Source organism: Alnus glutinosa, chromosome 10, assembly GCF_958979055.1.
Source record: "Alnus glutinosa chromosome 10, dhAlnGlut1.1, whole genome shotgun sequence".
Classification (NCBI taxonomy): Eukaryota; Viridiplantae; Streptophyta; class Magnoliopsida; order Fagales; family Betulaceae; genus Alnus; species Alnus glutinosa.
The window spans coordinates 19,145,909-19,434,266 of NC_084895.1; the positions used below are offsets into that span (position 1 = coordinate 19,145,909).

At 37.3% G+C, this 288,358-nt stretch overlaps 7 protein-coding genes and 6 long non-coding RNA genes across 19 annotated transcripts; 5 read left to right on the plus strand and 8 right to left on the minus strand.

Moving 5' to 3' along the window:
• Nucleotides 1-21,164: 21,164 nt before the first annotated feature.
• Nucleotides 21,165-110,673, minus strand: LOC133879348 (MADS-box transcription factor 14-like). 5 transcript variants are annotated; one of them, XR_009902052.1, is made up of 11 exons: nucleotides 110,372-110,673; nucleotides 93,596-93,674; nucleotides 87,464-87,530; nucleotides 87,296-87,348; nucleotides 86,131-86,211; nucleotides 85,422-85,483; nucleotides 85,040-85,139; nucleotides 74,017-74,058; nucleotides 26,072-26,157; nucleotides 24,247-24,374; nucleotides 21,165-23,462 (listed from the first exon to the last, which is right to left on the minus strand). XR_009902052.1 is itself a non-coding variant. In XM_062317869.1 (9 exons), exons 1-9 carry the CDS (start codon nucleotides 110,554-110,556, stop codon nucleotides 51,081-51,083), a joined length of 708 nt encoding a protein of 235 aa, XP_062173853.1. In that variant the 5' UTR covers nucleotides 110,557-110,673; the 3' UTR covers nucleotides 50,848-51,080. The 5 variants fall into 5 exon arrangements, 3 of the variants coding, with proteins under 3 accessions (XP_062173853.1, XP_062173855.1, XP_062173854.1); XR_009902053.1 differs by lacking the exons at nucleotides 21,165-23,462; nucleotides 24,247-24,374; nucleotides 26,072-26,157 and adding exons at nucleotides 50,848-51,119; nucleotides 53,431-53,498; XM_062317869.1 differs by lacking the exons at nucleotides 21,165-23,462; nucleotides 24,247-24,374; nucleotides 26,072-26,157 and adding an exon at nucleotides 50,848-51,119.
• Nucleotides 22,497-25,560, plus strand: LOC133879350 (uncharacterized). The gene is made up of 3 exons (XR_009902055.1): nucleotides 22,497-22,628; nucleotides 24,171-24,370; nucleotides 24,995-25,560. It is a non-coding gene; the product is annotated as an uncharacterized LOC133879350 (long non-coding RNA).
• LOC133879349 (uncharacterized) lies at nucleotides 82,569-92,935 on the plus strand. The gene is made up of 3 exons (XR_009902054.1): nucleotides 82,569-82,929; nucleotides 84,788-84,829; nucleotides 85,393-92,935. It is a non-coding gene; the product is annotated as an uncharacterized LOC133879349 (long non-coding RNA).
• Nucleotides 110,674-115,608: 4,935 nt separating the features above from the next.
• LOC133879984 (uncharacterized) lies at nucleotides 115,609-118,861 on the plus strand. The gene is made up of 4 exons (XM_062318819.1): nucleotides 115,609-115,791; nucleotides 116,215-116,362; nucleotides 116,808-116,901; nucleotides 118,341-118,861. The coding sequence occupies exons 1-4, from the start codon at nucleotides 115,676-115,678 to the stop codon at nucleotides 118,607-118,609; spliced, it is 627 nt and encodes a 208-aa protein (XP_062174803.1). The 5' UTR covers nucleotides 115,609-115,675; the 3' UTR covers nucleotides 118,610-118,861.
• A 1,868-nt stretch (nucleotides 118,862-120,729) lies between these two features.
• LOC133879309 (uncharacterized) lies at nucleotides 120,730-122,715 on the plus strand. Its single transcript, XR_009902032.1, has 4 exons — nucleotides 120,730-121,039; nucleotides 121,452-121,530; nucleotides 122,160-122,318; nucleotides 122,401-122,715. It is a non-coding gene; the product is annotated as an uncharacterized LOC133879309 (long non-coding RNA).
• A 699-nt stretch (nucleotides 122,716-123,414) lies between these two features.
• On the minus strand, nucleotides 123,415-126,615 carry LOC133879134 (protein FAR1-RELATED SEQUENCE 4-like). Its single transcript, XM_062317677.1, has 5 exons — nucleotides 124,606-126,615; nucleotides 124,303-124,407; nucleotides 124,162-124,215; nucleotides 123,945-124,007; nucleotides 123,415-123,729 (listed from the first exon to the last, which is right to left on the minus strand). Exons 1-5 carry the CDS (start codon nucleotides 126,601-126,603, stop codon nucleotides 123,415-123,417), a joined length of 2,535 nt encoding a protein of 844 aa, XP_062173661.1. The 5' UTR covers nucleotides 126,604-126,615.
• Nucleotides 126,616-135,153: 8,538 nt separating this feature from the next.
• Nucleotides 135,154-147,029, minus strand: LOC133879693 (nuclear pore complex protein NUP62-like). Of its 3 annotated transcripts, none has more exons than XM_062318390.1 (9): nucleotides 145,361-147,029; nucleotides 144,976-145,069; nucleotides 138,906-139,041; nucleotides 138,163-138,285; nucleotides 137,659-137,736; nucleotides 137,175-137,278; nucleotides 136,859-136,946; nucleotides 136,671-136,769; nucleotides 135,154-135,586 (listed from the first exon to the last, which is right to left on the minus strand). In XM_062318390.1, exons 1-9 carry the CDS (start codon nucleotides 146,793-146,795, stop codon nucleotides 135,494-135,496), a joined length of 2,250 nt encoding a protein of 749 aa, XP_062174374.1. In that variant the 5' UTR covers nucleotides 146,796-147,029; the 3' UTR covers nucleotides 135,154-135,493. The 3 variants fall into 3 exon arrangements, with proteins under 3 accessions (XP_062174374.1, XP_062174378.1, XP_062174375.1); XM_062318394.1 differs by having other exon boundaries at nucleotides 138,906-138,966; nucleotides 145,361-147,028; XM_062318391.1 differs by having other exon boundaries at nucleotides 138,906-138,972; nucleotides 145,361-147,026.
• A 982-nt stretch (nucleotides 147,030-148,011) lies between these two features.
• LOC133879695 (uncharacterized) lies at nucleotides 148,012-150,918 on the plus strand. Its single transcript, XR_009902137.1, has 2 exons — nucleotides 148,012-148,543; nucleotides 150,603-150,918. It is a non-coding gene; the product is annotated as an uncharacterized LOC133879695 (long non-coding RNA).
• A 9,841-nt stretch (nucleotides 150,919-160,759) lies between these two features.
• Nucleotides 160,760-162,803, minus strand: LOC133879694 (nuclear pore complex protein NUP62-like). The gene is made up of 2 exons (XM_062318395.1): nucleotides 161,718-162,803; nucleotides 160,760-161,545 (listed from the first exon to the last, which is right to left on the minus strand). Exons 1-2 carry the CDS (start codon nucleotides 162,694-162,696, stop codon nucleotides 160,914-160,916), a joined length of 1,611 nt encoding a protein of 536 aa, XP_062174379.1. The 5' UTR covers nucleotides 162,697-162,803; the 3' UTR covers nucleotides 160,760-160,913.
• Nucleotides 162,804-168,737: 5,934 nt separating this feature from the next.
• LOC133879135 (uncharacterized) lies at nucleotides 168,738-170,096 on the minus strand. The gene is made up of 3 exons (XM_062317678.1): nucleotides 169,697-170,096; nucleotides 169,109-169,192; nucleotides 168,738-168,847 (listed from the first exon to the last, which is right to left on the minus strand). The coding sequence occupies exons 1-3, from the start codon at nucleotides 170,094-170,096 to the stop codon at nucleotides 168,738-168,740; spliced, it is 594 nt and encodes a 197-aa protein (XP_062173662.1).
• Nucleotides 170,097-176,581: 6,485 nt separating this feature from the next.
• On the minus strand, nucleotides 176,582-183,896 carry LOC133880271 (carotenoid cleavage dioxygenase 7, chloroplastic). Its single transcript, XM_062319190.1, has 7 exons — nucleotides 183,092-183,896; nucleotides 182,006-182,134; nucleotides 180,639-180,770; nucleotides 179,976-180,251; nucleotides 178,993-179,078; nucleotides 177,780-178,094; nucleotides 176,582-177,004 (listed from the first exon to the last, which is right to left on the minus strand). Exons 1-7 carry the CDS (start codon nucleotides 183,837-183,839, stop codon nucleotides 176,855-176,857), a joined length of 1,836 nt encoding a protein of 611 aa, XP_062175174.1. The 5' UTR covers nucleotides 183,840-183,896; the 3' UTR covers nucleotides 176,582-176,854.
• A 47,934-nt stretch (nucleotides 183,897-231,830) lies between these two features.
• LOC133880619 (uncharacterized) lies at nucleotides 231,831-236,630 on the minus strand. The gene is made up of 2 exons (XR_009902340.1): nucleotides 236,121-236,630; nucleotides 231,831-232,089 (listed from the first exon to the last, which is right to left on the minus strand). It is a non-coding gene; the product is annotated as an uncharacterized LOC133880619 (long non-coding RNA).
• A 47,102-nt stretch (nucleotides 236,631-283,732) lies between these two features.
• LOC133880524 (uncharacterized) lies at nucleotides 283,733-286,521 on the minus strand. Its single transcript, XR_009902318.1, has 3 exons — nucleotides 285,988-286,521; nucleotides 284,909-284,952; nucleotides 283,733-283,991 (listed from the first exon to the last, which is right to left on the minus strand). It is a non-coding gene; the product is annotated as an uncharacterized LOC133880524 (long non-coding RNA).
• Nucleotides 286,522-288,358: the final 1,837 nt, after the last annotated feature.

Genomic DNA, 288,358 nt, shown 5'->3' on the forward strand with positions numbered 1-288,358 from the left:
GTGGTTTTTCTCTTAATTGAGTTTCCACTTCGTCAACAAAATATTTGTGTCCTTTAAATTCCGCATTTAATATTTTGTTGCACACTGTTCACACACACTTGTATAAATTAGAAGTCCATTTATTTTTCAATTGGTATCAGAGCAGGTACACTCTGTTTAGGGTTTATTTCCTGAGTGTGATCCTCATCTCTTGTGACTTTTTTTTTTTATTACACCTTTTATCATGGATTTCTCTCAATCATCTAAAGAAAATTATGATATTGAGCTCTTTAAAGTTTTTGCAAAATTCGATAAACTTATTTCTCCAAAAGAGCTCAAAAAGGTGAAGCAAGAAAAATAGTATTTGATTGTTCAGTTGTCTGAATCACATGCTTTGATTGACTCTTTGAAATCTGAGAATACTATGCTCTTTGACATTATTGATAAACTTGAGAATAAATTAAAAGACTCTAAAGATCTCTTGAAAAAATTCTCTAGCGATAATTTGAAGAGCATGCTTTGTATTCATTCAGATGTTCCTAACAAGCCTAGTTTAATTGTTAATGATTTGAGTGCTTCTACTTCACATGCTTCTGATTCTGAATTAGATTCCACTATTATTAAGCCTGTGATAGTAGACACTGCTTGTTTGGATAATTCTTGCTTGAATAATTGTGTGATGCCCAAGCCCAAGGAATCAGGAACACAAGGTAAGTTTGTTCCTACTTGTCATAATTGTGGGAAAATTGGTCCTCAAATTGTTATTTGTTGAAATCACATAGGCCTTGGATTAAGCAGGATGCTATGAGGAAAAGTGAAGTTGATGATTTTTCCTCATCAAAATATGTCCCTCCGCATAGGAGACATATAAAAGGTAAGGGCAATGTTATTTGTAAGAATGCTAACCATAATTTTGCAGAGAATGTCAAGAAGCATTCAAACAAAAGAAGCTTGCCCACCTGTCATCAATGCGGCATTACTGGTCACATCCGATCCAAATGTCCACAGCTCCAGAAGTTGAAGGTTCAGAGGAAGCTGCCAACAAGAGCTACATCAGGCACTCTACCTCCTACGACACTTCAGGCTTCACGGCATCAGCAGTAGTTTGTTCCTGCCTATCAGAGTGGCAAATCAAAGAAGAACAAACCAAGGCGCTACAAGAGAAAGCCGCAGAAGCCCAATGGCAGCCATGGCTATGAAGGGTTGCTGAGCCTAATACAAGGTATGCTATGGAGTATGGCCAACATGGACATGACTCGCAAACCATCTCCACGGGTGAAGCAGGTATGGGTCAAGAAGGATGAGACCATTCACCCCATGAAGGGGAATGAACGCACCTAGCAAGAGAAGGTGTTCATGCCTAGGATTCGGTTCCTAATCCTAAGGCATCATGTTTGATTGCTTGCACTTTTACTTGTTATATTTGTGTGCTCACTATGCAATCTAGGAACCAGTTTGTTGTGCCCCCTGTTTCTCTTGAGAGGACTTTGCAGGTACTTGTTGGGGAAGACAGAAAAAACAGGTCGAGCGACTGTTTTTCTATATTGGCATCATCAGGTTTGATCTTGCCTTGCATATGATGTCATTTCCATATTGCATTATTTTTTTTTATAAAAAATAAAAATAAATAAATAAAAAATTTGGGGAGAATTTGTAGGATTTTTTTTTTCTCTTGGCATATCAGATATTGCATGTATTTTCACCTGATATCTCAATTCTTTGGGTATTAATTTACTTTGCTTAGATATAATTGAGAGTCTCTGACTATAATTTGCCAAGTGTTTTCCTGTATATGCAAAAGTAGGATAGCGTCTTTTCTCATTTGATGAAAAATGTGCACTATCCACGACTCCCCTAAAAGGTACATCTTTCCTTCTCTGACTTTGTGTTTCTAGAAATTTTGGATAAGAGAAGAAGTCTTTGATAAGATGGCCAAATTGACCATATGCTAGTTGAACCTAGAACCTAAAAACTATGGCATTCCCTCTAGATTGCAGCATCATAAGAATCAAGCAGTAAATCATATGAATTCTGTGCTTTAATTATTCACTGTTTATGTGCTGAATTTGATTTATGCCTTGCCCTCTACATGCAAGTAAAACATTTACATTGTCCTTCATGGTACAAGTAAAACAATTAGGTGCTGCATCTCAGGAGGAGTGTATCAGATGAGGGTGGCTAGGCCCTAGTAAATTATAAGGTTTGACTTTTGACTAATCTTGCATTGATTTTCTCTCTTGTCTGGGAAATCTAGTTGCTCTTTGTCATATCTATGATAGTCATACCTTGCGGGTTAAGTCTTCACACACACACGCATTGCATGAGTTGAGTTGTCTATTTGAATTTTCTATGTCCAGGAAAATGTTTGTGCTGATTGCACTCTCAACTCTCTTTTATATCTCTGCTTAGTTTTGAGATGCTCCCTAATTGTGTTATCAGTGGATTATACATGCGTGTTCTGAAACTGACTTGAGAAAAATTAAAATTCTGTAAATTTTTCTTCAGTCTTCTGTTTTTCAGTGTGAAGCATCCAGACGAACCTATTCTTACATCCGGACGAGCGCAATCTTGCCATACGCTGTTCTAGCAATAGCCGTCCGGATGGTTAAGTGACTTGTCCGGATAGGTTCTCAACAGGTTTAAGACTTGCGTTCCTTTTTCTGCCATATACACATCTTTGCATTTTTATTGATTTCTCATGTCATGTTGTGTGTTTTTCTCGTGGATTTCTCCCGAGATTTTGGCATTTTTTTTGCTCATCTCTTCTCATCCCATGATCTTCATTGTGTCTTCCGTTATTCTTTTAAGTCTTTGTGCTTTTAGAATATTGGAATATTTGTTGGGATATTTTCTTGAGATAGTGTGCATGAAAATCCTTCTCTGTCTATGTGTTGGGCTGATCTTGATATATTTATGCCTTATGAGTAGCTGCATTGCTTATATTTCTCTTTGGCATCCATTTGACAGCCGTCTTAAATACCACATTATTTTTGGAACTAACAGGATCTAATGGTATTTTTGGAAGTATTTCTGGTTGGTTTTGATTCAGGAATATGACATCCAGCGGCTCCCAGCACAATGTTTGACAGATGGATCCTTTGGAAAACTGACTGTTGTTGAAGTTGGATGTTCAAATTCCAAAGGTCTCAGGATTGAGATGAGCTTTTCCCCCTAGCTCATGCAGAGCCTTTCGTAGCATTCCCTCAAATCTGCATCAGTTTGAGGTTCATTGGTGACTCTCCTCAGTTATCTTGCAGACCAGTTGCTTAGAGGATGTCAATCTGCGGATAACCAATTTCAGGCTTTGCAAAATCAAGAGATTGAAGGATTTTAAGTCCGTGGTTCCCGGCTTCTTGAGCTAGAAGCCGAAGTAGTACAAATCCAGCTTTTTATACGGTTTGCTCTCCGTTACTTGATTTCAGTGGATCAACAGGATTTGGTACTTGGAGGATTTTTATTCCTCTTTTTGGTCCATTTGAAGACGTTTCTCTACTTTCCTATTGTTTTGGATTTTAGAACCTTTTTGTCTGTGGATATTATTACTCTGTTTACCCTTGTCCTTTTGAGACATTGAGGGGGAGTAATTGTCGAGTGGTTTTTCTCATTACTATGTTTTACCCTTTGTCCCTTTGTGACAAAAAGGGGAAGTAATTTTTGATTTGGACCGGGATTGTATTTTTAACCGGTCAAGTGATTTTTGTCCCAGAATGGCCAAAGGGGGAGTTTGTTAGTTTTTGTGTTGGTTGCATTCTGTTAGACAAAATCACTTCTATGTAATGTTGCTGCTTTATCTAGAGTCTACTCTTCGGCTATATTCTTCAAGAAGATTCTATGAAGTTTTCAAGGAAGTTTATTTCGGTTCCCTGTCAGCCGTCCGGACGACGTGGTATTCTGTTTGGACGCTCATCAGTTAGCAACATCCGTCCGAACGACGAGAACTTTCCGTTCGGACGCCCATCAGTGTCTAGAAGCTTCGAACAGTTCAAGGTTGCATCCGTTCGGACGTAATGGTAAATCATCCGGACGCTCTTCAGAGTTCGAGAAGATCCTAGTGTTCCAGCGCATCCGTCCGGACGACGTGGTTATACCGTCCGGACGCCATTTAGTGTTTGACAAGTATTAGGGTTTTTGCCTCAAGACACAGTTATGGGAAGACGGCTGCTACCATCCAGACGATGTGTGATCCCGTCTGGACGATGTCCTCCATAAGGCAAGTCGTGCACTCTAAGTTCAACCGTCCAGACGTTAGTCTTCATGGTCCGGACGATCAAGCTTCAAATATGGAAATTACATACACCAGGTCAATCGTCCGGACATCAGCCTTCAGGGTCTGGACGCTCAAAGCCTTATTATGGTAATTACGTGCAGCGAAAGTGCAACCGTCCGGACGCTAGGGCAACACCGTCCGGACGCGGCCTTGTTATGGAAGATTTCAGCGCTACACTGGAAAGGCGGTTGCAGTTGAGCGTCCGGTCACTCATCCCCATGGTCCGGTCGGGCGAAAGCCTTATATGGAAATTACTTGCAGCTGACGTGTGACCGTCTGGACGACAGTGTCTCACCGAACAGACGTAGCTCTTAAACAGGAAAGATTTCTCAATGAAATTTTTGAAAAAAATCTGTCGCGCAGTTGTCCATTCGGAATGTCCATGTCCACCGTTCGGACGGCACCCGTATATATCACTGCAGTCGCCCATTCTGTACCTCAGCCTATAAATAAGAGGCTTGAGGCATGCTTTCAACATAGAATTCGGTGGTGAGTTCTCTACAGCTTAGAGAGGGTGTTTAGGGAGATATTGAAGATCTGCTAGCTCTCTAGCTCTTGCCAAGTGTGTGATTTGATTAGCTGTGAAGTCTATCTTAGGGGTTGGCCCTAAGGTAAAGGATTCCATTGAAGATCCCTTCAGGTAAGAGACCTGGTTGGGAGGCGTTCGTGTTGGGTTACACATTAGAGAGCAAGGTACGACCACTGCATCAGGGGTATGTGATTGTTACTATCTTGTATCTAGTCTTGTCTTCTGAATAGTGGATATCCTGGGTTTGGCTGCCCCGGAGTGGTTTTTCTCTTAATTGAGTTTCCACTTCGTCAACAAAATATTTGTCTCCTTTAAATTCCGCATTTAATATTTTGTTGCACACTGTTCACACACACTTGTATAAATTAGAAGTCCATTTATTTTTCAAACCGAACCGTGTAAAATCTCTGTCTCTTTTCTCTCTCATGCTTCCACTATTCTCTGTCTCTTTAGATTCATACACAAATTTCAACATGGTATCAGAGCCTATTTTGATCCCTCTTTTGGATTACTTTTGCCTATTTTGTTGTGATCTGTGGCTCAATTCATTTGCGAAACTTGGCACAATATGGTTTGGCCATTCACAGGATTAATGGCTAATTTCTGTTTTTGACCATCTTTGTAAGTTGCGGTTTGGCCCCTTGAAAATAAATTATTGACTTCTAAACAACCCAAGTGTGTGTGTTTGTGTGCAAACAAATATCTTAAATGCGGAATTTAAATAAGACAAGATATTTGTTACGAAGTGGAAATTCTGTGAAGAGAAAAACCACACTAGGGCAGCCAAACCCAGGAAATCCACTATCCAAAAACAAAGCTAGTTACAAGACACTCGTACTCACATAACCCTATGCAGTAGTCATACCCTTAACTCTGACGTGTAACCCAACATGAACGCTTCCCAACCAGATCTTCCATCTGAAGGGGTTTTTGATGGATTCCTTTACCCTAGGGCTGACCTCTAAGATAGACTTCACACGAATAACTGAGCACACACCGGCAATGGCTTGAGAGCTAGCGGATCTTCGATTCTCCCTAAACACCCTCTCAAAGCACTATGGAATTCACTATCGAATTCTGTACAAAACACTAGCCTAGAGCCCCTTATTTATAGGCTTCAAGAGACCTCAAAAACTGTTGAGATTCAGACTCTGGCTAGCGAGCGTCCGGACAGAAGTTAGCCACGTCCGGACGGTTTTCTGCGATGAAAAATGGAATTGACTTCTAAAATAAATAGCAAGTCACAGAGTGTTAACAAAACAAACAATACGGAAAATAAACAACACACGGATTCTTGTTAACGAAGTGGAAACTCAAGATGAGAAAAACAACTCCGGGGCAGCCAAACCCAGGATATCCACTATTCAGAAGACAAGACTAGATACAATATAGTAACACTCACATACCCCTGATGCAGTGGTCGTACCTTGCTCTCTAACGTGTAACCCAACACGAACGCCTCCCAGCCAGGTCTCCTACCTGAAGGGGTCTTCAATGGAATCCTTTATCTTAGGGTCAACCCCTAAGATAGACTTCAGTTGTAGCGCAACAACATCACACTTGCAATGGCTTGAGAGAGAACAAATCAGCTCCAATATCTTCACAAAATAACTCTCTAAGCTTTGAAGGAATTCAATACCGAATTCTTGCAGTTCTCAATGCCCAGGGGCCTCTATTTATAGGCTGAGGTTCAAATGGGCGACTGCTGTGAAATATACGGGTGCCGTCCGGACGGTGGACATGGGCAGTCCGAACGGACAACTGTGCGACTAGAATTTCTGAGATTTTCGCTGGAAATCTTTCCTGTTTAAGAGCCGCGTTCGGACGGTCGCACGTCCGCTGCAAGTAACTTCCATATAAGGCTTCGCGCGTCCGGACCATGGGGGATGGCCGTCCGGACGGTTAATCTTCAACACACAATTTCAATATCTGATAAGTGCGCGTCCGGACCATTAGAGGCAGGCGTCCGGACGGTTGAAGTTGAATATGCAATTTCCATATCTGTTGAATGCGCGTCCAGACCATTCTGACAAACGTCCGGACAGTTTTATTTGAATTGCAATTCTTACCTTAAAGAGAAGCGCGTCCGGACGGGAATCCACGTCGTCTGGACAGTTTCAGCAATCTTCCCATAAATGAACTTGGAAAGAAAATTAGAAGCTGATCGATCACTGGACATCGTCCGGACGGATGCAAGCTGGCATAGAAGCTTCTCGATACAGTGAAGGGTCTGGACGGAAAACCACGTCGTCCGGACGGATGATGCTTGGTCTGTCTTGCGACCTGACGGTATGGCACGTCATCCGGACGGATGGAACAGTGGACAGATAAGAGTTCGGACGGGATGACACGTCGTCCAGACGGCTGACAGGGAACCGGAAATCTTCTGACTTGAAAGCAGTGCAGAATCTTCTGAATAGTGAAATCCCTATTATAAAGCACCTTTACAAACAAGTGATTTTGTCCAAACAGAATATAGCCAATTACAACCTAACAAACTCCCCCTTTGGCCATTTTGGGACAAAAATCACTTGACCTGTTTGGAAATACATTCCCGGTCCAAAAATAAAAATTACTCCCCCTTTTTGTCACAAAGGGACAAAAGGTAAATCAGAGTAATAAACCAACTGTAATAAAAATGACTCCCCCTAACAGTCTCAGAAGAACCAGGGTAAACAGAGTAATATAAGTTAAAGAGTTTAACAAAACATAGCAAAATATAAATCAAATGTCTCAAAAACAAACTATACAAAGGAAAAAAAAAAACACTCAAGTGTCCTCTGCCATAGGTGCAGTCCTAGGTGTATCATCCTCATCATCACTGCTGTCAGGATGATGGTACTTGAGGCACTCCTTGAGGTCCAGCTGGTTCTGCTCCACACGCTTGTTGATGGAGTGCACTTCCAGCTGTATAGCGGTGCTGGACTGCTACATGGTGCTCATGCCTCCCTGAATGGCAGCTAAGGCCTCCATTATCTGAGAAAAATTGATTTCCGGCTTTGAAGGTGGGACGGTCTGAGAGGATGAAGCCATGTCTGGAAAGCCGACTGGCATGGCAGCAGGGATGGGCACCTCATCGTCGGAGTCATCTCTCCGTAGCTGCGCATTTGACTTCATTAAAGTCCGCTTGCTGATGGGCTATTGAATCTTCATCTTCGGTTCTCCAATAATGTTGATGCTTGACTGAAGAATGATCTGAGTGAGCAGGCAGCCAAACGGGAGACCGGTATTACCCTCATCACGGGCCTCCAGTATAACGCTCATAATATGCTTGCACAAGCAGAAAGGCAAGCGGAGGTGGATGGCATAAACGAACTGGGCCTTCTTCAGAATCAGGTCACTGCGCCTGACAACTAGCCATAGGTTGTGCTGAACTATCTTGGCTAGACGGCGATGAGAGGGAGACAGTGCGCCGATCCGAATGGTGGTAGCACGCTCTTCTCCCTGTGGAACTGCATGGAAGAACTCTCGAAGATCGTCCATAAAGGGAGGAATTTCCCGGCAGCTCAAGAACTGGTACTCCGATGAAGTGACTGATAATCTGGGGATCAACAGTGATGATATGCCCGTCAACAGTGGACTGTAGTACCAACCCACGGTCATCGTCCTGCGCCACCTCTAGGTTGGCATAGAAAAGTCTGACAAGCCTGGTGAGGACAATACAGGCACAGGTGTAGAGGTATCCCCAATGGTAAGTCTGGATAGTCTCATAAATACTATCCAGTGAAGGTACCATGATGTCAGATCGGACCACATTGCGCTCAGCAATGACTGTGCGGTCCATGATTTTGGCTTGTAGTGCGCTCCTCTCTTCCTCTGTCCTCTAGCGGACCCTACACTGGGAATTGACTGCAGACATGATTCTGCAACAAGAAACCAACAGGAATTTGCCAAAATAATGCAAAAATATTCTTGTTAGGTCACAACAAAAATTTGGCAGAATAACAGCAGTAAAAGGACTTCCCAAGAATATAGATAGAATATATCACATTGTAGTCCCAAAAGAATATCATCAAAGATTATCCCAATATGGTAGATATATGCATCTCATTATCTCAAAAAAAAAACATTCCAAAAAAAAAATGAATTTCTAACAGTTTAAAAATAAATAAACTGAAAAGAAAAAGAAAAAGATTGGAAAATACCTGGAATGTGAGAGTAATGTGTAAAAAGACAAGAGAAGGAAATATAAATCCAAAAACTCATTGGAAATTATGCACAAGATGCCAAAACGGGAGATTTTGGTGGGGTAGGGTGGAGTATGCGGCGCCCAGGGGTATATATAGCCTCTGTGGGGTCCCCATCCAGACGGTGTATTAATACCTTCCGGACGTGCACTGCCTCGGAAATGAGCGGACAGGTTGCGCGCATTCGGACGTCTATCCTCATCGTTTGGCCGTTTGGTGCCGCGCGCGTCCGGTCGTAACCTGATCCCGTCCGAACGACTAAGCTCCACATGTCCGGACGCCAAGAGTGACCGTCCGGACGCCACACTGAAACATTTGAAAATTGAGGAAAATTTACAGAAATCAATTTTTCTCAAGTCAGTTTCAAGACACGCATGTATAATCTACTAATAACACAATCAGAGAGCATCTCAAAACTAGGTAGAGATATAAAAGAGAGTTGAGAGTACAATCAGCACAAATATTTTCCTGGACATAGAAAATTTTAAATAGGCAACTCAACTCATGCAATGCGTGTGTGTGAAGACTTAACCCACAAGGTATAACTTTCATTGACATGACAAATAGCAACAAGATTTTCTAGACAAGAGAGAAAATCAGAGAAAGATAAGTCAAAAGTCAAACCTTATAACTTACTAGGGCCTAGTCACCCTCATCTGATACACTCCCCCTAAGATGTAGCACCTAAATGTTTTACTTGTACCATGAAGGACAAAGTAAACGTTTTACTTGCACGTAGAGGGCAAGGCATATAGCAAAATCAGCACATAAGCAGTGAACACGCAATTAAAAGCACAGAATTCATATGATTGACTGCTTGATTCTTATGGTGCTGCAACCTAGAGAGAATGCCAGAGTTTTTAGGTTCTAAGTTCAACTAGCTTGTGGTCAATTTGGCCATCTTATCAAATACCTCTTCTCTTATCCAAAAATTTTAGAAACACAAAGTCAGAGAAGAAAAGATGTACCTTTAAGGGAGTCGTGGATAGTGCACATTTTTCATCGCATGAGAAAAGAAGCTATCCTACTTTTGCATATACAGGAAAACACTTGGCAGATTATAGTCATGAACTCTCAATTATATCTAAGCAGAGTAGATTAATGCACAAAGAATTGAGATATCAGGTGAAAACACACGCAGTATCTGATATGCCAAGAAAAAGAGAAATCCTGCAAATTCTCCCCATTTTTTTTTTTTTTTTTTTTTAAAAAAAATGCAATATGGAATTAACCTCATATGCAAGGCAAGATCAAACCTGATGATGCCAATACAGAAAAACGGTCACTCGACCTGCTTTTTCTGTCTTCCCCAATAAGTACCTGCAAAGATCTTTCACGAGACATAGGGGCAAAACAAACTGGTTCCTAGATTGCATAGTAAGCACACAAATATAACAAGTAAAAGTGCAAGCAATCAAACCTAATGCCGTAGGATTAGGAACCAAATCCTAGGCATGACCACCTGAACCTGCTAGGTGCGTCTGTTCCCCCTCATGGGGTGATTGTCCTTCTTAACCCAAGCTTGCCTTCCTTTAGATGGTTGCTGGCAGGATTGCATCATTCACTCCATCATACTCTGCATCCAGATAGGTGGCTCACTGTGGTACAACTCTTCTTTCACCTTCTGAGGCCTCCTAAATTGCTTGGATTTGTTCTTGGAGTTGCCACTGTGATTGGCAGGTGCAAATCGTTGCTGAGGCCGCTGATGCTGAGATGCCTGGTATCATGGTGCATGAGTCCAAGGAGCTCGATATCTTGGTGCTTGATGGTATAGGGCCTGATACCATGGAGTCTGGAACTGGGCCGCAGGTCTAGTGCCATGATCAGCCTGTCGGGGCACTTCTTTCTTGGCCTTGGCTTTCTGAGCTTTTAGGAGGGAGCATTGAGGACGAACATCCCCACTTAGACCGCAGTGATGGCATATGGGAGGATTTATGATGGAATGAGGCTTCTGAGTGCCTGGAACATCATCGTTGACATTGTCCTTCCCTTTATCTTCAACAGTGGGAGGAGGCTCTAGGATTGCAGGTTTTACAAATACAGTCTTTGAAGTAGAGAGAGCATCAGAAGAGGGAGCTACATACTCGAGACCAGTCTTGTCAGTTGGGCTTTTCTGGATAGACAGCATACGAGTCAGCTTCTCATCAGTGACTCTTTCTAACTGGAGCTGAGTCTCTAACAGCTTCTCCTCGAGCTCTTGTATTCTGAGTAGTAAAGAACTCTTCTCAGTCTGCAAACTGTTCAGATCATAGAGGTGCTGCTTACAACCTTCCCTCAGCTTCTCATACTCAATGTAAAGTGTCTTGTAAGCCTCCTTGAGCTCTTCCCCATTATCACTATGCTTCGAATAATAAGAGTTTTCTTCCTCAACGTGTAGGGCTACAAAGGCCATAAATTTTTCAGACTCTGGAGCTTCTTCTTCTGACTTATCACTGAGAGTCACATTGTACGCCTTCCCTTTGCCCTTCTTAAGGTTCCTGCAATCGGCTCGGATATGCCCAAAGCCTGCGCATTCAATACATCTGGGCCCTCTGGGATCCTTCTTTTCTTCTTCCTCTTCCTCAGGTTCAGCTTCTCTGGGAGCTTTCTTCACTTTTTCAGAAAACTTCTTTTTGAATCGATCATCTCTCATTAGTCTTCTGAAATTCTTGGCTAACATAGCCACAGCTTTTTCTTCCTCCTCAAAGTCATCTTCAGATGATGCTTCTACCTTCTTCTTGGAAGCCTTCAGGGCAATGGTCTTCAATTTCTTGACTGTGGGGAGAGACAGCTCATATGTTTGAAGAGATCCCACCAACTCTTCAATCTTCATCTCTTCTAGATCTTTGCTTTCTTCAATGGCGGTTACCTTGATCCTGAAACGCTCAGGCAAAGATCTTAGAATTTTTCAGATGAGTTTTACATCTGAGACAGGCTTCCCTAGACTCACCATGGAGTTCCTCAGGTCACTCATCTTGGAGTAAAACTCTCCAAACGTCTCATCTTCCAACATCTTAATCTCTTCAAATTTTGAAATCAACATTTGAAGTTTGGCAGACTTTAAAAGTTTAGTGCCTTCATATGTTGTTTCCAAAATTTGCCATGCTTCTTTGGCTGATTCGCAGTTTGAAATTTTGGCGAATTCAGATAGAGAAAGTGCTTGGCACAGAGCATAGAGGGCTTTATCATTGGAAAGCCGTGCGTTTTTCTGAGGGACAGGCTCGAGGATTGTATCCGCTAGTTAAGTCCAACCAGTTTCAACAATACTCCAGCAGTCAATAGATTTTAAAAAGAAATGCATTTGAGCTTTCCAATAGCCATAGTTCGTACCATCAAAGGTAGGAACAGAATTAAGAGTTTGAGACATATCAAAATATAGAAGTCAAAATAATAACACTCAAGAAATAAATCTCAACATAGTGTACCAAGCTCTGATACCAATTGAAAAATGGAATTGACTTCTAAAATAAATAGCAAGTGTGTGCACAGATTAACAAAAATAAACAATGCGGAAAATAAACAACACACGAATTTTTGTTAACGAAGTGGAAACTCAAGATGAGAAAAACCACTCCGGGGCAGCCAAACCCAGGATATCCACTATTCAAAGGACAAGACTAGATACAAGATAGTAACACTCACATACCCCTGATGCAGTGGTCGTACCTTGCTCTCTAACGTGTAACCCAACACGAACACCTCCCAACCAGGTCTCCTACCTGAAGGGGTCTTCAATGGAATCATTTATCTTAGGGTCAACGCCTAAGATAGACTTCAGTTGTAGCGCAGCAACAACACACTTGCAATGGCTTGAGAAAGAACAAATCAGTTCCAATATCTTCACAAAATAACTCTCTAAGCTCTGAAGGAATTCAATACCGAATTCTTGCAGTTCTCAATGCCTAGGGGCCTCTATTTATAGGTTGAGGTTCAAATGGGCGACTACTGTGAAATATACGGGTGCCGTCCGGAAGGTGGACATGGGCCGTCTGGACGGACAACTGTGCGACCAAAATTTTTGAGATTTTCGCTGGAAATCTTTCCTGTTTAATAGCCGCGTCCGGACGGTGAGGCACTGTCGTCCGGTCGGTCGCACGTCCGCTGCAAGTAACTTTCATATAAGGCTTCGCGCGTCCGAACCATGGGGGATGGCCGTCCGGACGGTTAATCTTCAACACACAATTTCCATATCTGATAAGCGAGCGTCCGGACCATTAGAGACAGGCGTCTGGACAGTTAAAGTTGAATATGCAATTTCCATATCTGTTGAACGCGCGTCCGGACCATTCTGACAGACGTCCGGACGGTTTATTTGAATTGCGATTCTTGCCTTAAGGAGAAGCGTGTCCGGACGGGAATCCATGTCGTCCGGACGGTTGCAGTAATCTTCCCATAAATGAACTTGGAAAGAAAATCGAAAGCTGATCGATCACTGGACGTCGTCCGGACGGGCTGTTGAGTCGTCTGGACTGATGCAAGCTGGCACAGAAGCTTCTCGATACAGTGAAGGGTACGGACGAAAAACCACGTCGTCCGAACGGATGATGCTTGGTCTGTCTTGCGGCCGGACGGTATGGTACGTCGTCCGAGCAGATGGAACAGTGGACAGATGAGCGTCCAGACGGGATGACACGTCGTTCGGACGGCTGACAAGGAACCGAAAATCTTCTGACTTGAAAGCAGTGCAGAATCTTCTGAATAGTGAAATCCCTGTTATAAAGCACCTTTACAAACAAGTGATTTTGTCCAAACAGAATGTAGCCAATTACAACCCAACATGCGATATCCTTCAGAAACAGTGCCCTAAATCTACTCAAAATCGAACTTTAACTGCGAACCATCCGGACGGAAGTTAGCCTCATCCGGATGGCCTTCTGTGACCGCCTTTCAAAAACAGCACAATTCTGGAGGCCGTCCGGACGCTACTCTCTTTCTTTCCGGATGGAGGGCCGTCTAGATGTCATCCGGATGTTCAAGTTATAGGATTTTTTCTTAGCTTTCCAACGACATCAATTTTGTCTCAATCCGATACTCGAGCAGAAAGCTATGATAAAAACACAGAGACGTGCGCAAAAATCTTCCTGGAAGCCTGAAATGCATCTTGACGGTGTTGCCCTTCCGTCCGAACGGTTGCTGTTTCCCGATCCGTGTCTAACATGAAATCCAACTCCGTGTAGAAACTGGAGAAGCTTGACCTAGCATCCGAACGGTGTTGCCCTTCCATCCGGACATCTTCAACCCTGAAGCTTCTAGACGCTGTAGGGCATCCGGACGCCTTTAAAGGCCAGTCCAGATGGTTGCATAGGAATCGGCTGTTTTGACTTGGAAATTGTATGGAATCTTCACGGACATTTTCTTAGAAACTTGTGACCATACACATGGCATGAAATGAGACATTGTCCATATAACTTGAAGACTCTGAATAGAACCGATAATTCTGTTAAAAAGCAACCGTTACATAAAGTGTTTTGTCATCCAGAATGTAGCCAACATAAAATACTAACAAACTCCCCCTTTGGCCATTCTGGGACAAAAGACATTTGACCGGTTTGGAAATACATTCCCGGTCCAAAACAAAAAATACTCACCCTTTTTGTCTCAAAAGGACAAAGGGTAAACAGAGTATAAAGAAAAACCATAACCAAAATAAAAAATAAGAGAAAAGAACATGGTTAGGTCTTCAACGAGAAATCAACACACACATGTATCTAAACTTGTGAAAACAGTCAGATAGCTGGTCAAAAATATGCAAGCATATAGAAAAGAGTTAAGTAATCAATGAGCATAAATTTCCTGCAGACAGAACTTTTTCAATAGTAAACTTAACTCATGCAATGTGTATGTGTGTGTGTGTGAAGGCTTTCTCAATAAGGTAAGAAGTTCACTGATATGACTTAAATCACCCAGATTTTCTAAATAAGAGAGAAAATCAATGTTAGATAAGTCAAAGGTCAAACCTTATTTTACTAGGGCCTAGCCACCCTCATCTGATACACTCCCCCGAAGCTGCAACACTTTTCTTTTACTTAGTCCTTTAGTGACCGTCTATTTTCGCAATGATTTGGTCACTAACTGTTTCTATAGGGACAAGTTCAAGAACAAATTTATAGCACAAAAGCAGTGGATCTTTTTATTTATCCATATTTATTCAGATTTGAATGCTTTTTATCACTTGGTGCTGCAACCTAGAAAGAATGCCAGAATTTATGGGTTCTAGGTTCAACTAGCGAGTTGGTCAGTTTGACTATCTTAGCAAAAAAATCTCTCTCATTAGAATTTGCAGAAGCTAAAAGTCAGAGAGAAAAAAAAATACCTTAGGGGAGCCTTGGATAGTGCACATTTTTCATCGCATGAGAAAAGCAACTATCTAGTAAAGATGCAGCAGGAAAACTCAGCACATATCAGATTTAGAATCTTAACCATATGAATGTATATTCTATCACAGCACAGAGAATTGTCAAAACAGATAAATATATATGAGACAGCTGAAAACTTTTAGAAGAACCCTTGCATCAAATCCCTTTTCTTTTTCTTTTTTTTTTTTTTGTTGAAAATAAAAGTAGAAAAACAACAAAAACAATCTACACAGGAAAAGAAAAATCTAGTCCAAGCATGTAAGGTAAGGGCAAACCTGACCTCAGGGAGAGAGGTTTACCTATACCAAGATAGAAAAGCAGCCGTCCGACGTGCTTTTTCTGTCATTCCTATGCAATAGTTGCAGAATTTTCTCAAGATAACAAGAGAAACTATATGGATAGAAAAAATGGTTCCATAACAAATATGCAAAGCATGAACAGGATATGACAATATAAAAGATGCAATGCAAGTGTACCTGACTTGCACTAGGATTTAGGAACCACAATCCTAGGCATGTGTGACCTCACATACTAGGTGGGTCTGCTCGCCCTAGGGAAGTGAGTGTGCCTATCCTGTCCTCCATCCTTCCACTGCAGTTCCATATATTTGATCAAGCTCCTTATAAAGCTGCCAGCAATGGGTAATTCTTCATAGGATGGATCCTTTTTAGGCTTCCGCGGCTTTTCTTCATGATGCTGAGATTTGTTCTTCTTTGGCAACTAGGCCTGTTTTACAGGAACAAACCTCTGATGTTGTCGTTGATGCCTTGGAGCAGGATATCTTGTATGAGGTCCAGTCTTTCTAGGTGGGTATTTCTGAGGCTGAGGACCCCTGGGTCTGACATGACTATTAACTCCACATTTGTGACATATGAGAGTTTTGTGCACTGGTGGAGCATACCTTGATAATTTCCTCTGAGCCTGATGCTTCCTAGGAGGTCTGGTGCTAGTAGAATCTTTCTTTGGCAACTCTTTCACTTTAGACCTCTGAACAGGTACATGGGGGCACTTGGGTCGAATGTGATCGCTCAACCCACAATGATGGCAAATGGGGACAAACTTTTGAGTGGGTTGTCTCCTATGTAGAGGAACATATTTTGTCTTGGAATGCTCTTCAACATCTTTCTCCTTCTTAAGAGCATTCTTCTTATTCCAACCTCTTGGGAATTTTAACTGACCACAATTTGGTCTAATATGTCCCACCATCCCACAATGATGACATGTAGGTAGGCTTCTCTCTGTAGAATGCTTAGACTTCGCAGGAGTGGTATTCTCACAAGAAACCATAATGGCCTTACCTTTGTCATTTTGAGGCTCTGAACCTGAGGGCTCCAAAAACACAGTTATGGAAGTAGAAGCAATATTGGAGGAATCAGTAGCTACATACCTAAGATCAGTTTTGTCAGATGAGCACTTTTGACCTGTCAGCATTTGAGCTATCTTGTTGTCTGAGAACTTCGCCAACCGTAACTGTGCATCCATCAGTTTATCTTCCAAGTCCGTGATCTTTTGAAGTAATGTGTCTCTTTCTGTCTTCATCGTGTTCAGCTTTATCACCTTCTTCTGATTGGACTCTCTCAGCTTCATGAGTTCCATATACATGACACAACATTCCTCTTTTAGTTCTTCGTCACCATGCTCAGAGCAGTAAAGATCGTCCTGGTTTTCACGTGGAGCCACATGTGTTAGACACTTCTCAGGAGATTCTTCTTCTTTCTCAGACTCACTGCTGAGAGTTGCAATGTAGGCCTTCCCCTTAGCCTGCTTAAGATTTGCACATTCAGTTCTCATGTGCCCAAAGCCGGAGCACTCACAACATCTCTGACCTCTTGAATCTTCTTCTAGCTCGGCTTCACTGGGAGTTTACCTCAATCCTTCGATGAATTTATCAGTCTTCATCAATTTATTAATCCTATTGGCGATCAGGGCTAATTCTTCTTCATTGTCCAAGTCTTCCTCTGATGAGACTTTGCTTTTAGTTGTCTTGAAGGCCATCCCCTTTGCTTTCTTGACTGGGGGTAGGGAATACTCATAAGTTTGAAGAGATCCCACCAACTCTTCAATCTTCATAGAGTCCAAGTCCTTGCTTTCTTCAATGGAAGTCACTTTAATCCTGAAACGCTCTGGCAAAGACCTTAGAATCTTTTTGATGAGTTTTGCATCAGAGACCTTCTTCCCAAGATTCACCATCGAATTTCTCAAGTCGTTGATTCTGGTGTAAAACTCACCGAATGTCTCATTCTCTAACATCTTAATTTCTTCAAATCTAGAAATCAACATCTGGAGCTTGGCAGATTTAACAAGTTTGGTGCCCTCATATGTTGTTTCTAAGATTTGTCGTGCTTCTTTAGCGGATTCACAATTTGAAATTCTTGCGAATTCAGATGGGGAAAGCGCTTGACATAGAGCATGGAGGGCTTTATCATTGGAAAGTCGTGCACTATTTTGAGCAACAGATAGTTCGGCAGTTATAGCCTTTGGTTTAATCCAACCAGTTTCTACAATTTGCCAAACATCAATAGATTTTAAAAAGAAGCACATACGAGCTTTCAATACCCATAATTCGTGCCATCAAAGGCAGGAATGCAATGAAGAGATTGAGACATTATATACAAAAAATTGAAGTAAAAAAGATTACACTCAAAAAATAAATCTTAAACAGAGTGTACCAAGCTCTGATACCAAATGAAAATAAATTATTGACTTCTAAACAACCCAAGTGTCTGTGTTTGTGTGCAAACAAATATCTTAAATGCGGAATTTAAATAAGACAAGATATTTGTTACGAAGTGGAAACTCTGTGAAGAGAAAAACCACTCTATGGCAGCCAAACCCAGGAAATCCACTATCCAAAAACAAAGCTCGTTACAAGACACTCATACTCATATAACCCCATGCAGTAGTCATACCTTTAACTCTGACGTGTAACCCAACACGAACGCTTACCAACCAGATCTTCCACCTGAAGGGTTTTTTGATGGATATCTTACCCTAGGGCCAACCCCTATGATAGACTTCACACGAACAACTGAGCACACATCGGCAACGGCTTGAGAGCTAGCGGATCTTCGATTCTCCCTAAACACCCTCTCAAAGCACTATCGAATTCTGTACAAAACACTAGCCTAGAGCCCCCTATTTATAGGCTTCAAGAGACCTCAAAAACTAATGATATTCGGACTCTGGCTAGCTAGCGTCCGGACGGAAGTTAGCCACGTTCGGACGGTTTTCTGCGATATCCTTCAGAAACAGCGCCCTAAATCTGCTCAAAATCGGACTCTGACTGCGGACCGTCCGGACGGAAGTTAGCCTCATCCGGACGGCTTTCTGCGACTGCCTTTCAGAAACAGCACAATTCTGGAGGCCTTTGGGACATCGTCCAGATGTTCAAGTTGTAGGATTTTTTCTTAGCTTTCCAACGACATCAATTTCATCTCAATCCGATACTCAAACAGAGAGTTATGATAAAAACACTGAGACGTGCACAGAAATCTTCCTAGAAGCCTGAAATGCGTTCGAACGGTGTTGCCCTTCCGTCCAGACGGTTGCTGTTTCCCGATCCGTGTCTAACATGAAATCCAACTCCGTGTAGAAACTGGAGAAGCTTGACCTAGCGTCCGGACGGTGTTGCCCTTCCGTCCGGACGTCTTCAACGCTGAAGCTTCTAGACACTGTAAGGCGTCCAGGCGCCTTCAAAGGCCCGTCCGGACGGTTGCCTAGGAATAGGCTGTTCTGACTTGGAAATTGCATGGAATCTTCATGGACATCTTCTTAGAAACTTGTGACCATACACATGGCATGAAATGAGACACTGTATATATTACTTGAAGACTCTGAATAGAACCGATAATCCTGTTAAAAAACAACCGTTACATAAAGTGTTTTTGTCATCCATAATGTAGCCAACATAAAATAGTGGTTTGGCCCTCTCCTTCATCCTTTTGGCACAATGTGGTTTGGCCCTTCACATGATTGACAGTTAGTTACTGTTCTCCAACCATCATTGTCAGTTGCGGCTTGGCCCCTCACGGGATTAACGGCTTGTCTCCATTCTCCGGCCGTCACTTTCAACCTTTCTTGTTGGCACCATTTTGATCCAACCATCAACTTTGGCTGCATTTAAATCCGGCTTCTAATTTCAAACTCAAGGTTTCAGAATCTTCCACCTTGAGTTTGAGGGAGGATGTTAGAATATATTATTGCCTTTCCTATTAGGGTTGTTAGAATATATTATTGCCTTTCCTATTAGAATTTATTCCCTACCTTAATTACTCTTGGGTTTCTTGGTCACTACTCATAACCTCTTTATATATAGAAGTCTCTTGTAATATGTTATGAATATCAAGAATCAATACAATGTAGTCCTTAATATATTTCCGCTCATTCTCTTCCACTCTCTCTCTTTCACATATATTCTCTATTTCATATATTTATTTAACACCTCTAAAAAAGAAAGCCCTCTCTCTCTCTCTCTCTCTCTCTCTCTCTCTAGGGTCTGGGTGTCTGCATGAGCAAAAAATAGGACTTAGGATTTATCCTTGGTCCTTAAATATGGCCCTCCCTTGCTGCATGGTTCTAAAATTTTCTTTCAAAACTTTGCATAAAAGCATCGATCGTTCGACCTTTAAGTCGAGCATTCAATTTGCCACGTGTATCAATCATTCCATGGTAACATTGAACAATCGAAGCTCGCTGAAGCCTAATTTTGTTTTTAAAAACCTCTTTAACACCTTTTTGTGGAACACTTGTACATGGGTACTATAATATGTATATTTAAAAAGAAATTTCACGCTTTTAGTATTTTAAAATAGTAACAAGTCCCCATGATTTGTAAATTTATATTTATTTTAAAATAATTGCCATCGGTGGGCTATTGGTGAGCAGTACACGGCCAATCTGCACAACTATACTTGTCATGTCATGAGCCATAATTTACAGAATATAAACATGGACTTTGATAATTGATAATTGATAATGTCATGGGTTTTGCAAAATTGGAGAGTGTTGCCTCCATTAGTATGCTAGTATCAAAATGATTTTTTTTTTGAAATTGGGATTCACATAATTTCACGGGCAATTCACATATTATTTTAATGCAAAAATCATGTTGAATAGATATTTAAACATTATTTATATTTACTTATAATTTATAACTTTCCTTCATACGGTCTATTCGACCTCTTACCTCTACTCAATAGGGTTTGCGTTGTCCCGTGAGACCTGTAGTACGTACCGGTGCCCCAGTGAAGCACGTGTACTGTCATCATTAGTGGCACGACCAAATGTAAATCCTGGGTGATCCACATCACTAACAATGACGTCTATGTGACCACCACCCATAGATGGTTGTACCAGTCACCTATAAAACAATTTGATCGAAAGTCAAACAACATAAAAGTAAACAATGAACCATAGGGTCAAGCCTTTATACCCATGTGCCTGCCATCCGTACATGACAATCTACACAACATTCGTTCAATTATAATAATTCATTTAATAGATAAATTTCTGTCTTAATCAAAAAAAAATAGGACCATCTCATGCACCAATTGCTGGAAAACCCCTTAAAAACACGTAGGTGGGTCATCTATTGATCGATCAAGTCAACGATTGATGACTGCCACGTTCATCGATTGATCGATGGTCGAGAAATATTAAAAATGCTTATTCTGAAACTTATTTTAATACAAATCATGGAACACTTGAACATGCATGCTGCTTATATATATTTTGAGAGAAGTTTTTATTAGCTAAAAAATTTTAAAAAAATCGTGGTTTGTACACCGATGTTTATAAAAAATAATTGAGATGAGTTTAAGCGCCCGGGGGGGGGGGGGGGGGGGGGTGTTACACACCATGTCAGAACATTACATAACCTTCTGTCACTTCCATGTTCGGACATTAGCTTGAGTACTTGTCTTCTTTGAGAAATCTTTCACTTCTTCAACCAAGTACAAAAACTACCAATGCCCTAAAAAACAAAAGCCATATATCTTGGACACCAAACGAGCTAACTAAAATCCTAACAAACTCCCCGTTCAGCCATTCGGTGATAAAAACCATTACAGACACGTATATGATTACAAAATCCCCCGAGACATAATCCAACCTATCAAACTACAAAATGAGGGCCAAAAATGATCTTGGGCATAGTTCCTGAAATCACTGAACAAACACATTACGCGCATGGGGAATTGGCAAGTATTGAAACAGCAAGAAAATTAATTTCAGAAGCATGCATTAGAGTTTCAATATCACAAAACAACTTGACAGACGGACGGTACCATTCAGATACACCATAATATGAATCACGAATCACATCAATCCATCCTATCATTCATAATATATACGCTAAAATGAACAAAGTCAATCAAAATTAGAAATAAATCCCGATCTATTAGTAGATAAACCAAACACGAATAATATTCATTCTAACACGTTAGAAAGAAATGATTAACTAACTAATATCCCCAAAAAAATTTCCCCTTTTTGTCACCAAGAACAAGGGAGAAGATACATCCAAAGAGTAATGTTTCCAGAACAACAATTATACACACTTTGTATAACAAAACTGATGTGAAAATGATTATCACAATAATTGTACACACTTTCTTTTTTCCACTTTCACGAAAAAAAAAAAAAAAGAAAAAAAAAAAGCGAAAATCATTTCCACATCAGCTTTGTTGTACACTGTGTACAATTGTTGTGCAGAAATCATTATTCCATCCGAGTTATCGGAAAGAAATCATTTTCCTTAAAAATTTAGGGCCTACATGTAAGAAAAGAAATTCAATAATTAATCATAAAAAAAAAAAAAAAAATTAGTTAAAATTGTACCAGAGTTAAGTAAGAGTCATGCAAAAATCATTATTCTATCTCAATATCCAATTGCGTTGGTTCAGTCGAGAAGAACAGAGGAGAAGACATATCCAAAATATCCGAATGTGTCGGTTCAGTCACCAAGAACAGAGGAGAAGATTTATATCCAAAATATCCGAATGTGTCGGTTCACCAAGAACAGAGAAGAAGATATATCCAAAATATCCAAAGGAAAAGATATATATATCCAAAATATCAAGCCCGTTTCTTCCCAGCTTATCGGATAGCCAAGAGTCCTGCGCCTACGCATTGTTTATGCCATCTACTTGGATACTTATAAAATTGCAGAGCAATTCCCACAAGTCATGGCTCTATAAACTGTGTAATTTTGTTGCCAATGGTCTTTGGATCTAATGGCATCTCCTCTTCCCATTAAGAAGTCTGGAAAAGAGGGGGAAAGAAAGAGAAGAAGAAGAAAAAGAATATCTTAATGGGTTCTTGCAAGCGAGCAGGTAAACAGTACCAATTTCTTCTTTTCTGTACAAGTATTTTCATTGAATATTCACACTTCCCTGTAAAAGGAGGTCATTAGCTACCATTTCCTGAATTAGTATGCTGCTTTTGACTTTTGATATGCAGTCCTTTGGCCAACCTCTTAGAACATCAGTGAAAATCTGTACCTTTTCTTCTTCCTTTTGTCAATTAAGAAGATTTTAAATGTATAGGACTTAGATCCAGTGACTCTTCATTTCTGATGGCACTCAAGTTGAAAACTTAGAGGAACTGTGTGTTGGAAATCAAGCGGGCTAGAACACAATCAATATTCTAAGAAAGATAAATGGAGAAAAGGATAAACACACGAATATAATTTTTAATTCCACTCGCTTGAGAATAATAATTAGAGTAAATAGGGTTTTAAAAGCTAAAATGGATGCTTCTAGTCTTCCAGTATTCAAATCCCTCGTGTACATCATATGTATGAAAAATCTCATGTAACTTTCATAACAATTATTCCCTTATTCCCTTTCCTTTTAGACCAAATAAATTACAAATGGATATTAATATTACTAAATCAAGTTTAGTAACCAACACTTTTATGTTAGTTTCAAGGAGACTTCCCCCCCACCACCCACAAAAAAAAAAAAAAAAATTTACCAAGTCCCTAGGTTGCATAAATCATATTCAATGAAAATACTAATACATAAAAGAAGAAATTAGTCCTGTTTACCTGCTGGCTTGCAAGAAACTATGAAGATATTCTTTTTCTTCTTCTTCTCTTTCTTTCCCCCTCTTTTCCAGCCTTCTTAATGGGAAGAGGAGATGCCATTAGATCCAAAGACCATTGGCTACAAAATTACACAGTATATGGAATCATGACCTGTGGGAATTGCTCTGCAATTTTAAAAGTATCCAAGTAGATGGCATAAACAATGCGTAGGCGCAGGACTCTTGGCTATCTGATAAGAGTCCCTAGGTTGCATTCCATAAATCAAGGATGGAGTGACGGCAAAAAGGGTCTAGCTGAGTTTCTATGGTGATGAGAGGGTATAATGAATCATGTGCATATAACGGGATTAATCTTATTGATTCACAGAATTACTCTTTCTCAGTTGTTATAGTTTTTTTTTACTGATGACAACTCCATAAAACAGTATTGCTCTGTACCATGAGAATAAATGTTTGCATCTGTTATCAAGGATGGAGTCACTCCAGCAAATTCAGAAGTATTATTTTGAGGCTTCTAGAAACTCAAATTTTTGTTCAGGAATATACCATTATTCTCATTTGGAAGCAATCAAGAAATGTTTCTTGTCTCTAGCCATTACCCACCAAAAGATGTGGATAACTGTTGACAATTTGATACCCAAGTTGCATAAGATGTGTCAACTCAATGATTTACCAAGTCCCTAGGTTGCATTCAGTCCCTCAATATCTAGAAATCTGTTTGTGCATGTACTTTTTTCAATGCAATTGAATGCTGTTTGCTTGTAAAATTGATCTGATCATGAATGAATCAAACAATATATGAGGCAACTGTTAAATACAGAATACAGCTATTTGTAGGAAATTATGGAGGCAGGTAGCAGGCTAGCAGCAATAAAAGACAAGGAGAAAAATGGTCATACTGACTTAATATTGAAATGGCTTTAAGTAGCTTAAGGCAGGCATTGCCCATGCCCAGTCATATTTCTCTATATGGTGACATCCTCTGAAGACCATGAATGCACTGCACGCACACTTGCAGTTGGTTAAGGTACCTGTATTAGACACCCACCATATGTTCTCAATACCATAATGTTTATTTTTATTTTTTTTGTGTATAATAATTAGACAACACTAACCAAAGGGATGTTAACATGATTTATGGAAACAAGAAGAATATTTTCAGGACAAGTATTTTTGTTCATCTGCTCTCACCTCCAAAGATTGTTTGCCTTTTTCCCTTCTTTTTGTTAACTATCATGAAATAAACCAGAAATCAACCAAGATTTCTGCAGATAATTCCAACAAATGAGAAACAGCTTCTTGTCTTCTCCAATTATCAAGAGATAGTTCAATCGTTTTGGCTTTTTAGTGTAAATTTAAAGTGTACAGTGGTATCAATGTAACTTATCTTCCGCAAAAGTAGATGTACAGAGTTTATAAACAAAAATTCAAGGACTCTGTTTTAGTGAGTTGAACCAAAACACTTTCACAGAAATTTCAGTTTAGACTAGGTTGTACACTATAAGAAAAAACAGAATGTGAAGAATTTCCCTAACTTTCAAACGTTTAAATTCATTAATGCTTCTCTAAATTCTTTTGACTGTTGCCAGATGTAATACAACTTTTACTATAAGTCATTTACAAATTGACGTGATCTTTTCTTTGCTTGTAGTTTTAGTAGACGGATATGGCAGGAATTGATGTCTATTTGTCTCATTCCGAATCCTCCTGTTGACTGGGAAGAGGTGATCCGGTGGTTTGTTCAAGATTTGCAAGGGACAAGCTTGAAAGCTAATGCTTGCAGGTTTAGTCTTGCTGCAGTTGTGTACCACCTTTGGTGGCAGAGAAATGCCCTTCTGCATGGCAACACCCCTAGAACGGAGGAAGATATAGTGAGCCAAGTCAAAAGGCAAGTTGGGTCTAGGCTAAGGGTTCAAAGCAAAGTATTGGAAAGAATCTTGCTCTTGCTTATAACTGGAATCTACAGAGTCTCATTGGTTATTAGTTTCTTGGGACTGGTTTGGTGTTTGGAACAGCAATTGTTTTCCTGCTGTTTTGCTATTTTGAGGGGTTTTGTCCCTGTTTTCATTGTGCAGCAGGTGTTTATGTGTTTTGTTGTTCTTAGTTAGGGGGTCTGTCCCTAACTAGTTGGTTTTTCATCCAGATTTTCTCTGTAGTGTACTTTTGGAGTGTTTGGTTATAAATGTTTAGTTCATCCAAAAAAAAAACAAAAGAAAAAACAAAAACTGACATGAAAGTCTGTGGTAGTTTCCATGTTGGCTACTAAACAATTAAATTGACCTGTCAATTTTTTTTGCCTAATTTTTTCACCATTAAGATATTGTCACTTTGAGTTTGTCGGAAAATTGTAGTAAAAGCTATAGTACTCTAAACATTTTCCAATTCTTTTGGGAGTAATTCACTGTCATCTAGTCTCATTTTCTGTTAAGCTTTTCAACATTCCCCACTCAGGAACTGTTGATGCACTTCCAAACCAACAGCCCATGACCATCTATCACATATGCTGGACAATTTCTTAGAAGATCAGGTTAACATCTTTCTTATATAGTTTTACACATGAGAACACAACTTTATAACAAATCTAATTTACGTTGTATTTGTGTTCAAGAATTTTGACTACTGATTAGATGAAACCTCATGGCTACAGCTTGTCACTGATCACAGTTTTTAACTATTTAACTCTAATATTGCTACTGAAAAAAGAAAAAAGGTAGCTTGTAAGAATTACCTGTCTGAATCTGATTTGTATTAATACGTCATCCAGTTCTCTCTCTAGTTGTGTGAGCTCTGTCATGTTTTTCTTTTCAAAGGTGCCTGCCAAAAGCCAAAAATAAAGGCGCATTAGCTGGTCAATTGAAGCAAATCTACTTTGGTCCCAAAGATTTTAGTCAACTGATGGACAAGAGTTTGTGCAGATAGCACGTTAACAGAGGATCATATAGTTTGAGAAAATATCATGTAAAAAGGGAAACTGATCTTCAAGATGTTGCCTTTGAATCGTGTAAAAGATGAACCTACAGTTTTCCCTGTTACATGAGTCAATTTTTTGCCCAAGTTTTACACAAGAAAGCAAAACAGCCAACCAAACCATCTAGAACACCTATTGCACAACAAGACTAGCAGCGAATAACACAAAACATAACTATCTATCTAAAAGAAGAACACAATTAGAGATACTCCAAAAGCTAATAAATCTCTTATCGAACATGCTCATACGCAGTTACACACTTTGGTTATATGTCTACACTTACCACTCCCAACGAAAAGTTTCAAGTTTTTTTGGGAAAATGCCATTAAGGAACCTTTTCCAAGCAAAAGATGATGGCTTTGGGCTTTGGTTGTGTTACGGTGAACTGGTGAAGTGAATGACTGAATTGTGAAGAAAAAAACTTAAACAATGTAAACATAACCAATACCTAGTCTAAAACTACGTTGTTTTAGAATAGGGCATGCGGATGTGATTATTCTAAAACCACTATCCGCATCCGCACATGTGGATAATGGTTTTGCTAACTATATCCGCATGTGCGGATAGCGGATGCAGGAGGTTAGTATTTGCTTGCATGCCCTAGAGTCAATATAGCATATTTTCCAAGTAAATTTGTTCGACGAATGATAAAGGGTGTAATGACACACATTTCATAGTGTTGATGTGATTTAAATCCATCAAGTCATGTGGGTGTTTTCAGTGGCGGAGCCCGGAATCAATCTTTGTAGGGGCCATTTTTTTTTTTCTCTTTATATATTATGTTTCTACCGTATATAAAAAATATGATAAATACAATTTAAAATAGAAATGAACTTCTTTATAAAACAACGTAAGTAACAAAAAGTATATATGTCAAACTTCATAAATATGTACCAAAATTGATATATTAATAAGATAACATGTTTTCACTAATACAAAAAGAAACAAAAATGTAAAAACAAAGTTTCTAAAATTGCAGCTTACGCTCTTTTAGAGAACTAAAATCACTAAGTATCAAATCTGAATTGACTTTCTCAGAAAATAGGCTTGCTTATTATGTAAAAACTCAATCCATTGAATTATTATCAAATCGAAAAATTCTCTCTCAAATACTTTGCGGAGTTTTATCTTTCTTTTAGCCTGCAGGCTTGCTTTCATCTTTTGGGTAGAAGACGAAGACGCTTTTCCTTGCAGAATCAAAGACGCTGCTCTTTGATTAGTTATCTTAGCCTTCTGCTATGTCAGTTTGTATCAGAGCAGGCTTTATCCTGATCATGACCAATCAACGCAACGATGACGCCCTTCTCCAACAACGCCGCTTGTAGGGGATGGGCTCTTTTGAGAGCCGAATTCATGGGGTATTCGAGCCGGTGTTATCCGAATTCGATGGCCAACTTATACTACAATAACAACTTCTATAACGACTTTTTTTAAAAAAATTTAGAGAGAGGTTGTTTCAGGAGCCGACTACCAATGATACATCAAACAATCAAAGGCACGATCACAACAGGCACTATATCAAGAGCAATTGCAAGTGATACGTGAACTCTTGGATGATCTCATGCGAGTGGTGAGGAAACCCATTTAGTCTCACCGTATCTTGAGGGCTGAATTCCTGGAGTTAAAGCAAGAGACACGACAAGTGTTTTGCAACATAAATGACACTATCATTAGATTGATGGGGAAACCTTTTGTAGACAGGTTCCTTGGCGATGATGTAAGTTGCATTCGACCTGTTTGTAACCATATTCATGAATCTCCGAATAGAAAACCCGTATATGAAGAGAATGTTAGTTACAGTGAAAAAGTGGTGTAGCCATTAGATAAACAATATGTGCAGCCACAACCATTGGTTCCAACAACTGTACCAGCGGAAGAATATCCACCACAAGCGCAGCTCATCACGATTACTACAAAAATAAATAACAATGGTGATTCCTTTGAAGAAAACAATAAAGTTGAAGATGACATCAAGAAAAAAATATTTGGAGGAAGTTTTATGGAAGGAGACGAAAAGGAAAAGTCATGTCTTAGTGCTATCTACGTAGATTTCTTCAAGTATCTTTCTCCGGAAGAGCCGCCCGTGACATATCGCAAAGAAAACTCAAGGATGAGTTTTTTTCAAGTGGGGGTGTTTGATGTAGGATGGAATTTACTAATATTTTCGGTGAAAACAAAAAATAGAAAAAATATCAAAAAGAAATTTACCTGTTCTAAGACAATGGAAGCACAAAATGAAAGACTTGATCGTCAAGCCAGGATTCTATTTCATTTTATTTTCTTATTTACAATTAAGACTTTGTTTCCTTTACTTACTAGGACTAAATTTGCTTTATTTATTTCTTTTCCTAACTGAGATTAAATTTACTTTTACTACTAAGATTAGGTTTACTATTGCTACTAGGAATAGGTTTACTATTACTACTAGGATTATGTTTACTTTCTCTTTAAGTATTTCTCTTCTATAAATAGGCTTGCTTATTATGTAAAAACTCAATCCATTGAATTATTATCAAATCAGAGAATTTTTTCTCAAATACTCTGCGGAGTTTTATCTTTCTTCTAGCCTGGGGGCTTATTTTATCTTTTTGGGTAGAAGACGAAGACGAAGACGCATCTCCTTGTAGAATCAAAGATGTTGCTTTTCGATTAGTTACCTTAGTCTTCCGCTACGTCAGTGCTTCTGTTAAGTGAACCACTAGGCTTGCGCACCATTGAAATGTTATAATAAGTTAAGCGCGGGGAGTGTGCTTGCAGAATCAAATCATGTTCCACAAGATCCTATATCAACGATACATCCTCCTTGCATTTATGCCGGAGACGTAGCTAGTGCTATGGGCTTTGGCTTATGTAGATAAAAAATGATGAATGGGATTGTGGCACTCCACTCGCCGCCAATGAGGAAGGATGCCGCTGAAAAGAATGGAACGTTGCAAAAAAATAAAATAAAATTGGATACCAAATGAACAAAATATGTGATAGTCTATAAATTTTGATTCGGGTTGCTAACTCAACGATAGAGTACTCAGGTTTTAAGTGCGAGTAGCATTTTTTACACATTTGTATGAAGTAACGGATTCGTCAATGCCACCAGTAGAGTTTGTAAGACCGCGACTGACCCTATTAGGAAGGAATGGAAAAAGTAGCATGTCGTATTAATAGAGAATTTTGAGAATATTTTATTCTTATCTTATCGAATTTATCCAAAATCATGTCTGAATTCTTGATACGCAAAAAAAAAAAAAGTAACTTAAGGTGCACAACTTGACTAGTAATCAAGGCGCATCACTTTTGTTGTGCTTTACTAGTAGATGCATGAGTCGGAATGTAATAGCTAGGAGTGTTGTGGGAGGAGAATAAAAAAAAAAAACTATTGCATAATCAAAGTAAGAGTCAACATATCGTTTTTGCATGCTCGTGTAAACTTTGAGGTTGGTTTTGTTTACCTACTAAAAGGAAGCAGCACGAAAGGAGGGAAAAGAGAGAATTTGATCTGCCGCAGAACAAGGTAATTTGGTGTGAATTGCATATTTTTCTTCTTTTCTCACGCTTTCCTTTGTGTTAAGATTAGAGAATTGTGTAAAAGAAAAATTCATTTTGTCTTGCGTGAGAGTGAGATTTTGGTATATTGGGTTTGAGTGATTTTTCTTCACTACAATTTTTTACTCCATCTTTGGTTAGTGAATTTTTTGGTTTTTGCCTTTGCCTATGGATGAACCTCACATTGAGGGAACCACGTAAATTCTGGTGTTCTTGCATATGATTGTTTTGTATTATTTATCGTAATTGTGGTCAATTGTACAAGTGGTATTAGAGCTAAGGTTCGGTATTCTGATAGATGATTACAGTAAATATGACGAGTACTAAGTATGAAGTGGAGAAGTTCGATGGTAAGAACAACCTCTCTCTTTGTCAGAGAAGCATGAAAGATTTTTTGATTGAACAAGGAGTCTACAATGCATTATAGGGAAAGTCAAAGAAACCCCAGAAGATGGACGATGGTGAGTGGGAAGAGATGGATGCTAAATAGCAGTGCTATCCATCTCAATTTGTCAGATAAAGTTATTGGCAATGATTGATTTCAAGATTCTGGAGGAAATATTGACAACTAAACTGATTGATTATTCAGCTTTGAAAATATTTGGTTGCTTTGCATACGTTCATGTGTAAGATGGAGAGTGGTCAAAATTAGATCCAAAATAATGATAAAAGTGTATATTTCTTGGTTTTGAGATTAGTGTTCTTCTGACAAAATAATTTTAGGATCCAACAAAGAAGCAAAAAAGAACAGAATAAAATACTCAATCACACATGACACAAATATTTAGGTGGTTCGGCTTAACAAGCGAAGATGACCATAAGAAATTCACAATCAAAAGATGGAGTCCAAAGAGTAGTAGGGAAAAAACCACTCAAAACTCAAAACTAAATGCTCCAATACATCCAAAAATCACTCTCACACAAAAGAGAATTTTGACAAAAAATAAAACTTTCTCCAACTCTCTTAATGCCATGTGTTGATACAGTTGGCCTCATGTCGAGGAAGTGGTCCAAATCACTTGGTGAGAAACAAGGAAAAGTGGGAGTAATATCTTGCTGGAGCAGGCCGACAAGGGATAGCTTTGTTGCCTAAGTTAGATTCCAAGTGGGTTGTATATATATGAGGAAAGGGAAATATGCAACTAGTATGAAGAGGATTATCAATAACTTACCATTCGATGACTACACTTTTATAGGCACCTCATCGTTGCCATGTGGGATGTTTTGATTGGAGACCTTCATTGCTAGGACTTTTCCCTAGGACCCGTGACCTCTACAACTTCATAAATCTTTGGTGGGTAGACAGGAGCAAGTTGATGGGATGTCAGGAGCATGGGTTGACAACTGGGGGGATGGGCACTTGTGCAGTACCTACTAACTACACTCGGGTCTATTAAGGCATGGGTTGATCATTCGATTCGGTAGGCCCAAGGGGCTACCAGGCTTAACAGTTACCCCTCAATGCCTTTGGGCAAGGTTTGGACAAGGGCAGTCAAGATTTTGGGCTTTCGGGCCATGCTATGAATGACTCGAGAAGGGGCCACGAACCAAGGGACCGTTACTCTACTTCATTCGGCCTTTTGCCACGCACTAATTAAATCAAGCTTACTGTTAAGGCGCGAGAATCAAAGGTTCCCCTTTTAAACCCAAGCATCGTCAACACGACACGTCACTTCCTCTGCCATCTCTGCCATTCCTCCTTTTGCTTTGTTGTATCTTTTTCCTTCCATTATTTTCTCTCTTTCCAGTCCATTCTCTCTCTCCTTTCTCAAGATTCTCCTTTGGCTCAGACCTGGTGTCCTTCCAATTTCTTTATCTTCAACTTTGTTCGGATTTGTTGCTTTCGTACCACTGTGAATCGTGTCCTTGAGCAATCATAGTTTGTCAGAGTTGATTCCCCCATATTGCCAATCTTGTCCGTAGTCTTGCCCGTGTTAGAGCCTTGCTTACCGCAGAACCGTACATCTATTGCGTACCTCAAGGCCCACGAGGTAGCTAAAGGAGTTCATGAGGCAGTGCTTGATGGTGTCTCGTGGCGGTCCTCTATGGGAGAGGAAGACCTAGCGGCACTTCGGGCGCGGTATTCAATGCCCGCCAAGGTCTTATCCTGTAACGCCCCAGCTTTTAAAACAAAGCCGTAAGTGGAAATATATCATTTTTTCAAGTGACATTATTATATACATCAAAAATTTCACAGCGGAATCATTTTTCTTTTTCAATTAGCAGTATAATCGCAACTAGATAAACATACAAAAGCTTCTATATAAACCTCTATTTAAATAAATATTAATATTGTAAGTTATTACATTAAATAAAACTATGTGACGTGTTTATCAAAAGTGCCACAGGTGGCACAACCAAATATATACATCTAAGATAGACAAAGATAGGTTAGTCTATAACAAATGAAGACCACGACTAGCCTCATCCATAATAACCTAAGTAGGCATAAAGGTCCTCCCTTCAACCTCAGTCCATGCATCAATAACTATGTAATTGCAAAGTTACCACAATTAAATAGGCGGGTATCAATAACTCTGAGGTCTACTTGCGCGCCTTAAAGAAGAAGGAAGATGCACAGGTTGATGGGACCAGGGATGGAGTATGCCTCTATGAGGAGATGTTTGCACAGGGCTTCGCCTGTAACACCCTTTCTTTTAAAACAAAGCCGTAACTGGAAATATATCATTTTTCACATGACATACTGCATACATCAGAAATCTCACAGTAGAATAATTTTTCTTTTTTCAATTAATAGTATAATCTCAACTAGATAAACATACAAGAGCTTTTGTATAAACCTCTATTTAAATTAATATTAATATTGTAAGTTAGTACATTAATCAAAAGTGCCATATGTGGCACAACCAAATATACACATCAAAGATAGACGAAGACATGTTAGTCTACAACAACATGGAGACTACGCCAGCCTCATCCATAATAACCTAAGTAGGCATAAAGGTCCTCCCTTTAGTCTATGTCCTTGCATCAATAACTATGTAATTGTAGAGTTACCACATTTACATAAGTGGGCATATGAGTCCACAGTCTTAATTAGTATAATAAACACTAACCTTTGTAGTATGGGCATTCTTTTTAGAAAATATCTCTACATGTGTCTATAATAACAGCTGGTATAGAGTTTTACAAAAAGAGGGTTTATTACTGAAAAGTCATAGTCATCCATAATAACCTAAGTAGGCATAAAGGTCCTCCCTTTAGTCTCAGTCCTTGCATCAATAACTATGTAATTGTAGAGTTACCACATTTATGGTGTGTTTGGTTCGTATAAAAAGTTGAATAAAGTTGAATAATATTCAACTTTTTTTTAAAATAAATCATATTTTATTTAACTTTTTCAAATTTTTTCAAATTTTATCTCACAAAGTCAAACCTCGTAATTCGCGCAGTGTATTCGAATAATATTCGTATTCAACACCCAAACGGACCATAATTACATAAGCGGGTATATGAGTCTACAGTCTTAATTAGTATAATAAACACTAACCTTTGTAGTATGGGCATTCTTTTTAGAAAATATCTCTACATGTGTCTATAATAACAGCTGGTATAGAGTTTTACAAAAAGAGGGTTTATTACTGAAAAGTCATAGTTGATAAGAAATCTATTAGAGAAGTTTATAATAATATATATAAAATCCTCTTATATTTTCTTTGGCATTTTATTTACTCTCTCTCTCTCTCTCTCTCTCTCTCTTTATATATATATATATATATATATATATATATATATATATATATATATATATATATATATATATATATATATATATATTGAAATAAAACAGTTCATAAAGCATATAAAACATATAAATATCATGATATCATTAAATATGCAATGCATTAATTGTGATGTTCCACTTTTTTGTCTGTTCTTAACATACATTGTGTTTACAGTTCTTTGCCACCCGTAACATGGGTCCTTACAGTTTTTGACTCCCGTAACGTAAGTCTTTACGATTTTTTGCCCCCCATAACGTAGGTTTTGCAATTTACTCATTAACTATTAATCTTTGCTAACTCTATAGCATTATCATTTTCCTTTATTAATAATATGCAAAAACGTGACATTTTCTCAAATATGGTTTTCCTTCCAAAACTCAATATTTTATAAATATGATTTTTCTCAACACTCAAAAAAATCATTGAAAGTATAGTAATATTCTTATGTAAAATACCAAGGCTCAGTTGATATATATGTATATCATGATTTTAAAATAAATAGTAAGGTCTTAGTAAGTATTATACTTACTACAGTCTCGTTGTGTGAACTCACGACTTAAACTGTCACTGCATTTATCACGCGTGACTGTGTGTTAGTCCTTATTCATATTTTAAAACTATTATCTAGTCCAAGGATTATTATTCTTTTGGTCTACATGGCACTATTCATGTGCATGCATGGAAATAATACCTAGGTGTAATTTTATTATCCTAGACATATTTATATAACCTCTTATTAATTTTAGCATTACAATGGTATATCTATAGTATTGTAATGCTACTCAAACATTACAACAGCTATGTAGCGTTTTCACGCATTTTCATACGGGCATTTACGACATTAGTATGATATTTAACTAATTCTTTTAAAACTATTTTGGTATTACGATGACACTATTATAATATACCTAATTGTATTTAAGCGTTACAAATACATCATTGTAATGCCTAAATACAATTAGGTATATTATAATAGCGTCGGTCCAGCCTAGTTGATGCCAAATAGGTGGTGGATCCTCCTATTGTGTTGTGTTTTGTGACCCATGGCCCTCAATAAGGGGAAGCATACACGTAACAACCTAATTCCCTAGGAGCTTATTTGGTTTTACAAGCTAGTTGCCCAAGGTGGCAAGATATGGACAATGCAAGGTCGATATAAGAAGGCTATAGTGGGTATCCCCTTTAAATACTCGAGCATCAAGAACTGAGAAAACATGTTCTTTTTCGTGTCCAGTGGAGGGTGGGAATTTCGTCCATGGGAATATCAGGGATCTCATGTATTCGTGCTAGTTAACTGGAGCTGGGGGGACTCCTCCTATGGAGGCCATGACGTGGCCGCCTGTGACCTTGGAGAACTTCTGGGTTGGTAAAGTAGAGAAATTCTACCAGGAGAATCAAGAGTTGTGTGCATGTGACAGCCTGGTCACCGACGAACATCTAGGGGAGTTCCAATTTTAAGATGGTTGGGTGAAAGTTTCTTGTGCCGCTCCTGGAGAGGCCGGATCCCTTAAGGGTGGCCACCGGCCGGGAGGGAGGCTGATTCTCCCCGAGCGGAGAAGAAACGAAAGGGGTTGGATCGAGAGGCGGAGGCCCTTGAAGAGGAAAGGTTCTTGTAAGAAAAAAAAAAAGGGCGAACTGAGAGACACCAAGAGGAAAGGGGAAGAAGTGAAGGAACATGAATGGGCCGAGAGAGAGAGAGAGAGAGAGAGGAAAGGCGAAGAGGAAGGAGTCTGAGAAGCAGAAGGGTAGGGCTGGAAGTTCGGGTTGACCCACTTCACAGTCAATCCGGGTGACACAACACGACCTGTATTGACCCGTTATTTGATAAACTCAAAAAAACAAAAAAAGGGTGGATACTTGAAAACTTTCCGGTTCATTATGTTGTGGACATGATTAGTTGGCTTTTGCCAAATAGCAAGATCATACTTCTGTCTCAATTTTTTATAGCAGAGGCTTCTGGCTACATTCTCAATCATGGTCTGCTTTTTTCTCGCCATTTCAATGTATCTCTTAGTTCATTGGTGGACCAAACATGATCCAATACCTACCAGGACATAGAACTTGATCAAACTCGATTAAATAATGCCCACATGCATACTCGCAATTAAAATAAGATAAGTACAATGAAATCATGAAAAGGTAGACATGATGAAGAGCTTAGGATTACCAAGCTGGCCCCAAGGAATGAGACAACATAAGCAGTGAGCCATGTCACAGTGAGAGAGGGATAGTGAGAGAATGGGAGAGACGGACACCGAGAGAAGAAGAAGAAGAAAGGAAATGAAGGGACGTGGCGCTAGTTTTTTTTAAAAAAAAAAATGTTAGTTTTTTTTTTCTTAAAAAAAATGAAAATAAAATTAAAAATATTTTAGTAAACGTTTCAAACGGTCACCCGTGGTTTAAGCGGGTTGACTCATTTGTGACCCGAACCCGTTTATACCAAACCCTAACCATTTAACTCCATTTCAGGTTCGTGAGTCGCATCAAAAATTGCCAGCCCAAGAGAAGGGGGGAAAGAGAAGTCAAAGACGAAGAGGATAAAGGGAGAGAAGAAGAATGTGAAAAAAAAAAAAAAAGACCGAGAAGGCGAATGAGGTGAAGGAAAGGGCCACTTGGCTGGATGTGTCCTTTGGACTAATTGTTCTAGAGAGCAATACACAAGTCTCCGAGGGGGCCTCTAACTTCCAAGGTGTTGAGATTGTGGGAGATCTGGAGATGGTGCTGCCTGACATGGAGGGGCCCCTTAGGCTTATGGTTGAAATTGACAAGTTGTTGAGCAAGATAGAGTTTCTTGAGAGGGAAATAGAAAAGACTCCCGTGGATCCGACTGCCTTCTTCTACAACCAACGTAATACAAGAAGCGACGGAAGAGGTAGGTTTAACCAATCTGTCGGTGATGGTTCCCAAGGGTGTTGCCCCCATGCAGAAGCTATCTTGAGCAACTTGAACCCCTTGGAGGGTGCCCAAGTTGTAGCACCGGTCCATATCTCGAGGGTGGCTCCTGCAGATGTTGGGTCATTGGATAGGCAAACAAAGGAGGAGCCAACCCTTGGAGAAGATGTCTCCACTCACCTTGGACCTTTAGTCGATGGAATGGGGGAGCAGTACGCAGTCATTTTTAGTGCCGCCCGTCTAAAGGCATCAGCCAATTTGAGAATGATGCGGCCCGTACTGGGGATGGGGTTGAGACACTTGCCACGCTGCCCCTTGTGTTGATGTCAGGGTTGGAACATGTTGCTTTAGGAACTACTTTGATGCCTTTGGGCCCGGAGACTGAAGGATTTTTCGAGCAATGGTGAACTGGTGTGGACGAGGCTGCATTACTCAACCTGCTAGTCATTATTATTCAAAGTGACCTACCTATGAACTATGCTCGGGGAAAAGGCCGTGTCTTAGTGCAATGCTTGGTCAAGAGATTTTGTTGCGTCTTCGCTGAGGTACTTACTCTTTTGAGCAAAAAGGCGACTACCGTTTCCATCTCTTTTTCTATGTGGCTAACTTTTTACGCTGTAGTCTTGCAGAATGCTATTAATGTCGTGGCTTTTTGTGTGGAATGCAGGGAGTTCACCTATCAATCATAGTCTGAGATGGAGGCTCTGAGGAATTGTTTTGAAGAAGTGGAGAGGGAGAACTTGTTCTTGAGGGAGCCGCTTTGTTCCAAGGAAGATGAGGTTGTTGACGCTTACATTCGTGGGGAAGAGGAGAGGTCTAGGTCAGTGTAGTTCGGGTTGATGCACGTCAAGGTGTTGGAGGAACTTGCCTTTGCAAGGAATGAGAACCGGGCCCTTACCACCGAGCTTCAGGCCTCCATGGAGAGTGCGTCTCTTCTTAAGAAGGTCATCGACAAGTCTCACGATAAGCTTGATCGATGCAAGGAAAAGTTGTCCAACGCTCTGGGGAAATGCCTTTCCTACAAGAATATATTGAAGATACAATAGGACAAGGCCGCACACTTTCTTGCCCAGCTATCCCTGACCGAGAATACGACGATGAGGTTCCGCTTCCAACTGACATGGGTTGTCAAGGTCCTGGAACAATGCTTGGGGGTTGGGCTATCTGTATGGTTTGATCACCGACCAAGATGTGGTGATGAACAACTTGGATGTTGATGTCTCTACTTTAACGCTTGAGATGTTTCCCTCGAAACCAGAGGTCGTCCTTCTTCATCGTCCTTGGGGCAAACAGAAATGCCAAACCAGAGGTCGTCCTTCTTCATCGTCCTTGGGGCAAACAGAAATGCCAAATGCCTTTCTGAGGTAGGCGTTCCTCATAAATGCTTGAAGCATGCCATTGTAGCCACTGCTCTTGCTACTATCGCCGGGAATGAAGTTCCCAAGAGACCCCGCTTTGAAGAGGGTTGTGCGGCTCCTAAAGGCTTGGAGCATGCCCCTACTACCACCGCATTTGTTGCTACCACTGGGGGTGAAGTTTCCAAGGGGCCCCTCTCTGAAGGCCGCGCAAAGCTAGAGCATCTTTTGCATTGTTTGGCAGAGGATACAATAAAGGTGGAGGTGGAGGAAAAGGTTAAGGCTGAAGAAAGGGCTTGGTTGATGCCTAAAACAAGTCCCTTGGGGAGAGGGAATCGAGGGCAAGGTTGCCAAAGGAGCCATGGGATAGTTGTAGCCGCATCTGGTGAGGAGTCTGAAGATTGTGAGAAAGCGGGTGAGGACTAGCCTTAAGGTCTCAACTGACATATTTTGTAAATCTTTTTTAGGAGATAGGAACGACAAAGCTAGCTTTGTAACTCCTTTTTGGGGCACAAGAAGCACCTTTTATAAATCCATTTTGGGATATAAGAATGGCAAAGTTAGTTTTGTAACTTCTTTTTGGGGCATAGGAAGTACCTTTTGTAAATCTGTGTTGGGAGAAAGGGATAACAAAGTTAGTTTTGTAACTTCTTTCTGTTGGGTGAACTAAGTTAAAAGTTTTTTTGTTCACTTTTTGTGATTGCAAATAGATGTGATACTTTTCCTTTCCCTCAGGGGAATATTTCTCTAATGGTATTTTTTTTTTTTTTCGTTTTGGTGAGAAATTAATTCCTAAGACCATATCTCTTTAACTGCTCAAGCCTATAGGAAATTAATTCCTAAGCTCAATCATCTCTAAGTAAGGAGCCATTTAGGAATCTTATTCATTTAGCCCATGTTTTATCAAATAAAAAAATCCAAATAAATAAATACATAATCGAGGCTCAAAGCATATGGTCAATTTGTATCAGCTTAAAAAGGGACCTAAAGGAAAAAATACAATTAGCTTTAAATAGGTATATGACAATATTACACAACTCTATTTAATCACAATTGATTCCACTAAACAAATGTGACTGCATTTTAATATTTATTTTCAAATTAATGAATCAATCCCCGCAACATACTTATTTATTACATATTACCCCTCCATGGAATCATTCTATAGTCGAACCAAAGTCAATACACTATTACTTAGTTTACTACATATTTTCCTTGATACTCCTGATTTAATTACATAATATAGATTTTTTGTATCTTGTGAGTTTTTCATCTCACCTTGCACAAAACAAAGTTTCAGTAAATACCACTCAAACACTCAGGCCCGAGCTTTAGAATAATCAATTCCATTAAATTTACATCAAGGGGAATATTCCTTATCGCTTTGTTTTATGACAAAGGATTTGGATTCCTTCTTGAAGAAGGTGTTCCCACAATGCTACATGCGATTACCTAACGCAAACCGAATTCCTTAAAAGAGTGTATCATCAATCTGAGGATTTCATCAATCTTAGATTCATCATTAACCTCAGCATCTAATAAACCCAATCGTTTCAATTTTTCAATCTCATTATGTATTGAAACAAATTCAACCATCTCGGTATCTGTGTCCTATTCGGGAATAAGATATTATTTCCCAAACCTTACTTCCAAATATTTGGTGCTAATGACGTCAAGATCAAATCTTTTGCTACGTCACAACCAAACGATGCTATAGTTATGGGTAAGACCCATGGATCTCATCATTTGCCTGATTACGAGTAAAACTCATGCCAATACATACATGGTGATCAAATCACTATGCATCGAAAAATATTTATGAATGCAGATCATGATTCAATAATATAAAAATCTTTTCAAATTATTGACAACATGAATACCATGCACTCATAAATCTAGACAAGATTGATTTCATTCCATGTGTTTTTATCTCAATAACTTGAAATCTAATTTCAAGAACTTCAAAAAAACACATCCAAGCAACTTTTAACCTTATTTTCTTTTAATCAATTACATGCACTAACCAAAGTATGCGCATCGGAATACTGATCCCAGAAAAAATTTCGTCAAGATAAACAAGGCTAGATTAATAAAACTAACATATTCAGAGTACTTAAAATCGAAATCAACCTCTCCTAGGCTACTAGGGTCAGTTGACTTTTGTTGATTTTTGTTCCTTGCATGTGAATGGTGAAGAACGTGTTCTTGACTCAATCTCCAGATCTTCTCTCTGACGACTGAATATGACCTTGCGTAGGAAGTCTGTGAGCCATTCCCTCAGTTCTCTTGTCAATGGGGAGCCTATTCGAACCAACTGCCATGTTGAGTGGTCATTGACAGGAACATTTATCAAGTCTTCCACAAGTTCTCCTTGTATGTGGGTACACTCGCCCCTCACCTCGCATCCCCCCACCACCAATGTTTGCTTGAACATGGGGTCCTTAAGGGTAGGGGTGAAAATGCGGGCGAAAATACAAGCTTGAGTTGAGAGATTACCTTTTAGGCCCTTGAACTCCCAAAGAACAAGAAAAGAGTTCCCTTTTCTTTCTCACTCTCTTCTCTTTTCACTCTTTCTCTCTCTCTCTTGCACGTTTCTAGAGGTTCCCAAATGGTCGCCAAGGTTCCATTAAGAGCCTTAAATAAGCCCCTTCCCATTTCTGCAAGTTTTGGACCTATCTAAATTGCAAATTGTCTATCACCTAGGATTTCAATTTCATCTAAAGTGTCTTCACACAGCATTGATTGATTAGTTACTTCAGGTCCATAGATTGGCTACCTTTTTTTAAAAAAAAAAATCCACAGTGTACGATCAGCTTGACCACTGATTGATCAGTATCTTTCACCGATTGATCGGTAGGGTTTTACTGAGTTGGACAATTAATCGGTACCTTCCACTGATTTTTTTTTTTAATTATTTAGTTTTTAGTTTATACATAATTTATATATTTTTTTGTTTTGGGCGACATGTGTCATTAGATAATTGGATCTGATGTGGCACACTAATGGAATCGGTCAAGATTTTGGACGGAAGTTGATAGTAAGGGCTTGTTTGTTATTTTTGCATATCACATGGAGCTCTCAAAATATTTTTATACCACAAGGAGCTTATTGCAAATCTGTGTAATCATAAATATTTTCATTCTTTTGTTTGTAAGATAAAGGAGACATTAAAATAGAAGAGGGGGTGTGTGGGCGTGAAAGAGAGAAAAAAATCATGCTTAATTTTTTTTAAAAAAAAAAATACAAAACATCCAAGTGTCCCTTTCATTTAAGGATTGAAATTTCCGACAAACCAGTTTATAGGAAATTTTCTACAACCCACATATAAGAGTGACATGTGTCCTTTAAGCATGTGAAAATCACATGTTATTAAAACATGTGTTTCTCACATGCCAAGAAACACATGTCAATCTTATATATGGTTTGTATGAAATTTCCTACAAACCGGTTTGTAGAAAATTTTTGACAATACAACCTTTTAGTCTCTTACAATCAAAACCATAATGACGTCAGCTCCAAAATTCCTCAAAATTTAGGCCTACCTGGTCTTAAATCAACTCTAACAATTTAATGAGATAGAAGTCCAAAATGAAAATTTATTTCTAGCTTATTGAGTCCAAATGGTTTAGAAAATCTATTCTCTAAGCCCATCGTTAAATACTCTTATTGGATAATTATGAGCTCACATCCTCCCCCTATAAAAATTTCTTTCTCGGAATTTCACTTACTAAAATCTTCTAGAATGAAATTTACTTGAGATCACGATTTTTGCAAAAATCATTTTTAATGATAGAGATGGATGTATTTCTTGGCCTTTCAATATCGTAATCAACAACAAGTGTACACTACCCATATATATTAGATCCAAGATGTGTTATATAATTGGATTTGACGTGACACACTAATAGAATCCGTCATGATTTGGAAGGAAATTGATAGTAAGGAATTATTTGTAATTTTTTTAATAGAAAAAGGCTCATTTTCAAGCTTCTCTTAAAAGGCAGTTTTGAGCTTTTTTAAAGCAAAAAAGTAATATAAAAAAAAAAAAAAACAAAAAAAAAAAAAAAAAAACAAAACAAAACAAAAAAAGAAGTGATTTTTAAGTTTTTTATACCAAACCATTTTTACTTGGCACAAATTTTTATGTACTAAAAGGAGTATTTAAACTCATTAACGCAATTTCAAACAGGCTCTTGAAATTAGTCAAAAAAATGCACCTTTAAGTGTCCTTGACTTTTGATGCTATCATAAAGCATACTGACATAATTGTTGTTGCATCTCATTTATACCTTAGCCATCGATAGTTTAAATGAATTAATCATATCTCAAGTGCCCATCTAAAACTCCCTACCTCGTCTTTCTCTCTCTTTTGTTATTGCCTATTTCTCTCCCTCTCTCATATCAGATTTTCCCCACTCGAAAACCCCTTTGATGTTTTTTTTTTTTTTTGATAAGTTTGAATCCCCCTTTGATGTTCTTATTCTCTTTGTTCTACCATTGAGGATAATTGAATGGGTATCATTAATTTTAATTTTTGGGTTTAATATTAGCTAAGATTTGAAGCTTTATTTTTGTAAAAGTTGGTTGACTGGGGTTTGAATGTTGGATTTTTGGTTGATGATTGAATGATTGGTTTATTAGGATGTAAATTTTTTGGTTTTGCTTTTGTATTTTTGTGTCGGACAAAATAGGTGTTAGATTATATTATGTGTACATATGTACATTGTCCCACATAGGTTATTGGTGTGTATATTTGTGTTGCTAGCCTATATATATAGGCACGTACAGTATTATGTGTGATTCAATATACAACCTTATTTTCAATATGGTATAAGAGCACAAGTTCTGAATCACCTTTATTTATTTATTTTTTTCCAGCATCTTCCCTAAACTCTTTCGGCACCGCCTTTGCTTCAACCAAATCTCCTCACCCTGTCCACTTTGGTTCCTCTTCCAATCCTCGTCTCGAGCAAGTGACTATAGCACTTGATAAGTGTTGAATGTTACTCATTCAAGCCCATTAATTCACATATGTTAATCTCTTAGTTTTGTTATAGTTTGATGTTTTGTATTGGTTTTGTGTTTTCTTGTATTTTACAAGTTTTGGAAGAAAATCCATCAAATTCTAAGATTAGAACGAAGTCGGCAAACTCACTTTTGGAAAGATTCAACTCCAAATCAATTTTGAATTTAAGAAAAGAGAAGACGGGAAAATCCATTATTTTTTGAAAGAATCCAGAATGAGCACATCTCTGTATTTTAATCATAATTTTTTTCTCAAGTATCGGATCGGATTACAGTGAAATTAGGGGAGTTGGAAAGCTAATACAAAAAGTACGAAATATGAATGAAATAGGTTTTTCCTAATTCGGACGTTTACTATGCCAAAATCGCCACGCAATAAAAGACAACAAATTTGGACGAACTTGAAATCTTTTTCCTTCTTGGATTGAATTTTCAATCTCCTACTTGGACTAGGAAACTAACTTCCGAATTTTTTGAGATTCCTAAGGCTTCTAGAGCTTCTTTAATCCCTATAAATAGGTCTCTAACCTTTGAAGAAAAAACACACAAGCTTTGGGGAAGAATCAAATGCTACTCAAGAATGAGGTTTTCTCTAGTTTTTCTTTTCCTTTATTATTTTCTTATGAGGATGATTTTCATCCAAATTATGTGTAACTAATACTTTAGTTAGGACTCGATTGAAGCCCTAATCATGTCTCTTTAAGGTTTCCAATTGGTGCATTTGCTACAATTCATATACTAATGCTTAACTTGATTATTTCCTGTTTTCTTGAATTCATCATATGTTTATGCTTGATCATCATATGCATGTGGTATGGAATTGTTATTTATGTCTAGTTGGATGGCCAGTCCTGGACATAATAGAGTAATAAAAGAATCCCATCATAGGTTCTTGGATTAATCAACATGAAAAATCGGAAGTAGATGCCATGCTCTAAGCTCCATGTGTTTGTCGATCTCCACAGTTTTATGCTTTCTTAAAGACATTAGAGTAGATGTCATCCCAAATCCATTAAGAAAGAAAAGAATTAGAGTAGATGTTATGCCTAATTCGTTGCTTAGGGAGATCAATAGCCTAAGGAGTAGATGTCATACCCTTAGGTTGACAAACATTAAATATCAAGTTATGAATTGTAGCATTGGCATTGTGAATCTTAATTGAGTATGATTAGCAGTGGATATAAAGTTCTACCTTTTCTTTTTGTTATTTTAATTCAATATTTCATTTCACTTCATTTAACATCTCTTTTAGAAATTTTTCTTTAAATACAATTTATACTAATTCTCGTAAGAATGATCTCGTATTTGCCTGTTATACTATTGTTTTGATCTTGTGCACTTGCGCGTAAAATGTACAAATAATTGCCTATTTATTTAGGTAGATATTTGCACAACACCACTCGAAACCTTGGGAGATGACTGTGCAAGAACCGCCGAGACCAACCTCATCGGAGTCATCACGCTCTGCCACACGCCGCCTAAAGATTCTGCCGTCCCACCGCGCGCCGCTCCCATTAGCCGATCAACTAGGTTGCAGCTCCACTACATAGATCTGCCGCCTAACTGTCCAGTGACATCCAGAACGTCACCATCGGAAGTCTGACGCGCGGCCACGCGCCAATCAACGCTTCCAAATTTTCGCTTCATGCACCCACGCTCTGCCAGCCTGCAGCACTTATACCCCACTCGTCCACAATATTCCTCTGCCGCTCCACGTCAGCCCTAGCGTTCTGTCCGAGCTTGTGCCACGTCATCCCTAGTGCAGCGTCATTAGACTTGCCACGTCAACCCTAGTGCCATGTCAGCAGGCTTGCCACGTCAGCCATAGTACCAAATCAGCATTTTGTCATAGTTGACTTGACCGTTGAGTTTGACCACTTCAAAAGTTGACCAAGTGTTTCCTCCTTATTTTTTCGTTCTGATTTCATATTTCTGGTCTATTTCTACATTTGACATCTCTAGATGGCACAAAACGAGATTCTTACTCATAATCATGTTGTATTGGATGGCACCAACTACACTGTTTGGTCCCATCTATGCGTAGTTTTCTCAAAGGCAGCAAGCTCTAGCTTTATGTGACTGGGGATATCCCCAAGCCAACTAAAGTAACTGTCGAAATTGATGTCGCTTTCCGCACTTGTCTCATTGATTGGGACAACAAACATCATCAAATTCTTACGTGGCTTCGTAACACCATCATTCCTTTTATTGCGGCACTATTTGGCAGTTTTGATGACGCTCAAGGTGCTTGTGATATGCTTACTTTTTTGTTGATAGTTCTCGAGAGTACCAGCTTATTCTTTATCTCTACCGTCTGAAGCAAGAACCAAACCAGATTATCACTAATGTTTTTGCTCGCATGCAATTCTTGTTGTGACAAAACTAATATTCCAGGATCACCAAAGAAGCAGAAAAATAGTAGAATAACAAATAACCACAACACAAACTCAAGAGACACCAAGATTTAAGTGGTTCGGCTTCACAACAAAAGAGAACTAAATACAAAAGAGCAAACCTCTCTAAGTTCCTTTATCTCTTAACACCCAAGAGAAATAGTGAGACAACAAAAGGTACTTATCTCTTTCCCAAGGAGCTGCCGAACTGCTGCACTGCTGGAGCCTCTCTTCTTCTTTCTCTCTCGCACACTACACTCCAAGGGACCGAATGAGGCTTCTGCCTCTTTTTTAACAAAAGGCCCTTTTTTTTTCTTTTCACAAGCTTCTAGAACAAGCTGGCTTCTCCAAGAAGCTACTCCAAGTCAAGCCAAACTTGTGCTAGAAAGCGAAGACAAAAGCTATAAAGGGGGCGCCCACCAGTATGGACTTGATAAATCAAGTCACCAACTCTACAATTCTTATAGGACCAGCTGGCTTTTTCTGATCTTGCTTGGAAGGATCCTACCGATGCCCAGATGTATGCTAGACGGAGGAATCAACATCGTCTTTATCAGATTCTAATGGTTTTGCGTGATGATTTTGAGCCTGTTCGTGGGCAACTTTTGCATCGCACTCCTCTTCCCACTTTGGACAAGGTTGTCTGTGATCTTGTCCAAGAGAAGACTAGATTGCATACTTTGCGCTCTCAGCACACTCAGCCTACTCATCCAATATTAGTTGCTCACTTCTCTAGTGCTTCATCTTCTTTGCCCGAACGCTCTGACAAGTCAGGTCATGGACCTCCTTCCAAGAATGGAGACAACAATTATTGTCACTATTATCGATGACGTGGGCATACTATTGACAAATGTTGGCCTAAGGCCAAATCTAATGCATTTGCTGCAGCTGTTACCACTACTAAGAGTGTCTCCAACTGCTACCTCTGGCGAGTCTCCAGGATTTGCTCTCACCTTATCTCCAGCCGACTTTGAGCAATTGTCAACTAGGTCCTCTATCGTTCTGGTAATGCATCTTCCTCTGTCCTCTCCATTTTGCCAGGTAAATCTTCCCCTTGGCTTTTTGATTCTACCTGCCGCAATCACATGACACCTTATGCCTCCTCATTTACCACCTTTGCCCCTCCACCACATACCTCCTTAATTCACACAGACCTTTTCTTTCTGTTCATGATGCTTTCCATGTGCCTAAATTGTTGTTTAATCTTCTATCTGTTGGGCAACTGTGTGAATTGGGTTATAGACTTGTTTTTTTTTCTTAAGGTGTGTATGTGTAGGATCCTCAGACAAGCCAAACACTTGGAACTGGGTGTAGAGCTGGGCGACTGTTTAAGCTTTCATCCTTACACCTTTCCATCTCTGGGGTCTCTACTGCTGCCTCTTTGTCGCCACCATCTCTTGCTCTTTGGCATCCGCGTCTTGGTCATGCCTCTGTGTCTCGGGTACAAGTTTTAGCGTCTACGGGTTTAATAGGTTCAGTGTCCAATGGTTCTTTTGATTGTATTTCTTATCAAATTGGGAAACAACCAGCTTTGCCTTTTGTTGTGTAAAGTAGCTCAAGTTCTTTAGGGGCTTTGGGCTTTTATGGTTAGGTTGGGGTTTATTTTTTTTTTGTTTGGTCTTTTGGGGTTTTTTCTGGTGTTCTTCCTTTGTTTTCTGTTTTTCTTTTGTTTTGGTGTCCTTGTATACTCCTTGTACGCTTAGGGGCGTCTTTACACTTTTTTAATGCTATTTTTTTTTCTTACCTATAAAAAAAAACTAATACGTAAATTGCTTTTTTTTTATGATGTTATTTTGAAAAGAAAAGTTTCTTATACTATTACATGAATTGTTTCCTTATTGAGATGTTCAAATTATAAAATATCTTCCAAAGTTCTAGTTCAGAAATAGTAAGGAGAAAGAGAATGAGTAGTTGCAAAACAGAGGTTGAAAAGCCGTAGTGCGCTAGCGAACAAGCAACTGATTGAGCTTTAGAAAGCCGTTGCGCGTTAGCACATCCGTTTTCTGGCAGCTTTAGTTTTCTTGTTGCCACGTAGTTTTTCAGCTGGCCTCTCCTTCTCAAAAATCTTCATCTGCTTTGGTTTGAAATAATTGCCAATGTCAAACTATGCCCTTTTTGCCTGACCTGATCTTCTCTTGTTTGTTCTCCGCCCTGCTCACTGGTTGACTATTCCAACATTGGCCGAACTCTTTGGATGGCTCATAGTTGCAATCATTTTATTTCTAAAGTTCAAAATCTTATACTATTACATGAATTGTTTCCTTATTGAGATGTTATTTTGAAAAGAAAAGGTTTCAAATTATAAAATATCTTCCAGAGTTCTAGTTCTCAAACAGTAAAGAGAGAGAGATTGAGTACTTGCTTAACGGTAGAGAAAAGGTTTCCATTTGAACGGGCACGTGTCGATAGTGAAAATTCGACACCGAAATTTGGACTTAGTGATTAATATCCTGTTTGAACGGGATGTCGCCTAATCGAATGCAAATTTTTGGCCTATAAATAGTGGTCGAAGTTCAATTTAAAATTCATTACAAAATCTTCTCTCTAGAATCATTTTTTAGGTCAAAGAAATTGGCTTCATTCGGTGATCAAAAAGTATGTTTGTAAAATTGTTAAGAGTCTAGTCCCCTTTCTGTAAAAACCTTAGATGGACGTCTGATGCAAGTCTTGACGAAATGGCATATAGAATGTTCTGTCAGATTCAAGTCCTGACGTAATTGAAGACTATGTTTCGTCACTTGGACGTCAAATGCAAGTCCTAACATTTTCAGCAATGTTAGAGGGTTAACAATGAAACCCTAGTTAACGTCCTGGCATAAGTGTGATGTCTTGACGCTATTGCGGATTCTGAACTTAAAAATGCAAACTTTCTCCTCTTCAAAGTATCTTATCTATTTTGCCTATAAAAGAGAAAGGACGTCCCTTTGCATGGTGTGGAAGAAATAGCCATTGTTGGAGCCTGGAATCTCTCTAGAAGTTTTACTTCCTTCACCATTGTTAACCCAAGTGAGGATTCCTAAAAAGCTTGAATCTTTCTCTCACTTGGAACATGTTTCCTTCAAACCACATCATACACAACCTTTTATCGTTAAGAAGTCTATTGGAGGGTTGGTATGGAGAGGCGGTCATAGAAGATTGGCTAGCGGATAGCTAGAGCTGAGGCAAGTAGGGAGCTTGTTGTTCGTACGCAGTCTTATCGTTACACAAGGTTGTAAGTGTCTATGTCTATATTTTGAATCTTCTTTAATATAGTTATTTTCTGAGTTTGGCTACCCCTGAGTAGTTTTACCTTTGGGGTGCTTAAAGGATTTTCACTTTATAAGCAAAATATTTTTGTTAAGGTTATTATGTCATTATGTTTATTGTTTCAATAATTTTGTTGTGATAATTATTCATTGCTTGCTTGTGTTGGGGTTAGAACACGATGCTTAGTCTTTTCTCTTTGATTTAAGTTTTTTGAGTGTAAGGGAAGGGTTCTTGAGTAGCAAAGCCCTGCGGAAGTAGATTCTCGGTGTAGAAGTTTGAAATATTCAGTGAAGCAGAGTTTCTGAGCTATAATAACTGAACTCTAGTTTTCCATTTAGTTAAAGTTATTTGATGCACAATTGTAATGCTTGTATAGAAATATACAATGAAATGTCATTTTTTTGCAAGTGATATGTTACAGTCATCAAAGCATTGTTATGATGCTCGTGGAATGTTATATATTATATATGTATAGTTATACCATAGGTATATTGGTGATATTGTGATAACCACGTAAGTGATAGTATTATTATTTTGAGATTATTATAAATAGGGTTTTAGAGTTATTTTCATACAAACTACTTTAAAAAAAGCTTGCATGCATTTTGTAAACATGACCAAATTTTGTTAAGAAAAGAATGAAGTATAAACGTTGATATGCATGAGTCTGCATGTCATTATTCGAATTCCAGAGAGCTTTGGTCACTATTCGAATTCCAGAGAGCTTTGGTCGATATTCGTTCGACCGGGCTATAAGACAGAATTAGGTCTAAGAGCTTCGATCAAAATCTGGTCGAAGACCTTTTGATCGGTGGAGCCACAGAGAGCTCCGATTGATGTATGGGTAAAGTCCATTCAACTAGGACTACTCATGGTAAGAAAGATTAAAGCCTTTATGATGAAAAGATGAAAAATGAATTACCAAAGATCTTAGACCCTTAGGGTTTTAGAAAAGCTTGAAGAAGTCTAAATATAGATATATTGAAATGTAGAGAAAGTATGGAGTCTGTACTCAAAAGGAATAGATCAAAAGATTAAGCCCAAGTTGTAAGTATAAACTTACTAACCCTACATTATTTCGGGTTTTGGGTTTTTGGCTATCCTGGACGGGATGATAGCTCACCAAAAGAGCCTTTGTGGGTCTTGTGGTGTCTTGATTTCGAGTTTTGGGTTTAGTTGGGTTGTTTTGTGGGTTGCTTCTTGGGGTGTTCCTTTTGGGTTTGGGGATTTAGCTCTTTTGGGCTTGTTGGTTTCCTTTGTGGGTTGGCTATAGGTGTTCCTTTGTATACTCCATGTGTACTTAGGGGCGCCTTACTTTTTTTTAAATAAAATTTCTCTTACTTAGAAAAAAAAAAGTTATTTTACAAAAGCGTGATATATATGATTTCATTGAGCCATATTATTTGAATATACATATGAGTATATTTTGAGATGTTTTACATGTGTTAAATGAAAATATGTTTTCAAATAAAAATGATTTATGAAAAGAGGTCGAGTTTTGGAAGGAAAATGTGATTTGCGAAAAGGGTAATGTGATGAAAAGAATGACGTTCTGTTATGAATGCATGTGAAAGCCCGACAGTTAATTGGAGATTATACACTTAATACCCAAATGTTAGGAATGAAGAAATAAGTTGCCTAACAACCCAACGGTTAAGTGTGGTCATAAAGTTAACACCTCGAAGTTTTAGGAGGGAGAAAATAGCAAACCCAAAGAGGAGGGGTAATATGCTTAATAAACTCTAGCAAGTGGGAGTATAATTACACTTCCATATGCAAAAAGAAATGTTTGTTATAATGAAAAAGTTTATACGTATGAGATATTATGTATTGTTTATGATTTAAACTGTGGCTTCCATTATCATTTTATGAATTATTTTACTGCTCCATGTTATGGGATGCTCGGAGTCGTATACATGTATAGTAAAAAGAATGTAAAGGAAAATATGAATTATTTATTGACTTCTCTACTTTGTGATTTGTTTAACTAAAAGTTTATTAACCTCTTGTGAAAACCCTGCATAAATAATTGTTCGGTAAACAACAGTTCGAGATATTTTTCAAAGACAAAAAAATAGAGCGCAAGTTATAAAATGGTCAGCATGCTTAAACTTGTTGAGTCATAGACTCACACATCATATTAAATTTTGGTAATTATACACATGCAACTTTGGAAGAAGAGGATGAAGACTCGTACACGTGTTTGAACCGAAGTTCCTAAGACTGACATGAAGCCTCCATTTTCAGAGGAGGCTGAATTACTGTAGCCAATTTTTATTATTTTGGTCTACTGCATGCGACAATTTTTGGAAACTTAGCATAGATGTTGACAATGTTAATGTAATGGCATTGTCTAAGTAATTATATAATGTAAAGTTTAAATTAGATGCACTAGTTCACTTATGATGAGATTGTAGCATCAAAAAATAAAAAGAAAAATTTTATACATGATATTTCTGCTGCGAGTGTTACAATTATGTAGTAGCATCATGTGGGAATTCGGATAATCCCACTTACGGCTTGTATTAAAATTCGGGGCGCTACATCATCGCCATCTCGATCCTCGGTCCAGCTAAACAGATGATGATGTAGAGGCCAAACTTAACAGTGTCTGTAAACAAAGTTTACAGGTGAAAGGGGTGAGCTTCACAACTCAATAATTAAACACAAAACATGAGATAAATCATATATTGAAAACATTTACTGAAAGAAATTTTGTATTAATAGTCATAATAGATGATGAGAATGATTACTTTGAAATATGCAAAAAATGAAATGTAATCAACTTGAAGCATAAACTTCAAATCTGCGACTTGCAAATCAATTAAGGCCTGTAAATCAATCAAAGCTTTCCTTCCATTTTTCATGAATATTATTTTCTTATGGAACATATTTACCCTTTGGATCATTTCCACATTTCTAAAACTCTGAGCAGCACAAGTTGACATGTCCTTAAGGATCTCATGAGCTCCATCCTATGGCCACAAAAGAGCTGCCTACAGTGGGAATCTTCCCTGATCAATGGACCATGACTGAGCAGAAGACCGTCACCATGAGTGTACACTCAAGAGAAGGTCACCTGGCTAATAGCCCACACCTTCGCATAAATGTCATTTGGTGTGGTGCACTATGCTATCCATAAATCATAAACATCATCATATCATAACGGTGCCCGGGGTTAACTTATTAAAACATGATGCACATGCCCTTTCATAAACATAACATAATTGAGCTCATAATCTTTTGTGCATAACTTGGAATGAACATTTTCATAAATCATGATAATGGCCTAAAGTTTTATTTACATATGTTTATTTGTCCCACAAAAATAATTGTCATGTCCAAATTGTCTTTATATCATAATGGTAAAATGGTCCTTTTCTCTGAATAGTGTTGTCCAAGTCCAAGGTAAAAATGCCCCTTGTCCATGTTCAGGTAAAGATGTCCTTTGTCCGGATAGTGGTCTATTCAGGTAAAAATGTCTATTGTCCAATTAATAGTTCCTAGACCAAGTAACAATGTCATTTGTTTAATTGTCCAGGTTAAAATGTTCATCCAATAATGCATCATCGAAGCTAGAAACATATTGAAAGAAACCAACACATTCACCCTCTATTTGGTTCCACAAATTGCAGGGTTGAAAGAAAAATTCTAAATTTAGTGTGTCACTAGGATCACCCAAGTACACTAGAAGAGATGGTTAGAGATTTTGTATTAGAGAAGGCCTTCACAATCTCATATGCCTTAGAGCACTAGCAGCAGCTTCCTTTAAACTTTTCCTTGATTTAAGGAATTAAACCACTTTTGCTTCCCTATTTTAATGCACATCATAATAGCTTCCCTTATCATTTAAATATTATTTAAATTAAATACTAAGAGAAAGAAAAATGGAAGAGAAATCATTTAAATATTGTTTCAAATAAATGTTAGATGAATGAGAGAGGAAAGAGATAATTTTTTATATTAAAATAATGCTAAGGGAACCACTTTTGCTTCCCTAGACGTAGGGTACAACTTTTGGTTTCCTTGATGTTTCCTTATTTTAGGAAACAACAAATTCAAGTGATTTTTTAAGAGTTTTCCCTGCATGTAGAAAAGGAAACGAGATTTAGGGAAGCTGCTGCTAGTGCTCTTACGGTGAAACCCTTATCAACAAAACAGAGCAAAATTTTATATCATCCAAATTTCAAGGGAGGCTGGCTGCCTCAGCTCTTGAAAAAAGTCAAAAGCCAATGATTCAAAATGTTTTCCCACACTTTCAGAGTAACCAAACAGAGAACACCAACTAGCTTTTGATATCAATCAACATATCTTTTCGCCAAGAGCAAAACCTCAAACTCAAAAAGCATTAAGAATCCGGGTTCAAGAGACCACAATAAAGATACCAAGTAAAACATCCTTGGAAAGACTTCAAAATATACCACTTATACTAGGTCTCTAACAACCACACACTCAGCCGATTACGATTGTGTTAGAATATATGATATGGTTCTATAATAATAATGGATATAGGTGTTTAACATCGAATCACTCGTACATTGTTTATTACTATGATTTTCTTCACATATGTCTTTCCAATTTTAAGCAAATCAAAACTCAATAAAGTTACGTACTAGTCATATGATTTTCCTAAAAGGCAAAGAAAAGACTAGGCAAAAAGCAAACACTGAAAAAGCAGACAAAGCAAAGACTGAAAAAGACAAAAGTCAAGACAGGACTCATGCTAGATGGTGGGTTAATCCTATGTAACTAACTAGCGGTCCTGGTTGGCTTTGCAGGCTGCTTGGATGCTCCCCCATTTTTCACCTTTGCAAACCTTATGAAGATTGTATCATATCACAACACCGACACATCACCCACCTCCAAATTGATAATCTGCTCAAATACCACCATATATTCAAAATAAGAACAAAGAACCCCACCTTTATAAATAAGAATATTTGCTCCACAAAGAAAGCAATCTTCTGAGGTTCAATCAAATCTGTGGAACCTAAAAAAAAAAAAAAAAAGAGACCCTTAAGCGGTCTATAACCAAAAAACAACCTCCTAGTCCAAATAAAATTTGCTATTCAACCAAAAGAAAACTTCCAATACCCAAACAAAGAAATTATTTAACCATATCAAAGATCACCACCGAAAAATCAAGCAAAAACAAGGAAATCACTATAACTAATTGTTAAATGAGAAACATATATTAGTATTATGATGTAGAGGTAAATTTTTTTTTTTTTTTTTTTTTTTTTTTTTTTTTTTTTTTTTTTTTTTTTTTTTTTTTTTGTGTGTGTGTGTAGTTGGTGGAAGGGATTGATTGTAATTAGGTGTTTGGTTTTCTGCAGTGTTTACTCTGTAGTTCTAATTTTTTGCTAGAGAGTGTTTGTAAGTGCTTAAGTGCATGATGGAGAAAGAAAAGCTTAAAAGCTATATCTGCACGATGGCACGTGGCTTAACTGTAAAAAATATTTGGAGAAATAAGAATGAAACCAAACATGAAAGCCAACCCAAGACAGAGGAGCAAGTTCTGCAGAAAATTATATGGGAAGTAAGAGCAGAGCTCAGATCTTGGGGGAAAGGAATTATTGTAATTGGAGAATTGATAAGGGGATTATGGTGTATAGATAGCACAGGTTTATTACTGTGCAGTGAAAAACCATGGGCTGTGTTTGTTGAAGTGGTTTGTAAAAAGAGTTGATTGTTTGAATAAAAAGTTTTTACTCATTCCATTCACCCAAAAAACAATCATGGAAAGCAAGGTCAGTTTTGTATGTTTAATGTCAGTTGGTGTGGGTGTAGGATTTGAAATACTTATTTGTATTGTCAGTTAAGGTGAAAGCACAAAGCTATGGGTGTCAAAATGAGTAGAAAAGAAAAGATGGTGCCTTTATTCCATAACCAACCGTCCAAAGATACAAACTTTTGAAGAAAAATGATTTAATCTCCCCCAAAGTCCTCACATAGTCCTCACAACATCTATCATTCATTTCCCTCCATAAACACCATAAAAGACACGTAGACACCATCTTTCATACAATAGCACTCCCTACGTACTGTCGGCAGTCCACCAACAAGCATACAAATCGACTACATGTTTAGGCATAACCTAAGACAATCCAGAACGACTGAAAAAGGCAACCCAAATGACATAAGCCACGTTACAATGAAGGAAAAGGTGGTCTATGGATTCCCAATTCCTCTTACACCTGCAGCATCAGTCCACCACAATGACGTGCCGCTTCTTAAGGTTATCCATGGTAAGGATCTTATCAAGAGCCGCAGACCAAGCAAAGAAAACCACCCTTAAGGGAATCTTAGTCTGCCAAACACTCTTCCAAGGGACAGTGACAACCTTTAGTACAAGCCAAGGCACAATAGAAAGATAAACATTAAAAAACCATGTTTTGAAGGGGAGCCACGACAGCTTATCATCATTTCCTCATCTCACTCTAGCTACACCCTGAAGAATGAGGCAAAAATATCCACCTCCCAATCATGAGTCACTCTAGCAAAGCTCACGTTCCACTAATTGGAACGACTATAAAGCTCAAAGTGAGCTGCAACAAAGGCATCCTTTGCGTAGGCAATACCAAATAAATATGGAAAGGCTTCTTGGAACCATCTCCCTCGTCTCACTCTAGCTGCACCATGAAGAATGAGGCAAAAATATCCACCTTCCAATCATGAGTCACTCTAGCAAAGCTCACGTTTCACTAATTGGAACGACCATAAAGCTCAAAGTGAGCTGCAACAAAGGCATCCTTTGCGTAGGCAATACCAAATAAATATGGAAAGGCTTCTTGGAACCATCTCCCTCCTCAAATCTGGTGTGACTCAAAAATTTCCCCCAACTCCTCTTAATGTTCTTCCATAACCCCACCCCAAACGCTCCAGAAGGCTCATTAGAACACCACCTACCCCACAAACTGCCAAATTTAGAGTCCACCATTACTCTCCACCAAGCCTCTCTCATGCACATAGCACCAAAGCCATTTACCCAACAAAGCATGATTGAACATTAACAAGTTTCGAACCCCCAACCTTCCCTCAAATAGTGGGGAACAAACTTTGGACCAGCTAAATAGGTGATATTTGAACTCTTTGCCTAGCCCACCCCATAAGAAATCACGTTAGAGCTTCTTAATACGGTTTGCAACACTCACAGGGAAAGAAAGGAGGGACATGAAGTACGTACGCAAATTGGATAGTGTGCTTTTAATTAGAGCAACTCTACCACTACTGAACATATACATCATTTTCCAACTAGCCAACTGACGCTCTATCTTCTCAATGACACAATCCCAAATATGTTTGGCCTTCTTGGAAGGCCCCCGACGGTAGACTGAGATACTTCATAGGCTAAAAGGAAACCCCACAACCTAGAGTACCGGCCAGCCTATCCACATGACCAACATTTCCCATAGAAACCAGTTCTGACTTAGACAAGTTAATCTTCAATCCCGACACAGCTTCAAAGCATATGAATAAGTAATGCAGCTAATGAAGATGATTTGGATTAGCCCCACAGAAGATCAAGACTAATCGGGCGAAAGTCCTTGAGGTTAACAACCTCTAGAATCTTTGACAAGAGGGTGATAAAAGTAGCATTAAGGCTCCTCTCAAACTTTCCTCTAGCATGGAAGCCACGGAAAACTTCATGATGTCCTCTTTGAAAACAACCCAAGAAGCTTGGAAGAACGCCATAGAGAAACTGTCAGGGCGTCTCCCACCAGCTAGCCTTGGCCTCATCAATGGAATCAAATAAAAGGTCATCCACCACAGGCCTCAAACTAAACTGTTCAGTGTACAACTTTTGATAAAACTGGACAATGTGTTTGTTGATCTCCGCACGGTTGGTAGAAATTATATCATCAATCAACAAGAAGTCAATGGAATTATTCCTTCTGTTGAAATTAGCCATAGTGTGAAAAACTTATTACACTTGTCACCCTCCCTTAACCACAACACCCTAGATTTCTACCTCCAACTCACCTCCTTCATGAGAGTACATATTTCTAACTTGCTAACAATTTCTACCTTCTTCAACGCCTAAGGCCCCATCTTCTTCGAGGACATAAAAAACAGGTAACTCTTCTAAAAAAATCTTCTTCTTCATTTCTTCATTGGCAAACACCTCATAATTCCATCTCTTTAAATCAACTTTCAAAGCCTTGAGCTTGTTGGCTAAAACGAAGCTCGACGAGCCTTGGAAATTATAAGAGTCTCACCATTGTTTCACCTTGTCCACAAAACCTTCAGACTTTAGCTACATGTTTTCAAATTTGAAGGACCTACTACTCATTGGAAAATCACCAAAGTATAGGAGGATTGGGAAATGATCCGAACAAAGTCAAAAAAGCCTCCTATGGGATAAACCACGAAACTGGCCAGGATTCCCACACCAAGAGTCAAGGAATCTATCAATTCTGGATCAAGCAGAAGAATCCTGATTATTCGACCACGTAAAAGATCCACCAACAAGAGGGAAGTCCATCAGGCCTTGATAAAAAATAAAATAAATAAAGTCAGAGAATAGCAAGCAATGCCAATCCACATGATGACACCCCCACAAGCTATGCACAACACTACGAGACATGACTTCAAGCTTAGTTTCTTGACAACAGACGATATCAACCTTCCATTCTCTGAGCAAGTTCCTCACCCACAGACATTTATAAAAAAAATCGATAACCCCTTATCCTTGCCTTTTTCACGGCTTCAACTCCCACCTTAATTTGGCATCATAATTGATGTAACACACCAACCTTCTTAGCTCCCCGCTTCCTTTAATCGTGACCAAGTTTAGAAAGAGAAGCCGCATCCTCAAGACGACGGCGAGAATACCAGGGAGATCAAGATCTCGAGCCTAAAACTAGACCCGTGTTTGCCATGTTCGAGATGTTGATGCAAAAGCACAACGAGGATCTTGCCGGGAAAGGAATCAAAGAAAGCCACTGTGATACCCCAACCCATAATTACCTAATAAGAGTATTTAACAAAGAACTTAAAGTAGATTTATTGCAATCGATCGATTTATGAATAATTTCGGATAGGTGTACGTGAGGGGAGTTATGATTTAAGGTATCAAACAATTTTAGGTTGCTGTGATTTTGGATATATTGAGGGCCTTTAAATAATGAGAATTTCAAGACAAATTTTTAAAAGCTGTCAAACAATCATTAGCCTCGAATTTATTCAAAGGTTATAGAATAAAATTATCTGAAGAGAGGAGGAGAGCTGTCCACAAAATAAAATTCTGGACAATATGGTTCTTTCTTAATACCTGAAAAATTAGAGATTGAGTACTTCAGGTGAAGAGGAACATTTCCACATGTCAGCAACCAATTAAGTAAACATTTGAAAACTCATGACAAATGCATTCTATTAAACTAATGATGTTTTTATAAATTTTAATATCGATGCATACATTTTAATACTTCCTTCCGTATTTTGGAAATCATGATGAATGACATGATTTACATGTCATGCTATTTAAAGATGATATAATTTCTATGATGTTTTATGATATGAATAATGATTATGATATTTCATGAAAGTGTTATGAGACCACGAGCATGTTGGTAATGATTCTTTGAAAATGCACGTGAAATGTTATGCACAAAGTTTATAAGCTCTATGATGTTTATCAAAAAGCATGTACAAAGATTATGAGCTCTATGATGTATATGAGTTTATGAACTCAATGATGTTATGTTTGTGAAAGATGCATGTGCACTTCGTTTTCCCACGACACCATTATGATGATTCTATGACCAGTATCGAGTATGTTATGAGCTCATTATGATGATATGTTTATGATTTATGGATAGCACAATAACCACACTTATTGTACAAGTGGGCTATGAGTCGGGTGACCTTCACCTAAGGAAGCTCCCATTCTAACAGCTCTCCTGTGGCCACAGGATCGTGCTCATGATGGTCCTTTGGGACAAGCCAACTTGTGCCGCTTAGAGTTTAAGAAATGCAGAAATGGCCCAAGGGGTAAACATGTTACACCAGCACATGATGTTATGAAAAATGGAAGGAAGTTTGTTAATGTAAAAGCGTAATGAAAGATTTTGATATATTTACAAGTCATAATGACTAAAGATAATTGTGAAATCATGTTTCCAAGTTCAATTTCTTATTATTCAAAGTAATGATTTTGCATGAACTATTATGACTTGTAATATGGATTTTCTAAAAATAAAATGTTTTAGCATATGTTTTGTGTTCTTACTTGAATTGTAAAACTAACCCCTTTTATCTGTAAACATTGTTTACAGACATTGTTGATCATAGACCCTGCATCACCTGTCTAGCTGGTCCAAGGTTTGGGATGGGAATGACCTCCCTACATGCGGTATAGTTTCTTCTTATCAACTCTTAGACATTTTGAGATGAATAGAGCAAAGAAACTCGGGTATCATTGTATTAATAAAAAGTTTTAAATATTCCTATTGTAAATTTTATTGCCCTTGGAATTTGTATTTGAAATTTTTTACTCTAATCTTAAACGCCTGAGTTTTCGCGCCCTATCAATTTAACAAAATTGGCGGCGGGACAACCACCACCTTTCCCAACTCAACGGCGAAAATCTTTCATCCATGACTTTCTCTTCCCTCCGGAACTACAAAGAGCCCACGACGACCAACCACTATGTTTTTATTTATTTTATTTATAAGTAATGTTAATTCATTAATAAAGTGTCAAGGAGAGCAACTCTAATACATAAGAAGTATAGAAGAGTACCCTTAATAGGAATGAACAGAAAATAAATTTAAAAAATCTGAATAAGTAAAAATACTCAAACTATGATAAGCCGCTATCCAAATATATAACGTGTTAAGCAAACACTTTCGTAGTTCCAACATCGATGTCTCTACATCTTCAAAATGATATGCATTCCGCTCCCACCAAATACACCACATTATACATGACGGGACTAACTGCCAAACTTTCTTATTTGAACCATACCCAAACAACGCTTCCCAACTAATCAACAATTCCATCACCCTTCGTGGCATAACCCACTCTACCCCAAATAGTGTAAGAATGTAGCTTCATAGATCGCCGGCAACTTCGCAATGAAGTAGCAGATGTTCAATGGACTCCCCACTCTTTTTACACATACCGCACCATTCAATCACCACAACACTCCTCTTTCGCAGATTGTCATGTGTCAAAATTTTACCTAAAGTTGTCCTCCATACGAAGAAAGCCTCCCTTGCTGGAGCCTTAACACGCCAGATACTCTTCCAAGGAAATGGAAGGGCATCTTTCCTATTTAACACTTCATAATAGGACTTCACTTCAAATAGACCCCTTTTGGAAAGGCTCCAAACTAACCTATCATCCGCTCCATGTCGAACCGAAATAGAATAAAGCAGACCGAAGAAATAAAGTACCATCTCCATCTCTCAATCCTAGATTGGACGCGTAAAAATAACATTCCAATGAATAACTTCATTTTGAACAACCAAGTTATCTGCTACCATCGCATATTTATTCCTCACAATACTAAACAACACTTGAAAACATTGATTCAAAGATCTATCTTCACACCACCAATCATGCCAGAAACTTTCATGTGGCCCAACCCCAACCTCAAAATGAGCAAGGTTACGAAACTTATCCCACCCCTCCTAATTTGTTTCCACACTCCCACTCCAAAAGTACCCAACACCTCTTTAGAACACCCCCACCCCTTAAACTCTCAAATTTGACGTCAATCACCAATCACCATAATGCCTCTCTCTTCCTACCATACCTCCACAACCATTTCCCCATAAGAGCTCAATTAAACTGAATGAAATTATGAACTCCCAACCCACCTAATTTTAATGGAGTACAAATCCTGTTCCAATTCACTGAATGAAATTTTGCCTAATTTTCAATGCCACCCCATAAAAAATCCATTTGAAGTTTATCAAGTCAATTAACCACGCCCACTGGAATAGGGAACGGCGACAAGTAATACGTAGGAAGGTTGGAAATAGTACTTTTAAGAAGAGTCAACCGACCATCCTTCGACAAATACATCCGCTTCCATCCAGCCAAGCGCCGTTCCATTTTCTTAATGACACCAATCCAAATAGAAACGGCATTGTAAGAAGCACCCACTGGCAAACTCAAGTATGTCATAGGCAAAGATGTGACCTGACACCCAAGAAGTTCAGCCAACCCTTCGACATCCTCCACCTAACCAATAGGAACAATTTTTGATTTTCCCAAATTAATCCTCAATCCTAAAGCTGCCTCAAAGCATAAGAAGATATAGTGCAAATGTCTAATTTGTTCTGCTTGCACACCACAAAAAATCGGCGTGTCATCGACAAATAGTAAATGATTTACAACTAAAGCATTAGAATCCCTAGATCCCACTGAAAACCCTGTCAAGTTACCATGATCAATTGCCACAATCAGCATTCAGCTTAATGCCTCCAAAACCACCATAAACAATAAAGGGGAAAGTGGGTCCCCTTGTCACAATCCACGTGTTGCAGGACATGCGGTCCCCACTGGAAGAAAAATTAAATAGTTTTTATTTATTTATTTCGTAATCTTTTCATTTTTTAGGATTATGTTTACCATTGCTACTAGGATTAGGTTTACTTTCTCTACAAGTATTTCTCTTCTATAAATCGACTTGCTTATTATGTAATCCAGAATCTATTGAATTATTATCAAATTAGAGAATTCTCTCTCAAATATTTTGCGGAGTTTTATCTTTCCTTTAACTTGCGGGTTTGTTTTTATCTTTTAAGGTGGAAGACGAATATGCTTCTCCTTGCAAAATCAAGGACGCTGCTCTTTGATTAGTTACATTAGTCTTTTGCTACATCAGTTGCTATCAGAGCAGCCTTTATCCTGATCATGACTAATCAGCACAACGGTGACAATCCCCGTAACGATGTTGTTCGTGACAGGGAGACTCATTGGAGAGCCGAATTCCAAAAGTTCCAGTAGATCCAACAAACGATGCAACAAGAGATGTGCTAGATGCGGGAGATAATGGAGCGCATGCACATAGGTCCTAATCGTAATCACAGTGACAATGATGCCCATGATGACGATGGGATTCGAGTGAGGCCTATACCTCACCAACGACTTGCACCCATAAACCGACCACCGGTCTATGAAGATCTTAGTGATAATGAAACGAAGGAGTGTTCGGACAGAATGTTGGAGTAGATCGACGGGGTGAAGGTCGTAGGAGTGGCGGTCGTGGCGGTGCAGGCTTCAGAGATTATGAGCGAGGTGAAGCTGGCTATTAGGATGCTTATGGAGAGCAACCCAACCGTTAGGATCACGGTAGGGAGGAATCGCACGAATACCAAATGAAGATTGATCTCCCATCATTTAACGGGCATCTTCAAATTGAAGATTTCTAAGATTGACTGATGGAGGTAGAGAGGTTCTTTGATTATATGAGTATTCGCAAGGATCACAAGGTGAAATTAGTGGCATACAAGTTCAAGGGAGGAGCTTCTGCTTTGTGGGAAAAATTACAGATTTCCCGAGCCCAACAAAGGAAGGGACCTGTAACTTCATGGTTGAAGATGAAGCGGCTATTCAAAGCACGGTTTTTACCACTAGACTTTGAGCAACGACTATTCCAACAATACCAAGAGTGTCGACAAGGAGGACAATCCATCCAGGTGTATGTCAATGATTTCTATCGCCTATCTGGCCGAAATGATCTCATGAAGACAGAGGATCAACAAGTTGCAAGGTTTATTGGTGGACTGCGTGTGGCAATACAAGATAAGGTTTCTATGCATCCTGTCTCTACTTTGAACGAGGCAGTTAGTTTGGCAACTCGAGCAGAGAAGCAACTGGAGAGGCCTAGAGCACCAATCTGGGAGCGAAACCCGAGCGATTCAATGAGACCAACACAATGTTGGGGAAAACAACCTCTAGTCCCGACAATCACACCAAGTCAACCAGTGACTTCCATGGGAAAAGGAGCTAGCAACAGTTCAAACATCCCGAGACAACCAGCCAACAATCCGTACACACAGCCCGATCTAGACAAGTGTTCCAAATACAACCAGCAGAAACATAGGTCACATCAATGCCCCCAGAGGCAGATGGTAAACTTGATCAAACCCGAGTTAGAAAAAGGATCCAAGAATGGAGATGATGATACACCCAAGTATGAGGAAGAGGAGTTGGATGACGCTGATGAGGGAAATCCACTTTCCCGATCCTTAGTAATTCAATGTTTATTCTTGAACCCGAGGCAAGAGGATCAATCTCAAAGGCACAAGATTTTTCGTACTTGCTACACAGTCAACCAGAGGGTATGTGATGCAATTATAGATGGTGGTAGCGGTGAGAATGTAGTGTATAAGGAGATTGTTTCGAAGTTGGGTTTAAAAACTGAGAAACACCCAGCCACATACAAGATCAAATGGATCAAGTGGGGAATCGAGACACTAGTAATCGAGAGATGTCGTTTCACATTTTCAATCGATAAGCATTACTCGTGTTCTATTTTATGTGATGTAGTGGATATGGACGCATGCCACTTAATCCTGGGAAGACCTTGGCACCTTGACGCGGATGCCCAGTTGCAAGGAAGGGCTAACGTTTACACTATCTTTTGGGATGGTCAAAAGATAACATTTCGACCCTTGCAAGAAGTCAAAAATTCAACTCATTCCAAGGGTAAGCCGATCCTCCTATCCACCAGATCAGAATTTATAGAAGAAGTTAAGGAGGCCCAAGACATCAAAGCATTGGTGACCAAGCGAAGACTTCGTCTCACAAGAAGTTCCCGAGATAATGCGACCAATGTTAGAAGAATTCGAAGACTTCATGCCTGAAGAGATGCTCGAAGGAATGCCGCCTATGAGAGATATACAGCACTATATTGACTTAGGGTCAGAAGCAAGTCTCTCGAACTTGCCACATTATCGAATGAGCCGAAAGGAGAATGTTATTTTGCAAGAGCAAGTAGAGGGGTTAATTCGGAAAGGACACTTGCGAGAGAGTATGAGTCCAAGAACACTGCTCAAAATACAATTTGTTGTAATAATATACTATATGCACATGTATCTCCATAGGATTATTGGACATTGGACCATTTATATTCAAAGAGTCCATAGATTGAATTTACAATGTGAGTTGGCCACCCTGAGAAAAAATTGTGTTCTTGTCCCCCTCCTCGACCACAAAGCTCGTGATTTGTCTCCAGTTCATTTCCTTAAAAAGGAGAGTTTTCTCTAGCTCTCTCGACATATCCATCTTTCGAAACATTTCCTCCTCCTCAAAGCAACGACACTCTTCAACTAAATTCAGCTCTCGAATACCCTCCAATAATTAATTCTTTTTCTTCCCTACATCACCAAACACTTCCTCATTCCATTTCTTCAAGCCCGTCTTCAAAGCTTTCAACTTATTAGCGAAAACATAACTTGGTAATCCATAAAACTCATAGGACATCACCAAGTTTTAACCTGATTAACGAAACCATCCAATTTCAACCACATGTTTTCAAATTTAAAATATCCGATCCCTCCTCTTGGCGCCCCACAATCCAACAGCAAAGGAAAGTGATCGAATAGAAGTCTTGGCAATCTCATTTGTCACTTCAAGAAAAAGTTCTTCCCACTCCAGAGAAATTAAAAATCTATCAATTCTAGACCATGTTTGATCTTCCTGATTATTTGACCAAGTAAACTGGCCACCTTCAAGTGGTAGATCCACCAAACTCTACATGAATATGAAGTCTGAAAACGTTTCCATTGCTGCAGAAAAGCCGGCAACACTTGACCTCTCGCTTGGAAATTGAACCACATTAAAGTCTCCCCCAATACACCATGGCATCTCCCACCAACTCATCAACCCAGCTAACTCATCCCACAGTTCCCTCCTATCCTTGTCATCATTCGGACCGTAAACCCCCCCAAATGCCCAAACAACATTATCACCAGTGTTGCGCAGAGAACAAGCAACTGTATATCTTCCCACACACTCCTCAATCTTCTCCACCACCCATTTATCCCACATTAACAAAATCTCGCCTGATGCTCCACCTCCCTTAAGATAACTGCCATCTTCATCTCCACCAAACATATAATATCCGCCTTCCAATCCCTTAGTAGCATTCTAATCCACAACCTTTTATTAATCTCATTTAGCCATCTGACATTCCACATTAAGATTTTAGGCTTCATAAAAAAACGAGATGAGCCCCTTCCCCTATGTCAGCCTCTAATAGATTGTTCCCCCTTCTTCTCATAATTAAGGGACCAAGCCAACCTTTTTAATTCCCGTTGACCTTTTGCCCCTGGTGTAGACGAAATAGTATTCGTATATTCTGCCATTGATTGATCTAGGGCTGCTTCAATCTCCTCAAATAATGCCAACAGTTTATCCTCATAACCTTCACAAGACAACCCTACAACTTGGTAAAATCCCTTAACTCTTTCCACCACCCACCTAGGTGACACCCTGGGATGATGCCCATCTCCCACATCCACTGGCAGGGGTGTGAGTATCAACGGTTCACACCCCTCCAAATCCCCCCTTATATCATCTTCTTCATACTGTAACAAAAGGTCTTCAGGTAGATACTCCTGCATGTCCAAAGAATACTGATACAGAACTCCCTCCTCCTCTCCCACCGCACCCTTGGACGTAGACCCAATCTCCATTTTACCACCACCGCTCTCCCGGAAAAAGCTCTCCACATGCTTCCCCACTAAAATGACTTCTCCTGTGTTACCTCCCACCTTGACCTCTTCTGACGAACTATTGACCAGCTTGAGTTACGTGATTCCTCCACCAACGTCCAATTATCTTCTGCAAGCCTCTGATCGAACTCTGAACCAGACCCAAAAGATTCCATCACTGCAATCAGCGGCGAACATCTGGAGATCTATGGATCTTGCGGTGGTCCTCCCCCAGCTTCCGAGATCTCTTGGGCTGGTCCCTCTTCGACGACAGAACCAAACCCAAACATATCGGTGGCCTCATCAACTTCCTCTGAGCCAAACCCAGACTGGCGAGACTCTACTACAGAACATTCTGAGTCCGACCCATTTTTTCCAACCACCAACTCCTCCGGCGGACTTCTGACTAACAACGAGACATTCTGTTCTCCTCCTCCATCACGCAACGCACCCTAAGGTACAGGAACGATGGTCTTTGCCCCAACTATAGAGTGAACCGCAACCTTCTCCGGTTCTCCCAGCTCCGACTCGTTCCCGCTTCGGAATTGTCCATCGCCCTGCTTCACTCTCCAGAAAGCCTTTGATTGTGGGTTGCGACGTTGATAGACCAGGCTAGAAAACCCTGGCTTTTGACGATGGGCCAACTCATCCTGTCCTAACTTGGACAGTGAAACTGACACATCCCCACACGGGCCTTTACCTTTAACCCCAAAAGGCCCACAATTTTTAGTACCCACTTCCAGTTCTAGTTCACATGCATACCGGCCTAGTCTGAGATGCTCCATACACCTGCCCACATCCTTCTTGAGCGTTAATAACAGATTTTGTAACGCTCCTGACTTCACTGCCGACGGCTTGTTTTGAGTGTGTTTTTACTTTGTGTTTATGTTTATTCTTGTTTATGTTTCACAGTCTACTGTTTGATAGCCGCTTTAAGCTAAGTTTTTTCAAAATATAGGGATGACTTGTGGCTAGGGGTGAAAGGCCAACCAAGATCGGATATAGCTGGTTTTCCGCGAAATCTATTTCAGTAGTAGAGCGTATGATAGAAATTATTTATCTCTAGTTCACAACTATGGCCTTTGGGCTCAATTTTCTTGTCATTGGGCGTTGTAGTTGTATTTGGTATTCTTGTTCTTTGTACTGTTTCTCTAGTTGTGTAATCTTTTGGGATTATTTTTCAGAAATGAAGAAGAAAGCACTATTTAAAAAAAAATAAAAAATAAAAATAACAGGCTGGATGGCGATCCTCACCACGCTACCCTTGCTCAGTGACTCGCTTTCCTTTTCTACCCTCTGCCCTGCCACCACTTCCGCGAAAGTCCGACGGTCCTCCACAGGCCGCAACGGCCCCTGAATATGATTGCTTTGCTGAGCTGCAATTCCTGCCGGTGCAACATGTTTCACCAACCTCCTCAATTGCGAAATAGAACTCCCCCCATCCACAACTTTATCGTCCTTCCGGTAATCTCCAAAAATTGCCCATAGTGATTCTGACGTTTTTGCAGGATGAACACCGAATCTCCCACTCGACGAGACCTACAAAACTCCTTCGACGTCAATCCATTCGTCAACTCCTCCATCATGTTTAGCATCCATAGCACGCTCTGGAAACCCATGACCACCGATCGAAATAATCCTAATTCAGCAAGACAAAAGCCCCCGTTCCCGATTCCCAATCTTAAGTCAAAGGACTTCGATTCAACGTAGAAATAACCCATAGATAAAACTCACAAGACCAATCTAATGATAGTTTTTTAGAACTAAAATCTCCAGTCTATGATGAAAATTAAGCAGCTAATCAGTGTCGATAAATAAATCCATGAATCTTGTGACAAGGACAACTCATCACCATTAAAAGTCTCATTATTCCAAGAACCGGCCTACTTTATTAGAGCCTTTTTGGGCAATTTTTAAAGCCCCCCCCTCCCCCTCCAAAGGCATCGAAAGGTCAAACACTTTAGGCTTAACTAAAACCAACTACATCATATTATTCTACATCAATCTTACACTAAGATATATTAAGTGTAGAACCCATGTATATGGAACCCATATATATAGGATCCACATGCATGGATCTCACATCCTATATGTCTTAATGTAAGATTGATGTAGGATAATATGATGTAGAAAATTCATTTCCTAAAACCAACTCATGTAATTCATCTTCCATTAGCTCCAACCCAAACAAAAGACGAGCTTCAAGTCTAAAAGAATATCAAATCTTAGAACTCGAAATTGTACCAAATATCAATCTGTTCTAAAACCAAAATCCATGAATTACTATCACCAATTCACCATTGTGAACCAAAAAAACAGAGGTAATCTATATATGGTAAAATACTCTAAATTTTTTATTTAAAATATTCGGGATAACAATACAGCTGATAACTAATTTGTAGTAATAATAATCGTAAGATTAATTGGGATGACATGCATAATTATAGAAGAAAAGCAAAAGAGAAATAAAATGGATGTACTTAAGAGAAAGAGAAAATAATTATTTTGAGAGAACAATAAAATTTAAAATGACCTCAGAGATAGCACGGTACGGAGTTCAACCACTATGTGCGGTCCATCACTAGAATGTTTTCTATTATGAGTGCATCGATAGTTAATCGATAGACTCATGCCCAGAGGACTCCACTTGCAGTCAAAGGTTGAGTCATGATCGCACAACCCTCACACACCGGGCGTAATAGTGTGCAAGGCCACAAAGCAAGTGAAAAAACAATACTTTATAGATGTTTTTTTAGAAAGTAGTTTTTTATGTTTATGACCAAAAAAGAAAAAAATTTAAAGTTTTTTTTTCTTTTTTTGAAAAAAAGAAAAAAAAAATATCCTAGAGAGGTAAGAGTTTTTGCTTTAAAAGTAGGGTTAAATGCTTCACAGATACCTGTAGTTTGGACAAGAATCAAATATCCGCCTCGGTTTCAAAAAGTGTCATGGATGATACCTGTCTTTAACAAGAAAACCTAGTTGATACTTACGTCTGGATTTCATCCCTTTTTTTAACGGCAGTACACGTCACCCCACTTAAAATGCTAACACCTGTCTCAAATCCTACGTGGCAGTGTATCACATGTGATACCTACGCTTTTATTGCCAAGTAGACGAAAAAGTACTAAAAAATTACCTTTTTATTAAAAAAAAATATATATTAAGAGGAGAATATTGCTACCCCCATTTTCGCCATGGGGGTGGCAAGGGGTGGCTAGAACCACCCCCTATGGGCTGCCAGGGGGTGGCCAAACCGCCCCCAAGGGCCATGGGGATGGTCGAGCCACCCCCAGACCCGCCGATCTGAGGTGGCCAAACCACCCTCATTTTGACCTTGGGGGTAGTTCGGCCACTTCTTGGCCAAAATGGGGATGGTTGACCACCCCCAATATTTTCCTCTTAATTTTGTTTTTTAATAATTTTTTGTCTACGTAGCATTAAAAGCATGGGTATCACCTATGATGCACTGACACGTAGGATTCAAGACAGGTGTCAGCATTTTAAGTGGGGTGACGTGGACTGTCGTTCAAAAAATGGACGGCATCCAGACGAAAGTATCAACTGGGTTTTTTCATTAAAGATAGATACTATTTGTAACACTTTTTGAAACCGAAGCAGCTATTTGATTCCGGTCCAAACCACAGGTACCTGTGGAGCATTTAACCCTTAAAAGTATTACATAAATTATTGAAATATTTTAGAGTTTTCTATGAATTTTTTTCAGAAATGTTGGGATGTTTTAAAAGAGGACATTATGGTAGTGCTTAAAGAATTTCATAGCCGTGGAAAATTCGAGAAGAGTCATAATGCTACATTTGTATATCTTATTTTGAAGAAAGCTGGGTGGTTGAGATTATGGATTTTCTCCCTATCAGAGTGGGTGGGGTGTATAAAATTATTTCGAAAGTTCTGGCAAATAGGTTGAAGTTAGCTTTGGGGAAGATTGTCTCAAATTCTCATAATGTGTTTATCAAAGGTAGAAAAAATTTGGATTCTGTTTTGGTGGCAAATGAATGTTTGGATAGTCTGATTCGCTTTGGAGAACCGAGTATTTCATGTAAATTAGATTTGAAAAAGGCATATGACCACCTCAATATAAGGCTTCCACTATTTGGAGTGGAATTATTGAGAAGATGGAGAATAGGTTGGCGGGGTTGAAGAGGCTGTATTTATCAAAGGAGGTAGGTTAACTTTGATAAAAAGAACTCTCTCTAACTTACCAACATATTGGTTCTCCAATAATTTCTCCAATAATTTCTGGGGGGTTAAGCGTGAAAAGTTTGATTCAATTAAACTGGCCCTTTTTGGGCAAGTGGTTGTGGAGGTTTGCTACAGAAAATGATGCTTTAACATTAAATATGATAGTATGAGAGCAAGTTGGTGTTCAAAGGAGGTTGGGGGACCCTATGGGTGGGTGTGTGGAAATGAATAAGGAGGAAGTGGGACAGTTTTGCTAATCATGTGAGTTATGAGGTAGGAGATAGCTCTAAAGTGTCGTTTTGGCATGATGTTTGGTATGGGGAACAACCGTTGAAGGTCCTATGTCCCGAATTGTTCACTAATGCGTGTGGTAACGATGCATGGGTGGCGGAGAATATGCAGATCCATAATGGAAACATCCATTGGAGTATTATATTTACTAGACTCGTTCACGATTGGGAGGTGGAAGTGGTCTCTAGGTTCTTTGAGTTGTTGTATTCTCAAAGAGTAAGACATGGAGGCAAGGATACAATTTGTTGGATTCCATCTAAAAGGAAATTATTTGAAGTGACGTCTTACTATCAGGTATTATCTAATCTTGCAATTTCTATTTTTCCTTGGAAGAGTATCTGGAAAGTTAAGACTCCCCCGAGAGTGGCGTTCTTTATGTGGATGGTGTCTTTAGGTAAAATATTAACTTTGGATAATTTACGAATTATTGTGATGGAGTAGTGTTGTATGTGCAAGATTTATAGAGAGTCATAGATCATTACTCCTTCATTGTGAGGTTGCCACATAGTTGTGGAGTGCGATTTCTCAATTGTTTGGCGTTGCTTGGATTATGCTTCGCAAGGTGAGCGATTTGTTGGGAAGTTGGAGGGGACAATTGGGCAAATATAATGTTTTGAACATATGGAGGTTGGCTCCTTTGTGTTTGATGTGGAACCTTTGGAGAGAGCGGAACACAAGAAGCTTTGACGATCCTGAGAATGGATTGTTAGAATTGAAGAAGATGATGCTACACACCCTGTATATATATATGGAGAGTGCATGGCATAATGTGCCTGTTTCTAATTTTTCTGAGTTCTTAGAATTAGGTTCTTCTTTCTCTATGATTTAGGGGTTCTTTTGTATATTCCATGTATACTAGGGTTGCACCCCGTTGCGCTTCTTTTGAATATACGTTACTTATATAAAAAAAAAAAAAAAAAAAAAAAAAAAAAAAAAAAAAAAAGTTTATGATTTCTAGTCTAAGTGCAAAGCTTAGTCTATCAAATTTAAACTTACAACAAATTGTTTTGGACACTGAATTAACCAACATAAAACCTAACAAAACAAACCTATTTAAGAGACTATTTAGTCTAATTAAATGAGGGAACAAAATACGAAGGGTTTGGATGTGGAGGGACTTTAGAACAATTAATAAGTATTCATGAATTCTAGGTCAATTCTTGAATCTACGTTTTTCTCTCTTTCTATAAATTATTGTCTTGTATTGTCTTTTGGATTTATCATACTTTATCAATTGAATTTCAAACATTTTTTTTGCACACTGTTTTCTTCTCCTCTTCTACTTTTAGCAATTACAGCTATAGTTTAGTTGAGTTGAGACTTCTATCCTCTTAGCAAATAATGATCTGCCTGGAAGGCTACTACAACTAGATGACATCATTATACAGGGTGCAAGATTTCAAAGCCATAAGTAAACTAACTTTATATAACCTTATCCAAACTAGATATTTCTCAGAAGCCCCGGAAAAGACAAGCCCTTCAACCTCCCCCTGAATGCCAAACTATAGGTTAGTTACCCAAAAAGCCAAGTGTAGATCAACTAGCTCCGTTTGTTTCAACGTAAAATGTTTTTAACGAAATCATTTTTAGGAAGAAAAAAAAAACAAATTCCCTAAAAAAAAAATTTTGATGTTTGACTCGTACGTAAAAATTACTAATAGAAAAAAACCACCAATGACGAAATTCAAGCAATTGTGGCCGAAATCCGACAGCACTGGCCAGATTCATTGCCGATAGGCAAAATTTCGGCCAATTTCGCCGAAATCCGGCTACTATTGGCATTTTAGCGACGGGGCTGGAATCCAGCGCTAATGGCCAGATTCCAGCAAAAGTTGCCGGATTCTGGCGATAGTGGCCGGAATCCGGTAGCCAATGTCGCCAGATTCCTGTGCCTGATCCTTCGGCGTGGCTTCTTTCTCCCAGGCGGCGTGGCTCTTCCTCCGTCAGAAGTGGGTGTGGTTCCAATCTCTTCGGTCCAGTCTGTGCTTGGGTGCCCGCCTTTAATGACTTTCTCAGAGGTGGGTGAATCTTCGTGGGGAGGAGGTTTTGAAGAGATCAGTGGTCCTCCCAGGGCAGCGATTGATCTTAGCTTTTGTTTTAATACTTTGAGGGTCTCCCACAAGGGGAATGTTAATCGCTTTTTAGACTTCATGACTCTAATTGATGGGGAGCATCGTCTAGAGGCTCCAGTTTCCTCTTCTAAGTTTAAAGGGAGTCGTGAAGTGAAGAACCTAGAGTGCGCGATTAATTATGATGCCTGATAAGTGGTGAATGTTGCACATTCAAGCTCCTTAAATTTCATATATTAATTTCTTAGAAGATATGTTTGAGCTTAACCAATTATAATAGAATATCTATATGATGTGGTTAAGTTTAATCAAATCAAGGGAAGTATTAAATCGGAATTTCTCCAATAAGAGTCAAAATCGGATTGGATTCAAATTTGGATTCTGCACACGTCTCAGTATTTTAATTATAACTTTCTGCTCAGATCTCGGATTGCAATGAAATTAGTGGCCTTGGAAAGCTAATAAAATATGAAAAAAAAATATGTCAGAAATAAATTTTTCCTAATTCGGACGTATACTATGCCAAAATCACCCCGCAATAAAAAGACCACAAATCTGGACGAATTTGGAATCTTTTTTCTACTTGAATTGAATTATCAATCTCCTACTTGGACTAAGAGACTAAGTTTCGATTTTTCTTTGATTCTTATGGCTTTTAGGTCTCTTCTAGTCTCTATAAATAGACCCCTAAGGTTCAAAAGAATGTGTGCTTAGCTTTAGACAGAAAATTCTTCTTGGAGGCTTGACAAGTCGAAGAGGAGAAGAATAAGGCAGGAGGTCATCCCAGCACCACAATGATCGGCTAAATTCCTAATAGGGTGTTGATGTAGCCCTTTCCAAATAACAATGGTTTAATTGCATTTTAATTTGAGATTTTTTATATGCATGATAGTTGTATAATTATGAGAATTGATCTTCATGTTTATATTCAATCATTATGAATTTCTTATCTTGTCTTAGAAAGTCTTTTATATTAATTGAACTCAATCCTTTATATTTTCTGTGATTATGTGAATGATTGTTATATAACGATTTTAATTGATATGATCAAGAGAATTAGATAGGCCACACCTAGGGAAGACGGATTGTACTACACCCTAGTTTAGTGTAATTTAGGTAGACAGTTCGTACCAACCGAAGATGAATTATACTATTCCATTGATTGTGTGTATCCTATTAAAGACGTAGCTAATCCATGCCTAGGAAAGATGGGTCGTACCGCATCTTAATAGTTAGGTGGACGGTCTGTGCCAACTGAAGATGGATTATACTTATTCTTTAGAGGTAATTTCTTGACTACTCGAGTGAGACGAGCCCTATATCATGCATGGTATGAATTTTCCTTGTTAATTTATGATTGACTATTGTTATGCTATGAGTGGTGAGTGGTGAGTGGTGAGTGGTGAAATCAATCCCCTATTCTTTATCTCATCACTACAATCTTTATTTTTTATGTCTTTAGTGTTATGCATTTAACTTAGTTATAAATCAAATCAAATCAATCTTCTTTTAATTAAGTTATATTTAATCTTGAAAAACTTGATAGCAATTCCTACGCAGTCCTTGAGGTTCGACACCCTCAATATAGCTCTTTCCTACAAGGATTCATACTATTGCGAGTGGTAATTTTATTATTGATATTTTTGTACACAAAACGACCACATCAATGCCAGAGGTTTTGGTTCTAGCCGGGGCAAGGCAAAAGCGGCCTAATGTGATGTATTAGTCTTTGGGTTTTGTGGGATGGTTTTGTAGGGGTTTTTGGGTTTCTTTCTGTTTTGGGTTTTTCGGGTGTTTTTTCCCTTCCCCTCTCTTTCCTTTTTTGGTGTCATTTTGTATACTTCATGTATGCTTAGGAGCGCCTTTACGCTTTTTATAAAATTCTCTACTTACTTATAAAAAAAAAACCGTAATTCATTTCTCAAAAATTAAAGAGGGTTTTTCGGTCGAACTGAAAATGATTTCTGTTAACCATCATTTTTTGCTGCACCAAACACTGAAAAATACTGAAAATATTTTTCAAAAAATATTTTATACCCAAAAATACGGAGCATAAGTTGATAACACTTTCAAATTGGATTAAATGTCACACCTTGAAACAAAATGAGACACAACCCTATGAAAATTTGAAATGCATCAAGTTTTCTGCAGGGTTTTTGAAACGTTCACTCACACTCTATGAAAGCTGTCTCAGATTTTGTTCCTATCTGAGATGCACGATTTACTGTGTCAAATGCATAAAGTTTCACATGAACAATGAGTCAGAAAGGCATACCTCTTCATCGACTGCTTTCACAGCTTCCATCATTAGCTGTGTCTGTGTACCATTACAACTCGTGAGTATTCTGTGTTGTTTTTTGTCATACTACATAACTAGTGTGTGTGTGTGTGTGTGTGTATATTGAATAGAAAGACAGATTAAAAATCATAACAAACTGTATCTTAAGTGCTTTTCTACAAGATTGGTGAAAAAAATGGAACTCTTGCAGGTCTGTTTAGTGTGCACAGATCCATTCATTCTGACAACTACAAACATAGTCTAGTTTCTTGCCTTCAACTTGTGACAGGTGTTTAAAGTTTATTTTCTTTATTTGTTTGATCAACTGTGTTAAGAATGCTTAATTACTGCAACAAAATTTGAGACATATAATCCTAAATTCATGTCTGCCTGAACCTTTCCCAGTCAACTCTTCAATATAACAATGTGAAAACCTAAATAAGTTTGTCTAAAAGTGTTAAATCAACACTTATCTCCCTGATAAGAAACAATAAATTTAATCATTTTCGTTAATATTCTAACACTCGCTTTCACGTGTAGGTTTAAATTTCACCTCAACAAGTGAAGTTCAACACATGAAATATTTAATTTAAATGGGAAGTGAATGACAAGATGTGAAAGTGTTTTGGTTCAACTCACCAAAACAGAGTGAATTTTTATTTATAAACTCTGTACAGTACTCTTGATAACCGCATATGACGCAAGAAGACAAGAAGCTGTTGTAAATGCAGGCCTCGTTTCTCATATGTTGTTGTAAATGCAGGACTCATTTCTCATCTGTTGTTGTAAATACTGGAGCTGAACTGTTGTAAACACAAGAAGACAAGAACTGTTTCTAATCTGTTGGAATTATGTGCAGAAATCTCGGTTGATGTCTGTTTTAGTTCATGATGGTTAACATAAACACCAAAAGGGCATAACCTAAGTCTAGAAATATTACACAGCAGAAGCACCTCAAAATCATAAATTTGCGTTGCCCCCTATATATACCTTTTGATTGATGAGTATGCATATCAAGCACGTTTCTTCCCAGCTTATCAGATCATGTTGAAGTCATCATATCATGTCTAAACATCTTGTGCAATTGGTTTTATTGTGCAAAAGACCACCATTATGGTAAATAAAACAAAATAATCACACAATAATATCAAGATTTATGTGGTTTCTCAATGTGAGGTACATCCACAAACGGAGACAAATAAGACAAAATAATTGCACACAATAGTTCCAAAATTTATGTGGGTCTTCAATGTGAGGTACATTCACAGGCGAAGGCGATAGTGAAGAAAAAATTCCTTAGCACTCCCAATACACCGAAATCTCATTATCACCTTAAAACTGACTCTTCGTTTCTTCCCATACACAATACTTGCAAAATCCCAATTCACATGACTTCACACATTTCAACAAATTCCTAAAACATACTATGCTCGCCTAAATGGCTAAGCTGCGTATACCACAAAGCTGTATCATCACTATTTGGATATGCTGAAGTGGATGCTGCAACTCCACCTACAACTGTGCTTCCTAGTAATTTATACCAATTGCTAGTTTTCTTCTTTTCATTACTACCAAAGCACCTTTAGTTATTTTCATAACTCTATCTTTGGTTAAAAAACCATAGCCTAAAGAATCCAATGTGCCTAAGGATATCAGATTTTTCTTAAGGTCTGGAACATATCTAACATTAGTTAGTGTCCTTACAACCCCATCAAACGTCTTTACTTTTATGGTACCTATTCCAATAGCCTTACACCTAGCATCATTACCCACAGAATCTCAAACAATTGCCTATTCAAACACATATAACGAACAACCAGAATCCAAAAGCCAAGAATCTATGAGTATAAGAACTCTTAATATTATGCTGCTGAATCAATATTCTCTCTTGCTCATCTAAGTGAGCTTGTATTGATATATACAGAGATTACATGATAAGATGATAAGATTGTTTACAAGATAACTCTAACTCTGATACAAACCTAGATAGGATTCAGTTTTAATGATATACAACTAGAACTCTTCTTCCTAAACTTATCTCCTCATGCCTGCCTTATCATGAGGTTCACTTGGACACTTACTCTTGACTTGATCATTACAAAGTAGGTTAGATATAGTAGAAGTCTTATGTGCGTTAATACCCTCCAGTAAGTTCAGCGGGGGAGAACGGACGTTGAAATTGAAACATAGTAGATGAAATCTTTTGGAGACTAGAGGCTTGGTAAGCACATTAGCCAGGTGGTTGAAACTTGGAAAAAAAAAGGATTTCCAATGACTTGGCAGCAACTAGTTCCCGAACATAGTGAAAATCAATTTCCACATGCTTGGCACGTGCATGGAAAACAGGATTTACTGATAGATAGGTGACACCAATGTTATAACACCAAAGTTTTGGTGGAGTAGGCATTTTTATTCCAAGATCCCACAAGAGAGATTGTATCCAAAGTAATTCAGCTGCCGTGTTGGCCACAAATTTGTATTCTGCTTCTGTTGATGAACGTGAGACTGTGGGATGTTTCCTAAAACTCGAGGAAATGAGGTTCGAGCCAAGGAAAACACAATAAGCTCTTGTAGAGCGTCGGCCATCAGGACAACCTGCCTAATCTGCATCGGAGAAGGCTTGGAGGGATGTTGAAGGACTTTTGTGAAGTAGCAACCTGTGAGATATTGTGTTCTTGAGATATCAGAGGATCCTCTTGACAGCTTGCCAATGGACTTTAGTTGGTCCATGCATGAATTGGTAGACACGATTTACAGCAAATGCCAAATTTGGGCGAGTGAGGGACAAGTATTGGAGTGAGCAAACCGTGTTGTGGTATAGAGATGGGTCTTCAATAGGGTCACCCATGAAGGCTGACAAAACCGAAGATTAGGACATGGGAGATGTGATTGGCTTTGCCTCCACCATGTTGGTTTTGTGTAGTAAGTCACGAATATATCTTTGTTGAGAGAGCAAGAGACCAGACTTCATGGGTAGGACTTCAACTCTAAGGAAGTAGTGTAGATTTCCCAAGTCTTTAACCGCAAAATCAATACACAGAAGCTTTAGTGGTTCATCAATTGCGGTAGCAACGAAAGAAGCTATGATAATATCATCGACGTAGATGAGTAATACAGTCACGGATGCTGTGCGATAGATGAACAAAGATGAATCAGCTTTGGAGCCAGTGAAGCCAAGCTTGAGTAGTTGTCCACTTAGGCAAGAGAACCAGGCACCGGGGGGGGGGGGCTGTTTTAGTCCATAAATTGCCTTATGCAATTTGCAAATGTGGTGAGGATGGGTTGGGTGTACGAAGCCCGGTGGTTGAGCCATATATACGTCTTCAGACAAGATACCATGAAGAAACGCATTCTGAATGTCTATTTGCTTGAGTGACCAGCCTGCAGAGTATGCAATGGACAATACAATTCTTATAGTAGTAGGTTTTACAATAGGACTATAAGTCTCACCATAGTCTATACCAGCGTGTTGATGAAATCCCTTAGTAACCAAGTGTGCCTTGTGGCACTCTAAAGAGCCATCAAACACTCATTTGCAGCCCACAACATTTTTGGCTGTCATTGGAGGAACAAGAGACCATGTGTGATTTTTGAGTAAGGCATTGAACTCAACTTGCATCGCATTGCGCCATTCACTGATCTTGACAGCATTAGAGAAGCAAGTAGGTTCTATAAGTGTAGATTCGGATAGTAAAGCCCAAAGTAAAGGATATCTGACAGTGCCATCTGTGAGTTGTCGTAGTTGTCTAATATTATTCTGAGATATTGTTCGCATAGGGTGTAGTCTAGGAGGTGCCGAGTCCAGGGGTTGGGACTGGAGAGACATATGGCTCTACTTGAGGTGAAGAAGAGCTAGAAGGTGAGTGAGAGATGCTGGAAGTATTAGGTAAAGATCAGAGGATTGGAGGAGTAGAACCCGAGACAATTGGAGAAGTTATTGGAAGAGAGAATAAGCTGTAAGTGGTAGGATGTGGAGTAGACGAAACTGACTGTGATGGTTTTGGGAAAAAGGGGAAAACAGTTTCGTGAAAAACCACATCACGAGAGATATACATGCGATCGGATTCATGATAATAACATTTGTAGCCTTTATGATGCGAGCTATATCCTAAGAAGACACATTGTTTGGAGCAGAAGGAAAACTTTAGTGAATTATAGTGTCTAAGATTAGGAAAGCAAACACATCCAAAAATTTTAAGCAATTTATAGTCGGGGGAACAAGAGAAGAGTTTCTCAAAGGGAGAAAGATTTTTCAATAAAGGAGTGGGTAACCGATTTATTAAATAATATGAAGTGAGACAAGCTTCATCCCAACAGGTTTTGGGAAGATAGCTATTAGCAAGTAGAGCTAAGGTTGCGTCAATGAGATATTGATGTTTCCTTTCAACGCACCCTTGTTGTTGATGTGTGTGGGGGCAAGAAACTCAATGAACAATTCCAATGGATTGAAAATATTTATTGAGGTTTCGATACTCTCCACCCCAATCAGTTTGTACACTTTTAATTTTGGCATTGAGTAAGTGTTCAATCATGGTTTGAAACTTAATAAAACAAACATAACATCAAATTTTGATTGAATGGGAAATACCCAAGTAAACCGACTAAATGCATCAATAAAAGAAACATAGTAGCGATTTTCATTGATAGAAAGAGTTGGGGAAGGACTCCAAACATCTAAATAGAGTAGTTCCAAAGGATTACAAATACTGGAATTTGAAATTGAAAATGGCAATTGATGGCCCTTGGCCTGGGGGCAGGTAGTGCAGGGATTGATTGCCTTATGAGTGGAGACTGGTAGATGAAACTTAGATAGCACAAGGTTGACAATCCGAAGGGCTGAATGTCCCAAGCTTTTGTGCCAACGATGGGCAGTAGTCCTCTCACCAACGAGTGCTTGAGGTTTGGATAAAGACACATGCGAAGGAGAGAGTTGATAGAGGCCATTGTTAAGTGGGCCTTGATGGATTTGAGTCCCGGTCTTGCAGTCCTTGATAACAAAATGAGAATGATAAAACTCAAAGAAAACTGAATTATCAAAAGCAAATTGACGAACTGAAAGAAGATTTCTGCAGATTAAGGGAACATGAAGCAATTGTTTGAGCAGAAATTTGTGACGAGAGAGAAAGAGACGTAGAGCCAATATGTTTAGTAGACAAACTTGCCCATGCGAATCTGATCCTAGCCAGTGTAGTCCTCGGAAGACAAATTCAGATTCTGGACATCATTGGTGATATGATGAGTTGCTCTGGTATCAGGATACCATTTTTCCTCAGAAGGCGGTGTTGATGAATAAAACGCCTGAGAATTAGGTGCAGCCACTAATGCTGGATCAGGGCGTTGGTAGCACCTAGGAGCAGTGTGTCCGATCTTTCTACAAAGCTGACAGATAGGCCGAGAGGGTGATGCTGGATCTTGTGAGAAGTATGAGCCATGACCATGGTTGCTTGATGGAGAATTGCGTCCACTGAAGGGGGAACCACGACCCCGATAGCCACGTCCATGAGGCATGGGAGCCCAAGCATAAAAATGAGCTGCTAACGGTGAGGGCTCATTGGATGAGAGATGATGTTCAATACGCATAAGGATAAGGGATCCAGACGAGTGGTTACAAAAGTAACAAAGGGATCATACTCTAATCCGAGGCCAACAAGGAGGTAGGAAACGCTTTCAAATGCTGTCCGGCCATGACCATGGTTGCTTGATGGAGAATTGCGTCCACTGAAGGGGGAACCACGACCCCGATAGCCACGTCCACGAGGCATGGGAGCCCAAGCATAAAAATGAGCTGCTAACGGTGAGGGCTCATTGGATGAGAGATGATGTTCAATACGCATAAGGATAAGGGATCCAGACGAGTGGTTACAAAAGTAACAAAGGGATCATACTCTAATCCGAGGCCAACAAGGAGGTAGGAAACGCTTTCAAATGCTGTCCGGCAGCAGCTAAGTTGTCACTCATGGCCTTGATAGTTTGAAAATATTCAATGATGGAGGAATTACCTTTCTTGGACGTGGCAAGTTGGTAACGAATCTGCATAACACAAGATCGTGCTTGGGAGGCAAACATGGTGACTGATGTTGTCCCGAGATCATGGGCAGTAGCACTTCCTACGGCATGAACAACGAGGGACTCTATGAATGTGGAGATCAGCACGCTGACGATCATCTGGTCCCATTGACACTAGGCAACGAATTCCGGATCGACCATGGTGACGGGAGCACCAACATTGGTGCTGGTGTTGGGGATGGTCTGGTTTGGAGATCGAGAGGTGCCATCCAGGAAACCATACGCATCTTGGCCTTTGATGTAAGCCAGAATCTGAGTTCTCCAACCCGTGAAGTTGATGTTAGAGAATTTGATATTCAATGAGTGGTTCATATTGGGGACAGTGAATACGACATTGGACGAGGAAGGATTCATGAAGCGGGGTGGTGATGAGGCGTTGAAGGATGTAGTGGAACCAGATTGAGACATATTGATGGAGAGGAAAAAAAAGGCATTAGTCTATGTTTGGCTCTGATACCATATAAGAACTCTTAATATTATGTTGTTGGATCAGTATTCTCTCTTGTTCATCTAAGTGAGCTTGTATTGATATATATAGAGATTACATGATAAGATGATAAGATTGTTTACAAGATAACTCTACCTCTAACTCTGATACAAACCTAGATAGGATTCTGTTTTAATGATATACAATTAGAACTCTTCTTCCTAAACTTATCTCCTCAGAGCCTTATCATTCGGATACTTATCATGAGGTTCACTTGGCCTCTTACTCTTGACTTGATCATTACAAAGTAGGTCAGATATGGTAGAAGTCTTATGTGCGCCAATAGAGAGAATCGTTACCTAAGGAAATTGAAGGAAGATTTGTGCTAACCTCATTGTCATTATACTCGTCATTGGCCACATTGATTGAATCTACAGAACCATTATGATTCCTTTTACCATCCAAATCTTGTTTCGACATCCTACAAAATCTTTTGTAGTGCCCTTTCTTGTGACAACAATAGCACTTCACATCTTTTGCATCTGATCGAGATTCTTCATCATTTGCCGAACGTGGCTTAGATTGAGATTGCTTACCTCTGTTATTCTTCTCCTTAGACTTATCCCTAACACACTATAGCTCATATGTAACGGAATCACCATCAATGACACAATATTGTCCGCTTTTGGCTCTCCCGAACTAGATTTCCCAAGAGGTCACCATCCTAGTATTACTCTCAAAGAAGCACACTTAACTACGGAGTTTTGATGGATTCATAGCCATCACGGCTTTAAAACGCGGTGTCAAGAATTGTGCAAATATACATATAAGCACATCCTCATTCACAATCACTCCCTCTTGGGATCCAGCATCCCTACTGGTGACCCTCATGGGCTTGTGCACACTCCTCCCATCTTAGGCTGAGCAAAACAAACCCACCCTCAATGACACAATATTGTCCACTTTTGGCTCTCTCGAACCAGACTTTCCAGGAGGTCATCCATCCCGGTACTACTCTCGCAAAAGCATGCTTAACTGCGGAGTTCTGATAAGTTCATAGTCATCCTAGCTTTAAAACGGGTTGTGTCAAGAAGGGTGCGAATATACATATAAGCACATCCTCATTCTCATACTAAGGCGATGTGGGACGTCACATCATACCTCTCCACAAGCCCATCAGCCTAATCATTGACAACTTCTCTTCTTAATTCTTGTGACAAGAGAGCTCTAGTCACCTCTTCTAACTCTAGAGTTTCTTTCTCATACAATAATGTTGTCAACATGTTATCAAATGAAGGAGGAAGCGATGCCGACAGAAATATCGTTTTATCTTCTTCTTCAATCTTCACACCAAAGTTCAACAACCGTGTATTCAACATGTTGAAATTGTTGAGGTGCTTCAACAAAAATATATTTTCCTCCCATTTGTAAACCATATAGCTGCTTCTTCACGTATAACCTATTCGTTAAATTCTTTTCCAAAATTAACTCTGATTTTTCCTCATCAATCACATTGTGAATGACTTTATCTGACAAATTAAGTCAGATCACAGTGGCAACCTCCACATCCATCTCATCATCGCCCATCTTTTGGGGTTTCTTCTCCTTTCCTTCATCCTCCTTTGTCACAAAGAGAAACTGTTCTTTCCATTGAACTTCTCTAAGTCATAATTGGTACTTGCCATATTTATTGTAATCGTCAATCTGAATACCGAACCTTAGATCTCATGCCACATATTGTGCAAAAGACCACAATTATAGTAAATAAGACAAAATAATCACACAATAACACCAAGATTTACACGATTCCTTAAATGTGAGAAACGTTCATAGACGTAGGTGATGACAAAGAAATTTACTATCAAATATTGAATACAAAACTATGAAGAGAAAATTACACATACCCCAACATTCCAATAACACTTGAAGCTCAAAATCAAACCATAGAGATTCTTCTTAAAAAAAACAATTAAAAAAAAAAACACAAACTTCTATTTTGCAGAAACAAACCGTGACCGGTCTCTCTTGCCATCCAATGCCAAGAAGAATAGACCGCTCTCTGTTTTGTCGTACTATAACGTGACTATTTCGGCAACAAAACTAAATACTAGGTGGTCTCAAACCCTAAACGCAACTCGGCTGATGGGAAAAGACAGAGAGCCAAGAGTTTATTTTGCTAAACTCAGAAAGGGAAAAGACAGAGCAAAGAGTCCTGCGCATTTCACATTGTTTATGCAATTCCCTCAGGCCATGATTCTGTAAACTCCGTAATTTTCTTGTCAATGGTCTTCGGATCTAATGGCATTTCCTCTTCACAGGCTGGAAGGAAAAGTCACGAGTTCAATTTTGCACGAATCCATTAGTTGTGCTTTCTTAAAAAGAGAAGAAGAACAACCCTGTATCGTGCAAGCCTGCAGGTAAACAGTGCCCATCTCTTCTTTTCTACGAAGATATTCATTGAAATTTCATATATTTTCATTGATTTTCATTGTCATAAACTACCATTTCCTGAATTACTATGCTGCTTTTTAACTTTTGATATGAAGTCTGTTGAATATCAGGAAACTTTCTAAAAGTAGTTCCTTCTTCCTTTTCTCAATTAAGAAGATTTTATATGTATACGACTTAGATCCAGTGACTCTTCATTTCTGATGGCACTCAGGATGAAAACTCAGAGGAACCGTGTGTTGGAAATCAAGCGGGCTAGAACACAATTAATATTCTAAGAAAGATAAGTGGAGAAAAGGATAAACACACGAATATAATTTTTAATTCCCCTCACTTGAGAATAATAATTAGAGTAAATAGGTATTTAAAAGCTAAAATGGATGCTTCTAGTCTTCCAGTATTCAAATCCCTCGTTTACATCATATGTATGAAAAATCTCATGTAACTTCCAAAACAATTATTCCCTTATTCCCTTTACTTTTAGACCAAATACATGTAAGACCCTTTAACTCCATAATTCTAGAATAATTAGAAATGAATATTACTAAATCAAGTTTAGTAACCAACACCAATGTGCAACATTTTATGTTAGTTTGAAGGAGATTTCCTCTCAAGTGGTAAGGGCTTTGGTCTTTGTGGTAGTCCCATAAGGTTTAAGGTTCAAATCCCCTTTTGTGCAAACAATTCCTTGAGGACTGCCTGCCGGCAAAGCCGGAGTAAAAGGAGACTTCCCCGCCCACACAAAAAGAGAGGTTAAAACAGAACTTTGTTAGGGAGAAAACTGGTCATACTGATTTAATATCAAAATGGCTTTAAGTAGCTTAAGGCAGGCATTGCCCGTGCCCAGTCATATTTCTCTATATGGTGACATCCTCTACAGACCATGAATGCACTGCACACACACTTGCAGTTGGTTAAGGTACCTGTATTAGACAACCACCATCATATGTTCTCAATACTATAATTTTGTTTTTGTGTATAATAATTAGACACCACTAACCAAAGGGATGTTAACATGATTTATGGAAACAACAAAAACAATTTTTTCAGGACGAGCTTGTTTGTTCATCTGCTCTCACCTCTAAAGATTATTTGCCTTTTTCCCTTCTTTTTGTTAACCATCATAAATAAAACCAGACATCAACCAAGCTTTCTGCAGATAATTCCAACCTATGATAAACAACTCCCGCATTTACAACAGCTTCTTGTCTTCTTGCGTCATCTTCAGTTATCAAGAGAGAGTTCAATCGCTTTGGCTTTCAAGTGTAAATTTAAAGTGTACAGTTGTATCAATGTAACTTATCTTCCACAAATGTAACTTTTCAATAAGACTAAATTTACTTATAAAAAAAAATGTAAAGAGTTTATAAATAAAAATTCAAGGACCCTGTTTTGGTAACACTTTCACAGAAATTTTCAGTTTAGACTAGGTTGTACACTACTTATCATCTCAAAATGTGAAGAATTTTCAATCGTGTTGATGCATGATGCTTCAAACGTTTAAATTCATTAATGCTTGTCTTAATTCTTTTGAGTGTTGCAAGGGGTACTACATCTTTTACTATAGGTCCCTTAATTTTTTAATTTTTTAAGTACTATAGGTCCCTTATAAACTGAAGTGACAGTCCATGTGGTACTTACCATGTCAGCCACTAAATAATTAAATTTACCTATCAAATTTTTTCACCATTAAGATATTACCACTTGAGTTTGTAAGAGAACTGTAGTAAAAGTTGTAGTATCCTAAGCATTTTTCAATTCTTTCGGGAGTAATTCACTGCCATCTAGTCTCATTTTCTGTTAAACTTTTCAACACTCCCCATTCAGGACCATCTACCACATATGCTGGACAATTTCTTAGAAGATCAGGTAAACATCTTTCTTATTTATTTTTACACATGAGAACACAACTTTATAACAAATCTAATTTCCATAGTACTTGCATTCAAGAATTTTGACTACTGATTAGGTGACACCTCATGGGTACAGCTTGTCACTGATCACAGTTTTTTACTATTGAACTCCAATAATGCTACTCAAAAGAAATAAAAAATAAAACAGATAACTTGTAAGAATTACCTTTCTGAATCTGATTTCGCTTAATATGGCATCCAGTTCTGTCTCTAGTTGTGTAAGCTCTGTTATGTTTTTCTGTTCCATGTTTTGTGCATCAAGATGCCTGCCAAAAACACAAAAATAAAGGCGCATTAGCTGGTCCATTGAAGCAAATCTACATATGTCCCAAAGATTTAATTCAACTAATGGACAAGAGTCTCTGCAGATAGCATGTTAATAGAGAATCATATAGTTTGAGAAAATATCATGTAAAAAGGGAAACTGATCTTCAAGATGTTGCCTATGAATCATGTAAAAGATGAACCTACAGTTTTCCCTGTTACATGAGTCATTTATTTCCTGTGTGTCACTTGCAGCTCATGTATATGGACCTCAAAGATGGTACCTTTGAATCATTTGCAGTGGGTTAGCACTTGTCTGAAGATCAGGACAGTCAGCAAGATTCTGCTGCATGACAAGACAAAAACTGAATAAGAGAGAAATTTCATAAAATTAACCATCAAATATACTAGGATGAGATTTAGAAGTTAATAACCATAGATGATAAGTAAACTCATGTAACACAAGCAGCATTGACAATGCCATGTTCCTTTCCCCATCTGATTTATTAGGTTAGTACCATATCCAGTTCTGTCCTCACATGAGGCATAATGTTACTCAGTTTTTCCAGAAAAAAATAAAACCTCTAATATAGAGTCAACATAGCATCTTTGTAGTCTGGGAAAATAAATTTGTTTGCCGAATGTAATGGATATAATGACCCACATGTTGTAGTGTGTTGATGTGACTTAAACCCATCAAGTCCTGTAGGTGTTCTTCTTTCTCCTAAAGAAGTGGTCATCTTGTACGTGAAGGACAAAGTTGTCGTTGGAAGCCTTAACTGCGTTAAGGTAGCCTTCTTTTAACGAACTCTTTAGTAGTATATATATGAACTATGACTCATTGTTATGTGTGAAAAAAGAGTGAATGAGCACACTAAAGAAGAGAGACGAATAAAAATACATGTTATGGATGACTAAAGTAGTAGTTTTTGATTACTATTCATTAGATTTCAATAAGAAATATTCTAGGAGTGGTTTTTTAATCTATTTTACCTCAATTCCATGATTTGTTATCGATTTTGGAAAGAGTTGTAATTCTTGTGATTGTTTGTCATTGCGATCCCCTACGTCAAGCTGCATCAAAAAGGCAAAGAGAAACATGATCAAAAAGTAGAGATGTATTGTAACGCCTACGAAATTAATTAACTGGTAATTAACTCAAAGTGTTACCACTAAACCATAGTCGAGATTAAAGCAACGAAAGTATATCATCTACTAAGTAATCATCACATCAATTGTAATCATTACATAATATTTATCACAGCCACAAAGTAGATCTAAGTTATATCTTAATACACAAAATCAAATTAAATCATTAAGCCTGTAATCTCCACCCGAAGACACTAATTACCATGAGTGGTCTATAAGTCCTCAAGTGATATAGGGTCGATAATATCACGTCAAGCAGCCGCATCTATCTTGATATCTTCATTGCTCAAATCCTAGTGCTGGCTATGTTTTACAGGTGAAAGGATTGAAACGGTAAGTCCACGACTTAGTAAGTATAGCACTGTGAAACACAGTTATGTAGTGAACTCAATCATTTTGAAACATGGGAGTAAAATTACACATGCAACCATATTTCTCAATATGGGAAGGCAGAAAATCATGTTGATACACGAGTATAGTATATAATTATATTACAAGTCATAACTCTCCTCACTATAGCCTATCCATGCTCTTTCCCCTTCACGGTAAGGTTTGCGTGTCTAAAAAGACATATGGTACAACCTCGGTGCCTCTGGTAAAGTACATAGCTAGTCATCTCTAGTTGATCGACCAAGTTCGACCCCGAGTGATCCACTCAGCTAGTGATGTCGTAGGGTGTGACCCTCATCCTGTGGGTGGTTGCGCCAATTACGATAACCCTCTGAACCAGGTTAAAACTCGCTCCTCACACAATTAGCCATAGGGTCAGTCAATATAGTCTAGTATGCACAAGACACAGATTTCTTTCACAATAAGTTTCACATGATTTAACAATGTTGGTCATGTCACACGATCACATTATCATTTCCTTTTCCATGTATGTAAAATAGTGTTGAGAGTCCCAACATTAAATCAGAATGCATTTTATAATAGTACAAAGATGCACATCTTATATCAAAAGAAGCATGCTAAAAAATCATTGTTTAGAGTTTCACATAAGTTTACTCACATTGGTCGTAATATTCTCCTCAAACTCTCCTTCAAACGCTCCGGTTCCTTCGTCTGCGGGATATCTTATCATCAGTAGGTTTCCTAAGAGATAGCCCTAATCATAGTACTTAACTCTCAAATTTTTGCATTCTAACCCTAAGAGATATTCCTAATCCTAGTACTTAACTCTCAAATTTCTGCATTCTGACGAGTACCGATGGATCAGTCTCGAGTGTCGATAGATCGGTCTTGAGCTGCGTGTTGATAGATCGGTTAGCACAGTACTCGACCACTGATCGATAAATGTCAAATAGTGATAGATCAGTACACTGTTCGTTGTCTCCTACCTTCGAAAAATTCAATTTTCACCACGTATAACAAGGTATTTTGGCATGAACTGAAAATTTTTCTTCTTTTCTCATCCTCTTTTGTGTTAAGACTAGAGAATTGTGTAAAAGAAGAATTATTTCTTAATCTCAAGGGGTTGGCTCAAGTGGTAAGGGCTTTGATCTTAGTGGCATTTTCCATCAGGTTTAGCGTTTGAATCTCCTTGGGTGCAAACAATTCTTTGGAACCAACCTGTCGGAGTATTACCCGATCCTACTTTGGAGGGGTTCCTCATCATCAAAAAAAGAAAAATTATTTCTCGTGTGTGAAAGGTTTTGAACTTGAATAATTTCATTGATGTTCAGAACAGTATATATAGAGGATTAGACTACATGTAATCCTATCTAAGTTTGAAATTCAAAAGTGTATAACAGAAAATATAATTTAAAAATACAGAATATCTTATCTCTAAGTTATCCATTAGTTAGAGATTGTTTGAATGTCTTCAAATGAATCTGGATGTGTTGATGAATCTGGACATGAAGTTGATGCTGCACGTGTATGAGATGAGGTGGTAGATATATCATTTACAGCCCCCCCCCGCAAGCTGATGGGGACGGAACAAACCATAAGCTTGTCACGTAGTAGCTGGAATCGTGCCGAACTGAGGCCCTTAGTAAAAATGTCGGCAAGTTGGTCGTGCGTGCTAATGTATTTGATGGAGATATCACCATTAAGCACCTTCTCACGAATGAAGTGATAGTCGATTTCGATGTGCTTGGTCCTAACATGATAAACAGGGTTAGAAGCAAGGGTAAGGGCCCCAATGTTGTCACACCAAAGACGAGGAGTAGAAAACAATGGAATACCAAGATCCTTAAAGAGCATTCTCAACCAAAACAGATCAGTAGTGGCAAGAGCCATGGCACGGTACTCAACTTCTGTACTAGAACGTGCAACCACTGATTGTTTCTTGGCTGTCCAAGAAATGAGAGAAGAGCCCAAAACAATTCCAATACTCGTTGTAAAACGTTGATCATCAGGATTACCTGCCCAGTCCGAGTCACAGAAGCTTGAAGTGTTAAAGGGCCTTTGGTGTACCATAAGCCATAATCAATAGTGCCTTTGAGATAACGAAGGACCCGTTTTGCCGCTGTCCAATGTAGAGTAGAAGGATGATGTATGTGTTGGCATAATTGGTTGACAGAAAAGGCAATATCTTGACGTGTCAAGGTACAATATTGTAAAGCTCCCACGGTTTGACGGTATGTAGTAATGTCGGTAGGAGATAACGGGTCACCATCAGCATTGGACAATTTTGAACCAGCAAGACATGGAGAAGAATACGGCTTTGCACCCAACATTTTGGACCTGGATAGGAGATCAGAAATATACTTTGATTGTCTGAGATGCAATCCTTGAGAGGATCGGACAGCATGGATGCCTAAGAAGAAGTACAGGTTTCCGAGATCCTAAAGCTTAAAAACCTGTTGAAGTTGATGAATAACAGAAGCAATATGGGATGAAGATGTGCCCGTAATTAGAATATCATCCACATATATCAATAAATAGAGATGCACATTTCCATGATGAAACATAAACAATGAGCTGTCAACAGAAGAGGAGACAAATCCAAGCTCCAGCAATGTTTGAGAAAGGCGTGTAAACCAAGCACGTGGTGCTTGTTTAAGGCCATACAAAGACTTGTGTAACCTGCAAACATGAGATGGAAATTGGGGATCAATGAATCCTCTAGATTGTTCCATGTACACTTCTTCAAGCAAGTGTCCATGGACGAAAGCATTGGAGACGTCAGGTTGATGGATATTCCAATTAAACTGGACAGCAAGAGCTAAAAGAACCCGGATTGTGGAAGGCTTCACCACTGGGCTAAAAGTCTCTGTAAAATCTACTCCACTCTCTTAATCAAAACCCTTTGCTACCAACCTAGCTTTATAACGTTCAAGAGATCCATCCTGCTTCTGTTTGATCTTGTAAACCCATTTATTCCGGATAATATTGTGGGTGGAAGGCCGAGGACATAAGGACCAGGTCTGGTTTGCAATGAGGGCATCAAATTCATCACCCATTGCAGCTCTCCATTGAGGTGACTTGGCTGCTTCGGAGTAGCATGTAGGTTCTGGTGGAAGAGAAACACTGGCAAGAGCAAATAGAGGGTGCTTGGTGGAATAGAAGGAAGTGAAATTAGGGAAGGAGCGAGTCCTTAACTTACCTGTTTTGGAGCGGGTGAGCATGGGATGGGTAGAAACATGAACTAAAGAGGTCTCGGGTGGGGGTGAAGAAGTAGGTGCTGCATTATGATGTGAAGAAGCCTGTGGAGAAGAAGCTGAAAAATTAGGAGAAGAAACCTGTATATCAGGTGATAAGTCAAGGGATGATGCAGAGAGTGAAGTATCACTCGGCAGAGGACAAGGTGTGTCGGGTAGTGCAATAGAGTTGACTGTGGGAAACTGTTGTAACTGGACAGAAGAAGAAGATGAAATGTTAGAAAAATCTGGAAAGGAAACAGGAATGACTGAACCTGTAGTGGCAGGAGTGAGGACACCTTCATTTGCAGGAAATCGGGATTCGTCAAAAACCACATGCCTTGACACATACACCTTGCGAGATATAGGATCTAGACAGCGATACCCACGTTGATTAGTGCTATAACCCAAGAAAATGCAATGTTTACTCCTAAACATTAACTTATGAGTAGAGTGGGGACATAAAAGAGGAAAACACGAGCACCCAAAGGAACGAAACAAGGAGTAATCCAACTCTTTGTTGAAGAGTTTGAAGTAGGGTGATACATTGTCAACTGTGGAAGAAGGAAGACGATTAATTATAAAAACGGATGTAGCAAAAACATCAACCCAAAAAAGAGAAGACATATGAGATTGGGCAAGTAAAGACAAACCCATTTCCATAATATGGCGGTGTTTACGCTCAGCCACACCATTTTGTTGTGGTGTGTGAGGACAAGAAATTCGATGAAGGATGCCATGATGGATTAAAAAGTTCTTAAATTGAGTGGACATATATTCACCACCACCATCACAATGAAATTGTTTAATAGAAGTAGAAAATTGATTTTCCACGAGATTTAAATTGCACAAAAACAGAAAACACATCAGATTTATGATGGATGGGATACAACCAAGTGAATCTGGAAAAGTCATCAATAAAAAGAACATAATAACAACCACCACCTAAAGACTTGGTAGAAGAAGACCAAACATCCGAATGGATGAGATCTAAGGGACACATAGAGACACGATGAGAAGATTGAAATGGAAGCTGCTTGCTTTTGCCGAGTTGACAAGGTTCAATTGTTTGACTCCACTGACCGGAAGAGAAAACTGCTACAGAACTTGAGAAACAATTGGCTGGGAAGCATGACCAAGGCGGGAATGCCACACAGCTGCAAAAGTCTTAACACCTAAGAGAGCAGTCAAGGCATGCTGCTTATTGACAGAAAATGATTTCAGCTGAATTGGGTAGAGACCACCCTCACTCCGACCTACTAGGAGGGTTAGACCCGTGCGGTTGTCCTTAACAAAATATTGAGAACTAGTGAGAATAAAGAAGCAATTATTGTCGAAACAAAATTGATTGATTGAGAGCAGGTTAGCATAAGCTTGGGAACAGTGCAAGACTTTTGAGAGATGAACTGAGGATTGAGGTGTGAAAAACCATAGAACCAATGTGTCGTATTCTCAAAACTGTACCATTTCCCACTGCTACATCCTCAGAACCTAAATACGGCTGCTGTAAGGATAGATTCTCCAGGTTGGCAGTGATATGCTGATTTGCAGCACTATCAGCATACCAAGGGTCATTTGCAGGAGCTGAATTGGAATCAGCAACCATGGCAGATAGCTGGGCATGAGGATGACGCCCTTGGAAGGCATGATCCATCCTATGAAAGCAGTCCAACGCCTGATGAGAGAATTTCCCACAAATTTGACATGCTGGTCTGGTCGGAGCAGGATAGGAGGAAGCTGCTGGGCAAAATTTGGGTGAAGAGGCAGCAGGTTTGGGACCAACCCAACGTTTTCCAGAAGGCTTGGACTTACGGTGTTGAGGATGAGTGTTCGACTTTGAGGAGAACATGGCAAAATGGTGAGAATCAGTTGTGGTGGCAGCATTTTGGCTTTCTAGCAAGAGCTCATAAGAGAGCAATCCATCCTGAAATTTACTGAACGTTAGTGACTTGTAGCGAGAAGCGACAGAAGAGAGGTAACAACCGGGTTAAAGGATGGATGAAGTCCACCAACCACATAAACCGATGAGTGCATCATCAGTTACTGGTTGTCCAACCGCGGCCAGTTGGGCAGAAAATTGCTTGGCAGTTTCAAGGTAATCTGTGCAAGACTTGGAAGTTGGCGCTGAAGATGAGAGATCCGAGTCTTCAAATGAGAAGCAAACCAGCTGGAAAGTGAATTCCAGACTTCCTTAGCACTGGTGACACCAAAAGTGGTAGACATCACTTTCTCCGAGAGAGAGGCATTAAGCCAAGAAAGAACAAACTGATCTTTCTTAGTCCAAAGCATAAAATTTGGACTGAGGGTAGCAGTAGCTTACCCTTGAGCATCCAGAACGTACTTGGGAGGGCACGGCTCAGAACCATCCACGAAACCCATCAAGTCGTTTGTCTTCAAAATAGGAATCACTTGATTGGACCATGTGATGTAGTTGGGTCCTTCCAATTTAAAGGTCATCAATTGGCCAATGTTAGGCGGAATAAATGGAGGAGGAGAGGCAGAACTGGATGCCATGGATAACAAGATAGGAAGTGAGCGGAAATAATGTGGCAGAGATCGAAAAGTAGCGTGAGCAATTAAGGCTCTGATACCATGAAAGGTTTTGAACTTGAATAATTTCATTGATGTTCAGAACAGTATATATAGAGGATTAGACTACATGTAATCCTATCTAAGTTTGAAATTCAAAAGTGTATAATAGAAAATATAATTAAAAAATACAGAATATCACATCTCTAAGTTATCCGTTAGTTAGAGATTGTTTAAATGAGTCTTCAAATGAATCTGGATGTGTTGATGAATCTGAACATGAAGTTGATGCTGCACATGTATGAGATGAGGTGGCAGATATATCATTTACAGTGTGAGTGAGATTTGGTTGTCTTGGGTTTTGGATTTGAGTGATTTTATTTACTACAATTTTATACTCCCATCTTTGATTAGTAAATTTCTTTGTGATCGGCTCTGCCTGTGAACATTCTTTACATTGAAGGAACTACATAAATTTTAGTATTCTTGCTTGTGATTATTTTGTGCTATTTACTCTAATCGTGATCTATTGCACCACACACAGGAAATTGTCATGTTTCAATGAGCTCAGTTTTTTTTTTGTCTGAATTCAACGGTCTCATGTTTTTAGCAAAGAATCTGCTGTTGACTCAACATTATTGGGAGAGGTTCTCTTGCTCTCTTGATTTGAGATTTGGATGATAGAAATTCAAATGCAGAGCAATATTCGTGACATTGTAACTACTAACATCATACTACTGTATACATGACTGTTGAAATGTTTCATTCTACTTTCATTATAATGGAGGATGATCTTCCATAGAAGCCAATCAGATATTACCTTGAAGATGCAAAAAAGGCCCCCCCAACAAAACATTAAAGGAAGAAAAATAAAAATAAAAAAGAAGAGAAAAGTCCAGTGCCCTGTTTTTCTCTCTCTGAAATCAAGCTTCACCATTATGCATGGTCGAGAATCTTTTTAAAATACAACATGTGAATGAGTTATTCATTCAGGATTCAGTTCTGAAATAGCAACTGGTTGCATAAGGTCAGAGCTGAAGTTTCAATTTTTTTGGCTAGAATTGGACACCTCTAAAAAGATGGAAAAAATTACAGCTACTATTGGTCATCTGTCACAGATGCAAAATCTTTTTAGTACTATAAATCTACAGTCTCAGATCTACTACACCTCTAAAAAGAGGAAAATTTCAGCTAACCTTTTCTTCTTCAGCTCTCTTGCGGACAGCAGCTTCTTCAGCTACGTGTATCCTGTAACGCTCAAGAATTTCTTCTAGACTGTACCAGGAGGAACATATAGCGTTGCAGAATGTCAAAAACATTATAGTATAATAGTTGCATAAACATAACAACAATCTTAAATAAACAAGGTGATTAGGTGCTATTTGAACAAATAGGATTTTCACTTTAATACTTTGCTAATAAGGTTCACCAAAGCATTGAACTATGTAACAACAAAACTTATTGGTAACAATGAATACATATACGTGAGGATCCTTTTGTGCTATAGTTATTTTTCTTTATTTATGACCAAATACTACAAAGACACCAAAACAAGACAAAAACAGAACAGAAAAACACCATCAAAGGAAAAGGGGGTACCCTAAGGAGGGTTAAGGTCAGTAATACAATAACAATCGAAACAGAGACAAAGAGACAAAATGAGAATACTTCTACTACATTTTTATATATATATATAAGTAATTTCATATTATTAGTCAAGTGCGGAGGGACACAGCCTTAATAATCAGGGAGTACACAAGAGAACCTCTAAAAGGAAGAAAAAGAAGAACATAAATTCAAAAAATCTGCAAAAAGTAGAAACAATCAAGCTATGATGTGCGGCTATCCAGCGATGTAACGTTTTAAGCAGAAGCTTCCTCAATTCTATCATCGATGTCTCTACATCTTCAAAGTGTCAAGCATTCCTCTCACGCCAAAGACACCACCTTAAAAAAAACGGAGCCAACCTCCAAACTTCCTTAACGGTATCACACCCAACCGAACTGTCCCAGCTGTACAGCAAATCGATGACTCGTCTCGGCATAACCTACTATACTCCAAACAAAGTAAAAATATGGCTTCATAGTTCTCTAGTGACGTCACAATGAAGCAATATGTGATCAATGGACTTCCCATTCTTCTTACACATACAATACAACTCAAGTCCTGTCTGACGGTACTTTAAAAGTTCAAGTAAGATGATTTGAATTTTGTTATACGTTTTCACCCATGTTTTCAATAATTTGACATCTAGCTGTACTTGAATGGCGCCAAACAGAAGTTTAAAAAGAATATGCTTGCAGCGAATGGCCATTGTTACAAGCCAAGGACTTTTGATATCTACTTTTAACAGAGCATCCAACAATGCATAACTTTGGATTTGGAACGTACGTAAGCTAAGCCACTATTTCTGTTTTTAGTAGTTTTAGTTGATCTGAATGTATTGTCAAGACCTCCTATTTTCAACCTTATTTGCATAAGCATCTCTTTCATAAGCAGAGCATAGCACTTGAACCTCACCTTCTGAAAAGGAACCTAGATTATGCAATATTACTTCTATATTTTCTGTATATTTGGACACCTTATGCTTTTAATGATACTTTAATTACTTATAAAAATAAAAAATAAAAGCTTACTACTTCCTCAAATTACTTTTCTGTATTGCTTTCGAAAGGCCTTGTTTAGTGACAATTTTGAAAACACTTTTCTATTTTCTATACCAAACACACAATTTTCTCAAACCCATTAACAATCAATTCAAAACACTTAATAAATATAGGTCCCACAAAAAAGCACTTCTCACCTTTATATCATATCACGACACTTTTCCAAACTAAAACCAGAAATCACTTTTCAAAACTATTATAAAACATACAAGGTTATAAGCACTTTAGAGGATTGATTCTCAGTAACCTCCCTTACATTTTCCTTAAATTTAGGGAACCATGCTACCTTTTACTTTTCTATTCAAATAAACTGCACAATAACTTCCCTCATCATTTTCCTAAACCAGTAATATAATTTCAAATCAATACTTTCGGAAAGAAAGGAAAGAGAATGCATGTTTTTTAAAATAAAATAATGATAAGGGAAGTTTATGCTTCCCTAAATATTGGGTAACACTGTAGCTTTCTCTTAGTTTAGAAAAGAGAAGAAATATCTGCAACAGGTGACTTCTTAAGAATTTTTTAAAAAAGAAGAGAAAGGGATTTAGAGAGTACCGATAATGCTCTAACAAGAAACAAAAGCGTGCCACTTGCTCCAATAAAACCATGAAATTATTTTGTTTTCCTAGATCTACTTGTCCACCTACATTAAACTAGTTCTGAGGGTTAGAATCTTGTTGCATCCCAACGTAAATTACCCAAAAGGATGAAAGTTTCTTTAAATTTGGAAACACTCAACTTTGAAAGAGAAAAAATAACATGTCTCTCAAACAGAGTAAATAATGTAACATTGATGATATCATAATACCATAGAGAAAGAGACTGCACGCGATAGCGTCCGTACTAGGCGGATAAGGACAGGCCGCATCAGAATCACAAGTTCCAAGACAAGCCCGTTCAAAGGGATAAGAATTTTAACCGACTCAAATCTGACCTCAGTAGTGAATTATTATTGTGTTTTTATATTGTAAATTGCTATTAATTTTTTATTTTTAACACAGCATCCAACTATATAGAAAAACAGATCTAGTTAGTTTGAAAAAAAATTATGCAAAAGTTAAAATTGTGAACGATTCATATATCTCTTATACTATAATGCTTTTTGTAGCTCAACCGAGTCAGCTCAGGAGTGGAACTAAAATTTTAGATTTGGGGGCAAAAAACTTCATAAGGTAAAATTTTGGAAGGGTAAAAATTTAATTTTAAAAGAGTTACAAGGGTATTTTCAAAAAAATATATATATATATTTGAGGAAAACATTGTGGCAGGGTAGTTTCGGCCACCCCCATTTTGGCCATTCGGGGGTGGCCGAACCACCCCCAGGCCTGATCTGGGCCACCCCCAAGCAGATCGGGCCTGCAGATCGGGCCTGCAGATTAGGCCTGGGGGTGCCCGGCAACCTCCATTGGCAAAAATGGGGTTGGCATGAGCCAAAATTTGGCCCAAGCCACCCCTTTGTATTTTTTTATTATTTCTTTAATTTTTAAATTGTTTTAATTTTCATTATTTTTTAAGTGAATATATGACACGTAACAATGGTATTATACGAATATGTTGACAAAATAGGCATTTTTGGCACTCTTTGGTAGTTTGGAGGGTCATATTAATACACTTGGTGGTTCAGGTGGCTACTTTAAAAAAGGCTGGTAATTTAGGGGGCTTTTTTATATTTATCCTTAAAATTTTAATTTTAAAAGAGTAACAAGGGTATTTAAAAATAAAAAAATAAAAAATGAGGTAGACACTGTGGCTTGGGGGGTGAAATGCCTGTAGTTCCGCTCCTGGCTCAAATACATTTTACATTGGAGATTCTTAAGGTTTCTATCTAAATTTTAGATAACAATCTAATTTACACATGCCTAATTAGTACACAACCTTTATGCTTAAATAGGCCTCAAACTAGGACATAAATTTGTTGCTGAAGTTTAGAAAGCAATAGAAAAAAAGAAGAAAACTCAAAAACAATCTTATATGCAAACTCCTTAAAGGACTAAACTACTAACACTACTATGATCACCTATCAACAGCATCATCCATGAGCATTAATAGCAACTGATATACTTTTGTAATTGTATTTGATTTATCAAGATTATAATTTGTAGACATAAGTAGTCATGTACGTGTTTTGAGTTAAAACAAATTAAAGATTTTTTTTTTTTTTTGGCAAGCAATGATGCGTTCTCGGCCCTCCATATCAAGCTTAAGCTTATAACCCATATGCCAAGCTATAACTATCCGCTAAAAGGCTAAAGCATAATCTTTAAGCATTTTCAAATGCAATTACTACATGGTGATATCACTAGTTATGGGATTTTTTTTATTATTATTTTTTAAAAAATAATTGAAATATCATTAAAAGCGCAAAGCATAATTTAGATACAAAATATGTAAGAGAAACTCTTAATCTAAGGAGAAAGTACGTATAGGATTATTATCTCTAAGGCATTTCTAATTTTTTCAATAGACTTCTTCGTTGCACCTCTATGGTCATAATTTTTAAGAGTTTCTTAAATTTTAGAGAAACGTTGTTTTGCATTCTCTCGGCATACTAAGCTGACGTGGTATGCTCAATCCAGCCGAAGATCAATCTTCATTGAAAATGATAAGCAATTCAAAGGTAGATTGATCATGCCACGTCAACTGAGCATGCTCGGAGAACACGAAATAGCATTTTTCTAAATTTTATAAACTAGTAAATGGACTTTTTAGCAGTTTGGGAAACACCATGTTTCATAACGACTTTGTTTTCTGTTCTTAAGTCAAAAACATTAACAAACAACCAAAAAAATAAAATTTGATAGGTAACAAACAACCAAAAATTCAAGAACTATTTAACTTCTTTTAGTTTCAATAACTATGGTGGTACTTCAGACTCCTCTAGGCGCAGGAAAGGAAAGGGCCTCAAGTTGTAGGGTAGTGTTCTTTAGAGGGCTTTTGGGTTGTCTCTAGGTTTCTTTTGTGGGTTGTTTTGGGTTTTTTTTCGAGTTCTAGGGTTTTCCTTTTGGGGTTTTTGGTGGGTTTCGGGCTTGGTCCTCTTGGGGTTTTTTTTGGGTTTTTTTTCTTTTTTTGTGCTGGCTTTGGCTTCTCGTGTATACCCCTGGTGTACTTAGGAGCGCCTTACGCTTTTTAATAAACTTACTTACTTATCAAAAAAAAAAAAAAAAAAAGAAAAGAAATTAGAGGTAATTTGTGGAAATTCTAGGAATGGGATTATAGTAATATAGGAAAAGAAAACAAGGGTCAACTTCTTTTTTTTTTTTTTTTTTTTTTTGGTATTTTCAGTTCAATACAAGGACTTCCATATAAACAAAACAAAGAAGGAACAATTTCAAGCTGGAGTTCTTAGGTGGTAGACAAATAGCCATTTTCCATCATGCAGCCCCTTTTGCAAGATGACCAAATTTAAGTGAATCTAACCAAACTCTAGAGACCTGTAATCAGAAGAAAAGGTTAATATACATTCATTAAGCAAACAATAATTGCTTGATAATGTATTTAAAGCCAAAGCATAACTATAAAGCTTGCTTCATTCTTTTGGAAAACGAATTACTAATGGGAAGCTAAATCAGGTTCTGTTCTTAATCTCTCTCTCTCTCTCTCTTGATGCTAAATGAAGGTTTTATATATATATATATATATAATAAGTTCACATATCTTTTATTTAGGGATCAACAAATAGATAAGACACTAGAAACTTTTGTATAATTTATATTCTACTTTGATCGGTGGATTATAACTTATAATTTAGAATCCAAAATCTTATTCGATAAGCAGTTCTTATAGAGGGTGAAGGCACCATTTGACCTGTAGACTATTAATACTTATAATATTCATGAAATTTGAAAATCCTCTTCTAGTAACAATAAATTTACTTGTGGTTTCTAGTCTTAGTTCATAGGTAAAAGGATTATTTAAGAATTTTTTGTACATAATTAGATGAGTTCCTAATATAAAGTATAAAAGGAATGTAACTTATGCGTTATACCCCATAAGAACTAGTTAATATTACAATCAAAATGCCCTCGAATCACTTGTATAGCTCAACCCTATTTGGGGACTTGGCACATATATGCTTTCATAATTCATCAATCCAACGTGGGACTTACGTTTCACAATCCGAGGTATCAAAATCTCTACCATTCAAATCTATGACGTCTTTGTGAGGGTCCACATCATACTGTAGTGCCCAAACACTATATGGTGTTACTAGATCGACTCCAATACCATTTGTCACATCTTAGGGAAGCACTAGCCACTAGCCATATCTTAAGTTTCAAATTTGGGGTATAATATACAATCAATGTCGGATTTGGCACATACATACTTTCATAATTCATCAATCCAATATAGGCCTTTAAGTTTCACAATCCAGAGTATCAAAATCTCCTCCACTCAAATTTGTGACCTCTTTGTCAGGGTTCACATCAAACTGTAGTGCCCCAGCACCATATGGTGTCACTAGATTGGCTCTGATACTATTTGCCATGTCATAGGGAAGCACTACTCATATCTGTTTTATACACTAAATGGACTAGTCAATATTATAATTAGAACACCCTAAAGTCATTAATACAGTCAAATCTCATCTAGTATACCCCCAATGTGAGACTGGTATATATATATACGCTCCTCCATAATCCACCCGTCCAATGTGAGATATTGCACCTAGTTACAGGTTATGGGAAGGGCCCAAGTATTTTGGTTCCGACGTGGTAATACATGGTCTTCTTCAATTTGTCATATGCTTTATGCTGATGATGTTTCAAATTTTTGTTGTATAAACAGAGTCAGATAAAAATTGATGTTTCTTATGTATTTTTAAGTTGCTTCAAGGTTAGAAGATAACATTTACCATATAAACAAGGTTAAAAAGAATAACTAAGCAAAACGAGTATAAAAGCATAAAATATTTTTCTAATGTCTAGAGTCTCTCTCGAGGCCTTCGCATTGCCACCTTGGCCAACTCCAATATTGGTTTCTAGTTGGGTTAGAGTGGACAATATAAGTGACTCCAAGTAGTTTCAATTGTAACACTGATAAATTAGTCGCAAAAGGATAATAGAACAAATGTACTTAGAGCTTTCCTGTTCGTGAGAAATGGTATCAGAGTCAACCTAGTAACACCATATAGTGTTGGGGCATTGCAGCGTGACATGACTCTTGACGAGGATGATAAGGATGATTTGAATGGAAAATGTCACGTCCCACATCACCTAGAAATGTGGATATGCTTATATGAATAAACGCACAATCTTGACACAACGCGTTTTAAAGTCGTGATGGCTATAAACCTATCAAAACTCCGCAGTTAAGCGTGCTTCTGCAAGAGTAGTACCAGAATGGATGACCTCCTAGGAAGTCTGGTTGAGAGCCAAAAGCGGACAATATTGTGTCACTGGGGGTGGGTCGTTACAAATGGTATTAGAGCCATTGCCCAACCTGAGATGGGGGGAGCTTGCACAAGTCCATGAGGATCGCCAACGGGCACTTGGGACGCCAAGAATGGGGTGATCCCATGAGGATAGCCAGCGGGGACGCTGAGTCCCAAGAGGGGGTGATTGTGACGTCTCACATCGCTTGGGAATGTGGATGTACTTATACGTATAAATGCACCCTCTTGACACAGCGTGTTTTAAAACTGTGATGGTCATGAACCTATCAAAACTCTGCAGTTAAGCGTGCTTCTGTAAGAGTAGTTCCAGGATGGGTGACCTCCTGGGAAGTCTGGTTCGGGGGAGCCAAAAGCGGACAATATTGTGACATTGGGGACGGGTCGTTATAGAAAAGATGGGGAAGATTATGACACTCTATAAGGTTAAGTCTCAAATTGGGTGGGTGAATTATGAAAGTGTTGCATAAGTGCTACGTTTTACATTGGTTCCTCACTATATAAGCGCTTTTCTGATCCTTTTGAAGTACTAGTACAAATGTAGCTAGCGCTTTCCTAAGTCGTGATAGGACTTCCACATAAAAGAAATTCATTCCCGAAAGAAAGAAAAAAAAGGACAAACTTCTCTTTTGCGGCGCCTCCAACAAGAAACAAAGATGTTACCTCTTGTGCGATCACGCAACCCAAAGAAAGAAGCTAAGAGGCGCTCTTCTTTGCTACAAAAATAAAAAGGACCGAAAAGATGCTTTTATAAAAGCATGAAAGTGCATTTTGAAAAAAGAAAGCCAACATCGGTTAAAGACTCCTAAGCCAAAAGAATAGTGAGTGAGACCCATTGACTTAATGTTCAAGTCACAAATGTCCAACAAATCTCCACCTTAACTTGAATCTCATCAAGTCTACTAATACGAATCGTCTCAAGATGTCTCCGTCAAAGCTCCTAAGGGCAATCACAATTTACAATTACCACTCTAGTTCAAGCCTGCTATTATCTCGAGTATAGGACCTGGTTTAGTAACTTATTTTTTGTTATAAATAATTCATATCACTGAAAAGCGCTGAGGGGGACAACCTTAATATACAGGATGTATACAAAGAGAATCCCCATCAAATATTAAAAGAAGTACAAGAAGGCACAAATTCAAAAAAGTTAAAAACTTGAGAGATATCATACGCCCCAGTCCAAGTAAAAAGTGATTTGACCAAGATGTGTGCTTAAGCTCTTCCATCAACTTCTCCTGATTTTCAAAACATCTTGCATTCCGCACTCGCCATATGCTCCAAACAGCTCAAACTGAACGACTTCCCACCTGACCTCACCAACAATTTAACTCTATCACCCTTTCAGGTATAAACCATTTCACTCCAAAGAGGTAAAAATCGCACACCAGACATAACACCATGCTTCTATACCATTTTTGTTGGCCACAAAGCTTTCTCAACTAACTCTGTCTTTGTGTATACCCATTTGCACCCTATAGCCTTTTTTTCCTTCGACAATTCTACCAAATCTCAAGTTTTACATTTCTGTGTTTACATTACCTCTTTCGGCATACCATTCTGAATAGAAGATAGATCTCCACTATTAGCTAGTAAAGCAAAAGAAACCATATCTTCAAATTCATACCTTGTTGCTTTTCGATCACGTTTCTCTATGCCTTTTGCTAAAGAATAAGGTTATTCTTGGTGTTGTGAGTCTCTAAAAAACTAGTCATCATCACTCTTACCTATGAGTGAAATTTGATCATCAAACTCCACCTCCATGACTTATTTTACTTTCTGGCTATCACAGTTGATGTTTCATCCTCACTTTTTCTTAACAAATAGGCTTCATCAAACACTGCATCTCTACTAACAATTTTCTTCTTTAAAATCGGATCTCATAGCATATAGTGCTTAACATCAATTTGCAAACCAAGAAATATACACTTTCTTGACTTTGGATCTAATTTTGACCGCTTTGCACTTTGCATGTGAATGTACGCAAGATAACCAAACATTTTCAAAACTGAATAATCAATCAGTTTTCCTCAACGTACTTATTCAAGAACCTTGAAATCAATTGTTGCAGATGGAGATCGGTTGGTGACCAAGCATGCATAATTAATTGCCTCAGCCAAAAACTCTTTAGCAATCCTGCATTCAACTTTAGGCCTCTCAACTTTTCCAGTAGTGTTCTATCCATCTTTTCAACAACTCCATTCTGTTATGGAGTCCCTTTAACTATGGGCTTTTTTGTATTTTTGGGTTTGTATTTCTGTTGGGTTTGGGTGCTTTTGGGCAGATTTGGGTGAATGTTGTGGGGCTTTTTTGGGCTTTGGGCTTCTTGTGGTTCTAGGTGTTGTGGGCGCTGCATGCGGGTTTTAGGGTTGGTCCTTATGGATTTGGTTGGTTTTTCTTTTTATGAGTTAGCTTTGGTTGTTCCTGTGTATACTCCCGGTGTACTTAGGGGAGCCTTACACTTATATATAAAGTTTTCTTACTTATCAAAAAAAAACTATGAAGTAACGACTAATGCCTTCTATTTTGTAGAACTCCAACAATCTAGTGTCCCCATACTCCAATCCATTATCGAACCTTAAATATTTCACTTTTCTTTGTCTCATTTTCTACCTAAACTTTTTTTTATTCTTTTTATCTCTAAAATCTTGGTTCAACACCTTGCAAAATCATATGTAGTGTCATTTATTATGACAATGGCCCCGTTTAATAACCCCCTCCCCTCCCCCTTTCCCTTATTTTTACCTTTCCCAAAAAACATCAACTCAAAACATTCTTAACATTTTTTACTTTTTCTATCACATCAACAATTTATTATTATTATTTAAATAAAAAAACCCACTACAAAACAAAAAATTTCTACTTTTTCATATAAATTATTTCTACTTTATATCACATCAATCACTTTTTACTCACACTCAAAAAAAAATTCTCCCATAAAGGAAGGGGAGGGGAATTACTAAACGGGGCCAATAATAGTACTCCACATCTTTTGCATCTAACCAAGATTCTTCATCCTTTGCCGATCATGGCTTAGACTAAGACTACCTAGCTCTGCCATTCTTCCCCTTAGACTTATTCCTTCTGCACTTTGGCTCAAACCTCATCACAAGCCCATCAACCTAATCATTGACAAGTTTTCTCGTCGTCTCATGTGACAATAAAGCTCGAGTCACCTCTTCCAAATTCAAAGTTTCTTACCCAAACAATAATGTTATAGCCAGGTGATCATAAGTATAGGTTTATACTCTTCTTCAATATTCACTCCAACGTTTAACTATGTATTCAACATGTTAAAATTGTTGAGACGCTTAAGCTGATCTGTATTTTCCTCCATCCATAATCCATATAACTTCTTCTTCAGTTTTTTTGTTATATACAGTCTCTAATTTCTACCAACTTGTCTTTGCCTTCTCTTCATCAATCACATTAAGAATAACTTCATCTAACAAATTAAGACAAATTGCACTGGCAACCTTGGCGTCCATCTCTTCCCACTCATCATCGTCCATCTTCTGGGGTATATTGGCTTCTTCCAATGTCACCTTATAGACTCCTTGCTGAATCAAAAGACCTTTCATACTTCTTCGCCAAAGATAGAAATTGTTCTTACCATTGAATTTCTTAACTTCATACTTGGTGTTTGCCATATTTACCGTAATCGTCAATCTAAATACCGAACTTGGCTCTAATACCACTTGTGGTTGCAAAAGAACCACAATTACAATAAACTTTTGTTTTTGATAAGTAAAAAAAACTTTATTAAAAAAAGCGAAAAGTGCCCCTAGTACACAGGAACAACCCAGCTACCCCCAAAACCCTAAATCCGAAATACAAGCAAACCCAAAATACAGAGGGAAAAACTCACGAACAACCACCCTCGAAAGATCCCAAGCAAAAACCAAAAGCTCGAGGAACGACCCACAAACCAACCCAAGCATACAACTCTACAACATAAGGTCCTTTCCTTTCCTACGCCTAGCGGAAGGTTTAGCGTCACCATAGTTGATAGAGCTATGCAAATTCATAAGCTCCCTCTTGCCTTTAAACTTTTGACGCAATATCATCTTGTCATGCTGAAATTCTTCTTCCATGGCATCCCGAATTGCCAATGCCTCCTCCCCAAAAGCACCCTCTGACGCCCAATCCAAAGGCAAAATGTCCCAAAGATCAACGTCCTCATCCCAAACCACAATCTCCCCGTTATGATCAAAACTGAAAGGCCAATTCCGAGATTGGGAGAATCTATTACCCTCAAAGGGTGAAGAAATGGAGCAACCTCTAGAATTTATGTGGTTCCCTCAATGTGAGATACATCTACAAGTGGATGCGATCACGAAGAACTTCACTATCAAAGATGGAATACAAAATAGTAAAGAGAAAACTACTCAGAACCCGAAGCCCAAATACACTCAAATATCACTGTCACATAAAAGAGATTCTTCAAACGAGAAAACAAAAGGACAAATTTCTCTTTTGATGAGAATAAGTAGCGGCTGGTCTCTCTATTTCTCTCGCACCATCTCACAGTCTCTCAGTATTCTCTTGCTACGGCGCCTCCAACAAGAAACAAAGACGTTTTCTCTTGTGCGATCCCACAACCCAAAGAAAAGAAGCTAAGCGATGCTCTTCTCTGAATCATGCTTTTATAAGCATGAAAGTCCGTGTGAATTGAGAAAAGAAAGCCAACATCGGTTAAAGACTCCTAAACCAAAAAGAATGGTTTAACTTGATGTTCAAGTCACAAACGTCCAACACAATGATATGTGCCTGATTTATGAAAAATCCTTCTGTCATTCGTAAAATTTGATTAAAATGGCTACCAGTATGGTGGAGGAAACGAAAAATTAAAATTTGTTAAGAGCATATTGATTTTAACAAGAGAATTGCTTGGTGGTCTGTAATGGTTGATTAGAGATACTGTGGTTGGTGATGCTATTGTGCTAATGCATTCACAAAGCCAATCATGACATGACACAAACATTTAGAACATATGAGCAAACAAGGACCAACGGTATTTCTAGACCATGGAAACCAAGAATACTATAAATGAATTCAAAGAATTCATAAATGGTGTGGCAAAACGCATGAATCTTACTTTGTTGGATCATGCTTGGAGTGTGTTGAGTGTTGCCGAGTTAGAACTAACACAACTTGCTTTATTGTTAATCACTCCATGACTAATACATTTAACAGTAAAGTTTATGAGGAAGTATGGTCCAAGAAGTTTCTAAATTATTCCATGTTTCGAGTATTTGGTTATGATGCTTGTTTGGATTCCTAAAGAGCAGAAAATTAAACTGGATACAAGATCCATTAAGTTTATTTTCCTTGCCTATGCAATTGGAACAAAGGGGTACTGATTGTGGGATCCAACCAACCACAAAATCATTATTAGTCTAGATATTTTGTTTAAAGAAGATTCATTACAAAAAGAGAAAGTACAACTAGAGCCAATTAATAAAAGGTTTGAAGTTCAATCTTTTCAAAAAGTTCAAGATCTGCAAACGAGTGAAGATTGTAAGTCAACTAAAGCTATTGGCAATGTTGAGCATAGAGATATTTAAAGTCGTCCTAAGAGAGCTTATAGACCTTTTTCCTGGCTTCAAGATTATAAAACATCTTATGCTTGAAATTAGGCCCCATATTTCTCAAAAACATTTCTTTTTATTGTCTGAGGAACACATGCACTATCACGATGAGAGTATTTACCTAATACAATCTTTATCGATACTTTCCTATATACCCATTCCTTTTCTTTTCTTTTTTTCTTTTTTTTAATAAGAAAACTTTATTAATAAAAACAGAAGGTCCCCCTAAGTACACAGGAGCAGCCAAAGGTAACCCGTAAAGCCCAACAAAACCCGCTAAACCTAAACCCCAGAAGCCGAAAAAACACCCAAAAGCAAACTACAAAATAGCCCAACTAAGATACAAGGCACCCTACCACCCGCCAAGGCGCACCAACCTACACCCGCCCAACTATATACCCATTCCTTTTAACAATCACTTCTTTATTTTTTGCATTTATAGTCATAAAATCGACTTGTATACCAAATTCTATATCTTGTCTTGTATCTTTTAAGTTACCTTTGTTTTGGCATAAAAAAATTTCCTCTAAAAAAAAAAAATTATGTCTTTGTGTTTGATTTGGACATTGAAAATGATTTTATATCGTTTGATTACACAAAAAAAAAAAAAAAAAAAAAACACAAAAAAACACAAAAAAAAAAAAAACACAAAAAAACACAAAAAACAAAAACAAAATCTCTATGTTAAAATTAAGAAACCCCATAAAAGGTCGATAAGAAATGGTGGTGGAAGAAGTGGCCCGACACAGTTATGGATAGCATATCCCCAAGTCATACAAATGGATACCAGCCAACTTAATAACATTCAATGGCTCAGACACAACATCGAAAAACGGGCTTTTATTATGAGCCAAACATATACCAAGTCCTATATCAAGCATATACTAAGACGTTCTAAGTAATATAAACGATTACAGAGAATCTCAATTGTGATTAGTCCTTTTGGATACTGTTTATGCATCCCAGGAACATATGTCTAAGGGAAGTTCAAGATGATGGTGGACATCTAAGGGAGGACAAAGAAGATGGTAGTGGTAATACAGTGTGTTAAGGAAGGTGGTGGTGGCCTTGCAGGGGAGTGGGGAAATCAAAGTTTTTGTTTAATTTTTATCATAATTTTTTCAATTTTTTTTAGTTAATACTTGTTAGAAAGATAAACAATTTAGGGAGTCTTTTCAATGAGACTATTATAAAACATGTTAGGCCAACACTCAATCAAAAGCTTAAGCCTATACGTTTGAACTCAACTATATTATATTAACCACTCATATATGTGACATATTTTCAATATGAGACTCAAGCTTTCTATACTCACACATATATACTTAACAATCTTCCTCTTGCATGAGTCTATCACCAAATCGCTACACTTCCCCTTGAACGAAAACCTAATCAATCTTGTGTGAACTATGTGGGCTTTATCTATGTCATGCACCTTCGCCCTTACTTTAATTGCAAAAGAGATTAATATCATCCATCATACCAATACATTCTCCCTCAAATGAAAGATTTATCAATCTTATAGGTCATCTATAGGCTCACTTGTGAGGGCTGCATGGACTTTATCCATGTCATGCACCTTCTCCTCATTCCAACTGCGAAAGGGACTCCCACTCATACATGCGCAGTGTCTCCGCTCCAATTGCAAAGGAACCACCACCATCCACTATAAGCACACCATCATTGGCTTTGATATCAACTACTGCCGAGATTGATACATTTGGGAGCTTTTTTAAAATGTGAGACCCAAGAGCACTAGCAACAAAAACCCTAAATATAGAGAAAACTCCCAAAAAGCCCTCTGCAACAGACTCCCTTAGTATTCCCTAAACCAAAGGAAACTCAAGAAAACCAAAAGTGCTACCCTAGATCTATGATCACACTTTTGCTTCCCTTACCATTATTTTATTAAAAAAAAAAAGGCGTTCTCCTTCCTTTCTTTCCTCTTTTTCTCCCAACATTTATTTGAAGAATATTTTAATAATATAGGAAAAGGATAAAGAAAGGCTAGAAAATTTATTTAAATAGGAAAGCAAAAAATAGTTTTATTCCTAAATTTAAGAAAAATCTAAGAAAAGTTGCGACTAGTGCTCTAACATTTCTAGGCTCACAAACATATAGTCAACAAAAACATGCTTGTCATTATTTAACAATTTAATTATTAAAAATAAAGATATGATGCTCACCGAGGATTCAAAAATAAAGATATGGTGCAGGCAGCAAAAAGCTCTCCAAAAAAACTATTATTATTTGGCCTAAATTTAATGTCAGGACTGAGATGAGATGACCCGCTCTTGAAGTTAAAGACCATGCGCATCGCGTGCTCGCTAGTAAGAAGGCGTGTTCAAGCTCTCCTTTAGATGGAAGCTGAAAGAGTATCTCAAGCTTCTGGATTCTCTATTTATGAAGAACAAAACTCGCTAGATGGCATAAAATCCTTATTAAGTCAAGTGAATAGGCGGCTATAAACGGATGCATGTGAGTCTCATCTCTTACATTTCCGGAGTACCGTGCCAGTAAGAAAGCAAGCAAGCAGGCCGGAGGGGACACTTGCGAGGGGAAATTGCCAGTGAGGAAGGGCTCAAACGGAGGCATTCTCAGGTATCGTTTGTGGCAGGTCCAATCTATGTAAAGCAAGGGGCAAAGCATCTACGGAAATCGTCGGAATTGGGTTGTAGCTTTCTTCCTGGCCTACTGTAAGGTTATGGTGGTCTTGTTGGCGCATACCACGGTGGGGTTTTCGACTGGGGTGTTGCCTTAAATGGAGTGATGAGACCGTTCAACCTCCTCCAAATATTGGTCTAATAGAACAAAGACTAGTACCAGAGTTTTTTTTCTATATATTTTTCCAGTGGCTGCGCTAAGAAGCAGCAGAAGGCCGGAGATCAGCAACATCTATTTCAGTTCTTGCCTAGTTTTAGCCTATTTAGTTTTACTCTTTACTTTTTATGTTTATTTGTCGTCAAAAACTAGAAGTTCTTGTTACGAAAATGAACTCAGGGTTGCTCTTTTTCTCCAACTAAATTTGGACCGTTGTAGTTTCTTTTTACAGCACCTAAACTAAAATCCTTTCAAAACGCATCCCAAGTCATCAAAATTGAGCCACGAGATAACAAAGTCCATGGAACTTCCCACGTCCAAAATGACAAAAGTAGAGGTGAGCAGCAAAACTGGCACGCCCGGGGCAGGATCTACCCACACATAAGGGATATGGGGGCGGATAGCAGGATTGGGTATATGGAGGTGGATAATATCCGCCCGCCCGACAAATTAATATTGACATACATGCCAATACAAAAATCCCAAGCCTGAAACCTAAAACACGAAAGCACTCTACCACAGAGATACGTCTAGGCTTACATCATGATTCATGGTCGAAGGGAAAAGACACCACCACAATCTTGAACCACTGCATACGCGGAAAGTCGTAGAAATTACACTTCTGCGGCAATAATTTGGATTATTCGTTGTAGATACTCCAGATACTTAAGATTTATAAGTGCGGCGAACCTCAAAATTACATAAATTAATAATCTTTTATTTATGAATAAATATATAATCTTGAATTCACGACCTCATCCTCCATCTCTTTCTTCAAGAAACAGAGCATGCCAATCACAATTACAAAAAGAAAGTTCACAAAGGGTATATTCAGCCCGGCAAGGGGAATAAGAAGAGCATTCAATATCATAATTTCAGAATAGCAGAAGACAATTTCATACTAAAATCAATGAATTAACAGGTGCTCTAGCATGTTCATAACAAAAGCCCAAAAAATTGATGGGCGGTCCAAAAGCAATTACAATTATGAAATAACTATGTATTCCAATATTTCCAAAAACAAAGACAAAAATATATATTTCCAAAGGCTTCTTCATATGAAGATATTTCCAAGTGGAGGATAAGCATATTGCTGGAATTGGTTCCATAAGAAGATTGCAAAGGCTTCCCTGCGCATCCGACACCGAAACCCAACTCCAAGAGACTGATATTTTAGTGAGCGCGTGGTGTCAAACAGTGGCACATGACCGAAGAAGACCATGCGCGATTAGAACCACCGCCAACCCGAACTGATTGCTCCATCAACCAGTGTTTGGCGCATACAAAAGTACGGAATATAAGGAGCAAAATATCTTCGAGCAAGATATTTAAGATATTTTCCATTGTATCGTATCTGACTCAAAGCTAAGACGTGACCGTAGGGAAATCAGAGATGGAGCACAGAGGGACATGACATGGAAATTGAAGAAGCAAGGACTTCGCGAGCTGAGAGACAAAAAAATGAACTTGTGACAGAGTGTGTGCAAAAGTTCAAGAAAGGCCAACCTCTCTGCACTACAGAACTCGTAGAGCCTGCCTCGGTCGGAGAAGATCAGGAGCGCTACCTCCACGTCGCAGAGCACGGCGAGCTCGTTAGCCTTCTTCATCAGCCCGCTCTTCCGCTTCGAGAACGTCACTTGCCGGCTGATCTTGTCCTCAATTCGCTTCAGCTGCACCTTCCCCCTCCCCATTTTCGCCCTCTGCGAGTCCGCGACCTCCGAAACCCTAACCCTCTGATCTTTTCCGGTGATGATAGGATCGAATCGGAATCGAGTCCACGATTATATTTGTTAAAATTATTTTATGGATATTTTAAGTATTTTAGATATGTTTGAAAAAAAAAAGAAATAGTAGCATCTTTATCGCTAGGTCCATACTCTTCCACGTGGCAACCAACCTTCTTTACTTCCTGGATTGACGATGGGAAAATTAGCCAAGTGTCGTCTTATCGACGCGTGTCGGAAATCCTGCGTCAGGCTTAAGGCCCCGTTTGGTAAATATTATGGAGAAGGTTTTTTCTTGTTTTTTTTCTCAACAGTAAAAAATATTTTGTTTTGTAGTGTATTTTTTAATTTGAATAGTAATAAAAAAATTATTGATATTATATAAAAAGTGAAAAAAAAAAAAAAAATTAGAGGCATCATTTGATAAATGGTTTTATAATGGAATTTTTGTTTAAATAATAAAAAAAAATTGTTTGAATAATAAGAATTGATTAACGTGATATAAAGTGAAAAAAAAATTATAGAAAAATGAAAAAATTTAATTTTGCAGTAGATTTTTTTTTTTAATGTGAAGTTAAGTTAAAAAAAATAAATAAATAAGATAGAAGAGAGAAGAGAGGGGTTTGCCAAACAAGCCTCCACTAAGCACCGCCACGGCCCACGGTCTGTTTACAAAACACACCTTAAGGCTTAAACAGGTAATGGTTGGGGGGCTATTTAAAAGAAAGCCGAAAGCTTAGAAGAAAACATATAATAATCAAACTGAAGTGACATTGACACCTACTACGCAGATATTTTTTGTTACATAAAGTCGTTGTTGATTCAAACGTTACGCCCGGATGGAGGATTAAGCGTGCGTACTCTTAATTTTCGGCATCAACAGAATTATTGGGAATAAATTCTACTGTGGGTCCCACTCAATAACACTTACGTGGGAGATGAGTTAGCTGTTAGAAAGAAGATAAATCAAAATCCTCGAATAGAATCTTACTCAAATGCAAGGGGGTCTTTAAGGAAGAACACAAATTGTAAGAGATCGGTGACTCTGATATGATAATAATGCCCTATCTTTATAGATACGTGTGGTCCTACCGTCCTAGGATAGCTCAACTGTAAAAAAATCCAATAAAATGGACACAATGTATCCGATAAAGGGAACGAAATTCCACTCAAGAACCGTTCAAAATATATGCTAACTTAAGTATCGAAATGTCCTTAAACTAATGCCTCTACTATTTTGCAGGTAACTTATCGCCAGTGAAGTCGTACCACAAATTGCTATGTGTCTTGCATATATTTTAAGGATGCGTTTGTTGCACAACTTACTTATACAATTCTTACACAATTCAAGACACATTTGTGAGATTTATGCATGTGAAATTTACTGTGCATGGATCCTACCAATATATTTTGAATTATGTAAAAATTATGTAAATGGGTTGTGCGATAATCATTTTCTTATAGTTTATGACTAAAAGATATGAAAGGAGAATTTGCAAGTGTGGATGGATATTTATAGGCCTTGTTTGCTAAGCATAGGGACGGTACATAGTAGTGCATAGTACTATTCTCATTATTTTTTTTTCACTTTTTTACATTTTTTAATAACAATTAACATCAAAACATTATCATTTTTTTTTACTTTTTATATCACATTAATAATTTTTTATTACTATTCAAAGAAAAAAATTTACTATAATACAATTTTTTTTCTTTTTTATATAAATTCTTTTTATTTTATATTATATCATCACTTTTTATTAATTTTAAAATTAATAATTCACTATTCTGTTTTACACCGTCTTTGCCGAACAACCAAATGGTTTCTCACTTGGCAGCCACGTACTGACAGGAGCCTGGATATGTGGCAAGTGTTCAAACTCGGAAATTTAATTAATAACTAGAGAAATAATACAGCAGAAGTGGGAACATGTACGGAATACGAGGAGGAAAATATCTTCGAGAAGGATATTTAAGATATTTTCCATTTCATGATAATTTCTATCTGACTCAAAGCCAAGACATGTGATCGTACAAAAAGCAGAGATAGAGCACAGAGGGACAGGATTCCCACTTCTGACTTCCCCCACTTGAACAAGCAATTTGTTGTCCTGTTCTTTGGGCCATATTTTTTGTGGCACTGATTGGGGCACATCGTCCTATTCTATGATGGGTTGTGTTGAAGTTATATTAAGGATTGTTCTTTTAGCATTTGTTTTTTTATGGCCTTCTGAGAGATACACTGAATACGAGCCTACAAAATCTTATGTTGTCCCACTGACTCCCCTTATCCGGCTGTTTGTTGTCGTGCTCTTTCGGCCTAGATATTTAGATAGGGATAGAAATTTTTTATAAACTGATTTATAAGAAATTTTATATAACCTACATATAAAATTAATATGTGTCCTTTAAACATGTGAGAATCACATGTTTTTTTATTAACGTTATTAAAATAGCATGTGAGAAGCACATTTTATTAAAACAACATGTGATTCTCATATGTCAATGGATACTTGTCAATTTTACATGTAGGTTGTATGACCTTTAGATGGGCCTTCTGAGATACACTGACTAGGAGCCCACAAAATCTAATGTTCCCCCACTTGACCTGGCAGTTTCATTGTCTTGCTCTTTGGGCCCAGATTTCTTGATGGGCCTTCAGAGATACACTGACTAGGAGCCCACAAAATCTGATGTTGCCCCCCACTTGACTCGGCAGTTTCGTTGTCTTGCTCTTTGGGCCCACATTTTTAGATGGGCCTTCTGAGATACATTGACTAGGAGCTCACAAAAGCTGATATTCCCCCCACTTGACCCGGTAGTTTCATTGTCTTGCTCTTTGTGCCCATATTTCTCGATGGGCCTTCTGAGGCCCACAAAATATGATGTTCCCCCCCCCCCCCCCCCCCCCCACTTGACCCGACAGTTTCATTGTCTTGCTCTTTGGGCCCAGATTTTTAGATGGGCTTTCTGAGATACACTAACTAGGATCCCACAAAATCTGTTGTTCCCCTCCACTTGACTCGGTAGTTTCATTTTCTTGCTCTTTGGACCCACATTTTTAGATGGGTCTTCTAAGATACACTGACTATGAGCCCACAAAATCTAATGTTCGCCCCCACTTGACTTGACAGTTTCATTGTCTTGCTCTTTGTGCCTAGATTTCTCGATGAGCCTTATGAGATAACTAACTAGGAGCCCACAAAATCTGATTCCCCCCCGACCCCGCAATTTCATTGTCTTGCTCGTGGGCCCAGGCTTTTCAATGGGCCTTTTGGATACACCGACTAGGAGCCCACACATCATCGAATTTTCGACATTCCAAACAGCACTACACCCTCAATCATATTCATTGATTTGGGTACAAAGTTATCTTTTTAATTAGGTTTGAAGATTTTTTTTTTTTTTTAGAAAAAAAACTTCTGTTTTATAAACATAACCTCGTCGTGTTTTTACAATTTTACCACTAATGTTATTATATACATGAAGTTGCCATAGTTAGCATACTAAATACTAAAAATGTAAGAGCCCGTTTGGATGTGTGATTTTTGAAAAAGTGTAAATATTGAGAAAATTTGTTTTTTAAAATTATATTTAGATGGTTTAAAAAACCTGAAACAAAATTAAAAAAAGTTAGATAAAATTTGGGTAGAATTTGATATTTAAAAAACAGTATTTGAAAATTTTTCTCACCCAAACATGCCTTTAAACCACTAAAACTGATTGAAAGTAAGTCCTATTAAAACAGAGCTTCTTGCTATCCTTAGGACTAGTAGTTCAGATATGCTTACAAGTACTCATCCTCTTCTTACTCTTCAGTCGCATCTATAAAATTACTAAAATTTTATTGAAAATGAAGTGAAGTGATTACTTTTGCCACATTTTGGATGGGGTATTTGGTTGGATTGTACGTGGAAGAGGATAAGCCTGCAGTTGGTCAAGATGATCACACGGCTTATGATACAGCCAGAGGATGGAAGATAGCTTGTATTATTTGTAATTCACGTCTATAACTATAACTTGAATTGCAACTTATTTTTTTTATTTTTTTTATTTTTTTTTTTTGAATTGCAACTTATTAGTTGTTATCTTTTAGCTTAGCCGATGAAAAATGACATTAATCTCTCTAAAACAAACTTGTTTCAACCAAATCAAAAATGACATTAATCTCAAAAATGACAGATATGGAGAGTAATGGAGAGATTAATGTTATTTTTTTTATCTGTAATGCATAGTTGTTTTAGGAATTTTGCTGTAATGTTTTTAGTATTCTTTTTTGTGTTGTATCTAACTGGCATTGGCAGTGAAGTCGGTGTAATATATGTTGCCCTGCCATTTATCAAGGTAATAATTGTAATGATGTAAAAATGTGACGATTTTATTAAATGGTTGCTTTCTTGATTGACCACTTTTCACAATGTTGAATAAGAATCAGAGTTCTGCCGACGACGAAGAAATCAAAAGAAAAATGGGAAAACAAAAAAAACACAAACAAACAGAGAAGGCCTTACTTCTTTTGATGGCTGAACTCGTCCATTGGTGGTGGTTCGACTGAGCTCGTCGGAGTTGTACAGAGGAAAGAGATGAAGATGGACGTATTGGCAGCCATGGTAGCTGGTGGTCAACGGTGCTACGTTGGTGCGTGGCAGTTGGTGGAGTTGAGGTGGATTTGGATCCTCTTCAGTTGAAACCAACTAGAGAGAAGCCAGTCTTTCATAAGAGGAGGGCAATTATAAAAGACCTCCACTTATAAAAAATCGGCTCCTTTCTAATTGGTTAAAAAACAATTTTACCTTTCACTTATAAAAGATCGACTCTTCTCAAGTTGGTTTCAACCGGAGAAGATCCATGGAGGCCGGAGGAAAAGATTTGGGAGATTTTGAGTTCTGATTTCGTGTTTAAACGCTGGTGTTGAAATTTTATTTTATTTTATTTTTAAATGGCCTGACGTGGCGTGGTGCCACGTCAGATGCGGAGGGACTCTGGATAGACTCCTGAGCACCGTCCGTATAGAATTGCTCCTTATAACAATAGAACATCTAGTTCTGCTCCCAGCTGCTCCTGCCACAGTGAAAGTAGTGGAAGTATGAAGAGGGTTCATGGAAAAGAACAAAAAAGAGCGAGTGGGTCTTTCTCTAATCTTGTTTTCGGACATGTTCCATCCCAATTGGAGGTTGAAAATGCGATTAATGCTCTTTTGAAGTGAGTTTTAGTATTTCAATTCTGCTTCTTTTGTTATTACACACTTTTCTGTTTTTAGATTTTCTTAGTTAAAATTGAAAAACCCTGCATCTAGTGCCAGTTTTCATAGAAAATTCATCTATTTCTTGGTTAAAAATTTTAATTTTCTGCTGGCAAAAAAATATTTGCATCCTTGTGTTACTGTGAATGACTCCAGAAGTTGATAAGATCATCTGTGCTCTAGCACGAATTTCTGTTTTTCATTCTCAAGTTTTACTCGTCTCGGAGATGAGTCATAAATTAATAGCAAGGCGATTGTAGGGACAAATTGGTTTTATTTCTTGGGTAAAAAATTTAAACCATTTCAGAATTTCATATGATTGAAGATTTGATTACCTTCTAGTTCAGACTGGATAGTTCTGATCAACTTGCTATGCCAAACAGTTTTATGATTGGGGAATCCTCATCTGGGTCAGCGTTGAAATGCCTCCAGCAGAAGCTGGATTGCTCTGATCCAAGACAGCTGCTATCTCATGGATGCAGAAGAGTTTATGATGCTTTTCGATTGCTGCAAACAGATCCTTACATTAAGGTGATTGTCCCTTTGGATAATCTTTTACTTAGAAACTTGTTTTAAAAAAGTAATTCTGTACATAAACGGGGAAGGAAGGAGAAAATGATTGACTCAAAGATGAGTCCTTCAGAAATGTTTGAATCTTACCTAAGTTCCACAGCAAAGCCTTTGTTCCTGTTAATCCCTCTCCTCTTCTTTGCTGATGATGATTTTTCATGGGATCTAACTCGTTTGAATCTATGTTACTTGATCTGTCTTTAGATATCTTTTTCTGATTATAAGGGGACAACATCATTTCAACTCTACAAACTTTTTCCTACCCAATTTTTTATAAATCAAAAGATCGATGGGTTTTCAAATACTTCAAATTGGGATTTTTTGCTTTTCATTTTTTTTTTCTGGACAGACGGTCATAATTTTTCTGTTAATTTACGTCTCTTCAAGGGATCTGACTTAAATGCAGAGACTAGTGCTTTCGCTAGCAACTGATAAAGCTGTTTGGGATGCGATTATGAAGAACGAGTTGGTTCGAATGCTTCTAAAGTCGCCCTACACAGGTTTGCACTTTGCTCATCACATGTTTGGTTTTTGTTGATACTCTTTTCAAAGAACAAATTTCTTTGCCCAAGTGACTCTTTCAATAGCAAAATGGCTGTGCTCTCTTATGGCTGGATGCATCTCAATCGTTAAATGGCTTTAAGATATTATCTGTTGTGGGTGGGGTTATCAATTATGTTAATAAAGACATACAACTTTGGAGTAGACGTGTAGCATGGCAGCATCCACAAAAATGAAATGGAATAGAACTATGGGAACAAACACGGCTGTAGCCCTTTGACACCACAAAACAGCCAAAAATAGTAGGCCTTTGTTGCTATAAATCTGGATTGCTTGAAAATTATTTTTCAAGGATAAGTCAATATAACAATTCATGAACAAGTACCAATGAAAGACCTCGACAAAAGTCTCAGCTTTGGTCTTTAGGTTTTATTTGTGTATGTGGATGTTGTTATGGTTAAGAGGATTTTGTTGAATAGTCTTAAGGTTGTGTTCTTTATAAACAGAAAAGTAGACCTAGGAAATCATTCTTCTTCATTCTTGCACTGCAATTGTGTTTGAAGCAGAGAATGTGGTCGTTCAAAAGAGATTCCTTTATATTTTCTTATGGAATGTACAAGACTATTTCTTGCGAGAATTGCTTCTTAGAGCACAGGCAATGGAAGTTACCAACCTAGTAAAGGAGCAAACCAAAACCAGCTGAAGGAAGGGCTTCATAGCATTACTTTACTATTAGAGAAAGGGGATACTATTATCGTTATATATATATATTAAGCTAAGGGGGCTGAGAATTGCAAGGATTTTCTGTTTCAAGAAAGTTTCCTCCATGCAATGCATTCTGTCCAAATCTTCTCGAGCAGCAGTTAAAGAATTGAAGGTAGACTGGTTGACCATATATATTCTTGAGTCATCTCTCACCCGGCTGAAAAACTATAGGGCAGCAATCAAACTGCTGCAGTCGTTTTCTTGCTGCAATAGTTTGATGCAGAACACAGAAAGTTCCAATGAAAGAAAGGAATCCGATATTAAATTTTTTTAAAAAAAATGCAAAAATAAAAGCAATCTGAAGATTATCCGAATTCCTGTATCTGTTTCCTTGAAGTATTAAACATTGTCAATATGGACAATGAAAGTTGGAGATCAAAAGATGTGATGGTGAATATTTATACATGAAAATAGGAATTAGTACTTACCTTTTCTTTTGGGTTTGTGAGACTTGAGAGTTAAAACTTAATACAACAATGTTGGGATGCCATCTTAACCCAAAAAGCTTAACCCAGTAGTTTCAGTTTAATAATGTTATGTTCAACACTCACTCTTATCACTGTTCTTTTATATGGGACCCAACCATTTAACCAATCACATCGCTCACACATGAACATTACAAAACTTGCCTTTTAGTTTCTATAACTAACTCATTCACATTTTGCACATGTAGTTGATTATGAAAGGCTTCAGTGCTCTAATGAAGAACCAGACTTGGTTACAAGCATTGTGAGGTGGATTTTGGATGCCACAAAAACAAAAGTTGTTGAGCTCATTGAGAAATTTCTGTCCCTAGTGAATGAGCTATTTCAACAACCTCCAAAGGGGGAGAAACCCACAAATGGTAACAAGGAAGAAACAGAAGAAAAAGTTAGATCCTCATTGCTTCTCTCCATTGTGATCCTCATCATTGTGGTTGTGGCTCGAGCCCAAAATGCTTGATCATCAAAAATCAGCAAAAGAATGTTCTAGGTATAAATCGCGTTTTAGATTGATCAACATAAAGAGGTGAAGGTGCCGTTAATATTGATTTCATCCTCTTTTATATATATTACTTAGATTGAAGAACAGTTTTGTCTTTTGAATAATTTCTTGAAGACCTACATTTGTATTGGTCGTTTGTGATTTAGACTGCAATATGAAAAATTGATGTGGTAGTTTTGTACTTCAATAATAATAATATCACTCGCAATAGCATGAATCACTGTAGGATAGTCTTTATATTGAGGGTGTTGATCTACAAGAATTAGATTGGTTGTATCTATTAAGCTTTAATAAAATCAATTATAATTTATCCCTAGAAAATGATGTTTTTGTGATTTTTAATTTATAAACTAACAATGAAAATTAAATGCTATAAAATAAATTAGAGTTAAGCTAAATGAGTTGGAAAATAAAGAATTGATTTCACCATTAACCTTGTACTAATGGCTATCATATTAACATGAAAAATTCATTCTAGGCATGATATTACTTATGTGTGTTTGTCAGGCGCACAACATAGTGTCAAGAAAATACCATCATCAACAAATAAGTGTAATCCATCTTTATTAAGCATGGACTATCAAATTCATTAACTCGGTTACACACAAACAATGATTAAGTGTAGCTCATCTTACGATTAATACAAATCATCTACTTAAATTACACTAATCTAAAGTATAGCATGACTTGTCTATCCTAGGCATAAACTATCAAAACCTCTTGTTGCATGTTTAAATAATACCATTGTATAACCATTACATTTATCATCTTTTGAACAATAAATATAATTTGAGTACAATCAAAATAAAAAGCTTTTTCGTAGACAAAATAAACATTTCATCGTGATTACATTTAACATTAAAACCAATTACAAAAATGTAATCATCATAGTTATACAATTATCAATGCTTAAAATAAATATCCCAAAGAATAAAGCACAATTAAGTCATTGATATTTAGATAAGGTTTATCAAAATCCTAAAAAAAGCTTTAACCACGCATTAAGATCTTCTGATAATTTAAAGTTGATAAGCAATCCCCATGATGCAGTCCATGACCAAAATTTTGAGAAAAATAGAAACTAGACACTCTCCCTTTCTTTTTACACGTTCACTGTGTCTGTATGTGTTTCCCTTCTAAAAGCTAAACTAAAGATCTAAAAAACTAAGGGCTTGTTTGGTAAGTAATTGTATTATGGAATATTTGTGTGTTGTAGAATAAGAAGTGATTGATGTGATATAAAATTTGAGAATGTTTTATAGAAAAGTGAAAAAAATTTTGTTTTGTAGTGAATTTTTTTATTTGAATAATAATAAAATATAGTTGATGTGGTATAAAAAGTGTAAAAAAGTTAGAATGTTTTTTATTTGATATTTTTGGAAGAAGTGAAAAGAAATAGAAGGAGAATGACAATGGGTTGCCAAACTAGCCCTAAGCTACTCCTACTCCTAAGCTACGAGGGGTGCTACACATGCACCCCTCTTCCCCCTTTAGCTGCTTAAAAGGGGAAATGATTGTTGGGGACGGTTTTCGTCCCCAACAGGCTGTTTTGTTAAAAAAATAAATTTTAATTAAAAACTGTCCTTTAATATTACATCAAAGGACAGTTTTTTGATTAAATTTAATTTTTTTAACAAAAAGAGCCGGCAAGTAGACGGTTTCCTGTCTAATGCGTATCAGCTATCACTTAAAAAGAAAAAGAAAAAGAAAAAGAAAAGAAAAAAAAAAAAGCAGCCTTATTTTATAGGGGAATTAAAAAACAATTCTAATGTTACATCAAAATTGCTTTTTGAAAAAAAAAAAAACTTATTTTAATTAAAAGGGGGAAGGGGACGGTAACCCGTCGCTGCCAATCAGCCCTCATTTTATAGACCAGGAGGTTTCTCACAGGGAGAAAGTCTGGATCGTAGACCCAGTTACGACTGGGCTACGACGAGGCTGACGTGGCGCCTTGCCACGTCACTCCTGAGAAAACAAAAAAAAAAAAAAACACAAAAACTGAAAAGCAGCATGGGGGAAAACATTTCCCCCAAATATTTTCGTCATCTCTATCCTCTCTCTCTCTCTCTCTCTCTCTCTCTCGAGCAGCATGGGGGGAAAACATTTCCCCCAAATATTTTCGTCCTCTCTCTCCTCTCTCTCTCTCTACTCGCCGTTGAAGTTATCGGCGAGTCTCCCTCTCTCTCGCCGTTAAGCTAGATCGGCGCCGGCTTTCGCAGTTGGGGGGAAAACATTTCCCCCAAATATTTTCGTCCTCTCTCTCCTCGCTCTCTCTCTCGCTTGCTCGCCGGCCGTCCCACTCGCCGTTAAGCTAGATCGGCGCCGGCTTTCGGAGTTCAGGCGCATCGGCGGCGTGGTTTTCTGTTCGGCGGCCGGACACCTCCACCGGTATTCTTTCTATCTCTCTCCATTGATCTATGCATGGGTTATGTTATATGGGTATGGATATTTGGTTTGGGTATTTGGTGTTTGGCACTGGACGTTGCTTTAATATTGGGTGTGAAAATTTACAGCAATAGAGGGGATTTTGTAGATTGGGGGTGATGGTTTGGGATGATGTTGTTAATAGCTAAAATTTTTGCTTGGCTAGGACCGAATAGAGTGGAGAGGAACAATTTTTTTGGGTGTCATTCATTTTGGGGATTTTGGTTGTGGAAGGGCCGAATTGGCTGAATGGGTTTATGGAGTAATATGTTGTTGGTTTTTTTTTTTTTTATTATCTGTTTCGTTTGCTAGAAACTTTTGTTGGGATTGTAATGTTTTATGAGGTTAAGATGTAATTTTGATTTTGCCTTTGCAGGAATCGTCAAATATCCTTAAAGAACCGATTAGAATCGTCAAATATCCTTAAAGAACCGATTTTGATTTGCCTTTGCAAGGTAATTCATTTGTCCTTTTTTGTTTTGTTATTATTGAAGACAATTTGTACGAGTGCATAATTGAACAATCTTCCTCGTTTGTAATTATTTTCTGGGTTGGATTTTATCACTTTCGTCCTTAGGAGGGAACAATAGTGGGTATTCGTCAAAGCGTACCCGGAAGTGTTTTTTTCACTGTTTGTGAGGAATCTTAACCCTTTGGTTAATTTGTTTGAGTTAGACAATTAGTTGTGGTTCTATTTGAATTGGAAAATTGGGTTTTTATGTGAAATCAAGGGCAACTTCTAAGTAGTTGCCTAGTAACTATAAAGTAACTATTTTGAGTTTAACTAGGACGAGCTCTAAGTAGTTTTTTTTTTTCTTTCCCCAAGAGTTCTCTCTGCGTCCCCCCTTCAAAGAAATAAAAAATAAAAAATCATTGAGTTATACAAAAGTATTATGGCTGAAGTGAAATATTTTAGTTATATGACCATAAAAAATGCAGTCGAACTTGTATGGCCACTTAATTAAGTGCATTCCTTCCCTGTAGGATATAAATTTCTTTTGTGATTCTTATTCTTTGCTGTGAATTTATCTTCTATATACGAGATACATTGTAACTAATGAATAACTTGGCTTGCAATTGGTAGTTCATAGCATCTGCACCCACATTGTTACCACCAGAGTATGTCCAAGAATTTCAGAACTGTTTTGATAGAGCTCCTGCAGCTCCTTTTGAAGACATTCAAAGCATTTTGCATTTTGAATATGTTGACTTGACTCCTATTGCTTCAGCCTCGATAGCATAGGTTAATATCTTCTTCCCCCTCTCTTTTGCCTCTTTAAATAATATATTTCTGACTGATTTAAATTAGAATTTACTATGTCTAGGTTCTTGGTGCAAGGCTTAGAGGCTCCCAAGAGGATATATTGGTGGCAGATCTGAATTTTGTTTACATTGTTGCTCGCATATTGGAGTTTTTGAATCCTGAATTCAGCCATCCAAGTGAAGATGAACCAAAGTTAAAACTTAAACAAAGATCAAGGCAAAGTTGCAATGTATTTTGTTGTGTTTCAGCACTGTTTTGTGCTTCTTTTTTTTTTTTTTTTCCCCTTTTTGTTCTTGTAATTTTTCATCTGTAAGGAAGGCAGCAAGGAGCCCAAAATTAATTGCAAGTAGACAGATGTGAATATGTTTAAGATGAAGTCACGGTCATACTTTGTCATTGTTAACTTATTTCTCTTTGTAGTGGATTTTACTTTGAAAGGTGCATGATTTTCATCAATCAACACTGGAAATTGAATATGTCGGGCCACAAAGAAATTTCAATCAATCATTGCTTCTAGCCATGTTTTATGCATGCAATACATAAAATTTTCATCCACAACATTTGTATGGGTAAGTAAAGGTGTGATCAGTTTTGCTATATCTTGCATAAAAAAAATGGTCCACAGAGTATTTGGTAAGCTTCCTACAATTATGTTGAGAATAAAAGGGAAGAAACAAGAGTGGGGTTGGTCTATACACATTTATATCTCCAAAAAATTGGAAGCAAGAGAATGATTCAAAGTACAACAGAAACCAAATCTCTTTCTTCTTGAGTCTTGACCTCTAAAGAGGTTTTTTTTGCATTTAAACAAAACTATCTTAATTTGCATTTAAGCCAACCACACACCCAAAGCACAACAAAATGAATCATAGCACCATAATTATCAAAAAAAAATATATATATATATTCCAACAACTTGCCACATGTGCATGGTGGGATCACCAAAATTACACTTTGATCCCATTTCCTTCATACTAACAAAATTACATTTTGATCCCATCAATAAAGACAAAACACCTAAACACCTAAAATCATCACATGTACATTACAACATGTCAACAAGAAGTACAATATATCATTTACAGGCCAATCGCATGGAATTGATAACATGCATCAAACGATAAATACTTGAGAGCTCATCACCAATAAATGTAGGCAAGCATCGCATATGGTTGAGTATGTTATACACTTGATCGAATATGAGCCGCACATGCACATGCATTGCAATCATCGGGTCTGTTGGGATTATGGCATTAGCTACGTCTGTCATCCAAGCAAGTTTTCGAATTGGGTCGTTATAGATATCACACACTAATTGCTGCAAAAGAAATAGCAGTACTTCTTGGTTCAAAGGGAGAGGAATCATTGACAATAGCCACTGTAGATCAACCTGAAAATAACAAAAAATACCACAAAAGTTCAATACCCTAAACTTGTTTAAACTAAAATTCTCATCCACAACATTTGTATGGGTAAGTAAAGCACATCTAAATGATCATATCACATCTATTCACCTTTTAAATAGCAAATGATCATCTAGTTGCTCCTATATCATGTAAAACATTGAACAAATAACAATGAGAAGTAAAATAACTACAAATTCACCTGGGAGCATAGCCAAGACACAATGGACACGTCATTTCTTTGTAGAGCTGCAGTGAAAGCCTCCTAATATTTTTGCTCAAATAGCAATCGTGATAACTCATATGTTATATCAATTGGCACTCCAACCTAATGAACATATCCCTTGTAATTAGTACAACCAACATGGAATTCCAACATAAAAGCCAATGAATATGAAATGAGACTATAATACGAAGACCTGATGGAGACCACCCAATGTTTGAGCCACTGTCGATGCTGAAGAGATGAAATCCTGCATAACAAAAAAAAAAAAAAAATTGTTAAGATCAAGAATCAAGGAATCAGTCATATTTGTGTCCAATAATAATTTTTTGTATACCTGAGTAATTATACTATCTCTTACTATAGGACCATGCTGAGCATTAGTTACTGAAGGCAATGAAATTTCACTTGTAGTCACTTGATCCTGCATTGCTTTAGAGGTCTACAATTTAAAAAATGGTTATGTAAGCGTCTCCATGAAAACACAAGAAATATCTATGTTTTTAAGAAGAGGGGAAAATGTGTGAACCTGCTTTTTCTGTCTATTCTGTTTCGCATTGTTGTCACTCAGTTGATTTTTTTTGTCTTGTGCTTTTTTTTTTGCTTGTGACTTCTTGGCCTCTTTTTCTACTATGGGCACCTTTCTGTTCGTCGGTGGTCTCCCTTTACTATGAACCTTCAAAGGACTAAGTAGCTTATCACTATGCACTGCCAAACCATCATTACTTTCATTAAGTTCATTACCGCTAGAAGATGGCTGGGAAAGCTGACTAGGTTCAAGCCTCAATGCACGGTATTTCTCCTTTAAAATATCAACATTTTTCATCACATCCATGTAATGATCCACATTTTCTGATGTTAGGTCCGCTAATTCATAAAAATTCTTGCACATTGTGTCAAATCTTTGGCCTTTAGGCTTATCACCAACAGAATCATAACTACTATTAACAAAAGTGTAACTTCGCTTAATATCTTTCCTCCATCTGTCAAGAAAGTATTTTGATGGCAACACTGTAACTTTCCTTGTAAGTAGCACAGAAATGGAATGCCTGCACAAAATGCCTCTTAATTCAAATAATGCACAACTGCACTGCACTTCAATTTTGTCTTCATCAAAGTAAACACAAAATGCTACATCTTTAATGTAATTTTCACTAATGACATCAAATTCAGTCACTTGATAGGTAGATATTGCACCTTCTTTTTTAAGATGAGAGTTATTACAAAACATGATTCTCGTAAACTCCTTTTGCACTTCTTTGAACTTTGCATTGGTGTAGATATCTTGAAACTTTTTCTCCAAAGAAATCTTGGTCACACATTTTATCGTGCTATTAAAAGATTTGAAATCAGCACGTTTCTCATTTTCAACCATTCTACTCAAAGCACTATCAAATTTGTCAACAAATTCTTTTAATGTGGTCTTTGAGTGCAAATAATTATCAAAAAATGAGTTCATACTTTCACTCCGCTGCGTAGTAGTCATTCCCGCCCAAAACGTATCTTTCATATATGCCGGCACCCAAAAAGTCCGCTCACTATATAACCCATGCAGCCATGCATTATCATGCAGTTGAAAACACTCAAGTAGACTCTGCCAGTTTTCCTCGAATTCATCACATGTTTGAGAATCATACACACAAGCTAGTAGGGCACTCTTAATGTCACTGTATTCAGCATGAGCTCCAAACTTTTCTGGGAGTTTTCTCAAAATGTGCCATAGACAAAATCTATGTCGAGTGTTTGGAAAAACTTTTGCAATTGCATTTTTCATAGCCCTATCCTGATCTGTCATAATTGCACTTGGAGCACGGCCATTCATGCACCCCAACCAAGTCTCAAACAACCAAACAAATGTTTTTGTATCCTCGGTTGATATTAGTCCTGCCCCTAAAAGTATTGACTGACCATGATGATTTACTCCTACAAAAGGAGCAAATGGCATGTCGTATCTATTAGTCAAATACGTTGTGTCAAACGTAATGACATCCCCAAAATATTCATACGCTGCCCTACACCGTGCATCGGCCCAAAACACATTTCGCAACCTACATTCATCATCTATATCCATCACATAAAAGAAGCCATCATCTTGCTTTTGCATTCTATTAAAATAATCACGAAGTGCTTCAGCGCCTCCTTTGCCAAGCTGAAGATCTCTTGCCTTGTCAATAAAATTCCGGCAATCTTTCTCTCCAAAGGCAAGATTCTCATACCCCCCCATTTCAACAACCAATGTGTTAAAATTCTTACATGGACGTATCCCAGCTCTATCATTTAATTCAAGCCTTCTTTTCGCAGCAAAATCTATATTCTTATTGCATCTAAAAAACCTTACTTTGCTTGGGCTTAAACTATGATTATGCTCAACCACAACTGTAGTCAGAAACCACTTTCCATCAACAGCCCGCTGTGCATTGATCTTTGCCTTACACCCTGTTTTAATTGTTGGATTTGGCTTTATAGCATTTGATGATGTGCTGCTTTCTGTCGTGCCTTGAGGAGCACATGCCAGGGTGATGTATTTTGTACTACCATCTTTGCTCTTTTTCTTGCCTCTTTTTACCACACCAAAACCCACTTGCTTAGCATATGTCCTATAATATAAGCAAACTTCTTCTTTCGAACTAAACACCATTAACTCCTTGGGTTCTTCAACTTTTTCATCCCCATCTATAATCTTGTATTGTGTGTCAGTGTCCTCCTTATCATCCATCTCTAAATCACATACATTTAGATTTCCATCTATATATAAAAAAAAATAATGATAAGAATAAGAATACAAAGTTTAGAAGAAACAATTAACGAATGAAACAATAAATCATACAATCACCGAGCCGAAGTAAAATTAAAAAGCAAACAAAAGTTTATAGCCTAACCAATTTGAGGGTCATCTTGGTGCGTCAAAGCAACATCATTTGGAATCTGTGTAAAAAGATAATCATCTTCGCCCTCAATCGCCAAGTGTGAGCTTGAAAAGTCCATTCAGGAAGAGTTGGCTACAATAAGTAGCTAAAAACACAAAAGATAGAGTGAGTTTTAATCAAAATGGGTGCCAACATTTGGATTCAATGTAGAAAGTTAAAGAGAACCTAACACAATAATCAATTGCCTTATAGAAAGAAAGAAAAAAATAAAATATCAAATAATTAATTTTATACAAGACCATCAGACTGTACCTAGTCAAGTGCAACTAAAAACAAACCATAGAAACATTTTTCTTTCCTTTTACATCTTTCCCATTCAATAGAAAGCTACAGCGCACACACACACACCAAAAAAAAAAAAAAAAAATTATCATTAAGTTCATTCCTAGGATTAAAGATTGAAGAATTATCCCCTTGCTTATAGATACTTAACACTTTCACAGCACAAATAATTGTTTAACATCACAAAAAATCCAAAAATACTTAACACTTTAACATCACAAAGAATTATGCTTGGTGAAACACTCTTATTAACTAATTTAATCAATGTTTATACTAAAGTGAGCTATTGAATACTCAACCTAAATCAAGCACCAAAACCAACAAATCCATGCAAAACCAACAAAAAAAAAGTGAGCTATTGAATACACAACCTAAATCAAGCACCAAAACCAACAAATCCATGCAAAACCAACAAAAAAAAAAAATACTGAAAAAAAAAACAGACTGGTGGGTGACCGGTGTCCACTGGGTGTTGCTTGAGAGAAGGAAATTTTGGCTGGAACTGAGAGACTTGCGACTGAGTTTGTAATGTTTGGGGAAGAGAAAGGGCAAGTGAGAGTCTGTGATTTACTCGCTAGAAAGGGCAAGAGAGAGTCTGTGATTTACTCGCTAGACAAGCAACCCAGCGAGTTCAGTTTGGTGGCCTGCTTGACGGACGGTGGCGGTGGGCAGAGCTGTGGGCGGCGGTAGGCAGAACCGTGGGCGGCGGTGGGCAGAGCCGTGGGTTTGGGTTGAGAGATTTTGAAAGTTTTAGGGCAAAATTTTTTTGAAATGGGGGAAAATTGGAGAATGGCGGCCTGCTCGACGGACGGTAGCGGTGGGCAGAGCTGTGGGCGGCGGTAGGCAGAGCCGTGAGCGGCGGTGGGCGGCGGTGGGCAGAGCCGTGGGTTTGGGTTGAGAGATTTATTTTTCTGAAATGGGGGAAAATTGGAGAATGGCGGTGCTCGACGGACGGTGGCAGTGGGCAGAGCTGTGGGCGGCGGTTGGCAGACCAGTGGGCGGAGCTGTGGGTTTGGGTTGAGAGATTTTGAAATGGGGGGAAATTGGACAGAAATGGGGGAAATTGGACGGAAATGGACGGAAATGGGGGGGAGAATGGATGGACAGGTTTTCAGCAAATTTTGTTTTTTTATTTTTTATTTTTTTATTTTTTTTTAATTTTTTCCTCTCGCTGATGTGGCACCTTGCCACGTCAGCTCGGTCGTAGCCCGGTCGTAACCGGGTCTACGAAATAGCAGCCCCCCAACTGCGAAAGCCGGCGCCGATCTAGCTTAACGGCGAGAGAGAGGGAGACTCGCCGGTAACTTCAACGGCGAGTAGAGAGAGAGAGAGGAGAGAGAGGACGAAAATATTTGGGGGAAATGTTTTCCTCCATGCTGCTCGAGAGAGAGAGAGAGAGAGGAGAGAGATGACGAAAATATTTGGGGGAAATGTTTTCCCCCATGCTGCTTTTCAGTTTTTGTGTTTTTTTTTTTGTTTTCTCAGGAGTGATGTGGCAAGGCGTCACGTCAGCCTCGTCGTAGCCCAGTCGTAACTGGGTCTACGATCCAGACTTTCTCGAGGAAAAACACCTCCATCATGATTTCGTGGGGCCCTCTTGTTGAATTACAGCCACAAAAAATAAATGTAATGATGACATGATGTCATCCTTCAATTTCCAATGTACAGCACTTTGCAAAAGTGGGACGCATCTCTCTCGGTGCAAAGTGCAAGTGGGGCCAGTGGGCTGATATCAAGGGGAGGGAAAAATCGGTGCCCACGTCATCTAAACTTCCCGCACAAGTTAATTTTTCTAGCAGACTTGATGGCGCTGGATCAGTTTGGGACCGACTTCTTTTTCAGTTCGGATCCGGATCCGGATCCGGTTGATGGCTAAAGAGATCCAAGGCCAAAAACCAGCCACGTGGCTCAAGAAAAAAAATCAAAATTAAACCATCCAGCCTGTCGTCTATCACCCAAAATAAACTGAAAAATCCTGTTCTCTCTTCAGACCGCCATTTCCCTGAAACCCATCTTCCTCGTCTCTCTGCAGCAGACCCACGAACACAAAGTAGGAAAAAAACTCAACAGGGAGATGTAAAAGAGAGACAGGCTGGTTTTTTTCTTAAAAGCCCTATCCAAACCCCTTTAATTAGAGCATTTTTACCTGATGGAAGTTGATAACTTACATAAATCAGTTTTCTTTTCCTCATGGGAGATACAAAAATTTGTTTCTCCCCATGGTAAAAGCCTCATCGGTGCGTGGATCCAAGAAATGATTGTTAATTATACCATGATAATCGGGATAAAGACCAGTAACAATGGAATAATGGTTAGGAAAAGTCAAGGTCGGGAAACCAAATTGGAAGTTTTGAAGTCAATTGGCCGATATTCGGCCTTGAAGTCTTAAACTGGTACCCAAATCGGAACCCACCTGAGGAAACCAGCAAAACCACAGTGCCGTGGATGATGGGTCTGTTGGTGAAGAAGAAGAAGATGAAGAGTCGGTGTTGAAAGAGAGCAGCGCCTTGGATGGGTTCGATGGGTCTTCTTCTTGGGTTGGTACTGGTACTGGTACTGGTGTAGGCTTTGTTGGAGAATCAGAACCCATGTTCCAAAAATTGGTCTTTCTCTTCCAACTCTTTTTGGATTGCGTGTTCCGTAATCGGGTTTGTACAGAGCGAGAGAGAGAGAGAGATTGGACTGAGCCGGTGAGACGCAAGGGTTTGGTTTGGCTTTGTTGATTTTTTTTTTTTATTGAGCCACGTGGCCGGTTTTTGGCCTTGGATCTCTTTCAAGAGATCCAAGCCATCAATCGGGCTCCTTTCCAGTTCTAATGAACTGGGGAGGATCCGGATCCTTTCAGTTCGATCTTAGGTTTCCTTGATGCATTTTTAGGCCAACTTTAATAATTTTGCTTTGTATTTTTCGTTAGGACCTAAAAATAAAATAAACACTAAAACAAGGCAAAATATTATATTACAATGGGCTAAGGGTTTAACAATAGTAAATTAAAAAGATTGAATGTGCAATACTCCAGACCTATCAGTACACTTAATTAAACAATGACATGAACAATAAAGCTTGCAAACCATGCACCTGCCATACACAGCCTATCAAGTGCAGGGATCACTATTTTCTAGATTCATCTTTTTTCTTCCATTCACATGAACGAGTTAATGGTTTGTTTGGATGTTCAATTCGAATATTATTCAAATTCGTTGTGCAAATTATAAGGTTTAACTTTGTGAGATGAAAATTGAGAAATTTTAAAAAGTTGAATAAAATATAATTTATTTTTGAAAAAAGTAAAATATTATTCTAACCAAAGATTACTTTCCTTTTCTAAGGTGCCAAACTAGAAGCTGTCCTGGCCAAAGAGCCAGATTCATTTTGTCATGAGGGATGCGATTCTCATTATGTGCGATGTAACAAAATTCTTTATTGGTAAATCATGAGTTGTTCTAAAAAGCTTAAGCTAATAAGAAATGATAAATTTAATCATTTAATTAATATTATAATATTTACAAATACAAAGCCCTTCTCCTGGTTCGAGGTGTGAGAGTAAAACAATTTTTTACTAAAGGACTTGTGTTTGTATTAGAGGATGAGAGAAAGAAAGCTTCATGTTGGTTTGTGAGAATGGAAATGAGCTTGCTGGTGGACTAGCCAATGAGCTTTTATAGAGATATAAGTACACAGGTTTGATTTCAAATGCATCTTAGGTCCTGTTTGTTTGGTGTAAAATGTTTTCTGTTGGAAAATATGTTTAGTTGAATAATTTTTTAACATTTGGCTCGTACGAAAAATCAATAAATATTTCTTATTTTTTCATTCAACCATATTAACATATATCATTTTATTCACAACATAAAAATATTAATATAAAACAACTGGAAAAAATAATTAAACCTAAAAAATGTTTAATTAAAATATACACATATTATCTAGCAATGATAATATATTTCCATATAATTTGAGGAGTTATATAAGAAAAGAATGAAAGAATAGAAGGCTTTCGGGAGTAAGATTGAGATCCAATGTAACTGTATGTCCATATCATTTGCAATTTAGGCAGGCAACGATGAGATGACCCATGTGGGGACCGACTTGCCCAGGCAGGTATTCGGGTAGCCCGAGACCTATTCGGGTAGTTAAGGCTACAAGGGATCTTCTCACAATTGCCTGCCCGGGGGTATGGAAGAGTAGCGGAAAATGGTTTACACAGATGAGAAGCGTAAACCATTTTATGCCTTGTGAATGTTATTTTCCTTGTTCAACTAAAAACATTTTCAGGTTAACCAATATTTTACCCCGCGCTAAACACTAAAAAATAAATAAAACCTTTTATAGAAAACATTTTATGTTAAAATAAACAAAACCTTAAAATTGATCCCGCTGACATTGTGTAATTGTTGAGTTGTATGATAGCGGATACTATAGCATCAAGTATTGCTACATTTTTTGTTTTTATTTTTAAGGTTGAACTTGGAGAGGCTTTTCATGACATGTCTCAAACGATATCCTAAAAAACAAAAAAAGGAGAAAGAAAAAGAAAAAGAAAAAGAAAGAGACTTTTTAAAGTGAAATCTGCATGTGGACCTCTCCTATCATTGTCGAAGCCTTTAAACACTCACTCACGTGGGGTTGCTAAGCCATGGATATTGACAACTTTGGCACGTAGATGCGGAAGTGGGCTAGCAAGGATCTATATTAAGTGTAATGAACTGTCCGTATTGCATGCAATAAGAGCAGCTCATATGACTGATATGAGAGGTGGGCTCCAGCCTATTCAAGTATCTGCTCTGGCTGCTCGATACCCGTCCTCTCACATTTGAAGAACTCTTACGTTCAAATGGAATAGACATATATCAAGAATACAAGTAGTTGTTTCATGGTCAAATAAGAGTGTGACATTGTCTGCATCCCATTATGAAGGAAATCGTTTGATAAGAGTGCAACTCAGTTGATGATTATTTGGTTTTGCGTTTCGACTCGGGGGCTTGTTTATATTCTTCGTGAGCTCCACTTCCTCCTACAAAACATTGTTTATAATCTTGGTCAAGATTTTAACATTGTACACTACATGTAAAAAAAAACAAAGCCCAACAAAACTTTAGCATAGTTAAGCAAAACCAGTTCAAGAATTATTAGGCATTCATAATTAATCAGGAATTTAACTAATTAATCAGAATGTTGAACCAGATTTTTGGACGGCCAGACCGGTGACGGGACTCTTGCAAAACAAAGAAAATAGTTACCGAAAGTCCGTCGGTCCTGGGAAGACCGGAGACACTCCGATACTTAAGTCAATAAAAGTTCTGTAATAAAACCGAATAGAGAACGTGGGTGAGGAGATAATGTGTATCATCTCTACCTAGGAGAAAATGATTGGTGGGGGACAGTTTGTCGTCCCCCACCCGTCATTTTTTTATTAAAATAATGTTTTTTAATAAAAAATAACGGATAGAGGACGGTAAACCGTCCCGTCCCCTGTAAATCACTTCTCCTACCTAGGGGTGTACCCCTTTTTAGTGAAGAGCTTTTTGGCTTTGGAAGTACACAGTCACACAACATATTAACATCATAACAACGATCACAAATTTTGCTTTCAGGGGACCCATGTAGAATGAATGGTGTGATGAGATGTTTAATTCTTCTCGATGGTAGTTGAATACATAGGGATGCATTAATACTTTCATGGAGTGAAGAAAACAGGAAAAAAAGTATTTTCAATAAAAAAAGTTGCAAGAAATCTATCGAGATCAGATCATTCATAATGGATGGATTAACTTTATATGTTGGGGATGGGGAAGGATCAATTAATTAATACAATTTACTAATTGCTATTATTGTGAAAAAGATTTTTGAACCTTCGAAAGTGGAATGTGTGCTTTTTTTTTTTTGTTTTTTTTCAACATGTATGTCTCAAACTGCATATTAGAAGGTTTTTCTTTCAACTTCTGCAACTCAAAAAGTGATTTTTTGGATGGGGGCCTAAGGGTTTGTTTGGGTTTGCGATTTCAAAAAGTATGATTTAAAATAACGATTTTAAAATGTGCGATTTGAAAAAAGTGATTTTTAAAAACGCAGTTAAGCGTTTGGCAAAATCGCAGTTTAGCCTTTAAAATCAAGAATTTATCTTTAAAATTCTGCGTTTTCAGAAAAGCACTATCTTATCTGCGATTTGAAAAAACAGATTTTCTGCGTTTTCTAATCGCAATTTTTAAAAACGCAATTCCCAAACGATCTATGTTCTGCGATTTGGTTTAAAATCGCACTTATTGTCTACGAAATCGCAATCTCAAACGCACCCTAAGTGAAAATTGAATATTTGATGAATTATCCCTAAAAGTAATTTTTGACCATTTATGTGACAAATTATTTTTGCCTTCTTTACTAAGTGTACCCAGCTGGGCCAGCTCGTCTATTCCAATCTTGTCCATGTGAGCACTCAATCCCATCCGTTTAAGACTTTTAAGTACACCAAAGAAAACACACGCTTTTTTTCTTTTTTTATTGAACGTCCCAGACTTTTATATATATAAGTAATCAAAATTCATTAAAAAGAGAAAGGAAGAAATACCTAATCAGAGATAAGTTAAAGGGATAAAATGGAAGAACTTGAGATGAATAGCTAGCTTATTTGGAAATAAAAAGAGCGAAGGCTCGATGCAATGTCTTTGTTTTTTCGGTGGAAGAAAAGGAGAGTGTAGGCAGCAACCAACTTTTGAAGCTTTTATATTTTTACTAAAAAATAACCGCACCTTGTGGGCAAGGTGCTTAAAGGGGTCGGTATTGTAACAGATATATTAGTAATGGGCCACCTTAGTAGTTAATGGGCCTTGGACCTTATTAGTTAATGGTCTATTACTTAGTGGCCTATTAGTTTAGTGGCTCTTAGATGAGTATATATAAACAAGTCTAGTTAAATATTTTAGGCATGGAAATTGATATCTAATCTTTGGCTGAAAATAGAGAGGGAGTACCTCGAACCACTCATGGAGGTTTTAAGCATCCTCGAATTTGCCTAATTTCAATATAGTATCATTTTCTTCCTTGTTCTTTCATAATTCCTCAATTTCTTTTATTTTCCATTTTTATTTCCAATTTCTTCTTACAATTCTCAATCAAAAACCCTAGAATTCCTAAACAGTAAATAAACCTGTTACTAATAGGCCACTAAGTAATAGACCATTAACTAATAAGGCCCAAGGCCCATTAACTACTAAGGTGGCCCATTACTAATATATCTGTTACAGAGAGACAAAGTAGGTTTTAATTTGACTGATAGTGTTGTAGGTAAAGTTGACAAATTTTGACATGAACCCAACACAAAATTAACAAGTTATGCTTAAAGAACCTAACCTGTTTAATTAAATATGCCAAGTTAATATTAACTTATATAATCTAATATTCATGCTTTGATACAATTCAAACCTGACACCTAGTTGTAGGCATAGGTGCCATAGCGGTTGCTGTACTAGTAATTGTAATAGGAAATCTTTCTGTTTTCTATTTTTATTTCTGGTTTTAACTCATTAAAGAAAATATCAAAAGTTCTTTATCATTCGTTTTTAAAAACTATTTTCAGATAATTATTCATGAAAACATTATGCTTTTAAATAAAAACACAACAAATCAGTGAAAATGCACTCTTTTTTCTTTTGTCAGTCGACTACAAATGCAAGAGTTTAGAGTCTGGGTTCATTTCCAAGGTTGTTTACTCTTTCAAAAACATAAAGGCATTAACATACATCTGCATACATAAATATTCAGCCTATAACCCTAATTATGTCTCATCTTCTAAAAGTGTCAAGAAGTTGAAGATACAGTTCATTTTCACACAATTAATGCCCATGCCCAAAACCCTCAAATTGAAGGCCTCCATGTACACATTTAACTATTGAGCTTTTAAGGTTTTTATAAGCATATATCCATTGATATAACCAAAAAAATAATAAGCGAAAGAGTTCAAAGAAACATATACATTTTACACATGACGGCAATAGGCATGGCCATCCATTTAATGAGGGAAGGGTGCATGTTAGCATAACCTGCATTTTTTACAGGCAGATTCAAACAGAAGAATATTTCAACAGATGGCTACAGATACACTAGCCATTTTCTACAGAATTCCACGGCTAAACATCCCAAAAATGTTAATAGAGACAGAATATCAGTTCCTACAAATAATAACATCCATAGGCACTACAAATGCAGTCTATCGCCCGAAAAACGGAAGAGTTGTGTAACGAAACCTTTTCCTATACAATTACTAATCTTCACCTGGTAGAAGCAGGTTTTTTAAATGTCGCGGTAGTTTTACAATTCCAGAGGTCAGGACCTCCAGAACTTTGGACCCATCAAATCACGATCTGCAGTCGAACCTTGGCTGGCAAGTTTCTGAATGCGTGAAGAAAATTCCCCTGCCTGATAACATTGAGGGCGGTGAGTGGTCTGGCGATGAATTCAAGTCGTATAAACATAATCCATAGAGAGAGTAATGATAAATTCATGTGAAAAATGGATGTATCCACGACATTTTATCTTTGTATTTTTTGTTCTTTATTATTATTTGTTTTTCCATTGGGCACTGAGGGAATGACAATGCCTTGGACCATTGGCATAGTAGCGTTTACAAAATGTTTGCAGTGTCTCAATTTTATGTGAAAAGTACAATTAAAGCAGGACTCCTAGCACAAGGACTTGCCAGAGTACTGCTAGAATGCCTTGGAAAGATGTATATGCTCCGTTTGTTAATGCTTTTTAGACGGTGCTTTTTGTTTTTTGTTTGAAAAAGTGTTTTGATTTGACATAAAGGTAAAAGTAATTTTGAATGTTTTGTGTTTTAGAGTGTTTTTTAATGTTTTTGTTTTGAAAAGAGAAAACAAAAGGGAGAAGGAAAAAGTTTTATCAAACAAATGTTTTCCTTTTTACGAGCAAACAGTAAACAAGAAGTTAAACGATGTACACTACAATATTAGTAATCTTTTTCTTTTCAGAAAAGTAGGGCAGGGTTTATTCCAAAATTGAGTTTATGAAACCATTAGTAAACCTCAATGGTCACAGTATTCCAAACAAGTACATGCAAATCACTGAATTACACAAACGCGCGCGCACACACAATAAGAGCTAATCTACATGTCATGAAATTTTCTAACAAGCATTGAGTTCTGTCAACAACTGATCTCCCTTTTTTTATTCCTGCTAAGACTTGAATTCTAAGACCAACAAACCCCACCTCATCCCTCACAACTTGAGCTTAAAGCTCAAAGCTGTCCACAATGAAGAAAATCTTAGCAAGTTTATTATATTTCTACACGTACTAATTACTTATGGAACTAACAAGTGCAGCTATTGACATGACCAATAAGCTATAGCTCAAATGATGTTTCCTTTCCTTATAAGAACAAAGTGGATGTGAAGTAGTGGATTGAGTGCGAAACTTATCAACAAAAAAGAGTGCATATTCCATAGATAATGAAAAAAAGGTAATGCAAAAGAAGATACTAACCTTCTCATCAATCCACATCAAAGAACTTAGTTGATTGTTTAAAATCCTGACTACTACATCTAGTGGTGTCATCCCATCAATTGCATCAAGTTCTCCTCCCTAAAGGAAACAAGAAGGTAGGTTTCAACTGTTGGCATTTGTTGGAAAAAACCTAGTTAGGAGTGGAAACATTGAATTAGAGCATTTACCTGGTTGGCATTTAGGGTCTGAATAATTGATTTGATCTGTTCTGTCATCTGCTCTAATTCCCTCTCTATAAATTCAGACTGCTCATACCTGTATCCAGCACCCGGGAAAAAAAAAAGAACAAAGGTGACGTCAATATAAATCCAGAAATTTTTCCTTCAAAAAATATGTAGCTTCTGCAAAGATATAATGGCAACCTGAATCAACCCACTTTTAAACCGGGCATACAACTGAGCTATATGCGGCAGTGGTATAGCCCAGTCATGTACTTGGGTCCATCAGATCAACTCAAACCAAATCAAAGAACTGAGTACTCACATTGCATCTCTTGTGGAAGCAGCTTCATCATCAAGAAGCAATCCACGCTCATGCTTGTAAATACGCTCAGCTTCTTCTTCCATACTTTGCAAAGCCATATCAACCTTAAAAAAGACGAGAATTATATTCGTTTATAAATGTTCATGATTTTCTTATCCTTTTTGCCCCTACTAGTTAAGTGGCTTTTTTTGTATACTTTTTGTGAACATGGGGTTCCTTGCGCTTTTAATAATATCTTGATTCTTTATAAAAAATAAAATAAAAAATAAAAAATAATAAAAAGATTTATAATATATATATTCTTCAGGCCTCAAAAAAAAAATTAAACACAAACATTTATACAAGAGATTTTGTTTTTTTATTATGGCCAAAGAAAGGATTTACACATTCCTGAGAATCCCCACAATAATAACTTATGGACAATGTTCTTACTAGTACATTTTGGTAACTAGACCAACATAGGCAAAACACCTTACTAAAATACCTCTTGTTGATGAGTCTCAATTAACTCCAGTTGCTGCTCCAAGTTAGTTTGGGTCTCAACTACTTTTGCCACTTCAATCTAAATTACAGATTATTTGCAAAACAAAACGAGTAGCTGTCAATGATGTAAATTAAACCATTTGCTATTCATAAAACACTATCACACAATGAAAATGTGAAGATAACACCACAATTTTTCCTTTTTCTTTTTGAGAGGGGGGGAAAGAGAATAATCAATCTTTTATGACATATACTATGCCTTGTGACAAGTCATTTTCTTGCCAATGTAAGGCAGCATCAGAACTCGTGTTTCAATATCAACAAGGCATATGATACACTATCCCAGTAAACTTGTCAACCCTTTGAAATTGAGGGCAAATAACTTCCAAGAAAATCTCATAAATGGTCTTCCAACATAAAATAGAATAAATGGCTTTGTGAAGTACATATATTTCACATTAATCTACAGTATACACTATTCTTTTGATAACGGAAAATCAATTACCTCGAGCCCAAGAAGAACATCACGATTCTGCAAAATTCTCCGGTCCCACTCAGCTATCGCATTAGCCTGCTTTCGGAACTTTCCAGTACGCTCTTGTAGTTCAGCATTCCACTCCTTGATGATCTTCAAATAAAACAAAAAATTAAAAAAAATAAAATAAAATAAAATACACCCTTACATGGAATAGGAGCGAGAACAGGAAAAAAAATTAGAAATAAGTCTACTTATCAAAAAAAAAAAAATTAGAAATAAGTCTGACGAAAATGGTGTCCTAGGTTTGCTGAAAGAGATCTCTCACCTTTCTGCTTACAAAATAAAAGTTGATTTTGATAAAAGCTATGTGTAAGCCAATGTTATGGACAGAAGGAAGCAACTATTTAACCAAGTTTTAAATTCATTTGTATTACATATTAATCTTCCTTTTCCTTTTTCTTTTCCACATCTAGATTATCTCTTTAACAAACCAGTTTCCTTATTCCCTCAGTTCAAAGACAAAAAGCAACAAAGGATTAAAGGAAAAAAAAAAAAAAAAAAGTAGAAGAAAAGGTAGTTTACAGTTAAGTGTCCCACTTTTCTCTCGCAAGGTTACTGCCCACCAAGACTATATCTCTAGAAGTACCATTGTCCAAGATTCGTCTTTTCATAGAAAGCAAAACTACTGCAACTGGTATTTCATCTAAAATATTGCAATGTATAAACGACGAGACGTGAAAACAAATTTATGAAATGAAGACATGAAATACCTCTTCAACAGTCTTCCCTGTGATCTCAGACGGTAATTTTGGTGCAGTAGATACTGTAGTGCTGATACTTGAAGTTGTACAACAGGACAAACAGAGCAGAAGAGGATAAGCAGCAAATTCATATTTCTTGGAAAACCTTAATATATAATCAACTACCATCATCTATTCTCTCAATGGTACATAGATTTGAGAGACTTTGAAAAGAAAATATATTGCCCTCTGATATATATATATATATTTTATGAATAAGAATTTATTGAAATAAAAGGAAAAGCCCTCATACACGAAGAGTATACAAGAGATACAAACACCCTAAAGATGTCTAAAATCCAAAAAGTTAACTAGATCCAAAATATTCAAAGAGGTGAAATTAGGAACATAGATTACAACCCAATCCAAAATCCAAAAGAGATCTCAAAAAGACAGATTTTAAACTAAGCACATTAGGCTCGCAGTGCTCAAAGATGCTCCCCATTAGGGCACTCATAAGGGCTTCCCTAAACCAGATTAGCTTCCCTAAATTTGGATAAAACCCCCAAAATCTTATTCCAATGGCTTCCTTAGAGATTCCCTAAACTACCATCCAGCTACAGTACCACCCTCTATTTGGGGTGGCAATGTAGCTCAATCTAAATATTGTTTAATGCAAAAAAAAAAAAAAAAAAAAAATTCTCTCTCCTCTCTCTTTCTTTTAAAACAAAATAAAAAATTTACAAAAGTTCCATTTCCTTCCAACACATATCCGCCATGTTCCTACTCACCGCTGCCTGCATCGTTGTGAACGGCACCACCATCCCCAGCTCAATCCCCACCGGCACAGCAGCAGCCGCTAGAGGACCGATAGGCGCCACATTAGAGGAGTAAACGAGGAAAAGTTGACGAAGGCTTTAGACTTGGCCTCGACAATCTCAGCCTCGGACTCTACAATGGCGGAGCCGACGGGGGCGATGCCACCCTCCTTAACCATAATGGTGGTGAGGTAGCCGTCGTGAAGGTTTCGACGTCCATGACGGCCTTCTCGGACTCCACCAACATCACCATCTTGCCCTTGGACAGCTTGTCTCCCTCCGACGTCACCCACAACGCGATCTTCCCCTCATCATGGTCGAGCTTAGCACCGGCATGAAGATCTCTGGGATCTACACCTGGATTCGCGTTGCCCCACTGCTTTGGTGGCGCCCCAGAACACGGAAGCCAAGGGACTTCTCTAGGCACACAACGATTGCGGTCTTGCCAATGCCCTAAGGTTGAGTTTGACGATGTTGGAGAAAATGAAAGAATATATATCTATATGATTTAGAGAAAGAATAAGGAAGTTGGTGTGGGGTACATTTGGATATAGAAGCAAAAAAATAGCTTGATTCCCAAAATTTATATTGAAATCTAGGGAAACCATTGTGAGTGCTCTTAAGGGTGTAGGAATAACTTTCCATATAGCCTCTTTGGGATGTCCCAACCTTTGAGTTTTCCAGCAATGGAGCGATTTTAGAATATTGCTAGGCATAGCCTACGAAACTCAGAATAAATTGAAACCAAGTGCCAAAGATCACTAGAGTACTCACAATGAATGAGGAGGTGGTTAACTGTCCCCTCATCTTTTTTGCATAGGCAACACCAGTTAACAAGGGTGAAACCTCGCCTTTTAAGATTATCAACCGTGAGGATTCTACCCAAAGCTGCCGACCAAGTAAAGAAAGCAATGAAAGGTGGTGCCTTAACCTTCCAAACACTTCTCCAAAGTAATGAACCAGGCTCTCCATACTATAAAGATTTATAATAGCCATGATTACAAGCTAGCATCCACAACATTCTATCCGCCTCCAAAGAAATGGATTTTTGAGAAGCATAACAAATTGAGTAAAGAGATGAGAGATTCCAACTCCAAATCCTGGATTGTCCTAGTAAAAAATCGGGTTCCAATGGATAGAAATGCCTGATGAGTCCAAGTAACCCAACACCAAGGCCTCTTTGTCCCAAGCTATCGAATAAAGTTTTGAGAAAGAAGACTTGAGAATAGCTACTCAACACCACACATCATGCCAAAAGCGGATACTGGATCCATCCCCAACCTTGAAGGAAACAAGGTTGGAGAAATACCCCCAGCCATTCCTAACATTCTTCCAAAGGCACACTCCATAGGGCCCACGAACTTCCTATGAACTCCAACCCCTTCTCTATACCCCATACTTCTTATTATATCAGATATATCTTTATCTTCTGATAAAGATAAATCTGTCCAGATTTAAAAGAATTTGTTTTATCCTATTATCTAGGCTAGAAGTTGTATAGCTTATCCTTTTATCTAGACCAGAAGTTGTATAGCATTAGGTTTATAATTCTCTGCTATTGATAAGCTTAAGTGATAAAGCTTAATCTCAAATATTGAACAGTCCTACAAAAGGACTAACACCATTGTTATTATATAAAGAACTCACTGCCCTACGGTTGAAGTAGGCAGTCAATCAAAACTACTCTAAATTCTATACTTCTCAACAATCACCTGTTTGCATAACGAATTCTCCTCTTACACAGATCTCCAAAGCCATTTCCCCAGCAGAGCTTTATTGAACAACATGAGATTCTTAACTCTCAACCCTCCTCTAGCAACCAAAGAGCATATAGTCTTCCAGTTCACCATGTGAACTTATGCTCACCTCCTGGTCCATCCCAAAGAAAATCTATTCGGAGACGCTCCAATCTCCTAGCTATACCAGCTAGTAAAGGAAAAAAGGACGAGTACGTTGGTAGACTGGATAACATTGTCTTGATAGTTAGGCATCCACCCTGGGACAAATAGATCTTCCAACTAGCCAATCTTTTTTTTTTTTTTTTTTTCCATCTTCTCAACTACTCCCACCGAAATAGCTTTTCACTTAAAAGAAGCACCCAGAGGAAGTCCCAAATATTTCAAGGGAAGAGAAGAGATAATACAATTAAGAATGTTAGCCAGTTCTTCTTGATGCGGAACCTCCCCTACTACGACTAATTCAGATTTTCGAATATTGACCTTCAAGCCCGAAATGGCATCAAAACACATGAGTATGTGACTCAAATTATAGATTTGATTGCTATCTGCGCACATAATAAGAGTATCATATGCAAAGAGAAGATGGGATATTTCCAAGGAGGCAGTGTTTTGGGTGGCTACCTAGAATCTTGATAGATAACCCCCCAACCATAGATCTAGATAGCATCATACTGAGAGCCTCCATGATAATCACAAAGAGGAAAGACAAGAGAGGGTCCCCTTGGCGAAGGCCCCAGGATAGTCCAAAGAAGCCATGCAGACTACCATTAATCTAGATAGAGAAACGGGCCGTAGAGATACAAGAAGACATCCAATTCCTCCATTTAGAACAAAAGCCAAGACGGCTCATGAGGTAGTTAAGGAACCCCCAGTTGACATGGTAGTAGGCTTTTTCCAAGTCTTGCTTGCTAATAACACCAGTGATACCTGATTTCAGCCTGCTGTCCAGACACTCATTAGCTATAAATATTGAGTCTAGAATGCGTCTTCCCCGTGTGAAGGCATTCTAATTGTTCGATATGAGCGCTCCCAACATTTGCCAAAATCTTGTAAACACTCCCCACCAGGCTAATAGGTCTAAAATCCTTTACTTCCAATTGCCCAATCTTTTTGGGGATGAGAGCAATAAACGTAGTGTTGAAGCTCTTTAGAATAACTCATGCTCATGAAAATTATGGAATACCCGCATAAGGTCATCCTTCACTATAGCCCAGCAAGACCAGAAAAAAGCAATAGTGAAGCTATCAAGGCCCAGCACTTTGTCATCATCCATACTAAGAAAAGCCTGAAGAACTTCCTCCTCTTGGAACGATCTCTCCAACCAATTTGCTTCTATAGAACCTAAACAGGGAAGCTCCAATCCATCTATTTTGGGCCGCCAAGTAGCAATTTCAATAAAAAGATTCTTGTAATACTGGATGATAGTGTCATTGATCTCCCCCTTGGGCATAGGTAACAGTAACATCAATACAAAGACTGAAGATAAAGTTATTTCTCCTATGAGAGTTGGCAAGGCAATGAAAAAATCATTGTGATGTGATCCCCTTCTTTTAACTAGTTCGTCATAAACTGTTGCCTCCAACTAACTTCTTGCATAAGGGCAACATTCTCCAAATCTCTCTTCTTCTTCTTCTTCTTTTTTTTTTTTTTTTTTTTTTTTTTTTTTTTTTTTTTTTTTTTTTTTTTTTTAATGACAAAGAGCCCCTCAAAGGCAAAGCCACTTCGTGTACCCACCCTTATCAGGTAAACCTCGGACCCGTGAAAATCGCCCCTTCCATACGGATCAGGTAATACTCCGGCTTCGTCGACGGGCTAGCCTCAAAGAATTGTTTGCACTCAAGGGATTCGAAACCTTAGACCTCATGGGACTACCACAAAAACCAAGGCCTTACCACTTGAGCCAATTCCTTGGGGTTAACATTCTCCAAATCTACAAGGTATCTATCCTCTTCTAGTTGATCAAGAGACTGTATCTCTAATAAGGATTTGTTCCACTCCTCAACATCACCAAAGACCTCCTTATTCCAGCACTTTTAAGTCAATTTTCAGCCATTTTAACTTACAAGTAAAGACAAAACATGGAGTGCCTAAGAACTTATATGAATCCCACAACTATTTCACCAGGTCTACAAAACCCTCTAATTTTAGCCACATGCTTTCAAATTTAAATGAGCGTGGTCCTCTAGCTACACCCCCACTGCCAAGCAAAATGGGAAAATGATTTGATAAAGGTCGAGGAAGATGGCGTTGAATCAGATTTGGGAAATCCTCTTTCCCCCCTCATATTGCTTGTCCACTTCACAAAATCCAGCTAGACATCATTTAGTGCATTATTTTTCAAATAAAAAGGAATAAATTTTAAATACTACCTCCCGGTCAAGCAAACTAATTAAAATAATTCAAACCATTGTACTTTCAACAAAGCAAAGTGCATTTAGGAAAGTTAAAGCTTGTACCGATCGACTTTGCAAACTAGAAATTTTTTTGGACATTCCAAAATGCTATACTGGACAAACAATATTAGACGAAGAAGTAAAATAGCAAAGCATTGTAATCTTTTAACTTCATTTTTTTAAGAACTTTTCTAGAAGTAATGACAATACCATGGAATAAGGCTCAATTTGTTATGTTCAAAGTGATTTTCAGTTTTGGCAGCTTAAGAACTTTTCATACGTGGGACCATCATAGAACGTCTGAATAAGCAAGACCTATATGATTTTGAAACTCAAAATATAAACATCTAAGGGTCAAAATAGTTTTTAAATTAAGTTACTAGTTTATGAATTATGGCCATAGCGCACAGGCAGACCTGAAATCTTATAAAATTCTGCACATAATTTACTTTTAGAATTATTTCTTAATTACGTTTAGCCTACAATTGATGCAATGATTACTGTTTTGAGTATTAACATGCCTTATTTGGCGCACTGTTAGTGTTCACTTTCACATCAAGAAAATTCCTCTTTTCTTCTCTTTCAACCCCAAATCAAACCCTCTCCCTTGTTGAAATCCTAAAAGCCTGCCTACTTTTCCTTATTATTTGTCACCGAATAACCCATTGAAACAACCCAAAAATCCTGATCACATTGTCCCGAATTTCCGGCAAGCAGATTCTTGATTCCCAGCCTCTTTCAGCAACCAACATTCAATCTTTTCAAACCCTAATTCCAAACCCTAAAAGACTTCTTCTCGCCATAACAAACCACAAGATCATAACTTTTCCAATCCTAGAGTACTTATCAAAAAAAAAAAAACTTTTCCAATCCTAGAGTCCACCACAAGCAAACAGATTCCCTAATATGTCCCATGTCAAGGGAAGTTATGTGGACACAGAGAGCAAATATACTGCCAAGAAAGCAAGATGAAAATGTATCAACAGTGTATATGTGCATCATAGCACTGATTAATAAATACCAGATCTAAAAAATAAAAGCAGTAATCTACCAAAAATATTAAAAAATGAAAAGTTAATAGGTAATCTTGATACCAGAAAGAAAGAAAGAAAAAGTGAACAAGTTTACTATTAAGAGTAAGCACACATACCCACTACTGGAGGCCACAATAAGAGATGATGATGTCTGAGCACCAGTAGTGCCCAAACTGGAAGTTGCTGCAGCTGCAGAAGTTGAAGAGACACCTACAAAATCAATTTGAACGATCAAAGGATATTTGAACATCAAACACAAGTAACTGCTGCTTGATCTAGGCACTTCAGCATTTAAACAAGTTGTTATTGGAAGAGGATATCACAAGTTAATAACTTCAGAATCTGAAACACAATATAAAGCAATACGCAGATGCATAGAAAGGCGATAAGCCATACAGTCCCACCAGCATAAACAAAGACACCTCCGTTAACAAAAACATCATAACCACCTACTACAGCAGAAAAACAATAACATCTGAAACTTAAAAGTGCTAAACTCACCAAATGCAGGGCCAGCAGTAGTTGAATGTGATTGCAAGGGCGAAGCAGGCGTTGACTGTTTGCTAAACGAAAAGCCCGTAAAAGATCCCGCAGCGCCCGAAGAAGCGGCCGAGTTGGCTGCTGCTGCTGTTGAAGCACTAGTTGCAGCTGAAGAAGAACTCACACCAAATGTGGGCAAAGAAAACGAAGCTTGTGTAGCAGCCGGAGTGGAAGCACTCGTGGTGGTGACTGTCGAGAACAATGGAGCCGTAGATGTTCCAAAGGACAGAGAAGAAGCCTTTGCTGCAGGTGCGGTGGAAACAGCGGTGGCTGCCGACGAGGTGGAGAACCCAAATGAAGGCTGAGAAGCTGGGGAAGAGGGTGGGACGAATGAGAAGGCAGAAGAGGTTGTTGTTGTTGAAGAGGAAGATACAGTAGCGGAGGGTGTAGTGGGTTTTGAAAAGGCTGAAGCAGTTGAGAGTGAAAGCCCGGTAGAAGAAGCAGAGAAAGGTGAGGCTGTTGTTGAACTTGAAGCTGAGCTTGGAGCGAATGGGAATGCAGGAGGAGTTGAAGCTGAAAATGGAGAAGTGGATGATGATGTTCCGAATAGGGATAAACCTGTACTCGCTGATGAGGCTGTTGTTCCAAACAGGGTGGAACCGAAACCAGAAGTCGCCACGGCGGACGACATCGTTCCGAACAGAGACGAACCAGATGTTGGTGCCGCGGAGGACGACGTCGTTCCGAATAGAGACGAACCAGAGGTTGGTGCCACGGAGGACGGCGTCGTTCCGAACAGAGGTGAACTAGAAGTTGGCGCCGCAACGGACGACGTCATTCCGAACAGAGGTGAACCAGAAGTTGGCGCGGCAGAGGACGGCGTCGTTCCGAACAGAGGTGAACCAGAGGTTGGTGCCGTGGAGGACGGTGTCGTTCCGAACAGGAGGGAAGCAGACTTCGGAGCGAAGGATGACGTCGTTCCGAACAAGGGCGAACTGGTACTTGACGCCGATAGAGACGCTCCGAACAAGGATGAACCGGAACCTGCCGCGGCCGAGGCCGAAGTACTAGTAGATGATGCGGTACCGAACAAGGAAAAACCAGAAGCAGCTGAACCGAATGGGGACGAAGCTGAGGTCGCCTCGGATGGGATTGTCCCAAACGGGGACGGAGCGGAAGTTGTAGAGGACGAAGACCCTACTGTTAAGAACAAGGAAGGACCGGAGCTAGAAGCGGAATGGGAGGGGAACGAGAAGGAAGGAGCTGAAGAAGAAGAGGAAGTGGAAGTGGAGGATCCGAATCCGAACGGGGAAGAAGAGGTGGTGGTGGCGGATCCCAATGGGGAGGCGGAGGATCCGAATGGTAATCCGGTGGGGGGCGGGTTAGAGAGGGAGAATGCGGGCGTGGATTGTGAAGAAGAAGAGGCGGATGAAGATCCAACTGAGAAGCCCGACATGGTTTTTCTCTCTCCCTCTCTCGCTCGCTTCTGCTGGGTCCGTGCGAGTGATTGGGGGGTTTTGAAAGAGAGCAACTTTTATACGGTTGTAGGCTTGTAGCAAAAACAAGGCATTTTCTGCATTCCTATGAATGGCTGACACGTCAGCTGAAAAAAAAAAAACAAAATAATGTAAAAACACTGGATCTAGTCTCTTCAAGCTTTAGCTTTGCTTGGAAAAAACTGTGGAACATCACTTTCCTTCGCACAGGCACAGCCACCGTTAATTAATCGTCGTCATCTACAAGTCTTAACAGGATGTGTTGTTATTTTACTCAAATCCATGAATTTGCTTTTTGGGATTTCTTGTTTTTGTTAAAGTCAGTCTCCATCGTCATACTTTTCTTCTTCTTTTAAAAAATGCTTGGTTGTACACTCTCATCCCACTCCTATCCCACCCTTGTCTACGTGGACCAATAATATTGATAAAAAAATAGGGTCCCACTACACTCTCTCTATTATCTCTTACATTATTGGTCCACGTAGACAAGGGTGGGATAGGAGTGGGATGAGAGTGTACAACCAAGCATTTCTCTCTTCTTTTTTATATGCAGTCAAAGAAAAGTCATATTAAGTGCTCAACGCACGCAGCGAGAGAGAGATTTGTTTATGGTATTGTTTTGTAAATCTAGGGCCTCAATGTCAGTGTCGAAAGCTGCAGAAATCAAGAAAATAGCCGAGACCCAGATGAATAAACAAGGAAAAACTCACACAGAAACCGTTCAAATCGGAGATGAAGACCAGATGAGTCGTGCTCAGATGAAACGCCAAAGCTCTGCAAATCACACCTAGAAGCCGAAATGAACCAAAGAAAACAAGGAAGGTGGAAAAAACCAACGGAAAATCACAAGGTGATGGGTGAGCCTCACAAGGAGGTGGAAAAGCCTCACTAGAAGGTGGGTAAGCCTCACAAGGAGGCCGAAAATCCGCACAGGGAGGAAGAGGCGAAAGGGAAAAAAGCTAGGGTAGAGTTTTGGTTAGCCCATATAATCACTCATTCCGTCAAGCCAAGTATTTGATGATAAACTGATGAGGACAAGTCCTTCGTCCATTGATTTGCTCACTCAGGTGCTGTGCTTAGCCAGGAGTAATTCTATCCGGCGAACATTCGTCCCTCAAATGTCCATCACTTGCTGACGTGGCACCACACCACGTCAGCCCTCATTAAAAAAAAAAAAAAAAAAAGGTTCAAATCCAGCATTTGAACACTTCAGCCATTTTCTTTCTTCCCCAAAATTTTTTCCCCCCAATCTTTCCCTCCCTCTCTTCATCTCCTCCCTCAACCCCACCGACCGCAACCCACGAGCCCACCACCGTCGACAACCAACTACCACCGCCACCGGTACGTCCAGCTCCATCTCTGGATCTCCGGCCAAAAGGTACCATGCGTTCTCCATCTCCGGTTCCGCTACGACGAATCCAACTACCCAACCACCATACCGCCACGAGCAGGCCCAGCCGAACTGCCACCGCCAACGAGCCCATCCACCGTAAGGTTTTCTTTTTCTTTTCGATTTTTCCTTTTGATTTTCTCTCAAGATCCGGGTTTTTAGTTGGTTTTGGGTGAGATTTGGCTTCACAACCGCAACGACATCAATTGGATTCTGGGTCCCAAAGCTTCTTGCATTTCATTCAAGGACTCTGCCTGTCGGTGCTTCGGCTTCCTGGTTTCTAAGAAGTATATTTTCACTATCGACGATGACTGCTTCGTAAGCTCTCCCTCTCTCTGATTTTGATGTTTTGTTCTTGGCCTAGTTCATTTTCTGTTTGGTGGCCGAGAAGTTGTTGAATTGTGTTTGAATAAGAGTAATGGTGTGTTGATAGCAAAATAGAGTTTTTGTTTGATGAGCTTGTGGCATTCGATCTTGAGGTTTTGGGGGGATATGGGGTTCTGGGTTTCGGTGGGTTTGGTTTGGGAGATGAATGTTGGGATTTTGATTGAGGGTTGGGTTTTCGGAGGGTTCTGGTTTTGGCGTGACCCTCCTTCCCTCCCTCTGATTTTGATGTTTTTTGTTTGATGAGCTTGTGGTATTTGATCTTGAGGTTTTGGGGGATATGGGGTTCTGGGTTTCGGTGGGTTTGGTTTAGGAGATGAGTGTCGGGATTTTGATTGAGGGTTGGGTTTTCGGAGGGTTCTGGTTTTGGCGTGACCCTCCTTCCCTCTGATTTTGATGTTTTTTGTTTGATGAGCTTGTGGCATTTGATCTTTGAGGTTTTTGGGATTTTGATTGAGGGTTGGGTTTTTGGAGGGTTCTGGTTTTGGCATGAAAGTTATGGTTTTAATGTGATGTTGGTAAGTTTTTTTTCTTTTCTTCGTTTGTTGGTGATATTTTGTGGGTTTACGGTTGACTCATATATTTCTCTTTATAGGTGCTTGCATGGCGTGAAATGAAATTTATGTCTTTTCTTTGATTTGCTTTTCTGAATTTGTGGTTTGTGGCCTTGGCAATTGGCATATCCCAAATGGCATTCACTTTGACACTAGTTTTTTCTCATTCGAAAAGAAGGCCTTGCTGTTGATGCAGCAAGCAAGGAATTTGACTTTTCATATCCATTTAGATCTTGTTGAGGATTTAGCTTTACTTAGAGTACGGATGAAGCAAAAACGCTAGATTTTTTTTATCTTTTAATGGTCAACTGAATATTAAGTGGATTTAAGCTTCTAAGTATGATTCAGCATTCTTGTTCCTTTATTTCATATGCAATTGTATGGAATTATCAGTATTGGAGATTTTTTGTCTCTTTTGGGGAAATAGCGTTTGTTCTTCTTAATGAAGCTGATGTTATTGAAAATGCCTTAACGAGAATTTCAGCATTCTTTGTTCTTGTTTAAATACTGAGAAATTAGCTATCAGAAAAGTACATATTGACACTTCAAAAAGTAGGAAAATTTTGCATTCATTGCTCATGGTGGTTAGTTTCTTGGTGGATTTAATTTAAAAAACTATGCCATTGTTGTATATAATTTTCTAGTAGCCTACAGTTTTGGTTCTATATGTCAGATTAATTGGCTTCTAGACTTTTGAATATAAATTAGCTTATAGTTCCTAGAGTAGAGGAGTCTTACTAGTTTTTGGTAAGTATGTTATTAAAAAAATTCATACGAAAATTCATACTCTTTATAATGTTTTTAATCAGCTTATGATTATATCGATGTACTCTTTCTACATTTCCTAAGCCAAAGTTATGGAATGACTATATTTGTTCTTTTCCTGTAATAGTATCTTGTTTCTGTTACACTTGTTTGCATCACATACCCCTTTTATTAGTTTTCTCAGTTGCTTGACATTTCCTTCAAAACCCCTTTTTTAACATGTTTATATGATTTATTAATTGAAGACTTATGAAGGAACGCAACAATACGCATTGGACAGTAATGAAGCTTCGTTGCCTTTCATAACTAATATTCAGTATGACAATGTAATTGGAACTCAAAATGGTGTAATTACTCAGGTATTATAGAATAAAACACAAGCTTCACATGATAACTGAGGAATTGTGTAAAATTATGTTGGTATTGTATATAATGTTTTTGTCATAATTTGCAAGGATCTCAAATCCTGCAGAATCATGTTGTGCCCCCTTTTTTCAACAAAAGTTGAATTTCTAGTTCTCACTTTTGGTAAGTGTTATGTTTCCGTGTGTATGAGTTTGTTATGCTCATTTTTATGGTTTCTAGGTTGCTTTTGTTCATTATGTTTAAGTATGCTTATTTGAATATTTTTTAAATGCTTTTGCTAACAAGTTTGTATGATTTTTTAATTGAAGACTTCCAGAGATGACGCACAGGACACTAAGGGATCTCAAGATGGTGTAATTACTTTTCTTGTTGACATGTGCAGAGGGCATTCCGTTTGTTATATCTGTGCAGAGGGCATTGTGTTTGACAGTATTTTGTATAGTTCTTTTGCTTATTTGACAGTATTTTGAATAGTTCTTTTGCTGCTTGCCTATGATACTATCATGGAGCATCACGATTTTGTCATTGCTTTCTATAATGTTTGAGCAATTTCTTTACCATTTCTTTGGTTATTTGTAAACAATGTTTTGTCATTTGAGAAATCTTGACCGAGTTAAAATACTAGTCAAATGGAACTTTCATACTACTTTCCTCATTGTCACTCACCCACTGACAAGCTGAATAAGTTTGGGTAATTGTTCATCTCATAAACAGTTAAATGCACTATACCAGTTAGCTACACTTTAGTAAAAATTTAAATGCACTATCTTGATAGATCGCAATCAAGTAACACATCAACACATTAACACATTAACTACCAATTCCAGTTGGATACAGCAACAAAAAGATGCTAAAATCATTACAACATATACATTAAAATAACAAAAAAAAAAAAAATAACACAAAATACTTCCAAAATAGCAACTCAATCCATTGCAACGGTGCTTTGATATTCGATTAGATTTCTGCTTTGGTTCATCTTCATCCTGATGTAAATGTAGACGAACCTTTGATCCTTGACTAAGTTCTCGCTTCAATTCATTTTCAAGAAGGTTATCTTCAATCTGAACAAGTTCATTTTCATCTTCTTCCTAAAGCAAATGTAGTGGGCCTAGTGGTTGTGATTAAAATTAAACCACCAAGCATGATACTATTAACTGTCATAAAGCTCTCCAATAACATCTTCTAATACTCCACTTCTGGACAGCAAGGGGCACTGCCGAACATGCCAAGAAGGGAGAAAATGCAGTTTGATGGGTTAAAAAGAAATAAAAGATAAATATCCCAGAACACCAAATATGCAAACAAGTCAATGCCTACTAAAGACTTAAGAAGCAAGGCCAGTTTTTTAACTTCCCAGAAGGCAAGACTATAATACAAGGCAATGATATCACCGTTGAATAAATAATAATAATAAACAAAAGAAGGAAAATAACAAGATTAGAGCTGCATGATCATAAGTTTTCATTATTCCCCAATTACAAGTCTAAAAGAAAAGTCTCATTATTAAGCTTCCATTCAATGCACATTATTTTATCACTTCCTGTAAATAAATAATTAAAAATCAATATTTTTTCTCTTATTCTAGGACTACAAAGAAGAGGAAGACAATGAAGAATATCATATTTGTTCTTCAATTCTATATCATAAATTTAAATAGGAAATAACATATAGAGATCGAGCTCCATGTTCATATTTTTCATACATCCAAAATTACAAGTCTAAAAGAAAAGTCTCACTATTAAGCTTCCACTCAATACACAATACACATTACGTTTAACTCTTTCTGTCTAATTGACAATCTTGGTATTACAAAGAAGACGATATAATGATAAAGAATATCATATTAATTCGTTTATTTACATCACCAACTTAGACTCTCAAAAACAATTGCAAATAGTAGACCTGCCAAAATTTTGTTAGAAAATCCATTAAAGCAATCCATGGATTAAACTTATGAGCTAAGAGCTCTCTCTCTCTCTCTCTGAGTAATGCAAAATTTGAAATTACTAATATAGAACATTTAAACGCAGACAAGATTAAATCTCAGATTATAAGAACTAGCTACTTTTATTTGTTACTAGTTGTACATCTCATACATGGAGAACCTCAAGGCACAAAACATGCTGCCAAAGGGATAAGAGGCTTAAGGTTGCACATTAAGGTGCTCTCTTCAAGCCTCATCTTGGTGTAAGTTTTGATGCAAGCCTTGCATGCCTCTTAAACCATAGTGGTCAAGATACAAATGTATACCGTAAATAATAACAAATCAAGGCTTGCCTGGGAAAAAAAAGAAAAAAAGCAGAGTAAAGGATTGATTGGCCAAGTAAAATATACCTTATGGAGATGGAAGGTCCTCTCTCCAACTTCAATGATGACATCGGTAGTAAGCCCAGTTGAGCAAATCCTGCAAGCGAACATTTGGCTTAAGAGAAATTTAGCAGAAGAAACAAAATAGTTCTCAAAAGAGATGCAATCAACACAACAGTGGTTGCAAAATCAGCATTAAGAAACAATTCAGAGCCAGGAACCATGCTTGTAAGATAACAGCAAGGAATTACTGTGGGAACCTTTGTAAGGCAAGTGTAGATTAATTTGACATGGAAACATAACAATGATTTCTTTCATCAACTTTTTGTTCTAGTCATTGCAGGAAGCATTACAAACACAATTATATTGATTATTTGAAAGAATTCTTTTAGCAATTTCATCTCACTTTCAGCATTACAAACACAATTATATTGATTATTTGAAAGAATTCTTTTAGCAATTTCATCTCACTTTCTCCTCTTGAATCTGTAAACCTTCTTCTTATATGTTTTTTAACACTAAATGCTACGACTAGACTAACCCTCTCCCAATATTGACATTTTTTATTTTTTTATGAATAAGATTTTTCATTCCAAACACAAAAGAAACAAATAACACTCCGGCAGGCTAGAAACACCAAGCTAAAACCCAGAATATTTACAACAACAAAAATCACAACCAAAAGCCCAACTATCCATACTCAGCCAAACCCTGCATCAAAAATCCTCAAACCTACACACTTAACAAATAAACAATACAAAAACCAGTAAACCGAAACTACACATTTAGCAAACCAACAATTTTTAGTAGAACAAAGCCAAAAAAACCCAACTTCCTAGCTACCAGCACAGCAACCCTTCAGCCATTCAAATCCATAACACCAAAAGGAATACTCTAATTTTTACGAAGCTTAGAAAAAAAAAAAAAAAAAACCCTAGGCACAGACTATAAGGGGTTTGAGGGATTAGAGATTCAGACCCCCAAAGCCAGATATGAGTTTCAAACCCATTATTTTGACACTACTAGAGGAGAGGAAATTGAAGAAAAAAAGAAAAAGAAAAAAGAAAGAGAAGGAAAACCTTACCTCTTTTGACGGCTGGGCTCTTTGGAGTTGTGCGGTGGATGGAGACGGAGATGGGTCGTCGGCTACGGTGGATGGAGATGGAGATGGATGCAACTGGTGGCGATGCTTGTGGGGCAGTTGGTGGGTGGCGATCGGTGGCGTGGAAGGAGGAGATGGAGCTGGACGTACCGGCGACGGGCTCTTTGTTAAAGTATTGATTAAGTGATTAAATTTACCTCTTCCTATCAGCTTAAGCTTTTGGGACAAGTGGTGATTTAACATGGTATCAGAGCTAAAGGTCTTGAGTTCGAACCTTGACTCCGTCATTTACCTCCCATTTCAATTAAATATTCCACGTGTTGGGCCTCACCTATTAAAAGGAAGTCCGAACCCACACGTGAGGGGGAGTGTTAAAGTATTGATTAAGTGATTAAATTTACCTCTTCCTATCAGCTTAAGCTTTTGGGACAAGTGGTGATTTAACACTCTTGGTGGTCGACGGTGGTGGGCTCGCTTGGTTGATTTCACGGTGGGTTGAGGGAGGAGATGGAGGGAGGGAAAGATTTGGGGGGAAAATGTTTGGAGAAGAAAATGGCTCTGCTCTTTGCTTTCAACGCTGGTTTTCAATTTTTTTTTTTTTTTTAAAAGAATGGCTGCTGACGTGGCGTGGCGCCACATCAGCAGTGATGGACGAATGTTGGACAAATGCTAGACGGGTAGAATTGAGAGCCCCTTCTATCAGGTTATGGCAAAAACCAAGGGTTTTTTGCCCACCAATAATATATTGACACATCATCTCAAAACAAAAAAACTCAAAAAACTAAAGTGTTGTTGAAACACCAAATCTGGACCACGCTGAGAACGCCCCTGCCCAAACCCGCACCACCACAGCCAGGCCGGACACCGCCGGCACCGCCTAGGCCGAACGCTGCCGGCACCGCCCAGGCCAGACCACGCCGCCAACGCCCGTACTGGACCACGCTGCCACCGCCCGGGTCGGAACACGCCGCCACAGCCAGGCCAACCCCAACTCCTCCGACGTGGGTCTGGACGCTTTCGGCAACGCCCAAGTCGGAAAACGCCACCAACGCCCGTGCCGGACCACACCGTCCAGGTCGGAAACCGCCACTGTCCGGGTCGGAAGATGCCGTCACAGCCAGGCCAAACTCGACGGTGAGTGACGCCCGACAGAAGGGGTGGCCCGAAGGCCACCCCCAGGTTCGGGCCAACCCCAGACCTCGGGGGTGGCCGCGCGGCCGCCCCATGGACCGTGGGGAGCCGCGCGGCCACCCCCCAGTGGCCAGGGGTGGCAGCGCAGAGCCTGGGGTGGCCATCGGGCCAGCCCTAGATGGATCTAGGGTTGGCCCGAAGGCCACCCCCAGACCCCGGGGATGGCCGCGCGACCGTCCCATGGACCAGGGGTAGCCGCGCGGCCACCCCCTAGTGGCCGGGGGTGGCCGCGCGGCCACCCCTAGGGCCTGGGGTGGCCTTCGGGCATACCCTAGATCCATCTAGGGGTGGCCCGAAAGCCACCCCCAGACCCCGTGGGAGGCCGCGCGGCCACTCCCGGCCTCTGTGGAGTGGCCCCGCGGCCCGCTGGCGGCGGCTTTCCGGCCTGGGGCTGCGGATTTGGGGCGGTGATGGTGCTCTTCCGGTTGGGCAGCGGCATTTCTTCCGGTTGGGCAGCAGCATTTCATTTTCTTGGGCAGCAGCATTTCATTTTTTGAGTTTTAGCTGACTTGTCGATTTCTTATTGGTTGGCAAAATACCCTTCCTTTCTGCCACGACCTAACAGAAGTTATTCCCGGTAGAATTACTCGTAAGCCAGTGTGGGAGACGACGTGGCGGTGCTCGTCAACACTATTGGCTAAGTCATTTCCCTTGTTTACATGTAAACCATGGGTAATATGTGTCTTGAAAAACATTAACTGTGGGTCTTGTGTCCTGAAATTTCTTCTCTAATTTCTTATCCAAATCGCAAATCGTTGTGTTGTGGGTCTTGGGCAACGGTGGCTCTGTGCATGATTGGAGTCGGAGCATGGGCGGATCTGGTTATTGGGTAGCAACGATTATGCGGTGGTTCTGGCGGGTCTTGTGCGGCGGCTCTGTGCTGGTTTTGGGCCTTGAGGTCTAGCTGCGGTTCTGGAACGAGAGGAAGAAGGGTGCGTATAGGATTGTGATTTCGTAGACAATAAGTGCGATTTTAAACCAAATCGCAGAACATAAATCATTTGGGAACTGCATTTTTAAAAATTGCGATTTGAAAACGCAGAAAATTTGCTTTTTCAAATCGCAGGTAAGATAATGCTTTTTTGAAAACGCAGAATTTTAAAGGCTAATTTGCGATATTAAACTCTAAACTGCGATTTTGCCAAACGCTTAACTGCGTTTTTAAAAATTACTTTTATCAAATCGCACATTTTAAAATCATGATTTTAAATCGCACTTTTTAAAATTGCAAACTCAAATCCAAACCCAAACGGACCGAAGAAATAGAAAAACAGAGTCTTCACGTTATTTATAAATACAAGAGTCTGCACGTTATACACCTTCTAGTCTTCTAGTCTACGCGTTATACCCATTTAACTTCAATACATTTAATTCACATGAAACTCCATCTACCCTTACAAGTCGATGTCTCTTCCATTTCTCTTTCTTTTCAACCTTATCAAATATCTTCCTTGGTTTGTGGTTATTTATTGCTGAACGGCTGGAGTTTTATAACTCTTGTTCCAATACGTTCTCGCAAACCCAATAGTAGATTATGATTGTTGAGGTTTGTACTTAGTCGAATAAATTTGGTAGACACTAGAGGCTTGGTAAAAATGTTTGCTATTTGATCCTTACTTAATAGAAACAGCACAACAAGAGATTTAGAAGCAACTTTGCCCGAACAAAATAATAATCAATATTTATGTGTTTGATGCGAGCATGAAATACCGGATTCGTCATCAAGTAAGTAGCTCCAATATTGTCACAATAGAAAATTGGAAGAGCTTTAAGTAGAATGCCAAGTTCTTGAAATAATGATTGAAGCCACGTGAATTTCACAGTAGTATTGGCCACAACTCTGTATTCGGCCTTTGTACTTAACTTGGACATTATAGATTGTTTGCGTGAGCTTCAAGAAATAAAATTTGGACCCAGAAAAATACAGCACCTACTTGTAGAGGGATGCTCATCTAGACAATCAGCCCAATCAATATCAGAAAAAGCTATGAGTTGGAGAGAAAAGCTCTTTTTGCTAAGGAGACTGAGAGATTGTATGCTTTAGATACCTCAAAATTCTTTTAACAATGGTCCAATGAATCTCAATTGGTCTATGCAAGAATTGACAGACCTTATTTACATCAAATGTAATGTCATGTCGAGTGATAGAGAGATATTGTAGGGCCCCAACAATGCTTTTGTAAAGTGTAGGATCAGACATTGGATCACCTTCAAATTGCGACAGGGAATGTGTAGATGACTATGTGAAGTGATTGGTTTTTCAAGTAGCATATTTGTATCTCTCATGTGACAACATGAACCCATTAGATACATGAAAAAATTCAACCCCAAAAAAGTAATTGAGCTTGCCTAAGTCTTTGACAGCAAAGTCACACTTCAGTTGCTTTAATAGGTGATCCACAACATGTGAATTGGAACTGGTATTTAAAATGTCATTAACATAAATCAACATAAACATGGTTAGAGATAAGTTTCGTAATATAAATAATGAAGTGTTAGACTTAGATACATGAAAACCCCATCACTAGCAACTTCAAGGTCAACCGTGAATACCACGCCTGTAGGGCTTATTTGAGTCCATATAAAGCATTGCGCAATTTGCACACATGATTCGAAAATTATGAATGAATAAACCCTAGGGGTTGAAACATATACACATCTTCATGGAGCATACCATGAAGGAGTGCATTTTGGAGATCAATTTGGTGGAAGTCCCATCTTGCAAAAAAAGCAAGGGATAATACAGTGGGAATTGTGATGGGTTTTATAACAGGACTGTAAGTTTCACTAAAATCCACCCAAAGTTACTGATGAAAACCCTTTGCAACCAGTCTTGTCTCCTATGGTTTAAAGACTTTATTTTTTGTTCTTGTGGTTCATTTCGTATCGTACAATGTACATGATATTTCGCTTATGAATAAAAACTAACACGTATCCTATGGCTATGAAAAATAAATTTAAAAATTTAAAAAGTCAAAAACTAAAAAATAATAAGTTGGATAGAGGTATCATCTTCTCCATTTTTATCCATAAGTGAGATACCATTTATTATACAAAATGAACCACATGAGACATAAAATAAAGTCTTTAAACCACGTGAAGCCAAACATAATATAGAGTACATTTGTCCTAAATTTATGTTTAAATTCATGGAAAACAATGTTAGTGCGCTTAGGATACCTTACTTTTGTTTGTTTGGTTTTTTCCGGTTCAACATAGGTAATGCAATTGCTTTTTCCTTCTTCTTTATTTATTTCTTTCTTTCTTTTATTTTATTTTCTTTTTCTTTTTCTTTCTCCTTTTTTTTTTCTTTTCTTTTTTTCTTTTTTTTTTAAAAAAAAGCTTAAGGTTTTGACTATACATAATCTATCACATTTATCACTATATTTCTCGTCCTTTTTGCCTCTTTTCATCACATTGAACTGCACTGTGGTCTCTTTATGGACAAAAACTTTACTCTCTCTCTCTCTCTCTCTCTCTCTCTCTCTCTCTCTCTCTCTCTATATATATATATATATATATATATATATATATATATATATATATATATATATATATATATATATATATATATATATATATATATATATATATCATGTAGTATTTTGGTAAATAACCGTATTAGTTAAAAGGAAATTGGAATTTGCAGTATTTTGCTAATTTTTATAAACAAAAATTATGTGCATTGGGTGTCTGTCTTGAGGAGGGAAAATTACTCCTATAAGATTGTAGACCGTAGAAAATAAAGGTGAGAATAAATAAGTTCTGCGCATTTTGCACGATCTCATCTTCTTAGCTATTTAGGTTGCTTTTCAAAAAGAAAAAAAAGAAAAAAAAAAAGGTATTTAGGTTGCCGGAATAGAAATTTGAGTAGCTTAAGAAAGAGGGTTGTGAAATAGACCTATTTCGGATAGTCCAGCATATTTGACCAAAACAAGTAGATCCTGCAACTCCCATCTCTTAGATTGCTTAAATTTTTGTGAATTTCAGACAGCTTAAAATATCTTAGATTGCTAAAAATCGCATTTAACTATCTCACAATGTTGCGGTGACAGTCTCGTCGACCCTTAGATCAATCTTTGTAAAAAATTTAAAAATTAGTTGAAATTGCCACATTAACATCGTAGGATAAGCCCTTCTACACATCCCCCCTCACCCCCCCTTATCACCCTTTTATAATAAAAAAATTGATTTTTATTAAAAAGTTGTCTTTGATGTCACATTAGAGACAATTTTTTAATAAAAATCAATTTTTTTAAGGAAAAGATGGTGATGAGGGGGGATGAGAGGTGCATCTTTAGCATTTCCCTTGTAGGATAGTAGTGAGATAAAAATATGAGTTTTAGTATTACTCATTCTCTTTATGCCGCATTGATGCCTCGAAACTTGTAATGAATACGTTGGTTTTCTGTCTTCGGCCATGTAAAGGAAGATCAAAGGAGAGAAACGTGGATTTGGTCTCTGCAATGGAAGTTTAGAGCATTTGTAATGAGCTCGTCAAAGTGAGGAAATCGTCAAAATCAGCTGAGTTTCATCAAAATCGGGTCTGCAACGAACTCGTCTCTGCTACAGTAAATTTGGTGAACGCTGAAATGGCTCGTCTGGTCTGCTGAGGGCAAAGTAGATCGTCTCTTCTTGTTTGACAATATTTTATTCAATTTCGCGGGTGAAGATCGTTGGTCTGAGAGATGGAAATCGATCGAGGGCGAAACTGATTTAGGGCAAAATCGATCTAGAAGATGCCGGCCGTGAGGAAAAGTCGGCCGTCGAAGAAACTGGTCGTCGTGGAAAGCCGACTCCTGTGGGTCTAGAAGCAGAGAAGCCGAGCCTCCACCGGTCGTCGAGCCTCACCGGTTGTCGAAGAAACCGGTTCGCGATGAACAGCCGGCCGTCGAGCCTCCACCGATCGTGAAGTCACCGGTCGTCGAAGGTTGGGCCCGTGGAAGTGGGTTTGGGTCCGATCGAAGTCTGGATCGGGAATTTTGTTGGTTGATTGAAGGATAATAAAAAATAGTATTTATTTTAAAGTAGAGAATATTCGAAGAGTTTGATATTTGGAACTTTTGAAAACTAAGTAACTAAAATAACAAAAGTGATAATTTCGTCAAAATCTGCTAAAATTTTGAGGAGTTCACTACAAGTGCTCTAACAATGGGAAAACAATTTGACGAATAGAAGAAAAATGCAGGAAAAGAAAAAGTAAGAAACTTCAAATCTCAAACCGAAGGAGAAACCAAAATTGCCAGACGAATAAAAGAAAATCTAATTTCAGCATAAACTACCATGCACCTCCCTTCCTAAAGAGAGCATCTTTTGCTTTAAAAAAGAAGGGAAAAAAGTAAACTCAAAAATTTTCTTTTAGTTTCTTCCCTTTTCCCAGTAATCAAACGACAAACAAACACTCTCCATTAAAAAAAGAAGCAATAAAGCTAGAAATTAAAGAGAGTACTAAGTTTGAATAAATTATTAGCCTTGATAATAAATTACCTTCTCCTTTAATTCTGTTACCATTTTAGTGTTTACACGACTTAAGTTCAATCTTAACAATGTGATAAAAACTCATTTTCCTTGCAAGCCAGTTTTCAAGGGTGAGTTCTATCTGAAGTATGTATCATTTGGTATCAGAATCAAGCTCTTCGTCATAGAGGAAGCAACTTATGGGAATGGAGTGGGCTTTTATGAATGTCAAATATGAAAGCGGATCCTAAGTGTCTCACATGGTTTAAGTACAATCTAAAGCATGTGTATATAAGTTTGTAATCACCCTTACCTCGCAAGCTAGTTTTACTTAGAGATTTGTATCAAAAACTATTTACCACTAACCTCATGGTATTAGCAAATAAGAGAACACCACAACAAAAAGAAAGAAGAAGGCCATCTAGTGCTGTTTACTACTAGCTAGCCTCATGGGTTTTTAGCCACAACCAAAAAACAGAGGAGGAAACTATGTTCAAAGTCCATTTTTATATTCCATTCAAGCATCACACCCCACATCCCATACTAGAAGAAACTAATATCACAGCAACCCTTCACTAAGGTCACAACCCAAAAGACCCTTTCCTTTAATTTCAGCTTTAATGGCCGCAAAATCCCTTGCCAAATCCTCCCGTCGCAGCTCCATCTCCAACAAAGATGTTTTTGTAGCCTCTATTTGTTTGTCCAACTCATCCAACTCTTTAGAACATGCATGGTACTTAGCTGCCTTGATTTCATCCAGCCTTTGCTGTAACCACTCCACGCTGAACCCAACAGCAAGTGCATCGAATACTTTTTCATCCATGAGTTGAACTTCATGTGAACTAAGGGTCTCCAAGGTAAGGTTGCAAAGTCGATTCACTACATCACCAATCAAGTCTAGGAAAGCCAATTTGGCATCCAAACTCCTCAATATGCTCCCCATTGTGATGTCCCCATGTTTCTGCAAAATACGTTTGATTATTGGGACATTCCGAGGAGAAGGGACATGCCTGTCTACTTCTACACATAGAGATGATAAAGGGGAGGTCTGAACACTTTCATCATCTACTTCACTCAAAGCCTTAGAAGCTGCAACAGCAGAATCATTCATAGTCTCCTCTACGGAATTTGGAGACATGGGCTTCTTTACTACCTCAAGTCCCACCTGCTCAACCTCGTCGCCTCCGTCGCCTACACGAATTTTGAATGGCTTAGCAGAATACCCAGCACAACTTGAGCGTGAAGATTCTCAAAGAGAATTCCCACAAGCATAGAGAAAGACAGAGCCGTCAACATCAACATCATAACCATTTTCCTACTACAGAAAAACCATAATAATGATCAAACAAAATGACGAACTCACCTAACGCAGGCGCGACAGTGGTCGAGTTTGAATCTGAGCTCCAACTGAATGTGGATGCACGAGTGGTTGAAGCTGAAGACGGTGCAGAAGAAGAAGAGGCAAAGAGGGTAACCGAAGTTGAAAATGGAGAAGCGGATGATGACGTTCCGAATAGGGATGAACCTGTACTCGCTGATGAGGCTGTTGTTCCAAACAGGGTTCCGAATAGAGACGAACCAGATGTTGGTGCCGCGGAGGACGACGTCGTTCCGAATAGAGACGAACCAGAGGTTGGTGCCACGGAGGACGGCGTCATTCCGAACAGAGGTGAACTAGAAGTTGGCGCCGCAACGGACGACGTCATTCCGAACAGAGGTGAACCAGAAGTTGGCGCGGCAGAGGACGGCGTCGTTCCGAACAGAGGTGAACCAGAGGTTGGTGCCGTGGAGGACAGTGTCGTTCCGAACAGGAGGGAAGCAGACTTCGGAGCGAAGGATGACGTCGTTCCGAACAAGGGCGAACTGGTACTTGACGCCGATAGAGACGCTCCGAACAAGGATGAACCGGAACCTGCCGCGGCCGAGGCCGAAGTACTAGTAGATGATGCGGTACCGAACAAGGAAAAACCAGAAGTAGCTGAACCGAATGGGGACGAAGCTGAGGTCGCCGCGGATGTGATTGTCCCAAACGGGGACGGAGCGGAAGTTGCAGAGGACAAAGACCCTACTGTTAAGAACGAAGGAGCGGAGCTAGAAGCGGAATGGGAGGGGAACCAGAAGGAAGGAGCTGAAGAAGAAGAGGAAGAGGAAGTGGAAGTGGAAGTGGAAGTGGAAGTGGAAGTGGAGGATCCGAATCCAAATGGGCAAGAAGAGGTGGTGGTGGCGGATTCGAATGGGGAGGCGGAGGATCCAAATGGTAAACTGGTGGGGGGCGGGTAAGAGAAGGAGAATGCGGACGTGGATTGTGAAGAAGAAAAAGGTAGAGATGAAGATCCAGACATGGTTTTTCTCTCTCCCTCTCTCGCTCGCTTCTGGTGGGTCTGTGCGAGTGAATGGGGGGTTTTGGCCCTTTTGAGGGGGATAGAGCTGTCTCTAAGCTGTAACTGAACCGGGCAATCCCAGTCAAGCCGGCCGGAATAGGATCCTCTCTAGTTCTAAAGAACAAAAATAACTCTAAAGCGATCCAAGGCCATCAACCAGCCACGTTCTCAAGAAAAAACATATAATAACTCTAAAGGGCAGGAAAAATAACTTCAGAAAAAGCACCTGTCCTGTCACTAGTTCCTCTTTTCTGAAAACGTGATTTGGCGCGCCTGTGGACTGAAGCCTCCTTTTCCGAAAAATAAAAACAGGCGGCAACGCGTGGAACAAGGGATCCAACTCAACGTGAATGTCATCTTTACAGCACCGGCGTATATTTTCAATTATTTCTTTTTTTTTTTTCTTTTATATTTAAGGAATAAAACTACTTTTTACTTTCTTATAAAAAATACTTCACAATAAATTTTCTTATATTTTTCTATATTAATTAAATATTATTTTTTTACTCTTATTTTATTCTTTTTCTCTCTAACCTACTTTTTCTCTCTTCCCTATATCAATTAATTATTCTTCTTTTATATTAAAATAATACATAGGGAATGAATAGTAAACATGTATGCATAGTAACCCCTCATCTAAATATAGGGTATCTGTTGTAGGAGATTTTTTGATGTTTTTATGAAATTTTCCCTAAATATAGGAAAATAAATCATTATAGGGTAACTGCTACTAGTACTCTTACAAATAAGGAGAGAAAAGAGAAATGCAAAATATGTGGTCTCACTTATTTTTTTTGGTTTGGTCTCATGGTTTTTTTTCGTAACTCAGTTCCTCTTCCTAACTCATTCCTCTTTCTACGGTTATCAACTCCTCATCAAGCCCACTGAATCAAGATTCAAGGTATGGTTATTATATGATGTTTCATATTTTAAGGCTTGGTTTTTGTAGTTTTAATCTTCTGAATGCAAAAAAAAAAAAAAAAAGGGATAATTGCATCGTTGGTCCCTGTGGTATACCATAATTATTTTTCATTCCCAATGGTTTAAAAAGTTCATGGGAGGTCCTCGTGATATGCAATAATTACAAATTGATCCCTGTCGTCAAATTCTGTTAAATTTTTTAACAGATTCCATCAAATGCCACGTGTCGCCAATAAGATGGCGACACGTGTCCACCGTAATAAAAAAATAAAAATACTTATTTTTTTTTTAAAAAAATAAAATAAAAATTCAAGAAAAAAAATACAAAAAAAAAAAAAAACTGAAGGGGCCGGCCACCCCTTTGAGGGTGGCCTGACCGCCCCCAGCCACTGGGGGTGGCCGCGCACCACCCCCAGTGGCTGCAGGGGGTGGCGTGCGGCCACCCCCAGTGGCCGGGGGTGGCGCGGAGCCACCCCAATGGCCTGGGGGTGGCCTTCTGTGGCTTGGGGGTGGCCACGCGCCACCCCTGCGGCCACTGGGGGTGGCGCGCGGCCACCCCCAAAGGGGTGGCCGGCCCCTTCAGTTTTTTTTTTTTTTGAATTTTTTTTTGAATTTTTTTTTTTAAAAAAAATAAGTATTTTTATTTTTTTAAAAAAAATTTTATTTTTTTATTACGGTGGACACGTGTCGCTGACGTGGCATTTGACGGAATCTGTTAAAAAATTTAACAGAATTTGACGCCAAGGATCGATTTGTAATTATTGCATATCACGAGGACCTCCCATGAACTTTTTAAACCATAGGGAGTGAAAAATAATTATGGTATACCACAGGGACCAACGGTGCAATTATCCCTAAAAAAAAATGGCATTTTTGTGTGTGTGTGTGTGTGTGTGTGTGTATTTAACTTGCTTGCATTAGTTTTTATTATGTAATAGTGTGACCAATTCAATATATGTGCTAAAAAAAATTAGGCAAGCTAAATTCTTGAAGGAAGATACAATAAGGTTTTTAAGTCTTAAAGTTTGAGATGTTTGTCTTATTCGCGTAAGATTTGAAAAAAAAAAAAAAAAAATTGGCTTTTAGTGGGGTGTAGCACATCATTGGTTGAAATTTGAAACCTTTAAATTGATTTTGATGTAAGATGTTGTTTAAATAAATATCAATGAATATTATTATTTAAGAACAATAATTTGAATTAATGTTTTTGCTTGGTAATGTAATTTCTTTTAGGGATAAAAATATATGGATGTCTCGATGGAAGATTTTGTGTCCCCAAATATGCCTATGGAACTAACACCATCAAAATGCATGGAATTTAAATCAGATGAAATTGCATATAGTTTTTATAATGAGTATGGGAGAATGACAGGTTTTAGTATCAGAAAAGAATATGTGAACAAATGTAAAAAGACCGAAATTGTTACTTTAAGGAGATTTGTGTGCGAGAAAGAGGGAATTCGGGGCATAGACAAGCGAGATAGTAAAACAAGGAAACCTTGAGCATAATCATAATCTCCATCTCTCAACAACTGTGCACTTGATGCCATTACAACGGAAAATGTCTATAACTCAAGCTACTGAGACTGATTTGGAATATGAATTAGGTTTAAGACAGAAGTATTCTTATAATTAGCTTATGAGTAAGCAAGTTGGTGGAGGTGATAACCTTGGTTTTACAAAGCAAGATCATAAGAACTATCTACGCAATAAGCGACAAAGAGCCTTGAAGTTTGGGGAAGCTACTAGTTTGGAAAGATATTTCAGGGGGCTACTTAAAGAAAATCCTTCTTATTATTATGCTTTTCAATTGGATGTTGAAGAGTTGATTACTAATATCTTCTGGGCTAATGCAAGAATGATCATTGATTATGACCACTTTAGTGATGCAATAACGTTTGATACAACATATAGCACAAATAGAGATGCAAGGCCACTTGGTGTATTTTTGGGACTCAATCACCATAGAGAGACTGTTGTATTTGGAGCCACTCTATTATTTGATGAAACAATTGAGTCTTTTGTATAGTTATTTGAGACCTTCCTAGAAGCAATGTCCAGAAAGAAGCCAATTACTATTTTCATTGATCAAGATGCAGCAATGTCAGCTTCTATCAAGGAAGTGATGCCTGAAACGTATCATGCGTTGTGTAGTTGGCACATGTAGCAGAATGCTAATAGGCACTTGAGCTATTTAGTTAAAGGTGGTCCTGATTTAATAAAGACTTTTTAGCATGTGTCTATGAGTATAATGATGAAAATGACTTTCTATCTGCTTGGAATATCATGTTGGAAAAATACGATGCTCATGAAAATAAATGGCTATTGGATATATTTAAATTGAAGGAGAAATGGGCTCAAGCATATGTAAAGAGGACATTCACGGCAGGAATGAGGAGTACACAACTAAGTGAGAGATTCAACTATGACTTGAAGGATTACTTGCGTATTGATCTCAATATACTAGAATTTTTCACTCATTTTGAAAGAGTTGTCATAAAAAACGTGACAAGGAGTTAGAGGCAGAATACAACTCTAGACAAAAATTACCAAGATTGAATCTCAACAGCTCACCTATTTTGAATCAAGTAGCTAAATTGTACACGCCTAATGTGTTTGAGTTATTTCAAAATGAAGTTGAAGAGTTACTGCCACTCTCTATTATCGACCACAATGCAAGTCAAGCGGCACACACATATGTTGTTGGAGTTTTCAATGGACATGGAGAATACAAAATCATGTGGAATCCATAGATCAAACTTTGTCTTGCAATTGTAGAAAATTTGAGAAATTTGGTATTTTGTGTCGACATACTCTAAAAATTCTTGATGTATTGGATATCAAGTTGATTCTTGACAGATATATTACAAAGAGATGGAGAAGAGACGCAAAAGATGAGAATGCAAAACATTTCACAAAGAAGGACATTGAGTTAGATATTCGATTGAAATATGCAGATAGGTATTGAGCTTTGTGTCCTAAATATATTCAATTGGTGAATGAGGCGTGTGAAACTGAAGAAGGCTTTAATATTCTAAACGCAGTTGTTGTAGATTTGAAGAAAAGACTTTGTGATGCAAAGAATTGCCAAGGTAATGTAAAAGAAGATAATATTAGGCTTTCGACTAATACTGTGGACAAAGAAGATCAATAATGTGTTTTAGTCATGATATGACCAAAAGGAATAAAGAAAAAAGAGACTTATCGTAATAAGAAACGTCGACCCAAATCATGGATAGAAAATATGAAGAAACCAAAAGAAGGCACATCAAAGAATCAAACAAAGGAAATCAAAGTGTCAAAAGTAGTCTACTAAATTATTCTTATTGACTTCTCATGTTCAACTTTATTATCTTACTAAACGCATATGATTTTTACAAGGTATAGAAGCACATGATTGCATGGCACAGAAGAGTAACAATGATATCACACATGCTCATGTTCCTAACTTTACCCAAATATCTAAGGTAATATATTCATAAAACTATTTTTAATTACAAGGTTGCATAATTGACTTATTTAGTTAATCTATTGCTGAGTTTATCATAAATTCAATTATGTCTTGTCTTCTTTATGATTTTTTTTTTTCTTAAAATATTTTCTTTCTAGATACTTGTATCTCGAAGTTTCCCTAATCCAAGCTTTATACAAGAGGAAACAACTAAATAAGTCCAAAAATGAAGGTATATTATTTTCTGACTAAGAAGAATGCAACTAAAAAAGAAACTGAATCATGAATACTATATTTTGATTTTTTTTTTTAAATTCTTGCAAGACCTCAGTAGTCTCATGAATGAAGGAACATGGTGGAAGGTCTAGGAGCTTGGTGGTTATGTGTTGTTGATTTTATTTGATGATGTTGGATATTGTACCAATTTGTTATGTTAAGATGGTTTATTTCTTAAGAATTTTTGGATATATGTGTATGTGGTTGGTTTCCTCACTTGAATTGTTTTTGTGGATGTTTTGCTCTAATAGGATGGTACAAAGCTTTCTCTCATCATTTAAGAGGAAAATTCTTTTAGGTAGATCTTATTTTATTATGATTTCAAGGAGGCCACCTTTGCAGGCCAACCTTTGCTGATTAGTTGGAAGACAAAACCATGTGATACTCGCATTGAAAGTGAAAGTAAATAACATAATGCTCCATAAGGCAATTATCAACCAATAACGTTCCCTTTTTACCTCCAACAAACACACCATTCAAATTTTAAGATAAACAAAAAAAAAATGCTATCAAGAAATAGTTTAAAGCATCATTTACATTGTAAACAGATGGCTTTAACTAATGTACATCCTAGTATTGCTCCACACCCAATTACTATCATCACAAGTGTAGATATTCTAAAATTATTAGGCAAGAAATTGCCATAAATTCAATTGCAAGCCGATGTTAATTGGTCTTCACCCCATTATGAATGTTGTCCACCTGATTAGAAGCCATTTGACAAGCTAAAGTAGACCACCGTAACATTCAATCTAACAAAAAATTCTCAAGGTGAAAACTAATACCGGAAAAAAATTGACAAACAAAAAATAAAAATAAAAATATAGTTGCACATACCTTGCTCAAGTTTTGAAATTATTGAAGCATCATTGTAATTGGGAAAATCTCTTTGGCTTTCCATTTGATTGCCAATAAAGATTAAAAAAAATGGAATTTTAAAAGAAGAAGAATGTATAACATTACCCTCATAGCTAGTTTGGATGCATGGTGAGCAAATTGATGTGGATAGTCTAAACTCAAAGTTTTAGGGGCCTTGTTGGGTGTAGTATTGGATTTAGGCATTGGGACATAGGTAGATGTAAGAAATACTAATGGAATAAGGATTGAATTAATTATACGTGCTTATTTTCCTCCTTGATTTATAATTCCTGTATTTTGGTATATGAGATTCTTCTTTTTCTGATTTTATGCAATTACCACAAATGCATGCACAACAAATGAAAGTGTACACTGCTGAAACGCATACCATACATATGTCCATAAATGAAAAGCAAACATAGATCATATTGTTGATACTACCACCATTCATCATAAAAAACATAGTAAGCTAAGCCAAACATGGAATACAACTAAGTTAGAGTGGGTCATCATTTGCATCAGCTTCTGGATGCTCATAGGGGTAATCAACAATTTCCAAACCATTCAATTTATGGGGTTTCCAGAAAAGCTGGAATTCAAATAGATCTGTAACCAGAGAAGAAACAAAGGAATTTCAAAATTTGAAATTTGGATATTGAAATTGGTTTTTAAAATTGTTAAAAAAATATAAAATAACACAAAGTTATTCAAAAAAAAAAAAACTGGTTTATATATATATATATATATATATATATATATATATATATATATATATATATATATATATATATATATATATATATATATATATATATATATATATATAATTAGAGAACAATATATATATTTTTTTTGATAAAAAAAAACCTTTATAGCACCAACCAACCAGAAACACAATCCCACTATTACAATCTACACGCAGGCAAGAACGAGCAATAAGCTCAGCAATCCCTTGCAACAGCAAACAAGGAAACAAAGGTAGACAAACAACAATATGCCTAACACCTAAAAAAACATCAACAACTAACAACCAAGAAGACTATAAAAAAGGAAGATTCCAAAGTTGGGCTATCTTCAGATTCTCCCTTGTCCTCTTGAAATTCCCTTTAACCAACAATCTTGCTCTAATTTTCCATTTAATCTTTAACAGTAAAGCTTCCTCAGTAGCAACATTACTGTTATGAAGCAAAGCATTCCTCTGCCTCCACAAATTATAGACTGCAGCACCCAAACACAGAATCCTCAATCTGGTTTTAAAACAGTCTCTACTCAATTCAGTAATACACCAATAAGTAATCTCTTCCCATGTCTCCAAAGAACGATGCTCCAAACAGAGGACCATAAGACTTCTCCATAAACGTTTACTAAAACCACATTGGAAGAAAAGATGAGCCTTGTTTTCAATACTACCTCAGCAAGAAAGACGCAAACAATCACCCTCATACCCCCACTTACACATCTTTTCTTTGGTTATTAAAGCATCCTTGAACACCAACCACAAAAGAAAAGAGTGCCTAGGAATAGCAACCGTGTGCCACACTACTCTCCACCATTTCACCTGAGGAGCCCTTGTCCTTAAGAAATCCCAAGTATCAGCACAAGCATACTTGCCTGTTCTGCTATGCCACACAGGGAGATCAACTTCCCCAATATCAACCTCCGAAAGCTTACTTTGCAGCTCCACTAGCTTATCCGATCTAGCATAAGGCCAAAACCAATCTCCATTCCTTATCACAGTGGATAACTTGGCACCAAGAGAGCTCCTTGCATCATACACTGCTCTATGGCCATACTTTTCCAGCAAACATCCATCCGGATGCCAAACATCCAACCATAAAAAAAATACGACTTCCATCCCCCACTTTGAACCTCAATAGCCTCTTAGCTAACTCCCTTAACTTAAGAATTTGTTTCCAGCTCCATGAACAAGATTGAAGAATTGAGATTTGCCAAAAGCTCCTCCCCCTCAATTAATTCTCATTCACCCAAGCTACCCAAATGGAACCAGCTTGAGCAAAAAGATTCCACACATGCTTCAACATAGCTGATTGATTCCATACATATAACCTCTTAAGCCCCAAGCCACCTTCCTTCTTTGGCAAACAAACTCTCTCCCAAGAGACCTTAGCCTTAGCATGTTCATCCTTGCCACACCAAAGGAAACGATTAAGCTTTCGCTCAAGCAACCGAATCACAGCCTTAGGGAGGATGAAAATATTAGACCAGAAAACTTGGAGGCTAAAAAGAACAGAAGAAATCAGCTGCAATCTTCCAGCAAATGATAGATGTTTAGCACACCAAGAATCTATTCGTGAAGTAAACTTGACCACAAGGCCCTCACAATCTGCAACAGTAAGCCTTTTAGTTATTAAAGGGACTCCCAAATACCTCACAGGGAGACAACCTTCAGCCATCTTCAAGGTTTCCAACAGACACTGCTTCTCTTCAACAGGGTCTCCAGAGCAAAAAAAAGAGCTTTTAGTAGGATTAGCCTTCAATCAGGATAAATCTTCAAACTCCACAAGGACCCCTTGAATGACCCTAATGGAATCTGTTGTAGCAACTGAAACAATAAGTAGATCATTTGCAAAGCATAAATGAGTTAGTCCTAAGGAATGACATTTAGGATCAAAGCCAAACCTCGGATCAGTAGTAGCAGCCTCAGTCAACAATAAAGAAAACATTTCCATAGCAATAACAAAGAGATAATGAGATATAGGGTCTCCTTGTCTCAGCCCCTTCCTTCCCAAGAAAAAACCCACTAAAGAACCATTCAGGGCAATAGTGAAACAAGGACTGGAAATACACTCTTTAATCCACTTTTCAAACCTCAATGGGGCCCCAAAACAACGCAAGCAGTGCAGAATAAAAGCCCAGCTGACTGAGTCATAAGCTTTCATTAAATCTACCTTTAGAGTACACCTTGGCCGACCACCATCCTTGTGATAATCACTCACAATTTCTTGTGCTAGAAGGATGTTTTCAGCAATGCTTCTGTTTGGAATAAAAGCTCCCTGATTAAGGCTTATAATATCCTCAAGCCCCGACCTTAATCTATTAGCTAGGATCTTTGTAATACATTTATAGACCACATTACAGCAAGAAATAGGCCTGTAATCACTCATGGAAGAAGGATTCTTTTTCTTACGCACAAGAGTAATGATTGTAGCATTAGTTTCTTTAAGTAATCTGCCTGAACTGAAAAATTCAAGCACTGCATCAACAACATCCTCTCTAACTACCTCCCAAGTTGAATGATAAAATCCAGCCGAGTACCCATCCGGGCCTGGTGCCTTGTTCTTTTTTAAAGAAAACATAGTCTTCCTCACCTCCTCTCTAGTTACAGCAGCCTCCATTCCCATAATACAACCAGCAGAGAATCTCTTTTGGACCAGCCTAGAGATGCGCTCAGCCTTGTTAAGAGTAAAGGAATGTGAAGTTTCACCAAGCAACTTCTAATAGAAATTAATCACAATCCTCTTAATTCCCTCCATGTCTTCAACTGAATTCCCTTCAGCATCTTTAATAGATTTCACCAGATTGTGAGAATTCCTCATTTTCACCACTTTGTGGAAATAACTATTATTCCCATCCCCTAAGTTTAACCACTGGTTTCTGGATTTTTGTTTTAAAAACTTCTCCTCTGCAGAAGAAATAGAAACAAACTCATGCAAGCATTCTTTTTCCTTCCTATAGCACCCTTCCGACCCATGAGAAGCAAGGAAAGCTGATTGTGCTTCAGCAAGTGCTTGTCGGGCACATTCCACCCTCTGAGCTAGACCTCCAAAGATCTCCCTGTTTTTGACCTTTAGAACTTGTTTTGTAGCTTTCAATTTGGCATACAACCGAAATAAAGCATAGCCAGTTACCTCAGTAGACCAACTCTCCTTGATCCAATCCAAGAACTGAGGATGATCTGCCCAAAAATTGAAAAATTTAAAAGGCTTAGGGCCATAGCTAATGTACTCCTCTACTGCCACTAAAGCAAGGGAATGATCAGAAACACCTCCTACAAGAAACTTAACTGAGGTATTAACAAAAACAGTGAGCCACTCAAGATTAGCCATAACCCGATCAGGTTTTTTGGAGACAAAGTCATCCCCACTTTGTTTGTTAGACCAAGTATGATATAGTCCAGTAAAAGCCAAATCATCCACTTCCAGACTATTAATGCAATTGATGAAACCAAGTTCATAACAAGAAAAGCCAGACTTACCCCACTTCTCTTGATGGAACCGAATGACATTAAAATCACCTCCTAAGAGCCAAGGAAAGGAACCCACTTTGGACTTCAGATAAATGAGTTCCTGCATCAACAATCTCCTTTCTATCCCATTAATAGAACCATAAATTCCAGAAAAGAACCAAGGACCCCTCCCATGAGTGGCTACCTTACAAGAGATCACTTGTTCATGTAGGGAAACCAATTTACTAGATGTGAGACCCGGATTCCAACAAATCCAGATCCTACCCAAACGATGAGTACCATAGTTATTAATCCAATCCCAACCAGGCACCAAAGCATTTACTATCTCTTGAGCTTTATCCTGTTTCACTCTTGTTTCAATTAGGCAAGTATTGACACCTTTAGCCTATTCACCATCTTTCTGACCTCTCTTTGCTTAAAGGGGTTATTTAAGCCCCTTATATTCCATATCAGGAGCTTCATTAGTGAGTGGGAGAAAAGCCTCTCTCAACAAAGGCCCCATCACCTTGATTCCCCATGACTCTCTTCCCCTTGTCTTTTGAAGATAATGCATTCTCAAAAACTTCCAGAAACGTAGTTGGAGTCCTTGGAGCAATCTGGTCCTCCATTTCATCTTCCACATCATTACTCCCAAAGGCTCCAAAAGAATTAGACATTCTGTCACCCTGCCTCCTAGTATGAGCCTTAGAAGGGCTTGATACAGGGAATCTCCTTGTTGGAACAGGAGGTTTCCTTCCTGGAGACTTGCATGTTGCTTCTGGAGAAGTCCTTGCTGCAATTGGAGACTTCCTTATGGTGCCTACTGCAGGCCGACTAATTGCCCTGTCAAAGACCTTAGTAGTCTTTTGTGGCTTAACAACTGTCGTCTCTTTTCTCTTAGGCACCCATATCTTCTTGTCCTCCTTATTAGTAGCACATGCATAGGAAACATGGCCAAACTTACCACAACCTGAGCACTTTGGGGGGAGCCAAAGATACTCCACCCCAATGCTGATAATAGTACCATTAGCTCTCCTAATGTGTATCTCCTTAGGACAAACAGATTTAGTATCAATCTCCACTAGGACCCTCGCAAAGCCTAGTCTTTGTTGCTCCTCTGTAACTCAATCTGCATAAAGCGGTTTCCCCACTCCACTTGCCGCAAGACTAAGACCTCTTGTGGTCCAAAATTCCAGAGGAAGGTTCATCAATTTCACCCATATAGGGATAGAGAACAATATATTAGATGATAAATGTTAGAATATTAATTAAAGTATAATACTATACACCACATTTTTATCAAAAAAAAAAATTATAATAAATGCTCACTCTCGTGTGTATTAGCCGGCTAATCTCTCTGTTTTTCACTTTGAATTTCCACCCATGAATGCTAAAAGTGCAAACACGGTCGCTGGTTAATGCAGAAACATGAAATAAAATTGAAATGAGCCGAACAGGGGACAGAACAAAAAGCAAAAATGGTGGTCTTGGGCCAACAGGGAGTCCTAAAGCAATGCTCTAAATAGGTTCTGTCCAGCTCATGAGAGCCCCACAAGGACGCACCTTTCACGCTACGATCAACAGGAAGGACAATAAATTATATAATTAATTTGGTTATGGTTTTTTTATTTTTTATAATTTTCAGTTATTATTATTATTATTATTTTTTTTTAAAAAAAGATCGTTCTTTTTTGTTTTCTTATTTTTTTTTCGTTAATTTCTTTATTTTTTTTTTTAAAAAACTTTTTTAGTGTTTTTTTTTTTTTTTCAAATTTATAAGGACATTTTTGTCTTATTCAAAAAAATTTAGGTTTATTTTTGTTCTTTTGTTGGTTTTAAGGAAGACATTGACATTTTTTTTTGGTAATTTGAGGAAAATATTAACACAATTGGTAGTTTGTGGAGCTATTAACTATTAAGTAGTAGTTTAAAGAAAATATGTGTACTTTTTCCCTTTACTTTTCTCATCAGCCAAATAACCAATCTTTTGGTTATGGTTTTTCCTGTTACTTCTCGGCAATCCGCATCATATATACTTCCTCCTATAATTTTGCAATTCTTGATTATTGATTTTGTAAATCAGGAAATAATTTTATTCAAAAAAATGCTAGACCAACAACTATTTTTCAATTTGTTAATATGTATTAGCATGTATTAAAAAAAAAAAAACGATTTATGCAGTTGCAATCACATGCTAACATATGGAAGCAAGTTTTGTAAAAATAGTTATATAGTCATAACGTTACTCATTTGATTCATGAAACATGAAGTGGTTTGTACCTTTACATGACATAAATTAATCTTTAAAGATTATGGATGTTGAGTTTGAATTTGCAAAACCTAGACTTTGATTTTGGTTGAACCCCTAAATTTATAGGACCTTCTCCAATTGAGAGAACTAGAAATGAGCCGATCCTAGTTGTGTATAAAGGATCGGCTCCTTTCCAATTGAAATCAACTAGAGCGGATCTTGATGCAAATTTATCGCATTTGTTTGACAAAAATTTTGTAACCCAAAATTTAGAAATAGATAAGTTTTGCAATTGACATTAACATAGGGTTTTTTTTTTTTGGACTTTTGAGCATCTATAAACCATTAGTCAACAATCATCTCCACCACATTTGCATTTGCAATTGTTATATGCGAGTAAGGTTGTCAATTCATATTTTTGTGTCAGGTTCGAATCTTATCAAGATATAGGTAAATTATAATTCGACCAATTTAATTAAATATGTCAAACTCTTTAATCATAATCTCCTAATTTCATGTTGAGTTTGTGTTGGATTTGCAAGTCGTGTAAAAAATTGTCAATCTTAAATGTTGTGTGTCGGGTGTTAAAGTGTTCCACATTGCCAAGAGATACATGATTTGGGTACTTTATAAGTCATGAACACCTCTCATCTCTCAAGGCGTTTTTTGAGAGTAAGCCCATAGACTTTTACATGGTATCAGAGCAGGTTCCGTAGACGATGATGAGCCTTTCCCTCTAGATGTTGAACAAGTGTTTGGCTAAAAGTTGTCACACGTGAATGGGTGTATTAATTAAAATGTCCCACAACGCCAAGATATATATGATCTGGGCACTTTATAAGCCATAGACACACCTCTTCTCTCAAGGCATCTTTTGAGAGTGAGTAAGGCCCATTAACTTTTACATGGTATCAGAGCTTCAGGGCCTTGGACAATGTTGGGCCTTTCCTCCCGTTGTACACGTGTCTAGACAATAGTGTCACACGTGAGAGGGCGTGTTAAGAGTCCCACATTGTCAAGAGATACATGACCTGTACACTTTATAAGCCATGAACACCTCTCATCTCTCGAAGTGTCTTTTGAGAGTGAATAAGGCCCATAAACTTTTATATCGAGTTCAAGTTATGTCGATACATGGGTATCAAACTATATAAGTCACCTCTATATATAACATCTCAATCCTAACCCACTAATTTCATACTTAAATTATATCAAGATCGTCATTCATGTTAAAAATTACTGACCATTTACCACATTTCTTCTGTGCATGCGTAGAACATATTTGAATGCGACAACTATAGGAAGAGAGCACTACTTTATTATATGCTTATGTTGCTTTTTTTTCTTTCCTTTTTCCTTTTTCCATTTTCTTTAATTTGTCCTTTTTCCTTTTCTTCTATTTGTGTGTTTACTGTTTACTGTCACGGATGCAAACTTGCAATGACTTTGGATGTGCAAAATATATACGTTGGACTTTGATTTTGGTTGAACCTCTATAGTTATCACCTTTGTTTGATCAGATTTTAATAAACTCATGAGGCCTGGAAATAGGGTAATTAAGCTCTAATTATAAAATGAAAGGATATAAAGTTTTGAAATTCTGCTACCTCTTATGCATACCCCTATTTGGGCATCCGCCTATGACAACGGTAAGAGACGGAATTAGAATTTTTCATCCGAATAGACCAAAATATGAATGATTTATCGTAAAAATGCATTTAGAATTTTGATAAGGGCCAAACTTAATTTTTAAACTTATATGTAACTTAATAAAAAAATGTAAAAGAAAATTTAAAAATCAAAGGAGGCAATAGCTCCCTTTTTTCTTTCTTTCAGTTTTTCTTCTTTTTGTGTGTTTACCATTTCTTCTCAAATCATTGTATTAATGTTAAGCAATATAAAATTCAGACCAAAGAAAGAAATAATTTCATATTAACACTAACAATATTGAGACTGTACAAGAAGATAAAAGTCTCAATCTATTAAAGAACATGACTAGCCCTTCTGCATGGAATTTGGATATTTTTTTTTCAATTTAAATGAATTGGTGAGAAGAGCCAATAATGTGAAATGATAATTTTGTCCTTCTGTTTACATGAATCGGCCGGCTCCTCTCCCGTTCAAATGCATCCGGAGCCAACGGAAATGTTTTTTTATTTATAGCAAGCAAATAAAATTACTTGTCATCAGAGGCCCAAAAGCCATGAAAGCCAAGAGGAAAATTCAGGTTCTTGGGGACTTCAAGTCTTGCTACGAGTGCATCGTCTTCTCCAATCCTCTTAGGATCCAGAATCACAAGATAGCACCTCTGTATTGAAACCGCATACTGCAAAGTATGGGGAAAAAAGAAAAAGAAAAAACAAAACAAAATAAAACACATGCATGCATTTATATTTATATATATACAACTCAATATAAATCCACAATGAAATATTGTCACCATTGGCCTATAATTACTATATATATAGTGACAAAATGTCTAAATGTTATGTGTCACTAATTACGTGTGACGAATTCCAATTTTAACGGCTAAATTTGACCCAAATTAGTGTCACTTCGAACAAAATAGCAGTTTGTAGGAGCGAGTTGCAGTGAGTTAAAGTTTTGAAATGTGTGAATGGATAAGGATCCTCTACGTTTCCTTGTAAAGATTTAATATTAGTACATCTAACGGTATATATGATTGTTTATATATATCGTTAGATATACTAATTTTAAATTCTGATAATGAAATAATTAGATATTATCAATTTCATTTGAAACTGCAGGGAGGATCGATCCTATTCCATTATGAAAGAGGTGATAGTTTGGAAGCAAGGTGAAATTTATCTTTTAGATTGAAGTTAAAAACGTATTATTTTACAGGTTAAACTGTAATTTTACTAAACACTTCACTGCATTTTTAAAAATTCCACGTTTTATTTTAAAGCTACGAATCGAAACGGACTTAAGTATGGCTAAAAACATGTGCTATATATATTCGTATGGAAAGTCTCTAAGCCTCTAAGGCTCTAAACTTTGAAAATTAGGAGTAGGGCTAGGCATTAATTATCACATCTCAGTGGAGTTTGGTAAGATATAATGATGAAGGCATTGCTCACCTCAACCACAAGAAGGTATCCATCGTCTTCTTCATCCCCTTTGGCAACGAAAATCGGCTCGCCGATAAATCTCCGGCTACCGACGGACCATGTACGGACAGAATTGTTTAACAAGTTGAGCTTCACCACACTATCAAACGGAAAATGTGGTAACGTTGGGCGAGACCCAGAAGAAGTTGCTGCATAAATGTATGTGTTTTTGCTCCCAGAGAAGGCTGGGTTTATTACAGGGAAATCTGATGACCTTTCCCATTCATTCATGGCCTCCACACTACATTTTTGGCTCTTCCCATCAGCGTCTAGTTGAATACATACCTGCATGCATGCATGATGATATATTTAGTATAATTTGATATTAATTATTAATTAAATAAATTAAATTTATTTCTTCCTTATCCGCTTAAGTGTAGTATACTTGATGTAGTTATATATAAATTAGAGACTTATTTGTTTTTTTTTTTCGACATGTCCACACAAGAGGGGGAGGGGGGATTCGAACTAGTGACTCCCGCTTCATGAGACATGGTCTCCGGCCGATTGAGCTATCCCTTGAGGACTATAAATTAGAGACTTAGAGCACTATGGGCAGATACCCAATCATTTTTCTTAAATTTATGAAACAAAATTACTTTTTGCTTCCCTTAACAAAACATTTCACAATAGATTCCTTTATATTTTTCTATATCAAATAAATACTCTTTATTTATTCTTATTTTATTCTTTTTCTTACTTTCCTACTTTTGGTCATTTTACTATTTTTTTTTTTTCATTTTTATCATTATATAATTCATTGGTTAACTACAGTGCTACCTACCCAAGAGTTTAGGGGAAATATAGGAAAATTGATGTGGGTGATTTTTTGTGACTTTTTTTTAATTTTTTTTTCCCTATATTTAGAGAAGGAAACTACCTATAGAGTATTTACTACTAGTATTCTTACATGTGATGAAGAGATTGTACGTTGAGTATACGCATATTTGTGAAAAAAAAAAAAAAAAAAAAACTTAATTAAGCCAACATTAGAAAAGATCTCACAAGTGTAGGAAGCTAATATAACACTATTAAATCCAAATCCATTAACATCAATTTTTGAGACGAATGGTATCATCCTAGTATGTTCTATATATTATGGTCTCATTAAAAAAAAAAACTCCCGAAAGTGTTAATTTCCTCAGCAAAGTATACATGAGAGACAGAGAGTGAGAGAGGGAACCTTAGCAAGATGAGGTAGGAACTCATTTTCACCTTCATTTACGTTCATAGTTGAAGGGTCTAGCTTACCGCTTTGCCAATTATAACCTGTCCAATGGGAAAGTGTCCATATTATTATTTTCAGTCAAAAGATGTGCAACAGAGTAAGAGTCGGTTTGGGACTGCGATTTTGCAGATAAAAAGTACGATTTTAAACCAAATTACAGAAAATGAATAGTTTGAGAATTGCTATATGATTTTTAAGGCCAACTTGCGATTTTGCCAAACTCTTAATTACAATTTTAAAAATTACTTTTTCAAATCGTATTTTTTCAAATTGCAAATCAAAATGAACCTTAATGCTAGAAATTATATTTTTATTTTACAATTAGTTCTTCCATATTGTTGACGTAATAATTCTAATCGACTCTTAAATCAGTTCTTATTTAAAAAATTTTTAAAAAAAATAGTTAAGACTACCACATTAACATTGTTGAACATTAATTACAAAAAGAAAAAGAAAAAGTGATATATAAGATTACTCATTTAAAAAACATAAAATCTCATAACTCCCGTTTCCTTGGTGTTCTTAAATATCACTCTTTATTCCCAATTAGGATTACAATTATTTTTTAAGCCAATTTTCTACCATTTTAATTGTTATTATTTTTTTTTTATCAGAAGATTGTGACTAATTAATGTGATTGTGAGAGGAAAAAAAAAGAAAAAAAAAGAAGACAAATTCCTTTAGCAAAATGCTACGTGTACTTATAAATATTAACTCTTTGATATGGTACTGAAAATCACCATTAAATTTAGAACAGGTTAATCTTTCTATTTCACATCAATGACAATTTTTATTACCACATCAGAAAATAAGCATTTGAAAGTAAACCTAGCATTTCTCGTTCCTTTAAGTGGCCAAAGCGCCAAAAAATAAAAAAATAAAAAATACAAAAAATAAAAAAACCTTATAAAATTTATTGAGAGAAATGACGTACGTACCAAAAACTTTATGAAAGTTGAACCAGTGGTAGGAGCAAGTGACGGCTTGTATTTGGATGTGTAAATTGGCATTGAGATCCTTAACCTCAAAAGCATTGCCAACGTGGAGCAACCAAAACTGTGAAGGAGCTTCAACGGGCACTCTCCAATCTCGACCTTCTTCCCCAAATTCATCTGGAAATCGAGGAAGCAAATATATGGGAGATGTTTGTTTACTAGGGTTCACTGATATTGCTGATATCATTGGGGATATTCCACCCACTGCCGCCATTGAACCTGCATTTAATTAATTTTGCATTAATTAATTAATGTACAAATCATATTAATTTCTTTCTCTCCATCCCTAATTTCTTTCCAGTCATTTGTTAATACTTTTTTAGAAGATATTGTGATGTGATTTAAAATTAAAAGAAGTTTTGAGTGTATATATACATATAAAATAATATATATGTTAAATTTATTATTTTTTATTATCTTAAACTTTTTGAGACAACTAATAATTTAATTGTAAAAGGAAAATAGCTCCATAAATTTAATCATTTAATTAGCATTTTAAAATGTGCCGGGTTATATTCTACGAGCAGAAGAATTTAATAATAAAACTGAGGTTTTTCTTTTTTTTTTTTTTTTTTTTTTGGTCACTTTTTGTTTGCATTTTATTACCTATAACATCAAGCTTAATGCGATTGGCGAATAGTATATAATGAGTTTCCGTGAAGGCCCAATCATGGATCATTATGTGATCAGGGATGTTGAACTCTTGCTTCTTCAACAGCTTGAAGTCTGAATCAAATTCTGCACAAGCCAATTGTACCATCAAATTTACACTTTGTTCTCATGATTTTTTTTTTTTTTTTTTTATTTTTTATTTTTTTTTTTTATATATATATATATATATAAAGCCAATTTACCTACTCCTCTTAAACTATTACGCATTTAATTAATAATATCTTTTCAAATTTTTAACTGAGATCACAATATCCCTCTAAACTACCAAAAAGTTATCAATGTCCCCAAGGCCAGTAAAAAGATAAAAATAACTTTACAATTTTTTTCAATAAGATGAACATACCCCTATAAATTCAAAAAAAGAAAAAAATTATCAATTTTTTAAAAGAAAAAATTTTATTTTTAAAAAAAAAACGAAAATTTTAATTTTTTTTAAACAAAAAATTTTAATTTCTTTGAAAAAATTAAAAAACAAAAATTTTAATTTAGAAAAAAAAAGAAATTTTTTTAAAAAAGTTTTCTTTTAAATTTGTCGCCTGGTTTATATTATTATTATTATTTTTTTAATTTTGATTTATTAAGGGTATTTTTGCCATTGGGGGAAACATTAACAATTTTTAGTAGTTTGGAAAGAATATTGTCTAAATTGAAAATTTGGAAGGCCATTATCAATTGAGTGATAGTTTGAAGGGATATATATATATAAAAGGGGGCAGAGCCACTGAGGAGCTTGGGGGCTTAGCCCCAAGGCTTTCCCCCTAATTTTATTTATTTATTTATTTTTTTTAATTTGGCCTCCCCAATTTTTTTTCCCTTCAATTTGGCCCCCAAAAAAAATCTAAAAAAAAAAAATTAAAAATTTACCCCTAATTATTATTATTTTTAAGTTTACCCCCCAAATTTTTTTTTCTTCAATTTGGTCCTCTAAGTTACAGATGCTAGCTCTGCCCCTAATATACATATATATACACAAATACGTACTAAAACTAGTTAGAACATGGGTTCGAATTTCGCAATAAAAATCTCGTAAACCACTTTGGTTCTCATTGATGTTTTGATTGAGTTAGGTCAGGCTATGATTTAGTCGAACTTGAGGGAGAGCGCCTGCGATTTCCATTGTTTTAGGCCCCTCTTGTGCCGCTCCTAGGGATTAAGTGCTATTATATGGTCACACCCAAATAAAATAGCCATAGCCCAGTCTACCCCTTTTGGATAGGAAAAAAAAAAATTTAAAAAAAATAAAAAATACACAGTACTAAAAGATAGTAAAGCATGCATCATATACGTAGTTGTACGTTTACCGGAAAACGTAAAAGAACTGCGCGGCAGTAGCATATCCTCTGCATTGCATGAGGCTGTAAGAAGTCTATTCATGCGAGCATCGATCTTATAATGAGATAACAGTCGTTTTGGAGGCATTTTAAATACTCCTGTGGAAGTTAAGCAAAAATATAAAGAAATTAAAATATTCATAAAATCATATTCCATTAATTACAGTATATCAATACATAACTTTTTGTTTAGTACGTGCTTAGGAGATAATTAGGGTACACGAGTTGAACTATTTGAGATGAAAGTAATACTTGAAAAAAATTTACACTTACGAAAATGAGTAATGTTATTTAGTAGAGTGTTATACGATATATCACATGTTGACATGTGTAGGTAACAAGTTGTAAACGAGTTGTGAATCTAACATTTTTCTATGATAAAATAAAAGCGAAATGCATCGGAAGTAGGATTTTTCATTTTATTTTATTTTATTTTTTGTATGAAGGGTACGGTCCAAACCTTCGTAAATAAATAAATAAATAAATACATAAATACACATATATCTTTTATGTGTTTGTGCTCGCGCTTATGTAAAATAAGAGCAAAAAAGTTTTAAATTTAATTTCATAACAAATTATAAGTCGTAATTGTATATACAAGTTACATGTCTATAAATCATTTTTAAAAAGAACTCCCCTATTGAATACAAAAATTTTCTGGTTTACTATAGACATGTATCAAAAAATAGTATTTATATAGGGATTGAAAACAAATTTGGGGTACGGTTGCCAAAGACCCTACGATGATCAACATAGGTTCGTCCTTGACTACGTACACCCTTGTCCCACCCTAATCTCACTGGTATAATGTGACAGTATCCTTAACTTTAATTTTCTTTTTAATTGATACCACCACATCAATTCAGTACGTTTAAAATATATATAATGTGTAGCATTACTTATAATAAAAATGATAATTCCAAAATATTGTCGTAGCTGCCATATTACAAAGTAATGGATGCAACCTGAATATATGTGACCTTAATTAGCTTCACGCCATGTTTAATCCTTAATTAATTTAATCCATAATTGATGATAATTCATATACATACGTACCATACAAAAGTGGCTTCAACAGGCCGGCAGCTACGTCCCATATATCACCACTATTCTTTCCACTTTCCGGCAACGAATCACAACCGTCCATCACATCAAACCTCCCAACCGTATCCAACGTCCCAGATTCAATCTCATATGGCTCCCCACCTTCCCACAAACACAGTACCCTCCCTCCCCACCTCAACACGCTAGTATTAGCCACATTTTTCATCACCTTGGTATTACCAACCTTGCGTCCTCCTTTCAACACCGAAAATGGGCCCCGGTGGGTGAACCGCCACGTGTCGGTCACAGGGTCGTGCTCCTCCACCTGAGCATGGGTCTTCACGTACCTAGCCATGAACTTGACCTCCCTAGACACCTCATCAAACGTAAAGGCCCTGAGGTAACCGTGGCCATCCAGCGGGTGCACCGTCGAGCCATGGTCGTCGGCGAAAAGCCCCGGCCCGGCCAAATAATACGTGCCGGAGGGAAAGTCGTGTGGTATTGCACCGTTGACAACGGGAAGAGTTATGGGTTTGGCTGCCTCGGAGCGTTGCGACACAAATAGGAACTGGTAGTCCCAAAATGCAGCCACGGATTCATCGAGAACATCTATGGCTGAAGGGCTTGAAACATGGCTACTTGATGTGGGGATGGATATGGCATGCGATGGCGGCCTAAACCGGTGCGCTACAACCGGAGTTAGTTTCGCCGGCGAACGGAAACTTGTTAGAATATTGACATGGTGGGTTTTGGCTAGCATCTTTAGGCAAGAATTTTCTGTAGGAAAGGCGGCATATATGTATGTGCTTTAAATACGTACAGATTTGCCATCATTGATGTATGTGCTTTATTTAATGTGCATGGTGGGGTATATATATGTCGCATATAAATACATCATGGAGGACATGGAGGAATTTGCAAAGTGAATGTGGCAGACATAATGCTTGATATTTTATTTTATTTTATTTTTAATTAAGTTTCTTGTTCTGTTTTAGTCTGTGTCTTGTTCTTGTGGATCAGATATTTTTCCATATGCGTTTGTCTCGAGTAAGGGACACGTTAAAGTGGGGGCGGGGGGTAGCCATTATCGTCGATCGGTGCTTCGCTGATGATCAGCTTAGTTCTCAGAATCTTCTCAGCCATTGGATCCTCTGATCAGTTTATCAAAACCCACGTGATAATTTGAGAATCAGACCTAGCTTTATCGGAAATGCCAGATTTTGAGGTGGGAATTTGAGAAGCAAATCGAAGCTATGTTCTGTTCTTGGAGGCCGGCATCGGAGAGTTGCCGAACGCCGACGGTACTGTTTCTCCCCCCTTAAAACGGCGTCAAATACGTTTTCTTAATTAGTCCTATGCGATGTCGTTTAGTTTAAAAATAATAGAGTTAAATACTTTACGCTGGTTTGGGTGTGCGATTTTTTTTTGTATTATATTCTACTATTTTGTATTATATTTAAAATTGTGAATACCAAGAAAATTTATTTTTTGAAATTATGTTTAGATGGTTTAAAAAACCTGAAACAAAATTAAAAAAAAAATAAAAAATTGAATAAAATCTTAATATAATTTGAATTTTAGAAAGCAACCCAAACCATTCGTTATTTTTACACAAACTCCCCTATATATTTTTTTAGGGACAAAAACTTCTTACAAACTCAATTGTAAGAAAATTCATTAGATCCAAATTTTAAAAAGTGTCATGTGTTTCTATAACACGTGTTTCTCACATTTTATTTTATTTTATTTATTATTTTTTTTTTTAAAGTAATACTACATACATTCTCGCATCCACGCTATCTAACGTGGTAGTGAAAATCATTATTAAATTTTGGATGGACCGCTATTAAATTTTGGATTCATTGGTGATTGTCACTTCCACCAGAAAGTGTGCACTTGAGAGTTTGGGAGTGAGAATATATATAACATTTTTTTTTAATATCATTAATAAAAAAAAAAATATGGTTCTCACATGTTTAATAGACTAATATCACTTTTAGAGAAACTTCAGTTAGATGAATTCCTACTATTTAATTTGTACAAAATTTAGAACATCACCTAATGGGATGCTATATGACGCCAATTATGATATTTTTGTTAGAATTTTGAAATGAGGGGTGATTTACCCTTTTTTTTCTCTTAGTAAAAGCTACAACTTGGATTATTATATTCTTTGGATGGAGTTGGTTCTTCAATTCTTTGGAGTTTGGATTTGACTCTTAATCAATCTGTTGAAGCACGATCATATATAAAACTCATTCAAATTGTGGTGATTAAACTTTATGAGATGGTGGTTGATAATTTAATTTTCAAATTCACTAAGACCAAAAAACACAAAAGCCATAAGAAGATCAAATTTGTAGATTTATATATGCCCTACTATGCTCAAATTTGAATAAAAACCTAAATTTGTTGGCTAAAACTATTGCAAAACTGTTAAATTACAATTTTTTTTAAATTTAAATAGATAAAAAGAGATGAATTTTTCATTTATTTTAAGGAAAAATATAATTTAGTTTCCTAAACAATCATTCTATTTTCATATGACCTTCCAAACTACCAATGTTATCACTTTGGCCCTTTAAGTTATCAAAACGTTTAGAAAAAGCTCCTTACGGTGGAATATTTTCATAATCCTCATGCGACCTATGTATCATTTTTTTAATTAAAAAAATAATAAAAGAATTAAAAAAAAAATGTGAATTAAAAAAAGTGAAAATAAAGGAATCAAAATTAATTTGATTGAGACAAGCCTCGTGGAATTTGTCTAAAGAAAATGCAGGCCATCCAAAATAAATCATTAAAGAAAGAGAGGAAAACAATAAAGAGCAAAGAAAGTAATGATTAGGAGATTGATTCAAAGGAGTGTTGTTGGTGTGATACTGCCGGAGTATGGACACGAAGGATGGGACACATTTCGTCCTTCGGCCGTGTATAGAGGAATCTTGTTAGCTCATCCTCAACTACCCTTTGTTTGGGTCGTAATTTCCAAATTTAAACTCCACTAATCAAAGGTTTTGCCTCACAAAATAAATTTATTTTAATTCATATTGACGGTCTGACGGACAAGAATTTCCAACAATTTTTTGTCTAAATTATAATAAATATATAAGTAACAACCCTCAATAGAGACCGGTACGATTCAATTCAACATTTTGTTCGTTCAAGTTTGATTATATCATAAATTTATAATTCGAATTAGGTTTATCGTTGTATGAACTACATTGCTGATATTGGCCCCAAAAAAGAAATGGTAGGTACAACTAGTCTGTGACCAGCCAACCATTGTACTGTAAAAATTGGATAGGTTCTATCTATGGTCATTGAGGCCTAAGAGAGTTTAATTACATGTTTTGTTTTGGTATTGTCCTTTTTCATTTGAGTTTTATTGTTAGAGTCTCCACTATTTCATAGTTGTTCGATCCTTGTAATCATTTTTTTTTCTTCATATTGAATAAAAAAAGAAAGAAAAAAAAAAAGAGTTAGCATGAAATTCATTTGCCCGAATAGGTGGTCAGACATTCTAAAATATATATAATGAGTCTTATATGAATTATCTCACAATATATTTATTAAATTCTTAGCAATTTGAATAATACATTACTAAAAGTTTGAATCCTATATTGACCAAACTTATTTGATTGGATGGTGGTGGTGGGTTCGTTTGTGGGACTAGAACAATGAATTCTTTGGTTGAAAATGTGCCAATCATTTAATTTTGAAAAAAACAAATAAAGACAAAAGAAACATGAAGGCAACAATGTTTGTTTTTTCTTCAAAATTTCTGTTTTGAAATTTGCTAAAGCACCATAAGAATATAATAGAAGTGAAAAGACCATATGATTGTGACATAATTAGAACATTCCTAACAGTTACATGTAATAGTCTCCTTCTATTCATTCTCTTTAGACTATATTTTTTTTTTTTTTTTTTTTTTTTTTTTTCCGGGTATATAGATTGTTGTCGATTTTTTTTTTATGTGAATAGTAATAAGAAGTGATTTGTATGATATAAAGGTAAAATGACATTTTAATTTTTTGTAAAAGAAAAATGAAGAAATTTGCTTGGTAATAAGAAAAAAAGATGTTGATTATTATTATTTTTTTTTGGAGAAAAGTGTGTTTTTAAACACACCATTTTCCTTTATTTTATTTTATTTTTTTAATTTAGTTGTTAGAATATAGGATATTTTCTATATTATTTGTGTTGGTTTTATTTTCTTTATTAAGTATTTACCATATATAAGATATTTTATATATTTGCGTTGATGTTATTCTCCTTATTATGTATTTACCATCTAGGAGATTTGATTACCTTTCATAGCTCACCTCACCTACCTTATAAATAGAGTGACGTGTAAAACAAATACATCAAGTTGTAACCTTATAAAATACTTCCCAGTAGTGCCCGCAGACCTGTAAAGCCGAACTGCCCAAAATTTTGGTTTTTTTATTTTATTTTATTTTATTTTATTTTTGGGAAAAATGCAAATCAGTCCACTTGGCTTACGTGATTTAGAATTAGCTAATTGTAGTATCAAAATGAACTCAGAGGTCATTGGGGTATGCAAAAAAAAAAATTAAATTTCGTAAAAAACTTAACAGATTCCGTTAATGTGTTACGTCATCGCCAATAAAATGATGACACGTGTCACTCTTAATAATAATAATAAAATAAATATAAACGTATCACACCCCACATAATTAAGTGATAATTATTTTAAAGGGTAATTACATTTTTCTTCCATGAACCAACACGTTCACCATTTGGCCGCATCGAACTACTATTTACTTACCAAAATCTCCTTTCCATTAGTTAACCTTGTTAAAAAACTTGAAATGACTCAAATACTCTAATTTTATAATCAAAATTTACATATAATACCCTCAAAATAAAAAATAAAAAATAAAAAATAAAAAATAAAAAATAAAAAATAAAAAATAAAAAATAAGGAAAAGGAAGGGGGTGGCTACCACTTAGGGAGAGGGGTGGCCTACGAGCCACCCTCAAAGGTGGCGCTGGCCACTCCCAGCTTGCATCTGGGGTGGCTTGTGAGCCACCTCAAAGCATGCTTAGGGTGTCGCACGACCACCTCATAGGCCGATGGTGGCCTTTCGAGCCACCCCCAAAGATGGCCGGCACCACCTCTAGGGGTGGCTCGCAGGCCACCAGCAACCACCCCCTTTCTTTTCCTTTTCTTTTCTTTTCTTTTCTTTTTTTTTTTTTTTTTTTTTTTTTTTTTTTTTTTTTTTTTTTTACTTATATATATATATATACGTTTTAAATTTTTTAAGGTTTTACATTTTTCATATATTTTTATTTTTTAGGTTTGATTTTTTTATTAAATTATTTTTTGAGGATATTTTTATCTTTAAACGAAATTTAATATCTATAAATATAATATTCCATCCGATTTAACGAGATTCCCTAACGGCAGGGGGTTTTGGTAAGTAAATGATAGTTCGATGCAGTCGGGTGGTAAGAGTGTCAATTTATGGGGACATATTGACAAACATTGGTAGTTAATGGGGGAAAAAAAGTAATTACCCCTTATTTTAAAATAGTATCAATTTACAACTTAGATGAACTTTCAAGCATTTTAAAAATTAGTAGGTGTGAAATTTTCTCTTAAATTATAAACACATTTGCACCATGCTCAAGTGTTGTAGGTGTTAAAAAGGCTTTAAAAAATTTAGGGTTCTTTGAGAACCAAATGTATGATGCTACCATCGATCATTCGATGGAACCCTAAACAATGAACATTCGATGACGTTATCATGCATGTAACGCTCTCAAAATTAAATAATTATATTTACTTAACTTGGATTGTTACTTGTTGTGAGTTTAAAAGAGTACTTGCAAGCGCACGAATTGTTTGCAATATAATGTGTGCAAGTGCGAGGTCGAATCCACAGGAAAATGGTCAAAAGTTAGTGTTTTGCTTAATGAACCTCATTCTAATCTAGTTCCAAGAGTTTGAGGGTTAAACATGCACAAAAAATGCTAAGTTAAAGAGGAAGAAATGAAATATGTAAAAATGGACTAAGGCTAAGGAATTCACCAAACCAAATCCAACAACTCACACTCTTGGTTTCTACTTGAACACCCAAAGAACTTTAAGCTTAGGGTGTCATTCAAGTTTCTCAACCATAAACCTTAGAACCATTAAATGAATCCAACTCAAAGATAAATCACAAAGAGTACCCATTTGAAATAAAATCATTCATTATATCCATTCAAAGAATAAATCACAATGGATATCATCTTTCAAACCGATAAAACAATGTATCCATCGATTGAAACACATTAAATGTCCCATTTCTACCACCAACCACATTCATTGCAAAAGATAAAGCATTAAATGAATGGAACTTGAACAACATAATGATATAGCATTAAATGTGCAAGTAGTACTACAAGAGTGTGAGTGTCATCAATGGAGAGGTTTCATCCTCAACCTTAGTTGAGAGTTCTAGCCTCCCATGACTAAGAACACCACAAAAACTTGAAGAACAAACATGAAAATAGAAGAAAAGCTTTACAAAGACAAATGTCTAAAGAAAAGAGCTACTGAAATAAACTACAAAATGCACGAAATTAAACCTAGCTACTGCTCTCAGAATTGCCCTCCAACAAGGAGGCATGGCTATGGCTTTATAGAAGGAAATTAGGGTTAGAAACCCATGTAAAATAACTCCTCTAACCCCCTCTAGGGTTCCTCTTTTGCTAGAGACAACCAAGGTCACGAAACCAACGTGTTCTGCTGCAAAAATAAGAGGGAGAACTGCTTTTTGTCATGGAGAAGCTCCTGATTGGGCATTCTGGCGCGCTTCTGCAACAGTCAGTTCTGGAAAAAGTCGATTGATCGAATTAAATTCGATCGATCAACTTTTAAGTTCGATCGATCGACTCTCTAGGACTTCCGAATTTTCAAGCATTTCCTCATGAAATTTGCCATTCCTCTCTTATTGACCTACAAAACACAAAAACACAAAAACTAACCAAAACATCAGAAAACAACAAGGGCAAAGGTCTAACTAATGTAAATCAAGGTGTCCAAATACACAATATTTGACACTCATCATTACTCATAGTGTCATCAACAACTTAACTGGTAATTAGCTAATTTCACTACGCTATTTCAATAATCAAAGTATACTAAAGCGGAAAGCATAATAAATTGATATGATATTTTTAACAATAAACCTTTAAAATAGAATTATGTAACCTTAATCATAGGCTTAGAGCCCCAAACAGACATTAGTATAAAATAATAGTTAACTACAAATTACCCAGCTTGGCAATAAGAGCCATTCGCTTGGCATCTTCATCCTAGTGAATTTCTCACTCTACCACCTGGTAACTTGCTAATATGCAAAATACCAAGGTTTTATAAAGTTGAAGAGAAATAATTGTGTAAGTCCACGACTTGGTAAGCAAATTATTACAAAACCAATTACGCACTAATCCTTAATGGACAGAGCATAACCTTGGAATATTAGAAATGAATTTTTCACAAATATAACGTGTATTGTCTCCGTTATGATGCCATTAAAGTATAATTTATTTTTAAAAAGTGACGAGTCATAATTCCGTTAACAATCACTATTATTTTGATGAGGAAATCATATTGTATATGTCTATATTCATTTAATCATATCTATCCTCTATATGGTCTATTTAAGCCCTTAACACCTCATTGGTAGGGTTGGCGCTATCCCGATGGACTTGTAATACAACACCGATGCCCTGAATATTGTACGCATACCATCATATACTAGCAGTCCGATCAAGTTTGACCTCGAGTAGCCCACGCTACTAGTAAAGCCGTAACAGTAAACGCATCCGTACCTGGTGCGCCCATCATAAAACAACCATTGGATCCAAAGTCAAACATAAACATAAATCTCTGTGACCATAGGGTCAAACCCGTATAATAGTAAGTCCTTGTCCATAATACCGCACATACTGGTGTACCATGTCATACGATGCAAATATTGCTCATTTATTTTTAAAAAAATCATGCATACGCATTTATCCATTCAAAACAAGCTAAACATGTCATAAATTTAGTAGGCTTAGGAAATATCATTTATAAAAGTAGAGCATGTTCAGTCCGTTGACATATCGTACGCTCAGTTTCGTAAGCATTTATTTACGTCAAACATTCATCCATGGACTCAATCATCTTGAACTCCCACTACTGCAAACTACATCCTATTATTAAGCATAATATAACAAGAGTTCTAACCCAATCACGTAATACAACCTAGGCAATCTCATATATTATTAAAACCCTAATTATCCATTTTTTCTCACTATTGAACGTTCATTATTGAGGTCGAGCGTTCGATTGGTCAATGGTCAAACGTTTGGTCAAATACAGTGAACATTAGGTCAAAACTCCTACCGAAATTACAATCAAGTTAAATCAAAGCTTATAATAACTCTATAAAAACATGTTAAACCATATCAACGTGAGAGTTCATAAAATATGAGAGCAAATTTCCAACCTTTTAGAAAACTATTTCCTTTTAAGAGGGATAAATCATGACCTCTTCATGGTCTGTTTAAGACTTATAAAAAGCATGGTGAATCACATGAAAAGAACCAACAACATGACAAGCGAGTTTAAGATTCAAGGCTTACCTTAATGAAGATAGAACAACACCAAAACCACATCCTTCTCTCTTTAGAATCTCTCTCTCAAGAAATGGGGTGGCTAGGATGCATTGGAATGAGTGAAGTCTGAAGGGCGTGTGAGGTGATTTAATAGGCGTAGGTTTGGAGTGGATAAGGTTGGATGGTGTGGATAGTAAATTAAAATTGCTTTTCAGGCAGGGTTGAATGTTCAGTGTACTGTCAGACCAACGGTCCTAGGGTTTTTCCTCAAACGTTCTAGAGATTCTTCGAACTTTTGAGTTATGAGGGGCCTACTTCGAATATTCCAAAGACACTTCGAACGTTCGAGTATAGACAAAAATATTTATTTGTTTTGATTTTTAGAAAAAATATTTTAGGGCACTAGTTGGATAAATTTAACAATACATGTATTATTTTTATACAACAGAATTTATAACAGTTAACTACTTGTTATTTTTATTTTATAATTGTAGGGTATTACATCTTTAATCCTTCGATTTCAAGTAAGCCCATGGCTGTTCTGCTGTACATACCGATGTACCATGTCATATGATGTAAGTAATATGGTTTATTTATTCTAAAATAAGTAATACTTGTCTCGAATCAATTATAAGAATATTATGGAAATTTAACATGCTTAAGACATATCATTTAAAGAAATAAGGTATGCTTAGTCAGCTGACATATCACATAAAAGAATGAAACTAGTTTGTAAGTATTTACTTACCTCTTCTGCTCATCCATAAGCTCGAACATTTCAGGTTCTCACTATTGCGAAACACACCCTAACATAGTAAATAACCACTAAAAATATAACCTATACACATAATCCCTTAAACTATAATTAAAACCCTAATTCAATGATTTTGGGCATCTTCGAACATTTGGCCGTTAGAATCGATTGTTCAATCCATGGGTCTCAAACGTTCGTTCAAGGCTGTGAAATGTTTAATGGTACCAAAATGCATGAAAAACTTATGGTATTCTATCCAAAACGTAATAACTCATAACCAAAACTTCTAATAGCCTAAAAAGAACATTTTAAAACATATCAACATGATGAATTATGAAAATTAAAAGTGAGCTTATACTTTTGTCTAGAAAAATCATTTTCTTTAAAAATGATAATCTATAATTCTTGCATGCTTAAAACTTGCAATAACACAAAACTCATAAGGATAGAATATTAACAATATGAAAGATGAGTCAGGAATCAAGGTTTACCTTAGTAAGGGTAGATTATCCTCAAAACTCCTTCCTCTCTATAGAAATTCTCCCTATCAAGAAATGGAGTCAATATGATGCATGGAAGAAAATGGTGCATGGAAGACATAGGGGAACGAGGTATTTATAGGGTGCAGAGGATAAGGATGAGCTGATTTGCCACATGTTGAACGTTCAATACGTATGGCTTGAACATTCATGTACTATTTAGGGTTACTTGAATGTTTGTTGTACGATTCGATTGTTCGACATATGATCTGATGTACATGACAAAGGCGTGGGATGTACATTCTGACACATAGTACACCACGTCATTGAACGTTAGTGGTACTAAGAATGATCATTCGTGGAAATGAAATGTCGATCGTTCGTCAAGAAGATAAGGATAATGGCTGCATCAGCTAGAGAAACCATCGAATGTTCATGAAAGGAATTCGAACATTTGTGCTAGGGTTTCTTCGAATGTTCCATGGAGCATGGCGATCGTATTAAGTGACTTAAATTTTATTAACAAAAGAAAGCATTTTATATTTTTATGAAGAATTTTTTAGGTGGAAGAATTTTGGGTTGATTCTCTTTTGGTTTAATTTTGTAAATGTTTGGGTATTTGTGCGGGGAGCTACATTCACCTCGTGGCTAGCCATAGGGGATAGCTTGAGCTACCCATTGGCCAAAATTGAGGTGACCGGCCACCCCCAATTTCTTGTTCCTTTTTTTTTTTTTTTTTTTTTTTTTCATGGTTTTTATTTATTTATTTTTTATATATAAAATATAGGTACTTTTTTCTTATTATTATTTGTTGCAACCTATATGCCATTAAAAGCATAAGTATCCCTTATGATGCACGGCCACGCAGGAGGATATTTTGACTTAGCTAAAATATGTGGCAACCAGGAACAGGTGTCACCATTTTAAGGGGGTGGTGTGGATGGTTATAAAAAAAAATGGATGGAATCTAGACAGAAGTGCCAAGTAAGTATTTCGATTAACGACATGTACCACCTATGATAGTTTTTGAAACCGAGGCAGGCGTTTGATTATGGCCCTTACCATAGGTATCAATAAGGTATTTACCCTTTAATTAATCAGAATAATTGACTTGGAAAGTTGTTGCAGTTATTCCAAAACCAATTTACTTGTAATTAATTGGGAATAATACCATCTTACATTTATCAAAGTGAATAAAATAGTGGAAAACAGAAAACAATGACTTGAGCTATAATTAATACCTTATTATAATATCTCTTAACAATTACAACCCAAAATCAATAAAAGATAACAACTGCTAACTTATCACAAAATACAATACTAAGATCCATGAATACCGAAATACAATCAAACTGCCTACGGCTTACGCTCCACATCCAAGTATGATGAAAGACTCTAAGCTCCAACTAGATCTAGAACTTGCTAAATCGCAAAACATTAAGGTGTTTCATAGGTCGAAATCGTAGCAATTACGTAAGTCCACAACTTAATAAGTAAACATCAAATGAAAGTAAACCATGAAATAAGCCATTGATAGACTCAAAATGACTTTTCATAATACCATACACTTTTTGAAGGTTTTTGAGAGTGTTTGAGGAATATCATATTGAGATTGTATGTTATAAAACAATGCATGGTTTTAGAACAATTTCACTTTTAGGTACTTAAAACATTTGAGTTTAAACTTAGGGGTAATTCCTTTTTCCCGCATGAACTATCAACCTTTGTTAATATGCCCCCACGAACTGAGACTCTCACCACCCGACCGCATCGAATTACAATTTACTTACCAAAACCCCCCGTTGTTTGGGAATCTTGTTAAATCGGTTGGAATATTCTATTTTTAGACATTAAATTTCGTTTAAAGACAGAAATACCCACAAAAAATAATTTAATAAAAAATATTTGTTAGTATTTTATGTTGGCTACATTCTGGATAACAAAAAACACTTTATGTAATGGTTGCAAATTAACAGGATAGTCGGTTTTCAATTCAGAATCTTCATGTATTCAGACAGTGTTCAAATCAAAGCATGTGACTGATCAAAAGCTTTTAAAAGATGTCCATGAAGATTCCTTGCATATTCCAAGCCAAATCAACTGGTTCCTGTGCAACTGTTCGGATGAGCCTTTGAAGGCGTCTGGATGCCCCGCAGTGTCTAGCAGATTACGTTGAAGACGTCTGGATGATAAAGCAACACCGTCCGGAAGCTAGGTCAATCATCATTTAACACGGAGTTGGATTTCAGAAGTCGACACTGTTTGGGAAGTCTCTGCAAGTCGTTCGGACGACTTGGCAACAAGTCCAGACGCTGTCCAGCATTTCAGAATATTCCTGTGTTCCTTTCGAACTCAAAAAGGATTTATAGCAAAGACCGCCCGGACGCTCGGCCAAGCCGTCCGGACGTGGACTTAGTAAGGATAGAATTGTGCTATTTTTGAAAGGCAATCACAGAAGACAGTCCGGATGTGGCTAACTTCTGTACGGACGCTCGATAGCCAGAGTCCGAATCTCAGCAGATTTAGGTTTTTTGTAAGCCTAGAAATAGAGGGCCCTAGGCTTGTCAATTGTACAAAATTCGATATTGAATTCTCTTAGCTTTGAGAGGGTGTTTAGGGAGAATCGAAGATCTGCGAGCTTTTAAGCCGTTGCTGGTGTGTGCTCAATAGTTCGTGTGAAGTCTATCTTAGGGGTCGGCCATAAGGTAAAGGAATCCATAAAAAACCCCTTTCAGGTTGGAGATCTGGTTGGAAAGCTTTCACGATAGGTTTCGTGTCAGAGTTAAAGATATGACTACTGCATAAGGTTATGTGAGTACAAGTGTCTTGTAACTAGCTTTGTTTTTGGATAGTGGAGTTCCTGGGTTTGGCTGTCCCGGAGTGGTTTTTCTCTTCATAGAGTTTTCACTTCGTAACAAATATCTTGTCTTATTTAAATTCCGCATTTAAGATATTTTGTTGCACACAAACACACATACTTGGTTAAATTAGAAGTCAATATTTATTTTCAATATTAAACCTAAAATTACAAATATATGAAAAATATATAACCTCAAAAAATATAAAACCTCAAAAACATAAAACCTCATATGCCATAAGAATATCTTCAGTTTTTATTTGCAACATCATGCATAAATTTTATTTATAATTCCATAGTGATTTTTACTTACCTCGAACACTTATCCTCAAACCCAGACATCTCAAAGCTCAACTTCACGAATCTGCAAGCCACACTCTAATATTAGACATAACCCATACTAAAAATCCTAATGAAACCTTAATCAAGCATTTTAAAACCCTAACCCGCCAAGATCAGGCATTCTATCAGAGTATCGAATGTTTGAAGACATCGAACGTTCGGTGTCGTCGTCGATCGTTCGGAATAAGTTAGAATGTTTGGTCACTCGTAGAAACCTATCTCAAACCAAAAGTCCTAGCTAAACCTCAAGCTAATGGACTAAGCTACGAAAATAGAACTAAACAGTAGTTAAATAGAGAGATACAAAACTAATAACACTAATGAAAACAAAGTTAGACTAAGAAAGTTACCTTCTTGAAGAAGAAGAGACTAAGAGAGCTCATTCTCTCTCCAAATCATTCTCTCACTCTTACTATGGTTTTAAAACTAGAGAAAACCGAAATGGGGCTTAGGGGTTGTAAAGGTCCTATTTATAGGCGTGAGAAGTTGAGGATAAGATTGAACCATTTGATTTTCAAATACTGCAAGCATTGAATGTTTAGGCTACAATCAGACCAACAATCTTAGGGTTTTAATCGAATGTTTGGCTGTACTATCAAACACTTGGGTCTAGGGATACAAGCGAACGTTCGACATCCCACTAGGGGATTTGACATCGAACGTTTAATGTCATACTTGAACATTCAGCAAGCACAAAAATTGTTAAAACGAAAATCTCACACTTTATCGATTGAGAACAAACCTAGCATCTTTAAGTTATAATTAGAGTGTACTTAACCCTAATTAATGTTCGGGGTATTATTGTAATGCCCTAGATTTTGAACTAGCAAAACCGTAAGTGGAAACCTCTGATTTCCACGTGACGCTACTACATCAGATATACAATCTCACAACGGAATATATATTTTTTTCTTTTAAATACTAGGAATAAACCACATAATGCTAGTGGGCTAACTGAATTACCTCATAACGATAAAGATAATTTAGAGAATGGTTTAATTATACATACCATGTACACACTAGGTGTACCAAATATATATGCCATAAGTGGCACTAAATTCACACATAATTAAACATTGTCAATAATACACTATAAAAACAAACACATAGAAACAAATATAAAGATAAGGCTTGCTCTCCTAGAGTCAAGCATTAAGCTCCCAGTAGACGGTTCATAAACCATTAAAATTAGCGAAAGGATTTTCGCCTCTATTCTTGCATCATGGTCTGTGTAAAGATGATGCCGTTGTCATGTTTACATAGACAAACAAGTGAGTCCCCAAGTTCCCATAAATTGAAAATTAAAAGTTGATAAGCGTTGAATGTTTACATTCAAAGCCCTTTAATTCACATATGTTAAACCTTAGTTTGTGTTGTAATATAATGTTTTGTTATGTTTTAGTGTTTTATCTTATTTTTAGGTCCTAATGGAAAACACTACAAAATCGTTGAAGTTAGGCCATAAATGCATTAAGGAAAGCTGGAGATTGATCACTGCCAAATTGTAGTCGATTGAGTGCCTAAAGTGGTTAATTGATAGTTCCTACGATTGATCGCCAAAAGGTGGCGATTGAGTGCCACCTTATCTTCCATAAGTGTCAAATATTTGAAAAAATGACGGCATTTGTTTGTGCGGTGGAAATCTGATGTCGACACATTTTTTATGCGGTGGAAAAATGAATGACGACTCCTTTTGGTTGTGCAGCTGAAAATCCCCTTCCCTTAATATTTGTTTATAACTTCTTCTCTATAAAAGAGAAGGCAACCGTGATGTAAAAAGGGGGAGTGTAGTGCAACTTTAGTTTAGTTTTCCAGAGAGCTTGTAGTTCATTTTATTTAGAGTAGTTTTAGTTTTATTTAATGTATCTTTTTACTTTTATTTTCCACTATATATAAGATGCATCCTTTTTAGTTCATTTTCCAAAGATGTAGATTGTTAATTTCTTTTTAGTTAGTTTCCGTTCTAGCTTTCCTTTATTTTATTTTTGTTCTGAAGGAAGGCTGAAGCATGTCTCATAGTTCCAAAATGCTCTAGGAAATGGTTTTCTTTTCTTCTATTAGAGATTCCCAAATCCTTTATGAGTAACTAATTTTCTATAGGTTATTGATGTAATTCTTTCTGAGTACCATGGTTGGATTGTGTTTCTCCTAAGTTTTTCTGAATATATATATATATATATATATATATATATATATATATATATATATATATATATATATATATATATATATATATATATAATGATTGTGTAGCCTTGAAATTGTTCTTAAAGTTTATATTTACTCATGGAGAAAAGTTTATCTTGTCTATGAGAATTCTTTGATTCTTGAATAAAATCAAACGTTTCCTTTTCTTGTGATTGAGGGAACGATGGCTGTGCAATGATGCTTTTTGACATAGGTTCAAGTATGCTTATTAGAGTCATTTTATAGGGCATGCTAGTGAACATGAATCACTCCACATCTTTGTAGTTTAAAAAATGCATTTCATTGTAGTGTAAGTTTACGTGGACGATGATTTGTGTGAAACTAAGATGTCGTACCATTATTTTCTAACCAAAGTATGTTCTTGAAATATGTATGCTTATTAGGGAGTTTTATAGTCCATGCTAGGAAGCATAAATTGTTTCACAAGTAGATGTTAGGTGGATGATTAATGTGAAACTAAGATGGGTTATCATTATCTTAACCAAAGTATTTTCATATCGAGGTCGTCGTGTGATTGACAACCATTATACGCTTGTATTATGCATATAAAGAAAATTCATGTGTGAGACACAATCTGCCATTGATTACCGACGGTTGGTTTTCTTCGACAATGTGGATTTTAAATTTATAACCACTCGCAATAAACGAATCTTTACAGAATAGGACTATAGAAAGGGTGTCGAACCTCAATTACTATAGTGGTTGTTTGATTATGAAGTATTTAGGACTTTATCCAATTCAATTCAGGAAAATATATTTATTTTGTTTATGAATTTAAAACTAAAGAAAAAAAGTAAAGATAAAGGTAGAAGGAGAAGTATAGGGAATTGATTTCATCCAAACTACATACCACTGGCAGATTTATGTCTCACACATGGATTCTCTTTATATGCATAATATGAGCGCGTAATGGTTGTCAACCATATGACGACCTCGACATGAAAATACTTTGGTTAGGAAATAATGATAAGACATCTTAGTTTTACATTAATCGTTCACCTAACATCTACTTGTGAAATGATTCATATTCCCTAGCATGCCTTAAAAAATCTCTCTAATAAGCATACATAAGACATGAAAATACTTTGGTTAGGGAATAATGATAAGGCATCTTAGTTTCGCACCAATCGTTCACCACTTAAAACTACACTATAATGAAATGCATTTAAACTACAAAGATGTGGAGTAATTCGTGTTCCCTAGCATGCCCTATAAAATCCCTCTAATAAGCATACTGGAACTTATATCAAAAAGCATCATTGCATAGCCGTCGTTCCCTCAATCATAGAAAAAGGAAACATTCGATTTTATTCAAGAATCAAAGAATTCTCATAGACAAGATAAACTTTTCTTCATGAATAAATATAAACTTTAAGAACAATTAACAAAAGTTTTGCAATCCTCTAGGCTACACAATCATTATATATATTTAGAAAAACTTAGGAGAAACATAATCAAACCATGGTATTTAGAAAGAATTACATCAAGAATTATATCAAGATTCTTTTATAGAAGAAGAGAAAACCATTTCCTAGAGCACTTTGGAACTATGGATCATGCTCCTGCCTTCTTTCAAAACACTGGAGAATTGAAAAAGAAAACTAAAAACTGACTAAAGACTACATCTTTGGAAATTACACTAAGAAAAATTGCATCTATCTATAAATCCAAGCTATTGAAAAAATAAACTAAAAGATACATGAAATAGAACTAAAGCTAAAAAAAATAATCTAAGAAAGCTCTTTGGAAAAGTAACTAAAAGTTGCACTACACTATATATATATATATATATATATATATATAAGAAAACTAAAAACTAACAAAAAAGGTACATACATTCACTCTCTTGGGTTTGTCGCACACCCAAAAGAATGTTGTCAAATTAATTTCCACCACATAAAAAATATGTCAGCATCTGAAGATATTTGATGCTTCTGGAAGATAAGGTGGTGCTCAATCGCCACCTTTTGGAGATCGATCAACACTAAGATCGATTGACTTTTTTGGCGCTCAATTGCCTTTGATTTCTTCAGTTCAATCTACACTTGATATTCTTCAGCCTCGTTGATTTATTTTAGGCCTAACTTCAATGATTTTGCTTGTGTTTTCCATTATGACCTAAAAATAAGATAAAACACTAAAAATAACAAAACATTATATTTACAATACAAACTAAGGTTTAACATATGTGAATCCAAGGGCTTTGAATGTAAACATTCAATGCTTATCAGATCTTGATCTGCATTGCTTCAATTAATATATATATATGGAGAGAGAGAGAGAGAGAGAGTAGTTAGAACTTCTTTACCATATCAAAAGTTGAAACTCAAGGATTCTGCAGGTAAATGACATCTGAGGGGCTCGCGACATGCTTATAGAAACACTTCAACAAACAACGTACCATATGTGTCCTTTTCTCATGTAATGGTTCGCACTTGGTTTTGACACAATTAAAAATGATAGGAATCATAATTGGGTCTTCAAAAATCTTGATATGTTTGAAGCAGCGAAAAAAAGTAGCAGCAATACAAGGTTCATATGTAGCGTCAGGGCGAGGCCATGTGGTTTTAAGATGTGAACAATGACAAATTCCAAGTGTAAGGCACAGGTGTATCTCTCCATGATTATCAAGTTCAGAGGAAGAAGGAGAGATGATGAGAGATGAAGATGGAGATAATGAGGTAGGGGCAAGGTCATTGGCTTGCGCACCAAGAAGAATAAGGATAAGCAATTCCATCATAATCAACCTAAGTTTTCTAACACATTTCGTAGCCATTGATTGTCTCAAGCTTTAGAAACTTATTTATTATAAGTTTAATTCAAAATGATATATATATATATATATATATATATATATATGCAATTAAAGTGACTTTTGGTTAGAGCAAAAGTTTTAATAGTTATGAATTGACTTATTTGTAAAGTACTTTTATTGAAAAAAGTGTTAGTTAATAGTTCTTATATTAACTAGTATGGCCGGTCTAGAGTAAAGTGACTATTGGTTATAGCAAAAGGTTCAAGGCAATATTTGTGCTAATATGTGAGTTTTAGCCAAACGAAAGTATACTTGTATGAATTCAATTACTTTCAATATACAAGTGAAGAGGGATGATTAAAGAATTATGATATATTATGTCAAAGAACACATTCAAAAGGTTTGGAAATGTTAGCTCGAGAAGCATGGTAAGCACGTCGTACAAGAACATATCAAATTTGAAAAATCTAGAAATGTGCTTTATATTAAAGATACTACTCAAAAGCCTATATTTATTGAAAATAAAAACTATAGAAGACAATGGAGTTTTGCAAACCAGAAAGAGACATTGAAGCAAATAGAATAAATCAACATGGACGAAGTAAGATACTTGACATACTTTAAATTGGGAAAAATGTATTAGTCCAGTGCTCATGCAACATAAACATTTTGTTTTGGAAAACATTGCATTAAAAAAAGTTTTATTTAAGGGAAAAATATAAAAAAGCGGTCAGAACTAACAACCGATTTTAAAATAGCACCCTGAATTTTCAAGTGTCCTATTGTGCCCCTTGAGACTACTAAGGTGTACGTGCCAAAAGGACCTCTTTGATAATACCCTTCTTATCTTAAAAACTAAAATAAAAAATTAATTATTATTTTTTTTTTTTAAAAAAGAAATCTAAAAAGTTAAAGAAATCAAAAAAACTTTGAAAAATTAAAATTTCTTATGCCCCGTTTGTTTCGGCGTAAAATGATCTCTGGAAAATGGTTTCGGTATTTTCCGGTGTTTGGTAGGGGCGAAAATAATGGTCAACCGGAAAATGATTTCCGTTTGACCAAAAATGCTTAATAAATTTTGGAAAATGATTTACGCTTTTTAAAAGCGTAAATCATTTTCCGTAAATGGTAGATGCAGTCGATTCTTTTTTAAACAACGTAGTCGACCTTTACGTTCAAGCAGTTGACTATTGCCGAATTTTGACAAGTCAGATTCCGACTCCGGTCAGTGCCGGAATTCGACAAATTAAGCCGGAATCCGGGGACGTTCGGCAGATGTCGCCGGATTCCGGGGATATCATGCCGGATTCCGGCTAGACTGGCCGGAACGGCCGGATCTCCGGCTAACTAGCCGGATTCGGCCAGAAAGCCGGAGATCCAGTCATCTGGCCGGAATCCTAGTCGGATCCGGCCGTCTGGCCGGGATACTGGCCGGAGAGGCTGGATCCGGCCAGAACGGTCGGACCCCCAGCATCTGGCCGGATTCGGCTGTTCTGGCCGAATCTCCAGCCAGGACGGCCGGTTTCCGGTCAACTGGCTGGGATTCGGCCGTTTTGTGCCGGATTTCGGCAAAGTTCGCCGGAATCCGGCAAAAATGGCCGGATTCCGGCAAAGTTCGCCGGTATCTGACGAAAATGGCCGGATTCCGGCAACTTTTGCCGGAATTTGTATATGCCAAATTTTAAAAAATATTTTTATATTATTTTATATTAATATTTTTTTATTTTGTGAATAAAATTTAATTTTTTTTAAATTAATATAATTAAATTAAAATATAAAAAATATTTGTAATTTTTCATACGCGCCAAACACCGAAAAATGATTTCGACGGAAAATATTTTTCTGAAAAATGACTTCTCCGAAACTATTTTACGACGGAAACCATTTTACGCCTAAACAAACGGAGCATTAATTAAAAAAAGAAAAGAAAAGAAAGGGGGGGGGGGGGGGGGTGACTATTAACTATGGCCACCCTTAGCCAATGGGGGTTGTTGCGTGCCACCTCAGAGGTGGCTTATCGTGGCATGTGGCCACCCCTAAAGGGATCAAGGGGTGGCTGGCAGGCCATCCCAAGGGAATCTAGGGGTTGCCTGAATGCCACCCCCACCTTTGGGGGCGGCCTACGAGCCACCCCAACATTGTGGAGGTGGCCTTCAGGCCACACCTAGATCCCTTTGGGGGTGACCGCATGCCACCCCTGGCCACGTCTGGGGTGGCGCGTGGTACCTCCATTGGCTGTGTGTGGCCAAGCCATTCCTTGTTGGGTTGCCACCCCTTTTATTTTTTCAATTTTTTTAAAAAAATTATTAATTATTTGTTTAGTTTTTTATATATTTTTTTTATATATTTATAGTTTTTTTTTTATTAAGAATACCATGTGTTGTCATCTTATTGGCTTTGACGTGGCAACTAACGGAATCGGTTAAATTTTTAAAAGGATTTGACTTTAGGGAGTGATTTATAAATTATGCCAACCACATGGATTTCTGAATTCACCTTAATACCACATGGAGCGATTTATAAATTAGGTCAATCAAGGGGCTGATTTTGGATTTTTCCCTTATTTGAATACCATAGGGAGCGATTTGTAATTTAGGCCAATTACAGGGATTGATTTTGTATTTATCCGAAAAAAGAGCTTTTTTTTAAAAAAAAAAAAAAATTAATCCACCCTCCCTTTTTTTTAAACAAATGTTTTGGCACACCTTGATAGTTTGATGGATCACTTTAACATATTTTAAAATTTAGGGGACTATTTTAAAATCAGTTGTTAGAGGGATATATATATATATATATATATATATATATATATATATAATATTTTTCCCTTTATTTAAATGGAGAGATGTTATAAAATAGTAACTTTTCATCGAGTGTGATAAATAATAAGTTAAGTGGTATGGCTTGTTCTTTCTTAGTTAGGAAAGGGAATATTTTCCCTTAGTCTAGGTTTCATAAGATTCCAAATGAGTAATTCTTATAAGATTTCGTCTACACTCGAAAGGTTCAATTGTTGTTTGTGTGTATTGCCTTAAAAAAAGTTTTATTTAGGAAAAAATATACTATAACTCTTTAAACTATCACCCATTTTGCGCATACACCTCCAAACTTTAAAAAGTGACATTGGGGCCTTCCATACTACCACCTTGTGTCAAATTAGACTAACCAAAATAAAAGGAGGTAGGACCTTCCCGTAGCATTTTTTTTTTCTCTCTGAAAACCTAGCGGTGAAGCTGGTGGCCTCCAGTCTGGTTTTCTATTGGGCTTGGAGTTTTTTTCAGTGTCTAGCATTTCTTTCTCTATCTTGAAGCAATCATGGCTGAGGAGTTGTCGGAGAGGTGGGGGAAGTTTTCTCTCACTGAGGATGAGAATGAAGGGGTGTCTATGAATATTTCGGAATTGGAACCTCTGGTGAAGTTGATGGCAGACCGTATAGTTCCGAAGGATTATTTTCGGGCCCTATTGCTTCGCATATGGCGTCCTGTGGGTTCGGTTTCTTTTCAAGTAATCGGTGGTAATAAGTTTATAGCCGAGTTTGAGGAAGAAGGGGATAAGAAACGAATATTGGAGGGCAGGCCTTGGATCTTTGATGGAAACCTGGTTGCACTTGAGGAATTCCATTGGCTCACGCCCTCGGTAGCGATGCAGTTTGAGCATGCGTCCTTCTGGGTCCCTATGTACAACCTGCCGCTGGCGTGTTTGAGCAAGGATACATGGAAGAAAATAGGGTCCTCTGTGGGCATAGTAGAGGACGTTGACGTTCTCGAGGATGAGCCGGGATAGGGAGAATACCTTAAGGTTAAAATCCGGGTGGACCTAAAGAAATCGTTGGCGAGAGGAAGGATGTTGCATGTTCCTGGAAGATCGTTATGGATAGCGTTTAAAAACGAAAAGCTACCTAATTTCTGCTATCGATGTGGGGTTATTCTGCATGGAAATATTGGATGTCGTAGAGAAGGTAGCCATCGAAACTTGGTCCAGGAGGCGGAACCTTATGGCCCTTGGTTACGCGTCATGTTCCCAGTACGGAGAGGGGTATGAGGGGAGGCTAGACCCGGAAGATATTTTGGAGATGGAAATGTTGGTGACCACCAGCGGGCGCGGCCAGTTATGACATCCTGGAGCATAGTTGTGGAGAATTCTCAGGAAGATGGGTCCGGAGACGGCGGTGCGTCGGATAGTATGGGCACAAACCCTAGCTATGCGGAGGAGGAACCAGAAAAGGATCATGAGCTGAATTCTTGGGGGGGAATTAATGTTGCAGATTCTTACCTAATAGAGCCCATGAAACTAGCAAACGGATCAAGTCTAGGGAGGCAAGAATTAGGGGATCCATTTTCTCCAGAAGGAATGCATGTAGAGGATATGCTGGAAGTCAGGGAGATAAAAGAATGTGATTCGAAACTTTCCAATAACGGTAGTGAAAAGGAGAGGACGTGGAAGCCAGGAAAGGAAGTCAAGATAGACTTTTTTCAATTTGGGCAATCTCAGAATACCAGCCCAACAGTTTGTGGAAACTTGCCCCAAAAGTATGTGGGCCAATGGGATGTGGGTCAGAATAAAATGGTTTGGCATAGTCTGTAGGAGGGTGATGAGGTCCAGTTTGAAAAGGACCCGGTAACAAACACATACTTTCCACGTGTTGGAAAGGGAACTTCTCTCAGCAATGGTCAGCAGGGGTCTTCCCATCCACTCAAGGGCTTATCAGGTAAGACAGTGTGACAACAAGTAAAGAAAACCCCTGGAAGTCCCCGGCTGTTTCAAAACCAGATTTGAAATGATCACGACCATCAACTGATTTGAATAAATCCCATGAAAATCAAAGTGGCTTGGCAGGAAAAAGAAAGCTGATAGATGAAGAAGAGGAAGACGAGGAGGACAATGCAAAGAAAGGCAGGAAGTCAGGGGGGGATGACCAGAGGGTCCAAGAGGAGGTTGGTAGCCAACCCCGCCGTTTGCCATGATTGTTCTAAGCTGGAACTGCCGGGGGCTTGGGAACCCCCGGACAGTTCGCTCCCTTCACCAACTAGTGAGGGCTAAGCATCCCAACTTGGTTTTCCTGATGGAAACCAAGATGTTACAGAAGTGGGCTGCAATAGTTCGTATCAAGCTCGGATTTGGCCATTGTTTTATGGTGTATTGCCATGGTAAAGGGGGTGGATTGATGATGTTATGGAAGGATGATATACTGGTGGAAATACAAAATTATAGTCGATGTCATATAAATGCAGTGGTCCGATGCAAAATTGATGCCCCCCATGGAAGCTAACTGATGAGAATGCAAAATGTCATATTTTTCTCCCTTAATGTTTAGTCTTTTATCCTTATTTGGTGCCTAAATGTACTCATTATTCTTTTATTTTGATTTAGGATGCAATAGAGGCGTTAAATGCAAAACAAAGATAATTGGGGGATTTTGGACAGTTTCGACATCACTTCGTAATCTGGGAATAACTCTCTCATCTGAGATCCAATTGAGATGATTCAAGATGCTATGAAACACCCAGAAAAGATCTACAACTTTCATGTTTTGCGTTTTGAGAGATACTGATTGCATCAAGGTCGAAATCGAGCTTAAAGTTAACGTTCTAATAAGCAGTCTATTTATGGAAGTTTTTAGATCTTGTGCACGAAAGTCCAGCTAAAAATACCACCTTCCTAGTTATATTAGGACTTTATTTTATTTTTAATATTTTCCTTACTTAGTCAGATTTGGATATTGTTATTTTAGGATAAGTTTTAGAATATCGTTAAAAGATAAGTGATAAGCTTTATAATATCTTTAGAAGATAAGGGATAAGCTTTAGCATATTTTTAGGAGATTTTGTAGGCTTCTAATATGGTGGATGAATGTGTATAAAGTGGGAGATCATCAGACTAGAAATCATCATCCTTTTTCCCTCTTCTCTAACTTTTTAGTTTTAATCATGGCCCTGCGCGGCTAAACTTTCATAATTGGTCGAAGGAAACAGAAGCCTCAGAATCAATAAAATTGTGAGATCTAATTTGTTTTTATTATTTAATTTATGCTTTGAGTATCAGATATTCTTCTGTGTCTATTTTCATGATTGTCTCGTTTAATTACTAGGAGACCTATTAGTTTATTATTCGTTGCAATTTACTGCTGGGTTAGATATCAAATTCGTAATTATTTGATCCCTCTAATTTATGAAGCAACTAAGATTTAATGATTTGCTGCGTCAGAAATTATTAATGTTAGGAAGAACACCCGACGAAATTAAATGCAACCGCTTGTGCTTGTGTTGTTTCGTTTCATCGATCTTTCTAATTCTTAAGGCTGCTACTAGATTAAACCTTTAGCGCTTGTCTTGGGTTTTTTAGTAGTTAGGGTTAATTAGAGCGCTTGTCTTCTAATTAACTGCGACTGAGGAGAGATAGGAAAATAGTTCCAATGGTGAATATTCAAAGTATGAATTGATATATACTTGCATCGATGATCAGTTGTAAAATTCCGATGGTGGATGTTGACTTAGACCAATGTTTGTTCTTTTGATTTATACTTTAATTTGAATTGTTCCTTTGTTGTTCTTTTTAAAATTATTTTCGTTATATTCAAATCCCCCCATCCTTATTCACGTAGCATAAAACTAGGCTAAATACTCTATGTGGGATCGACCCTTACTTGCACTATTACATATATTTTCAGAAGTAAAGGTTTTATTTTTGGTTGTCTGTGACAGCACACCACTAACGGGGTTCTATGGGCACCTAGAAACGGCCAAGAGGGGGGGAGTCATGGGCTCTACTTCGTCACTTATCCCATTTACACCCAAACCCATGGTTGTGCCTCGGTGATTTTAACGAACTCCTCTCGGCGTCTGAAAAAACAAGCAACTCCATCAGACCACCATCTTAGATGAAAGCATTCTAGAGTGCACTAGTGGATTGTAGCTTGATGGATCTTGGATATGTGGGTCCAAAATTTACGCGGTGCAATGGAAAATAAGGCCTTGATTTTTGTAGAGAAAGACTGGACAGGGCTGTGGTGAATCCAGGTTGGTCTTCTTTGTTCAATGTGGTAGAGGTGGAAGTCCTGGGGCATTGTAGCTCTGACCACAATTCGATCCAGGTGTCATTCTCACATTCACAAGAACAGACATGGACTAAAAGAAGAACATTTCATTTTGAAGCAGGGTGGGACAAACATAAGGAACATGGAGGTATAATCAAACAAGTGTGGAGAGCAAAGCAGAATGCTGAAACTCCTTGGCAGAACCTCCAAGGTAATCTTAATGGATGTAGGAGGGCCTTAAAGCAATGGGTGCGAAAGCAACAACAATTAGGGGACCAGGTGATCCAGGAGAAATTAAAGGAGCTTTAAAACATTCAGATGTCTGAGAAAATGGAGTCATTGGAAGCGGAAAAGCCAATAAAGGAGGAGCTACATTCCCTTATTGAACAGGAAGATTTGAAATGGAGGCAATGGGCAAAATAATCATGGCTGCAATTTGGGGATAGAAACACCAAATATTTTCATGCTTGTGCCACCCAGCGGAAGAAACGGTCTCAAATTTCAAAAATACAAGACTCAGCTGGGCAATGGTGTTACCATCAAGAAGACATTGAGAAAGCCTTTGTAGATTATTATTCTGAGCTCTTCTCAGCAGGAACTGAAAAGGACATGGCTGATTGTCTGGAGGCAATTGACAAGAAGGTGTCTGTAGAGATGAACCAAAAGCTCCCTGTAGAATTCAATATAGAGGAAATTGCTACTACCATGCATCAAATGCCACCTCTTAAGGCTCCGGGGCCTGATGGATTTTCTGCGTGTTTCTATCAATCGAATTGGACCACTGTTCAACCAGAGGTATTTACTACAATTCTTCATTTTTTGAACACAAGAGAAATGGATGCCTTGATTAATACCACCCATATCGCACTCATCCCAAAGGTGAAAAATTCAGTCAGTGTGTTTGAATTTAGACCCATTAGTTTGTGTAATGTGATCTATAAAATAATCTCTAAAGTAATGGCTAGTCGGCTTAAAGTTGTTCTGCCATCAATTATATCTTGTACGCAAAGTGCTTTCATACTTGGTAGGTTGATTACAGATAATATTATTGCTGCGTTTGAAACCATTCATACCATGAAAACAAGAATGTGGAGCAAAGTGGGGTATATGAGAGTAAAGCTCGACATAAGTAAAGCTTATGATAGGGTTGAATGGCGATTTCTAGAGGCTGCCATGATAAAAATGGGATTTGCAGACCGGTGGGTTAAATTGGTGATGCAGTGTGTTACCTCAGTGTCATACTCTATGTTGGTGAATGGAAGTCCGGTGGGGAATATAAAGCCTTCAAAAGGCATCCGACATGGAAAATATGCATCTTTTGTGGAGTTGTTTAAGGATTTCATTGGCAGATTCTCAAAGGAAAATATGGAGCTTATGATAATTATTGCTCGGCGCATATGGCTTCGAAGAAACACCCTAGTATTTGAAGGGGTTTTCTGCCATCCGTCTGAGATTCTTGAAGGGGCCGTAGTTTCACTGGGGGAGTTCCAAAGATGTAATAACCCAGACTTGTCTCCAGGGATAGGGATGAAAGGGTGCTGCCGGCTAGACAACTAAGGTGGAGGCCTCCTCCAAATGGATTTATTAAAATAAATTGGGATGCTGCAATAGACAAAAAAGAAGGGTGCACTAGCTTGGGAATCATAGCTAGAGGTTGCATGGGCGAATTTAAGGGAACTTGGTGTGTCACGAAGCCCATACTGGTCAAAGGAAAACTAGCTGAAGCAATGGCGGCTCTTTGGGCAGTTTTATTTGGAAGGGAGGCTGGTTTTTCTGAAGTTGTTTTCGAAGGGGATGCAGCTCAAGTGGTGGCTGAGATACACTCGTCTCCCCCATATCTCTCAACAAATGGTCACATGATTGAGAGTATTATAGAAGAAGTTAAAGGTTTCAGGGGTGCCAAGTTTGTCCATGTTAATAGAGAATGCAACATTGTTGCACATGTGCGCTAAGGAAGCTGCGAATCGAAGACTCTCAAAGTGTTGGCGTCAGGAGGTACCGGATTGCGTTTCTAGTATAATTCTTAGGGAAAGTTTATGTCCCTAGATTCCTTTGTTTTTGGAATCAAGTTTTTTGTATCACTATTTACCAATGAGAAGCTGCGATATTCTGTACAAAAAAAAAAATAAAAAAAAAAATTAGACACTTTTGCATTTTTATTCCCAAAATACCTTTAAAGTTATTAAAAAATAGCCATTTGAAAAAAATTCAAATTATTAAAAAAAAAAACTAAACAAAAACAATTCAAACACTAAAAAGGTCTAGATCTTTTCACATTAGCCCCCCTTAATTTTCTTTTCAAATGGTTACTTTTACATCCTTTTTTTTTTTATTTTTTTTTTTTATTTTTTAATAATTTTAGTTTTTACCAAAATCATTTGTATTTTGAGGAGAAAAATACAAAAGTGTGTAATTTGACACGCAATGGTTGTACCTGGAGACTCAGTGTCACTTTTTAAAGTTAGTGACTTAATTGCAAAATGGGTTATAGTTCGGGGGTTAAACTATATTTTACCCTTTTATTTAAATTGTGAATTTTTTAAGAATAGTAGTTTAATAACCAAAAAAAAAAAAAAAAAACCATAGTTTTAAAATAATAAAAAAATAAAATACAATTTGCAATATTGGTAGTTAACATGTATTAAAATCTTATTTTACAAAATATACTTGCCTTACTTTACCCTTTTATTTAAATTGAGAGTTGTTTAAGAATAGTAGTATAATACCCCCCCCCCCCCCCCCGCCCTCCAAAAAAAAAAGGAAAAAAAAAAAAACCATAGGGGGTAGCTTGAGCTACCACTTGGCCCAAAATGGGGTGGCCGACCACTCCCAATTTCTTGTTCCTGAATTTTTTTTTTCTCCGTTTTTTATTTTTTAAAAAAATTATGTAATTTTTTTTATTTTTTTTTTATTTTTTGCTTCTTACGTGGCATTAAAAGTATAAATGTCACCTGTGATGCACGACCACATAGGAGGATATTTTGACCTGGCTAAAATATGCGGCAACCGGGACAGGTGTCACCATTTTAAGGGGGTGGCGTGGATGGCTATAAAAAAATGGATGGAATCTGAACGAAAGTACTAAATAGGTACTTCAATTAATGACATGTATCATCTATAATAGTTTTTCAAACCGAGGCACGCGTTTGATTATAGCCCTTACCATAAGTACCAATAAGGTATTTAACCCCTTAATTAATAAGAATAATTGACAAGGAAAGTAAATGACCTGAGCTATTATTAATTAATACCTCATTATAATATCTCTTAACAATTACAACCCAAAATCCTTAAAAGATAACAACAACTAACTTATCACAAAATACAATACAAAGATCCATGAATACCGAAATACAATCAAACTTTCTATGGCTCACACTCCACATCCAAGTGTGATGAAAGACTCTAAGATCCAAATTGATTTAGAACTTGCTAAACTGAAAAACATCAAGGTGTTTCATAGGTGAAAATCATAGCAACTACATAATTTCACGACTTAGTAAGTAAACATCAAATGAAAGTAAACCATGAAATAAGCCATTGATAAACTCAAAATGACTTTTCATAATACCATACCGTTTTTGAAGGTTTTTCGTAAGTGTTTGAGGAATATCTAATTGAGATTGTAAGTTATAAAACAATTCATGGTTTCAAAACAATTTCACTTTTGATGTTTAAAACATTTGAGTTTAAACTTAGTGGTAATTACCTATTTCCTCCATGAATTACCAGCCTCTGTCAATATGCCCCCACGAACTAACATTCTCATTACCTGACCGCATCAAACTACCATTTATTTACCAAAACTACCCGCAGATAGGGAATCTTGTTAAATTGGATAGAATATTCTATTTTTAGACATTATATTTCGTTTAAAGACTGAAATACCCTAAAAAAAAAAATTTAATAAAAAATATTAAACCTAAAAATAATAATATATGAAAAATATATAACCTAAAAATTTATAACGATAAAATGTTAAAAAATATATATATTTTTTTTGAAAAAAGTAAGGGGGTGGCTGCTTGTGGCAGCCACCCTCAGCCTTTGGGGTGGCCACGTAGCCACCTTGAGCTTGTTCTGGGGTGGCCTGCGAACCTCCCCAAATGCAAGCCGGGGGTGGCGCACGGCCACACCCCTCCCTTAAGGAGTGGGCTGCCATCTTTTATTTATTTATTTTTTATTATTATTTGTTTAATTTTGAGGGTATTATATGCAAATTTTGATTATAAAGTTAGGGTATTTGAGTCATTTCAAAGTTTTTAACGAGGTTGACTGACGGAAGGGGGGTTTTGGTAAGTAAATGGTCATTCGATGTGGTTAGATTGTGAGAGTGTTAGTTTGTGGGGGCATATTGACGGAGGCTAGTAGTTCATAGGGGAAAAAGGGTAATTATGACTTAAACTTAACATCTTTACACATTTCATTTACTTTAAAACCATACGGTTGATGTCACTTTATCAACCATTTACATATCCCTTACATACCGGCACACGAGGCACCGTTTCATACCGGTGCACGAGCCACTGTAGCATACTAGTACATTAATCCTTGTACTGTAGGATGGCAAAATATATAAGATTCCATATAGGTAATCTGTATCGTACCAGTTCTCTCACCACAAAGGACCGTAAACATACTGACTAGGCTGTTGTACAGATAACTCCTTGGAAAGTAACCATAACTCACACTGGAGACCGGTCATTGCGTAATCGTAACGCATATTGACACCCCATTAAAAGGTAGTGGTACTCAAATCGGAACCCATTACCGAGTAATCTGTACTGCTTACCGTTTCCCTCTCAAGGTAATCATAACTTGTCTCATATCTCAGAACATATCTATATCGTTTCATCATCTCAGAGAATTAAAACATGCTTGGTACGTAAAACATAATCAAGCGTTTGAAATAGCACTATGCTAATGAAATATGATTAGGGCTCACATCATGTCAAATAATTATATCATTTCATGCTATAAGAATATCTTGAGTTTTCATTTGCAACATCATGCATAAATTTTATTTATAATTCCATAGTGATTTTTACTTAACTCGAACACTTATCCTCAAACCTGGACATCTCAAAGCCCAACTTCACGATTCTGGAAGCCACACTCTAATATTAGACATAACCCACACTAAAAATTATAATGAAACCTTAATCAAGCATTTTAAAGCTCAAACCTGGCAAGACTAGGCATTCTGTCAGAGTATCGAACGTTTGGAATTGTCTTCAAACGTTTTGTGTCGTCGTCGATCGTTTGGCATTGATCATTTGGCACAAGTTAGAATGAGATAAGTTGGGAAAATGTAACTAAACAGTAGGTAACTAATGAGATAATAACCTAATATGTAAGACGTAGTGACTGATTCATTTATGTTTTATGATAATATTTAATTTAGACCTCTCGTTCATAGGCTAAATACCATCTCGTCTTTAGCGTCCGTTATACCCCTGCCACTTATAAAGTTTACTAGTTTTTACACTAGTAGCTTGCAACATATGAGTTCATTAGTAGCACACAGCTCCTCGGTTAGTTTCATATTATTTGTTAGTATTCCCAGCTCACTGGTTGCACACAACCTCCCCAGCTTACTGGTTGCACACAACCTCGCCAGCTCTTTTATTAACATATTCTTTATTATTGTACCAAATATGTATTTAAATCAGATGACAAATATATCAACAAACAATTATAGTAATGAAGCATAGATTCATTTCTTAGTAAGTACTTTCATACTTACTCTTAATATTTTTACAACCTTTGTAAAATAACACAACAAACAATATGCTTAATAAAAAATAGTATCTATCCTGTCTCATTAAGTAAATTCATACTTATAGTTGACATTATAAAAACTTGGTAAAATAACATAGTAAACAATATGCTAACAAAAACCAGTATCCTGTCTCAGTAAGTAAATCCATACTTATAGCTCACATTTGTAAAAACTTGGTAAAATAACAAAGCAACCGATATACTAATTAAAACTAGTATCATGTCTCAGTATTTAAATCTATACTTACTGTTCGTCTCAGATGAAGTCCCCGACTTCAATTCTACAAATAATCTATATACACACGGTATTTCACAAATTAGCATAATCATCAAACAATATAGTCAAATGTTAAATAGAATATTGTTCAAAGACCCTCATCTCTTTATATGAATTTACCATCATTTTTACTTACTTTATTTATTACTAATTCATCTATTTGTCTACACTCAATTTTTCCATAGTCCATAATATCAGTTTGTCCATACGTTTATCTTTGTCAACTATCTTATTATTATCTCATTAGTTTATTCTATCCATTACCCTTTTTATTCATTCTGAGACATTCCTTAGGATAACATTAAAACTTGGGCTCATAATTAGTGACGAGGCTAAGACCAGTACCACCAAATATGAACTTTGAAGATTAAGATATATCATAAGGATAAGAGTAAAAGCAATATCGTAAAGCAGTTTAAAGTAAAATAAAGACAATAATGTAAAGAAGTTTAATACAAAGCTTTATGTTTAAACACAGAAGTAAGCATATAGCCATGGTGACATAATGTTAAAACATAATGCTTTAAGAAGAATATAGTATAGAATTTAATACTAATATTTATGTTCAAACACCTAAAAAAGTATAAATCTTTAGTGATATCATGTTTAAACATAAAGCTTAAAGAAGAATAAATTGCAAGAACATATAAAAGTAAATCAATTTTATCATGCTAAAGGTTTCTTGACAAAGTCTTAAGGAATACTAGAGCCGATTAATTCCTTTACATACTTTTTAATTCATAAGTTTATTGGGTCATTCAAACATTAATAGTAATAGAATAGAACATAAGGAAACATAAAGGAAATATAAAGTGGTAGAATTTTAGTTTGATTTTCTGTTGGTTTAACCACTCCTTGGCTGGCCATAGGGGGTAGTTCCTTGGCCAAGTGGCCGGCCACCCCCAATTCCTTGTTCCTAAATTTTTTTTTTTGTTTTTTTAAAAAAAGAAATATTAGGTAATTTATTATTATTATTTTTTGCATCCCACGTGGCATTAAAAGCATAAGTATGACCTATAATGTACGACCATGTAGGAGGATATTTGGATTTAGGTAAAATATTTGGCACCTAGGACAGGTGTCACCATTTTAAGGGGGTGGCATGGATGGCTATAAAAAAATGGATGGAATCTGGATAGAAATACCAAGTAGGTATTTCGATTTACGACATGTACCGCCTATGATAGTTTTTGAAACCGAGGCAGGCGTTTGATTATGGCCCTTACAATAGGTTCCAATACGGTATTTAACCATTTAATTAATAAGAATAATTGACCTGGAAAGTTGTTGTAGTTCTTCCCAAACTAATTAACTTGAAATTAACTGGGAAAAATACCATTTAACATCTATCAAAGTGAATAAAATAGTGGAAAATAGAAACCAATGACCTGATCTATAATTCATATCTCATTATAATATCTTTTAACAATTACAACCCAAAATCAATAAAAGATAACAATAGTTAACTTATCACTAAATACAATACTAAGATCCACGAATATTGAAATACAATCAAACTGCCCACGACTCAGGCTCCACATCGATGCGTGATGAAAAACTCTAAGCTCCAACTCGATCTAGAACCTGTTAAACTGCAAAACATCATGGTGTTTTATACGTGAAAAACGTAGCAATTACATAAGTTCACGACTTAGTAAGTAAGCATCAAATGAAAGTAAACCTTGAAATAAGCCATTGGTAGACTCATAATGACTTATCATAATACCATATCCATTTTGAAGGTTTTCATAAGTGTTTCAGGAATATCTGATTGAGATTGTAAGTTATAAACCAATGCATGGTTTCAGAACAATTTAACTTTTAGGTATTTAAAACATTTGAGTTTAAACTTAGGGGTAATTACATTTTTTCCTCATGAACTACCAGCCTCTGTCAATATGCCCCCACGAACTTACACTCTCACTACCCAACCACATCGAACTACCATTTACTTACCAAAACCCCCCAACTTTACGGAATCTTGTTAAATCAGATGGAATATTTTATTTTTAGACTTTAAATTTTGTTTAAAGACAAAAATACCCTCAAAATATAATTTAATTAAAAATATTAAATCTAGAAATACAAATATATGAAAAATGTAAAACCTCATTTCATGCCATAAGAATATCTTCAGTTTTCATTTGCAGCATCATGCAAAATGTTTTATTTATAATTCCATAGTGATTTTTACTTATCTTGAACACTTATCCTCTAAGCTCAGAAGAAGAAGGCTTAGAGGAAGTTGCCTACTAAGACCACATTAGGTACTCTACCTTCGGCGGGACATCAGGTTCCATGGCATCAGCGGCAACAATAGCGGTCTGTTCCGAAGAACACATCAAGGTACTACAAGAAAAAGCCGCAAAAGCCCGTTAGCAACCATGCCTATGAAAGGTTGCTGAGCTTGTTACAAGAGTTGTTGAGGAGAATGGACAGTATGAGCAATACCCGATTACATTTACCACGGGTATACCAGCATTGGGTCAGAAAGGATGAGACCATTCACCCCTTGAGGGGGAGTGGACTCACCTAGTATAGGTGCAATCTCACCATGCCTAGGATTTTGGTTCCTAAATCCTATTGCATAACAGGTATGTTTGCATTGCATTGATTGTCATATCTTATATATCATATTTTTGCCTGACATTCTGTTTGAGGAACCACCTTTTCTATCCTTAGATTTTCTCTTGGTTGCTTTGAGAATTTTCTGCAGGTACATTCTAGAGATGACAGAGAAAGCATGTCACTGCTTTTTTGTTTTGGTATAGTCAAACCTCTCTCCTTGAGGTCAAGTTTGCTCTTATCTTACATGCTTGGACTAAATTGTCTTCTTCTCTGTGTAAGCATGTTTTTGTTGTTTTTCCCTTTTTTTTCTTTTTCAAAAGGCGGGGGGGGGGGGGGGGGGGGGGGAGAAAGATGCATATATTTATTCCTGTATTTAGCTTTTCAGATATCTTATGTATTTTTACCTGATGTCTCAGTTCTTGGTGCATTACTCTTTTTGCTTTTATATAACTGAGAGTTCTTGTTTGATATCTGCAAAGTTTCCCTACTGCATCTATTTGATAGATAGTTACTTTCCCCATGCGATGAAAATGTGCACTATCCAAGGCTCCCCTAAGGTACATTTTTTCTTTGACTTTTAGCTTATGAAAATTCTAATGAGAGATTTTTTTTTGCTAAGATGGTCAAATTGACTAACTCGCTACTTGAACCTAGAACCCATAAATTCTGGCATTATTTCTAGGTTACAGCACCAAGTGATAAACATCATTCAAAACTGAATAAATATGGATAAATAAAAAGATCCACTGCTTTTGTGCTATAAATCTGTTCTTGAACTTGTCCCTATAGAAATAGTCAGTGACCAAATCATTGTAGAAATTGACGGTCACTAAAGGACGAAGTAAAAGAAAAGTGCTGCAGCTTAGGGGTAGTGTATCAGATGAGGGTGGCTAGGCCCTACTAAAATAAGGTTTGACTTTTGACTGATTTGCCATTGATTTTTTCTCTTATTTAGAAAATTCAGTTGCTTTAAGTCATATCAGTGAACTTCATACCTTATTGAGAAAGCTTTCACACACACACACACATGCATTGCATGAGTTAAGTTTACTATTTAAAAATTTCTATCTGCAAGGAAATTTTGTGCTTATTGACTCTTAACTCTCAATTATATCTTGGTATATTTTTTAAATGCTATTTGACTGTTTTATCAATTATTTATACATGTGTGTTCTAAAGCTAACGTTAGGAAAAAAAATTTCTGCATATTTCCCTCTGTGTTTCAGCTTCTAGTGTGAAGCGTTTGGACGGACATGTTCTTTCATCCGGACGCTCTCGGTTCTGTCGATCTCTTATCTGACAGCATGCCGTTCGGACGAGTATCTACCAAGTCTGGACGTGAGCTTTTTGCTTCCTCTGCCAAACATATACTACTACCTTTTGCCTGTTCTATCATGTCGTGTTGTGTGTGTTTTCTTTCGGACTGATCCCGAGATTTTGGCATTCTCTGCACATCTTTTCTCATTCCTAAGTATTTCCTTTGACTTTCCTTATTCTCTAAAGCTTTGGTTCTTTTTAGAATATTGGAATCTTTAATTGATTATGATTTGAGAGATTGTGCATGAATATCTTTTTCTGTCTTTATGCTGGATGGATATTACTAATCTGTGCCTTTTGGATTGCTATATCTACTTTTGTATTTCTTTATGCATCCAATTGATAGCCATCATAATACCACATTCTGTTTGAAACTAACATGATCTAATATTTATTTTCATTTGGTTTCATTGTGGTGTTATTTTTGGATAGATTTCTGTTCAAAATTTTTCAGGAATATGTTGTCTAGCGGCTTCCAGCATAGTGTCAGACAGAGGGCTCTTTGAAAAACAAAGCAGAGTTGAAATGATTTGTTCCAGAGATCTCAAATTTTAGATGAGCTCTTTCCTTTTGCTCATACAGAGTCTTCCGTAACCTTTTCCTCTAGATCTGTACCAGCTAGAGATTCAGTGGTGAATCTTCTTTATCATCTTGCAGACCACTTGTCTAGGGGATTTCTTTCTGCAGATGATCAGTTTCGGGTTAGAAGACTTAAGTGACTGAAAATTTCCAGTCTATGGTTTCCCAGCTTCAAGAGCAAGAAGCAGAAGTGGCTCAAATTCAGGAAATGTGATATCTTGAGGTTGTGGTTTTCTCTTATATTCTGTTTACCCTTTGTCCTTTTAAGACAAAAAGGGGGAGTATTTTTTGTTTTGGACAGGAAATGTATTTCCAAACCGGTCAAGTGTTTTTTGTCCCAGAATGGCCAAAGGGGAGTTTGTTAGTATTTTATATTGGCAACATTCTGGTTGACAAAAACATTTTATGTAACGTTTGCTTTTTAACAAGATTATCGGTTCTATTGAGAATCTTTAAGTAATATGGACAGTGTCTCATTTCATGCCATAAGTATGGTCACAAGTTTCTAAGAAGATGTCCATGAAGATTCCATGCAATTTCCAAGTTAGAACAGTCGGTTCCTGTGCAACCGTTCGGACTGGCCTTTGAAGGCGTCTGGACGCCCCACAGTATCTAGAAGCTTCAGCGTGGAAGAATGTCCGGACGTCAGGGCAACACCGTCCAGATGCTAGGCCAAGCTTCTCCAATTTCTACAAGGAGTTGGATTTCAGTCGACATTGTTTAAGAAGTCTCTGTAAGACGTTCAGACGACGTGGCAACACGTCCAAACACTGTCCAACATTTCAGACTATTCTTGACTTCCTTTTCGAGCGCGGAAAGGAGTTACAACGAAGATTGTCCGGACGCTCGGCCAAGCCGTCCGGACGTGGACTTGTTATGGAAAGAATTCGCTATTCTGGAAGGCGATCACAGAAGACCGTCCGGACGAGACTAACTTCCGTCTGGATGCTCAATAGCCAGAGTTCGAATTTGAGCAGATTTAGGTTTTTTGTAAGCCTATAAATAGAGGGCTCTAGTCTTGTAATTTGTATGAATTTTGTATCGAATTCAATAGTGCTTAGAGAGGGTGTTTAGGGGGAATTGAAGATCCGCTAGCTCTCTAGCCGTTGCCGATGTGTGCTTAACAGTTCGTGTGAAGTCTATCTTAGGGGTCAGCCTTAAGGTAAAGGAATCCATCAAAGACCCCTTCAAGAAAGAGATTTGGTTGGGAAGCGTTCATGATGGGCTTCGTGTGATAGTTAATGGTATGACTACTGCAATGGGTTTTGTGAGTATGAGTGCTTTGTAACTTGCTTTGTTTTTAGATAGTGGAGTTCCTGGGTTTGGCTGCCCCGGAGTGATTTTTCACTTAACAGAGTTTCCACTTCGTCAACAAATATCTTGTCTTCTTTAAATTCCGCATTTAAGATATTTTGTTGCACACAAACACACACTTGGTTATTTTAGAAGTCAATATTTATTTTCAGAAAGAATGAAGGATGCTACTGTTATTCTATAGACAAGTGAAAGCAACACTTTGTCTTGTAAATTGGAAGGGTAACAGGCCAACATGAGAGAGAGAGAGAGAGAGAGAGAGAGAGAGAGAGAGAGAGAGAGAGAGAGAGAGAAGGTTTCAACAAGTTAAAGGTTTAAGTCATCCAAAGTTTAGTTTCATTGATGACTAGATAAGATTTTTCTCTAGCAAAGCTCATGCATGAAGTAGTAAAATGGTTCAAGAAAAACACTAGGGGGGTGGCCATGCTGAAAAATTTGAAAGAAAAGTGGAGAAAATGCAATCAACAAGTATTCATCAAAGTCTCTTCCAAGTCAACTCTATGCCAACTAATTTATTTTTCTCCATTCCCATTAATGACATTGATTGCTATAATTTGAAGGAGATCAAATAATCTGGAAATATTAGGGGGTTATGATCAAGTGGTAGAAATTTAGCAATTTTAAATTTTGTCGGCATAACAAGTCATGCCTCATTTTTGAAATAACATGGTGATTAGTAAATTTAGCAATTTTAAATTTCGTCGACAAATGAAAACTCAAGTACATCGTTTTATAGGCTAAAATTGAGTTTTTGCGCAAATTGAGTTCCGATTTCACATAACTTACCCATAAGTCAATTATTTACTAAAATAAGTCCTAATATGTCAAAATCATAATAGGTTTGGCCTAATTTTTGAAATAACATGGTGATTAGTAAAAACACCCATTTGCGAGTGAATGGTGATCCCAACTAAGTCTGGAATTTCGTACACTTCTGATTGCTATGAAATTCTACCACTAGGTAGAGGGCTTAAATATGAGCATAGTGAGCTTTGAATTAGCCCAAGTTATGTTCATTTTAAGTTTTAAGGTAAAAGTTGGTTTTAACCTTATCACTTGATTTTAAAAGTGTCCTTAATTCCAAAAATAGCTATATAAACCAAATGATAACATCTTCTCAATACTATCATTGATTCTTGTAGATGAATTTGAGAGATTAAATTCCTCTGGTGTTACAATTATAGGCAAGGTGCAAGATCTTATTCTGATTTGGTGGATTGGCGTGAGATCTTGCATTCCAACCACCTTTACCACTAAAAATTGACCGATAACCACTCGTATCGACCTTTTATAGGAGCCTAATTTGGTTAATCAAGTTGACACCCATTGATTCATTTGACAAAGACCACCAACAAGCAACCAAGGGCATATTGCCCATCCCTAGGAGGAAGAAAGAAGTAATTTATTTGACGTTAATTACTATCTTGGATTTTTAATTCTCAAAATTTTAAACAATATTGTTGAAAATATTTCTATTGTTGGAGTCATTAAAATGATAATTGATTGCTCCAATTGAAATGAAATTACTCATTTGGTATTTTTCTTTGCATTTTTTTTTCTTTTCTCTATCTTCTTTTTTTTTTTTTTCTTCTTTTTTTCCATTTATTTGAAAATTTATACACATTTATCACAGAAGATTAGATCAATACAAATACTATAACAATTTTTTTTGTTAGTAAAAGAGAAATAGTGACAATCGTGGGTCTAATAATGGTGAAATTTTATCTAGCATTACTTTAGCTATTGGAATTAATAATTAAATATTTTATAAATTGGCAAAGGTTTTTGAATATAAACTGTTAATACACATTAAGATTCATGTAAAAGAATCAATATTTAATGTTTAGTGGTAAATAAAAATATATAATTCATAATGAACCTTCTATTGCTATTTTATAATTTCTTGGGTAATCTATCATGAAACTTTCTTCAAATTTAAACAAATATTTTCAAATTAAATAGCTTGGAATTTTGTCATATCAATGTTTATCACCTTTATCAACTAAACTTTATCATTTTAGTTTTTATTATATTTGTTTTTTAAAAATACCATTATGATAAAATCTCAACCCTTTAATTTTAAAACAATGGTGTGATTTGAGGTATTTACCCTTTAATTAATAAGAACAATTGACTTGGAAAGTTGTTGTAGTTATTCCCAAACTAATTAACTTGTAGTTAACTGGGAATAATACCATCTAACATCTATCAAAGTGAATAAAATAGTGGAAAACAGAAAACAATGACTTGAGCTATAATTAATAACTCATTATAATATCTCTTAACAATTACAACCCAAAATCCATAAAAGATAACAACTAACTTCTCACAAAATACAATACTAAGATCCATGAATTCCAAAATACAATCAAACTGCCTACGGTAGGGGTGTTCAAACGGGGCGGTTATAACCGCTTTAAAACCGCTAACCGCTAACCGCTTATAACCGCTTTTAAAAGCGGTTATAGGGTTTTAAAAGCGGTTATAAATAACCACTAACCGCTTATATATATATATATATTAAAAAAAAAAAAAAAACTGACCTGAGTATAGTGGCATCGTTTTGGGCATTGCTGAATGCCCAAAACGACGCCGTTTTGGTAATATATATAAACCATATTTTCTGAGGTTTAGGTTTCCATTTTCCATTCCCATTTCATTCTTGTTGTCGCCGACGCCGTCTCTCTCGTCTCTGCCCTCTCGTCTCTCTCGGACGTTCGGTCCTTCACTCACGGCTTTCACGGTTCCCGCGGCCTTCATTTCACAGTTCAGCCGTCGTCGCCCGTCGACTCCACACCGTTCGTCCGTCCGTCAACTCCTTCCGTGCGACCGAGCGACACCAGGGTATATCCCTCTCTCTAGTCTCTGATTATCTACGTAGCTATGCTCTCTCTTTTGTGTATATTTTAGAGGAAATAAGAGTTGTTATCTTGATGGGTTTTCGGCTTATGTTAGTGTTTAGAAATGGTGTTTCAGAAATGTCAACTCCCATTGTAAAAGAGGCTCAGCATTTTCAAATTTTAGTTTGAACTTGATATAAATAAGTTTCAGCCTTGTCTGAATATGGTCGTTGAAAACTAGTCTTCAGTTCTGACTTATGAGGGAGCATACTTATTTTGTGTTTCTGTTGTTATATTAGTCATTTGTGTGTGTGTGGTGGTGGTGGGGGTGGAGTGGGGGAGGGATTAACTAAGTTGATTCGGTCGTCCTTGTGTGTGTGGACTTTTTGTTGGTTGCCAGATTGTTGCTCCCGATGATTGAACTTGATATAAATAAGTTTCAGCCTTGTCTGAATGTGATTGTTGAAAACTAGTCTTCTGTACAAAAAATGGCCCAAAATAGGTGTAAATCTGGCCCAAAATTGGTGTAAAAATAGCCCAAAACCGATTTTAACCCGGCCCAAAACCGGTTTTCAAAAGCGGTTTCAAACCGCCGGTTATAACCGCTAACCGGCGGTTATAAAAATAACCGTCTCCGCCCAGGCGGTTAGCGGTTGCGGTTGGTAAAATAAAAATAACCGCTAGGCGGTTAGCGGTTAGCGGTTTTAGCCAATAACCGCCGGTTATAACCGCTTGTACACCTCTAGCCTACGGCTCACGCTCCACATCCAAGCGTGATGAAAGACTCTAAGCTCCAACTTGATCTAGAACCTGCTAAATTGCAAAACATTAGAGTGTTTCATAAATGGAAATCGTAGCAACTACATAAGTCCACGACTTACTAAGTAAATATCAAATGAAAGTAAACCATGAAATAAGCCATTGATAGACTCAAAATGACATTTCGCAACACCATACCCTTTTTGAAGGTTTTCGTAAGTGTTTGTGGAATATCTGATTGAGATTGTAAGTTATAAAACAACACCTGGTTTCAAAACAATTTCACTTTTAGTTATTTAAAACATTTGAGTTTAAACTTACGGGAAATTATTGTTTTCCCCTATGAATTACAGCCTCTAAAAATACAAATATATGAAAAATTTAAACCCTCAAAAAGTTTAAAACATTAAAATATATATATATATATATATATATATATATATATATATATATATATATATATATATATATATATATATATATATATATATATTTAAAAAGGCAAAAAAATAGAAGGGAAAAGTAAGGGGGTGGCTGCTGGTCCTATGTGATGGTTGTGCGACCAGCCTTAGCTTATTCTAGGGTGGCCTGCGAGCCACCCTAAATGCAAGCGGCCCCAGGCTGCATATGGGTTGGCCGCGCGACACTCTAAGAATGCTCTGGGGTGGCTCGCGAGCCACTCTAGATGCAAGCCGAGGGTGGCGCATGTCCACCCCAAGGTTCGGAGGTGGCGGGGAGCCAGCCCTGAAGTGGCCGGAGCCACCCCAAACACATGCCAGGGGTGGCGCGAGGCCTCCCCAGAGGTGGCGGGTGCAACCTTTGAGAGTGGCTTGCAGGCCACCCCCTCCCTTATAGCCCCTTTCTTTTCCTTTTATTTTCTTATTTTTTTATTTGTTTAATTTTGAGGGTATTATATGTAAATTTTGATTATAAAGTTAGGGTATTTGGGTCATTTCAAGTTTTTTTAACAAGGTTGATTGACAGAAGGTGGGTTTTGGTAAGTAAATGGAAGTTCGATGCGGTCAGGTGCTGAGAGTGTTAGTTCGTGGGGGCATATTGACGGAGGCTGGTAGTTCATGAGGGAAATAGGTAATTACCCCTAAACTTAACATCTTTACACATTTCATTTACTTTTAAACCATAACTTTATCTCATCACATCATTTCATCTTTCTTTCACATCATCATACTTGTTTCTTACCCTCATACGATTGAGGTCACTTTATCAACCATTTATATATCCCTTACATACCTATACACAAGGCACCGTATCATATTGGTGCACGAGGGACTGTAGCATACTAGTAGATCAATCCTCGTACTATAGTTGTTGGCAAAATATATAAGATTCCATATAGGTAATCTATATCGTATTAGTTCTCTCGCCACAAAGGACTGTAAACGTACTGACTAGGCTGTCATACAGATAACACATTGCAAGGTAACCGTAACTCATATTGGAGAACCGTCATTGCGTAATCGTAACACATATTGACACCCCATTAAAAGGTAGTGGTACTCAGATCGGAACCCATTACCGAGTAATCCGTACCGCTTACCGTTTCCCTCTCAGGGTAATTGTAACTTGTCTTATATTGTTAGTATTTTGGCCTCATTCTGTGTTTGGACAAAATCACTTATGTGTAAAGATGCTGTAAACATGGATTCCATTTGTCAGAGCATTTTCAGAAGACTATGCACTATGAAAAATATAGAAGTCAATTTTGATTTTCAATTGGTATCAGAGCTTGGTACACTCTGAGAAGATTAAATTCTTGAGTGTCATTTATTTTTGACTTCTATTTGCTACTATGTCTCAAACTCTTAATTCTGTTCCTACCTTCGATGGTACGAATTATGGCTATTGGAAAGCTCGAATGCGGTTCTTTTTAAAATCTATTGACTGTTGGAGTATTGTTAAAACTGGTTGGATTAATCCAGAGGATACAACCCTCGAGACAGTCCCTCTGAAAAACGCCCGACTTTCCAATGATAAAGCCTTCCATGCTCTATGCCAAGCACTTTCTCCTTCTGAATTCGCCAAAATTTCAAACTGCGAATCAGCCAAAGCATGGAAAATCTTGGAAACAACATATGAAGGCATGAAACTTGTTAAATCTGCCAAACTTCAAATGTTGATTTCAAGATTTGAAGAAATTAAGATGTTGGAAGAAGAGACCTTTGGAGAGTTTTACTCCAACATGAGTGACCTGAGGAACTCCATGGTGAGTCTTGGGAAACATATCTCGGATGTAAAACTCATCTAAAAGATTCTAAGATCTTTTCCTGAGCGTTTCAGAATCAAGGTGACCACCATTGAAGAAAGCAAGGATCTTGAGGAGATGAAGATTGAAGAGCTGGTGGGATCTCTTCAAACATATGAGCTGTCTCTGCCCCCGGTCAAGAAATTGAAGACCATTGCTCTAAATGCTTCCAAGAAGAAGGTAGAAGCATCATCTGAAGATGACTCTGAGGATGAAGAAAAGGACGTGGCTATGTTAGCCAAAAATTTCAGAAGACTAATGAAAGATGATCGGTTCAAGAAGAAGTTTTCTGAAAGAGTAAAGAAATCTCCCAGAGAAGCTGAACCTGAGGAAGAAGATAAGAAAAATCCCAGAGGACCCCGATGTTTTGAATGTTTAGGCTTTGGGCATATCCGGGCCTATTGCAAGAATCTTAAAAAGGGCAAGGGGAAAGCATACAATGTGACTCTTAGTGATGAGTCAGAAGAAGAAGCTCCAGAGTTTGAAAAATTTCTGGCCTTTGTAGCCCCATATGTTGAAGAAAAAGACTCATATTACTCGAAGCATAGCGATAATGAGGAAGAGCTCAAGGAGGCCTACAAGACACACTACATAGAGTATGAGAAGCTGAGGGAAGGCCGAAAGTAGCACCTTAATGATCTGAATAGTTTGCAGACCGAGAAGAGTTCATTGCTGCTCATAGTACAAGAGCTTAAGGAAAAGCTACTAGAGACGCAGCTCCAGCTAGAGAGAGTCACTGATGAGAAGCTGACTCATATGCTGTCTATCCAGAAGAGCCCAAATGACAAGACTGGCCTCGGGTATGTAGCTCCCTCTTCTAATGTTCCTTCTTCCTCAAAGACTGTGTTTGTGAAACCTACAGTCCCACAGCCTCCTCCCTCTATTGAAGATAAAAAGAAGGAAAAGGTCAACGATGATGTTCCAGGCACTCAGGAGCCTCATTCCATCAGAAGACCTCCCATTTTCCATCACTGTGGTCTCAGTGGGCATGTTCACCCTCAGTGCTCCCTCCTGAAAGCACAAAAGGCCAAAGCCAAGAAAGAAGTGCCCAGACAAGCTCATTATGGCACTAGACCTGTAGTCTAGCATCAGACTCCATGGCATCAGGTGTCTTACCAAGCACCATGGGGACAAGCACCAAGGCATCAGTATCAATCCTCTTGGTCTCATGCTCCTCAGCATCAGCGGCTTCAGTAGCGGTTTGTACCAGCCAATCCCAGTGGCACCTATAATAGCAAACCCAAGCAGTTTAGAAGGCCATAGAAGATGAAAGAAGAGCAATACTCCAGTGAGCCTCCTATCTGGATGCAGAACATGATGGAGTGCATGATGTAGTCCTGCCAGCAACCACCCATTGGAAGGCAGGCTTGGGTCGAGAAGTACAGTCACCCCATAAGGGGGAACCGGCGCACCTAGCAGATTCAGGTGTTTATGCCTAGGATTTGGTTCCTAATCCTATGGCATCAGGTTTGATTGCTTATCTTAACTTGATACATCTTTATATGCAATCTAGGAACCAGTTGTGTTTGCCCCCTATGTCTCTTGAGAGAACTTTGTAGGTATTTTTTTGGGGAAGACAGAAAAAGCAGGTCGAGCGACTGTTTTTCTGTATTGGCATCATCGAGCATCCACAGGTTTGATCTTGCCTTTGCATATGATGCCATTTCCATATTGCTTGTTGTTTTTGTTTTAAATAAAAAAAAATGGGGAGAATTTGCAGGATATTTTTTCTCTTTTAGCTTATCAGATAGTGTATGTATTTTCACCTGATATCTCAATTCTGTAAGCATTAATCTACTCTGCTTAGATATAATTGAAAGTTTATGACTATATTGGCCAAGTGTTTTTCCTGTTTTCGCAAAAGTATGATAGCTTCTTTCCTCACGCGATGAAAAAGTGCACTATCTCGGGCTCCCATAAAGGTACATCTTTCCTTCTCTGACCTTTTGCTTTTAGAAATTTTGGATAATAGAAGAAGTCCATGATAAGATGACCAAATTGACCTCATGCTAGTGAACCTAGAGCCTAAAAACTCTAGCACTCCCTACAGTTTGCAGTACCATAAGAAACAAACAGTTAATCATATGAATTCTATGCTTTAAAGTATATATTCACTGCTTATGTGCTACATTTGCTTTATGCCTTGCCCTCTACGTGCAAGTAAAACATTTACGTTGTCCTTCATGGTACAAGTAAATCACTTAGGTGCTGCATCTCAGGGGGAGTGTATCAGATGAGGGTGGCTAGGCCCTAGCAAGTTATAAGGTTTGACTTTTGGCTAATCTGTCACTGATTTTCTCTCCTGTCTAGAAAATCTAGTTGCTCTATGTCATGTAATCGAAAGTCATACCTTGTAGGAAAAGAGTCTTCACACACACACATGCATTGAGTGAGTTGAGTTGTCTATTTGAATTTTCTATGACCAGGAAAAATATTTGTGCTAATTGAAATCTCAACACTCTTTTATATCTCTGTTTAGTTTTGAGATGCTCTCTAATTGTGTTATCAGTTGATTATACATGCATGTTTTGACACTGACTTGAGAAAATTTGATCTCTGTCAAATTTTCCTCAGTTTTTTTTTTTCCCTGGTGTTTCATTGTGGAGCATCCGGACGGTCTCTCTTGGAGTCCGGACGGGGGGGGGGGGGGTGTTTAGCAATTCGGACGGTGCCCTTTTTGGAGTTCGAACGGACGACGTTTTATTGTCCGGACAGGATCTGTTCCTCGTCCGGACGTGAGCTGTCACCTTCGGGCGGACGGGTAATTTAATTCATCCGGACGCATGTAACCGTTTTGCTCATTTCCGAGGAAGCGTGCGTCCGGATGTCATCAAAACATCGTCCTGACGGGGACCCCACAGAGGCTATAAAATCCCCTTGCTCGCCATTCTCTCCACCATACCCCACAAATCTTACCTTTGGTTGATTGTGAGTAAGCTTTTTGTGAGCTTTTGGTTGTCTTTTTGCATATTCCTTTCACATTCCAGGTATTTTCATGTCTTATTCCTTTCAGTTTATTTTGCAAATGTTAGATTTTTTTTGGAATGTTTTTGGGATGCATATATCTGCCATGCTGAAATTCTTTGGACTTAATTGTGATATTCTTTGTCTTTATTTTTTACAAAAGTCCTTTTACTGTTGTTATTCTGCCAAATTTTTGTTACCCTAACAAGAATATTTTTTTTGTGGATTATTTTTTTTGGCAAAAATTCTTGTTGGTTCTTTTGCAGAATCATGTCTGCTATCAGCTCCCAGCGCAGGGTCCGCCAAAGGACAGAGGAAGAGCAGAGTGCATTCCAAGCCAAAATCATGGACCGCAATGTCCTCGCTGAGCGGAACGTGGTCCGTGATGACATCATGGTGCCTCCATTGGATAGCATTTATGAGATTATCCAGACCTACAATTGGGGGTATCTCTACACGTGTGCCTGCATCGTCCTCATTAGGCTAGTCAGGCTCTTCTATGCCAACCTTGAGGTGGCTCAGGATGATGAGTGTGGGATGGTACTGTAGTCCACTGTTGACGGACACATCATCACTGTAGATCCCCAGATCATCAGTCAGTTCATCGGGGTACCAGTCCTTGATCTGCCTGCCAGTCCTTACAATGAGGTGGTGCTTCCTCCCTCTATGGACGATCTCCGAGAATTCTTCCATGCAGTTCCACAGCGTGAGGGGCATCATACTAACATCAGGATTGGTGCACTTGCTCCGGCTCATCGTATGTTGGCCAAAATTGTTCAGTACAATCTCTGGCCAGTTGCTAGGCGCAGTGATCTAATACTGAAGAGGGCCCAGTTTGTTTATGCTGTTCATCTTTGCTTGCCTTTCTGTCTTTGCAAGCACATTCTGGGAGTCATGCTGGAGGCTCGTGATGAGAGCAATACCGGTCTCCCTTTTGGCTGCCTAATCACTCAGATCATCCTTCAGTCGGGTATCAATGTTAATGGAGTGCCTAGGATGAAGATCCAGTAGCCCCTCAGCAAACAGACATTGATGAAGTCGAATGCCCAGCTGCGATGAGATGATTCAGATGATGACATGCCTGCTGCTATGCATGTTGCTTTTCCAGACGTGGCGTCATCCTCTCATACCGTCCCGCCATCTGAGCCAGAGGCAAATTATTCTCAGATAATGGAGGCCTTAGCCACCATTCAGGGAGGAATGACCACCATGCAGCAGTCCATCTCCTCTTTGCAGCTCGAAGTGCGGTCTATCAACAAGAGGTTGGAACAGACCCATTTGGACCTTCAAGAGTGCCTTCGAGTTCATCACCCTGGCAGTAGTGATGATGAGGATGATGTAGCTCAGACTATACCCATGCCAGAGGATGTTTGAGTTTCCTTCTGTTTTATTGTCTCTTTTTGTGTTATTTTGAGACTTTTTGTTATTTTCTGTTATTTTGTTAAACACTTAAACTTATATTACTCTGTTTCCCGGGTCCTTCTGAGACCGTTAGGGGGAGTAATTTTTATTACAGTTGGTTTTTATTACTCTGTTTTACCCTTTTTCCCTTTGTGACAAAAATGGGGAGTAATTTTTATTTTTGGACCGGGAATGTATTTCCAAACCGGTCAAGTGATTTTTGTCCCAGAATGGCCAAATGTGGAGTTTGTTAGTATTTTGGCCTCATTCTGTATTTGGACAAAATCACTTATGTGTAAAGATACTGTAAACAGGGATTCCACTTATCAGAGCATTTTCAGAAGACTTTGCACTGCGAAAAAGATAGAAGTCAATTTTGATTTTCACTTATCTCATGACATATCCATATCGTTTCATCATCTCTTCATAGTTAAAACATGCTTCGTACGTAAAACATAATCTAGCGATTGAAATATCACTATGCAAATGAAATACAATTATTAGGGCTCACATCATGTCAAATAATTATATCATTTCATGCTATAAGAATATCTTCAGTTTCATTTGTAGCATCATGCATAAAATTTTATTTATAATTGCATAGTGAATTTTATTTACCTCAAACACTTATCCTCATACCGGACATCTCAAAGCTCAACTTCACAATTTTACAAGCCACAATCTAATATTAGACATAACCCACACAAAAAATCCTATTGAAACCTTAATCAAGCATTTTAAAACCCAAACCTAGCAAGATTAGGCATTCTGTAGGACTATCGAACGTTTGGTATTGTCTTCGTACGTTCGGTATCGTCATTGATCATTTGGCATCGATTGTTCGGCATAAGTTAGAATCTTCAGTCACTCGCAGAAACCAATCTCAGACCAAAAGTCCTAGCTAAACCTCAAGCTAAGGGACTAAGCTACCAAAAATGGAACTAAATAGTAGGTAAATAATGAACTAACAACCTAATAGCACTAATGAAAACAAAGTTAGACTAAGAAGGTTACCTCCTTGAAGAACAAGGGACTAAGAGAGCTCATTCTCTCTCCAAATCACTCTCTCACTCTTACTATGGTTTTAAAACTAGAGAAAATCGAAAATGGGGCTTAGGGGTCTTGAGGATCCCATTTATAGGGGTTAAAAGTTAACGATAAGAATGAACCATTTGATTTTCAAGTACTGCAAGCATCAAATGTTCAGGCTACGATCAGACCAACAGTCTTAGGGTTTTAATTGAATGTTTGGCGGTACTATCGAACACTCGGGTCTAGGGCTACAAGCGAACGTTCGACATCCCACTTGAGCATTCTGCATCGAGCGTTTAATGTCATACTCGAACATTCGACAAGCACAAAAATTGCTAAACATCAAAAATCTCACACTTTTCTGATTAAGAACAAACCCTAGCATCTTTAAGTTATAATTAGAGTGTACTTAACCCTAATTTATATTCGGGGTATTACTGTAACTCCCCATATTATGAACTAGCAAAACTGTAAATGGAAACCTCCAATTTTCACGTGACGCTACTACATCAGAGATACAATCTCACAGCAGAATATATTTTTTCTTTTAAATACTAGGAATAAACCACATAACACTAGTGGGCTGACTGAATTACCTTATAGTGATAAAGATAAGTTAGAGTATGGATTAATTATACATACCATGTACACACTAGGTGTACCAAATATATGTGCCACAAGCGGCACTAAATTCTCACATAATTAAACGTGTCAATAATACACTATAAAACAAATACATTGAAACAAACATAAAGATAAGGCTTGCTCTCCCGAAGTCAAGCATTAAGCTCCCAATAGACAGTTCATAAACCACTAAAACTTGCGAAAGGATTTTTGCCTTCATTCTCAATTCCTGCATCATGGTCTGTGTAAAGATGATGACGTTATCATATTTACATGGAAAAACAAGTGAGTACCCAAGTTCCCATAAATCAAAAATTAAAAGTCACCAAAGGAAATAAAAGAAGAAGAAGGAAAGGTAGAGAGAGAGAGAGAGAGAGAGAGAGAGAGAGAGAGAGAGAGAGAGAGAGAGAGAGAGAGAGAGAGAGAGAGAGAATGCATGTAATGAATTTGTATGACATAGTGATTGATTTGTTTGTGTTGTTTTATATAATATTTAATTCAGACCTCTCGTTCATAGGCTAAATACCATCTCGTCGTTAGCGACCGTTATGTCCTTCCCACTTATAAAGTTTACCTGTTTTTATACTAGTAGCTCACAACATATGAGTCTATTTGTAGCACAGCTCCCCAGTTTGTTTCTTATTATTTGTGAGTACTGGTTGCACACAGCCTTCCCAGCTCACTGGTTGCACACAGCCTTCCCAACTCACTGGTTGCACACAGTCCCCTCGCTCTTTTATTAACATATTCTATATTATTGTAGAAAAATATGTATTTAAATTAGATGACAAATAAATCAACTAACAATTATAGTAATGAAACCCAGATTCATTTCTCAGTTAGTACTTCCATACTTAATCTTAATATTTACACAACCATTGTAAAATAACACAAGAAACAATATGCGTAATAAAAATTAGTATCTTGTCTCAGTAAGAAAATTCATACTTATTGTTAACTATAATTAAAAACTTAGTAAAATAACATAGTAAACAATATGCTTAACAAATACCAATATCTTGTCTAAGTAAGTAAATCCATACATATAGGTCACATTTATAAAAACTTGGAAAAATAACACAGAAACCGATATACTAATTAAAACTAGTATCATGTCTTAGTAAGTAAATCCATACTTATTGTTCTTCTCAGATGAAGTCCCTTACTTCAATTCTGCCAATAGTCTATATACACACAGTATTTTACAAATTAGCATAACCATCAAACAATATAGTCAAACATTAAATAGAATATTGTTCAAAGACCGTCATCTCTTTATATGAATTTACCATCATTTTTACTTACTTTATTTATTACTAAATCATCTATTTGTCTATACTCTATTTTTCCATAGTCCATACTATCAGTTTGTCCATATGTTCATCATTTGTTAACTATCTCATAATTATCTCATTAGTTCATTCTAGCCATTTCCTTTTTATTCATTTTGAGTCATTCCTTAGGATAACCTTAAAACCTAGGCTCATAATTAGTGACGAGGCTAAGACCAGTACCATCAAATATGAACCTTGACGATTATGATATATCATAAGTATAAAAGTAAAAGCAATAATGTAAAGCAATTTAATACAAAGCTTTATATTTAAACACCGAAGCAAGCATATTGCCATGGTGACATAATGTTTAACCATAAGGCTTTAAGAAGAATATAGTATAGAATTTAACACTAAGCTTTATTTTCAATCTAAACAAGCATAAATCTTTAGTGACATAATGTTTAAACATAAAGCTTAAAGAAGAATAAATTGCAAGAACATATAAAAGTAAATTAATTTTATTGTGCTAAAGGTTTCTTGATAAAGTCTTAACGAATACTAGAGCAGATTAATTCCTTTACTTAATTTTTAATTCATAAGCTTATTGGGTCATTCGAACATTAATAGTAATATAATAGAAAATAAGGAAACATAAAGGAAACATAAAGGAAACTTAAAGGAAATATGTGATCCTTTCGAAGTATAACTTCAACCCATTCTCTTTTGAGTTAAAATTAACTTAAATATTCTTTTCTTAACATAAAAGAAACATCATAAAGTGTCAAAATTCATATTTAGAAGAAAATTTGGAAAGACCCACCAAAAATCCCTCTAGGTGGCCTAATGGTGTAGTTGTTTTGGAGGAAGGTGATGCTTTGCTTAGTTTTTGGTATTTTAGGCTACTTTTCGTAAAAGAAACAACTCATTTCCTTACTCTTAAAGTGGTACTCAGCTATTGGAAGGTGGGGCATGAAAGCATACAAAAAGAACTAAAAGAAAGCAAGGCAGCCGTGTGTGGTCCAAACCAAAGAACAAAAAAAACTAAGCAACCTTAAAAGTGTTCTCACTTGTACAAAAGAATGAAGGATACTGCTATCATTCTATAAACAAGTGAAAGAAACACTTTGTCTTGTAAAATGGAAGGGTAACCGATCACCATGGGAGAGAGAGAGAGAGAGAGAGAGAGAGAGAGAGAGAGAGAGAGAGAGAGAAGGTTTCAACAAGTTAAAGGTTTAAGTCATCCAAAATCAAGTTTCATTGATGAATAGATCAGATTTTTCTTTAGCAAGGCTCATGCAAGCATCAAATGCATGAAGTAGTAAAATGGTTCAAGAGAAACACTAGGGGGGGCTAGCCATGCTGAAAAATCAAAAGGAAAAGTGGAGAAAAAGCAATCAACAAGCATTCATCAAAGTCTCCTCCAAGTCAAATCTAAGCGAACTAGTTTAATTTTCTCAATTCCCATTAATGACAATGATTTCTATAATTTGAAGGAGATCAAATAATTTGGAAATATTAGGGGGTTTTGATCAAGTGGTAGAAATTTAGCAATTTTAAATTTCATCGACATAATAGGTCAAAAACATAATAGGCCAGGCCTCATTTTTTAAATAACATGGTGATTAGTAAAAACGCCCATTAGCGAGTGAATGGTGATCCCAGCTAAGTCTGGAATTCCATACACTTCTGATTGCTATGAAATTTTACAAGTAGGTAGAGGGCTTAAATACAAGCGTAGTGAGCTTTGAATAAGCCCAAGTTATGCTCATTTTAAGTTTTAAGGTAAAAGTTGGTTTTTACTTTATCACTTGATTTTAAAACTGTCTTTAATTCCAAAAATGCCTATATAATCCAAACGATAACATCTTCTCAATATTATTATTGATTCTTATAGATGAATTTGAGAGACATTAAATTTCTTGAGTGTTACAATTACAGGGAGGGTGCAAGATCTTATTCTGATTTGGTGCCAAGGTGCATGATCTCACATTCCAACCACCTTTACCACTAAAAATTGGCTGATAACCACTGGTATCGACCTTTTTTAGTAGCCTAATTTGGTTAGTCAAGTTGACACCCATTGATTCAATTGACAAAGACCACCAACAAGCAACCAAGGGCTTATTGCCCATCTCTAGGAGGAAGAAAAAAGTAATTTATTTGACATTAATTAGTATCCTGGATTTTCATTTTTCAAATTTTTTTAACAATATTGTGGAAGATATTTCTATTGTTGGAGTCATTAAAATGATAATTTTATTGCTCCAATTGAAATGAAATTACTCATTTGATCATTTTCTCCGCATCTTTTTTTTTTTTTTTTTTTTTTTTTTCATTTATTTGAAAATTTATACATATGTATAAGAGAATATTAGATCAATACAAGTTCTTTAACAATCCTTTTGTTACATAAAAGAGAAATAGTGACATCATGGTTTATGATAATTGTGAAATTTTATCTAGCATTACTTTAGGTATTGAAATTAATAATTAAATATTTCATAAATTAGCAAAGGTTTTTGAATATAAACTGTTAATACAAGTTAAGATTCATGCAAAAAAAATCAATATTTAATGTTTTGTGGTGAATAAAAATATATAATTCATAATGAACTTTCTATTGCTATTCTTTAATTTCTTGGGTAATCTATCATGAAACTTTCTTCAAATTTAAACAAATATTTTCAAATTAAATAGCTTGAAATTTTGTCATATCAACGTTTATCACCTCTATCAACTCAACATTTATCATTTTAGTGTTTATTTTATATACATATATTTTTTAAAAAATACCATTATTATAAAATCTCAACCCTTTAATTTTAAAACAATGGTATGATTTGAGAAATCCACAAGGTAGACCATACAACCTAAGAATTTTAGATGATCAATTGATGTGCGTTGCTTCAATTAAGATATATATATATATATATATATATATATAGAGAGAGAGAGAGAGAGAGAGAGAGAGAGAGAGTAGTTAAGACTTCTTTACCAAGGATTCTGCAGGTAAATGACATCTGAGGGGCTCGCAACATGCTTAGAAAAGCATTTCAACAAACAACGCACCATCTGAGAACTTCTAACAAAAATGTCTTCAATTTTTTGTAATGGTTCGCACTTGGTTTTGATGCAATTAAAAATGATAGGCATCATAATTGGGTCTTCATAAAACTTGATATGTTTGAAGCAGCGGAAAAAAGTAGCAACAATACAAGTTTCGTATTTAGCGTCGGAGTGAGGCCATGTGGTCCTTAATGTTGAACAATGACGAATTCCAAGTGTAAGGCACAAGTGTAACTCTCCATGATTATGATCAAGTTCAGATGAATAAGGAGACATGAAGAGAGATGAAGATGGAGAGAATGAGGTAAGGGCAAGGTCATTCGCTTGCACACCAAGAAGAATAAGGATAAGCAATTCCATCATAATCAACATAAGTTTTCTAACACATTTCGTAGCCATTGATTTTCTCAATCTTTAGAAACTTCTTTATTTTAAGTTTATTTCAAAATGATAATTACATTATATATATGCAATTAAAGTGACTTTTGGTTAGAGCAAATGTTTTAATAGTTATGAATTGACTTATTTGTAAAGTACTTGTATTGAAAAAAGTGTTGGTTAATAGTTCTTATATTTACTAGTATGGCCGGTCTAGAGCAAAGTGACTATTGGTTATAGGAAAAGGTTCAAGGCAATATTTATGTTAACATGTGAGTTTTAGCCAAACTAAAGTATAATTGTTTGAATCCAATTACTTTCAATACACAAGTGAAGAGGTTTGATCAAAGAATTATGATATATTATGTCAAAGAACCCATTCAAAAGGTTTGGAAATGTTAGTTGGAGAAGCATGGTAAGCACGTCATATAAGAACATATCAAATTTGAATAATCTAGAAAGAGACTTTATATTAAAGATACTACTCAAAAGCCTATATTTATTGGAAATAAAAACTATAGAAGACAATGGAGTTTTGCAAGCCAGAAAGAGATATTGAAGCAAATAGAATAAATCAACAAGGATGTAGTAAGATACTTGACATACTTTGTTTTGCAAAACGTTGCATTAAAGAAAGTTTTATTTAAGGGAAAACATTAAAAAGCCATTTGAACTAACAACCGATTTTAAAATAGCTCCCTAAATTTTCAAGTGTGCTATTGTGACCCATCAAACTATCAAGGTGTGCCAAAAAGGCCACTTTGTCAGATAATACCCTTCTTATCTTAAAAAATAAAATAAAAAACTATTTGAAAACTATTTTTTTTAAAAAAAAAATCTAAAAAGTTAAAGAAATTAAAAAAAATTTGAAATTTTTTAATTTTAAAAAAATAGAAAAAGCCCAATAGAGGTGGCCAATGGTGGTGCGCGGTCACCCCTAAAGGGATCTAGGGGTGGCCGGCACACCACCCCAAGGGAATCTGGGTATGGCCTGCGAGCCACCCCAACACCATGGAGGTGGCCTTCAGGCCACCTTAGATCCCTTTGGGGGTGGCCGCGTGCCACCCCTGGCCATGTCTGCGGGTGACGTGTGGTACCCCCATTGGCTGGGGGTGGCCAAGCCGCTCACAAAGAGGTAGCTACCCAATCAGTAGCCACGCATTTAAATTTTTTCAATTTTTTTAAAATTAATTGTTTGTTTAGTTTTTTATATTTCATATTTAATAAATTTATATATATATTTTTTTTATTGAGAATGCCATGTGTCATCATCTTATTGGCACTGACATGACAACTTACGAAATCTATCAAATTTTTAAACAGGATATGAGTTCAGGGAGTGATTTATAAATTAAGCCAAACACAGGAATTTCTGAATTCACTTTAATACCAAATAGAGTGATTTGTAAATTAGGTTAACTACAGGGATTGATTTTGAATTTTTCACTTATTTTATACTATAGGGAACAATTTATAATTTAGGCCAATTACATGAACTGATTTTGCATTTATTTGGGAAAAAAAGTTTTTTTTTTAAATAGTCTTTTAATTAATTTTTTATTTTAATTTTTAGGAGAATAAGGTTATTATTGACAAAGTAGTATTTTTTGCACACCTTGGTAGTTTGATGGGTTACTTTAGCACACTTAAAAATTTAAGGGACTATTTTAAAATCAACTATTATTTGAGAGAGATTTATTTTTTAATATATATAATTTTTTCCCTTTATTTAAATATAAAATATTAACTTTTCATCGAGTATGATAAATAATAAGTTGAGTGGTATGGCTTGTTCTTTCTTAGTTTGGAAAATGAATATTTTCCCCTAGTTTAGGTTTCATAAGCTTCCAAATGAGTACTTCTTCCAAGATTTCGTCTACACCCGAAAGGTTCAATTGTTGTTTGTATGAATATTGCCTTCAAAATAGTTTTATTTACGAAAAAAATATACTTTAGCTCGCGAAATTGTCACCCATTTTGCACTTACATCTTTAAACTTTAAAAGGAGATATCGGAGCCTCCCATACTACCACTCCGTGTCAAATTAGACACTTTGACATTTTTATTCTCAAAATACCCTTAAAGATATTAACATAAACCATTTGAAAAAAAAATTAAAATTATTAAAAACACTAAACAAAAAAATTCAAACACTAAAAAGGGCTAGCTCTTTTCATATTAGCCCCCGTTAATTTTCTTTTCAAATAGTTATTTTTATATCTTTTCTTATTTTATTTTTTAATAAATTCATGAGTATTTTGGGGAGAAAAATACAAAAGTGTGTAATTTGACACGTAATGGTAGTATGGGTAGACTCAGTGTCACTTTTTAAAGTTTAGAGACGTAATTGCAAAATGGGTGATAGGTCAGGGGGTTAAAGTCTATTATGCCTGTTTTATTTAAATTGAGAGTTGATTATGAATAGTAGTGTAATACCAAAAAAAAAATAGGGGTGGCTTACCACTTGGCCGAAATTGGTGTGGTTGGCCAACCAAAAATCTCTTGTTCCTAATTTTTTTTTTGTGTTATTTTTTTTTTTAATTTTTAAAAAAGGTAAATTTTTTTTTTTTTTTTTTTGCATCCTACGTGGCATTAATAGCATAAGTGTCAGCTGTGATGCACAACCACGTAGGAGGATATTTTGACTTGGCTAAAATATGTGGCAGCTAGGACAGGTGTCACCATTTTAAGGGGGTGAAGTGGATGGCTATAAAAAAAATGGATAGAATCTTGATGGAAGTACAAAATAGGTATTTCGATTAACGACATGTACTACCTATGATAGTTTTTGAAACCGAGGCACGCGTTTGATTATGGCCCTTACCATAGGTACCAATAAGGCATTTAGCCCTTTAATTAATAAGAATAATTGACCTGGAAAGTTGCTACAGCTCTTCCCAAACTATGGCCCTTACCATATGTACCAATAAGGTTTTTAACCCTTTAGTTAATAAGAATAATTGACCTGGAAAGTTGCTACAATTCTTCCCAAACTAATTAACTTTTAATTAACAGGAAAAATACCATCTTAAATCATCAAAGTGAAGAAAATATCGAAAAGCAAAAAACAATGACCTGAGCTATTATTGATATTGTTGGGTTTTAATATTAGCAAATTCGATGTCAAAACTTATTTGATTTATTCAAGAAAGGAAAGAGCCAAGTAAGAAAGAATATTGCAGAGTATTCATTAAAAAATGAAAAGAGTCAAGAAATAAAGAATATTGAATATTATTCTTCAAAAAAAGGAAAGAGCTAAGTGGTGAAAATATTGTAAAATATTAATCAAGAAAGGAAAGATCTGTGATGTGGAAAATATTCTGCATAATTAATTGTTCCTAATTGGTTCTTATTACGTAGACAAAAAGATTCCTTATCAAGGACACTGCTTAGTCAAGGATACTGTAATTTAGAAGACTTTCAGATTGTTGCAGAATTAATATTCAGCATGGAAGGATGGAACAAGACAAGATCTACAGTATATTGCTCAAGAAAGGAAGGTTTCAGAGACAAGGAAAGTTCTGGCAAATTTACAACTCAAAAAAGGCGGTTTCCCTAGTAATTGTTCGGACGGCCAGAGGAAGTGTCCAGACGCCAGCCAGTGTTCGATGAAGTGTCCGAACGCTACTGCAGATGGTGAAGTTAGTAGCTCAAGATTTGGAACAAGTCTGGACGGCCCAGCAGAGGCTGAAGTCAATAAGTCTCCATTCACACAAGGTCCAGAGGAATATGCGGTAACTGCAGATGGAGGAACTACTTTATGCAACCGTTCGAACACTAGGGTTTCCAGGTCCGGACACTTTTTAGAGTTTTATGAAGTTTTAGTTGCTGGTTCGGACGCCCAGAAGCAAGGTTCGGACGCCCAGAAGCAAGGCCCGGACGCCGTCTATGAAAGTCAATTTTGATTAGAATTAGGATTTCTATAGCCTATTTAAAAAGGCTCATAGGCTGTGTTTTTGTAAGAATTCAATATTGAATTCCAGTGTGCTAAGAGAGGGTGTTTAGGGAGAGATTGTATTATTTGCTAGCTCTCTTAAAGTTATTGTGTGTGATTTGATCAACCATTAAAGTCTAGCTTATAGAGGAGCTCTAAGTTAAAAGAGTCAATTGAAGAACCCTTCAGATAGGCGATCTGGTTGGGAGGCGCTCACGTATAGATACGTGTTAAAGTTCAAGGTACGACTACTGCAATTGGATTTATGAGTACGACTATCTTGTACCTAGCTATTTCTTCTGAATAGTGGATTTCCTGGATTTGGCTACCCCGTAGTGGTTTTTCTCTCTATTCTTTGTTTTTCGCAATTTATATTTTGGTTGATTACACACACACACACTTCGTTGTCTTAATTTTTCAATTGGTATCAGAGCAGGTACACTTTTTTGCATTAAATTCCTGAGTGTGAACTGTGACTCCTATTATTTTTTATCATGTCTCAAACTCTTAATTATGTTCCTGCCTTTGATGACACAAATTATGGCTATTAGAAAGCAAGGATGCGCTTCTTTTTAAAATCTATAGACGTTCGGCAAATTGTTAAGACTGGGTGGACCCCACCAAGTACAACAACAACTGAATGGACTATTGTTCAAACCGGTGCTCGTCTTTCCAATGACACAGCCTTACATGCTCTCTGTCAAGCTCTTTCATCGTTGGAATTCTCACGAATTTCACATTGTGAATCTGCTCAAAAAGCATGGACAATTCTAGAAATAACATATGCAGGCACAAAAATTGTTAAATCTGCCAAACTCCAAATGTTGATTTCTAGATTTAAGGAAATTAAGATGCTTGAAGAAGAAACTTTTAATGAGTTTTACACCAAAATCAGCGACCTGAGAAATTCCATGGTGAGTCTTGAGAAGAAGGTTTCGAATGCAAAACTCATTAAAAAGATTCTAAGATCTTTGCCTGAGCGTTTTAGAATTAAGGAGACTACCATTGAAGAAAGTAAGGATCTAGATGACATGAAGATTGAAGAGATCGTAGGATTTCTTCAAACCTATGAGTTTTTCCTACCCCCTGTCAAGAAGGTCAAATCCATTGCACTCAAGGCTACAAAAGGTAAAAGCAGAGTTTCTTCATAAGAAGACACCCATGAAGATGACGGATTGGCCATGCTTGCCAAAAATTTTAGAAAACTGATGAAGAACCAGAAATTCAAGAACAAGTTTTCTAAGAAGTTAAAAAGTGATCCCAAGGAAGCTGAACAAAATGAAGCTGACAAGAAGGATCCGAGAGGTCCTAGATGCTATGAGTGTTCAAGCTATGGTCACATATGGGTAGATTGTGAAAATCTCAAATAGGCAATGGGAAAGGCTTTCAACACTACTCTCAGCGATGATTCAGAGGAAGAAGAGACTCCAGGTAAAGAGAAAAAGTTTTTGGCCTTTATTGCTCCACATACTGATCCTGATGAGTCCCAATCTTACTATTCTGAGAGTAGTGATGACGAAAATCTCAAAGGGGCCTACAAAGTCCTCTACATCAAGTTCATGAAGCTAAGAGAGACACACCAACAGAATGTGCTGGAGCTAAACAGTATAAAGATTGAGAAAAGCACATTGCTTCGTAAAATCACAAACTTGGAAGATAAACTGTTGGATGCAAAGTTGCAGTTAGAGAGGATCAATGATGAGAAGTTAACCTAGATGCTGTCAGGACAAAAGTGTTCATCTAACAAAACTGGTCTCGAGTATGTAGCTTCTAGTTCTAATATAGCATCTACTTTAAAAACTGCGTCTGTGAAGCCTGCAGTTCTAGAGCCTCAAATTGCCTATGTAGATAAGGGTAAGGAGATAATTAGGGGAGAGGCTAAAATCTCTGAAGAACCTGTCAAGGACCTTCCCAGCAAAAGAAGCCTACCCACATGCCATCATTGTGGTATCAGCGGTCACATCCGACCCAATTGTCCTCAGCTTCGTGCTCAGAAGCTGAAGGTCAAGAAGGAAGAGCCCAAGAAAGCTACGACCTCCCAAGGCGCATTAAGATCCTCAGCATCAGTGGCAACAACAAAGATTTATTCCTGCCGGCAGACAGTATGGCAAGACTGGACACAACAAATCCAGGTACTTCAAGGAGAAGCCGCATGAACCCAACAATAACCACCTCTATGAAGGGTTATTGAGAATGATGCAGAGTGTCCTGAGCAGATTGGACACATTGCTTGGAACCTTATCCACATTATTCTCTAGCTTTCTTTAGAGAATTTCTCTGCATGTACTTATGAGGATAACAAAAAAAGCACGTCAGGCAGCTACTTTTTTGTCTTGGTAATTTCAAACCTCTCTATGAGGACATGTTTGCTTTTACCTTACATGCTAGAATTAGATTTCATCTTTTTTTCTAATAACATGTTTTTGTTGTTTTTATGTTATTTTTGTTTTCAACAATAAAAAGGAGGGGAGATGCAATACAAAAGGTATTTTGTTTTTCTTTTTTGTTTAGCTTTTCAGATATGTCATGTATTTTTACCTGATATCTCAGTTCATTTTGCTTTGATGAATTATGCTTATATATAATTGAGATTTTAGTATGACATCTGTTGAGTTTCTCTGCTGCATCTAAATGCTAGATAGTTTATTCCTCTCATGCGATGAAATTATACACTTTCCAAACCTCCCCTAATTTTTTTTTTCTTTGGTTTTTAACTTTTGGAAATTCTTGTGAAAGAGATTTTTTTTTTCTAAGATGATCAAATTGACCAATATGCTAGTTGAAACTAGATCCTAAAATTTTTGGCATTCTTTCTAGGTTGTAGCACAAACAATAAAAAGCATTAAAATTCTCAAAAAATCTGGATATAAAATGATCTACTGTTGAATGTGCTGTTAAATAAATTCTTGCACTTGCCCCTATAAAAAGAGTCAGTGACCAAATCATTGCGGAAATAGACAGTCACTAATGGACTAAGTAAAAGAAAAAGTGTTGCTTTTTAGGGGGAGTGTATCAGATGAGGGTGGCTAGATCCTAGTAAGATAAGGTTTGACTTTTGGTTCATCAAACATGAAATTTTTTCTAATTTAGAAAATTTAGTTGTTTTAAACCCTATTGGTGAACACATTACCTTCCTAAGAAAGCTTTCAAACACAACACGCATAGCATGAGTTGAGTAAACTATTTAAAATTTCTATTTGCAAGGAAATTTGTGCTCATAAATTACTTAACTCTCAATTATATGTTTGCATGTTTTTGATTTGCTATTTGACTGTGTTATCAGTTTTAAATCTATGAGTGTTTTGAAGCTAACATTGGGAAAAAAAAATTACTATGCTCTTTTTACTTTTTTTTTTTTTTCTTGAACGGCTGTTTAGTTTGTCAGTTTTTGTTTAAACTGCCCATTTTCTTCCTTGGCTTGTTTTTTTTTTTAATAAATAGTTTTTTTTTTTTATAGTATAATTGTGATTCTTTTTTCTCTGTTTGTCTTTTGTCCTTGTCTGAGAAAAAGGGGGAGAAAATTTTTTTTGGGTCGTAATTGTTTTTGTCCCCCAAAATGACCAAAGGGGGAGTTTCTTGAATAATTGTTCTTGGTTTTGCAATATTCAAGTTTGCATATCGTTCTACTGTTCATTGTATTGCATTTCATGCATGGGTCATTCATTTAATTGTTTTTATTACTAGCCACCGTGTTTGATCTTCCTTTGTCATTTCGTGACAAAAAGGGGGAAAATGTGTGAATTACTTCAGTAGGGGAGTAATTACCTTGATTGATCCACAGAGTGCTAATGTGTTCAATGATCCATCTTTATGGTAATCTGAGGTTTGCTACTTCAAATCTCTATGCGTTTAATTGTTTGTTCATGATTCTGAGAACAGGTTAGACATAGAGATTGCCAGTTTATGTTGGGCCTTGGAATTTAATTGTTCTTAACTTAGGCTTCTTGTTATAATTAGTTTTGTCACCGAACTGCCAAAGGGGGAGTTTGTTGGGTTTTTAATATGGGCAAATTCAGTGTCAAAACTGATTTGGTTTATTCAAGAAAGGAAAGAGCCAAGTAGGAAAGAATATTGCAGAGTATTCCTTAAGAAAAGGAAAGACCCAAGAAAGAAAGAATATTACAGTCTTCAAGAAAAGGAAAGACCTGAGTGGTAAAAATATTGCAGAATATTAATCAAGAAAGGAAAGATCTGTGATGTGGAAAATATTATGCATAATTAATTGTTCCTAATTGGTTCTTATTATGATGACAAAAAGATTCTTTATCAAGGACACTCCTTAATCAAGGACACTGTAATTTAGAAGACTTTTAGATTATTGCAAAATTATTATTCAGCATGGAAAGGACTGAACAAGACAAGATCTGCAGTATATTGCTCAAGAAAGGAAGGTTTCTGAGACGAGAAAATTTCTGGCAAATTTACAACTCAGAAAAGGCGATTTTCCTAGTAACCGTCGGACGGCCAGAGGAAGCGTCCGGACGCCAACCAGTGTTTGATGAAGTGTCTAAATGCTATTATAGCTGGTGAAATAAGTAGCTCAAGATCTGGAATAGGTCCGGACGGCCTAGCAGACGCTGAAGTTAATAAGTCTCCATTTCCACAGGGTCCGGACGAATATGCGATAACTGCGGACGGAGGAACTACTTTATACAACCATCTAGACACTAGATTTTCGAGGTCCGGACGAGCTTCAGAGTTTAATGAAGTTTCAGTTGTAGGTCCAGACGCCCAGAAGCAAGGTCCGAACGCCGCCTATGCAAATCCAAGTTTGAGTAAAATTAGGATTTCTGTAGCCTATTTAAAGAGGCTCATAAGCTGCATTTTTGTAAGAATTCAATATTGAATTCCAGTGTGCTAAGAGAGGGTGTTTTGGTAGAAATTGTAATATTTGCTAGTTCTCTTAGAGTTATTGTGTGTGATTTGATCAACCATTAAAGTGTAGCTTAGAGAAGAGTTCTAAGTTAAAGGAGTCCGTTAAAGAACCCTTCAGACAGGCAGACTGGTTAGGAGGCGCTCACGTATTGGCTTCCAAATGAGTAATTCTTATAAGATTTCGTCTACACTGAAAGATTCAATCGTTGTTTGTATGAATATTGCCTTTAAAAATATTTTATATAGGAAAAAAATATACTTTATCTTACTAAACTATCACCCATTTTGTATTTACACCTCCAAACTTTAAAAAAAGACATCGAGTCCTCCCATACTAGCACCTCATGTCAAATTAGACACTTTTGCATTTTTATTTCCAAAATACCCTTAAAGTTATTCAAAATAACCATTTTAAAAAAATAAAATTATTAAAAAAGACTAAATGAAAAAAATTCAAATATTAGCCCCCCTTAATTTTCTTTTCAAATGGTTATTTTTATATCTTTTTTTAATTTTATTTTTTAATAAATTCATGAGTATTTTAGGGAGAAAAATAAAAAAGCGTCTAATTTGACACGCAATAGTAGTATGTCGAGACTCAATCTCACTTTTTAAAGTTTAGAGACGGAATTGCAAATGGACAGAAATTTCTTACAAACCTGTTTGTGGAAAATTTCATACCAATAATATCTAAAATTGACATATGTCCCTTGGCATGTGAGAAGTACATGTTGTTTTAATAGCATGTGTTTCTCACATAATCTTCTAATAGCATTAATAAAAAAAAAAAATGTGATTCTCACATGCTTACATGTCACTCTTACATGTGGGTTGTATAAAATTTTCTACAAACCAGTATGTAGAAAATTATATCCATTGCAAAATGGGTGATAGTTCGGGGGACTAAAGTATATTTTACCCTTTTTTTAAGAAAAAATTGAGAGTTGTTTAAGAATAGTAGTGTAATACCAAAAAAACAAAAACAAAAACAAAAGACAAAAGTATAATTTTAAAATTATGATAAAAATAAGAGTTAATTATATATATATATATATATATATATAAAGAAAAAAAAAAAAAAAAAAAAAAAACCTCCCCAAACTACCATGCATTTTTAAAGTAATCCCTTGAACTGCCAAGTGCATCACTCGGCCCACAAACTACCAAAGAGTACCAAAAAGACCCATTTTGTCAAAATATTCCTATAATACCCTTTGTTGGTTTATTTCTATTGGTTGCATTCTGGTGACAAAAACAATGCCATATCAAGAAAGTATTTCCAGAAGATTTATTGTAGAATATTTATTCCATAAAGGAAATGGCTGAACAAGGCAAGATCTGCACAAAATATCACTAACAATGAAAGGTTTTGGTGAAGGAAATATTTTGGAGACTTTAAAGCTCAGCGAAGTCGGTTTTCCGTGCAGACTGTCCATACTACCAAAAGTAGCGTTCAGATGCCAGCCACGAGAAGTTAGAGTTTGATACTTGTTCGGACGGCCCATCGGATGTGTACCATTGAGAGCTCCTATTCGCTACTTGTCCAGACGGCCCAATGGACTAGAATCACCAAGAGCACCTGTTTGCAAGGATGTTCGGACGCAAAAGTGAAGACTGCAGACGGAGAAGTTTTTCCCTGCAATCGTCCAGACGTTAGGTCAAGCCATCCAGACGCCTTTTAGCAAAACATAGGGTTTACTATTGACGTCCAGATGCGTGATGACCTGTCCGGACGCCACCAAGTAGAAATTCGAATTTAAGTAGAATTAGGATTTTTGAAGCCTATTTAAAGGGGCTTCTGAATAGAATTTCAGTGTGATAAAAGAACAAAGTTTAGGCAGAAATTGTTTTATGTACTATTTCTCTTAGAGTTATTTGTGTTGTAACCGTTCAACCGTTTGAAGCCTAACTTGAGAGGAGCTCTAGTTAAAAGGATTAATTAAAGAACTCTACAAACAGGTCTGGTAGAGAGGTGTTCAAGTATAGGTACTTATTAGAGTTTAAGGTACGATTACTGCAAAGGTATTGTGAGTACGACTGTCTTATAACTAGCTATTTCTTCTATTAGTTGATTTCCTCGGTTTGGCTGCCTCGGAGTGGTTTTTCTTTTTGGTGTAAAGAGTTTCCACTTTGTAACCAAATATCTACGTCTATCTCTTTATTGCTTTACATATTTGGTTGCATGCTTGGTGGCCGAATCACCCCCAAGGGCCACGTGGGTGGCTCAAGGCTCTCGGGGGTGGCTCAAGGCTCTTGGGGGTGATTTCAGCCACCCCCATTTTGCTCATTGGCGGTGGTCGAACCACCCAAAGGGCCACCCCACAGATCAGCCATGGCCGTGGTTAAGCCAGCCCCTGGCAAGGGTATTATAGGAATATTTTGACAAAATAGATCCTTTTGGTACTCTTTGGTAGGTTGTGGGGCTTGAGCGATGCATTTGGATGTTCAAGAGGCTACTTTAAAAATGGCTGGTAGTTTGGGAGCTTTTTCATAATTAACCCTAAAAATAAAATACAACTTACAATAATAGTAGTTAACACGTATTAAAATCTTATTTAACAAAATATACTTGCCTTATTAATAAAAAAAAATAAAACCTGATCGAATGTTCAATCATCCTTGGAATGTTCAAAATGGACCCTACCCAAATGTTTGATATGAACCACTTATGTATGTCTTCAAATCAGTACATTGGACGTTCGAAGCATCTTGGGAACGTTTGATGTGGACTCCTTTCCTTTTTTTTTTCAGGACAGTATACCGAACATTTGAGCTCGTACACCAAACGTTCGATGTTGCATGAAAATCAATTTTAACCTACTATCCATGTTATTCAATCTTATCTCCTCAACCCTCCCCTATTTAAACCAACCCCACACCTCTCAGATGCCTTTATACCCCCCATGCATCATTGCTACCTTATTTCTTGAATAAGAAAGAGATCTTAGAGAGAGAAGATGTGATATTGGTGTTGTTCAACTTCATTGAGGTAAACCTTGGGCCTTAAACTCATTTTTCGTGTTGTTAGTTTCGCGATCATGTGTTGTAATGAGCCTTAAATGCACCATGATGTGTTTATAATTATTCTCTATTAAAATTGAATATTTTCTAAAAATCTTGGAGTTACACTTATTTTTCTTAAACCTTCATGTTGGCATGATTTAACATGTTGTATTTAAACTATTTTGAGCCTTGGTTCTAAGGAAGAATGGTCTGAGTTTGAGTTTTGAGTTTTTCATGCATTCTGCTACCTCTCGAATGTTCGTTGCATTTGACCAAACATTCAATCTTTCCTGGTCGAACGATCAACCCTGGTATCAAACGTTCAACAGTGGCCAGAAATGGTTAATTAAGGTTTTAATGGTAGGTTAGAGTGCTAAGGTCATATTTAGGGTTTTTACGTGCATGGGTTAGGACCCTCATTGTAATATGTATAATATTAGGTTTTTCAGTAGCGGGAGTTAGAGATGTTCGAGCTTTTGGATGAGTATTTGAGGTAAATAAATACTTACAAAACTGGTTTCATTCTAACATTCGTTATGTCAGCGGACTGAACATGCTTTAATCTTGTAATGATATACCATGAGCCTGTTGTTTTTATACTATTTCATGATGAATAATACTAATTTTACAATGTTAATAAATGAACAAAATTTGCATCGTATGACTTTGTACACTGGTACATGCGGTAGAATGGTCATGGGCTTACTATACGGACTTGACCCTATGGTCACATAGGTTACTTGAGATGATGATGGACCTTGGATCCAAAGGTTGTTTTGTGACATGCACACCATACCTAAATGGGATCATGGTTATGAATTTGCTGCTAGCGTGGGCCACCTGAAGTCGGACTTGGTCGGATTGCTAGTAAATGTCGGTATGCGTTCAATATCCAGGGCACTGGTGTTGTATTACAAGTCACTCGGGATAGTGCCAACCCTGCTGGGAAGGGGTTAATATCTTGGATAGACCATATGGAAAAGAGTTATGTCTTATACACATAAATATAGCATGTTTTCTTATGCATTAAACTATTAATGCTTGTCATCGGGATTATGCCTCATCAATTCTTCAAAATAAACTACCTTTTTATTGGGCATAATGATGGGGCAACACACACCATTTTGTGAAAACCCACGTTTATAATTCCAGAAATACAAGTGCTTCTTGAGGCTCATTTTATGATCGGTCTTGTAATTATTTATTTATTAAGTCGTAGACTTACGTAGTTATTTCTCTTCCACTCTGAAACACCCCAGTGTTTTGCAGGTTAGTAGGTTTTGTGAGGATAGGATGATGAATTCGCTATGATGAAGACGCCTAGTGGATGGCTCATATTGTCTAGTTTGGGTATATAGAATTCAATTGTTATAGTAATGTATGTTTGGAAGCTCTAAGTCTATCCATAGTCGAATTAAAGTCATAAATAAATTTTCACTTTAACTCATTATCTCTTAATCCTTAAGTACTCGATTTAATATCTTGATTATTCTTGTACCCTATATATCATATTTCAATTAGTACAGTTAATTCTAGACTCCTTACTAAATTACTCAGGCCCGAGATTCAGAATAATCAATTGCCATTAAATTTATCTCAAGGAAATATTTAATATCTTTTTGACTAAAATCAAAGTATTATTGATTCCATCTTAAGGAGTATCGTTCTCACAATACTACATGTGATCACCCAACACATCTAGATTTCGACCATGAAATATCGCACTCGTATATTTATAAAGTGACCTCTACTTCACATTTGATTTCACATTCCTTTTAAGTATTGAGAGTCAATTCTACAAGTAGTCGTGAGTTCAAGTTATTCTTGTTGATAGTACTTATATAGAATAACAACTCATGTGGTTCGTTCAGTGCATTGTAACTGCACTAACATACTAATCACTTTCAAAAAAAAAAAAATGCTATCAAAAGTCTCCAGTTCCATGATCAAGATGGATTATCCTAATTGATATGTTATAATTTTATCGAATGGAATGCACAATTCCATTACTGACTATGAACAATAGTTTATAAATTACAAGATTTGTAGTTTAGATCTTCTGTGTGATAATCACATTAACACACATAAACTATATTTAGTATGATTTAAGGATTACATGTATATATACAAAATAATATGCACATGTACAAAATAATATGCCCATTGTTCTCATGCTATTCATAAAATCACTACAAAAAACTTTGATTTTAGCCACGTGGCTACAGTACCCGGTACTATAGCCACATGGTGATTTCGCCATGTGGATAATATACCACGTAGCTAAGGGTCTGTTTGGGTTTGCGATTTCAAAAAGTGCGATTTAAAATAACGATTTTAAAATGTGCGATTTGAAAAAAGTGATTTTTAAAAACGCAGTTAAGCGTTTGGGAAAATCGCAGTTTGGCCTTTAAAATTGCTAATTTACCTTTAAAATTCTGCGTTTTCAAAAAAGCACCATCTTATCTGCGATTTGAAAAAGCAGATTTTCTGCGTTTTCAAATCGCAATTTTTAAAAACGCAGTTCCCAAACGATCTATGTTCTGCGATTTGGTTTAAAATCGCACTTATTGTCTACGAAATCGCAATCCCAAACGCACCTTAAATGATTTGTGTAGGTAATTAGCCACTTGGATTTTTACCAAGTCGCTAATATCAGCCACGTGGTTTAGTGCCCACGTTGCCAATTGGCCACGTGGCACATAAACCACATGGCTTATTTATTAAATTTTTATTTATTTTTTTTATATTTATATTTAAAATTTTAGCCATGTGGTTTATTCACCACGTTACCAATTGGCCACATGACACATAAACCACATGGCTAATTTATTAAAATTATTTTAACTTTATTTTTTGTAATTTTTTTTTTCTATATTTATATTTAAAATTTTAGCCATGTGGCTTATTGACCATGTCACCAATTGCCCATGTGGCACATAAACCACATGGCTAATTTATTAAAATTATTTTAACTTTTTTTTTTTTTTTAATATTTAAAATTGTAGCCATGTGGTTTATTGCCCACGTCACCAATTGGCCACGTGGCACATCAACCACGTGGCTAATTATCACTAATTGCAAAAACTTCCCACCAACCCAATTCTAATTTCCCTCCTCTTTATCTTTCTCGTTCTTACTTTTTTATTTTTAATTTCCCCCCCACCCTTTTTATTTTTTATATTTTTTATCATTTCCCCCGCCCCTTTTTTTAACTATTCTTTTCATTTTCTTCTATTTTCTTCCTTCTTTCCCTTTTTCCCACGCGGGCTTTCCTTCTCCTTTTTTGTTTTTTGTTTTTTTTTTTTCCTTTTCTTCACACAGAGAGGGAGATGGAAGAGGGAGACCGAGAGAGCTGGAGCGATTCTGAGATAGAGCTGTGGTCGACGACGGCGCTGGAGTCCGGAGGGTCATGGCCCGAGAGGTAGAGATCAAGATTGACCGACTCTCAGAGATGGAGGAGATCCGGCCGACTCACACTCGCCAGCCGCGGATCTCCGTCGACCACAAGTACTCTCTCTTTATCTCTCTCACTCTCTCTCTTATCCCTTGATGTTTCGGTGATGCAGGGATCAGAGGACCGGTTGGATTTTGAATCAGATTTTGGGTTTTTGTTGTTTTGGTTTGATGATTTCCGGCAAGTGGGCGAGTGGGCGAGTTTGTTTTTGTTGTTTAGGTTTGATGGCCAACGAATTGGTTTTTTTTTTTTTTTGGTTTGACTTCCGACGACTGGATTTTTGTTGTTTTGGTTTTTTGAATCTAATGTATGTGATTAGGTTTTTCCCATTTTCGGTTTTTGTATTTTTGGTTTGATGGGTTCGAATCCGGCGACTGGGTGATTGTCGGTCCCGGCCTAGATGTACGCCGGAAATATCGTATATATACGATATTGGGAGAAAAAAAAAAAACAAAACAGAAATATTCAGTTCTGTTTTTTTTTTTTTTTTTTTTTTTTTTAAAAAAAAAAAAAGAATAAATTTTTTTAGCTATGTGTCTTTAATTGCACGTGGCTAGAAGTGCCCATTTTTTACAAAAAAAATAAAATTGCATTTAGCCACTTGGGGTGGCATGTGGCTAAACGTCACGTGCTAAATAGCCACATATATAAAAGGCCACGTCTCTAAATGTACATTTAACAACAACCGGATTCACTACGCATAACCCATGTAGCTAACTGCACGTGGCTAACTGCAAGTGGCTAAAAACCAAGTTTTTTGTAGTGAATAAACAACTTTATTTAATAAATCAAAATGTCATTTGAAAAGAAATTGAATTTTACATCATAAACCCTAACAAAATCATAGACTCATCTTGTTTTATTACTAAATGGACTATGTATTTATTTTATGTCATCATATGACCTAATTTTAGAAATAGGAACAATGTTGTTGATTAGTTTCCAAGAATTCTTTATGACCAAAGCGATAGAGTATGCAATCACAAACCATAGAGTGAACCAAACCAATCAGTGCAAATCCATGAAACCCCATCAACACCAACTGCGGTCATTAAACTTGTCAATTTTGTGGCATTTGGTTTCAACTTGGCCATTTGGGCTTTATGTGTTTTTAACCCAAATCGTTTAGTGTTAGTTTGATTCGTTTGGGGTTCATTTTGGCTCATTTAGAATTGAAATTCAATGCAGCATGGTCTGTTTAGCTACATATTATACAATAGTTATTGAAAGAACACTTGGATCCTGTTTAACGCCCAAATCAACTCCTCAATATCAATAATCAACACAAGACACGATTATTGAAATATAAGCTACAACAACAATATCACAAATAGAATTATTGCACAATAAATTACAAAAACATCACACCAATAAATTTAACCACCATAAGAGATAAATCAAGCATACATTAACAACACAAGAGTTTGTTGACGCATTGGAAATCCTTTGAGAACCTCAAAGGTAAAAATCACTCTGGGGTGGCCAAACTCAAAAGAGTGCTATCAAAAGAAAATCCATATTACAGGCACAAGGAACACTTAAATCACTTGGCAAGTCCTAGACTCTGTAAGACCAACAAGCTCCCCGTTTGCTTTGCGATTAAAGGATGTGTATGAATGTGGTTTGAAAAATAACAAAAACACAACTTCAAGAGAATGATAACTCAAAGCTTTTACAACTCCTCTCTTGGATCAACAATGGTGAAGTAAGGAAGTCTTCACAAACATCAAGAGTGAGAAAGCTTTGATGGCTCTCAACCAAAACCCTATTGGCTCACAAAGGACAAGCAAGAGCTCTTCTCTAGAGTCTCTCAATGTAAATTTAGTGCTTGGCTTCTAGCAAAAAAAACAAATGAACATCCTTCTCTACTTAAAGAATGCGAAAGGGCAAACTTGGAATTCTGTCAAGAGGAAACAAACCAAACAATGTATCTTGGCCATAAATTTTGATCCCAAGCTCTGATTGATGAAAACACATTGGGTTTGGTAAGCTCATTCCTAGATCTACAACTTTGTATTGCACAAAAGTAATTCAGAGGTTTGCTTTGTCAAAACTCCCTCGCAAGTGTTTGCAAATGTGTAGGTTTTGTCATAACGAAAATCCAGCCGTCATGATGAAATTTCATAAAAACTTTTTGCTTGATTTCATTAGGAGCTCGTCATGACGCATATTTGATGTCTAGGAACAGTCAAGGGACGTTAGAACTCTGTCATGACGTCCAGATGATGCCCAAAACTATCCTAGATGATGTCTCGTCCTCCAAATGACCCCGTGGTGATGTCCAAATGCTAGATCTCTCTAGAACACAAAAAATCTTCTTACAAGGGACATCATAATGTGCTTCTGAGGGCTTTCAAAGTTGTCAACACTAGCTTCCTGACCAAAGCTGTAATGACAGGCTTCTAACGAAAGTATCCAGAGGCATTTTAAACCAACATTGTTATGACAGGTTCCTAACGAAAGTCTCCCGAGACATTTCAAACCAACATCGTTATGCCAGGCTCAAAGAAGAAATCCTCACAAAAGTAATCCGAGACATTCAAAAACCTTTTTGAACAACTTCGTCATGATGGCTTCTTGACGAAACCTCACAATGAGTACAAAAATCTTCTAGGATCAACTTTGTCATGACGGGTTCATAAGGAAAATGAACATATCTCTCAAAAACCACTTTTTACAAACCAAACCCTTGTGATATGAAAAGAAAAAATGAGACAATTACACTAATTTGAACTTCTATAGGCCCTTGTCTACAACCACCTTATGCTTGGCATAGGATTCTTCAAGACATTGGCGAACTTCCTCCTGGGTACCCTTTGTTGGTTTATTTTAATTGGCTCATTCTATTTTGACAAAAATGCTTCCATATCAGGAGATCTCCATAACAGTGACACCATAATTTTCAAAGAGCTTCCAGAAGATTATCTGCAAAACATATTTTCCAATAAGGAAAGGACTGATCAGACCAAGTATCTGCACAAAATATCACTAAGAAGGCAAGTTTTTGTTGAAGGAAAGATTCTGGAGATTTTATAGCTCAAAAAGTCAGTTTTCCCTAGAGACTGTCCAGATGCCCAGCTGCCAGAGTTTAGACACTCAGCTTAGAGACTCAGAGTCCTATGAAGGTCCGAATGCTACACCAGATGGTGAAGTTAGTAGCTCATGGTTACGGTCCAGACAGGCCCAGCGGACGCTTAAGTCAATAAGTTCCTGTTAGCAAGAAGTCCGAAAGATTATGTGGTGACTGCAGACGAAGGAACTACTTTATGCAATCTTTTGGATGTTAGGGTTTCTAGATCAGGGTGCGCTTCAGAGTTTAATGAAGTTTTAGTTGCAAGTCCGGACGTCTAGAAGCCAGGTCCGGATGCTGCCTATGCAAATTTGAGTTTAAGCAGAATTAGGATTTCTGAAGCCTATTTAAAAAGGCTAATAGGTTGTGTAATTTGAAGAATTCCATCGTAGAATTCTCATTGTGCTAAGAGAGGGTGTTTAGGTAGAAATTGTTAAATGTGCTAACTCTCTTAGAGTTTTATGTTTGTTGAGTTGTAGTCAACCGTTTGAAGTCTAACTTAGAGATGAGCTCTAAGTTAAAGGGATCCATTGAAGAACTCGTCAGACAGGAGGTCTAGTTGAGAGGCGTTCACGTTTAGGTACGTGTCAGAGTTAAAGGTACGACTACTGCATTGGGTTATGTGAGTACAAATGCTTTGTAACCAGCTATTTCTTCTATTAGTGGATTTTTTGGGTTTGGCTACCTCAGAGTGGTTTTTCTCTTTGATACAAAGAGTTTCTACTTTGAAATCAAAATATCTGTGTCTATTGCTTTTATTGCTTTCATATTTTGGTTTCATGTTTAGTTAAGATTACACACACACACACACACTTTATGAGTCAAATTTATTTTTCACCCTTCACTCGTTTTGCATAATGCTCCGCTGGCACACTAGCCCTCGGTAACCTAGGTAGAGACAGCAATTCTATCGCATACTTCAGAGTCCTACCATAAACAATTTCGAATGGTGTCTTCCCAGTGGACCGATTTACCATCTTGTTGTAGGCAAATTTGGCTGGAGGTAGTGCAAGGTTTCACTACTTCGACTTTTCTCTAGTAAGGCATCGAAGAAGTTTGCCTAAGGTTCGATTCACCTCTGTTGGACCGTTCGTTTGTGGATGACTTGCGCTACTAAAGTTTGAGGTTATGTTGAACTACCTCTATAACGTCTGCCAAGAATATGATAAGAAGTTGGTGTCCCGATCAGAAGTAATGGACTTCGGAACTCCATTCAACTGAACCACCTCTCGAAAGAATAATTTGGCCACTTGGACAACTTCAGACATCTTCCTGCAGGTAACAAAGTGAGCCATTCGGAAAATCTATCCACAATTACCATTATGGAGTCTGTTCCTCATTGGGTCCACGGAAGTCCCAATATGAAATCAATGGACAAGTCTTTTCATGGTACCACCGGTATTGATAATGGTAAGTGTAGGCCCGTGTTTTAGGTGTAACACTTTCCAATCTAGCATATCAAGCATCGTCGAAAATGATTACCCACATCCTTCTTCATCTGTGGCTAGTAGTACTGCTCTTCTACTAGGGTGATGGTTTTGTCCCGTCTGAGGTGCCCACCTAAGCCATCGCCGTGTAATTCTCAAATGATTTGTTCCTGTAGGGAACTCCTCGGAATACATAATTGGTTTGCTCAGAACACGTACCCTTCATGAGTGTGCATCTCAGAAACCGGTTGGCTCGTGTTGCATCGTCTCCAAACATGCTTGAAATATTAAGGCACTCAAATCTGATCACTTCACCTATCACAGTAACAAGTACGGTTCCCCACCGACTCATGGTGTCGGTCACATTGTTCAACTTACCTAAATTGTGCTTTAAAGAGAATGTGAACCATGAAATGTAAGCAACCCATTGGGCATGCATCCGGTTTAAGTTTCGCTAGCTATTGACAAACTTCAAAGCTTGATGGTCAGTGTATTGGAAGAACTCCCGCTAGATCAAGTAGTGCTCCCACACCTTGAGTGCTCTAAAGATAGTATAGAGTTCCAGTTCATAAGTCGACCACTTATGTCTTGCCTCCCTCAGCTTCTCACTAAAGGTTTCCATCAGCCTACCTTCTTGTGATTGAACAGCTCCAATACCGATGATGGAGGCATCACAATCTACCACAAACAACTTGCCAAAGTCAAGTAAAGCTAGTACCAGTGCAGCTCATTGCTTTTCCTTAATAAGGGTAAAGCTCTATTCGCCTTCTCACCCTAATGGAATTTTCCTTTCTTCATACATTCAGTGATAGGGGCCACGATACTCCTGAAATTATGGACGAACCGCTAGTAGAAGGTCACCAACCTGTGGAAACTCCTCGCTTCTCCCACTGATTTGGGCGATGACTATTCTCTAATGGCTCTCACCTTTTCTTCATCTACCCAAATCCCATCACCACTCACTAAAAATTCGAGGAGGAGTAGTCAATCCAACATAAAACTACATTTATTCAGATTAATGTATAACTTGTTGTCATGTAGGGTCTCCAACACACTCCTCACGTGATCCAGGTGTTCCATAGAGCTACAGCAGTAGATTAAAAAACTACGGAAATAAAAACAACTAACTTCCCAATAATGGGTTTTAATACCTAATTCATTTGTCGCATGAATATGCTCATTAAATTCAATAAGCCGAAAGGCATCACTAGTGTCACGCCCCCGTTTTGGGATATAAGGGAAACGCGAACTTGAGTGTTAAAAACATTTAAATGAAAGCGTACATTTACAACGTAGATATTGTAACTTCCTACTTTATTATTTATGCCTATTAATAATTCTTTACAATGCCATGAATTCGAAAAAGAGACATACAAAGAAATGACTTCGTCTTACTGTGTCATCTGAAAAGATTTGGGAGAAAAGGGGTGAGTTTGACAACTTAGTAAGGAAAGCACAACAAACAAGAGTATGATATTTTTCAGGAATTCTAAATAGAGTTCAAATAATTTAGCAAGTAAAGAAACAGTTAAATGACATACAATTGGATCAAATGCAGAATGATGCATGAATCATTTATGCAGTGTGTAAGTTTTAACCTCCACCGGCCCACCTCCACTATTTAACCATGAACGGCACACTTTACGTTTGGCACGTCCAAATGGACCGATCCCGAAGGACCTAATCGCTTATCCTGTCATCACAGGGGAGAGCCGTCGGGCTAGGAACTTCCCTACGTGAAGGCTCCCCGACCGATAGCCCACACTTTTGGTGTGGTTGCCATGCTATCCATATGGATCCGGATCGTAACACGATGCTGCCGTGGGGCAAAACTTTGTGCAATATATGCACATATAATTACGATGTTGCCATCATTTTTCGCTCACATGGAGCACATGCAACATATACGATATGGTGCACAAATACAAATATAGATAACCTCATGAAATCATCGTATAACAGATATACATTTCAAGAACCATAATTTCACTAACTTCATTCATATGGTGCATGTGTAACACATTCACAGTTCATACTTTGAGAGCTATAATTTTATCTACATCATATAATCACATGAATTCTCAATCACATTTGATAATAAGAGTAATATCATGACAGAATTTAAAAATACAAGCAATATAGAGAATTGAAAGAGTATTAGGAAAATCCCCGACTTTTTCTCTTGAAAAAGTTCTATTAAAAATTTTGTCGGGGTTTTAAGGTTGTGTTCCCTTACTTGGACTTGTCATTAGTGTTAGGGTCAACCTTCTACCTAAATAAATTGCAAGAAGAAGTTTAAAGAAATATTCTGAAATTTAAAGCCTAAAACTTAAACTAAGGTATTCTATATATATTCTACATAATATGTAACCATGGATCTTCAATCTATACTTCCTATCAACACACTCAGTAGATTTAAAATGTCGACACTCTAGAAATTTCAAATAAAAAAAAATCCCTTCGGCCTATCCATAGAAAATCCCCCATAAATATCAACTTTCCCTTGAATCACCTAACCCATAATCCAACACTCCATGACCCAAACAAATTAGCATTAAATCGAACTTAGGACAATAAAATCCAGCAAGTACCAAAACAGGAAATACATGGGGTACATTAGCATTTGATTCCACAAGACATCCATAAAATCTCAACTGCAACAATTCTTAAATCACCAAATCTGTAACCCAAACTGAAAATCATTTACTAATGTCATCATCCAAAATTAATCACCCAAAACAACTATGAATCAATATCCAAAATCACACTAAACACTACTTGGTTATTACATCAAGAACACCCATCTTTCACAATTTTTCTCTAAAATCGATATTATTATAGTCGATAAAATCAACAAAACTCAAGGAAAATCATTAAGGAATCATAAATACCTAATATTACATCTATTCGGTATTCCTCATAAAATTCTCTACAAAATAACTTCGAACATAACTCGCAACAACTCAATTATTAAGAATAATTCTTCTGCTATTAAAATCATAATTCATAGCAATATCTATCATTAAATCATCAAACTACAATCATTCACCACCAATACAATACCAAGAAAATTAATAACAAAACACGTAACATCTCAACCTTAAACAAGAAATACAAACCCACTAAGTCTATCTTACAAGAAATCCTAAAATGAACCTAGAATTTATACTTTAAAATCAACCTCAAAGTCACCATACCCAATCGGTTATCAACACCATTTCTTCCCAAAAATATTTTCTCACCCATCCACTTAGTTTTTTAAAGAGAAATCTTCCAGAAATTCCACTACCCACAAGAGATCAACTCATCATTCGGCCAAGACCCATAAGAATTTCAGTACCCATAAATCCAAGAAAATCGAAACCCAAAAATCACAACATTCGGAACTTATTTTCAAGTTAACCAAATGAAATCAATAATTTCCATTACTAATATCTAAACATAAATTAATACCCAAAATCTTCCAGAATTTACAGCCCAAAAGCACAATACCCATTTTGTTGTTCTTCCAAATCAAACCTAGAAAATTTTTCTTCTTGATACCCCATCAGTTTTCTACAAAAATTCTTCAAAAGAAAATCTACCAAAAATTGTGATACCCATTCGATTACTCTACCAAGAATCCTCAAACCCAAATCAAACTAAAAAAAAAAAGAAATCAAAACTTAATGATTTTGCTTACCCAAAAATGAGTTCCTCCTTGTTTGGGTATCGAGAAAAAACACCAGAAAACACTCCTTGGCTCCACCGACATCGTCCGCTCTGACCCACCGAAGACCCACTCCAAAAATTTGACCTCTCAATCTCTCGCTCTTTGATTCCGTGATCTCTCTCAAACCCCATGTTTCTGTGTGTGTGTGTGTGTGTGTGTCTCTCTCTCTCTCTCTCTTTGTGTTTGTGACTCTCCATCTCTTTGATTTCCCTTACTTGACATTCAAATGAGAATGAGAGAAAGAATGAGAAAGGAGAAGTAAAGGCAACGAAGAGCAAAAGAAAAGAGGAGAGGGGTGTACGTATCTGAAACAATGGTGCATGTTCAAAAGGTGTCAAAGAGAAGAGAGGATTTGAGACATGTTTAGGCCACATGTGATTTCTTTGACACGGATTTTTTTTTTTAACCTATTCAATAATACATAAATCTTATAAAACACCTAATTATTAAACAAAAATCTTTTAATCTATAATATTAATACTTAATATTATAACAATTTTCTTTGGGTTCTCATATAGAAATGCTAAATTTTATGGGGTGTTATAACTAGCCATTCATAAAGCCTTCATTCGTCTTAAATGATGTCTTACATTCATCCCTCGGACGTATGAGGATTTGGTGGTATTTGCTCCTCAAGTGTATCTTCGAAAAGATCTTGGCCCCAAATAGAATGTCAAACATATCGCCAATTCAAGGAATAGGGAATCGATACTTGACAGTGATCTTGTTAATCGTCCGGCTATCCACACACATCCTCTAGCTACCATCCTTCTTTGGGACTAGCAAGGTGGCACGACACACGGAATTATGTTTTCCTGCAGGTGTCCCTTCTGAATCAACCCTCCACATTCTTTTACAGGATATCATTTTCCTTTGGGCGCATCCCATAGTGTGAAAGATTTGAGAGACTCACCCCCGACACCATGTCAATATGGTGTTGTATGTCTCTAATAGGCGATAGTTCGTAGAGCATCTAGTTTGCCATGATGTCTTGGAACTCCTCCAACCATGGTTGCAACATAACAGGCATCTCCTCTGGAATAGGGACTATAATTCGTTGGGTACCAAAGTGTAACGCTCCGCTTTTACAAAATCCTAAGTGAAATTTTTTGAATTTTCATGTGACATTACTAACTATCAAAGTTAAATATTAGCAACGTATTATAAATAGATACAATACAGACTTGGGAATTAAATGACACTTCAGAGCTTCTACTGAAATACCTCAAAATAGATATAGTAAGCCGATCGGTATAATTATCCAAAGCAGTAGTAGTCATGCCTCACAGGGCAAGATAGTCATACAAGGCAAAATATCTAAATAACTGCAGAATTATAAATATTGTCTTGAGCTAGGTTAATGAACTACAATGGGGTAGTTCCCAAAAAGAAAGGTAGTCTAGCCTCACAAAAACCAGTATCAGCAACCATCTAAGAGTCTGGATAGTCCTGATATTCTTCTTCTTCATAACCTGAATTATCACACAATATAGGAAGAAAACAACAACATAAAATACTAAAGTGAGTCCACTGTTTCCCATAACAATATGAATGCTGATTTAATTAATAAATGCAACATAATACAATGGCTTCATGATTTATAAGTGTACGCAATATATAATCTATGTTCGTGAATCATAGACATAAATTGAATATAAACATAATCATAAAGCAATGATAGTTTTGAACGCAGAGTTTTAGGTATTGCCCTTTTCCACTCCTTTGTTGGCCTAGGCACGATTAGCGTCTTATTTGAAGCCTGGGCTTCCTCCCTTTAACTTTTAATTATTTTCTTTGGGAGCTTAGGCTCCTGGAAACCTCGGTTTCCCTGATGACCTAGGTACACCAGTTTTTGTATTTATTATTCTCTTTTCAAGTACCTCCTCATTTACTGAGAACCTAGGAACTCATGTGAAGCCTCATGAACCCATTGTGGATCTAGATCCAGTAGCTTGTTATTGGACAGATTGTTAAAAATAATAAAACATGCAAAGTCACATGCGCAATTAGGTAAATAAAACAGTAAACATATATTATAGGAAAAGTCAACCAACTTCGTCCTCAGTAAGTATAGAGATACTTACTAGTTTCTACTCCAAAGGTTATTCCTCTACAACTGCATAATTATCATCATGTAATAATAATAGGTTAATCAAAGGTACTACAAAACTATTATTATTATCACTATATTTATTCTCAAGAAATTATTATAACAATCATTCTAATACTTCTATTTATAAATTGGATAACGTAACGGTATTAATATTTGGTTCTCTTAATTATGATATTGATAGCCATTTAGTTTATTGAGTAATGAAACTACTATAAATATAATCAAATATCTTCTTTTACTAACCATTAGTTCCAACTAGTTTATATATAACTCACACACATACATAAAAATAATAACTCACACACAATCATTTCATTCCCTATGAGATCACTCACACACGTTCACCATACCTATGCACTTGTTTTTATTCAAACACTACTCACTTTCAAAATGTAGTAAACACACACATGTTTACCCATGCACACACATATATAAATCCAAACACACACATACTTATAAATATTCACCTTATACACACATCTATGGTTCTTAACAACACATACACTCACTATTTCTCTTTTTGAAGCGCACAAGAACATATCTCTTTCTCCTCCATGCACACACCTCCACTCACATACTTATAAACATCACATACAAACACTTTTATACTTTATTTTGCTTGCTAATTTTGTCTTGAAAGAACAATAGAGATCCATAACTATATATATACATAATTAACCGATTATTGCTTCTTCAAGGTAGTAAAACAAGTCATAGTTTAACGCAAGAAAAGATTGCTTATTCTTTGAGAAATTTATGAGAGAAATCAATTACTGTTGCTATTGCTTTGTAGTGACTCAAGTGAGGATAATGAGTTGCTTGTCTAAACCAGAAAATCCAACCAACGACACTTTGTTTCCTTAGCCTAAAACATGGGCTGTTTTATGCTTGGTTCTTGCTGGTTTTAGGTGATAAGAGGGCAATTTTAGGCTCTAATTTAACTTACTAGGAGCTTGAAAACATGAAGAAGGAAGGAGATTTCCAAGCTTAGAGTTTCTGTATTGAAGCAAGGAAGGAGGCAGCAAGAACATGAGAGGGTGTTAGGCTGAATTCTTAGTTTTTCTTCATGGAATTCAATCACCCATGCATGCTATATATAGTAACCTTGAATGGCTGAGATCAAGCCAGCAAGAAAACACTTCAATGGCCAGATTTGAGCCAAATAGTCCTCCAAATCCGCAGTCCAAATCTCTCATATCTTCTAGAATAGAATTTTCATATCTTTAGGTAATAATTACTAAATATCTATGAAAATCTAGTTGGCTTTGAACCAAATTGGGCTAACTAGACTAACTAAAAGAGGTTATGGTCGTCTGGAACTAAGAACACAGTGTGGGTACAAGAATTAAGGGTTGAAAATCTCTCATCACTGTTTCAACGTAAACTGCACCGCACTGGATAATTAAGTCGCTCGATCGACTTTGGCCCAGAATCGCTCGATCGACTATAAAGTCGCTCGATCGATCTAACATTCGATCGATCGACTTTGCTTCCAAAGTCGCTCGATCGACTGCAGAGTCGCTCGATTGACTTTGGTTAGTAATTTATTTACTAACCCGATTTCTCTACATGTATAAATATATAATTTTATTTAAACTAATAATAATTATTAAGCCTTATACCTATGCATGGGTATGCACATATTTTTGTTTATACGACAATATCTTAAGCATAGTGTTTTTCCCGGGTATTACACAAAGCTATGATCTCCCTAGCTTCTCTAACATCCTCCAAAAACTTATGCCCCGTCGTGAGGAGGACTTGTTTACCAACGAAATGGGCAGGAGTGTGGAACGTCGATCTCTTCCTGCAGGGGTCTTAACACTATCTTTTGCTTGTCCTTTAAGAGAATGTAGACGTTGTCCCTACCCTTGTAATAGGCGTCCACGTCAAACTACTATGGCCGTCCAAAGATCATGTGGCATACGTTCATCTCCACCACATCACAAAATGTTGCATCCGTGTATGTTTTACATATTGAGATAGCGGCATGACAAGTCTCATTGCTTACGTCTCAACACCTTGTTTGATCCAACCGATCTTATACGATGACAGGTGTTTCACAGTCTTCAGACCCCACTTCTCTACAATCTCTTTAGTTATGATATTTTCCCCATTGCCACTGTCAATGATGACATCACACACCCTTTGGTTGATCGTGCATCGAGTGCGAAAGATGTTGTGTCTCTAGTGGTGCTCTTCTTGTCTCGACGTCAAAAGTAGATGTTCAATGACCAAGGATCGAGAGAGTATCACCTCTTCATTTGCATCAACTACATCCTCCTAAAATTTGAGTGGCTCATCGTCATTGGTTCCACTCGATCCATCCTCTTCCTTTCCTCTGACTCGATTTCAATAGGATTTGCTCTTTGCCTCCCAGTTTTTTGATGTGACCTTTGCCCCGGTTTGTTGCACATGAAGCACTTATGTAGACCAAGACGTGCATACAGATTGTTAGATGCGGGCGTTGTTGCTGATAGCCTCACAATGTTGCTACTACTACTATCTCCCCTCCCGACGGGGAGCTATAAGTTGAGTTGAAACAACCGGTGGAATTGCAAGTTGTTTTTCTTGATTCTATGCAGCTCGCGCTGAGTCAAATGGGCTACGCTCCATTGCTGGTACTTAGGGTCACTCCAACTACCTTTCTGCCCAAGTTGCCAAGCTAACGGCTTCCATCAGAGTGAAAACAAGATGCATGGATAGCAACCAGAAATCCCCCGACAAACCTCGCTACCTGATCTGCCTTTGTGTCCATGAGGTCGTTGCGAGCAGACATACGATAGAATCCGCGACATATGTGATAGGAACTCTCGGTAACTGGAATGGAAATTGTTAGTTTTTGTGTTAGCTGCATTCTATTGGACAAAATCACTTCAATGTAATGTTGCTGCTTTCAAAGGGATGCTGCTTTATCCAGAGTCAACTTTTCGGCTATGTTCTTCAAGAAGATTCTGTGAAGTTTTCAAGGAAGTTTATTTCGGTTCCCTGTCAGCCGTCCGGACGACGTGGTATTCCGTCTGGACGCTTATCAGTCAGCAACATCCGTCCGGACGACGAGAAATTTTCGTCCAGACGCCCATCAGTGTCTAGAAGTTTCGAACAGTTCAAGATTGCATCCATCCGGACGTAATGGCAAATCATCCAGATGCTTTTCAGAGTTCGAGAAGATCCCATTGTTCCAGCGCATCCGTCTGGACGACGTGGCTATACCGTCCGAACGCCATTCAGTGTTTGACAAGAATTAGGGTTTCTGACTCAAGACACAGTTATGGGAAGACGGCTGCTACCGTCCGGACGATGTCCTCTATAAGGCAAGAACATGCATACCAAGTTCAACCGTCCAGACGTTAGGCTTCATGGTCCAGACGATCAAGCTTCATATATGGAATTTGCGTGCACCAGTTCCACCGTTCGGACGACCATCCTCCTAGTCCGGACGCTCCAAGCCTTATTATGGTAATTACGTGCAGCCAAAGTGAAACCGTCCCGACGCGGCCTTGTATGGAAGCTTTCAGTGCTACTTTGGAAAGGCGGTTGCAGTTGACCGTCCGGACGCTCGGTCAAGCCGTCCGGACACCCTTGGGTATTTTGGTCATAACCTTTTACTCAAATATCAGATTGGGATGAAATCGGCGTTGTTGGAAAGCTAAGAAAAAGTTATGTAAATTGAGCATCCGGACGTCCATTACTATCATCCGGATGGCCCTGCAGAAAATTCCAAAATTATTTTCGGACAAAAAAAACTTGGCCCGTCCGGATGGCCCAAGGCTCCCTTCCGGACGCACGTGCCTCAGACTCCATTTTTTACTAGATTTTGGGTTTCCAAAGCCTATAAATAAGAGGCTTGAAGCATGCTTTCAACATAGATTTTGGTGGTGAATTCTCTACAGCTTAGAGAGGGTGTTTAGGGAGATATTGAAGATCTGCTAGCTCTCTAGCTTTGCCAGTGTGTGATTTGATTAGCTGTGAAGTCTATCTTAGGGGTTGGCCCTAAGGTAAAGGATTCCATTGAAGACCCCTTCAGGTAGGAGACCTGGTTGGGAGGCGTTCGTGTTGGGTTACACATTAAGTTCAAGGTACGACCACTGCATGAGGGGTATATGAGTGCTACTACTTTGTAACTAGCTTTGTCTTCTGAATAGTGGATATCCTTGGTTTGGCTGCCCCAGAGTGGTTTTTCTCTTAATTGAGTTTCCACTTCGTCAACAAAATATTTGTCTCCTTTAATTTCCGCATTTAATATTTTGTTGCACACTGCTCACACACACTTGTTAAAATTAGAAGTCGAATAATTTTTCAATTGGTATCAAAGTAGGTACACTCTGTTTAGGGTTTATTTCCTGAGTGTGATCCTCATCTCTTGTGACTTCTATTTTTTTGATTACACCTTTTATCATGGATTTCTCTCAGTCATCTGAAGAAAATTATGATATTGAGCTCTCTAAAGTTTTTGCAAAATTCGATAAACTTATTTCTCCAAAAGAGCTCAAAAAGGTGAAGCAAGAAAAAGAGTCTTTGATTGTTCAGTTGTCTGAATCACATGCTTTGATTGACTCTTTGAAATCTGAGAATACCATGCTCTTTGACATTATTGATAAACTTGAGAATAAATTAAAAGAATCTGAAGATCTCTTGAAAAAATTCTCTAGTGATAATTTGAAGAGCATGCTTTGTATTCATTCAGATGTTCCTAACAAGCCTGGTTTAATTGTTGATGATTTGAGTGCTTCTACTTCACATGCTTCTGATTCTGAATTAGATTCCACTATTATTAAGCCTGTGATAGTAGACACTGCTTGTTTGGATAATTCTTGCTTGAGTAATTGTGTGATGCCCAAGCCCAAGGAATCAGGAACACAAGGTAAGTTTGTTCCTACTTGTCATAATTATGGGAAAATTGGTCATATTCGGCCAAATTGTTATTTGTTGAAATCCCACAGGCCTTGGATTAAGCAGGATGCTATGAGGAAAAGTGAAGTTGATGATTCTTCCTTATCAAAATATGTCCCTCCGCATAGAAGACATATAAAAGGTAAGGGCAATGTTATTTGTAAGAATGCTAACCATAATTTTGCATAGAATGTCAAGAAGCATTCAAACAAAAGAAGCTTGCCCACTTGTCATCACTGCGGCATCACCGGTCACATCCGATCCAAATGTCCACAGCTCCAGAAGTTGAAGGTTCAGAGGAAGCTGCCAACAAGAGCTACATCAGGCACTCTACCTCCTACGGCACTTCAGGCTTCACGGCATCAGCAGTAGTTTGTTCCTGCCTATCAGAGTGGCAAATCAAAGAAGAACAAACCAAGGCGCTACAAGAGAAAGCCGCAGAAGCCCAATGGCAGCCATGGCTATGAAGGGTTGCTGAGCCTAATACAAGGTATGCTATGGAGTATGGCCAACATGGACATGACTCGCAAACCATCTCCACGGGTGAAGCAGGTATGGGTCAAGAAGGATGAGACCATTCACCCCATGAAGGGGAATGAACGCACCTAGCAAGAGAAGGTGTTCATGCCTAGGATTCGGTTCCTAATCCTAAGGCATCATGTTTGATTGCTTGCACTTTTACTTGTTATATTTGTGTGCTCACTATGCAATCTAGGAACCAGTTTGTTGTGCCCCATGTTTCTCTTGAGAGGACTTTGCAGGTACTTGTTGGGGAAGACAGAAAAAACAGGCCGAGCGACTGTTTTTCTATATTGGCATCATCAGGTTTGATCTTGCCTTGCATATGATGTCATTTCCATATTGCATTATTTTTTTTTATAAAAAATAAAAATAAATAAATAAAAAATTTGGGGAGAATTTGTAGGATTTTTTTTTCTCTTGGCATATCAGATATTGCATGTATTTTCACCTGATATCTCAATTCTTTGGGTATTAATTTACTTTGCTTAGATATAATTGAGAGTCTCTGACTATAATTTGCCAAGTGTTTTCCTGTATATGTAAAAGTAGGATAGCGTCTTTTCTCATTTGATGAAAAATGTGCACTATCCACGACTCCCCTAAAAGGTACATCTTTCCTTCTCTGACTTTGTGTTTCTAGAAATTTTGGATAAGAGAAGAAGTCTTTGATAAGATGGCCAAATTGACCATATGCTAGTTGAACCTAGAACCTAAAAACTCTGGCATTCCCTCTAGATTGCAGCATCATAAGAATCAAGCAGTAAATCATATGAATTCTGTGCTTTAATTATTCACTATTTATGTGCTGAATTTGATTTATGCCTTGCCCTCTACATGCAAGTAAAACATTTACATTGTCCTTCATGGTACAAGTAAAACAATTAGGTGCTGCATCTCAGGAGGAGTGTATCAGATGAGGGTGGCTAGGCCCTAGTAAATTATAAGGTTTGACTTTTGACTAATCTTGCATTGATTTTCTCTCTTGTCTGGGAAATCTAGTTGCTCTTTGTCATATCTATGATAGTCATACCTTGCGGGTTAAGTCTTCACACACACACGCATTGCATGAGTTGAGTTGTCTATTTGAATTTTCTATGTCCAGGAAAATGTTTGTGCTGATTGAACTCTCAACTCTCTTTTATATCTCTGCTTAGTTTTGAGATGCTCCCTGATTGTGTTATCAGTGGATTATACATGCGTGTTCTGAAACTGACTTGAGAAAAATTAAAATTCTGTAAATTTTTCTTCAGTCTTCTGTTTTTCAGTGTGAAGCATCCAGACGAACCTATTCTTACATCCGGACGAGCGCAATCTTGCCATACGCTGTTCTAGCAATAGCCGTCCGGATGGTTAAGTGACTTGTCCGGACAGGTTCTCAACAGGTTTAAGACTTGCGTTCCTTTTTCTGCCATATACACATCTTTGCATTTTTATTGATTTCTCATGTCATGTTGTGTGTTTTTCTCGTGGATTTCTCCCGAGATTTTGGCATTTTTTTTGCTCATCTCTTCTCATCCCATGATCTTCATTGTGTCTTCCGTTATTCTTTTAAGTCTTTGTGCTTTTAGAATATTGGAATATTTGTTGGGATATTTTCTTGAGATAGTGTGCATGAAAATCCTTCTCTGTCTATGTGTTAGGCTGATCTTGATATATTTATGCCTTATGAGTAGCTGCATTGCTTATATTTCTCTTTGGCATCCATTTGACAGCCGTCTTGAATACCACATTATTTTTGGAACTAACAGGATCTAATGGTATTTTTGGAAGTATTTCTGGTTGGTTTTGATTCAGGAATATGACATCCAGCGGCTCCCAGCACAATGTTTGACAGATGGATCCTTTGGAAAACTGACTGTTGTTGAAGTTGGATGTTCAAATTCCAAAGGTCTCAGGATTGAGATGAGCTTTTCCCCCTAGCTCATGCAGAGCCTTTCGTAGCATTCCCTCAGATCTGCATCAGTTTGAGGTTCATTGGTGACTCTCCTCAGTTATCTTGCAGACCAGTTGCTTAGAGGATGTCAATCTGCGGATAACCAATTTCAGGCTTTGCAAAATCAAGAGATTGAAGGATTTTAAGTCCGTGGTTCCCGGCTTCCTGAGCTAGAAGCCGAAGTAGTACAAATCCAGCTTTTTATACGGTTTGCTCTCCGTTACTTGATTTCAGTGGATCAACAGGATTTGGTACTTGGAGGATTTTTATTCCTCTTTTTGGGCCATTTGAAGACGTTTCTCTACTTTCCTATTGTTTTGGATTTTAGAACGTTTTTGTCTGTGGATATTATTACTCTGTTTACCCTTGTCCTTCTGAGACATTGAGGGGGAGTAATTGTCGGGTGGTTTTTCTCATTACTATGTTTTACCCTTTGTCCCTTTGTGACAAAAAGGGGGAGTAATTTTTGATTTGGACCGGGATTATATTTTTAACCGATCAAATGATTTTTGTCCCAGAATGGCCAAAGGGGGAGTTTGTTAGTTTTTGTGTTGGCTGCATTCTATTGGACAAAATCACTTCTATGTAATGTTGCTGCTTTCACAGGGCTGCTGCTTTATCCAGAGTCTACTCTTCGGCTATGTTCTTCAAGAAGATTCCGTGAAGTTTTCAAGGAAGTTTATTTTGGTTCCCTGTAAGCCATCCAAACGACTAGAACTTTCCGTCCGGACGCCCATCAGTGTCTAGAAGCTTCGAACAATTCAAGATTGCATCCGTCCGGACGTAATGCCAAATCGTTCGGACACTCTTCAGAGTTCGAGAAGATCCCAGTATTCCAGCGCATCCATCCAGACAACGTGGCTATACCGTTCGGACGCCATTCAGTGTTTGACAAGAATTAGTGTTTCTGACTCAAGACACAGTTATGGGAAGAGGGCTGCTACCATCCGGACATCAGCCTTCATGGTCCGGACGATCAAGCTTCATATATGGAAATTGCGTGCACCAGTTCAACCGTCCGGACGACCATCCTCCTGGTCCGGACGCTCCAAGCCTTATTATGGTAATTACGTGCATTCAAAGTGAAACCGTCTGGACGCTAGGGCAACACCGTCTGGATGCGGCCTTGTATGGAAGCTTTCAGTGCTCCTTTGGAAAGGCGGTTGCAGTTGACCTTCCGGACGCTCAGTCAAGCCATCCGGACACCCTCGGGTATTTTGGTCATAACTTTTTACTCAAATATCGGATTAGGACAAAATTGGCGTCGTTAGAAAGCTAAGAAAAAGTTATGTAAATTGAGCATCCGGAAGGCCATTACTAGCATCCGGACGGCCCTGCAGAAAATGCCAGAATTACTTTTCAGACAAGAAAAACTTGGCCCGTCCGGACGGCCCAAAGCTCCCCTCCGGACGCGCGTGCCTCAGACTCCATTTTTTACTCGATTTTGGGTTTCCAAAGCCTATAAATAAGATGCTTGAAGCATGCTTTCAACATAGATTTCGGTGGTGAATTCTCTACAGCTTAGAGAGGGTGTTTAGGGAGATATTGAAGATCTGCTAGCTCTCTAGCTTTGCCAGTGTGTGATTTGATCAACTATGAAGTCTATATTAGGGGTTAGCCCTAAGGTAAAGGATTCCATTGAAGACCCCTTCAGGTAGGAGACCTAGTAGGGAGGCGTTCGTGTTGGGTTACACGTTAGAGTTCAAGGTACGACCACTGCATCAGGGGTATGTGAGTTCTACTACTTTGTAACTAGCTTTGTCTTCTGAATAGTGGATATCCTGGGTTTGGCTGCCCAAGAGTGGTTTTTCTCTTAATTGAGTTTCCACTTCGTCAACAAAATATTTGTCTCCTTTAATTTCCGCATTTAATATTTTGTTGCACACTGTTCACACACACTTGTTAAAATTAGAAGTCCAATAATTTTTCAGAAATGGAAGATAGTTTATAGATAAAGACTCCAATTAGGGATTGGAGACAACCACAAATGACATAAGTCAGTACAATAATCAATCCCTTCCCTCTACGTCTAGACTTTATCTTATACTAGAGCTACTAACACACGACTGTTAAGGAATGATAACTACCCACTAAGTTAATGCTAATAACTACCCATCACTACTTGAACGTGCAATCCCCACTAAGAGACTGCCTGTTGATAGCTAACACACGATTGCAGAGTGACCATCAATCACTCTGCAATGCTAACCCATGTTCCCAGGATCCCCATGACCTCCTTGTTGCTCCACGTCTACTGCCATATAACGTGGGTTGGGTTGAGGTGGCCGAGAGGTCCTTCGTGGATTTCTATCATTCGCCCGCCCTTGAAGAGCAGCCTTGTCCGCAAGGTGGATGGATGAGAACTGCTGTTCGAGTTGATCAGGATCTTCCCAAGAGGCATCTTCGAGATCCAAATGTTTCCATTGGACCAACGCCTTAGTGGCAAAACTTGGTTCCTTTCTTGACCCAGCGGTAGTCGAGGAACTGGAGGGGTTCAAAGAGGGGGCCGGTGTCTTCCGAGAAGGGAGGTAACGTGGGAGATATAGAGGTGTCATCCCCATACCTTTTCTTTAGGAGCAAGACATGGAACACATTATGGACTTTAGACTCCACTAGTAGCGCCAGGCGGTAAGCAACAGGACCAGTTTCCGCAGTAACCTGAAATGGCCCGAAATATTTGTTTACGAGCTTTTGGTGGGCTTGACGGAAGACACTTTGCTGACGGTATGGTTGCAACTTTAAGTATACCTAATCACCCACTTGAAATTTCACCTCCCAATGCTTGGCATCAGCGTACTGCTTCATGCGGTTGTTGGAGTGGATAAGATGGGTCTTCAACTCTCGAAGCAATTCATCCCGAGCTTGTAAGGAATGATCAACCTCGCCGGCTGGTGATGTTCCAACCAAGTAGTTAACCAGGCATGGTGGGGCTCGGCCATAGAGTGCCTGGAAAGGTGTTGTACTGATAGACTTGTGGAAGCTGGTGTTATACCAGCATTCTGCCCATGCCAGAAAGGATTCCCAATACCTGGAATGCTGGCTGGTGAAGCAATGCAAGTACTGTTCGAGGCAACGATTGACAACCTCGGTTTGACCATCTGTTTGAGGGTGATATGCCGAACTCATTTTTAACTAGGTGCCTTGAAGCTTGAAGAATTCCTTCCAAAAGGAACTGAGGAAGATTGGATTACAGTCACTTACGATGGAGCGTGGAACACCATGTAATTTCATGATGCCGGATACAATGACTGCTGCTATCGCCTTAGCTGAATATGGGTTGCCCAGAGCAAAGAAATGTCCATATTTGGTCAATCGATCCACAACCACAAGAATGGAATTTTTCCCTGCAAACATAGGTAGGCCATCAATAAAATCCAGGCTAATATCTTCCCATACTTGCGTTGGAATTGGCAGTGGCTGGAGAAGGCCAGTCGGAGATCTGGCTTCATGTTTATTTCTTTGGCAGACATCGCAGATGAGACAAAGGCTTGGACGTCAGCCTCCATGGCAATCCAATAGAATTTTTGGGCTAGCCTCTTGAGAGTCCGCAGGATTCCAGAGTGGCCTGGAAATTTGGAAAAGTGGAATTCCTGGAGGATTTCATTTTTTAGTGTGGATGTGGGAGAGATGACAATGCGCCCTTTGAAAAATAATACATCATCCTGCATTTTGTAGTGGGGCATACTTGCTGGAGTTTGTTGCAATTTCTGGTGAAGTGCTAGCAGGTACGAGTCAGTGTCATTGAGCTGCTTTAAATCCTCCCATTAGCTAAATTGAGGGCCTGAGATTCCATCCATTGTGGGACTTGTGATGGATAGCAGTAAGGGGCTGTAGGGCATTCTGGATATGGCATCGGCAACTTTGTGCATCCCGGGCAATAAACAATTTCGTAGTCATAGCCGACTAGCTTGGAGAACCACTTCTACTGCTTGGGAGTGACTATGCGCTACTCCAACAGGAACTTGAGGCTCTTTTGGTCAGTTTGGATTTGGAACTTCTGACCTAAGAGATACGGTCGCCAAGTTTTTATGGCTTCCATGACAGCTAACATCTCCTTTGAGTAGATTGCCCATGCCCTTTTAGAAGGTCCAAGTGCCTTGCTCAAGAATGCAATGGGACGCCCTTGCTGGCTCAAGATCGCTCCAATCTCGAAATCAGACGCATCTGTTTTGACAACAAATAAAGTAGTAAAATCAGGTAAAGCCAAGACCGGGGTTGTGACCATGGCATTTTTCAGTTTGTCAAATGTTGTTGCAGCTGCCAAGGTCCAACCGAAATTCCCTTTCTTAAGGAGTTCTGTCAAGGGTGTTGCTATTGGGCCATAATTCCGCTGCGGTAATATCCGGTAAGGCCAAGAAATCCTCGCAGCTCGGTGATCGTTTTGGGTGGAGGCCAAGATTGCATAGCGTTGATTTTTTGGTTATCAACTTGAACCCCTTCTTGAGAGATGATGTGCCCGAGATAGTCCACCTCACAAGCGCCAAATATGCACTTGGAAGGCTTGACATAGAACTTCTAAGCACTCAATATTTCAAAAACTTTTCGGAGATTTTGTACATGGTCGTCCCATCGTTTGTTGTACACAAGTATGTCGTCAAAGAATACCAATAAGAATTTCCGCAAGTAGGGTCTAAATACCTCATTCATGGCTGCTTGGAATGTGGAAGGAGCATTGCAAAGACCAAACGGCATCACAACATATTCATAGTGCCCGCTGTGAGTTCTAAATGCCGTCTTGTGTATGTCGTCGGGGTGGACTCGTATTTGATGATAGCCCGCCCTCAAATCCAATTTAGTGAAATGGACAGCCCCATGCAATTCATCTAGCATGTCATCCACCGTAGGAATTGGAAATCGATCCTTAATGGTGACTGCATTAAGGGCCCAGTAGTCGGTACAGAAGCGCCATGATCCATCTTTCTTCTTCACTAGGCGTATTGATGAAGAGAATGGGCTGGTGCTAGGCCGAATGAGCCCAGTGTTTAACATCTCTGTCATTTGTCGCTCTATCTCATGTTTTTGACAATGAGCATAGCGGTAAGGTCTAACGTTGACTGATGCATGTCCTTCTTTCAAGGGAATTCTGTGATCAAGATACGTGAGGGAGGGATGGCCTCTGGTTCGTTGAGTAGGTGCTGGAATTCCCTGAGCAGGCTGTGAATTTTGGGTGCTAATGGGGTTGCATCTGTCTTTGCTTTTGCCACAGGTACCACAGCAAACAGCTCCCCTTCACCTTGCACTTCTCGATCCATAGCTTGAATCATTATCTCCCGTGTAGGCTGCACTATTTGGGCTGCTAGCGTGATGGACTGATTTTCCCATTGAAAACTCATGGTCATTTTTTTCCAGTCACATAGCACGGGCCCAAGATTTTCCAACCACTGGATCCCCAGTACTATGTTTATCCCATGCAATGGTAAGGAATACAAAGTTGTAGAAAACTGGAAACCTTGTATGGAAATTACAACATTCGCATACCTTTTGGTGCACCGAAGCTTTTCCCCGTTAGCCACTTTGACCGTGAATTCCCCCGTTGGTGTTATTGCGAGTTGAAGTGCATGTGCTATCTTGTGGTCCACAAAATTGTGGGTAGATCCACTGTCGATAAGGATCACCAAGATCCTCCTTCCAATGGCAGCCTTGACCCTCATGGTTTTAGGCCCATTGAAACCGGTAATGGCATGGAGAGAGATGAGCAGCTCTTCTTCCTTAGCACAATTGCCCCCTTCGGATGCCCCTGTGAAGTCTACAAGCTCATCATATTCTTCAGTGGTGTACGCTTCAATTAAGAAGGTTTGTGGTTTTTGGCATCGATGTCCGGGTGTGAATTTCTCATTACACCCAAAACACAATCCTTTCTCTATGCGCTTCTGCATCTCCTCCCAAGAGAACTTCTTGGCAGCCCCAGAAGTGTAAGTTCTGGAGGTCGGTACAGAGGACGTCGTGGCTGTCTACCCCGTGGTTGTTGCTGCATGCCCAACAAATCTTTGTATGAAGCTAGTGTATGGCGGTCGTGGACCATCACCCCGTGGGTTCTTCTGAGTCTTGGAGAGGTTTTCGTCCCTCATGCGTGCCAATTCAATAGCGTCACAAAGGGTCTTGGGTTTGAACATACGCACGGCTGAGACAATGTCTGATTTCAGCCCTCCAAGGAATGCTCCTACTAGTGCTTTTTGGTGCCCGCCATCCACCCGATTTGCTAGACGCTCGAACTCCTGCTGGTACTCACGTAATGTTCCGGTTTGTTGTATCTTGGTGAGAGCTTCATCGTAGTCCTTCATTTCGGTAGGACCAAACTGAATCAGCAACTCATGTTCAAAGGCTTCCCATGTGATGGGGGCATGTTCTTCCTTGTACAGCTTCTGCACCCATTGCCACCATTGGTTGGCTTCACTTTCAAGATGAAAGGCTGCCAGTGACACCTTTTGTTCCTCTGGTATTTGCTTGTAGTCGAAGTATTGAACAACCCGATTCAGCCATACGTTGGGGTCATCTCCCGAGTATCGTGGAAATTCCTACTTAGTGTAATTGTTCGATCCTTTAGAACCATTGGAGTGCTCGGAATTATGATTTTCGTAGCTCTGAAATGATCCCTTCTCCTTGTCTGTTGATGAGTCGCCCTTCTCAAAACCCTTGAAGAAAAGTTCCTTAAGCTCCGCAAAGCTGGATTGTGAATCCATATTCATCGTCTGCACGCCTTCCTTCAGCTCTTGCATTTCTGATTCTAACTTCTCAATACGATCCTTATTTGTTCCCATGATTGAAACCTAGCTCTGATACCAAATTAATAGGAACTCTCGGTAACTGGAATGGAAATGGAAGATAGTTTATAGATAAAGACTCCAATTAGGGAATGGAGACAACCACAAATGACATAAGTCAATACAATAATCATTCCCTTCCTTCTACGTCTAGACTTTATCTTATACTAGAGCTACTAACACACGACTGTTAAGGAATGATAACTACCCACTAAGTTAATGCTGATAACTACCCTTCACTACTTGAATGTGCAATCCCCACTAAGAGACTGCCTGTTGATAGATAACACACGATTGCAGAGTGACCATCACTCTGCAATGCTAACCCATGTTCCCACGATCCCCATGACCTCCTTATTGCTCCACGTCTACTGCCATATAACGTGGGTTGGGTTAAGGTGGCCGAGAGGTCCTTTTGTGGATTGCTATCATATGCTTGGACTGCTCGACTCCCTCGTCGACACTCTTGGTACTGTTGAAACATGTGATGCTCAAAGCCAGTCAACATTCTCGTGATTGCCTCTTACAATTCACGTATCGATTGTTGGGTCTCGTTTTGTGATTGCATCATCGAACTCCGAAGCTCTGTAATGTTGGCCGCCCAAGAAAACTCCCTCTCACGATTGGCGTCATTAAAAGGCTTGCTATCGTTGCGAAGGTAGGCCGTCGATCAGGATAACATAACCAAAAGCTTCTTCGTCTTCTGATCAATAGAAAAACCCAAGCCATGTCACTTAAAAGAATGATAAACTGCATTGAATAAATAATAGGCTGAAACGTTGACGTAAAAGGAAAACTAAACCTATTACGGAAAAATCCTACAATAAAAGGAAAATCGAAACTTAACTAAGGGCAACGAAAACAAACTCCAACTGATTGTGATTTTATGGTCACCTCTTTCCTTCTTGGGTCACTTTGCAGAATTAGTTCTTGCTAGTTGGTTCTGTCTACAAGTCTCTTTGTTACTTTTGTCCGATGGTAGTAATTTTCCTTCGCCCACTTGCCTGACAGTCTAGTGGCATGGAGCCAACAATTGGCCCGACAGTACAAGCCCGTCGATATGATTTCTTCCTACCCTACATCATGCCCCGAAATTTTAATTTAGGAGAAAGTACACACAACATCCTAAAACTACCAATTGTGTCAATGTTTTTTCCTAAACTATAAAAAAAATATCAATGTCCCCCTAATGACAAAAATATCATTCATAAAATTATTAAAAAATATGAATAACAAAAAATTATACAAAAATAATAATAAAATAAAAAAACAGGTTTTCTTTCTTTTCTTTTCTTTTTTTTTTAAAAAAAAAATTATATAATTTTCAATTATTTTTTCGTTAGTTTTTTTTTTAAAAAAAAAAATTAATTTAATAACAAAAAAAAAGTTTTTCTTTTTTCGTTTTTTTTTCTAAAAAAAATTGTTTTTATAATTTTCAGTTATTTCTTTTTTGTTTTTTATTTAATTTATTTAATTTTTTTTAAAAAAAATAATTTTTTTAGTTTTTTATTAGTTTTTTTTTTCAAATTTATAAGGACATTTTTGTCTTATTTAAAAAAAATTATGGTCATTTTTGTCCTTTTGTTGGTCTTAGGCTGGACAATAACATTTTTTGGTAGTTTATTTTGTTTTTTTTTTTAGATGACATTTTTTTGATAGTTTGAAGGGAAACATTAACACAATTGGTAGTTCGTGGCGTACATTGACAATTGAATGATAGTTTGAAGGGGATATGTATAATTTTCCTTTTAATTTAATGTATCCATCTTTCATTTTTTTTTTTTTTTAATTTTAAGTCTCAATTAGAATTTTTCATTAAATCATGTCAAAATTTTCAAAATACCAATGTGTTTTATTTTTTTTAAAAAAAAAATAATTTTTTTACAATGATTCAAGCATGAGTATTTTTGCAAATTCCATTAAATTCTGACCAATACCTTTTATCCATGCAATTTTTTTAACTAAAAAAAAAATAAAAAAATGAAGGGGTATTTTGAGAATGTTGACAAGATTTAATGAAAAATTCAAACAGAGATTTGAAATTGAAAAAAAAATAAATAAATAAAATATGGATACCCTAAATTGACATTTTTTAAAGTTTGGGTACCTTATTTTAAAAGTGATGAAAGATCAGGGGTTATAACCGAATTGCTTCAGAGGTAAGGGTGATAAATGGAATAAAAGAGAATAAAGAGCGGTTAAAGTCGTGGTTTCAGTATGTTGTGCTACAACTGCTACGTTTTTAGAGTGCGTTTGAGACTGCGATTTCTTAGACAAAAAGTGCGATTTTTAACCAAATCGCAAAAAATGAATCGTTTTAGAATTGTGTTTTTAAAAAATTGGAATTTGAAAATTTATAAAACTGTTTTTTCAAATCGCAGGCAAGTTTGTGCTTTTTTGAAAACGCGTGATTTTAAAGTCTAACCAACGATTTTAAATGCCAACCTATAATTTTGCCAAACGTTTACTTTTAAAAATCATTTTTTCAAATCGCACTTTTTTAAATCGTAAAATCAAACGAACGTTAGATACGTTTCTAGTTCGTTATCCATTTCGTGCTTTTCGAACGTTAGATAAGTAGAATTTTTTGAAGTTAAAAGTAGTAAACTATAATGTTTTTTTTTTTTTTAAATGCTAGTGTTTGGAATTAATAAATAACAAGATGTTTCTCATTGTTTTGAGTTTGAAAATGAACCTAAATTTAGCTCCCAAATCTATGATTCCTTCAAAGAACCTTGGACATTTGTTTTCTGTTTTAGTAACTTGGGGAGGATTTATTAAAATGTGGGATGTTTTGGAGGAAAATGAAGTAGAACAAAGGTCTCAGGCTATTAAATTGACATTAGAGTTTGATGGCTGACTTGTTGGTGGTGATGGTAGTTACTTATGCATGGTGACATATTTTATCTGCTATGATTACTATCCGAAACTAGTTGTGGTGTAGCTGTTGATATTGACAGCTGAGGAATGCCAACATGAGTTTTGCAATATTCTTCTTGATGCAGCTTAGCTGTAGTATCTTCATAAATGGAAAACCCGTATGGCAATATGCTTAGTTTTTAAAATTTTAACATATATATTTCAACGTTACCTAACTGAGCAGAAGTGAGAAGCAGGACAATAGTAATTATGTGTATTGTTAGACGATTTATAGTTAAGTTTATCTTTATCTAAGTTTTAGTGGTATTTATCATTATTTAGGTTTGGTTGTAGTTTAGTTTGTCTAGCTGTGTTATATTTATCGTTATTTTGAATTGTATTTCTCTTATAAATAATAAAAATTAGTGCGGATGCATACATTTTGTGGCTTTCTTATTTTCATTCAATTATTTGTAGTTGTATTGTGCCCTCTGAACGTAACGAATGGTTGGATATCCGAGATAGTAAAATTCTCCCCAAACCTAAAAGTTCTTCAGTATGTTGGTGAGAAAGAACATCGCTGCAGACTACGCAGGGCAATGTATGAGCATGTAAAAGGACAGTCCTCATCGTACAACATAAGCTTGTAGCTTTAGTGACCATAACAGGCTATGAGTGTAATTATTTTTAAATTTTTGGTATTATTGGGTACTGTTAATACACAGCTCCCTAGACGAAAGTAGCTTGCACACTACAAAAAACTTGTTTTTTAGTCACATGCAGTTAGCCACATGCATGAAGGTCATCCACGTGGCTAACTGCTAGCCACGTCCACTTAGCTATGTGGATTTCGCGTAGTGAATCCGGTTGTTGCTAAATGTACATTTAGAGACGTGGCCTTTATATATGTGGCTATCTAGCCACATGACTTTTAGCCACGTGCCACCCTCAAGTGGTTAAATGTATTTTTATTTTTTTTAAAAAAAATGGAAAATTATATATTTTTAGCCACCTATTCCTAACCCACATCACCAAAATCAGTATTTTTTTTTTCTCCCTAATATTGTATACGATATACGTTTACGTACCTATATCTCACTGGATCTGGAGAAAGGGCCGGTGTATCCGGCGAGATCCGTGCCGGATCTTCGTCCAACTCGTCATTGAGATCCGGTGAGTGCCGGCGAGAATACCCACGCCACCAATCGATGAAAATACCCACTCCAAAAATACACATTTGGCCAAGAATGAGCAAAAAACACCAAAAGGCACCAACTACTCCGGCGACTAACAAAAATGACAAAACAAAAAGTAACAAAAAGACCAAAAATCACCATCAAAAGGACCCGTAAACCACCGGCCTCTTCTCCATCACCGACGACGAAAACGTGCTGCTCCGGGTGTTGGCGATCGAGTCATGCGTCCAGGTGGGGGTGAGTCGTCGTCTGCTGAGAAAAAAATACAAACAAAGTGAGAAATTTTTTTCATGAAAAATGGGGAGAGACGAGAGAGTTGGAAAAAAGAAGAAAATAGGGAGAGATGAGAGAGTTGAAAAAAAAAATGAGGGGAGACGAGAGATAGAGAGAATTCTAAAAAAAAAGAAAAAAAAATTATTAAGAAGCCAGATCTGTCGCCTTTTTTAGCTTACAGGCAACATATCCGGCTTTTAAAAAGAAACGAAAAAAAAATTAAAAAATTGAAATTAAAGACAAATTTAAAACAAACAAGAGGCGCGGGACCCTTCCCCCCAAAACATGCAAATGGCAATGTGGTTTATTTGCCACGTGGCCAATTGGCCAACGACGTGGTCATAAAGCACGTTGCTAAAATTTCAAATTTTAAAAATATTTTTTAAAAAAATTTAATTCTTGAAAAAAATTAAAAAAAAAAAAAAAAAAAAAGAAAAAAGAATATTTTAGCCATGTGGTTTATGTGCCACGTGGCCAATTGGCGATGTGGCCAATAAACTACATGACTAAAATTTTAAATTTTTTTTAAAAAAATAATAATTATAATAAATTAGCTACGCGATTTATGTGCCACATGGCCAATTAGCAACGTGGCTAATAAACCACATGGCTAAAATTTTAAATCTTAAAATAAATTAAAAGAATTTTTAATAAATTAGCCACGTGGTTTATGTGCCACATGGCCAATTGGCGACGTGGCCAATAAATCACGTGGCTAAAATTTCAAACCTCAAAAAATTCAGAAAAATTTCAATTTCTGAAAAAAAAAAAGAAAAGAGAGAGAGAGAGAGAGAGAGAGAGAGAGAGAGAGAGAGAGAGAGAAAGAAAAAAAATATGAATATTTTAAGACGTGGTAATTATACACGTGGCTAATTGGCGACGTGATAAAAATACACGTGGTTAATTACCAACGCAAAGCATTTCGCTACGTGGTGGATTACCCACATGGCAAAATCGTGATGTGTGTAATCACCACGTCCCTAAATAGTCAAGTGGTTATAGTACCGGGTACTGTAGCCACATGGCTAAAAACCAAGTTTTTTGTAGTGGCAGTGTTTGAAGACCACCCCTGACCTAAGGGGTGACTCGCAAGCCACCCCAGATGCAAGCCGGGGTGGTGCATGGCCACCTCTGGGGGTGGCTCGCTGGCCACCCCCTCCCCTTAAGGTGGCAACCACCCCTTTTCTTTTCCTTTTTTTTTTTTTATTTATTTCATTTTAAGGGTATTATATATAAATTTTGATTATAAAGTTAGGGCATTTGATTCATTTCAGGTCTTTTAATGAGGTTGACTGACGGAATGGAGGTTTTAGTAAGTAAATGGTAGTTCAATGTGGTCAGGTGGTGAGAGTGTCAGTTCGTGAGGCATATTGACAAAGACTGGTAATTCACGAAGGAAAAGGTAATTACCCCTTAAACTTAACATCTTTACACATTTCATTTATTTTAAAATCCTAACTTTATCTCATCACATCATTTTATCTTTCTTTCACATCATCATACATGTATCTTACCCTCATACGGTTGAGGTTACTTTATCAACCATTTGCATATCCCTTACATACCGGTACACGAGGCATCGTATCATACCAGTGCACGAGACACCGTAGCAAACTAGTACATTAATCCCTGTACTATAGAGGTTGGCAAAATATATAAGATTCGATATAGGTAATCTGTATCGTACCAGTTCTCTCACCATAAAGGATCGTAAACATACCAACTAGGCCATCGTACAAATAACCCATTACAAGGTAACCATAACTCATACTGGAAACCTGTCATTGCGTAATCATAATGCTTATTGACACCCCATTAAAAGGTAGTTGTACTCAAATCGGAACCCATTACCGAGTAATCCATACCGCTTACTTGTTCCCTCTCAAGGTACTCGTAACTTGTCTCATATCTCATAACATATATTCATATAATTTCATCATCTCTTCATAGTTAAAACATGCTTGGTACGTAAAACATAATCTAGCGTTTGAAATATCACTATGTAAAGGAAATATGATTAGGCCTCACATGTTAAATAATTATATCATTTCATGCTATAAGAATATTTTCAGATTTCATTTGCAGCATCATGCATAAAATTTTATTTATAATTCCATAGTGATTTTACTTACCTCGAACACTTATCATCAGACCCGGACATCTCAAAGCTCAACTTCACGATTCTGTAAGCCACACTCTAATATTAAACATAACCCACAATAAAAATCCTGATGAACCTTAATCAAGCATTTTAAAACCCTAACCCAACGAGATTAGGCATTCTATAAGACTATCGAATGTTTGGTATTGTCTTCGAACATTCGGTTTCGTTGTTGATCATTCGGCATAAGTTAGAATGTTTGGTCACTCGTAGAAACCTATCTCAGACCAAAAGTCCTTGCTAAACCTCAAGAAAAGGGACTAAGCAATGAGAATGGAACTAAACAGTGGGTAAATAATGAGATAACAACCTAATAACACTAATATGAAAACAAAGTTAGACTAAGAAAGTTACCTCCTTGAAGAACAAGGGACTAAGAGAGCTCATTATCTCTCCAAATCACTCTCTCACTCTTACTATGGTTTTAAAACTAGAGAAAACTGAAAATAGGGCTTAGGGATCGTAAGGGTCCTATTTATAGGCGTGAAAAGTTAAGGATAAGACTGAACCATCTGATTTTCAAGTACTACAAGCATTGAATGTTTAGGTAATGATCGAACCAACAGCCTTAGGGTTTTAATCGAACATTTGGCTGTATTATTGAACACTCGGGTCTAGGGCTACAAACGAACGTTCGATATCCCACAGGAGCATTTGGCATCGAGCGTTTAATGTCATACTCGAACATTCAGCAAGCACAAAAATTGCTAAAAGTCAAAAATATCACACTTTATACCAATGGAGAACAAACCCTAGCATCTTTAAGTTATAGTTAGAGTGTATTTAACCCTAATTAATGTTTGAGGTATTACAAGTAACGGCCCAAATTTTGAACTAGCAAAACGTAAGTGAAAACCTTCGATTTCCACGTGACGCTACTACATCAGAAATACAATCTCACAGCGGAATATATTTTTTCTTTTAAATAGTAGGAATAAATCACATACCACTAGAGGGCTAGCTGAATTACCTCATAATGATAAAGATAAGTTAGAGTATGGTTTATTATATATACCATGTGCGCACTAGGTGTGCCAAATATATGTGCCACAAGCAACACTAAATTCACATGGAATTAAACATTGTCAATAATACACTATAAAAACAAACACAGAGAAACAAACATAACGATAAGACTTGCTCTCCCAAAGTCAAGCATTAAGCTCCTGCAGACGGTTCAACTATTAATACTAGCGAAAGGATTTTCGCCTTCATTTTCAATTCTTGCATCATGGTCTGTGTAAAGATGATGACGATATCACATTTACAAAAAAAGAAAAAGAAGTTAGTCCCCAAGTTCCCATAAATCAAAAATTAAAAGTCACCAAAGGAAATAAAAAGAGGGAAAGGTAGAGAGAGAGAGAGAGAGAGAGAGAGAGAGAGAGAGAGAAAGGGAGAGAATGCATGTAATGAATAGTGACTAATTCGTTTATGTTTTATGATAATATTTAATTCAAACCTCTCGTTCATAGGCTAAATACCATCCCGTCTTTAGTGTCCGTTACGTTCCTCCCACTTATAATGTTTATCTATTTTTATATTAGTAGCTCACAACATACGAGTCTATTGGTAGCACACAACTCCTGAGTTTGTTTCTTATTATTTGTCAGTACTGGTTGCACAAAGCCTTCCCAGCTTACTGGTCCCAGCTTACTGGTTACACACAGCCTCCCCAGCTCTTTTGTTAACATATTCTTTATTATTGTAGGAAAATGTGTATTTAAAACAGATGACGAATACATCAACAAACAATTATAGTAATGAAACACAGATTCATTTCTCAGTAAGTACTTCTATACTTATTCTTAATATTTATACAACCTTTGTAAAATAACACAACAAACAATATACTTAATAAAAACCAATATCCTGTTTCAGTAAGTAAATTCATACTTATAGTTGACATTATAAAAACTTAGTAAAATGAAACACAGATTCATTTTTTAGTAAGTACTTCCATACTTACTCTTAATATTTATACAACCTTTGTAAAATAACACAGTAAGCAATATGCTTAACAAAAACCAGTATCCTATCTCAGTAAATAAATCTATACTTATAGCTCACATTTATAAAAACTTGGTAAAATAACACAGCATCTGATATACCAATTAAAACTCGTATAATGTCTCTGTAAGTAAATCCATACTTACTGTTCTTCTCAGATGAAGTCCCCAACTTCAATTTTGCAAATAGTCTATATACACATGGTATTTCACAAATTAGCATAATCATCAAACAATATAGTCAAACGTTAAATAGAATATTGTTCAAAGACCCTCATCTCTTTATATGAATTTACCATCATTTTTACTTATGTTATATTTATTACTGACTCATCTATTTGTCTATACTCCAGTTTTCCATAGTCCATAATATCAGTTTGTCCATACATTCATCATTTGTCAACTATCTCATTATTATCTCTTTAGTTCATTTTATCCATTATCCTTTTTATTCATTCTTAGACATTCTTTAGGATAACCTTAAAACCTGGGCTCATAATTGATGACGAGGCTAAGACCAGTACTGGCAAATATGAAAAATATGGCTTTAAGAAGAATATAGTATAGAATTTAATACTAAGCTTTATGTTCAAACACCTAAACAAGCATAAATCTTTAGTGACATAATGTTTAAACATAAAGCTTAAGGAAGAATAAATTGCAAGAACATATAATAGTAAATCAATTTTATCGTGCTAAAGGTTTCTTGATAAAGTCTTAAGGAATACTAAAGCCGATTAATTCCTTTACTTACTTTTTAATTCATAAGCTTATTGAGTCATTCGAACATTAATAGTAATAGAATAGAACATAAGGAAATATAAAGGAAACTTAAAGGAAATTTGTGATCCATTCAAAGTATAACTTCAACCCATTCTCTTTTGAGTTGAAATTAAATTAAATATTCTTTTGTTGACATAAGAGAAACATCATAAAGTGTCAAAAGACATACCCAGAAGTAAATTTGGAAAGACCCACCAAAAATCCCTCTAGGTGGCCGAATGGTGGAGTTTATCACCTCTATCAATTCAACACTTATCATTTTAGTGTTTATTATAATTTTTTTAAAAATACCATTATGATAAAATCTTAACCCTTTAATTTTAAAACAATTGTGTGATTTGATAAATCCACAAGGTAGAACAACCTAAGAATTTTAGAGGATCTTGATGTACATTGCTTCAATTAAGAGAGAGAGAGAGAGAGAGTAGTTAGGACTTCTTTACCATATCAAAAGTTGGAACTCAAGGATTCTGCAGGTAAATGACATCTGAGGGGCTCGCAACATGCTTATAAAAACATTTCAACAAACAACGCACAAGCTGGGCGCTTATAAGAAGAATGTCTTCAATTTTCAGAAATCGTTCGCACTTGGTTTTGGCACAATTAAAAATTATAGGAAACATAATTGGGTCTTCAGAATTCTTGATACCTTTGAAGCAGCGTAAAAAAGTAGCAAAAATGCAAGCTTCATATGTAGCGTCGGGGTGAGGCCATGTGGTTTTTAAATTTGAACAATGACAAATTCCAAGTGTAAGGCACAAGTGTATTTCTCCATGATTATCAAGTTCAAAGGAATAAGGAGACATAATGAGAGATGAAGATGGAGATAATGAGGTAGGGGCAAGATCATTGGCTTGCACACCAAGAAGAATAAGGATAAGCAATTTCATCATCATCACCAACATAAGTTTTCTAACACATTTCGTAGCCATCGATTTTCTCAAGCTTTAGAAGCTTCTTTATTTTAAGTTCAATTCAAAATGATAATTACATTTTATATATGCAATTAAAGTGACTTTTGGTTAGAGCAAAAGTTTTAATAGTTATGAATTGACTTATTTGTAAAGTACTTTTATTGAAAAAGGTGTTGGTTAATAGTTCTTATATTTACTAGGATAGCTAGCCTAGAGTAAAGTGACTATTGGTTATAGCAAAAGGTTCGAAGAAATATTTATGTTAACATGTGAGTTTTAGCCAAACGAAAGTATACTTGTATGAATTCAATTACTTTAAATATCCAAGTGAAGAGGGATGATCAAAGAATCATTATATATTATATTGATCAAAGAATCCATTCAAAAGGTTTGGAAATGTTAGCTCGAGAAGCATGGTAAGCACATACGTCATATAAGAACATATCAAATTTGAATAATCTAGAAGGATACTTTATATTAAAAATACAACTCAAAAGCCTATATTTATTGAAAATAAAACCTATAGAAGACAATGGAGTTTTGTAAACCAGAAAGAGATATTGAAGCAAATAGAATAAATCAACATGGTTAATTGATTCTTATAGATGAATTTGAGAGACATTAAATTCCTCCTATGTTACAATTACAGGCATGGTGCAAGATCTTATTCTTATCTGGTAGCAAGGTGTGAGATCTTGCACTCCAACTACCTTTACCAGTAAAAATTGACTGATAACCACTGGTATCGACCTTTTCTAAGAGCCTAATTTGGTTAATCAAGTCGACACCCATTGATTCAGTTGACAAAGACCACCAACAAGCAACCAAGGGCATATTGCCTACCCCTAGGAGGAAGAAAGAAGTAATTTATTTGACATTAATTAATATCCTGGATTTTCATTTCTCAAAATTTTTAACAATATTGTTGGAAATATTTCTATTGTTGGAGTCATTAAAATGATAATTTTATTGCTCCAATCGAAATGAAATTACTCATTTGGTCTTTTTCTCCGCATCTTTTTCTTTCCATTTATTTGAAAATTTATACATATTTATCATAGCAGATTAGATCAATACAAATACTGTAACAATTTTTTTTGTTACGTAAAAGAGAAATAGTGACAATCATGGGTTATGATAATGGTGAAATTTTATCTAGCATTACTTTAGGCATTGGAGTTAATAATTAAACATTTCAAAAATTAGCAAAGGTTTTTGAATATAAACTGTTCATACACGTTAAGATTCATGTAAAAGAATCAATATTTAATGTTTTGTGGTAAATAAAAATATATAATTCATAATGAACCTTCTATTGCTATTATGTAATTTCTTGGGTAATCTATCATGAAACTTTCTTCAAATTTAAACAAATATTTTCAAATTAAAAAGCTTGGAATTTGTCATATCAACATTTATCATCTCTATTAACTCAACATTTATCATTTTAGTGTTTATTATATTTTTTAAAACAATTGTGTGATTTGAGAAATCCACAAGGTAGAACAACCTAAGAATTTTAGAGGATCTTGATGTGCATTGCTTCAATTAATAGAGAGATGTAGAGACATAGAAAGTAGTTAGGACTTCTTTACCATATTGAAAATTGGAAATCAAGGATTTTGCAGGTAAGTGACATCTGAGGAGCTCGCGACATGCTTATACAAACATTTCAACAAACAACGCACCATATGGGTGCTTTTCTCATGTAATGGTTCGCACTTGGTTTTGACACAATTAAAAATGATAGGAATCATAATTGGGTCTTCAAAAATCTTGATATGTTTGAAGCAGCGAAAAATAGTAACAGCAATACAAGGTTCATATGTAGCGTCAGGGCGAGGCCATGTGGTTTTAAAATGTGAACAATGACAAAATCCAAGTGTAAGGCACAGGTGCA

Excerpts from the sequence above, each read along its gene's own strand:
- LOC133879348 (XM_062317869.1), bottom strand. The coding sequence starts at position 110,556 with ATGGGGAGGGGGAAGGTGCAGCTGAAGCGAATTGAGGACAAGATCAGC. Across the intron at positions 87,531-93,595 it reads AGAGAGCTGAAGAAGAAAAG|CTCAAGACCGATCTATCGAC; the intron begins GTTAGCTGAAAT and ends ATCAACACGCAG. Across the intron at positions 51,120-74,016 it reads TGAAAGCAGTCGATGAAGAG|ACACTGTTAAGTTTGGCCTC; the intron begins GTATGCCTTTCT and ends CTTTGTTTACAG.
- LOC133879984 (XM_062318819.1), top strand. The coding sequence starts at position 115,676 with ATGAAGAGGGTTCATGGAAAAGAACAAAAAAGAGCGAGTGGGTCTTTC. Across the intron at positions 115,792-116,214 it reads GCGATTAATGCTCTTTTGAA|TTTTATGATTGGGGAATCCT; the intron begins GTGAGTTTTAGT and ends TATGCCAAACAG. Across the intron at positions 116,363-116,807 it reads AAACAGATCCTTACATTAAG|AGACTAGTGCTTTCGCTAGC; the intron begins GTGATTGTCCCT and ends ACTTAAATGCAG.
- LOC133879134 (XM_062317677.1), bottom strand. The coding sequence starts at position 126,603 with ATGGTGTTTAGTTCGAAAGAAGAAGTTTGCTTATATTATAGGACATAT. Across the intron at positions 124,408-124,605 it reads GACCACCGACGAACAGAAAG|ACCTCTAAAGCAATGCAGGA; the intron begins GTGCCCATAGTA and ends TTTAAATTGTAG. Across the intron at positions 123,730-123,944 it reads TGTCTTGGCTATGCTCCCAG|GTTGATCTACAGTGGCTATT; the intron begins GTGAATTTGTAG and ends TGTTATTTTCAG.
- LOC133879693 (XM_062318390.1), bottom strand. The coding sequence starts at position 146,795 with ATGTCGGGCTTCTCAGTTGGATCTTCATCCGCCTCTTCTTCTTCACAA. Across the intron at positions 137,279-137,658 it reads TTGAGACTCATCAACAAGAG|GTTGATATGGCTTTGCAAAG; the intron begins GTATTTTAGTAA and ends GTCTTTTTTAAG. Across the intron at positions 136,947-137,174 it reads GCTTCCACAAGAGATGCAAT|GTATGAGCAGTCTGAATTTA; the intron begins GTGAGTACTCAG and ends TGCTGGATACAG.
- LOC133879694 (XM_062318395.1), bottom strand. The coding sequence starts at position 162,696 with ATGTCTGGATCTTCATCTCTACCTTTTTCTTCTTCACAATCCACGTCC. Across the intron at positions 161,546-161,717 it reads CACTGTCGCGCCTGCGTTAG|GCGACGGAGGCGACGAGGTT; the intron begins GTGAGTTCGTCA and ends AAATTCGTGTAG.
- LOC133879135 (XM_062317678.1), bottom strand. The coding sequence starts at position 170,096 with ATGGAAGTCGTATTTTTTTTATGGTTGGATGTTTGGCATCCGGATGGA. Across the intron at positions 169,193-169,696 it reads AATAACCAAAGAAAAGATGT|GGATTGCTGAGCTTATTGCT; the intron begins GTAAGTGGGGGT and ends TGCTGTTGCAAG. Across the intron at positions 168,848-169,108 it reads GGTTGGTTGGTGCTATAAAG|ATCTATTTGAATTCCAGCTT; the intron begins GTTTTTTTTTAT and ends CTCTGGTTACAG.
- LOC133880271 (XM_062319190.1), bottom strand. The coding sequence starts at position 183,839 with ATGCTAGCCAAAACCCACCATGTCAATATTCTAACAAGTTTCCGTTCG. Across the intron at positions 180,252-180,638 it reads CATTAAGCTTGATGTTATAG|GTTCAATGGCGGCAGTGGGT; the intron begins GTAATAAAATGC and ends AATTAAATGCAG. Across the intron at positions 179,079-179,975 it reads CAACTTTCATAAAGTTTTTG|GTTATAATTGGCAAAGCGGT; the intron begins GTACGTACGTCA and ends CCCATTGGACAG.